The 265,846-nt window shown below is 60.2% G+C and overlaps 30 protein-coding genes and 1 long non-coding RNA gene across 36 annotated transcripts; 14 read left to right on the top strand and 17 right to left on the bottom strand.

The window, feature by feature from the left end:
* Positions 1–10,348: 10,348 nt before the first annotated feature.
* TACR1 (tachykinin receptor 1) lies at positions 10,349–25,876 on the top strand. Its single transcript, XM_034070512.1, has 5 exons — positions 10,349–11,199; positions 19,007–19,201; positions 23,258–23,408; positions 23,685–23,881; positions 24,149–25,876. Exons 1-5 carry the CDS (start codon positions 10,799–10,801, stop codon positions 24,438–24,440), a joined length of 1,236 nt encoding a protein of 411 aa, XP_033926403.1. The 5' UTR covers positions 10,349–10,798; the 3' UTR covers positions 24,441–25,876.
* A 10,132-nt stretch (positions 25,877–36,008) lies between these two features.
* On the top strand, positions 36,009–45,630 carry NCAPH (non-SMC condensin I complex subunit H). Of its 2 annotated transcripts, none has more exons than XM_034070623.1 (17): positions 36,009–36,202; positions 36,279–36,360; positions 36,650–36,742; positions 37,356–37,494; positions 38,200–38,318; positions 39,498–39,687; positions 40,318–40,409; positions 40,560–40,765; positions 41,152–41,300; positions 41,805–41,902; positions 42,403–42,525; positions 42,837–42,944; positions 43,556–43,714; positions 44,018–44,137; positions 44,409–44,479; positions 44,762–44,837; positions 45,197–45,630. In XM_034070623.1, exons 1-17 carry the CDS (start codon positions 36,039–36,041, stop codon positions 45,254–45,256), a joined length of 2,049 nt encoding a protein of 682 aa, XP_033926514.1. In that variant the 5' UTR covers positions 36,009–36,038; the 3' UTR covers positions 45,257–45,630. The 2 variants fall into 2 exon arrangements, with proteins under 2 accessions (XP_033926514.1, XP_033926513.1); XM_034070622.1 differs by having other exon boundaries at positions 44,394–44,479.
* A 7,295-nt stretch (positions 45,631–52,925) lies between these two features.
* Positions 52,926–55,266, top strand: ARID5A (AT-rich interaction domain 5A). Its single transcript, XM_031045888.2, has 5 exons — positions 52,926–53,085; positions 53,166–53,218; positions 53,296–53,393; positions 53,481–53,628; positions 53,796–55,266. The coding sequence occupies exons 1-5, from the start codon at positions 52,962–52,964 to the stop codon at positions 54,990–54,992; spliced, it is 1,620 nt and encodes a 539-aa protein (XP_030901748.2). The 5' UTR covers positions 52,926–52,961; the 3' UTR covers positions 54,993–55,266.
* Positions 55,267–57,011: 1,745 nt separating this feature from the next.
* Positions 57,012–80,996, bottom strand: KANSL3 (KAT8 regulatory NSL complex subunit 3). Of its 4 annotated transcripts, XM_034070442.1 has the most exons (21): positions 80,826–80,996; positions 79,593–79,683; positions 79,302–79,487; positions 79,055–79,186; positions 78,651–78,767; positions 77,631–77,732; positions 77,426–77,497; positions 75,883–75,957; positions 75,285–75,442; positions 74,615–74,678; positions 73,943–74,143; positions 72,935–73,082; positions 71,664–71,741; positions 68,164–68,355; positions 66,578–66,662; positions 65,467–65,621; positions 64,930–65,042; positions 64,259–64,478; positions 63,956–64,089; positions 60,039–60,195; positions 57,012–57,712 (listed from the first exon to the last, which is right to left on the bottom strand). In XM_034070442.1, the coding sequence occupies exons 1-21, from the start codon at positions 80,912–80,914 to the stop codon at positions 57,174–57,176; spliced, it is 3,108 nt and encodes a 1,035-aa protein (XP_033926333.1). In that variant the 5' UTR covers positions 80,915–80,996; the 3' UTR covers positions 57,012–57,173. The 4 variants fall into 4 exon arrangements, with proteins under 4 accessions (XP_033926333.1, XP_033926334.1, XP_033926331.1 ...); XM_034070443.1 differs by lacking the exon at positions 71,664–71,741; XM_034070440.1 differs by lacking the exon at positions 68,164–68,355 and having other exon boundaries at positions 80,826–80,983.
* Positions 80,997–81,980: 984 nt separating this feature from the next.
* On the top strand, positions 81,981–102,363 carry FER1L5 (fer-1 like family member 5). Its single transcript, XM_034070592.1, has 48 exons — positions 81,981–82,085; positions 84,632–84,723; positions 84,806–84,914; positions 84,997–85,149; positions 85,224–85,358; positions 85,431–85,493; positions 85,574–85,624; positions 85,695–85,725; positions 85,804–85,919; positions 86,004–86,115; positions 86,766–86,854; positions 87,128–87,171; positions 87,396–87,472; positions 87,554–87,642; positions 87,723–87,836; positions 87,925–88,102; positions 88,169–88,293; positions 88,393–88,484; positions 88,999–89,185; positions 89,582–89,737; positions 90,420–90,533; positions 90,610–90,773; positions 90,862–90,976; positions 91,053–91,155; positions 91,231–91,394; positions 91,841–92,017; positions 92,561–92,675; positions 92,758–92,835; positions 92,907–93,088; positions 93,390–93,488; positions 94,136–94,285; positions 94,361–94,456; positions 95,238–95,279; positions 95,378–95,485; positions 96,262–96,396; positions 96,470–96,625; positions 96,701–96,792; positions 97,353–97,523; positions 97,863–98,011; positions 98,082–98,221; positions 98,968–99,056; positions 99,159–99,254; positions 100,210–100,351; positions 100,439–100,538; positions 100,981–101,171; positions 101,256–101,365; positions 102,014–102,161; positions 102,247–102,363. The coding sequence occupies exons 1-48, from the start codon at positions 81,981–81,983 to the stop codon at positions 102,361–102,363; spliced, it is 5,661 nt and encodes a 1,886-aa protein (XP_033926483.1).
* Positions 102,364–103,183: 820 nt separating this feature from the next.
* LMAN2L (lectin, mannose binding 2 like) lies at positions 103,184–111,058 on the bottom strand. Its single transcript, XM_034070567.1, has 8 exons — positions 110,920–111,058; positions 110,353–110,471; positions 109,049–109,166; positions 108,024–108,106; positions 106,043–106,204; positions 105,857–105,971; positions 104,714–104,833; positions 103,184–104,398 (listed from the first exon to the last, which is right to left on the bottom strand). The coding sequence occupies exons 1-8, from the start codon at positions 111,047–111,049 to the stop codon at positions 104,256–104,258; spliced, it is 990 nt and encodes a 329-aa protein (XP_033926458.1). The 5' UTR covers positions 111,050–111,058; the 3' UTR covers positions 103,184–104,255.
* Positions 111,059–112,286: 1,228 nt separating this feature from the next.
* CNNM4 (cyclin and CBS domain divalent metal cation transport mediator 4) lies at positions 112,287–119,794 on the top strand. The gene is made up of 7 exons (XM_034070501.1): positions 112,287–113,688; positions 115,941–116,084; positions 116,490–116,627; positions 117,079–117,248; positions 117,391–117,487; positions 118,079–118,260; positions 118,970–119,794. Exons 1-7 carry the CDS (start codon positions 112,287–112,289, stop codon positions 119,177–119,179), a joined length of 2,343 nt encoding a protein of 780 aa, XP_033926392.1. The 3' UTR covers positions 119,180–119,794.
* Positions 119,795–120,935: 1,141 nt separating this feature from the next.
* Positions 120,936–122,016, bottom strand: ANKRD39 (ankyrin repeat domain 39). Its single transcript, XM_034070502.1, has 4 exons — positions 121,691–122,016; positions 121,504–121,607; positions 121,204–121,407; positions 120,936–121,135 (listed from the first exon to the last, which is right to left on the bottom strand). The coding sequence occupies exons 1-4, from the start codon at positions 121,788–121,790 to the stop codon at positions 120,998–121,000; spliced, it is 546 nt and encodes a 181-aa protein (XP_033926393.1). The 5' UTR covers positions 121,791–122,016; the 3' UTR covers positions 120,936–120,997.
* An 849-nt stretch (positions 122,017–122,865) lies between these two features.
* SEMA4C (semaphorin 4C) lies at positions 122,866–129,049 on the bottom strand. The gene is made up of 14 exons (XM_034070529.1): positions 128,682–129,049; positions 127,473–127,621; positions 127,325–127,387; positions 127,124–127,222; positions 126,329–126,425; positions 126,137–126,253; positions 125,901–126,052; positions 125,646–125,821; positions 125,190–125,334; positions 124,889–125,111; positions 124,693–124,808; positions 124,456–124,613; positions 124,303–124,373; positions 122,866–124,219 (listed from the first exon to the last, which is right to left on the bottom strand). Exons 1-14 carry the CDS (start codon positions 128,926–128,928, stop codon positions 123,393–123,395), a joined length of 2,640 nt encoding a protein of 879 aa, XP_033926420.1. The 5' UTR covers positions 128,929–129,049; the 3' UTR covers positions 122,866–123,392.
* A 3,668-nt stretch (positions 129,050–132,717) lies between these two features.
* SNRNP200 (small nuclear ribonucleoprotein U5 subunit 200) lies at positions 132,718–155,696 on the top strand. Its single transcript, XM_034070425.1, has 45 exons — positions 132,718–132,762; positions 133,379–133,542; positions 134,133–134,304; positions 135,254–135,446; positions 135,659–135,714; positions 136,233–136,331; positions 137,057–137,209; positions 137,607–137,706; positions 137,879–138,015; positions 138,968–139,051; positions 139,247–139,420; positions 140,322–140,459; positions 140,583–140,738; positions 141,020–141,190; positions 141,852–142,045; positions 143,173–143,296; positions 144,111–144,260; positions 144,385–144,495; positions 144,995–145,126; positions 145,848–146,036; positions 146,417–146,614; positions 147,069–147,221; positions 147,302–147,382; positions 147,542–147,625; positions 148,250–148,356; positions 148,469–148,587; positions 148,733–148,887; positions 149,199–149,388; positions 150,052–150,225; positions 150,575–150,735; positions 150,879–151,106; positions 151,748–151,939; positions 152,018–152,196; positions 152,316–152,467; positions 152,642–152,750; positions 152,858–152,966; positions 153,233–153,422; positions 153,754–153,918; positions 154,092–154,213; positions 154,299–154,442; positions 154,528–154,704; positions 154,790–154,950; positions 155,036–155,117; positions 155,216–155,308; positions 155,401–155,696. Exons 1-45 carry the CDS (start codon positions 132,718–132,720, stop codon positions 155,542–155,544), a joined length of 6,411 nt encoding a protein of 2,136 aa, XP_033926316.1. The 3' UTR covers positions 155,545–155,696.
* Positions 155,697–156,466: 770 nt separating this feature from the next.
* Positions 156,467–160,374, bottom strand: CIAO1 (cytosolic iron-sulfur assembly component 1). Its single transcript, XM_034070573.1, has 7 exons — positions 160,212–160,374; positions 159,293–159,441; positions 158,862–158,973; positions 158,682–158,770; positions 157,573–157,774; positions 156,950–157,037; positions 156,467–156,762 (listed from the first exon to the last, which is right to left on the bottom strand). The coding sequence occupies exons 1-7, from the start codon at positions 160,348–160,350 to the stop codon at positions 156,531–156,533; spliced, it is 1,011 nt and encodes a 336-aa protein (XP_033926464.1). The 5' UTR covers positions 160,351–160,374; the 3' UTR covers positions 156,467–156,530.
* Positions 160,375–160,411: 37 nt separating this feature from the next.
* TMEM127 (transmembrane protein 127) lies at positions 160,412–163,077 on the top strand. Its single transcript, XM_034070574.1, has 3 exons — positions 160,412–160,670; positions 161,493–161,657; positions 162,155–163,077. The coding sequence occupies exons 1-3, from the start codon at positions 160,427–160,429 to the stop codon at positions 162,460–162,462; spliced, it is 717 nt and encodes a 238-aa protein (XP_033926465.1). The 5' UTR covers positions 160,412–160,426; the 3' UTR covers positions 162,463–163,077.
* Positions 163,078–166,032: 2,955 nt separating this feature from the next.
* On the bottom strand, positions 166,033–169,268 carry LOC117437166 (collagen alpha-1(I) chain-like). The gene is made up of 6 exons (XM_034070591.1): positions 169,160–169,268; positions 167,791–168,124; positions 167,259–167,407; positions 166,996–167,154; positions 166,799–166,923; positions 166,033–166,228 (listed from the first exon to the last, which is right to left on the bottom strand). The coding sequence occupies exons 1-6, from the start codon at positions 169,266–169,268 to the stop codon at positions 166,034–166,036; spliced, it is 1,071 nt and encodes a 356-aa protein (XP_033926482.1). The 3' UTR covers position 166,033.
* A 4,369-nt stretch (positions 169,269–173,637) lies between these two features.
* LOC117437129 (S-adenosylmethionine synthase) lies at positions 173,638–177,529 on the top strand. Its single transcript, XM_034070444.1, has 9 exons — positions 173,638–173,782; positions 174,888–174,965; positions 175,056–175,178; positions 175,273–175,385; positions 175,466–175,609; positions 175,685–175,903; positions 176,041–176,223; positions 176,311–176,444; positions 176,741–177,529. The coding sequence occupies exons 1-9, from the start codon at positions 173,692–173,694 to the stop codon at positions 176,841–176,843; spliced, it is 1,188 nt and encodes a 395-aa protein (XP_033926335.1). The 5' UTR covers positions 173,638–173,691; the 3' UTR covers positions 176,844–177,529.
* A 221-nt stretch (positions 177,530–177,750) lies between these two features.
* Positions 177,751–184,959, bottom strand: LOC115945681 (vitamin K-dependent gamma-carboxylase). Its single transcript, XM_034070590.1, is given in 15 exon segments — positions 177,751–178,018; positions 179,590–179,785; positions 180,080–180,227; positions 180,603–180,733; positions 180,834–181,003; positions 181,157–181,308; positions 181,641–181,772; positions 182,215–182,370; positions 182,372–182,466; positions 182,616–182,779; positions 182,995–183,101; positions 183,184–183,262; positions 183,438–183,603; positions 184,062–184,220; positions 184,716–184,959. Coding segments are annotated over 15 exon segments (2,259 nt in total). The 3' UTR covers positions 177,751–177,858.
* Positions 184,960–187,755: 2,796 nt separating this feature from the next.
* On the bottom strand, positions 187,756–189,486 carry LOC117437178 (UPF0561 protein C2orf68 homolog). The gene is made up of 4 exons (XM_034070626.1): positions 189,264–189,486; positions 189,011–189,120; positions 188,448–188,563; positions 187,756–187,919 (listed from the first exon to the last, which is right to left on the bottom strand). Exons 1-4 carry the CDS (start codon positions 189,341–189,343, stop codon positions 187,764–187,766), a joined length of 462 nt encoding a protein of 153 aa, XP_033926517.1. The 5' UTR covers positions 189,344–189,486; the 3' UTR covers positions 187,756–187,763.
* LOC117437128 (U4/U6.U5 tri-snRNP-associated protein 2-like) lies at positions 189,445–195,697 on the top strand. The gene is made up of 12 exons (XM_034070436.1): positions 189,445–189,780; positions 189,860–189,929; positions 190,092–190,186; positions 191,195–191,331; positions 191,405–191,557; positions 192,117–192,342; positions 192,885–192,962; positions 193,059–193,126; positions 193,739–194,070; positions 194,709–194,844; positions 195,460–195,546; positions 195,650–195,697. The coding sequence occupies exons 1-12, from the start codon at positions 189,474–189,476 to the stop codon at positions 195,695–195,697; spliced, it is 1,737 nt and encodes a 578-aa protein (XP_033926327.1). The 5' UTR covers positions 189,445–189,473.
* A 258-nt stretch (positions 195,698–195,955) lies between these two features.
* On the bottom strand, positions 195,956–198,442 carry LOC117437165 (pulmonary surfactant-associated protein B-like). The gene is made up of 6 exons (XM_034070589.1): positions 198,390–198,442; positions 198,004–198,072; positions 197,440–197,565; positions 197,248–197,346; positions 196,469–196,747; positions 195,956–195,991 (listed from the first exon to the last, which is right to left on the bottom strand). Exons 2-6 carry the CDS (start codon positions 198,067–198,069, stop codon positions 195,956–195,958), a joined length of 606 nt encoding a protein of 201 aa, XP_033926480.1. The 5' UTR covers positions 198,070–198,072; positions 198,390–198,442.
* Positions 198,443–202,299: 3,857 nt separating this feature from the next.
* On the top strand, positions 202,300–203,205 carry LOC117437140 (uncharacterized). The gene is made up of 3 exons (XR_004550372.1): positions 202,300–202,357; positions 202,870–202,938; positions 203,090–203,205. It is a non-coding gene; the product is annotated as an uncharacterized lncRNA (long non-coding RNA).
* Positions 203,206–203,340: 135 nt separating this feature from the next.
* Positions 203,341–204,127, top strand: LOC117437164 (28S ribosomal protein S24, mitochondrial-like). The gene is made up of 2 exons (XM_034070588.1): positions 203,341–203,346; positions 203,688–204,127. Exons 1-2 carry the CDS (start codon positions 203,341–203,343, stop codon positions 204,015–204,017), a joined length of 336 nt encoding a protein of 111 aa, XP_033926479.1. The 3' UTR covers positions 204,018–204,127.
* A 753-nt stretch (positions 204,128–204,880) lies between these two features.
* On the bottom strand, positions 204,881–218,668 carry NPC1L1 (NPC1 like intracellular cholesterol transporter 1). The gene is made up of 20 exons (XM_034070587.1): positions 218,615–218,668; positions 216,625–218,171; positions 216,451–216,551; positions 215,675–215,844; positions 215,476–215,604; positions 215,229–215,411; positions 214,814–214,928; positions 214,072–214,199; positions 213,152–213,182; positions 212,299–212,495; positions 211,714–211,803; positions 210,654–210,844; positions 210,150–210,277; positions 209,267–209,387; positions 209,144–209,199; positions 208,539–208,689; positions 207,718–207,949; positions 206,634–206,747; positions 206,239–206,401; positions 204,881–204,987 (listed from the first exon to the last, which is right to left on the bottom strand). Exons 1-20 carry the CDS (start codon positions 218,666–218,668, stop codon positions 204,881–204,883), a joined length of 4,008 nt encoding a protein of 1,335 aa, XP_033926478.1.
* Positions 218,669–219,361: 693 nt separating this feature from the next.
* On the bottom strand, positions 219,362–225,598 carry DDX56 (DEAD-box helicase 56). Its single transcript, XM_034070560.1, has 14 exons — positions 225,494–225,598; positions 224,669–224,830; positions 224,124–224,275; positions 223,272–223,442; positions 223,012–223,102; positions 222,175–222,419; positions 221,333–221,473; positions 220,884–221,000; positions 220,573–220,667; positions 220,423–220,496; positions 220,096–220,185; positions 219,755–219,860; positions 219,584–219,681; positions 219,362–219,503 (listed from the first exon to the last, which is right to left on the bottom strand). Exons 1-14 carry the CDS (start codon positions 225,554–225,556, stop codon positions 219,420–219,422), a joined length of 1,689 nt encoding a protein of 562 aa, XP_033926451.1. The 5' UTR covers positions 225,557–225,598; the 3' UTR covers positions 219,362–219,419.
* Positions 225,599–225,660: 62 nt separating this feature from the next.
* Positions 225,661–227,389, bottom strand: LOC117437151 (transmembrane emp24 domain-containing protein 4). The gene is made up of 5 exons (XM_034070559.1): positions 227,232–227,389; positions 227,036–227,136; positions 226,463–226,588; positions 226,003–226,149; positions 225,661–225,907 (listed from the first exon to the last, which is right to left on the bottom strand). The coding sequence occupies exons 1-5, from the start codon at positions 227,380–227,382 to the stop codon at positions 225,758–225,760; spliced, it is 675 nt and encodes a 224-aa protein (XP_033926450.1). The 5' UTR covers positions 227,383–227,389; the 3' UTR covers positions 225,661–225,757.
* Positions 227,390–228,584: 1,195 nt separating this feature from the next.
* On the top strand, positions 228,585–230,987 carry LOC117437162 (protein piccolo-like). The gene is made up of 6 exons (XM_034070586.1): positions 228,585–228,599; positions 228,773–228,948; positions 229,537–229,733; positions 229,844–230,002; positions 230,074–230,198; positions 230,793–230,987. The coding sequence occupies exons 1-6, from the start codon at positions 228,585–228,587 to the stop codon at positions 230,985–230,987; spliced, it is 867 nt and encodes a 288-aa protein (XP_033926477.1).
* Positions 230,988–232,636: 1,649 nt separating this feature from the next.
* On the bottom strand, positions 232,637–236,811 carry LOC117437143 (stAR-related lipid transfer protein 7, mitochondrial). The gene is made up of 8 exons (XM_034070520.1): positions 236,485–236,811; positions 234,993–235,168; positions 234,848–234,897; positions 234,616–234,726; positions 234,464–234,546; positions 234,223–234,322; positions 233,808–233,892; positions 232,637–233,289 (listed from the first exon to the last, which is right to left on the bottom strand). The coding sequence occupies exons 1-8, from the start codon at positions 236,547–236,549 to the stop codon at positions 233,135–233,137; spliced, it is 825 nt and encodes a 274-aa protein (XP_033926411.1). The 5' UTR covers positions 236,550–236,811; the 3' UTR covers positions 232,637–233,134.
* A 1,778-nt stretch (positions 236,812–238,589) lies between these two features.
* Positions 238,590–241,635, bottom strand: H2AZ2 (H2A.Z variant histone 2). Its single transcript, XM_034070521.1, has 5 exons — positions 241,509–241,635; positions 239,340–239,417; positions 239,078–239,191; positions 238,867–238,996; positions 238,590–238,770 (listed from the first exon to the last, which is right to left on the bottom strand). The coding sequence occupies exons 1-5, from the start codon at positions 241,509–241,511 to the stop codon at positions 238,709–238,711; spliced, it is 387 nt and encodes a 128-aa protein (XP_033926412.1). The 5' UTR covers positions 241,512–241,635; the 3' UTR covers positions 238,590–238,708.
* Positions 241,636–245,928: 4,293 nt separating this feature from the next.
* On the bottom strand, positions 245,929–246,948 carry PURB (purine rich element binding protein B). Its single transcript, XM_034070553.1, has one exon. It carries the CDS (start codon positions 246,945–246,947, stop codon positions 245,958–245,960), a length of 990 nt encoding a protein of 329 aa, XP_033926444.1. The 5' UTR covers position 246,948; the 3' UTR covers positions 245,929–245,957.
* Positions 246,949–247,699: 751 nt separating this feature from the next.
* On the bottom strand, positions 247,700–249,104 carry LOC117437136 (cytochrome c oxidase subunit 5B, mitochondrial-like). The gene is made up of 4 exons (XM_034070488.1): positions 248,966–249,104; positions 248,668–248,741; positions 248,480–248,579; positions 247,700–247,926 (listed from the first exon to the last, which is right to left on the bottom strand). Exons 1-4 carry the CDS (start codon positions 249,057–249,059, stop codon positions 247,814–247,816), a joined length of 381 nt encoding a protein of 126 aa, XP_033926379.1. The 5' UTR covers positions 249,060–249,104; the 3' UTR covers positions 247,700–247,813.
* A 767-nt stretch (positions 249,105–249,871) lies between these two features.
* Positions 249,872–252,731, top strand: LOC117437127 (calsenilin-like). The gene is made up of 8 exons (XM_034070435.1): positions 249,872–250,121; positions 251,035–251,159; positions 251,239–251,308; positions 251,386–251,456; positions 251,693–251,800; positions 251,877–251,981; positions 252,475–252,537; positions 252,637–252,731. Exons 1-8 carry the CDS (start codon positions 250,019–250,021, stop codon positions 252,682–252,684), a joined length of 693 nt encoding a protein of 230 aa, XP_033926326.1. The 5' UTR covers positions 249,872–250,018; the 3' UTR covers positions 252,685–252,731.
* A 275-nt stretch (positions 252,732–253,006) lies between these two features.
* On the top strand, positions 253,007–257,100 carry FAHD2A (fumarylacetoacetate hydrolase domain-containing protein 2). Of its 2 annotated transcripts, none has more exons than XM_034070533.1 (8): positions 253,007–253,024; positions 253,468–253,662; positions 254,481–254,697; positions 254,827–254,886; positions 255,021–255,183; positions 255,978–256,086; positions 256,745–256,832; positions 256,932–257,100. In XM_034070533.1, the coding sequence occupies exons 2-8, from the start codon at positions 253,475–253,477 to the stop codon at positions 256,992–256,994; spliced, it is 888 nt and encodes a 295-aa protein (XP_033926424.1). In that variant the 5' UTR covers positions 253,007–253,024; positions 253,468–253,474; the 3' UTR covers positions 256,995–257,100. The 2 variants fall into 2 exon arrangements, with proteins under 2 accessions (XP_033926424.1, XP_033926423.1); XM_034070532.1 differs by having other exon boundaries at positions 254,481–254,715.
* LOC101872537 (glycerol-3-phosphate acyltransferase 2, mitochondrial) lies at positions 256,901–263,716 on the bottom strand. Its single transcript, XM_034070534.1, has 23 exons — positions 263,692–263,716; positions 262,856–262,919; positions 262,624–262,693; positions 262,360–262,473; positions 262,188–262,261; positions 261,377–261,487; positions 261,148–261,258; positions 260,583–260,682; positions 260,371–260,507; positions 260,187–260,286; positions 259,912–260,109; positions 259,724–259,834; positions 259,531–259,610; positions 259,328–259,446; positions 259,177–259,247; positions 258,830–259,094; positions 258,290–258,438; positions 257,999–258,076; positions 257,804–257,929; positions 257,600–257,720; positions 257,451–257,501; positions 257,284–257,339; positions 256,901–257,190 (listed from the first exon to the last, which is right to left on the bottom strand). Exons 3-23 carry the CDS (start codon positions 262,678–262,680, stop codon positions 257,086–257,088), a joined length of 2,334 nt encoding a protein of 777 aa, XP_033926425.1. The 5' UTR covers positions 262,681–262,693; positions 262,856–262,919; positions 263,692–263,716; the 3' UTR covers positions 256,901–257,085.
* Positions 263,717–265,846: the final 2,130 nt, after the last annotated feature.

Below are 265,846 nucleotides of genomic sequence, written 5' to 3'. Positions count from 1 at the left end.
AGTTAAAACCCTAAGAGAATCCCAGACTGGTTTGGGTTGGAAGGGACCTTAAAGCTCATCCAGCTCCAACCCCTGCCATAGCAGGGACCCCTTCCACTGGAGCAGCTGCTCCAAGCCCCTGTGTCCAACCTGGCCTTGAGCACTGCCAGGGATGGGGCAGCCACAGCTTCTCTGGGCACCCTGTGCCAGCGCCTCAGCACCCTCACAGGGAACAGCTTCTGCCTAAGAGCTCAGCTCAGTCTCCCCTCTCTTGGGCAGGTTCAAGCCATTCCCCTTGGCCTGTCCCTACATCCCTTGTCCCAAGCCCCTCTCCAGCTTTCCTGCAGCCCCTTTAGGCACTGGAGCTGCTCTCAGGTCTCCCCTTCTCTTGTCCAGGCTGCCCCAGCCCAGCTCTCTCAGCCTGGCTCCAGAGCAGAGCTGCTCCAGCCCTCACAGCATCCCCATGGCCTCCTCTGCTCTTGCTCCACATCCCTCTTGTGCTGATGCCCCAGAGCTGGACACGGGGCTACATGGAAAACACAAACTCACCTACAGGTATCTCTGCCATCCCCCACACTGCAGCCAGGACCTCCAAGGACAACGTCTCAACACCGCTTCTCTTTGGAAAGAACCCAAACACCTTCTCTTTTAAGAGCAAAGCACATGAAAGCAGAAGCCGCCTGGAAACCACAGCACTCGTCTGACAACACCCAGCACATGTACAGCTTGGCAAGTTCTCAAACGCCCTGAGGAAATGCTTTTCGGGAGGGAATCCCAGGCTGTCCTTGCACCACTCGGCTATTTATAACCAGTGGGGTTTGGTATAAGACAATCTGCAGGAAGCTGTAACTAACCAGGAGCTGGCCATGGGAACTCAGGGCAGGCATGATGTGGGGAGGATGCTGAGAGCAAACCCCATCCATGTTAGAGCCCAGGATGATTCTACTCATAGAATCATTGAATGGTTTGGGTTGGAAGGGACCTTAAGATCATTCAGTTCTAATCCCCAGCCATGGGCAGGGACCCCTTCCACTGGAGCAGCTGCTCCAAGCCCCTGTGTCCAACCTGGCCTTGAGCACTGCCAGGGATGGGGCAGCCACAGCTGCTCTGGGCACCCTGTGCCAGCGCCTCAGCACCCTCACAGGGAACAGCTTCTGCCTTATCTCCAACCTGAACTCCCCCTGTTTCAGTCTGAACCCATCACCCCTTGTCCCATCCCTACAGTCCTTGATGCAGAGCCCCTCTCCAGCATCCTTGTAGCCCCTCTCCTAGGAGCCAACCTGCAAACTGTTCAGGAAAGACACACACAGAGCCCCCATGCCAAGAATCCCACCCCTTAATTTCCCTTGCAGCAAGGCCAGGGAGCTCTGCATCCTCCCCTCCACTCCTGCAGCATCACAACAAGGAGCCACAGTGATGCACATCCCCTAATGGGCTTTCAATGACTTCAAAACACAGGATCTTTGAGCCCCCACTTGCAAACACACACCCAAACAGCCACAGGGAGGAAAGGAGAGCCTCAAACCCAGCAAAACGGATTTGGGTTTCAATTGCTCAGAGCAATCATCCAATTGAGCTGCCTTCATTTCATTTGTGTGCAGGCTGCAGAGCGAAGCTGTTTGCGTTATGGATAATCCCAGCTCTTCATTTAGAGCACTTCTGGCACACGGGGCGAGGGCCAAATAAAGCCATCATTTAATAAAGAGAAGACCAACACTTGGAAACACGCAGCACTCGCACCGTAACACAGAGTTATAGCGAGCAGAGGCACGTGGCTGCTTCTTGGCGTGCTCTGAGCCAAGCAGCAATGGGCAGAAGCCAAATGGAGAGGGTTTGCCTTCTGTCAGTGCTCAAGGCAGAGTCTGCAAGACAAAGACACCTCAATAATGGAGCTGTCATCCTGTGAACAGCTCTGGGGCAGCAGCACCAGAGGGACCTGGAGTGAGTCCAGAGGAGGCCATGGAGATGCTGTGAGGGCTGGAGCAGCTCTGCTCTGGAGCCAGGCTGAGAGAGCTGGGCTGGGGCAGCCTGGACAAGAGAAGGCTCCTGAAGGGGAGACCTGAGAGCAGCTCCAGTGCCTAAAGGGGCTGCAGGAAAGCTGGAGAGGGGCTTGGGACAAGGGATGTAGGGACAGGCCAAGGGGAATGGCTTGAACCTGCCCAAGAGAGGGGAGACTGAGCTGAGCTCTGAGGCAGAAGCTGTTCCCTGTGAGGGTGCTGAGGCGCTGGCACAGGGTGCCCAGAGAAGCTGTGGCTGCCCCATCCCTGGCAGTGCTCAAGGCCAGGTTGGACACAGGGGCTTGGAGCAGCTGCTCCAGTGGAAGGGGTCCCTGCTCATGGCAGGGGTTGGAGCTGGATGAGCTTTAAGATCCCTTCCAACCCAAACCATTCCAGGATTCTACAACAAGAGGAGATTTGCTGCCATCACATCCTGCTTTTGCACCCATTAAGTTTTCCTCCCCTGGTGTTGCCCAGGTCTGCTCCTCCTCTGCCCCCATAGGGGCTTAAAACAGCTTCTGAGCAACCTCAGCAGCCTAAAAGTTAAAAGCAGCTTTGCTAAAGCTGCAGCAATTCCTCAAATCCTACAAATCTCCTTGTCCACAGGTACAGGACAATACCAATAAACTCGTGCATAGCCTGGGATTTGTTGCTGTACTTCTTGCTGCCAAGACTACAAGACTGAGATTTATTCCTCTCTTCGGTCCCTGCACACCAGCACAGAGGTTGTGGCTGGCAATTCCTTGAGCTTTCCAAACGGAGCCGACAGCTTCCTATCCAAAGGGCCCTGACAAGCAACAAGAACAGATTAAGGATAGATAAAGAGCTGCTCAGAAGAGATTGAAGAGCTGAGCCCAGCTCCAGTGAGAACACCTGAGCTCCTGCATCTTGCGGCTTTGGTTGAGAGGCTGCTTCCAGGAATAGGGACTTTCATTCCCCTCTAACCATGTCCAGGTTACTGAATTCATCAAGATGGCAACAGCCAAGATGGGATCAGATCCCCGGAGTTCCCATCTCCAAGATGCCCACAGCTTGCAAGAGGGGACATGAAGGAGTCGCAGAGGTGTCTGCCCTTGATAGAGAAGCTGGAATAGGGGCCAGGCCATACAAAGGATCACATCAAACCTTTCTTACTGTGTCCTGAATTCTCCCTACACTTTTCTACAGGGAACATGCCTATTTTGCCAAAAAAAATGCCCCAGCAGCTTGATGTACCCCAAAACCAGCCCTTTTTAACTGAATCTGTTCCTTCAGCTAGCTCAATGCCAATGGGGTAAGGTCAGCCTTGCCTTAAACCCAGCCTAGGATCACTTGGCTTAAGCGCAGCTTAATCAGGTGTCGAACACAACAAAACCCATTGGGCTGCTGAGATGGTTTAAATCCCAGAACACTGAGCTGGGCTTTCACAGTGTGCTCCAAGTGCCATTCCCAGTAGGAATGTTCCACCAGCAGCATCCCACCCCCTCAGTGCTCCTCAGCCCTTTCCCCCCCCACATTCCCCATGTCCATAGACACTGTGCATTGCTTTGGCTGTTGCATAAGGCTTTGCCTCCAAAAGTGTTTCCTCCTTGCTCTTGGGAGTAAATAGTGAGTAACTGGGGTAGGCAACATGGAGACAGCAGCACACATGGCTCTGGACACCAGGCATAAGGAGCTGCAGAGCATCAGGAGCAGAAATGTCCCTCCCAGGATGCTCAGGAGCTACTGAGCACTGCCTTGCACCTCCAACTAATAGTGGTGAATGTTGGCATGAGCCACATACCTTTGTCCTTCATGAATTCATTTAATGCACTAGTCCCTTCTGCCTTCAGAGCATCACCTGAGCTCCCTTCTGCCTTCCAAGGGGTGATTGTGAGAAGACAAAAGGAAACCAAAACCTGATTTCATTTCAAACCATTGCTCACCTCTCATTCAGTTTGGCCACCACATTTCTGGCTGGGCTCGCATCATCTCAACACAATCTGGGCCATCAGCACACACTGCATTTGGGGAGGAGTTAAAAGAAGGGAACAAGCACAGCTAAAACAGATCAACCACTTTGGTTTGGAAGCAGCAAAGACACAGTTTAGCTCATGCTAAAGCACTTTGGGCAAGTGTTCTGTATGCTTTATCCACTTAAGGCTCAGATGGAGAGAAGGACTTGTACCCATCACAATGGCTCCAGCCCTGTTGTCTTCACACAAATCCACCTGAAGCTCTGATCTTCCTTGAGCCCCAGCATCTCTTTTGAGGATGCTAAGCCTCAATTTCAGGACAGCATCCTTCCCACACACATCCCAAGGTCTCCCATTGCCTCCAAATGGAGGATGCCCACAGCAAACATCCCTTCCCTAACACTTTGCCTTTACAAACCCCACTTTATCTCCTGGAATATCGTTTCCCAGCAGCTTCTGTACGTCTACAATGAAAGAACAACGAGAAAGGCCAACCAGGAAAGCAAGCTGGAGCTGAAATACACATGGGCAATGGATCTGCTGTGGCAGAAGGGCTTTATGGAGTTATTTTTAGGGTAGAACAATACCAGCCAATTAAACCACACACAAAAAAAGAGCCATTAAAACAAGAGTCAGTGGTTTGCATACAAAAAGGCTCTGGGAAAGCTTATTCCTCAGCTCAAAGCATCTCTTGCTGCTTTTATTTGCACAACCTGGCTCTCTCCAGCCCCTGGGGCTGGGAGCCTGAAGTTGAGTATGGAAATAGCCTCCTGCAAGGAAGCATCTCATGCTCTCTAGAGTCCCCCAGCAAAAGCCAATCTGAGCCTCTCTTAATATTGGATCCCTGCAAAGAGGATGAGTTAAGAGGTTCTGGGAATCGAGAATAGCTTCGTTAGTTGCTGCTTGGTTTAGGGCCCAGCTCACTATTGCATTGACAGGTAGCAAAGGGGGTGTTCCTGGAGGAAAGGGTCATTTGTAGCCACAAACATCACAAGGTAGTTGTGATGCTATCTTATCTTTTACCAGGCAAGCAATAATGGGAGCTGTAGGAGGTTCCTCTGCAACCATCACTTGGACTGAGCTGTCCAGGGCTCACCAGCCTTGGGCAGGAAGGATTAACAAACCTTACAACCCTGCTATTCAATTTACCCTCACAAGGAAGAGCTTCTTCCTTATATCCAACCTAAATCTTCCCTGATATCAAGGGCAACAAGACAGATGTGGGACAAGCCCAAACCTATCAGTTTTCAGGGAGGAAGAGGAGGAAACGCATCCCCAAGCCAGGTCTGCTTTGCTTTACCACTGGCCACCCCTTGCAAAGCCAGGAGCATCACTAAGACCTGCACCAGGCTGCAATGATTTGGGGCTGAAGATGTGTCAAAAAGCAGCAGGAGGCTTTGAATAGAAGGGAGAAGTTGGAGCAAGTTGCCAGAGAGAAGCACGAGCTGTATGGAAGAGTCCAGGGCAATGCAGACACCAGCTCCACTTCTCCTTCCATTGGGAATTACTCTTTCTAGTCTTTCTATTTCTGGCTGGTCCCTGCATGATTGGGCATCTGCAAACCAGCACCAGCTCCACCATCTTCACCCCTTCAGCCTGCACAGAGGTTAGGTTTGATCCCATTAACCTCTATGTCCTATGCCAGCTCATAAAGCAGTATCAACAGAGAGAGGCAAGGGGCCTGGTCCTTTGGACTCCTCTCAGCAGCTCTCCAGTAAGAGCCAAAGCTGCCATTCCCACACCACATTGCCCTGGACATCGCTGGTCCAGGCTCATCCCCATCCTAGTAATGGCTATTGGGCAGTTAACACAAAGCAGGACCTTTGGGGCAGGGCAGGCAGCAGCTACCCCTGGGTTCAGGCTAAATCCAAAGCCCTGCATCCCCCAAACTGCTGCTCTGCCAGCTCTGATGTTCAAAGCAGAGACATTTTGCTTGGGGCAGGGGAAAGGCTTTTGAACATCCACAAAGGCTTCTGAAGAGCATAAAGATGAGTTATTCACCCACACATCCAAAGCAGTTGCTTTGCTTGGACGTGCCACGTCTAAAGTAATAAAGCTCAGCCTAAGTTTGAGCCTTTTTCCACTCAAGATGGGGCTTAAAGCAAGCAAATGAGGGGATGGAGAGGGATGAACACTCTGGGCCAAGTGTTGCTGATGGGAACCTGTGTTTAAACAGCAAAAGTAACACAAGCTGGGTTAAACCAGCATGGAATTGCCTCCCAGCCAGGAGAGGACATCTCAGCCTCACAGCCAGGGGCTAAATCAAACTCATCACCTCAAGTTTGGTCTGGCTCCTTCAGGAACCCCCCATCAGTCCCTCCTGGACCAGCACTTTCCTTGCCCTGATTATCCTGGTGTCACATATTGCACAGCAACAAACCCTGTGGTTCATTTTGCTGCTGTAGGGTTTGCCCATCACTACCTACAGGCTCAGGGCTCCACAGCACTGCAGAGCTGCAAGAAACCCCCCACTTTATCCTCCTTTTAGGGTCTATGTAGTTCATATATGGGCTTAAATCCATACTGGAGGGTTCCTTTGGTCTAGGAAGCTGCAGAAGTCCACACCACCATGCAGCAAACACACAGCACCCCCTTATTCACCAGCTTAAGAGTTACACTGGTGATTGCCAGTGTATAAAACAGCTTTAGATGGGGCAGGAGATCACATACAGAGCACACAATCAACCCAAGCATCCCAGACTGGTTTGGGTTGAAGGGACCTTAAAGCTCATCCAGCTCCAACCCTTTCCATGGCAGGGACCCCTTCCACTGGAGCAGCTGCTCCAAGCCCCTGTGTCCAACCTGCCCTTGAGCACTGCCAGGGATGGGGCAGCCACAGCTTCCAGGGGCAACTTGTGCCCCACTACTTATGGGGCACCCACATTCTGCAGGGTCAGGAAACTGTCCTAAAGGACTTGGCAAAGATTTCACCCCACGTCAGCAATGTCCTATACAAAGGGTCCTCAACACCAGGCACCCCTTGCACCTGGGGAAATAAACCCACTTCCCACTGCTCCAGACAAGGAGACATCATCCCCCTCCTGCTAAAGAACATCAACCTTCCACTTACCAAAGCATCACAGCTCAGAGCCACAGCACCTCCATCCATCCTGCTTGGGAATCACCAAAGTACAAGGTCCCACAGCCCAAAGCAACCTGGGAGAAGGAAGAGCATCATTAATTACCAAATGATTCCAAGCTGGGAAGCATCAACCAGCTGTGAACACAACCCCAAAGCAGAGCTCAGCTCTGCTCAATAGGAAACCAAGGCACTCACACATGGGAAGATGGGGAGCAGAAGCTGAGGGTGCTGAGGCACTGGGTGCCCAGAGAAGCTGTGGCTGCCCCATTCCTGGCAGTGCTCAAGGCCAGGTTGGACACAGGGGCTTGGAGCAGCTGCTCCAGTGGAAGGTGTCCCTGCCAATGGCAGGAATGGGAACTGGATGAGCTTTAATGTCCTTTCCAACCCAAACCATTCCATGATATTGTCGTGAACCTGCTCCTGGTGTTGCTCACATCCAGCTTTATGCAATGGGGACATGGGGTCCCAGACAGGGTGGATGGAGGAGCTGAACCCTCAGAAGCTGGAAAACCATCATCTCTTGTGGTTCCCTGAAGGACGAGGCCAGTTTTGCCTCCCAACAGCCACACTTTGCATGCACTCAACATCACACCAGCCCAGGGGACCCTGCTGGGAAACCTCTAGCGTGAGAGTCTCCTGTCCTGGAAAACACAACAGGAAAAGGCAAGGTTCCCTGCCCATCACAAAGCCTTTCTGTGTGCTCTGACAGGGCTGATGATATACATGGAGGTATACAAGTGTCCTAAGGGAAAGGGAGGAGGGTCCTGTTGGAACAGAGCAGAGCATTAGCTCCCAGAATAGCTCTGGCATCTTCACAGGGGCCCACAATGTTCATTACTTGTTAAAAGCTTGTAATGATCTGGTTTTGCTGAGCTAGAAATACGTGTTCTCCCTCCCGCAGGGCTCCATCCTGGCATTGATTCACTCATTCTCTTCCTTGGATGGAATCTCTTCCAAAAGAAAGGAAACGAATCCTTTGGGTGAAATCACCCCTAAGCTACCCAACGCTCAGCACCTGAATGTGCTGATCCCACACATGCCCCTTCCAGATCCTGCTTTGGTCAAGCCATTATCCTGCATTTCCATTCCTCTCATGGCAGCAGCACAGGGACAAGAAGAGCTGGTTCTTTTCAACAGGAGCATGCAAAGGCATCACCTCCTTTTTCCTAATGGGGAAACTGAGGCAGGAGGCAGGGACATGCACACTCTCAGCCCTGAAGTGCTCTTGGGGTGCTGGTACCACCTTTGGGGATGGAGGGAGTGGGAAAGGGTTTGTTGGGGTGGGACGTGGGGGCCACAAGCATCGTCCCCTCCTTTGGGGTTCACCTTGGCCGAAGTTATAGCACTGCCCCTGTGCAGCCTGGCGAGGAGCTGGAATTGGGAATGCCGTCCCCATGGAGCCTTCCCTGCTCGCCCCTTCCTCCTCCTGCATTTTTAGGCAATGCTGCCATCGAGTGGTCCAGGAGCATCCGGATGCAGGAGGAGCGCTCGGTCACCAGCCTGCATCCGTCTGTGGTCACCCAGGAAGGGGCTGGTTGGGACCCATTCATCCCCTCCTTCATCCAGTGCCCTTCAACTGCTGACCTGGTGCTGAGGACTGAGGGTTCCCAGTCCTTCAGGCTTCCCTAAGGGCTTGATCCCACACAAGAGCCGAGCATCCTCCATCCACAACACTCAGGGATTCAAACCTGGATTTCTCCTGGTTTGGGGGGAGCTGCAGCTTTCCTCATGAGCTGTTCCTCCAGCTCACTGCTCCTCTTCCATCCGTTTGGGACGCTGCATCCCAAGAACACCATTTAAGAGCATCCAGAGGGCCACGCTTGGCTTTCCTGGGTGCTTTTCCTCACTATTACTGGTGCATCCTGAGGGAAAACCAGCTCTCCTGGCAGGCAGCAACAACGCTGTTATTGCCCACACTTGGCAACAACACAGCACTGGAGGAGTAAGTCAAAATCACCCCTGTCTGGTGGCTATTATAAACCTGGGCTGTGGGAGGGTGCGAATCCCTCCTTGCAGTTTAATCAGATTCCAATGGCTTATTCTTGGGAGAAAAGGCTGTTGAGCGGAAAAGGGGCATAAAGGGAAACGTCCCCTTTGGGAAGCTGCTCCCACCGGAGCAGGAAGACCTTTCCCTTTTCCACATTCGCTTTGTTTAATCAAGGATGCAAAGCACTCACCGATCGCAGCCTAAAGCCGTTTGGAGGATCCCCTGGCTGTGGTATCTGCGATATATGAATGTACCACATCAAATGTGTAAGCTCTACAATGACCAGCGTGTTTCAAGCCTCTGAGAGGGGGGGTTTGTACCCAGCAACCCCCCCATAAAAGGCACAAAGCAAGGGGAGAATCGGAAGGCGAAGAGGCTGCGGACGGGATGAAGGGGTCGGGGGGACCGGGGGGCTCCTGCCCTGGCCGGTGCCGCAGCTCCAGGGCCCGCAGAGCCTAGGGCAGGAGCGGGGCCGGGGGAGCGGGGCCGGGGGAGGGCTCTTGGGGCCGGCTCTGCCCATCCGCTCCCTGGCACCGCCCGCATCGCTTATAAAAGCCCCGATCGTGCCTCGCCCGCCGCAGCCGGCTCCGCGGCACCGGCTGCATCCCGAGCCGAGAACCGGGCCCGAACCGGCGCCCCCCGAGCCCGGAGGGACCCATCCTGCTGCGGTCCTGAGCCAGGAGGAGCCCGCATCTGGAACCTGCATCCCGGACCGGTGGCATCCCGAACCGGGAGGGACCTGCACCCTGCTGCGGTCCAGAGCAGTGAAGGACCTGCATGCTGCTGCCTGCATCCCGCTCCCTGCATCCCGGTTTGGTCCTGAACTAGGAAGGATCCACATCCTGCTCTGGTCCCAAGCCCAGGGGGGACCTGCATCCTGCAGCCTGCTCTGGTCCTGAGCTCGGGGAGGACCCATATCCCAAACCAGCTGTGCCCAAACTGGACCCGAACTGGGAAGGACACGCATCCTGCTTTGGTCCTGAACTGGGAAGACCCACATCCCAAACCGGTCCTGAACCAGGAGGCACCTGCACCCCAAACCTGTGGTGTGCCTTGACATGGCTGGACACCCTGCTCCAGCTGCACCCAGAGACAGCAGGGACCTGCACCCCGAGCCAGCCATGCACCCCAAACCGACTGCACCCTGAACCAGAAGGGTCCTACAACCCAAAGTGGCTGCACCCTGAACCAGGAGACACCAATGCCCTAAACCAACTGTGCACCCTGCAACCGCCATCCCCTGCTCTGGAGGTACCCATGTCCTGAACCAGAATGGCTGCACTCTAAACCAGGAGGGACCTGAACCCCAAACCAGCTGTATGCCCCAACCTTGGTGTACCCTGATCCTGCTGCACCCTAAGGCAGGAGGGACCTGCACCTGACAGCATCTGTGCACCCTGATCCTGCTGCACCCCAAACCAGGAGGGATCTGCATCCGAGTGCATCTGTGCACCCTGATCCTGCTGCACCCCAAACCAGGAGGGATCTGCACTTGACAGCATCTGATTACCCTGATCCTTCTTCACCCCAAACCAGGAGGGATCTGCATCCGAGTGCATCTGTGCACCCTGATCCTGCTGCACCCCAAACCAGGAGGGATCTGCACCCGACTGCATCTGTGCACACTGATCCTGCTGCACCCCAAACCAGGAGGGATCTGCATCTGATTGCATCTGTGCACCCTGATCCTGCTGCACCCCAGACCAAGAGGGACCTGCACTTGACAGCATCTGATTACCCTGATCCTTCTTCACCCCAAACCAAGAGGGCCCTGCACCCTGCAGCATCCCTGTGCCTGTTGCGGCCGTGCTGTGGTGCGATGGATAACGCTCTGCCACTGGAAGAGGAGCTGAAGCACTTGGAGCTGCTCAATGCCTCCCTGAACGAGTCCTTTGTGAACCAGTTCGTGCAGCCCCCGTGGCAAGTGGCCCTGTGGGCTGTTGCCTATGCCCTCATCGTGGTGGTGTCGGTGGTGGGGAACGTGGTGGTGATGTGGATCATCCTGGCTCACAAGAGGATGCGCACGGTCACCAACTACTTCTTGGTGAACCTGGCTTTTGCCGAAGCCTCCATGTCTGCCTTCAACACCGTGGTGAACTTCACCTATGCCATCCACAATGAGTGGTACTATGGGCTGCTCTACTGCAAGTTCCACAACTTCTTCCCCATCGCTGCTGTCTTTGCCAGCATCTACTCCATGACGGCCATCGCCCTGGATAGGTGAGTTCTGAGCATCAAACCCTAAACCCTCCCTAGCACCCAGCTCTGCCTTCTCCAGGCGCTGTGCTCAGGTCCCTGGGACCTCTGCTTATGGGGGAGTACTGCAAGTAAAATATAGCTCGTTGGGGTAAAAGAGCACCAGAAATAACCCCTCTCCCTGCTCCGGTAGCAGGAGGCTTTGGGGATCCTTTGTCAGCTCAGTGAAAGGAGCTCAAGGAAAGGCTTTGTAACTCCCTCCATAGTGTGTCTTGGGTGTGCATGTGTAGCATCGCTGTCCTCTCCCTTCCCAGCTCCTCTGCAGAACCATCCATCCCTTTCCCAACTTCCTGCTTTAAAAGAGGGCTGGATATTGAGCACAGAATGGCATAAAAGACACCAGTGTCGGATGCTCCACAGGTGCTGTTCCGTGTCTCCCAGTCTGGGTTGGGAACCCTCTAAGGAGCCTTGGAGGGAAGCTTGGGGTTTGGAAAGCTCCTTGCTTTGGTGGGTGGGTGTCCTCAAGCAAACCCACCTTGATTGCATCAGTGGGGGCAAGAGCAGGGGAAGGATGGCTCAGGGATGCTGCTCTAGTTTGAGGTGTCCCTGCCAGTGGCAGGGGTTGGAGCTGGATGAGCTTTAAGCTCCATTCCAACCCAAACCAGGCTGGGATTCTGGATTCTATATGCCAAGGGACACAAGCAGCCGTGCACCTCCAGGCTGAGCTCCCCTCTTCTCTCCCCCTCCAAGAAATCTTGGATCTGATGACATTCTCACTCCAGCACTAGAGATAAATCACAGCTCGGTCAGCTCAGCAGTTCCCTCTGGAATACTGGCCTTTGAAGCGCAACAGACTTTTCCAACACATCATCCTTCCCAAAGACAGCTCGGCTCTGCAATGCCTCTTTTTGGTCCTGCTTCCAAGGAACTGAAAGACGTTTTGGCTGGGGATACATGCGAGGGGAGGGGAGAGCTTTGCACTGCCGTATGCCAGCACATTTCCAGCTCATATCTAAGCGCTGCGCTAACTGGCACGGATGTTTCCCTATGATGAATACAACTGACAGCTTGGGAAGCAGCTCGGGATGGGTTATGCTCTCTGGTCATTAAAACCAGGCTCAGGTTTTGTTTTGCGCTGGGGTGGTTACAACACCCTTTCCCCATCGTAAATCAGACATAGGCAAGCTCTTGTAACAGAGAATTAAGGCAATAATACATAAAGAGATGAATACTTACCAACGTGGCTCTGTTCTCACCCTTGTCGCTGGCTCTGTTTCAGGAGCATCTGCGTTGTAAGGATGTTGGGGACCAGCCAGCAAAGCCCCTCTCAGGTTAGGATGAATTAAAGAGATGATTCCCTTTAGCACTTTGGGTTTGAGCTTTTGGTCTGCACCCTGAGATAACCAGACCAGCAAAGCTGCCAGGAGAAGCTGTGTAAAATAGGGAGCAAAGTCTGGGATCCCAGGGCTGGATGTGGGGCTGGAATTGGCATTTCCAGGTTTCTTTTTGCATCTACAAACCTTAACAGAGGCAAACCCACCAAGCAGGGCCCAAAGGAAGCTGCAGAGCTCCTGCATTCCTCATCCCCACATTCCCCCCAGGTGGGAACCTGGGAAGGTGAAGGCAGCAAAACCCATTCTCTGCCCACCCCCCCCCCAGCAATCAGCACCCAACAACGTGTCCAAACCCTGGGAAATTCCTTGTTTTCCTGTGCCTGAGTCTTGACAATGGTAAGTGAAACGTAGGAAACGCAGGAACTTGTTCCAGGAACCTAAAGGGAAGCATTTGTCCTGGCAAGCAGGAAAAGGCAGTGTAGGAACAAGTAAAGCAAGTACCTGGATTTGGAGCAGCAGAGCCAGGTAGGCTCAGCAAAATGGGTTATATTCACAGCCAGGACCTACATCTGAAGTCATACATAACTGCAGAGCTGATTTCCACCCAAAAAGGGAAGCAGAACTGACTATACCTCATGTTCCCAAGTGCACTGAACCATCTATGAGAGCCTTTGGATGTCCCAGAGGAGCCTCAGTCTGCAGATTACTCCCCTAAACCATCCCCACTTGTGCCTTCTGCCAACATCCTTATTGGAGATATAAAACCACCTTGGAAAGATCCGGTGGTTATGGATCCATAACCATAACAGAGCCATTGAGAGAAGCTGGGAAATGGGTTTCATTCCCCCAATGGCTTTTGCTTGCAGATGGAGCATCAGCTCTTTCCCCAGGACCTATTGGAGCCTGGGCACTGAAGAGACCACAGAAAGAAGTGAATCCTATAGTGAGTGTTACTCTGAGCCCTGCAACAATAGTAGGAAATTCAGGAGTCAAGGCTGGCAGCTGGGAAATCTGCTCAGGAAAAGCCATGATGCTTTTCAGCATCCTGCACAAGTAGGGGCCCAACAGCTCGCTTTGACACCATATAGTTTGCCATGACCTACACTGTGGGTTGTATCAGTACTAGAGGACATCACATCATCCCTTTCTGGCTTCCAACTCTGCCCAATTCACTGGAAAGAGAGAAAATCCTGTTTTTTCCCAGTATTCCAGGAAAAATGGGAGCCCAGCTGTGCCATGTACCCATGCTGCAGTACCCATGGTGCATGGGATGACCATCATTAGATACACTGGATGTTTTCTCTCTCCTTGGGGCCTGAATTCCTCTCTGAGCATCACCACTCACCCGCTCCATGAGCAAACATGGGATGGAGGAACGATGGAAAGCCAGGAATGCAAAGGTGAAGAGCCTGGATGACTTGCTTGGGAATCAAACTCACTTCCCAGGTTGTTCTCCAAACAAGAGAGAATCAGGCAAAAAGAACCCTCTCTGATGTCAAAACTTGTGGTGATCTAAGCTGCAAACCCCACAGACTGAAGAAGGTCAAGCCCTGCTAGGAGGGTGCAGACATTGCAGCACTGGGGCTATTTGATGCAAAGCATCCTCTGCTCTAAAGCAGCTCTAAAACTGATGTATGATGGGGCTGACCTCCTGCAGCTCCCAGAGCAACGTGTTCCTATTACTCATTGACAGGCTGAGAGAGCTGGGCTGGGGCAGCCTGGACAAGAGAAGGCTCCTGAAGGGGAGACCTGAGAGCAGCTCCAGTGCCTAAAGGGGCTGCAGGAAAGCTGGAGAGGGGCTTGGGACAAGGGCCTGTAGGGACAGGCCAAGGGGAATGGCTTGAACCTGCCCAAGAGAGGGGAGACTGAGCTGAGCTCTGAGGCAGAAGCTGTTCCCTGGGAGGTGTCTGCAGATCCATCAGCCTACAGAGGAAACAGCAAACCCTTAAACCTTCATGTCCCACCGCAGCCCCTCCAATCACTGCCTGCAGTTGTTAACATCTCCCCAAGCCCATATTATCTGCAGCAGAAAACAGTGGCTCTGAGCATTATTTACTGCTTGAAGCTTGAACTCCCAGGTTGGCTGAAGCAGCTGAACAAGAGGAACACATTCACCCCCTGCCTTCCCCGGAGGTGATTACTGCAGAAGGCAACCCTCTGGAGAGGAGAAATTACATCAGTGCACAGACAGAGTAATTAGTCATTTACACCCAAATATAACACCAGGGGCTTGGGTTTAATCTTGACTTAATGGGACTTGTGGGCTTTGCAGAGCAAGGGTTTGATCAGTGCCCGGCACTGTGTAACCCTGGGGTGGAATGTGGAAGATTGCAGGGGAAGAGGGAAGCAAAAGGAGGTGGGTTTAGGGTCGCAGCCCCTGCATCCGCTGCCCTGAGGCATTCCCTATGCACCAGGTAGACAATAACCAAAGCAGCTTTAGGCATTCCCAAAATATCCAGCATCACAGAACGCTGCAAAAGCCCTGGGAAGCTGCTGGATAGCCAGCATGGAGCTGGCTCAAAGCATTGCTTTCCCAGCTGGGGTTGGAAAGCCATGGGATGGGGATGGACAAGGGAACGCAAGGCTGGTTTATGCCCCTGCTGCCAGCAGTAGGCTCTGATTCAATGGGTATTAACTGGAATTAAACCCCCATATCCACTAGATGTTAATTCAGCCCATCCAAAACTAAGCTACACCTTTTTTTCCCCTTTCCTTTGGGAGTTTGAAATTCCCAATGCAATAAATACAGGAGTAGGATGGATTAGTGACAGTTTGGTGGCTCGGAGGCACAGGACACTCAGGTTTTAGATATGTCTTGATGTGATCATGGTGCTCATCTGCAACTTGGGTGCTGGCACAAGCTGCCACAGGAGTTTGGGGTAGATACTTGGTTTATTTGATGGCTTTCTTAATTTATTCCTTAATTTATCCTTAATGACACCACTGAGTGCACTGGGTCTCATGGGTCACCAGCCCTGCATAAGGTGGTATCTGTTCTCCCCCTTCACCCTAGAGCTGTAAGTCAGTGCCAGGACTCACTGCTTGATTGGGTGCCTCGAGTAACAGCATCTGCAGAGTCACTCAGTGGGGCTGGGTTCTGCTTTGAGTCCTCCTCTCCCATCCCATGCTGAGGATGAAGATGCTTTGCAGAGCATTGAGCATCACTCAGGGCAGGAGCTCGCTGTCCATCTCTGTCTGGATGGTCACTGGTTGATGTCAAAGCAATAAATAGGAGGAAGCAGCTGCTTGTGGCACCTCCATCCCCAGCATCATGTTTCAAGCAGCAGCAGGGCTCAGCTTCCATCCTGTGCCGTCATTCAGACACTAGGAATTTGGGGCCAGCAGGACAAAGGCCAAGCTTCCATACACAAACCTGCTCGAGGGACAGTGACTCCACATCCATACTGCTGTGACACAGTCCCTGTGGAAAGCAGAAAACTAAAGGTTTCTCTATGGAGAAGCTTCTTGTTTCTTAGGTAGAATCCTGGAATGGTTTGTATTGGAAGGGACCTTAAAGCTCATCCAGTACCAATCCCTTGCCACCCTTGCAGCATCTCCACGGCCTCCTCTGGCCTCACTCAAGCACTTAGGAAGGACCCAGGGCTGTGCTGGGCATATTTGACCCATCTCAACCCAGGGCATCTGCTCTGACTTGGTTGCAGACGCCCCTGGGACTGGCTCTGCACTAAACCCTCTTTGCTCAGGATGGGCAATCACTGTGCAATAAAACCCACAGCAGAAACCCTGCATCCTCCTGGTTACTCATCCCTTATCTGCCCTATCCTTATCACTTAATGAAGCAGATAAGGAAACTCTGGGATGAAAAAGGCTTCATAAATGTTCGTTATTATATTAATCTCGTCTCCATGAGGGTGGAAACAATTGAGCAGTGTCAGTTATCCAGGCAGACTCCAGCTTTCCAGATGCAATTAATGGATGGCTACACTGCCTCAAGTGCAGTATCTATTTAATAACCCACCCGCTCAGAGCTACCCTGGTACAAGGCTGTGCTCAGATGCCATCCCATTGTCATGGTAACACCCCCCAAACCACAATAAACTATTTAAAAAGCAGCAAACAACATTTCCAACGTCATCCATAGTGTCTGGTGTGAAGTTGTGTGCTTTGGTGCCAAGCCCTTTAAACGTGGTTGGTTTAAAACACCAAACATGATGGGGAAGAGGCAGGCAAAGTCTCCTCAAGGAGCAGGGCAACTCTTGCACAGCCCAATAATGGGTTGCACCTGAGGATGAGGTTGGGGTTTAGTTCATTCTTACAGTGATTCTTTGGGTGTTTTATCAACCATGAGGGCTTCTGCAGCTGCAAAGTGCTTTAAACCGATGAGGAAAGTCCTCTGAAATGCACTGGCAGGAAGGAAGCTGGAGATACAGAAGCATTTCTGGGTGGTTGCAGTCAAGCACTGGCTTTGCTTTCTGGAGCTCTCAGCCTCAGATGTTTCTCCAAGCAAGGATTCCAACGGAAATGGCCCAACTTTTGTGGAAACCCCTCGTTTTCCACCATTTGAACCATTGGGTCAAGCATCAGCAACAATATTGGGCATGTGGACTTCTTGCTGTTGTGAAGTCCACAATGGAGCCCACACAGACATCCTCCAGCTCAGCAAACCCAGTAACAAGGGGCTCAGCCAACACCAAGGATGAGGAAGAGGAGCGAGATGAGTCCCTGCAGGATCCCTGGAAGATGTTCACAGTCCAACAAGGAGAAGATGTGAAACACATGGATGCAGAAACCAAGAGGCCTGGATGCATCAGGAGCTGCTGTGATGAGCATCACTAACACCCATTGCCTTGGCTCTTCCTAACCAGTTCCCAAAGTACCAAACAGATTTCCAGGGATTATTATCAGGTGGATTAGGTGGGTTTTCAGCTGCACAAAGCTGATAAGGTTTGGTACCCTGGGGCAGAGCTGATCCTCCATAGTTATATATTAATCCCTACAGCTTTGCCCTGCAAGTGACCACCCAAGAATGAAACATGGGGAGTCTTTTCCATCTAGGAAAAGAAATACAAAGGAAAACTGAAAGGAGAAGGGACAAAGGGAGGAACAGAGGAGGCTGCAAATGCCTCAGGCCATAACTCAGTGCAGAGCACTGCGATGTTTCTCCTCTTGCCAAAGCTTGACGTGGAGCAAGGGGGGGAAATGAAACAAGAAACGTGTGACGTTCTCACTTAATCCTCCAGTGCTGCTGCCTGCTGCCAGGGCTGCACAGCCAGATTTGCAGGACAATCAATTCCATCTGCCTTGTCACCACTGGAGCTTGTCCTCACGGAGAATGACGGATACACAGGGCAAAGAGCCCATGAGCCAAGCAGATAGAGGTGGTCCTTAGATCCCCCATCGCACACTGGCCCAGCACTCTCACTTGTGGTTCTCCTCCTGTAACACTTGGCACTGCTGCCTACCACCGAGATAGGATTTTATATGGGTGCAAAGCCACAGGGTGCTGCCAAAGGGGCTGCTGCCAGACAGCAGCATCTGTGTATGAATGGTCATTGCAGAAGCAGCCGGTTGCTGCTTGTGTGAGCAAAGCTGTTTGTCAGCTACAGATCAATGAGTGTCTCCAAAGGGATTCGAATCTCGAGGGTAAGATGCTGTAAGACAATTACAGAATTGGAATCTTCCATAAAGGGATTATTTGATGCTGGTTTGCTGTTGGGGTCATAGAATCATGGAATGGGTTGGGTTGGAAAGGACCTTAAAGCTCATCCAGTTCCAAACCCCTGACACAGGCAGGGATCCCTTCCACTGGAGCAGCTGCTCCAAGCCCCTGTGTCCAACCTGGCCTTGAGCACTGCCAGGGATGGGGCAGCCACAGCTGCTCTGGGCACCCTGTGCCAGCGCCTCAGCACCCTCACAGGGAAGAGCTTCTCCCTTATCTCCAACCTAAACTCCCCCTGTTTCAGTCTGAACCCATCACCCCTTGTCCTATCACTACAGTCCCTGATGCAGAGCCCCTCTCCAGCATCCTTGTAGCCCCTTCAGACACTGGAGCTGCTCTGAGGTCTCCTCACAGCTTCTCCAGCCTCAACAGCCCCAATGTTCTCAGCCTGGCTCCATACAGGAGCTGCTCCAGCCCCTGAGCATCCTCGTGGCCTCCTGTGTACCTGCTCCACCAGCTCCATGTGCTCATGTTGGGACCCCAGCACTGCACACAGGGCTGCAGGGGGGTCTCCCCAGAGCAGAGGGGCAGGATCCCCTCCCTGAGCTGCTGCTCACGCTCTGGGGGTGCAGCCCAGCACACGGGGGGGTTCTGGGCTCCAGTGCACACTGAAGCTGGGTCATGGGGAGCTGCTCCTCACCCAACATCCCCATGTCCTTCTCAATCACTTCTCCACCCAACCTGTGTCTGTGAAATGCTCTGGGTACATTTAGGGGTGTCAAAAGTACAACCCCCCTGCAAGGCAGACCTAAACCAGCCCCAAAATCTGCAATATTGGGGCTTTCCAATCTTGTTCTCTGCTTTTCCCACCTTGCAGGTACATGGCCATCATCCACCCACTGCAACCCAGGCTCTCAGCCACCGCCACCAAGGTGGTCATTGGCATCATCTGGCTCCTGGCTTTCCTGTTGGCCTTCCCCCAGGGTTACTACTCGGTGATGGAGGAGCTGCCGGGGCGGTTGGTGTGTCTGGTAGAGTGGCCAGAGCACAGCACCAACCTCTATGGGAAAACGTGAGTGGAACTTTGTGGCAGTGGGGACAGAAGAACGCAATAAACACATGGGAAAAAAGGGGAATGGGATGGAAATGGCTCAAAGCTCCTTGGGATGCAGGAATCATAGAGTCATGGAATGGTTTGGGTTGGAAGGGACCTTAAAGCTCATCCAGTTCCAATCCCCTGCCATGGGCAGGGACCCCTTCCACTGGAGCAGCTGCTCCAAGCTAGGGTCAGTGCTACGTGGTTGATGGTAGCAAAATCTCCATCCATATCATCCTGGGGCACATTAAGGTGAGTTTAATGCTGCTTGTAGTCCAGTCATTGCCCCATGCTGGGCCATGTTCCCTGCCCTTCTTGGATGCTCATCCTTGAGGGAAATTCAAGTCAAACTGCTAAGATGCAATATTTTGGCTGTGGATGTGGAGTCTGCACTGACCCCAAGGACTTATTCATAGACATAGGCATGGCTCTGGCTTTTGCAGCATCTTTCCTGTAACCTGTATCCCTAAAGCTTTCCTGGGAAAACAGCTATTCCTGTGGGAGATAAATGGGATTTTACTGGGGGGGGGAAGGATCTTGGCCGAGCAGTAACAGGCAAAAATAATGGTTTGGGATTTGCTGAGCCCAAATACCCCAAAATCCACTCGACAGCTCCAAAACCAAGTTACAAAAAGGGGCTCTGTGGGGTCAGCTCCAGCTGGGAAGTGAAGCCTGGGCTGTGGGAGCTCAGCAGGAAGCTCCTTCCTTCCCATTAAGGTGCCAACTCATTAAATGTGGCATTTCCAAAGGGCCTGGGCAGCCCTGCTGGTGCTCTTTGGAGTCTCCGGGTCATGCAGCAAGTTAAATGTCATGTGTTAAGGAAGAAGGAGCGGAGGGGATGAAAGAGGCATTTGTGATCTCCAGTCCCGTGGAGCAATGAAATAGGGCTGTGAAACTGCGCTGGAGCCAAAGCATGGGATACACACGCACAGAGAGGGGGTTAAATCCAACCTGAGCCTAGTGAGGTTCTCAATGCAAGACTAATGTTTGCTGGTCAGCAGCAAGGAGCAGGATGGTATCATTCATTATCATCTTCTTTACTTGCATTGAAGGCAGGGATGGCAAGAACTAAGCTGGGGCTCTCCAGAGGTGTTTTCCAACCTTAACTATTCCAGGCTGCTGTGGTAAACACAATGGGAAGACATCAGAGATCCTGGAATGGTTTGGGCTGGAAAGGACCTTAAAGCTCCTCCAGCTCCAACCCCTTCCACTGGAGCAGCTGCTCCAAGCCCCTGTGTCCAACCTGGCCTTGAGCACTGCCAGGGATGGGGCAGCCACAGCTTCTCTGGGCACCCTGTGCCAGCGCCTCAGCACCCTCACAGGGAACAGCTTCTGCCTCAGAGCTCAGCTCAGTCTCCCCTCTCTTGGGCAGGTTCAAGCCATTCCCCTTGGCCTGTCCCTACATCCCTTGTCCCAAGCCCCTCTCCAGCTTTCCTGCAGCCCCTTTAGGCACTGGAGCTGCTCTCAGGTCTCCCCTTCAGGAGCCTTCTCTTGTCCAGGCTGCCCCAGCCCAGCTCTCTCAGCCTGGCTCCAGAGCAGAGCTGCTCCAGCCCTCACAGCATCCCCATAGCATCCTCTGCACTCACTCCAACAGCTCCAGGTCCTCCTTATGTTGGAAACACCATCAGTTTACACAACCCACATGGCTGGGATGGGGTTGAGCCTCCCCAGAGCAAAGCAACAACCAGCACAAGCTCAGGGCCTGGCTTGGACAGATGATTTGATCTTCAGCTGTCCTCGAGTAGCTCATTCAAGAGGAATAATGCCACCATTAACCCATGACTGATTTGCCACTGGAAGCCAGGCGCCGCTTCCAAGCCTGAGCATCCTGAGCTCCAGTGAGCCCAGGGCTCTGCAGGCACATGAGAGCAGGCAGGAAAGCTGGGAAAGCTTTTAAATGCCCAAACCCCAAAGAATCTGGTGGGGATTGAATGGGACTTGCAGCTCAGCAGCTGGGTTGTGAGGAAAAATGGTGTTAATCTTTCAGTTCAATACTGAAAACAGGGGACTTGTGCCAACATCAGAGGTCTTTCCTCATGGTAAATGGAGCCCAGAAAGCACAGCCCTGGCATGCAGAGGGGATCAGAGACTGGAATAAGCACATGGGGGTTTCCACTGGGAAAACGTGCCCATTCTCATGGGGGGAAGTGGACAAGGGCCTCAGTGCAAGCGAGATTCATCTGCAACAGGAGCTGGCAATTGAGCTCAATTCAATTGAGCTCAATCCAATTCTGTTCCGGCTGCTCAGCACCATTCCCTCTCCCGCATTTGGTGTAAGATAGATGTCCAATGTGTTCCAATGTCATCAGCTGCCAGTTCAGTTTGTTAAGGGGAAGGGAAGAGCTGCTCCATTCACTGGGTTCTGTAGGAGACATCAGCCCACGGTGACCATCTGGGCTGTGCCAGGCAAAAGGAGGTGGCAGCCACCTCCTCCAACATCCCTATCCCATAACTCCTACAGGCTGCTCCATCCTTTACCAGACCCTAAATCCCCACATGGAAGATGTTTATATTCCCAACCCCTGCTTCTCTAAGTGCCCTGATCCTGCAATTCTTGTAGGCAGAATAACAGATGAATGGTTCCACTTGGACATTGGTCCAAAGCCAACAAGGTGTCTTTGGAAATCCCTTTCCCTACCATTCCCAGGCAGCTCTGAAAGAAGGCTCCATCTTGCTTACACTAACAGCTCCTTGGGGCATTCCTGCTGTTTAAGACCTTGCGTTAGATGGGAACCACAATGAAATCTTCATCACGGAGCCACAGAGACACCTCTTTAATTAGCAAAATAGAAAACAGGGTCCAAAATCCTGCCCAAATGTGATTAGTGATGGGCAAAGAGGAGGCCAAATGAGACTGCAGATACAAAACAAGGAGATGGCATCCAGCACGGAGCTGGGGCCAACCCCATTCCCTGTGGGAGTTGCACCAGGCATGGGCCTGACCCATTCATTACACTTTGGAGGTATTATTCCATCAGTGGGTGTGAGTGTGGAACGTGGCTATAGGGCCAGGACTGCCTTGAGTACATGCAGCATCTTGTATCCAAGCAGGGCACGCACCCCAAAAACCATGCAAAGACCCTAAAGCACATTCCTGTTCCCCTATTGCTCATCTTTCTGCAAGGAAAAAGAGGTTTATGGAAGTTCTGAGGGTAGGAAGGAACCTGCAAGGTCGAACTGTTCATCCCCATCCTGTTGGTTAAAAACAATGTGATCTTTCTCCCTCTCGAAAGCAGCTTCTCCTTAACACAGCTCCTTCACTGAACACACTGCATCCCGGTGGCTGTTGTAATCCTTCACACTCCACCAGCTTCAAACCCGACACAAAACAGCCTCAAGCATGTACTAAACAATTTAATACAGACCCCAACGTTCTATTTGGGACTTATTTGTACCTGCTGTGAACAGAAACCAAGATCCTGCCCTTTCCATCAGCCTGGAGAGCCAACCCAGCCACTGGATTCACAGGGAAGTTGTAATAAAGCCCCATGACAAGGGTTTAGGCTGCGTTTTGGGGAACTGGGGTTATGCCATGAGCCACCTGAGCTCAACTAAACCGATGGTGGACCAGGACTGCATCCAAGACCCAGTGTTTGCTCTGCAGGGAAAGCCTTGATTTCTTCATCTTAATATCCCCATCCTTTGTATGCCAACCCCCCACATTTCCTCTGATAAAGGTGTGATAAGTACAAGCTTATCTAGGGTGTAAATAGAGAATCTAGGGTGTAAATAGAGAAGAAGTGAAAATAAAACCACTTTCAGCCAAAATATCCTTGCCTTAGGAAGCTCTTCACTGGCTTCTTCATCCCATCCCAGAAGGGTGCTGGGATGCCAAAGGCTGGCAGCAGATGCTTGGAAAAGATCCTGGTGAAAGCAGGGAATCCTTCCCATCCTGAGCTGTGCAGTCAATGTGCCTGCAGGAATTGTGCCACATTCCCTCTTTCCCCATGAAACACTTTGCCTTTGAGCTCTGTTTGCAAGGAAAAGACTGGATATGTGGAGGACGCATTCAACCACCCTCCTGTTTTCTAGGTACCACTTCTGCATGACCATCCTGATCTACTTCTTGCCACTTCTGGTGATAGGATGTGCCTACACCGTGGTCGGTATCACCCTTTGGGCGAGCGAGATACCCGGTGACTCCTCTGACCGCTACCACGAGCAGGTCTCAGCCAAGCGGAAGGTAAGGAGCACAACAGCAGACACAATTCATGCCCCATCCCAACTAATCACAGCCAAAAATAGTCAGTTATGGGTGGAAACAGGTCAAGATTTGTTGCATGGTGTCCTCCAGGTGTGTCCTCCATGAACATACATGGTTTAACCAAGATGTTGACCATGTGTTCCTGGTTAGAAAGGTCTCCAAGGCAAAAAGAGGTGGCCCCTTTGGAGGGTGACACCTCACCTGGGGGGTTTCCAACAGATGGTTTTGCTTCCCTGCCTTTTCTTCTGCAAACAGGTAGTGAAGATGATGATCATTGTGGTATGCACGTTCGCGCTGTGCTGGCTGCCCTACCACATCTACTTCACCCTGCAGTATTTCAACCCTGAGTGGTACCTGCAGAAGTTCATCCAGCAGGTCTACCTGGCTATCATGTGGCTGGCCATGAGCTCCACCATGTACAACCCCATCATCTACTGCTGCCTCAACGATAGGTGGGTTTTGAGTGATTTCTGGCAGCATCTTGGTGTAACAGGGTGGAGGATGAGGAGATACAAAGGGGTCTGATGGAGGAGAGTATGGATGAAGAGTTTCACCAGAGTGGCTCAGTGTTTTGCAGTGGTTTTATCCTCCCCTCTGTAACAAATAGCATTTTGCTGCTGTTTAGCAGTGCTTTAGCTCTATCTTCCCACTCCTATGAGGTCCTTTTGCCACCTCCGCATCCCTCACCCCTTCCTCTCCCCATATGTCCCATCCCTCAGGTTTCGTGTGGGGTTCAAGCACGCGTTCCGGTGGTGCCCATTCATCAGCGCCGGTGAGTACGAGGGCCTGGAGATGAAGTCAGCCAGGTTCCTGCAGACACAGAGCAGCATGTACAAGGTGAGCCGCATCGAGACCACCGTGTCCTCGGCGGTCGGAGTGGCTGAAGAGGAGCTGGAGGAGAGCAGCAAAGCCAAGCGCCTCTCCATAGACATGACCTCCAATGGTTCCTCCCGCAGCGACTCCAAAACAGTCTCTGAAAGCTTCAGCTTCTACTCCAACACCCTCACCTAAGCAGCTCCCCAGCTCCATCAGCCACTCACAAGGATGCTCCAGTGCTCAACCCACCCAGAGTCATCACCCAGTTTGTGATGTGCTGGCTGTTCTCTGTGCTGTTTTGCTGTCTCTTGCCATGGCTATCACTTGCCATCCTTGGGAGAGCCCAAGAGCTTTGGATTAGCTTCATGTTCTCCACTGTGGCTCGTGTTCCAACACAAGGGAGGTTTGGCTGGCCTCTGCCTTGCTTGCTGTCCGTCCAACCACCGCAGGATGCAGAACTGGGACAGAGCTGGGTTTTCATCCTAAACCATAAGTACAACACTGGCAGGTCTTTCCCTGCTCGCTGCAAGGCAGTAGGGATCTCCCCAGGCATCCCACCCACAGCAAAATGAACCAGGCTTGCACTTTCCTCCTCCCACCTTTAATTTCATCCTCCCTGTTGAATAATAGGAGGGATATTCAATTAAATCCACCCCAAAATGCTGTTTGCAGCTTCAGGAACCTGCACATCCGCAGGACACCACTGCCCACTCGATGCTTCAACTCGGATCCAGGCACTTCTGCACAGGCTCAGCTCATCTCCAGCATCCACATCCCTCTGCATGATGCTCTTCTGTTGCTGCTCCACACACAGAGCTCATTGAAACAGGGCTCTCAAGAAGGATTTCTGTCCTGAGCCAGACTTTGTTTGCCATTAATCAACCATATGTGCCAAATGCAATCACTGTGATGTCCTCAAAGGCCCAAGGCGATGGCTCTGGGATTTTGGAGGTCTGTGGGGTTCTGAAGAAGAAAAGAGTGACCATATCAAAATGCTTTTCACCATCTGGAAATGTCTAGAGCTGCATAGAAAGGTATGTGGAAGGACTCCATCAGAATCAGTTTTTGACAGTGAACAGGGTTTGGAGACAAGGATTCTGCAGTTTTTCACTCAGAGGAGGTTGAAATTATTCACTTCCACTTCCTGGATCTGGTTTGAATCAGGAAAACTATTTTTCTTCTCATCCCCTTGTCTTTTGTATTAAACATTCCGTTTACGGTGTGTATATGGATGTACCAAGTATTTTAGCCATGTTATGATGGATAATCTTCACTGGGGCTGTTCATACAAAGAGCAAACATACAAATAGACATTCCAAAGGAGTAAATCAAAGGAGAAGTGGGCAAACTTGGCTTGTTGAGAACAAACCCACAAGTCTGGGGGCAATTGGGGACAGTTGTATTGACTGCTCCTGGCTGCTGGTCCAATCTCTCACTTGTGGTGGAGAAATGAGATTCCTGGAATGGATCCACTGCAAGACAGAACACTGCAGATTTGCATAGGGCAAGGGAACTGCTCATTCATTTTCCATCCGCTGAACATCAGACCCTGCTGAGCACACAGTAACTCTGGAAGTGAAGCAGTGATGACTTCTGAGCATTGCAACTCTTCAGCCTCCAGCCTGGAAGATTCAAGCCCCAGTGGTCCTTGGAGATGAGAATACACATGTTTAAGCAATGACTTCAGCAGAAATCAAATGAATGGGCAAATGGATGGATCCAAGGGCAACAAAGCGAGTGCAAAACCAGACTGACAAGGACGATCATCTTCATTTCCACCCCAAATCCTGCCAAGTGCCGTCAGTGAGGAGCAGCTCTTCCAGCCTCTTCCATGCTCTCCTGAGTGCTGTGACCACAGCATCACAAACTGCCTCGTGCTTCATGCACATGCCCTGCTTAAACTTCCACTTCTCACCATTCTTGTCACCTTATGCCCTTGCTGCTGTCCCAACACAGCCCTGCAGCATGGAGAAAGGGGAATGACAGGAGCCTGCCTGGGAATTTGGGGTTGCAAATGTCCACCAGCCCCAGGCAGCAGAGATGGGTGAAGCCAAGGGGTTTAACACAAGGGTTAGACTAGGAAACTTCTTCCACCAATCCCACAGGAGCCAATACACGAGAAGGTGCTACAAACCAGAGCCAAAGGGTGATTTCTTCCTAGCTGCCAAGCCGAATTCCACATGAAAATGAAACCAAATATCTCAGAATGGTCTAAAAAGCTGAATAAGGCAAGCAGAGATCTGCTCCATACACCCCATGCACAGGCTGTGAGCTACAGAAGCCAGCATTTAAAGAAGAAACAACAGAAAAGATATATATGTGTGTGTATGTGTGTGTATATATATATATATGTATATCCATGCTGCCTTTTTGTCCTCCAGGTTTTCTGCCCAAGGACGTTGTAAGCATGAGATGTGCAGAGAACAGACAACTGTCTTCTCACAGGCAACACTCAGCTTGAAATGTGGGATAACCCCATGGGTGCACACAGAGCCTCCAATTCAAGCTGACAGTTCCCAGCCTGAAATGCTTCTTGTGTGTCTTGTAGAGAGCTCTCTCTTGAAATAAAATGGGACAAAATTCCCACCTCTTATAAATAGTGCCAATGACCGCAATGGAGCCAGCCTGGCAGGCCCAAGCTGATGGGAATGTGCCAAGGGATCATTCAACAGATGGAGACCAACACAGCAAAACCAAAATGTTCTGTGTAGATGGGTACAACGTGGCCAAACCTAAGCTTTCTTTTCTCCCATCCAAGTTATTTGCACATTTAGGATGGTTGGGTCAGGTCTGTGTCCATGCACATGATATGCATCAGGCATCATTAGCTGGTTCCACCAACTTTGGGATGCTCTGTGCACACAACGGCCACACAGGAGTCTTCTTCTGAAGACTGAAAAGCCTAAAACAACACAACCCCTGCCCAGGCTTGGAGATGGGACACCTAAATATAGTGTGAGCCCAGTCTCTGTGCTGTTTCCAGCTCTACTTTCCAACAGATCCGCTCTAACCCTGAGGTTTTCCTGTTTATTAAGCCCGTTTTCCTGGTTTGTTGGCAGGTCTCTGATCAGAAATTCAATTGCAAAGCAAGACGGTTTCTTTGTCTCTTTCCTGGCTGTCTGAAATGCACAATAATAGTATCTGGAGAGAATCATTCAGCACATCTCTTCCTTGGAGTCACACGGAGAACTCCCACCATCATTAAAGGAGCTGCTTCAACCCAACTACAACACCCTCTAAGCCAAAACCATTGCAGAAGGGAGCTCTGAAACCCACATCCCAGCTTATGGCCTTCTCTTTACCCCCACTGGATTGATTATAAGCTCAGGTTTGCTTCCTGGCACACACAGATTGTTCTTCCCACCTAGCTCCCAGCAAGAACATTGGAGCAGCAATCTGTCTCTCTGCACACCTCAAGGTCTGCTCAATTGCTCCAAAATACACCATTTATGCCCTGTTTCGTGTGTAACCACTTATCTTCCACCAGCTTAAAACAAAAAGCCAGTAAAAGCCAAACAAGAGCTTGCTTGGCCCAAAACATCAGGCAGCTTTGTAAATGTGGAAGTCAAAGCAAAGCAGGCGGTATCCTTGTTGGTTGTAGTTACAACCATTACAAGCATAATGGGACTGCTGGTAGACACACAAAAGGGTGTTTTTCACCACTTATCTTTAATCATAGAATCATGGGATGGGTTGGGTTAGAAAGGACCTTCAAGCTCATCCAGTTCCAACATGTGCATCATCAGCCAGAACCATGCAAAAGGGAATTCACACCATCCTGCCCCAAAACCTGTCTCCAGCTGAATCATGAATACAGCAGTTCTAACACAAAGTTTAGCAGGTAAAGAGCCCCAGTGTTCCTGTGGTGTATCCAACCCTCTCTGCTGACAGCTACAATCACACTCATCAGTTACACACAGAGCTGTGGCACCCCAGAGGAGGGACAGTGAGTCCCAAGAGCAGCTGAGGATGAGAGGCCACTCTTGGGTGTCTCTGATCGTCAGCTTTCCATCCCACACAATAAAGCTCCTGCTTCTGTGCAATGTGATACAGTCAGGGCCAGGAGGGGATGAGATGGGCTCTGATGTACGCCTGGGGTTTGGTATTTGGTGTGCAGGGCAGCTAATAGGAGCTTGGTGTGAAGTTCTTCCCATAGTAGCATCTCTACAGAGAGAAAGCCCAAGTCTCCTCCACAAAACAGCCTCTCTCTGATCAGTAGCTTTGTCCAAATGGGTTTTCATAAATAAATGGGTTTTTTTGTGAGACCATCTTGCAACTGGTTCATTAACCCACAGCAGAGCAGTGGCAACTGGTGAGAGTGGGAGGAGAAGCAGTGAAAGGTGCCAAAAGGTGGCAAAGACAAAAGTGGGTGAAAAGAGGGGTGAAAGGGAGTGGGTTTGGTGTGATCTGGAGTTTCAACAACCAAAAGGATAACCCTCAAAACTGAGCCATACACAAAGCTGGGACCATACAGAATCATGGAATCAAACAGGTTGGAAAAGAGCTTTAAGATCCAACCATTCCCCAGCACTGCCGATGCCACCACACATCCAGGTGTGAAGGAATTGGTCCTCAGCTCCATCTAAACCTGCCCTGGTGCAGCTTGAGGCCGGTTCCTCTTGTCCCATCCCTTGTTCCTTGGGAGCAGAGCCCAGCCCCTCCTGGCTCCATCCTCCTGCAGGCACTTGGAGGGAGCCATCAGGTCCCCCCTGAGCCTTCTCCATCTGAACCCCCATGTCCCTCAGCCCTTCCCCATCCCTTGTGCTCCAGGCCCTGCTCCAGCTTCATAGAACGTGAAGAATCCACTTTCCTCTGTGCATTTTGAACTCAAGTTTTTCCTCTTTGAGCTCTAACTTTGTCATACTGCTCTAACAGGCCATTTGGTGCTATGGAAACCCCAGTTTACACACTGGTGCATAGCTGCAAGCAATTAACTATCTGTAATTTCCATTTTCTGGGGATATTTTTGACTTGGGTATTAAGCAAACATTTATGCAAAGCGCTGTGGAATCCATAAATGTTAATTGAGTTGAACTTGTCTCTTTGCCACAGCAGATAATCAGATTGATGGGTTCACTGAAGTCAGCAGAACATGCTGGGATGGCTGCGAGCAGCTAGGAAAGAGGCAATACCTCGAGGGGAGGGTTAGATGGAGATTAGGATCAATTCCTTGCCTACAGGGTGCTCAGGCATTGGAACAGGCTGCCCATGGCAGGGCTGGAGTCACCATCCCTGCAAGTGTTCACACCCCCTTAGTGCCATGGGGCAGGGGTGGCCTTGGCAGTGCTGAGGAACAATTGAACTCAATGAGTTTAAAGGTCTTTTCCAACCTGCTCCATTCTTCATTTGACTTCCTGAGCTCCCACTTCAGTTTCTGTGCAGATTGCAGCTGATTGTGGTTTCCCTGCCACAGACAGGGCCACTTGGTGGAGGTGGTGGATGGAGAATCACAGACACAGCTTCACCATGGCCTGGTGGTTGAGGCAAGCAATTCCTTTTCATTAGGGAAGGAAATGAATCAAGCAGCAGCGATGCACAAATCGACCTGATGTGGTTGCAGGCATGAAGGGGATGAATGGTGGTTTGCAGGTTTTTGGGCCAAGGACCCCCATCAAAAGGACTTCCCTTCACATCAGCCAGATGCAAAACCCAGGGAGAAGGAGTGGGTGAGAAAGATCATTAATGAATAGGCTGCTTAAGTGTGGCAATGGCTGTAATGGGCTTGATTAAAAGTCAAGTATCATTCATTTGAGCAATTTGATGGGTAGGGATGTGTGTTGGAGCAGGGTCCAGGAAATCCCAGTGTGAGCCATGTTCTCATCAGGGTTTCATCCCAGGCCTGAGATCCCAACCAAGAGGAGCTCCCATGGGCTGTGCCACAATTAATGCCCTACTGCTTCTGCTTTTCCCATCAGGAAGTTATGAATCAGGCAATTCTAAACCTCCCAACTAAAACCATTCTGGCTGCACAAGAGCAAGGTGTTAAGAAGAAAGAGAAGCCCTTCCTAAAGCTGCTGTTTGGAATAGCAGCATTTCAGGCTGAGCTGAGCATCACCATGCACAGCACCTCCGAAAGCATCATTCCTTTTCTTGCAAAGCAGATTGTGGTATCCAGGTGGATTAAAGAAGGTGTTGGGGAGGTGAAATGACATCAATTTTCAACAGAGAGGAAAGGAGGGTTGTTCTGAACCACTGCTCCCTGCAGAGGCACAAGGCCATAGCCAACAGCAAATAATACTTGTACTGAGGGACATGTAGCTGATTATTACAAGCTGTTCTCCACCCAAAAGCTTCTCTGATGTGTGGCATGATCAAAGGGCTGCAAATCTGCATTTCAATGGAGGAATTTAGGAATCCATACCCCAAAGAGGAGCGAGTCTCCTTGACTGAGGCTTGGGGCATCTCCCAACCTTCACTGAAGAAGACACAAGTCGTGTGTGACTGCAAAGCACTCCTGATGTCCTGCTGCCCTTCACCAAGGTAGGGTTTTCACCCTGAGAGGTGACCTGAAAAGTGATGGATATAACTGTGCAGCAGCAATAACCCTCCAGGGAGTGGAGCCCCTATTAGATGGGTTTGTGTTGAGGTTTTCACCTTGCAGCCCTGATGCTGTCATTACAGATTCCCAGTGTTGGACAGCAGTGGCAGGTACATCCCACACTGGGATTTGATCGGCGGCACCCAAAAACACCCACAAAGCCATCAGCAGAGGCCCACTGGGCACATCTTCAGGGCCGTCTGAGTCACTCAGTGTGGATGGAGATGGAGATGGGATGGAGAACTCAGGGGATGGAGACAAAGTCCTCCAGAGCAGCTCTGGTCTGAGATGCTCTCAAGATCTGGCAACAAAACCCTCCCCAAGGACTGCACCCACACTGTGTGCAAGCAGAGGATGCTCTGCAAACTGCCTTCCTTCCTGCAGCACCCACAGAGGCATCAGCACCTCTGAAAACACTGGTCCAGTTGGCAGCCTATGCAGGGACCCAAAGGCCAAAGTTCCACCAATTTCCTCTGCAACACAGGGTTTGCATTCCTGGATTCAGGTCCTGTGTGTACACCAGTCCCACAGAGATGTGGGAGCTCAGCTCTGCTCTAAGACCCTCACTCACAAGCACCAATCTAGTTTGAAATGATCATTTCAACCTGCACAAGTCCTACATTACAAAGTGAATTGAACTGAATGAACACACCACCAACCCAGCCAGTCCATCCAGCACCTCCGCAGCAGGTTCCTGCAGTCAGGAATGATTGCTGATGGACTCCTCACAGGTTGCATCCGGACCAGCCTGCATCCCATTTGTCTTCCCTTTGTGCTCGGAAGGGAAAGCTGCCAAGACCAACATGAGATGCTGCGTGGGCACAACCAGACCAAAGCCTCCTGCTGCTGCCTCTCCAACAGCTCAACATGATTTACAGCTCATCACATCTCTCATCTGCTCTCCAGCCCAGAATCTTGTCTTGATTGCTCCTCCTGGACCTCGAGGACTTGTCCTCAGCTGGGAGTGCTGTGACCACACTGCTGATGGTTCATTCATCCCTGTGCTTCCGGAGGTGATCCTGTATTTGGGTTTGCAGCCATCACCATGGCTGTGAAATCCTGGATTTTACAGCATGAGGGTGATGAAACACAAGAAATCCAAGGATCCAGATCATCACAAATGAGCCAGGCAAAGGGGGAAGTCAGTGGGGCCACCCAGAGCTGCAGGATGGTCCTTTGGATGGGCTACTCCAGAGGCAACCCACTCAGAGCAACACTCTAAAAGAGGGGGGGGGGAATCTAAGCTATGTTAGTACAACCTGTGTTACAGCCTCTTCAGACAGTGCTCAGGAACAGGCCATCCTAATGATACCTAAGAGAAACCACACCATTGACTTCTGTGGTTTCAACCTTTCCCTCATGCCCTAAGGTGTAAGCACAACTCTGAGTAGCTCTGCAGCAATAACAAGTCAGGCTGAAAGCAGGCAGGGAAAAAGCAGGTGGAGAGGCTGACCCCAGGGTGTCACATTGAAAACCAAACCCCAGCCCCTTCCTAAAGCAGCTGAGCAGGTATTAAATTGCCTTTTATTATTGAGATGAGCTGCAGTTGTTTGCATAAGAATAGCACCAGTGAGTTAAGACATGCTCCTGGCTGCTCCAGCACATGGAAATGATGGGATAGCTTTAGCTTTCAGGCCACTTGCAGAGGGGTGCAGCAAGAGGAGACCCCACTGATGTGGCAGCAACAGTCACAGGGTCCCCAGTCACTCAGGGACATGCCCCGAGCCCATATGGAAACCAAACCCCCACAGCCACCAAGCCAAAGTCTGGTGCTTCCAGGGGACAGAGGTCTCAGTAACCCCAGAAGGGTGCAAGTTCCACACTCCCCAGCTCTATTTTTAGCCTTGCAGCCAGGGAAGATCCCTGTTGCCAAGCTTTCCATGTTATGGATCCGGAATGGGAAGCACATCCCACAGCAGGGACCTGTCAAGCAGCTCAGCAGCCCCATGGCTGTGACTGACAAGGTTTCAGGTCTGTCATACAGGAATGCTTCCATGCTTCCCCTCTTCCCACCCTCCTCCAGCACTTGCCTGCAGCTGGGAGACATCCGCCACGTTCTGTGTCACCCCAAAGCTTCCCACAGCCCGGAATGGGGCAGGCAGGCAGCTGGCTTCCACTCCTAAGCCATTGCTCCCAGATCCCAAAGCAAACCTTGCATGAGCTTCCAGCATTCACCCCAAGAGCAGGAGAATCCCAGCACACCTCCATGGGGATATTCACCTGAGCTGCTCATCCAGCTTCCCAAAGTCCTGCTAGGGATTTATGAGCCAAGGAGCTGATTGAAAGGCGAGCAGCATCTGCAAATGTTCATGTCACCTAATGATACATTCCCTTAATACAGAGCAGGAATATTCCTGTCCTCACCAGCATTGCTAATGGCTGGGAGCTATCAAACGTTGCTATTGCCACGACAGGGATAATTCATTTGGATGGTTAAAGCCTCCACAGTTCCTTCAGGCCCTTCACTTCAGGTGTGTAGCTGGAGATTGCCATTTGTTCACAACGTTAAAAGCTTCACTAGGAGGTTTCTGCTTCTAGAAAGGCACATCACAAAACACAGTGGGGTTCCAGCCTCTCCATGTCAGTCTGCCCCAATTGGAGCAGGCAAGGGAAGGGCTCAGAGCCCTTTGCTCAGACTGGGAGTTACTGGGGACATAAAAGAGCCCTATAGGGTTTCTGTCCCCCATATGAGTCCCTTGTGGCTTTAAGAAGTGCCCTGGGCATCCCAAGGGCACTTGGGAGCAGATGCCAGTCTCCACAGGTTTATGCTTTGGCTGGTTTTGGGTGGTTGGGGTCAGGGCAGGAGCTGGCTCTTATTTCCCTAACTCCTAAGAAATGCAGAGATCAAACCACATCTTTTCCTCCTGCCCCATCCAGTGGCTCAGACTGGAAGAGCACTTTGCACTTGGAGGAATTCAGACATCCATGAGCAGCATCACGGTACCTAAATCCATCATGAAGGAATAGGGCAGCTGCTGCTTCATCCCCCGTCAGGGGAATAACGCTGGGAATGGTAGGGCTGGAAAAGCTTCTCTGCTGGCTGGTGGCACTGGAGAAGCTGCTCTTCCCATCAACTGTGGGGTCAGGATCATAGAAGCACTGAATCATATGGGTTGGAAGGGACCTTCAGAGATCATCTCCCTTCCATGCAGCCATGCCTCAGGCTGGACCACTCCCCCTGCTAAGGCAAGGAACGTGTCCCCTCTGCCTGCAGCCAGGCACTGTGCTGGCACCATGGAATCAATGAGGGTGGAAAAGAGCTTTAAAACCAGGTCCAACCATTCCCCAGCACTGTCAAGGTCACCCCTGCCCCATGGCACTGAGGGGGGTGAACCCTTGCAGGGACGGTGCCTGCAGCCCTGCCCTGGGCAGCCTGTTCCAATGCCTGAGCACCCTGTGGGGCAGGAATTGTTCCTCAGCTCCATCTAAACCTGCCCTGGTGCAGCTTGAGGCTGGTTCCTCTTGTCCCATCCCTTGTTCCTTGGGAGCAGAGCCCAGCCCCTCCTGGCTCCACCCTCCTGGCAGGAATCTCTCACATCCTTGTCACAGGGACAAGGAAGCCTGAGGAGCACCATCTTTCCCCAGCAAACCCTTCCTGCAGGGAAACCAAAGCAATACAGACACTACCTCATCTGCTGAGCAAGGGAGATGTGAAAAGCTGATGTGGAAGCGGGGTGATTCTGATCCTCATGGAGTCCTGCATGCAAACACAGGCTGCCTTGGTCAAGCCAAGGGTTTCATAGAATCATAGAATGGGTTGGGTTGGAAAGGAGCTTAAGATCATCCAGTTCCAACCCCCCTGCCATGGGCAGGGACACCTCACACTAAACCATGGCACCCAAGGCTTCATCCAACCTGGCCTTGAGCACTGCCAGGGATGGAGCATTCACAACCTCCCTGGGCAACCCATTCCAGTGCCTCAGCACCCTCACAGTAAAGAATTTCTTCCTTATATCCAATCTAAACCTCTGCTGTTTCAGTTTGAACCCATTATCCCTTGTCCTGTCACTACATCCCTAAGGAACAGTCCCTCTCCAGCATCCTTGTAGCCCCTTCAGACACTGGAGCTGCTCTGAGGTCTCCTCACAGCTTCTCCAGGCTGAACAGCCCCAATGTTCTCAGCCTGGCTCCATACAGGAGCTGCTCCAGACCCTGAGCATCCCCATGGCCCTTTTAGGAAGCTCTGCCCCATCACACCCCACCAGGCTGCCCAGACCGCGGCTGTGCACCCCAAACACCCCTGTGGTGCACCCAGAAACCCGCAGAGCCCTGGGGAGAGGGCTCCGGGGGACACTGAGCGTGTGCAGGACACCGGCTGCAGCTCCGCACCCTGCAACCCTGAGCCAGGGAAGCGGCCGTGGCCGCACCGGGATCCTGACAGCACCGGGATCAACACCGGGATCCGCACCGGGATCCTGACAGCACCGGGATCAGCACCGGGATCAGCACCGGGATCAACACCGGGATCAACACCGGGATCAACACCGGGATCCGCACCGGGATCCTGACAGCACCGGGATCAGCACCGGGATCAGCACCGGGATCAACACCGGGATCAACACCGGGATCAACACCGGGATCCGCACCGGGATCCTGACAGCACCGGGATCCGCACCGGGATCCTGACAACACCGGGATCTGCACCGGGATCCTGACAGCACCGGGATCCTGAGAGCACCGGGATCCTGACAGCACCGGGATCCTGACAACACCGGGATCAACACCGGGATCCGCACCGGGATCCTGACAGCACCGGGATCCGCACCGGGATCCGCACCGGGATCCTGACAACACCGGGATCCGCACCGGGATCCTGACAGCACCGGGATCCTGACAACACCGGGATCCGCACCGGGATCCTGACAACACCGGGATCAACACCGGGATCAACACCGGGATCTGCACCGGGATCCTGACAGCACCGGGATCCTGAGAGCACCGGGATCAACACCGGGATCCGCACCGGGATCAACACCGGGATCAACACCGGGACCCGCACCCGGATCCCGGCAGCACCCGCAGCCGCATCCCGCAGGCTCTGCCCCCACCGCGGCCGTTACACCCGGCGTCCTGCGCGCGCACCGATTCAAACCGGGGGGGCGGGGCGGAGCTCCGCGCGTTCCGATTGGCAGGCGGGCAGGCAGGCCGCGCGCGGATTGGTCCGTGAGGGGAGGAGTGGGCGGGACTATCGCTCGCAGCCCCCGCTGCTGAGGTGAGGTGGTGTGGCCTGGTCTACCCCTGCCCTCCGTGAGGGGATGAGCTCCGCTGCCCTGCAGTCCCGGGACAGCACCGGCACCTTCGGGCTGGCCGAGTGCCCTCGGAACGATGACGAGCAGGAGAGGAGGCAGCGCCGGCGATCCAAAGTCACCGGGCTCCATCTCAGCAGCTGCGACTCGCCGCGGGGCCTCGCTTCACCCAGGTACGGGCCCGGGCCGAGGGGGTGTGAGGGGGGTACGCGGAGGAAGGGGGTCCCTGAGCTGCCGTTTCCCCCTTAGGCAGGCGCAGGCAGGCCCGCAGTGGAGCCACAGCCAGATCGCGGATCACTACAGCACCTGCATCAAGCTCTCCACCGAGAACGTGAGTCCCAGTCCAGTCCCTCTCGCACCACCGCTGGCAGCGGTCATGAGGCCGCTTGGGAAGGGGTTTAAACTCCTTGAGCCTTGGTTGTGTGGTTATTCTGCATCCTGGCCCTCAGAGACACATACCTGAGCCAAACCGCAGGCTTCTGTTACTGCTTCCCCAGCAATAACCAAGCAGGGCGTGGAAATGACCATATCCTGCTGTAAATACCCCATGGGATGAGGGATCAGACACTTTTGCCCCATCATTTGCCAGGGGATCAGCTGTGAGCTGTGCTTTGTTTCAGAAAATCAACACGAGGAATGTCTTTGGCTTACACCTGATAGACTACATGACAGAGATCCTGAAACAGAAGGACTCTGAAAAGACCAACTTCAAGGTGAGAGGAATCAGTGCCTGGTCGTGGAGGTGCTTTGTTTGCAACTGGCATTTAGTGTAAGGTGTAGTCAATAGCAAACCTCAAGTAAGGCCAAGGTAACTGAGCTGGGTGCTAAAAATACCTTTTAGACACAGCAGAAACTTATAACGTGGAATCCTTTTGTACCACGGAAATGAAAAGCTGGTAGTGATGGTCCTTCAGAAGGAGAGCTTATTTAAAAGTAAGACTTGTGAAGCTTCTGGGGTAAATAGTGGGTGATAACAACGAGCAGCAAAACAAGACTGGAATAGAAAGGATGGTCGTGTGGTTAATTCCCAGTCTAATTTTGATCCAGGATGGATCAGAATAAGTATTATTCTGGGACAGAGACTTTCTCGCTGTAATAGTTGACTGATGCTGGGGGAAACTGGATTCTTGGGTGAATGAACAAGTGGCAGTGGCCTTGAGGAACCCCTGAGCTAGCTCTGTTGTTGATGAAATTGAGGAAGGGATGGCAAAGAGTGTGCTTTTTGCTTGTACTACAGAGCATTCAGAAGCTCAGGTCTGCAGAGTCACATCCAGAGGAGACTTTTTCCTCCATCACTAAAACCCAGCTCTTTGTCCCTCCTGTCAGGTAGCAGCAGGCACGATAGATGCCAGTGGCAAGATTTACTCCGTGCGTGTGGATACGATCCATGTGGATGCATACAAAGTGCTTGGAGGCTTGAACAAGGACACAGAACCCAAAAACTCTGTAGACAGCCCAGGAGAAGGTGTGCCTTGCACTCTTTTCTGTTTAGCTGTTTGTGTCCCACCTGCACAGAGGGGAAATGTTGGTGTACTTCCATAGCACGTGTGAATTTGGAAACACTTTGTACATCTCCCTTGAGTAGGGAGGGTCGAGGTGAGACCCTGAATTTGTCACTCAATCCTGTATTCAACCATTGGGCCCATCAGATCTGGATGTAAACCAAAAGTGGCCTAATCTGTGCAAGAATGAACTGCCCCACTCTTTGCTTTGAAACAAAACCCATGCTGTGGAGATAAAATAGTCCATAAAAAGAAACACAGCAGCCAATCAATGAATCACACAATGGTTTGGGTTGGAAAGGAACTTAAGATCATCCAGTTCCAACCCCCTGTCATGGGCAGGGACATCTCTCACTAGACTGTGTCACCCAAGGCTCTGTCCAACCTGGCCTTGAACACTGCCAGGGATGGAGCATTCACAACGTCCCTGGGCAACCCATTCCAGTGCCTCACCACCCTCATAGTAAAGAACTCCTTCCTCATGTATAACCTGAACTTCCCCTGTTTAAGTTGAAACATTGATGGTTTCTGCTAGTAGATGCCAGGTAACTTCAGGCCCACTGGGTTTTGTGTGTTTGTCTTACAAGCTGAAGTAAAAGCTGTGTTATCCCTCCACAGGGTATTTTAGTGAGTTTTCTGAGTGTAGCTTGTTCTTCTTTTCCTTTTAGAAGACAGTCCAGCTCCTGAGGTTGTCAAGAGAGTTCAGGCAAAGAAAAAGCACTCGTTCAAAACCATTGAGACGAACCTCAACAACATCAATGTGTCGGAGGGTAGTCGCAGATGTGAGGTGGGTGGAGGGAGCAGCTGTGTTCTGGGGAGGAAAGGAGATATCACCTCATCTTTCTCATTTCTTAGTGTGCATTCTTCTCTTGGGCTCTAACATTCGTGTGTGTATCTGTGAATCCTGCTATTAGAGCAAGGGTATGTCTGGTCATGGGTGTTCACCTGTGTAAGGAAGCTGGGGGAGCTCTTCTCTTGCTGAAAACCATGGGATCATAGAATCAACCAGGCTGGAAAAGACCTTTAAGGTCATCAAGTCCAACTGTTCCCCAGCACTGCCAAGGCCATCACTAACCCATGGCACCAAGGGACTTGGCTACACGGTATGTGAACAGTTGCAGGGGACAACTCCAGCCCTGCCCTGGGCAGCCTGTTCCAATGCCTGAGCACGCTCTGGGCAAGGAGTTGTTCCTCAGCTCCATCTAAACCTGCCCTGGGGCAGCTTGAGGCTGGTTCCTCTTGTCCCATCCCTTGTTCCTTGGGAGCAGAGACCAGCCCCTGACATGCATGGGTCATTGTCACTTCAGCTCTGTGTTTTAAAGTCTCCTTGTCCTGGGTTCAGCTGTAACAGTCATTTTTTCTCCTTAGCAGCTGATTCAGTGCTGTGGTTTTGACTTTAAGCCGGAGAACAGCATTGATAACACACCGATGGTTATAGCTCTTGCTAAGTAATGCTTACTCCTACCAAGGACTTCTCAGTCTCATGCTCTGGCAGTGAGGAGGGGCATGGGAAGCTGGGAGGAAGCAGAGACAGGGCAGCTGACCAGAACTAGCCAAAGGGGTATTCCATACCACAGCACGTCATGCCCAGTATAGAAACTGGGGGGAGTCACCCAGGAAGCCCAGATCACTGCTTGGGTCAGACTGGGTATCAGTCAGCAGGTGGTGAGCAGTTGTATTCTCTCCCCTTGTTATTCCTCTTATCATTATGATTATTGGTGGTAGTAGCAGTGGTTTGTGTTATACCTTAGTCACTGGACTGTTCTTATCTCAACCCATGGGATTTACATTCTTTCCATTCTCTTCCCCATCCCTCTGGGACCCAGGAGGGAGAAGAGGTGTGAGTGAGCGGCTGCATGGTTCTGAGTTACCAGCTGGGTTTAAACCATAACACTCCTGCAAAATCGTGCTGCACCTCTTCTATCTACTCCATTCCCTGATTCTCTTCTTCATTCCATACCTGTAGATTGATCCCATGTTCCAGAAAACAGCATTATCATTTGATGAGTGCAGCACAGCTGGAGTTTTCCTCACTGGGCTGCGTATCCAGGACTGCCACTGTGAGCTGCTCTTCGACTCAGAGATCATCCCTCTCCCTTCCTCAGAGACCCTCACACTGCCAAACACCAACCCTGTGAAAGTGATGGATATAAAGCGTGAGTGCTGGTAACCACTAAGAGAAGGGGCCCATCCAGACCTTTACATCCTTTTTATCTCCCAAGTGTGTTCATTTTACTCTCAGCCAGCTTGGCTCATGCTTTTGTTCACTGCTTGGCTACTCTATGGCACCACTGCTAGTGAAACTGCTGGATAACAGGACTTTTGTAGATGTTAGATCACTACAGATCTAAAACAAATCTATCATGTAGCATGTATAGGTGAGCTGAAATGTGATGCAGTTGAGATTAGTGTGTTCCAGGCTAAGGACTTACCTTATAGAATCCTGTAATAGTTTGTGTTGGAAGGGAGCTTAAAGCTCATCCAGAGCAGAGGGGCAGAATCTCCTCCCTGACCTGCTGGCCACAGTGTTTTGAGCCTGTATATAACTACCAAACCCCACTGTTCTAAGATTCCCAGTGCTATGCCCACCCTGGAGTTAGGGTAGCAATTGAACTCTGCTGAGAAATGAGCCAGCTGCTTTTGCATTGAGCCCTGCACTGCCCTGCATGCAAGAAGAGCTGCCTATGTATGTGGCTTTAAGAATGCTTGAATGCCTGGTACTTGTTTTAGCTGCTGGTTTCTTCGTCCTGTGTTTGATCTCTCCCCCTTGCTCTCCTTGTCTCTAGCCCTTCTAGCACAGTGCACTGAAAAACGCCCCATCTGCTCTTCACTGGCTGGTTTCCTGTTTACAAAGTGGGATGCTGAATCCAATGATGAGGTATGTTTGTTAGCTCTGGACTGGGTGGGATACCTGAGTTGTATCCATGCTCACCTCCAAAGCGATCACTGAGATACATGGCACAGTGGGATGTTGTGCTGCAGGACCACTGCTGGCCTGTGTTTTCCTGAGCACCTTCTTCTCCTGCAGTCAGTGTCAGCCCTGTTGGATAAATTCAAGAAGAGTGACCAAGTGTTTGACATCAACGCAGAGGTAGACAGCGATATGGAAGACTGTGCTCCCATCCTGCCAGGTGATGACTTCAATTCTGACTCCCCCAGGAATACATCAATAGAGAAGATTGGAGAATTCAGAGAAAACTTCAGCTCCTTTAGAGCAGTCTCCCGGGGGACTGGGTAAGTAGTCACTGAGAATCTATGGCTTTGCTTTGAGGAGTGACAACTGCTGGCATCTCTGGGGGATCTTTCATTCCCATGTACACATTTCCCAGCTGCTTTCTGTACAAGCTTTGGGTACATCCAGGAATACATTACAGTAATCTCTGCTCTCTAAGAGGACCTTTTTGTGTGGTCACATTTGACTGCTTGTCTGCTCCCTCAGCCTGCCCTTTGGCAAACCCACCTCTGTTTCTGCAGCAGCCTCACAAGCTCCATAGTTTAGAGTCCTGCAGAGAGGGAGCAAGCAATATCCTTACAGAGCTGATGTGGATGTTGACTGCACCCCCAGACCCTGTGTGTGCCAAAGGAATGATTTCACTCAGCAGCATGTGTGCTCTTCCCAGAACTGACACAGCTTCTATTGGAACGGGAGACATCGGGACCATGTGCCATTATGTTTCCATGAAACCAGGGGAATATTCCTACTTCAGTCCCCGGACTCTGTCGATGTGGGCTGGCCCAGAGCACTGGCGCTTCAAACCTCGGCACAAGCGTATGTATGTAGAGACAGCAGCTCATGTGCTGCCAGGTCCTGCTTCCCTTTAGGCAGCATCTCCCTCATAAAGCAGGGACAGTGGAGAAGCAGACAAGCCTGCCTGGCTCTTTTTTAGCCAGCTGGGAAGCAGGACTGAGTTCAGACACCACAAAGGCTCTCAGCCACGTGCTGATCCTTCTAAAGTGTTCTCTAGTGTTTGGGTAGTGATGCTCAAAGTTGAGAGGGTGTCTCACTGCAGCAACAGGAGGTAGTGGTACTAATACAGCTCCTGCCGTTATTTCCCACCTCCTGCATAAACTCTGAAGATTAAATTACACTTTCTGCTTCTATAAAAAGATACTGATCCCTTGAAAACGTGAAGCTGAGAACACCACTTGTTGCTTTCCCACAACAAAGAGGAAAGGTGACCTTTCTGTGTGGAGCAGATGCTCAAGTTAGGAGTGAGCTTGTGGTTCTTACTCTGTCACAAAGCACTGACATTTTGCTTCCTTTCTGCTGCAGAGTCTGAAAAAGAGACCAGGAAAAGGAGTGCAAAGAAAGCATTTGAAATAGACTTTGATGAAGACATTGACTTTGAGATGCATTTCCGTAAGACCAAGGCACGTGCTGAGTTTCTGCCTCTTTCTGCTCTCTCTTTTATCATGTCAGTGTGGCTGGCAACTGTCAGCTGCAAATGGCCCCTGTGAAACTGGCTCTGTAACCTTAGAGTCTTCTGACTCCAGGTCACCTTACAAGCTGAGGGGTTTACCCACCTTACAGTGGAGAATCAGGCTGGATTGCTCCTGGCTTATACCCTAACTATTAAAAAGACCCCATGGATCCAGCTCCGTGTCCCAGTGTGCTACACAGAAACCATTAGGTGCACCAGCTAGACCAGTGTGAGCTCTTCCTTGCACACATCTTAGAACTTGCCCCTTTTCAGACTGAGATATGAATTATTTAGCTTAAATAAGCAAGTTTTAAGTAGAATGAGTCAGAGTTAGACATTGGGTGGTTTAGTCTGCTTCTTTCCTAACACAAAGACCTGTGTTCAAAGCACTTACTGTGTGTTTGTGAGTAGTGGACAGCTCATGGGCAATGGCATTTATTATCCCCCCAGGCAGCTATAACTCTAGCCAAATCCATTCTGGAAAGCGAGAACACGAAGAGCACCACACTTCCCGCAGACTTCCACTATGACCCTAACACTGTTCTCCAGCTGTACCTCAAACCAGCTTTTAAGGTAAGAGACTTCTCTAAAAGCCTGTTTGCAATGATTCCATGCACACAACTACTCTGCATCAAATGCTTGAAGTGCTTTGGGGTGCTCCTTAGGGCTGGAGAAGAGCCACCCTGTCTCTCACTGAACTGACACACACTTGTGGATGCTGGAGCAGCTCTGCTTAGCTGGGGGCTTGCTTTATGGGCTGGTGTGCAAGGAAGAGGAAGAGCCAAGACTGGGAAAAGGGGAGGTGATGAAGAAAGAAGGTGCAGGTATTGCTTGGGCACTATTTGGAACTTTTCCTTTGCTGATCCCTGCTCTTGTCCTGCAAGTTCTGTAGGATGGCTCAGCCAGAAGACCCCTTGGATCATGAAGATGGCATCGGCGAGTATGACTACAACAACCCCAGTGACACCTCCAACTTCTGCCCTGCTGTGCAGGTAACTGGAACAAGAAGCTTGCTTTCTGATGCCTATGTTTGATGTGTGATGGGAAGAAGCTGTATCCAGAATTAGTTCCTAGTGAAAAAGAATTGGAGTTGCAGGAATCTCGGTGCACACCCCTGTCCCCTCACCAACAACATGAATTAAACTCTCTGGCCTTGGTGTTTACCAGTCAGTTTGCTGCAGAAACTCCATTCCAGTGCCCTAAAGCAGGAGCAAATGCCATTGATCACCTCCAGTCATCTCTACACAGTGAGGTTTGCTCCCAACTGTTTTGAGCTACCATTGAAAGAGATCTCTTCTCAAGCTTCAGCTTTTGGCCAGGCCAGTGCTGCCTCCTAAGTGCATTTGTGACAAGTCCCAGCTGGTGGCACACTTGCAGGAAACCCTTTCATCTCTGTTGTCTTTCCTTGGAGAGCAGTCCTTTGGTATTCTGCACTCCAGATCTCCCTCATGTTTGGCCTTAGCCCAGCCTAAGTCCTGTGGGGAGAAGCTGAATGATAACATTTTCCATGGGGAAGGTGGGCAACCTGAAAGGGTGGTGCAGGACACCTCTGGCTCCTCAGAGATGTCTCTGTGTGGCCTCACTGCTCTTTCTTCTTCATCAGGGTATAGACAGCGATGATGATAATGACCCAGGTCAGTTCATGGGCCTGACAGGGGACTTCAACCTTACTGCCCACCCTGAGCTTCCAGAAGCTGAGCTCAACAGACTTATTGATATCACAACATATGGAGAGCTGAACCTCATTGCTGAGCCCCAGAAGGTAAAGATTTGTGTTGTCACTGAGTGAATGGCTCATTGGGCAGGTCTGGAGCAAAGCCTCTCAGCCCCTTGGGTGGGTGGAAGTCCTGAGACAGCAGTTTCCCTGGTTTGCTGCTGGATGCTTTGTACCCAGATGAACCCTTGTGTCAGAGGAGGGAATTCATCAAAGGTTTAGCAGTAAGAGAACATTCACTGTTGTTCCCAAGGAGAACCATGTTGTGATTGTTCCTGTGGTCCTGATGGAGGACAGTGCTCCTGCTTCTGCTCAGTTGCTCTCAATTCACCCTGTACTTCTGCTCCTCAGATCAACAAGATAGCAATTCAGTATGCAAAGACAGCCAAGAAAATGGACATGAAGGCATTGAAGAAAAACATGTGGAACCTCTTGACTGATGGAAGGAGGAAAGATGTAGTAGCAGCAGAGGTGAGTACAGGAGGCACCAGCTCCCTCAATGGCCCTGATGGCAAGAGAATGCCCTGCAGGTAACTGAGCTTAACTCCTGCAGAGACAGACCTGGGCAGGTTGAGCAGCAATTCCTGTCTAGCAGTCTTGCTCCTATGGGATGGCCATGAAGGAGAGACACGGTGTAACTGGGAGGGGTTTCTCTCTGAACACAAGGTGAATACTGGCAAGCAAAATCTGTCTCAGCAGTGTCTGTCTTTGTCTTTTTGCTAAATAGATGAAGGATGCAGAGAAAGAGGAGGATGTCTCAGCAGTAGCAGAAGAGAAGATCTTCAGCAGCATCACAAAGGATCTGTTTCACAGGTAGAGGCCCTAAAAAGTCTGGGCTTAAGATCAGGGATAGACTTCAGGCAAACAGCAACCCCTCTGTGCTCGTTACAACCTACCTGAACCCTGGGACTGCCTGGGGGAGCTCTAGGCTTGCATTCAGCTGGGGGAATTGTTGCTAGTGACTGGGGAAAGGGAGAGAAAAACCAGATCACTGGGGAGGAGCTCATCTCTGGTGATCTGAGCCTTGCAGGCACGCTCCATCCATCGGGTTGCAGTAGGCTCTGGCCATCCTAACTTTCTCCTTCTCTTCTGTAGGCTGCCTTCTAGGATGGCTAAAAACCTGTCCATCCCCTTAGCCTTTGCCTGCCTCTTGCATCTAGCAAATGAGAAGGTAAGTCCAGTGTGGACACAGGATATGTGGAAGAGGCACTTTCTTGCTACATCAGGACTTCTGAAGTGCTGGTTTCATGCTCATAGTGAGCATAAATCAGGTTGATACCTGTGGTTAAGCACTTGTAGCATTTCCAGCCTAACTGCTGTTTGTGACTGCTTGTCCTTGGGTCTGGTAGCAGAGGGGAATACGTCGTTGTGATGAGCATTAGGAGCATTTCAGTCTCCAACAGCCGATGGGGAGCCTCAGCCTTTGTGCTGATGGGGACAGAAGGGGCTGGGGTTGCTCTGAGCCTTCATCATGGGGGTGTTCAGAAGAGTTTGGTCTTGTTGAGCTTGGCTTTTCCTTTCTCTTCCCAGAATCTGAAGCTGGAGGGCACAGAGGACCTGTCTGAAGTCTTGGTGAAAAATGACACCTGAGCCCTGTGTGCTCAGCTCCTCAGCTGGCTGGTGCTCTCTGGACTCTCATCAGTGATCAGCTTTTCTCCTCCAGCACTGGTGCTGTGAAACCCCACTGGTCTCTGCACCTCCAGAACAGTTAAATCAAGGATGTCCTACCTAAACCCATACAGAAGAATGGGTGCAGCTCTGCCATCTTCAAGCCATCAGTTCTTTCCTGGGTCTGGGTAGTGTAGTTCCTCCATCTCACTGTGAACCAAAAGGCTCCTCTGTGTCACTCAGTGTACATGGACTGTTACCAGGTTACCAGTTCCTCCTGTTCCTGTCATCCCCAAAAACGATTTACTTTTTGTACTGAGCTTAAATGTAATAAATAAATTGCTACAGACTTTGTAGATGGGCCTTGGAGGTAGGGAAGGAAGAGTCTCCAAACCAGGGGAGAGGTTAAAACAGCAGAGTGCTGGGGAGCAGCAGGAGTCAGGGAGCATCACCAGCCAGGACCCAACAACGTGAGCAACACCAACCTGGAGAGGGGGGCCAGCTTCAACCAATAGCTGAGATCACCCCCCCAAGTTCCTGGTGCTGAAGCAGGTCTGAGATGAGGCAGAGGAGTGAGCCTGAAGCTCAGGCTTGGATCTGAGGCAATGCACAGCTTAGGCAGGGACTGAAGCCCTGGAGCTGAGCTTTGATGGAGCTCCTGGGCCATGATGGGGGTTTGAGCCCCTCCTGAGACTGATTGAAGCCATTAGGGCTTATTAGTGCCCTTGGGGCCCTGATGAGGTGAGTGGAGAAGGGCTCAGTGCAGGTGCTGCCAACTCTGCCTCTGAGCTATCCCAGGGCCCAAGGCTGAGGATTGGACCCCATAGAATGGAATCATCAATGGAATCAACCAGGCTGGAAAAGACCTCTGAAGATCATCAGCCATCGCTGCCAAGTCTACCACTGAACCATCCCTTGAGAGCTGGCCCATGAGGGGCAGGTTTGGGGACACAGGACACACTGTGGGACACAAGATGAGAGGTTTTAAGTAAAATAGTGGACATCTCACACTGCACCACCTCCGGGGCCATCCTGTGCATGGGGCAGAGGGGAACGGGTCCAGCCTGCCCTGGGCTGATGGCTGAGACCAAACCCAGGGCACAGCCCTGCAGAGAGAAGAGCTGAGATCCAACCCCAGCTATTCCAATGCTGCCCCGGAGGCCTTGAACCCACCAGCACCCAAGTGTCCTCCCCATGCACACCCCGAAGCCATAACTGGATGGAAGAGGAGCAATCATCTTCCTCTTAATGGTGGCCTTGGCAGTGCTGGGGAATGGTCGGACTTGATCATCTTGGAGGTCTTTCCCAACCCCATTGATTCCATGATTCCAATCCAGTTCCTTGAGATGCTTCTGGTGTCGTGAGCATCCCCTGGGCTCCCTCATCCCAGCATCCCTGTGCATCCCCCCACACATACCAGTATGTGGTGCTGAGGAAGGACACGCACCACTGGCCAGAGCTGCAGTTCTTGGCCGAGACCCCAAAATCAGCTGCAGAGCAGGAAGCAGCAGTTGGGATGATCCCTGGAGCATCCCTCCCTCTGCCCTATGGGACCCCCAGGACTCACCCAGTTTGATGTCCCCATTGAGGGTGAGCAGGACGTTGGCAGCCTTGATGTCCCTGTGGATGATGCTGCAGCTCTGCAGGTACTGCAGTGCCAGCAGGATCTGCTCCTCGCTCAGCCCCTTCTCCAGCCCTGCCATCAGCACCAATGAACCCCAGGGTACCCAATGGAAGATGCATCCCAACCCAACCCAGGCTCCCTGCTGGAGATGCTGCACAACACCAGGAATCACTTCCACACCACAGAATTTGGCCGTCCCATCCCAAATCCCACAATGGACAAGCATCAAAAATGATGGGGGGGGGGGAGTTACCCAAAATCGCTGCATCCATGGCCCCTCCTGGACAAAACTCCACCAGGATCTGCAAGGAGAAGTTCCCCACCCTGGTCTGCAAATGTACCTCCTGCAGACAGAGTCCATCAGCCCTGAGATGATGGGATCCATGCTCTGATGGGGGGATCCTGGTCCATGCCCTGATGGGAGGACCCTGGTCCATGCCCTGACGGGGGGATCCTGATCCATGCACTGATGGGGGGATCCTGATCCATGCACTGATGGGGGGATCCTGGTTCATGTCCTGATGGGGGGATCCTGATCCATGCCCTGATGGGGGGATCCTGATCCATGCCCTGATGGGGGGATCCTGGTCCATGCCCTGATGGGGGGACCCTGATCCATGCCCTGACGGAGGGACCCTGACCCATGCCATGATGGGGGGATCCTGGTTCATGTCCTGATGGGGGGATCCTGATCTGTGCCTGGGGGGCAGGTTTGGTGTGGGTACCAAAGCAGCAGCCCTATGGTTTGTGGTGAGGGGGGAGCTTGGATCCATCACATCCCACCCCTGGTGCTGGGTGCCACCAAGGACCCCACTGTCACCAGGGATGAAGAGGGATGTGTGGTCACCCCATGGGTGATGATCCCTGGAGCATCCCACTTGTATCGATGGTGTATGGACAGGGACCGGAGCAGTAGGATGAGGGTGATGGATTCCAACTGAAACAGGGGAAGTTCGGGTTGGATTTAAGGAAGCTCATCCCAGTGAGGCTGGATCAGCCCCTCAGGAGCCATCACTGAGCCACCAGTGCCGGAAGGTGCCTGACGTTGGGTTTCCTGCCTGCTCCTGGCTGTGGTTTTGGGTTAGAACCTCCCATCTCAGCCCCTCACCCAACCAAGGCTTCAAGCACGGAGCCAGTGTCAAGGGGCAGGGATGGGGACCAGAGGTGATGTGCATGGACCACAGGGCCCCGATGGGGTTTCGGGGCCTTCTCCTACCTTAAAGACCTTGCCGAAGGCTCCGTCCCCCACCTCCCCCAGCAGCATCCAGGTCTCCTCGGGGTCCACATCCCTCCTGATGTGCTCGTGATGCTTCTGTGGCTTCTTCTTCTCCCCAAAGCCAAAGAGCCTGCAGAGGAAAACCATGGGGGCACCTCCATACAGACAATGGGGTCCTGGGGCTGCAGCATGAGCACCCTCACAGCATCACAGCAGCATCACTCCTCTTCCTCCTCCTCCTCCTCCCTCTGAGGCAGGAAGGGGCTGCCCCGGCCCATGCAGGAGGTGCCATGAGACCGAGGAGCCAAAAGGAGACATTGATGCTTTGTCTCATCCCACCAAAGGGGTCTATGGGGGTTCCCAGCCTCCCTCTGTGGGTGTATGGTCCTTTATGGCCCTGGATGTGCTACATCCCAGCCAACAGCCAGGCTTTCATTTCCCCTTCTTTTCCTCCATCTCCTTCTTATTTCTCCTTTTCCTCCATCCCATCATTTTCCCTCTTCTTTCCCTTTCTGACACCTACACACCCCCATATCCATACATCCACAGCACCTGGCTCTGTGGCTGAGCTTAAATAAGTCCCACTGGTGCTGGGTCACCCCAGGTGGGGTCATTAAACCTTATTAGTGCCCCACTAATTAACCCTCCATGCAAAGCCCCTCATGGTCAGGCTGATGCTGTTGGCACCTTGTTTGCAGCCCCCTCCTCTCAATGGGGGCATCCAACCCCCCCCAGCAGCACCCAAAGGGATTCAAGGTGGGTTCTACCCCCTAAACACCCAACCCAGGTGCTGGTGTGGCTGCAGCATCCAATGGGATCAGCCCCCAGAACTCCACAATCCCAAGTGGAATAACAAACCCATCCCCATGGTCTGTGCTCCAAAGGGATGCAGGAGCCACTGGAGCTGCCCAAGAGCCAGGCTTGGATTCTGCAGCTCCTTCTTCCTTCTCCTTTCCCTTTTCCTCCATCTCCTTCCCTTTCCCTTTTCCGTCTCCATTTCCTTCCCCTTTCCCTTTGCCAGCATTGGGCTTTGCACCCTGGCTGAGCCCTGACCCCATTCACCACCCCAATGGCCACTGTCACCTCTCCCAACCCCAACAATTCCCCTTCTCCCTCCCATCAGAGCAGATCCCACTGGGGCCGGATCCCACCGAGGACCCTCAGCATCCCCACACTCTGGAATCCAAAGTATTCCCAGTGGGAGCTGAGCTCCCATCACCTGCAAGGGAAAACCGAGGCCAGGAACCCCCATTTCCAGCCCTCCCCCCATTCTGCTCAAACAGAAACTGGATAAAACCCCAACTGGGGGAGGTTTTGGGGTGATTTTGCCTGTTTTCACCAAATCACATCATTATTGGGGTGGCTGCAGGCACGCTCCTGCACTGAGAGGGTCAATGGCACCTCGGGTTCCTTCACCCCCTTTTCCAGCCCCAAAGGGGGGGGACACAGGAGGCAGATGCCCCCCATGGGCCTCCCCCTGCTTCTGCTTTCTCCAACTGTTGGCCCCAAATGAGTCACTGGGGGATTTCTCTTTGAGGTTCTCAGGACTCTCTCATAAACTGGCCTGGGTGGGGATTCTCTGGGGGCTGCTATGGGGCTGAGCACCAATGGGTGCTCTGCACTTCCAGCCCCTTGGAGATCCAGCCACATCCCGTAATTATGGGGGGCATCGGTCCAATGGGATCGAGATGCCTGAGCTGGAGACAAGGGACAAGTATCCCTGGAGAGTGGTACCCAGTGCCCAAGTGATGCAGAGGGCTCCATTGCAGGGTGATGCTCAGCTCCGAGGACACCAGTGACTCCATCTCCCTTTGCTGGGGACACTGGTGACTCCATCCCTGTTTGTGGGGTGATGCTCAGCCTCAGTAACTCCATCCCTGTTTGCAGGAGGATGCTTAGCCCCAGGGACCCTGTCCCCATTGACAGGGTGTGCTCAGCTCTGCGGACACCAATGGCTTCATCCCCATTGACAGGGTGATGCTCAGCTCTGGGAACACCAGTGACTCCATCTCCCTTTACTGGGGACACTGGTGGCTCTATCCCTGTTTGCAGGGTGATGCTCAGCTCTGGGGACACCAGTGACTCCATCTCCCTTTGCTGGGGACACTGGTGGCTCTATCCCTGTTTGCAGGGTGATGCTCAGCTCTGAGGACACCAGTGACTCATCCCCATTGACAGGATGCTGCTCAGCGCTGGGCATACCAGTGACTCCATCCCCGCTTGCAGGATGATGCCCAGCGAAACTAGGGGAGACCAGGACCACATCCCCACACACATCCCACCCAGGGGGACCCATCCGCACCCCCAAACCCCCAGTACCAGCATCAGCAGCACCGAGGGCGCGGGGGCTGAGCTGGAAAGTCCGGTGCAGTCATTCGGGGACGTGCGGGGCTGCCGGGGGGTGAGAACCCCAAAACACCCCTCGGTTCCGGTAACGAAAGAGTCACCCGCACACGCCAAGACGCCACTTCCCCGAGGGGGGGGATGACTCAGCCCCAGTTACACCAGCACAGCCACAGAGCTCTTCCTCCGGCCGCCCCATGAGCCGCTCGGACACCGCTCCGGAGCCGGTGAGTACCAATGGGGGGGGGGGGGGGGATCCCGTTCCCTTCTCCCCATCCTTAACCCCTCGCCCCATCCCATGAACTCAGCACAAAGCCCGTCCGGGGCTGCGAATCCCAAAGCCAAGGAGGGATAAAGGGGGTGCCCCCCATTCCCCCCCTACACCCTTCACCCCACGGGGGCACCCGCACCCCAAAGCCCCCTCTGCGGTGGGTGATGTCAGGGGTTGTTTTCAGTGCGGGGCCGGGGAAGGGATGACTTCAACCCCATTACTCAGCCGCCGTCATGGCTTGGCTCGGCTCCGGAGCTATTCCGAGCCGTGACGCTCGGGGCACTTCCATGTGAATTTGGGGCTAAAAGAGCCAAAATGGGGGTAAACGGAAGGGGAGCGAGCCTCGAAGGGACACCGAGGGGTGTGCGGGGCTCCGAGGGGGGACATGGGATGAGTTGGGACGGTCTCAGCCCAGCACCGTTAATTGTGATCACGTTAAGTTTAATTACAACCCCACGGGCACCTTCAGCCCCAGACGCACCGGGTTTGATGCCACGCGGCTCAGACACTTACCGGGTGCTTATAGCCCCAAATTGGTTGATTTTCACCCCAAAAGACCCCCGGGATCATCACCTCTCCCCTACCCCCCCCCCCCCCCCACACACACACACGTTCCTGTGCTTCCTGCATGAGGAAATCACGTCAGCGGTGCCGGGAACTGTGTCTGAGACGTGCAATGACGGCTGGAGCATGTAGGGACATGACATACATGTACATCACATGTACATCACATGTACATGTGCGCACACATACACACAGACCACAGGCTGTGTGCACCCCCATGCCCTGACACGCAGCCACATGCATGTGCTCACCTGTAGCCGTGTATACACCTGCCCATGAGGGCGCTCACATGTATGTGTTCACCCGCACATACATGTACATAGCATGTACTCACATGTATGTGCCTATGCGTGTTCACATGCACACACATAGCAGCGCTTGTGAACACGCCTGGGCACGCGTGCTCACCCGGACACGTGTGTGCTTACCCACACACAAGACATGAACACGTGTAGACCCACACATGTATGGACACGTGTAGCACATACATGTATGAACACGCATGTACACGTGTGCACACGCGAGGGATACAACACCCTGCATGGCTTAGAGAGGGGCGGGAGGTGGGGGAAGACGAGCACCCCCTCTGTCCAATAGGAGAAGGGGGCGTGGCGGCGCTGGCCAATAAGGAGGCGGAGGGGGCGTGGCCTCTCCGCCCAGAGGGTGCGCCCGCAATCACATGGCGGAGGGTGAGCGGCGTGGGAAAGGGGGGGGGGGGTTGAATTTGTGGTGTCAAGGGGGGGGTACCCCAAATTTAAGGGGGTCTGAACATAAGGGAGCTCCTTAAGGTCACGGTGATGCCCACCAGGCACCGAAATCGGCCGTTCGGCCGATTTCGGTGCCTGGTGGGCATCACCGTGACCCAAAACCCCCCAATTTAGCCTTAATATTTGGGGTGTCTGATCCTCCTTCCCCCCCCCCTTAGAACCCCTCCTAAAACCCCCGCTGCCCCATGGAGGACACCCCAGCGCAGCCCCGAGCCCCCCAAGAGCCGACCCCCCCTGGAACGGTGAGTTGGATAAGGATGCTGACTCCCCCCCTATATAAGCATCTCGAAGCAATGATGAGGAAGAGGAGGGTGAGTTTCGCAGCGTTGAATGGGGGGGGGAAACAGCCGAAAAAGGGTGGTTTTGGGGTGAAAAATGTGCTTGATTCTGATAGATAATGGGGTTAATGATAGAAATGGGTATTTTCCCCCCTTCCAACGTTGTTTTCCCCTCTTTCAACCTAAACTAAAAGCCTTAAAATAGCGAAAATTCCACGTCTGCCTAAAAAAAGACGAATTTCAGGGCAAAAAACCCACACAATAAAAGGACTTTGGGACTCGAGCAGCTGCTTTGCCCAAAAATAGCAACAAGTTTTCTAACTCCGGAAAATGTCGAACAAACAAACGAGGAACGTTTTCCATAGAGAAAGGAGGAGGGATAAGGGGGGGTTAGGGGGGGGAATTCCTGCCCGTCTGTCTTCCTGGAAGCTGTTCCTCGTGTTCTCGCCCCATTCCAGTGCTTTGACCAACTTGGCCCTCATCCCGGGGCTGCTGTTAACGAACATGAGATGCCTTAAGAAGCAGCCCAATGGGTGCTTTGGTGCTGCCTCAGTTTCCCCTTCTCATCACCATGTCCTACAGGAGGCTCTGGTTGCTGGGGATGGCTGCGAGCAGGAGAAGGCAATGGAAGAAGCCACAAGCAGCAAGGAGAAGGAAGAGGAGGAAGCCTTCCTCATCAGCCTCTATAAGTTCATGAAGGACCGACACACACCCATAGAGAGGATCCCTCACCTCGGCTTCAAGCAGAGTACGTCCCCCCGGGGCTGGAGATGCTGCCGGTGCCTGCCCCATGTCCCCCTGATCCCAGCATCTCCTCTTTATTCCCAGTTAACCTCTGGAAGATCTACAAAGCAGTGGAGAAGCTGGGAGCCTATGAGCTGGTGAGTGATGTGTGTCCCCCCCAGTACTGGGATGTCTTTGGGGGGGGGTGACACTCACCCATCCCCTTCCATTGCAGGTAACGGGGCGCCGGCTATGGAAGAACGTCTACGATGAGCTCGGGGGCAGCCCTGGCAGCACCAGTGCTGCCACCTGCACCCGGCGCCACTATGAGAGGTAGGGACAGGAGGGTCCTGCTCCGTGCCTCAGTTTCCCCTCCCGGTGCTGGTTCTCATTGCTGCCCCCCCCTCCCCATCACCACAGGCTGGTTCTCCCATACGTGCGGCATCTCAAGGGGGAGGATGACAAACCTCTGCCCCCCAGCAAGCCCCGCAAGCAGTACAAGGTCTCCAAGGGCACCGAGACGGGGGAGAAGGGCAAGAGGAGCAAGAAGGAGAAGGGCAGGGAGCAGGTATGGTGCCCCCTCCTAGCCTGGAAGCAGCCCTGGCTCCCTCATATCCTATTGGGGTGCCTGGAAAACAGCAAGGAGGGATCAGGCTGGTTGGGGAAGGAGGAGAGCAGAGGGTGTGAAGGGATCAGGGATCCCAACAACCACATCCCAATCCCCTTTCCCTGCAGATGCCTCCGGACAAGGCAAAGCCAGAGGCAGCAGCCGGCCTGGAGGATGCAGAGCGGGGCCGGGGGGCAGAGGGATGCTCCAGCCCACTGGTCCTGAGCCCCCCGGGGGAGGGACCTGACCCCTGCAGGACCCACAGCGAACCCTACAAGCGCCTTTTCTCCAGCTTGCCATCCAAAGGCAACCACCCCATCATGTCCCCGCTGGCCAAGAAGAAGCTGCTGGCCCAGGTGAGCAAGGCAGAGTCCTTGCACTGCCCCAAACGCCCCACTGGTGACACTGGCCCCAGCCCCAAGCCGCTGGCCACCAGCTCCCACCTGGATGAGCAGAGGAGCCCGGAGCCGGCAGGAGCTCAGGATGCAGCTCCCGGCATCAGGAGCGAGGTGGGATCCATCACCAGCACATCCCACACTGGCAGAGCCAGGGCCGAGGATGGAGGACCGGTACCCACTGTGTTCACCGGCTGCTTCCATGCGTACCGCAGTGAGGTGCTGCCCCCCGGCCGCTGCCCCCCACTCTGGGGGTGCTTTTCCAGCTTGAAGGACTTCCTGGAGCCACCTTCCTCCTTCCCACCTCGAGCCAAGGAGCAGGAGCAGCCCCAGGACCTGCGGAGCAAAGCAGGGCAGCTGTGGAGTGGTGACAGGCAGCAAGTGGCCACGGTCAAGGGGTGCTGGGTACCCCCCAGTGCCAGCATCACCCCCATGAGGGGCAAGCACGGCCGAGAGGAGGAGGAGGAGGAGGAAGAGGAGGAGGAGGCAGCCTTCGGCCGCAGTGTGAAGTTAAGGGCTGTGTCCCCCTTCATCAGGGAGGCTGACAGCAGGGACATGGGGCGCCAGCAAGGGCTGGCCAAGCCCAAGGCTGTGGTGGCCACCCCTGGCTACGCCACACGGCTGCCGCAAGCCCCGGACGCTTACAAGGGAGCGATGCTGCATTTCCCAGCCAGCTTTGGGAGCCCTCTGGAGCACCTCAAAACCCAGGGGGTGCCGGTGGCACCAGCCCTATCCATGAATCCCTTCATCATTCCTGCTTTTCCCAGCCCGCTGGTGGCCACCTCCAACCTGTGCACCGGCCCTGGGCACTACACGGTGTCCTATGGGAGCTCACCACGGCACCGGCACTACCCGGCAGCGACGTGGCAAAGCCAACCCCCTTACACCCCCCGGCACGTACCGGCCTTCCATCGCCACACCAAGCTGTAGTGGTGCTATCCCACATTGCCACACCAAGCTGTAGTGGTGCTATCCCGTGCTGGATCAGCCTCATTCCCAGTGCAAGAGGGATACTGGGATGCTGTGACTGCTTCCGAGCAAAGGGACTGAGAGGAGACAATCTGGATCGTGTCATTTTTACTCTCGATCTTAGAGCTGTTTGTATCCACTTTGTAATGCTGGTGACTTAACTACCAATATCACAAGGTTATATATATTATATATATAGAAAGAGATACATACACATAAAAAATAGGGAGCAAAATAGTTGTGGAGGTTTCTATTTTGCTAGAGATAGAATCCTGGAATGGTTTGGGTTGGAAGGGACCTTAAAGCTCATCCAGCTCCAACCCCTGCCATGGACAGGGACCCCTTCCACTGGAGCAGCTGCTCCAAGCCCCTGTGTCCAACCTGGCCTTGAGCACTGCCAGGGATGGGGCAGTCACAGCTGCTCTGGGCACCCTGTGCCAGCGCCTCAGCATCCTCACAAGGTGCCTCCATCCCAGCTCCAAGGGTTCCTCAGGGACTGGGATCATGTTGGGTGTCTGCTCCAGCTGCTCCACACCTTGACTGGCCACAGTGGCTGAGCCAGGGGCAAAGGCAGGGTTTGGGATGTCCTTGGATCAGGGCAGGTTTGGGGGGATCCCTGGATCTGGAGTGAGCCCTGAGATGTTTGGTGATGCTGTGGGGCTGGAGGGGCTTTTCTGCATCAGGTTTGGGGACTTGCAGCTGTTTCATGGTGCTTTTTGCCTCGAGGAGCTCCCATTGAGCTGTTGGGGCTTTGTTGGAGTTACAGGACTCCCCATGGATGCATCCGCTCACTGCTGTCCTGGTGGTGCCCTTGAAGCCAGGCAGGATAGATGACCATGGCATTTCCTTGTCACCAGTGAACGTCACGGCTTCAGGTGGAGCAGGAGCTCTAAGTCAGCTTCTAAGCAGCATTTCTGCTGTGTCCATGGAAAGGAAAAGCTTTGAGGTATAAACTGAAAGAGAATTAGCCCCATGCAGCACCGGCCTCTCCACGACACCTGAAGTGTTGGACTTGGGATGAGCAGCACCAAGGTCCCAACCATTCCTGGATCCTCCAGCCTGGATGTTGGAAAGGCTTCACACACACTGCAGACCACCCCAGGTGAACACATCCCATGAACCTGGCTTCGTGGACATGGCCATGGAGCTGGAGTCGTCCCATGGAGAGCTGCATCCATGCCTGGGAGCGAGGCCACTGGAGATGCCACATCCCTGAGGGGCTCAGCTTTCTTATTGTCATTGCAGCTGAGGACCTGTGCCTTCAAGCCTGGAAGAGATGGTTGAGCTGTTAAAAACACCTCAGGTCAGCAGCAGACCCTCGAGGCTGCTGCTCTTCATGGTGGTGGTGATGGAGCCAGACAGGATCCGGAGTGGCGCATGTGTCGTCCAGGAGGGGAAGGGAAGGACTCCCAGCATCTTCCTCCTCCTCAAGGAAAGCTCTTATTCTCCTGCTCCAGTTTTAGGACTGATTCCCAACCCACAGGTGTTCCCTGTTCCTGCCATGGGGGGTCCTGTGCCGGCCAAGCTGAGCCAAAAATGGGATCTTCTCATGAGCATCAGGATGAGGAAGTGAGCAGAGATGTCAGCAACATGCTGCCCTTGGGGCTGTCCCAGCATTGTGGGTGCTGCTGGGAACTGTGCTCCCCGAAAGCATCTTGGCCAGCAAATGCTGCATCACACCCCACATTCCTTTTGGGAAGCAGGATTCAAGTGCTCAGGGTGCAGCAGAGCTGCAGAATGGGATGGAGATGCACAGAGCATTGGGATTATCCCTGATTCCCACAGAAACCAATTCACAGCCATAAGCTCTGTGCGGGGGGAATACATTTATCCAAACCATGGTGCCCATCTCGGCCTCACCTCATCATCTCAGCACCCACTTTGTGGCTCAGCACCCTTCTGCTGCTTCCCTCGTTTCAAACACAAGGGCTGGGATACCCTGAAGCTGCCTGGGGAAGGGATGTGGGCAATGAGGGGAGCAAAGAACAAGAAAAGGAAAGGTTTATTAAACAGCAACAAAACCACTTGGACATCCCCCCACTTTGCTCCAGCCCAAGCTTGTCCCATGGGGCTGCTCCAATCCCACTCCGCAGTCGAGCTCAGTCCTCCCAGATGCCAGCTGTGGATCCATAGGGATCATCCCTACGGCTTCTGGCTGAGCGTGGGCCCTGCTGTGGCGATGATGGAGGAGCTGCTGCCCAGGGTTATGAGCGTGGTGCCAGCCCCTCCTGGCAGCACCCCTTGGGATAGCAACTGTCTGCTGGCCAGAGCCTCTCTGCTGTGGATGATGGTGCTGCCCTCGTCCACCACAGAGGGAACCCTCCCCAGGGTCTCCACTGCCCCCAGAGCATGGCCAAGGGCTGCAGCGCTCTTGGGCAAGCTGACCTTCTCCCCGATGTGTCCCAGGGCTCCATCACCCTTCACCGTGGCCAGTGTTGAGGTCAGGATGACCGTCTTGGAAGCAGTCTGCAGGACCTTGGAGTGTACCAGGCTGCTGGGAGGGCTGGGGGTGCTGGCGAAGGTGACAGCACCAGTGGCAGAGGAGGAGGAGGAGGAGGAAGGCTGGATGCTCGGCAGCTTGAGGGGGACAGAGGTAGCCTCAGCCAACACAGACTTGGTCAGTGCAGACAGCTTGGCATCCGACATGACGTACAGCGTCTTCATGGGGCTGGTGGTGGTCACTGTGGAGAAGGGGACAGCATGGTCAGTGCCCATAGGGCCACGGTGCCACACGGCTGCTGCCCCAGTGGCACGGTCACCGCTGTTCACACTGAAGCCTTGTCCTTGACCCCAAAACCAACCCCAGCACCATCACAGCCTGGGCAAGGAAACCACAACAGCCAAAACTGGGGCACCATCAGCCTGCTCCTTCCCAAAGCCACCCAGACCCCCAAGGAAGCCTCATTTCTTCCTGCAGTGCCTGATCTTCTCCCAGCAGAAGTCCTCTCCTGTTGGCACAGGGTGGCATGGCTCTTCCTCAGGCAAGCACCCATCCTACTGCTGAGCTGCACAGACCACACTGAACCCATGATGCTCTCCACGGCCCGGCTCGAGGTACCACACTTCATGGCATCTCCAGCTCCATCCTACAGGCAGCACTGGGATGCTCAGTCCCTCATCATGCTGCAACCCAGGAAGCAGCTGAAAGACTTAAGGCTTTGTGCAATGAAGCCCTCCGAGTCCTAAGGCAAAGGCAGAGGCTGTTACCCTATCCAAGACCAAGCTCCACAGCTCAGAGAGTAACAGAGGGAGAGAACATCAGAATGTGCACCAAGGAGTGGAAAGCAGCACACCCAGCACGCTGGGTCACCCAGCAGCAGCAGCACATCTCAGCATCAGAATCCAACACAAGAGCAACCTGGAGCTGTTGGGGTGAGTCCAGAGGAGGCCATGGGGATGCAGCGAGGGCTGGAGCAGCTCTGCTCTGGAGCCAGGCTGAGAGAGCTGGGCTGGGGCAGCCTGGACAAGAGAAGGCTCCTGAAGGGGAGACCTGAGAGCAGCTCCAGTGCCTGAAGGGGCTGCAGGAAAGCTGGAGAGGGGCTTGGGACAAGGGATGTAGGGACAGGCCAAGGGGAATGGCTTGAACCTGCCCAAGAGAGGGGAGACTGAGCTGAGCTCTGAGGCAGAAGCTGTTCCCTGTGAGGGTGCTGAGGTGCTGGCACAGGGTGCCCAGAGAAGCTGTGGCTGCCCCATCCCTGGCAGTGCTCAAGGCCAGGTTGGACACAGGGGCTTGGAGCAGCTGCTCCAGTGGAAGGGGTCCCTGCTATGGCAGGGGTTGGAACTGGAGCAGCTTTAAGGTCCCTCCCAACCCAAACCAACCACTCAGTGATATCACAATCTCCGATACAGCAGCACCGAAGTGTTCCTCACTCCTCAGAGGTCTCACTGTGCCACAACCACCACCAGTGCAGTGTGAAACTGTCCCTAATGAAGTGCCTCAAGTGGGGAGGACACAGAACAAAGGCTGACAACAACTGCCTAACCAGGATGGGACCAGTGACCCCATCATCCTGAGGGCCAGGCGGGCAGGAGGACAGTGCCAACAGGCGACTCCAGCCACCCCATGCAGGCTGGGGATGTGATGATGCTGTTTGGCATCAGCAATGAGCACTCCATGAAACAAAGTGTTTGGAACGTTTTCTGCACTAAAACCCTGCAGCTCCAGCAGCTCTCACAAACTGATCCTCCCTGCTGCCCACAGAGCCAACCTGAACCTCCAGTGGAAGCAGCTGAAGCTCTCCACAGGTCTGGTTTCACCCACTGGCTCTGGCAAGTAACAAGAGGAAGACAAAAGCCACACTCAAGTCCACTTAAGCCCAGTGCTTCTGCACCTCTCTGCTGAGTGTCTGCAGAATCAGTCAGTTGGGTTTAATCCCTGCCAGGTAAAACGCAGGCATCACAGAGCTGCCCCTTTGGGGCAACTGGCACAGCCACAGTGAGCTCCATCCACCAGATCCAGCCCAAGTGCTGGCTACAGCTCACAGTGCCACTTGGAAACCAGCTGGACCAAGGAAAAGGAAAGCTCTGGCTCAGCAGCGGGCTCTTTGGTACAGAAGCTGCTTTTGAGGATGCAATGGAGCCTTTGAGGATGTAATGGAGCCTTTGAGGACACAATGGAGCCTTTAAGGATGCAATGGAGCCTTTGAGGACACAATGGACCATGCCACTGCTTTGTGTCAGGTTTAAGCCTAAGGCTATAGGCTGGGTAGTGGCTCTCAGCATTGCTTTAGCTGTAGATAGATGGGTCTGCTCTCCCAAGGCTGGGCAGCACAGGAGCATGGCAAGGCCCTCATCACAAACCACAGGTAGAGCCTTCAGTGTCCGGCCTTAAGCCTCACACCCTGTTCTCCTGCTCACTGCTCCCAGACGGCTGCACTGAGCCAAACCTCCTCGTGCACAGAAGCCATTGGGGACCCTAACTGAAAGCAATGGGTTCCAAAGGGCATCCGATGGGCTCCAACCCGGCCTCTGCTCCTCACCCATCCCCACGAGTGCCATGCGCCTCACCTAGGGGTGCTGCCGCGGGCAGGCGTGCTGTGGGGTCGGCAGGAGCCATCTCTGCACCAGCCTGGGCTTTGCTGAGATCCATGGGAGGCAGCAGCTTGCCAGGAGAGGCAGCACTGGAGGCTGGGCCGGCCACGTTCCCACCAGCACCGTCTGGAGCCTGGAAGGGTTAAAGTAAGGGAGAGCTGCTGGAAATGCCCCCTGTTGAGGACAGCATATGGGGATCTGTGCTAGACCTAACCTACCACAGCAGAGCACATCCTCTGCCTGCTTCTCCTTGCCTTGCCCTGCCTCCAACCTGGCATGACCAAGACCAGCAGCACTGGGGCTTGGGCTGAGACCAGCACTAACTCATTGCCTTTCTCCAGAAGGGAATGGGGTGGCTCTATCCCCATGTCTGCTGTCAGGGAAGTCACTCCTGCTCGTGATTAACCCTCAGTATGAAGAGCACAGCAACAGCCAGGAGCTCAGGATTGATTCTCCCAAGCGCAGACCCACTTGGAAGAGTGACACGCTATGACCAGTGGCACCAGTGAAACCTGCATCAGCACACACCATTCTCTGCAGCAGAAGAGCTTCCCTCCTGCTTGATGATGTACAAGCCCCTCTGACGGTGACACATCCTGGAGAGCACTGACCAGCTGAAGTGGAATACCTGGAAATTCCCCATTCAAGGGCTTTTCCAAGTGCTTCTGGAGCTGCTTCACTTGCCTGAACTCTGCCTGGGTGCACCTGCAGTCAGGTACCACAGAGAGCTGGTGGTGTGTGTGCTCCTGTGCTCAACCTGGGGGCCCTCACAGCCCCGAGCTGACACAGTTCAAGCTCCAAAGCAGCTTTCCCAGCTACAAAAGCAGATACTCACCTCTCCAGTCAGACTCCTCTAAGCCAGCTTGCTCACAGCCCTCTACCATTGACAAGCACAGCTCAAGCTCAAGTCTGAGCCCCCCTCTGCCATGCCCAAGAGCTGGACCACAGCTCCCCTTGTGCCATCCGAAGGAGACTCCTGCCCAAAGCTCAAACCACGGCCTCAGCTTGCAGCTCCCATCACTGCTGGGGAGATCTTTGTGCCACAGGAGTGTGGTCCAGCATCAGCATCACTCCTCACTTTATGGAGCTCCTATCAGGATCTAAGCACGCTGCAGGGAGGGACCTCATACAGGAAGTGTTCAACGCACTCTGTGGAGCAGTAGCTCGAGGAGAGGAGCTGAAGTTCACTTGCACTTTCATTTTAAAGCCACCCAAACACTTGCTGCTGCTCACAGAAAGCATCTGCACTGAACTCCCCAGAGTCCTCAGTCTCCCACCTACTGGTTCAATGGGTGACCCATCAGACTGAGTGCCCTGCTACAGGCATCCCCCAGCCCCTGCAGGTGAAGAACCACTTCCTGCACAGCCACAGCAGAGCTGCAATGTCAAAGGGAACCCAACCAACACCAGCTCCTGCTGAAGACACACTCTGAGCCCTCACTTCTCCCCCCAGCCTTTTGTAAATGTGCTCTTTACAGGAAGCCCTGGGAGATTACCCAATCCTGTGTGCTAAAGGGCCAAGGAGCTGATGTCAGGGGCTATAATTAGTTCCAAAAACACAGAGCTCATGCCATTTCCTGTAACACACAGCTTTCAGTTTGCTTGTGAAGCAGCTCTCCCAGCCCGCTGCACAATGAAGCCCTACCTTAAGCACACAAGCTCAGCACCATAGGGGAAAGTCACAGTGGGTGAGCCAATACCCACGTCCAAGAGCCTTAAACATGCACCCGTATGTAACACTGCTCTCCCTGGGGTTGATCTGCACCAGGTTTCATCACACTGTGCTGCTGGACACTGGGGGTCGCTCAAAGGGAATGAGAGCACATGAGTTCTGATGGTTCATTAAACAGCCTCTGAAGAGCACAAAACTGTGTCCAACACAGATGAAGAATGAAAGCATCTTGGCTGGTGACACAGACATGGGATTGAGCACCCTCAGCAAGTGTGCTCAGGACACTGAGCTGTGTGGTGCTGGCAACATGTTGCAGGGAAGGGATGGGATCCAGAGAGACCTGGACAGGCTGGAGAGATGGAACTATACAAACCTCATGGAGTCCAAATGCAAGGTGCTGCCCCTGGGTCTGGGCAATTCCAAGCACAAGCACAGGCTGGGGGAAGCTGCATGGAGCAGCCTTGAGGAGAAGGACTTGGGGGTGTGTGGTGAGGAGAAGCTCAAAGTGACCCAGGACATCCAGCTCTGGGGCTGCAGCACAGGAGGGACGTGGAGCTGATGGAGTGAGTCCAGAGGAGGCCATGGAGCTGCTGCGAGGGCTGGAGCAGCTCTGCTCTGGAGCCAGGCTGAGAGAGCTGGGCTGGGGCAGCCTGGACAAGAGAAGGCTCCTGAAGGGGAGACCTGAGAGCAGCTCCAGTGCCTAAAGGGGCTGCAGGAAACCTGGAGAGGGGCTTGGGACAAGGGATGTAGGGACAGGCCAAGGGGAATGGCTTGAACCTGCCCAAGAGAGGGGCGACTGAGCTGAGCTCTTAGGCAGAAGCTGTTCCCTGTGAGGGTGCTGAGGCGCTGGCACAGGGTGCCCAGAGAAGCTGTGGCACTGTCCATGTTACAGTACCCAAGACCACTACATTCCAAACAGAAACCCCTCTCTGACTCAGCACCTTGTGCTTGCAACTCAGCCACACCAAAACTTAACCTAGGAAGCCAGAAGGCAGCCAGGATCCTGGAGACAGAACCTGGCATGTGTCAAGAGTCCACATACTGAGACCTTTCCCTACTGTCAGTGATCCACCTCCAAGCAGAGGTCTGTATCCAACAGTTACCACCTTGGAGCACACACTCAGCACCCCATAAACTGGTTTCAGCAGCACAGCAGCAAGAAGGAGCAGGAATTAGGGTCATGGAGAAGGTAACAGTGCAGTATCCCAAACATCCACAGGGCCCAGCCTCACAACAGGGCATCTACTTTGCTGACAGAGCTGAGCATGAGCAGCTTGTGCCCAGGCAGCCCCCAGCACCCTGGCCTGGATCAGCACCAGGGCAGCAGCAGGGCCAGGGCAGGGATTGTGCCCCTGTGCTGGGCACTGGGGAGGCTGCACCTGGAATCCTGTGCTCAGCTCTGGGCCCCTCACTGCAAGAGAGACCTTGAGGGGCTGGATGGGGCCAGAGAAGGGAACGGAGCTGGAGCAGGGCCTGGAGCACAAGAGATGGGGAAGGGCTGAGGGAGCTGGGGGGTTCAGATGGAGAAGAGAAGGCTCAGGGGGGACCTGATGGCTCCCTCCAAGTGCCTGCAGGAGGATGGAGCCAGGAGGGGCTGGGCTCTGCTCCCAAGGAACAAGGGATGGGACAAGAGGAACCAGCCTCAAGCTGCACCAGGGCAGGTTTAGATGGAGCTGAGGAACAATTCCTGCCCCACAGGGTGCTCAGCATTGGAACAGGCTGCCCAGGGCAGGGCTGCAGGCACCGGCCCTGCAAGGGTTAACCCCCCTCAGTGCCATGGGGCAGGGGTGGCCTTGGCAGGGCTGGGAATGGTTGGACTGGATGAGCTTAAAGCTCTTTTCCAACCTGGCTGATTCAGTGATAGTCAGAAGCAGCATCTTCAAGACCCCAACTCTCCTGCCTGAACAGACAGATAGGAGCTTTCCTCCTCCCACCAAAACCCACCTCTGCCAAAACCTGGGGCTTTAGGAACAAACCCTGTGCTGATGTCAGCTTTTGGAGTCCAGCTGGTGTGGTTCCTCAGTGTGGTACTACTGTGCTATGGAGCACAATCAACCCTGCTGCCAAGAGACGTGAAGGGGTGTCCTAACAACCCTTTCTGTGCAGCCTCATGACACCCAATAGATGTGCCCAGGGACACTTCCCCCACAACAGATGGTCAGAAAAAGCTCAGAAGAGCAGCAGTGGCCACATTCCTTACAGAGAAGATGCCAAAAGTTACCTGAGGTGCCTGTGTGTGCATTGCCTGCTCCTCCAGCTGGGGCTGCACAGTGCCCATGGCAGCCTGGCTCAGTGTGGTCACACGGCTGGGCTGCCCTCGCAGCGTCACAGTAATGGTCGTGGGGGCCTTCAAGCCTGGAAAACATGGGAGCAACACGTTCCTGAGACACACAGAGGCCACGTTCACCACCCTGGGGAGCATCAGAAGCCTCTTCCCATGCTCAGGAATCCCCCAGATACAGCTCAGAGGCCAAATAAGCTTTGGAAACACTGCTCTCGAGGTGATGTCCCCCTTGTCCCTCACCTGCTGCCTGGTTGGAGATCTGAGCCAGGCCAGGGAGGCTGCTGGCCAGCTTGGCCAGGCCCCCATTGGTCAGCAGCTGGTGAATGGCCGTGGGCTTCCCACCCGCTGAGGCTCCCAAGGACAGAGAGGTGGCAACGGGGATGGTGCGGACGATGGTGCTGGTGTCCGTGGTTATAGCACTCAGGCTCTGCATAGGTGCAGGTGTCTTCACAGCTGAGGTCTGGAAGGAGAAGGAGAAGCAGAAGCAGTGAGAACCTGGGAGGAAGCCAGAGGTCTTTTAGGGTCTCCACACGTTGAGCAGGTCTAAATGCAAGTGAACTTGTCCCTTCCAGTCTGCACATCCTTGTTTCAACGTGACTGGGAGAAACTGTGGCTCCTCTTCTAAGGAAGGCACCAGTGCTGAAGTTGCTCCACACAGACCCCCCCAGTTAACCCTCCATCTCCTTCCCACCATTTCCTAGGTGAAAATCCTCCAGCCCTGCTTCCTAGACCTCATCATGGGAACCCTTAGCCCATGGGCTAAGATGCATCCTTCCAGCTGCAGTTCACACCTACCCTTTCCTCCCTTCTAGCTCTGAAGCAAACAGGGCCTATGAGGGCTCCCCTTTGAATCCTTCACCCTGCTCAGAGCTTCCCTCCAGCATGGGATCTCATACCTGGAGGCTGCATACCTGCACGGGCTGCCCAGCAGCAGCCACACTGGCTGGAAGGGGAGATGACTTGGTCCCAATGTCCTGCAGGCTGAAGCTCAGCCCTTGCAGCAGGCTGCTGGCAGATGCTGCTCCTAAACACAAAAGCAATGAATAACATCAGGCTTGGAGAATGCAGCAGCACGATGGAATTCCAGGTGTGTTGTATGGCAGGCTCCTCCTTGAGGAGGAGCATCCCAAGCAGCCCGCCTCGAGGTTGGGAGCCTCCCAGCCACTCTACACACACAGTCCAACCCATTTCACTGCTGCAGCTACCAGTGAGGTTAGATGTGAGACCTGGGAGCAAGAGGAGGTCAGGTTTGGTGTCTCAAAGTGTCATGACACAGAAGTGTCACAATTAACAAGTCACCTCCAACTTCACTCAATGCATCCCATGGGATCTCAAACGCTGCCTCAGCCAAAACCAAAGCATCAGGGAATGCAAGAAAGGATCCACCAAACCATTTTGAACCTGCTTTACCTTTTACATTCACAAGAGACATGGAGAGAGGCAGGTACCTTGGAGGGTACTGGCCGGCTGGGCCTGCAGGCAGTGGGTGCTGCTGGCCACCAGCCTGCTCTGCAGGGCATGGAAAGCACTGGGTGTCGTGCTGCTGGGGATCACAGAGGATGGAGCAGGGCTCGTGGAGGAGGTTTCTGTTGCTGAACTCAGCCTAAGGAGCAAGCAGGAGAGAAGGCTCTGGTTAGTAACGTGAGCTGGCTCTGCCAGGGACTGTCACCAGCCTAAAGCAGGGCTCCTGGAAGCATAAGGCTACGAAATGAGCTACAAAACCCCAAAGCAAGTGATGCTTCCCTGTTGTTTCTACCTGTGTCCACCACAGCAGGCAGAACAAGGAGCACTTCCAGCAAAAGTGGTGTATTTCCAAATTGGAAGTGAGCTTGTTCCATGTCTGCACCTACCTCCATGGGCTGTGCAACCCTGCCCAAGAGGAATCTACCCTGGAGTAATGCTTCTCCTTTTTAAAACCCACTTGCTACTTGGAAACAGCTCTTCTTCCTCTCCCTTCCCACATCAGAGTCCAGTTCTCCAAGCCTGGATTCATTTAAAAGGGAAACCACTGATGTGAGGTGTCAACATCATATTCACTCCCAGTATAAATAAATCCCAGGAGCCAATATCAAGGTTTCTTCAGGTTGCCTAAGGAAGTTGTGAACGTGTTCAAGGCCAGGCTGGATGGGGCTTGGAGCAGCTGCTCTAGTGGAAGGTGTCCCTGTCCATGGCAAGGGGTTGGAACTGGATGAGCTTTAAGGTCCTTTCCAACCCAAACCATTCCATGATTCTTTCATCCATCTCTGGAACAGAAAGCTTGGCTGTCAGAGGGAATACAGGGCAGTACTAAACAGCCCATTTCTAGCAAAGACATCCCAGTCATTCCAAAGGCAGAGATGGGATTTGGGGAATCACATACAAAAAGAACCCACCAGCCACAATCCCTTCTCCTCAGGCCCACTTCTGCCATTGTCCAACTCAACTGCTGGTTGAGGAACAGAGCTCAGGAGCCTCCTGCACCTCCCAAAACTCCGGTCACAAGTCAGACACCCATGCAGAACCCACCCTGGTGTGGTGCCTCCCATCAGCAGCCTGCCCCATAGACCCAAGTGCACTCACTTGGGGGTGGTGAGCAGTCCTGAGAGCTCCTTCACGCCCGGCACAGCCTGGCCAACAGCCATGGGGACCGGCTTCCCAGCGACCACTGCAAGAGAACAGAACAAGGAATGGCCCTTTCTCTCCTCCAGGAGTCTTCAGGGATGCCCCATCTCTCACACAGCTCCCCATGGGCTCATCCTGCTCACAGAGCATCTCCTGAAGGAAAGCTCTGCTGCAGGCACGCTCCTGCTACCGGAGATGGGGAGCATCCAACAGAGCAGAGTTGTGGCTAAAAACCAGGAAGTTGCCAGAGTGGAAGAGTTAAAAGAGACAAAACAGAAGGAATCAGCTTCATAGATGTCTAAAGCAGTCAAATCTCACACCCTCAGCATCAAATCTCTCCCCTAAATGTTATCTGTGCTTAATCCCCTCTTCCTACTCCATCACAGCACGGATCTACCACCTCAGCACAGCACTCTGCACCTGGCTGCTCACTACTGATGCAGTTTGGTCCCCATTCTTGAGAGCCACTTTACAAAATACACAGGGATGCAAGGAGTCACGAGATGTGTTTATTGCAGCATGTGAGGGATACAAGTGAGTCTGGCTGGTGCCTTCCTCCGCTCACGCGCGCGGATAAAAGGAATTCTGGCTTTACTTCTGCAATTCATTGCCTTTCTGTGGAAAGAAGTAAAGTTTGGAACATTAAAAGAGGAAGATTCCAGTGAGCAGAGATTTGCAAAGCTGCCAGGAGAGGAACTGGGACCTTCGGTGCTCAATCCTATTCCCCAGTTCAAAAGAACTGAAGTAAGCAAGAGATGCTTCCAAGGGAGCGGAATTCTCTCTCAGCTGTGAAACCCTGTGATTTCTTCCCAGAATGGAGACGTGAGCTTTGCACCCTGCCCTGCACTGAACTAACACTGACAAAGAGAACAGGAGGAAGACACAGACGTGAGGAAGATGTATGTGCCAGCACCAAGGCAACATCCTCCAGTCCTAGGGTGACAGCAGGCAAAGCTTTCAGCCTCCCTTGTGAAGGCTCAAGGGGAAGAAGATGGAGCACGTCACCTCTTCTTGGACAGCAGGGCCTCTGCAAGGTGGGTATTCCCAGCCACAGAGGCAGGAGAGGAGCTGGAATTTGTCTGTGTGTCTATAAAGTGTGTATTGTGCCACTCAAGGGCCAAAGGGGACGAGCAGAGCAGGACATTCAGCTGCACACACAAAGGATCTCCAGAGGAAGGAACAGCACCACCATCCCTAAAGCAGGAGCACGATCCAGGTGAGAGCTTCATCGAGGAGCAGAACTGGAGGTGCACACAACCTGCTTGGAGCAAGGGGTCCACCAGGACCATCCTGCTTCCAGCAGCGCTCGATGCCTCGGAGGAAGGAGCCAAATTCCCCTTGGCTGCCATGGACAAGAGAGGCTCCTGCCAAGCTGCTACGTGCTGTGAGCCCCACGCTCCCCACAGCACTCACACCTCGAGGCTCAGCCTGGCTTGTGCTCAGCCTTGTGCAGCCAACTCCTCCAAAGCTCCAAGCTCCCTCCCCAGCAGGCCCAGCACTGAGCCCAACTCTGGTTCAGCAGCAGCTGCACAATCACAACTCACTTTCTGCCTGGGTGCTGAGGGCTGCTCCGTTCCCCGCGCCAGCAGCATCGCCGTGAGCCACAATGGTCACCTTGATTTTGGCGCGTTTGGAGGGTTTGGTGCACTGGGTCGGGCTGGGGGTCTGGTGCCTCTTCAGCTGCACACGCACATCATCTTTGTCAGCCCCTTCCGAGTGCTCTGAGGACACTGGAACTAGGGGACACAGAAGGAGCTGTTTGAACAGTGGTGGCTGGTCCCTCGAGGTCAGCGCTGCTCCCAGGTGTGGAGAAGGGACACATGCCCATGCACGCTTCCAGAGCTCCCTCCATGCCAGCCTTGCCCATCTCCCATGCACCAGGAGCTCACACATCTCCTTTACACCGTCCACTTCATCTTCCACATGCCCTAAGCTGCTGGTTTAGGGCCAGGACTTTACTTATGCCACTCACAAGCTAAGCATATAAAGCACACCACAGCACATAAAGCCTGTCTTGCCTCTGTGGCGAAGGAAAACAGATGCCTACAGCAATACCACATCTCCACTTCTCATTTCATAACAAATCCTGGCATCAGACCCCTCCAACATCCCTCATTTCCAGGTGAGGGGATGAGGATGCAGACTCCCAGGGCTGGTGCTGCCAGTGCTGGATTAAAGCTCAGCCTGCTCCCAACACACCAGCAAAGGTATGTGCATGCCTGCCATGCAGCACATCCCTGCCAGTGCTCCTCACTGGCCCTCCAGGAGCTGAAGCACAGGCGTTTTAAAGGCACTGAGCAAAGCAGCATGCACACAGGAGCTGCTGCAGCAAAGCCAAGCCCCACATACCCTGCTCTGCTTGAGACTAAGGGGGAAAACCACAAGCTGGGATTTCTCTTCCACATCAATGGCTTCTTTTGCTGTCATGTCCTTGACACATCACACCCTGCCCAGAGCATGAGCTTGCCAGGGCTACCCGAAACAGCAGAGAGGATCCATGACAAGCACCTCTGGGCAGCCCAGGCACATAACACAATCAGGAGCTGCCACATCCTGCCCATCCGCTCTCCATAGGTCTCCCACCACTGGTGTAGGATCATCCAGCCCTCTCCATGCAAAGCTCCTACAAAGTCCTTCATTCCAGATGGTCCTGAGTGTCCAAGCTGTGTATTCAAGAACCCAGGAGCCAAGATGCACATTCCTTTTCATTTACATATAGATAAATATGAATATAGTACGTACAATCAATACAGATGTGCATGTGTGTCTATGTATGTACTTATAGCCTCCCCTGCCTACCACCCATAAGCCTCTGAGCTGGGTGTACAAGAAGACCGTGGCCAAAACCCTACATGTCAGACGACTCCTAGTATTTTGGGGCCACTCCTCTCCGCAGGGTAAGTGCCAAGCTCAATGTCCTGAGCCCCATAGCCAAGCATCATAGAATCAGCATTAATTTGGTTGGAAGGGACCTTAAAGCTCCTCCAGCTCCAACCCCTGCCGTAGCAGGGACCCCTTCCACTGGAGCAGCTGCTCCAAGCCCCTGTGTCCAACCTGGCCTTGAGCACTGCCAGGGATGGGGCAGCCACAGCTGCTCTGGGCACCCTGTGCCAGCGCCTCAGCACCCTCACAGGGAACAGCTTCTGCCTAAGAGCTCAGCTCAGTCTCCCCTCTCTTGGGCAGGTTCAAGCCATTCCCCTTGGCCTGTCCCTACATCCCTTGTCCCAAGCCCCTCTCCAGCTTTCCTGCAGCCCCTTTAGGCACTGGAGCTGCTCTCAGGTCTCCCCTTCAGGAGCCTTCTCTTGTCCAGGCTGCCCCAGCCCCAATGCCCCTGTGCCTCCCACCCTCCTGCAAACATGCATGATCCAAATCACCATCCAAATACCTCCTCAAGCTGCACAGAGCACAGGCACCAAAGTCACCCCCAAAGTGCCACCAGCCAAGCAGAACAGTGAAAGGGCACATGCACAGGCAGTGGCATCAGGTGCCCCTCAAAGCAAGCAGTGACCCAATGTCCCTTTGTGTCCCCACTGCAGGAGAGAGGAGCCCACTTCTGCTTGCACTGGGGCTGCATGTTCAGCAGCACAGAATGGTTTGGGTTGGAAAGGACCTAAAGCTCATCCAGCTCCAATCCCCTGCCATGGGCAGGGACACCTTCCACTAGAGCACATTGCTCCAAGCTCCATCCAACCTGGCCTTGAACATGCCCAACCATTTCACTCCCAAAGCTGTGCACTCCAGCTCCTACCTCACATCTCACTCATCCAAGCCAATGTAGGAACAAGCCCAGAGATCTCAACCTGCTTTTGATCAGAACAGAGGCCAGGCTGGTGCCAGCCTCTCCACACATCCCCACCAGCAAAGGAACAGCCAGTGTGGTTCCTCTTCCCAACAGATGCTGGCTGGGACGGCTCTGGATAAGCACAGGGCCCTGGGTGTGCTTCCAGGCCAACCTCATCACACAGGGGAAGGCACAAAACAAGGCTCAAAGCAGAAAGAAACCTTTAAACAAGGCTGAAAGGAGAAAGAAAGCTTTACAACAGCCAGCCCAGCCAACCCCTGCCTCAGGAGCTGCTGCCACAGTTGCACACGTGCAGTTTGGCCTCTCTGGGATGCGTTCAAGGAACCTGTATTCTTGGAGTCTCCACACCATGTGCCAAAGTACCACCAGCTCCTCTGCACCCATGGTTTGCCTCATCCAGTTGAAAGCATCAGTAGTGGGCTATGGGGAGAGGCCAGTTCTCACCCCCATCAATGCTCTCAGCACCCTGGAGTCACCCAACAGGAGAACTGACACCACCGGCTCACAGGATGACACCACAGCCCCCCGGGGGCTTGGATTTCAGCTCCTCCTCCTCTCCCAATCCCAGATCCACAGTCACTGCCTTTGAGGATGGCAAAACATCTCTTTACACGTGCCATGGATCTCACCCCTCAGAGCAGAACACACATACACAGCCCTCTGTGTGCTCCAGCACCCAGCACAGGACTAAACACTGCTCACCCCACGTCCCCTGGTGCAGACAGCATCCCTCTCCCACCACATCATCATCTTCCCAAAGCCATCCCTCTCCCTGGCCTCTCTGCTCTAACTTGCTCTGGACAAAAACCACTGCTCCACATGTCCACATCTGCCCCTTCCATGTCACTTTGTGTTTGGGATGCTCCACCAACACACATGGTCTCCCAGGCTGCTGTTCACATCCCCCCTTAACCCCAGCACAGGTTAAATTCACAACCACACACGTCACCACATCAGTCACAAAGCTTTAGTCCACCAGAGCCAACCAACTGCCACAGCTCCATGTACCCACTGGGAGAGGGGAAGAGCTCAGGGGACGTTAATGCTCTCAGCAGCAAGAAGCCATCAGCTTTAGCTTCAAATACAGCAGTGAGAAAGCAAGAAGCAGGGGGACAAGGGGACACGCTGGGCCACATCCCCAAACCAGTGCAAGGGGAACAGAAGAGGATGAAAGCAGCTCGCAGAGACAGAGAGAAGGAGGGAGACAGAGAAAGAGACAGGAAGAAGTGAGGAGATACTCACCAAAGAGACATGAAGAGGTGCCAGGAGGAAGAGCTTTCCTCACCAGCATGTTTTGTTTCAGAAAAGCAGCAAACTGAGCTGAAACGAATCAGAGAGAATTCCAGTATCACAGCCCGGCTCTGGAGGGGACACACAGCTCCAGGGACACCACTGGCACCCACACAGAGAGCTCCAGACACGACTCAGCCACAGAGCACAACGGAGACACTCCAACCTCCTGCTCCAGCCTCCAGCTCCTCACGGCAGTGCAGCACATCCCACACTACAAGTGCCTCCATCCCAACTTTCACAGAGAGCACATCCCAACAGCAGGAGCCCCCTCCAGCCCCAGATCCATGAGGAAAAGGTCCAGCACCCAGGGATGACAGCAGGCTTGGCTATGGGAGGCACAGTTAGCTTGGCCAAGCAGTGGCACCAAGGTGGGAGACACCAGCCAGCACGTTCCTGAACAGCTACAGCCATCAAACACCAAACACCCTGCCCCAGGGCTCCTGGCATGACAAGGCAGCCCCAACACATCCCATTGCACGGAGCTTCCTCCCATGTGATAGAAACTTCCTCAGCTACAACAAAGGAACAGATCCCTTTAGTTTGTGCTCTCAGAAATTAAGATTCAGCTTCCCCCTGGAGTCAGAGAAAGACTTTAGGGAATGTCAGAGAAGGACTTTAGGGAATGTGGAGGGTGACACTGCTGCAGAGACAACAATGAGAGAATGGAGGATGAACTACTCCCCACGTGCTGACATTCACCACAAGGGATCATCACCAACACCACCATGACCTGCATTCAGTGTTCACCACTGGGCTGAAGCTGAAGTTTGCAATCAGCATCCAACAGGATGAAAACCCCATGCCTGAAGCTGGTTTCTTACTGAGAGCAGGTTTTGCACTGCCAGCTGATGCAAGATGACTCTGCAATTACTCAGACCCAGCGTTCCAGTCACAATTCAGCCTTGATCACCTCCTGAGTCCCTTTATTCTCCCTCCAAAGCAGCCTTTAAGGCTGGGACACCACTCGAGGGGCTCACACTTGAAGGATTAAGTGTGGCTATGTGCTGGCTTGGTCAGCCAGAAGTGAAAACCCCACTGTCAAAACTATTTCCAGCCTAATTCCAACCCTCCATCAGATGACAGTGACCAAGCTGCAGGGAAAGCTGGCTTGGGATCCAAGACAGGACTCAGAAGACAAGAACCTACACACACCACAACAGAGAAAGACCAAAACTCCAGCTGCTGAGAGGGAAGAGGCTGGGGAAGCTGCAGGGCATTACCTTGGGCCTGCTTGTGTGCGAGGACAGTGTCTGGTCTTGGCACGTGCCTCTTCAGCAGCTGCGTGGGGCCCATCTGGCTGGGCTTCTGCAGGGAGGACACGGCGGCCACTTTGGTCTTGGGGCTTGAAGTGGGGCTGCTGGACAAGTCCTGTTCGAAGAGAAGGAACACATCTTACATCCATATCCCTAAGGAGCAGCTGGAACCCTGAGTGCAACAGCATAACCCTGCCATGGAGCAGATATGTTTGCCCCACCACAAGCCTCAGGATTCCCCTCACTTCCCTCTTCCAACACAATGATTGACAAGAAGCACCCCCATGACCCAGCCTCAATGTGCACCTGAGCCCAGAACCCCCCCCATGTGCAGGGCTGCACCCCCAGAGCGTGAGCAGCAGCTCAGGGAGGGGATCCTGCCCCTCTGCTCTGGTGAGACCCCCCTGCAGCCCTGATCCAGCTCTGGGGCAGCAGCACAAGAGGGACCTGGAGCTGCTGGAGCGAGGTCAGAGGATGCCATGGAGCTGCTGCGAGGGCTGGAGCAGCTCTGCTCTGGAGCCAGGCTGAGAGAGCTGGGCTGGGGCAGCCTGGACAAGAGAAGGCTCCTGAAGGGAAGACCCCAGAGCAGCTTCAGTGCCTAAAGGGGCTGCAGGAAAGCTGGAGAGGGGCTTGGGACAAGGGCCTGTAGGGACAGGCCAAGGGGAATGGCTTGAACCTGCCCGAGGGGAGACTAAGCTGAGCTCTGAGGCAGAAGCTGTTCCCTGTGAGGGTGCTGAGGCACTGGCACAGGGTGCCCAGAGAAGCTGTGGCTGCCCCATCCCTGGCAGTGCTCAAGGCCAGGCTGGAGCACCTGCTCCAGTGGAAGGGGTCCCTGCTATGGCAGGGGGATGAAGTGAGATGATCTTTAAGGTCCTTTCAACCCAAACCAACCACTCTGTGATTTGATGATACAAAAGCATCTGTTAAACAACCTCAGCCTCCCCCAGCTCAGAGTACCCCAGAGCGAGCCCCCACCTCTGAGCCTGAAGGGGAAGCAGGCACTTTGGCTGCTGGGGAAGCAGGTCTGCTGCTCCTTTCTGGCAGGTCAAAGGACAGATCCCTCCTGGTGGAGTCTCGGGGCTTCTTCTTCTTCTCTGCATCCAGGTCACGGGGATCAGAGCCTGAGTGGCTCTCTGCTCGGGTGAGGACTCCGGTCAAGAAGTCAGCTATTTCATCCTAGGAAGGGTGAAACACAGAGTTAAGTGCTGTGCAGGGGTCTGAGCAACCCATCTGCAGAGCTTGAAACACAAAGAGAACAAAAGATTCCCAAAGGGACAAAGGGACAAGGCTCTCTCTGTTTAATACTCCACAAAAAGAAACTCTAAAACCTTACAGACAGAGCTTGGCTTCTCATTTAAGCTCATACCCTTCTGATTTCTGACACATGGGAGAGAAACAGGATGGTTTCCCCAGTGCCCCTGCTCCATTGCCCACGCAGAGGTACTGGACGACCCTGAAACCCACTCTTTATTTAAGGTGCACTACCAGGATGCTCATGTTTCTCCTCCTGAAATCCCACCTATGAGATAACTCCCTTCAATCCCACCAAGCCTGGCAGTAACATTAGGACTTGTGGTATCACTGAGACAGTTTAGCACAGGGTTGGTTTAGAGACAGGAGGTGGAAGAGGAAGATTTCTGTGGTTACCTGGATGCAGCGATCCACCATGCTCTGGGTGAGACCTTCTGCCTTCTTTTTGGCTTTGCTTATCCTGTGAAACAAAGCAGATGGAAGTCAACACACTGGGTTTCACACTCACAAGAGCATGCCTTCAGTCCCACTATCAGTTTCACATTGCTTTCTTTCCTCTTCTTCACTAATTATTCCCACTATAGACTTATGATGCTCCAATCCCTTGTCTGTGCTGCTGGGTGCAGCTCTGGCCTCAGCCCAACTCCATTCCCACTCCTTGCTCAGGGCCTTGCTCCAGTTATCCCAAACATACACAAGTCTCCTGAAACCTTAAAAGCCTCTTGCCTCCTGCATGGCTCTTCCAGCCTCTCTCCCCAGTTCTGTGCACAGCCTCCAAAAGCCACATACCCCAGAGGCAGGGGAGGCATGAAAGAGCAAATACTTGCTCTGGAGTCATTCCATGCTGTACCCTGGATCTTTACTAGGAGAAACAATACGGATTTATCACAGAAAAGCATCCCTCTCTCCAACCTTCCAGGTTTGCAACAAAGCTGATCCCAATGGAGCACATTCCTGCAGTTCCCATCTAGGTTTGGTACCCAATTTGATGGTTTATTTGTGCACAGCATCCTGAGATGCTGCCCAGTGCTGCTGGGAAGAGAGGATCCATCTGGGAGAGCATTACCTGAGGTTGTCATCTGCTCCTCCCACCACCACCATGCTGTTATCAGCTCGTATCTTCTCCCGGAAATCTTCCATGGCTTCCATGTTGCACTGCAGGGAATTCTGCCCGATCACAAAGAGGACAGGGGTCTTCATCTCCAGGAGGGGGTCATCAACGTCCTGCAAGAGCAAAGGAACTGTAACCCAGAAGGACCAATCCCGTCTTAGGAGCAAACCTGGGATAAGGCTGAAGTGAAGCTTCCCAGTGGGATTTATACAGCCAGACCAATCCCAAAGGAAGCTCTGCTCCAGAGCTGCACCGTGCTCCAGCAAATGCCTTTGATACAGATTCCCACTACCCTCAGAATCAGCCATTTCAACAGCTCAACCCAACATTCCCAACCCCATCACACACTGGTCAGATACTAAAGGAGCAATCTGGGCTCCATATGGATCAACCCAAATTGTCCTCTCCAGGGCTAAAAGCCACAGTGAACAAGTGACACCACAGATAAGACCCCAGGAGGGAGCAAACCTGTGTAACAGCACAGAGAAGCCAACACAGGACTCCTCACACCCACTCGTGCTGTTAAATGACTCCATGTGCCTTTGGTCCTTACCCCTCTGGGACCATCCACAGTGAGAAGGGGGAATCCAAGGCACACAACTGCAGTGACATACTCCATCACTGAAACCTGGGGGAGAAAAAACCAGAGTCAGCAACTCAACAGCTGAGTGCATCAAGGATGCAAACACAGCTTTGCCAGGTCCTGCCAGGCACAGAAACATCTTCCATACTTAGAACTGGTTTTGGTGAGTTAAAAGAGTGGGGGGAAAAAAACATGGAGTGGGTCAAAAGACTAATTATATGTGGCAAAGTCCCTACAGGCCCTTGTCCCAAGCCCCTCTCCAGCTTTCCTGCAGCCCCTTCAGGCACTGGAGCTGCTCTCAGGTCTCCCCTTCAGGAGCCTTCTCTTGTCCAGGCTGCCCCAGCCCAGCTCTCTCAGCCTGGCTCCAGAGCAGAGCTGCTCCAGCCCTCGCAGCAGCTCCATGGCCTCCTCTGCACTCACTCCAACAGCTCCAGGTCCCTCTTGTGCTGTTGCCCCAGAGCTGAACGCAGATGAAGTGTGTCAGTGACACCAAACTGACTGGGGCAGTGGGCACTTTGGAAGGGAGAACCACCCTGCAGAATGAGCTGCATGGGCTGGAAGAGAGGGCTGAGAATGTGATGATCAACAAGGACAAGTGTAAGATCTTCCAGACAAGGCAGAAGCTCTTCCCTGGGAGGGTGCTGAGGCGCTGGCACAGGGTACCCAGAGGAGCTGTGGCTGCCCCATCCCTGGCAGTGCTCAAGGCCAGGTTGGACACAGGGGCTTGGAGCAGCTGCTCCAGTGGAAGGGGTTGGGATTGGAGCTGGAGGAGCTTTAAGCTCCCTTCCAACACAAACTGTCCTGTGATTCTCTGATAAAGATGTTATTGTCCCACTCGGTGCTTATCAGGTCACCCCTGGAACACTGGCTTCAGTTTTGGTCCTTGCTATGTAAAAAAGCTGTGGACAGGCTGGAGAAGGTCCAGAGAAGAGCCACAAAGATGATCCAAGGACTGGGCAGCATGTGAGGAAAGGCTGAGAAAGCTGAGTCTGCTCAGCCTTGATATGAGAGGGCTCAGGGGAGACCTTATCCCCATGTTCCAGGACTTAAAGGGTGACTACAAAAAAGCTGGACAGTCTCTTGTGACAACGAGTCGCATGGATAAGACAAGGGGTAATGTGCAGAAGTTACTCGTGGGGAGATTCCAGCTGGACACAAAAGGAAAGCTGTTCACAGTGAGAACAACCAGCCACTGGAATAACCTCCGCAGGGAAGTGGTGGACTCCCCATCAGTGGACATTCAAGACTTGGCTGGACAGGGTGCTGGGACATCTAGCCTAGCTCATGTTTTGCCTAGAAATACTGGACCAGATGATCCATGAACAACCTGGGATTCTATGGAATTCTCTATGTCCCCACAACCAGAAAGGGCATCTGTCTCAAAGCCAGGCCTTGGAAAGAGAAAAGGGACAAGCACAACCCCTTTTAAAAAGTCTTAAACTGGAAGGAATTCAAATCTAACTCTGAATTGAGGCTGTCAAGGGGGAGGATGTGAAGGAAATCAGGGACTTACGTGACAGGCCACCAAGGCACCGGTGTTCCACCCGATCAGGATGATGGGCTTGTGAGAGAAGTGGCTGTGAATCTGTGGGGGAAAGAACAAGACATGGATGGAGGAGAGGGACAGACAATGGGATGATGATGCCCTGGGGTGGGACAACACCTCCAGCAACAGGAGGAGTGGGATGAGAGCAGCAGAGGCTCCTTGCTGTACTCACCTCAGCCACTTTGCCCCTCACAGCCCCTATCATGTGCTCGAGACACTGCAGTACTCCCACCCCGCTGCCGTTGTTGAGCAGATGGGTGGTGATGGGAATCACCTGAGGGGTGAAAGGGAAGGTCAACGAATAACCATGGATCTGCTGGGAATGAGCATTAACAACTAGCACAGACTGGAACCACATGTGGCCATGAACTTGTGCTTCTTGCTCCTTCTTTCCCCTGGGATTCGGTTCCACGGAAAGTGAAACCCCCTAAAAACAGAGGAAATGGAGAATTCCCCACAGAGACAATCTCTGCCATTCCCCTGGCTCTGAGACACCCAGTACATCTGTCACATTGGTAATGAGGAGCAGCCTGTAGCCAGACAGAGGACTAAGGTGACCTGCTGTCTCTTACAGCCTCTTTGTATTGGAGACTCATCAACCCTTACTAACAGTCACAACACAACTGGAACTGATGAAGATTACAAAGAAGATAATCCACCTTCTCTTCTCTATGAGGGTGCTGAGGCGCTGGCACAGGGTGCCCAGAGAAGCTGTGGCTGCCCCATCCCTGGCAATGCTTATGGGGCTTGGACCAAGCTGTTCTAGTGGAAGGTGTCCCTGTCCATAGTTGGAAATGGATGAGCTTTAAGGTCCCTTCCAACCCAAACCAGTTGATGATTCAATGAAGATGGACGGTTTTGGTAAGCAAGAGACCCCAAATGCATTGAATTTGGGCAATTCAGAATCACACAATGGTTTGGGTTGGCAAAGACCTTGAGATCATCCAGTTCCAACCCTCCTGCCATGGGCAGGAACACTTCACACTAGCCCATGTCACCCAAGGCTCTGTTCAACCTGGCTTTGAACACTGCGCATCCCCTGTGCTGTGTCTCAAGTGCAGGGGGCAGACACCATCCCCTGCTTTCAGCACAAGCAAGTATTTTGGTGCACCAAAGGCTTATAAAACCAAGCTCAGCTGCTGCAGCCCAGCCCAGTTTGAGCTTCCCTCCTTCCAAAACCAGCCATACGAACCTTTCCCAGGCAGGAAAGCTGTGACTGCCAGAACCGGTGCCGTCGGGAAGTGGGGAACATGGAGTTGGAGGGTCCAGAGGAAGCAATGAGGATGAGGGGGGAACCAGGCAATTTGCTCTACAAAGTTCAACAAAGAGATGTGTCAGGGACAGCTCATTCCCTGCCCAGGACCTCGCTGCCCAGCCTGCACAACCAAGCACAGGGATGCTCAGAGCTCATTAATCCATCCCATTCTCCCCAGGCCAAGCTACCTCAGGATAGGACAGAGTCCCCCTCACTGAGCAAGTCTAAAGCAGGAGGAAAAGAGCCCAGGAAGCAACAGAGAGGTGGAAAGAAGACAGCAAAAGGATGGGGCGACTAAAGCTGATGTGAAACCCACCCTGCAAGCCCTAAGAGGTACTCACTGGTTTATTATGTGACAAGACACCCACTGCTGGGTCCCAAGGTCTCTTCAGCAGCAGAGACAGAGCCTCAGCACCTGCTGCCCCTGTCTTGGTGGTAGAGGAGAGCAGCATCCTGTCGATCAGGGTGGGGATCTGAAACCAGGGGCCAGAAGAGAAGACAGAAAGGATATAATCTCCACCAACTCCCTTCAATGACTTTCTACAGGGAGAACATGAGGGACAGCAAAGCCTTGCACTGCTTTATCACCTTTCCTTTAAGTGTCTGCAGAGCATCCAGGTAAGCAGCCAGCACTGGCAAGCTCAGGGTCTCCACCAGCGTCGTGTGCAGCCACTGGATCAGTTTGGTGTCCCAGTTGACACTGGCCAGAGCCTGGCGGACCCTCCGAGCACATTTGTCCACTGCTATCCTCCTCAGGACTGGCTCATTGCAAGCCTGAAAACCAGGAAAGCATAAAGAAACACAGTGATGGGGAAGATGAGGCATTCCATGTGCAGGATCCAGGGATGCAGGAAGGGAAACAGGGAGGAAAAGCCTCACCCCTTCATTAGCCAAGCGAGCCAGCCTGTCAGACTGCAGAGCCTTGTGAATCTTATTGAACAGCTTGTTCTGGGCCATTGTCCAGCCTGTCCTGTCAGAAAACGAGAGGGAGAGACATAGGTCAGTGTCACACAGACCTGCAGGTCCTGCAGGCTGCTGCCCATTCCCAAAGGCTGGATATTGGGTGCTCCAGAACTGATCTACAGCCATAGGCAGAGAGAGTTTTGCTCCCACACAAGTTTGTAACGTCAAGACCACCAAGAACTGATTGGACTCCAGCTCCAGAGGGGTTGTTAACAGGGTGGGATATCTACATATCCTCCTTTTCCATGTCTGACATTGGTATATGGCTGAATATCACAACAAATCACTGGCCCAGTCGCCTCCAAACAGAGGAAACTGTTTCATGCGAAGTGTGAGGCAAAGGTTCCATAGCCTCTGCCATAAAATCCAGCAGCTTTCACAGCAGGTGCTGAGGAAACTGGACACAAGATGCTGATGACACTGAGCTGTGTGGTGTGGTGACACACCAGAGGGATGGGATCTAGAGGGACACTGTGAACCTCATGGAGCTCAATAGGGCCAAGGTCCTGCCCCTGGGTCAGGGCAGTCCCAGGCACAGACACAGGTTGGGTGAAGTGATTGAGAAGGACTTGGGGGTGTTGGGTGAGGAGCAGCTCCCCATGACCCAGCTTCAGTGAGCGCTGGAGCCCAGAACCCCCCCATGTGCTGGGCTGCACCCCCAGAGCGTGAGCAGCAGCTCAGGGAGGGGATCCTGCCCCTCTGCTCTGCTGAGACCCCCCTGCAGCCCTGTGTGCAGTGCTGGGGTCCCAGCATGAGGACATGGAGCTGGTGGAGCAGGTACACAGGAGGCCACGAGGATGCTCAGGGGCTGGAGCAGCTCCTGTATGGAGCCAGGCTGAGAACATTGGGGCTGTTCAGCCTGGAGAAGCTGTGAGGAGACCTCAGAGCAGCTGCAGTGTCTGAAGGGGCTACAAGGATGCTGGAGAGGGGCTCTGCATCAGGGGCTGTAGGGATGGGACAAGGGGTGATGGGTTCAGACTGAAACAGGGGGAGTTCAGGCTGGAGATAAGGCAGAAGCTGTTCCCTGTGAGGGTGCTGAGGCGCTGGCACAGGGTGCCCAGAGCAGCTGTGGCTGCCCCATCCCTGGCAGTGCTCAAGGCCAGGTTGGACACAGGGACAAGTGCCCAGTGCCCTGCTCCCCTTTGCTACCTGTTAACATGCTCTTCCCAGTCATCAGGCGGTGGGGGAGCATCAGCATCGGTGCGGGCGAACATGACGTGCCGCTCACACTCGTTCATCACGCTCCGTGCCTTCTGGTTGTCGTAGAGGGGCACAGCCACCGGTGTCACCGTCTCCACGTCGATGGGAACATCAGCCTCTCTGCCGGCAATAGGGATGCTTTAGAGGAGGGGAACACTGAGGGCAGGTGACAGAACACCAGCCCCATAGGATAACCCCCCTGCCCCACACTCTCCCCACACAGAGGTCTCAGGGTCCTCCCCAACCCCACTTGTCCCAACCCTACAGGTCCCCACTCTCCCCTCACAGACCTCTCAAGAGCAGCTCAGCACCCACACGGGTACCTGAGCCCCACAGACCACCCCAAACCTGCCCCATAAGCCCTTCAGCCCCCATAGAGGCCCTGAGGGCTCTCCCCACACCCACACAGGCCCCTCAAGATCTCCTTCAGGCTCTCAGCAACCCCTCAGCCTACATAACCCTCCGAGCCTGCCCCACAGACCCCTGGGGGCCCTTCTCCAGCCCCACAGATGCTTCACAGCCCCACAGGACATCCCTCAATCTGCCCCTAGACCCCTCAACCCCACATACCCCCCACAGGCCCCTCGGACCCACATCTCCCCCTAAGCCCTTCAACCCCTCAGGCCCCACATCTCACCACAGACCTCTCCTCACCCCCACAGACCCCTCCTCACCCCCACAGACCCCTCCTCATCCCCACAGACCCCTCCTCATCCCCACAGACCCCTCAGGCCCCACACCTCAACCCAGGCCCCTGGGCCCCACATCCCCCCCCGGGCCCCCCAGCCCCCGCTCACAGGCCAGCCCCGGGCTGCCTCCGCGGGGTGAGGAACAGCATCCGTGTGGGCCGGGCGGCGCTGGCATCGGGGTGTGCGCTCCAGGGCTTGGCGTAGCTGTGGTCGAGGCAGACGAGGTCCAACTCCCGTTCGTGCGCCGACAGCTGCAGCAGCAGCGACGTCCCCATCCTCCGGGCCGACCACTGCAGCTCCCGGTCCCGATCCCGATCCCGGTCCCGATCCCGATCCCTATCCCTATCCCTATCCCGATCCCTATCCCGGTCCCGGTCCCCCCCCCGCTGTGACATGGCCCAGCTACCGCCGCGACATGGCGCGACCGGCCCCCCTCACGGCCGCCACCACCCCGCGCTGCCCGCTGCGCATGCGCGGACACAGCCCCGCCCACCCCGGGTTCTGCGCGTGCGCGGTGGGGGTAAAACGTGGAGGGTGGAATAGAGCGGAGCGGAGTCTGTGGCTGGGGATGGGGACAGGGATACATGGATACAGGGACATGGGGACACAGACATTGGGGTACATGGATACAGGGATATGGGGACACACAGACATTGGGATACATGGATACAGGGACATGGGGACACACAGACATGGGATACATGGATACAGGGACATGGGGACACGCAGACATTGGGATACATGGATACAGGGACATGGGGACACACAGACATTGGGATACATGGATACAGGGATATGGAGACACACGGACATTGGGATACATGGATACAGGGATATGGAGACACACGGACATTGGGATACATGGATACAGGGACATGGGGACACACAGACATTGGGATACATGGATACAGGGACATGGGGACACACAGACATTGGGATACATGGATACAGGGATATGGGGACACACAGACATTGGGATACATGGATACAGGGACATGGGGACACAGACATTGGGATACATGGATACAGGGATATGGGGACACACAGACATTTGGATACAGGGATACGGGGACATGGGGACACAGACATTGGGATACATGGATACAGGGACATGGGGACACACAGACATTGGGATACATGGATACAGGGACATGGGGACACACAGACATTGGGATACATGGATACAGGGATATGGGGACACACAGACATTGGGATACATGGATACAGGGACATGGGGACACAGACATTGGGATACATGGATACAGGGATATGGGGACACACAGACATTTGGATACAGGGATACGGGGACATGGGGACACAGACATTGGGATACATGGATACAGGGACATGGGGACACACAGACATTGGGATACATGGATACAGGAACATGGGGACACACAGACATGGGATACATGGATACAGGGACATGGGGACACGCAGACATTGGGATACATGGATACAGGGACATGGGGACACGCAGACATTGGGATACATGGATACAGGGACATGGGGACACACAGACATTGGGATACATGGATACAGGGACATGGGGACACGCAGACATTGGGATACATGGATACAGGCACACGGGGACACACGGACATTGGGATACATGGATACAGGGACATGGGGACACACAGACATTGGGATACATGGATACAGGCACACGGGGACACACGGACATTGGGATACATGGATACAGGGATATGGGGACACACAGACATTGGGATACATGGATACAGGGACATGGGGATACAGACATTGGGATACAGGGATACAGGGACATGGGGACACACAGACATTGGGATACATGGATACAGGCACACGGGGACACACGGACATTGGGATACATGGATACAGGGATATGGGGACACACAGACATTGGGATACGTGGATACAGGGACACGGGGACACACGGACATTGGGATACATGGATACAGGGATATGGGGACATACAGACATTGGGATACATGGATACAGGGACATGGGGACACACAGACATTGGGATACATGGATACAGGGACACGGGGGCACACAGATGGGAATACAGTATAATTGAGGATATATGGATACAGGACATGGGGATACAGTGACACAGGGGCATGGGGACATAAGGATATTGGGACACATGGACATGGGGCTATAGGGATGCTGGGGATGGACTCTTCATCAGGGACTGTAGGGATGGGACAAGGGATAACGGGTTCAAACTGAAACAGCAGAGGTTTAGATTTGATATAAGGAAGAAGTTCTTTACTGTTAGGGTGCTGAGGCACTGGAATGGGTTGCCCAGGGAGGCTGTGAATGCTCCATCCCTGGCAGTGTTCAAGGCCAGGTTGGATGAAGCCTTGGGTGCCATGGTTTAGTGTGAGGTGTCCCTGCCCATGGCAGAGGGGTTGGAACTGGATGATCTTAAGGTCCTTTCCAGCCCACACTGTTCTATGATTCTATGGGCACACATGGGCACGGTGACCCAGTGACACAGATACACATGGGCATGGGGACACCGGGACACCGTGACACACGGACACCCACGCGGACACAGCATGGACATGGCCACACAGTGACACGGGGATGTGGGTACCCAGCAACCCCCCGTGACAGCAATCGTAGCATCTTGGTACCACCGGTGCCCTTCTGGAACACATCCCATCACCATGGTGACAACAGCCGGGTGACAGCAGCTCGGTGGCATCGTGGCACTGGGGATGTGGCCATGCTGCGGCTGCTGGTGGCCAGTGCCAGCATCCCCGGGGCCACCGGTTCCGGGCCCGGTGTACACGTGTCTGCCCGCTTCAGAGGTACCATTGGGGACAAGGGGGGAACACCTCATGGTGGCATCATGGTGCCAGCCATCAATGGGGACAGCACCCATGATGTGCCAGCACCCATGATGTGCCAGCACCGTGTTCCCCCTCCCAGGTGTCCCCCGGAGCACCCGGGTGGTGCCAGAGGAGCACAGTCCCACATGGAATGAGGTGAGGTGACCCCAGGGGGGCTCCGGTGACACAGGGATGCTAATGTCACCCCACTGAGCCCTTGTCACCTCTGTCCCTCCCACCATAGACACTGGCATGGCCACTGGGTGCGCGTCCCCTGCACCCCACATCCAGCCTGAGCCTGCGCCTGCGGCACTGGGGCCAGCCGGCACCCCAGGGGTGAGTGGCACCCATGGGTGGGCACCCTGGGGGGACCATCCCTAGTGTGGGCACCCTCACTTTGTCCCCTCTTTCCCCGCAGGGACCTGGGGTCTGCTGTGGTGTCACTGGACCAGTTGGTGGCCAACCCGGAGCTGCCATTGTCCCTAAGCCAAGTCTCACTGCTGGACCCCAAGGGACAGCCCACAGGGGTGAGCACCCCACAATGCACCCCCCCAGCAGCACCCCAGGGTGCCACCAGCACGGTCTGGGGTGCCACCCATCCTTTTGCAGTGCACCATCACCCTTCGCTGCTCCTACAACCCCCGTGGCAAGGCTGGAGATGCCACAGTCCCCATGCAACGATGGGTGCCACCACCAACAGTGTCACCAGTGCCACCCATGCACCCCAGCAAGCCCCCGGCCGGGAGTAAAGAGGAGTTCCAGGTACAGCACCCATGGGTGCAGTGGTACCCAGAGGTGACATCGCACCCAGTGACCACCGTGTTGCTGTCCCATAGGTACGGGTGAGGGTCATCGAGGGCCACCGGCTCCAGGGCAATAACATCAAGCCGGTGGTGACGGTCTTCATCGGCCAGCACCGCTTCAGGACCAGGATCCGTGTGGGGAACAACCCCTACTACAACGAGGTGACAGTGGGGAGGGGACATAGGGATGTGCTGCTGTCCCCTTGCTCCACCTTCACCCCCTTTTTGCCTGTTTTCCAGGTGTTTTGCCAAAGTTTCCACCAGACACTGGAGCAGCTGATGATGGAGCCCATCCGCATCCAGGTCCGGGATGGCACTGGTGGCACCAAAGGGGATGGGGACATTGGGGTGGTGCTGATGCTGTATCCCCCCTCCTGTCACAGGTGCTGAACTCCAAATCCATCCGCTCCAAAGCCATCATCGGCGTCTTCCAGGTGAGGACATGACTTGGGAATGGGGCATCCCCCTATGGTTCAGCTCTCACCCCCTTTGCCACCACCACAGCTGGACATCGGCACCATCTACCACGCACCAGGTAGGTGGGAGGGTTGGGGTGACAGCAGGGTGACACTGGGGTGACAGCAGGGTGCCAATGGGGTCTCCATCATCCCAGGACACAGCTTGAGCTGGAAGTGGCTGAGCCTACAGGATCCCCGGCACCCCGATGCCGGCTCCCGTGGGTACCTCCGTGTGAGCATGGCCGTGCTCCGTGCCGGAGAGCCGGTGCCGGTGAGCCCCACATCCCCCCATCCCCACAAACACCCCATGGATATGGGGGGGGGGGATCCCCATTGTCCCATATACCCCCATAAGGAGCAGGAGGAGCCGGAGGGAGACAAGGATGTGGAGGCCAATCTGCTGCAGCCACCGCCATGTGCTGCCACACTGCAGCTCCGCATCTACCGTGCCGAGGACCTGCCCCTGGGTGGGTCTGGGGGGGTCTGGGGGCTTTGAGGGGGTTTGGGGGCTTTGAGGGGGTTTGGGAGCGTTTTGGGTTGGTTTAAGGGATTTTGGGTTGGGTTTGGGGGGGGGGGGGGTGGGAGGGGTTTGAGTGGGGTTTGGGGAGGGTTTTGGGTGGATTTTGGAGGTGGTTTTGGTTGGATTTGGGTAGCTTTTGGATGAGTTTTGGGTGGGTTTTGGTGTGGCTTTGGGGGGGGGTTTGGGTTGGTTTTGGTTTGATTTTGGGTTGGGTTTGGAGGTGGTTTTGGTCAGGTTTGGGTAGGCTTTAGCTGAGTTTTGGGGAATTTGGGGTTGGTTTTGGGAGGGTTTTGAGGGGTTTTGGGAGGGTTTTGAAGGCAGTCTTGGTTGGATTTGGGTCGGTTTGGGCTGGTTTTGGTTTGATTTTGGAGGTAGTTCTTGTTGGTTTGGGGTAAGTTTTGGCTAGGTTTGGATTAATTTGGGGGATTGGTTGGTTTTGGATTGGTATTGGGGGGGTTGGTTGGTTTTGGGGTTGGTTTTAGGGGGGGTTGGAGGGTTGGGGAGGGTTTGCATTGGTTTTGGGTTGGTTTTGGGGGGTTTGTGTGGGTTTGGATCATGGGCACCCCCCATTGCCAACCTCTCCCCATCCCGGTGCAGCGGAGCCGGCCGTGCAGTGCCTCCCCTCGGTCAGAGGCAAGAGGAGCTTCGTGGCTGCTGCGGTGCGGGCCGGCTTTGCGGGCAGGACGGTGGGTACGGAGCCATGGGGGGGGGGGGGGAAAGGGGGGCCCGATGCCGCGGTGAGGGGCTCATGGCTCTGCCCAACGCAGCTCTGCACCCGAGTGATGCCCCCAAGCCCCAACCCGGTGTGGAACGAGGTCTTCTTCTTCCCATTGCGGGTGAGGTTCCTCCTGCATCCCCCCCCCCTCAGTGAGGGGGTACCCCAAAAAGGTACCCCAAAAAGTGGGGGGCACCCCCATTTCAACACCCCCCCACCATCCTGCTTTTGTGTCTTTCGAAAGCTGCCCCCTATCTGTGATGAGATCCAGTTGGCCATCCTCAGCGGGTAAGTGGGGGAACCTCTGCTTTTGGGGCATCCCCTTGGTTTTGGAGCATCCCGCATTTTAGGGGGACTCCCCCGATTTTAGGAGAACCCCATTTGGGGGGAACCCCATTTTCTGTGGCATCCCCTTGTTTTTTGGGCACCTCCCCAGTTTGGGGGGACCCCTTTTTGGGGGGGAACCCCCTATTTATAGGGGACCCCCCATCCCTTTCATTGCCCACCCATAGGCCCCGCAGCAGCAAGGTCCTGGGCACTGCCACCCTCCACCTCTCCCACATCTCCTCTGCTGGTGCTGAGCTTGAAGGTGAGCAGGGTGCACCCATGGGTTGGGGGGGTCCCCAGCACCTAAACCCCCCCCCTTTTAACCCCCCTTTTTCATCCCCAGAGGGGACCCCCGGCTTTTTACCCTGCTTTGGACCCAGCTTCCTCCCCTTCTATGGTCCCCGGGCGGATGCTGCCAGGACATCCAGCACTGTGAGCATTGGCAGGATGGGAATAGCCCCAATTTGGGGGGGGACACACAAGACCCAGCCACCCCCACCCTTATTTTACAGGACACCAACGTGGCTTATCGGGGCAGGGTGTTACTGGAGCTCAGCACCCATATGGGGACCCCAGATGGGCACCAGCGCGGCACCATTAACCAGGAGGACATCATCCGGGTGCAGGTGGGTGATGCCATCCCCGGGGTTTTTCTGCCTTATTTTGACTGGAATTTGACCATTTTGGGGTATTTTCACCCTATTTCTGCCCCAGTCTCACCTACCCCGCCACCGGTTCGGGCTCTGCGGGGTCTTCTACTCGGCCACCATGGTACCAGCGGGACCTGAGCTCCTGCGCTTCGAGCTCAGCCTGGGCAACCATGGGGACACGGGCGATGTCACCTGCAAGCCGGCCGCCTCCATCACCCCGCACGGGTGTCCCGTCTTTGATGGTGAGCAGGGAGCTGGATGGGATGGGATGCGCATCCCATGGGATACTCAGCGCCCTCTGGATGCAGGCAACCGCTACCATTACCTGCCGTGGTACGGGGACAAGCCGGTGGCCGCCGTCACTTCGGCTTGGGAGGATGCTGCGCACCGTTGGGATGCTCTAAACCTCCTGCGTGCCATGTGCCAGCGGCTGGTGAGCACCCATGGGTGATGGGGATGGGGGGGGATGTGATCCGCGTCTCCATACACACACATTCCCGGTTGGGAATGGTTACGGAGGGAATTCCGATAGGAGAAGAACGTGGTGGAGCTCCGGAGAGCCCATGGGGACACCGAGGGGGACATCGGCAGGAGGCTGCTGCGGGAGCTGGCACAGGACTGCAGGTCAATAAGGAGATATGGGGGTCACAAAGAAGGGGGGAAACCCGTGTTTGGGATGGGGAGATGGGGTATTTGGGGGGAGGAATGGGGTATATGGGGGGAAAATGAGGAATTTTAGAGGAAAACGGGACTTTGGGGGTGACAATGGGACAACGGATGGGAAAATTGGGTATTGGGTGGAGGAATTGCTATTTGGGTGGGGAATGGGGAATTCTAAAGGACAACGGGACAATGGAGGGGAAATAGGGGATTGGGGGAAGGAAAATGGGGTATTTGGGAGAGAAATGAGGTATTGGAAGAGGAAATGAGGCGTTTTTGAGGACAATGGGATCTTGAGGGTGAAAATGGGACAATGGAAATGGAAAATGGGGTATGGAGTGGAGGAAAATGGGGCATTTGGGGTGGATTTTTGGGGCAGGAACTGTATTTTGGAGAGGTGGAAATGAAGCATTTTTGGGGTAAAATGTGGCATTTTTGGGTCAAACCGGGGTGCTTTGGGTGGGGGATGTGTTCACAGGCGGGTGCTGCTGCAGCTGGAGGCTCAGCCCACCCCAACACCCCTGGACACCCATCTCCGTGCCGCACGGATCCACTTGTTGCGGCGCGTGGCAGCGGCGGCATCGATGCCCCCGAGGGCTGGATGGGCCACACTGCTGCCCATGGCCGAGGCCTGGCTGCAGAGCATGGGAGCACTGGCTGTGGAGGTGAGGATACAGGGGGAGATGGGGATCATCGCTGTGTTGAGTTGTGCCTGGTCTCAGCCTACTGCAATGGCAGTGGAGGTGAGGACATGGGGGGAGATGGGGATCATTGCTGTGATGAGTTGTGCCCGGTCTCAGCCTGCTGCAATGGCTGTGGAGGTGAGGATATGGGGGCAGCTGGGGATCATCACTGTGATGAGTTGTGCCCAGTCTCAGCCTGCTGCAATGACTGTGGAGGTGAGGATATGGGGGGATCTGGGGCTCATCACTGTGATGAACTGTGCCCGGTCTCAGCCTGTTGCAATGGCTGTGGAGGTGAGGATATGGGGGCAGCCAGGGCTCATCACTGTGATGAGCTGTGCCCGGTCTCAGCCCACCGCTGTGTCTCTGTCCCCACAGCCACAAGCCGCTGTCCCCGATGTGCTGCTGTGGATGCTGCGGGGTGAGCGGCGCGTGGCCTGTGCCCGCATCCCTGCCCCTGACATCATGTTCTCCCGGAGCAGCCCCAGTGCCTGCGGCAGGTCCTGCGGGAGGCTCCAGACACTGTTCCTGACGGTAGGAACACCACAGCCCCTCCGTGCTGCCTGTGTCCTGTCTGTGTCCTCTCCACCTCCCCTTTGTGTCTTGTCCATGTCCTCTCCATGTCCCATCCATGTCCCCTCTGTAACTCTTCCACATCACCCTCAGTGTTCCCTCTGTGTCCCTTCCATGTCTGCTCCATGTCCCCTCTGTGCCCTTCTATTTCCCTTCCATGTCTCCTCTGCTCCCCTCCAGGTTCCCTCTCTATGTCACCTCCATGTCCCTTCTGTTCTCCTCCATGTCCCCTCTCTAGACTTTCCCCATGTCCCCACCACATCCTCTTCATTTCTGCTCCATGTCCCTCCTGTGTCTCCTTTATATCTTCCCCATGTCCCCCCTATGCCCCTCTGTGTTCCCTCCATGTCTGCTCCATATCCCCTTTGTGCCCCAATACATCCTCTTCATGTCCCTTCTTTTCACTCCATGTCTCCTCTCAATGTCCCCTTCCACATCCCATCCATGTCTGCTCCATGTCCCATCTGTGTCCCCTCTACATCTTCCCATCCCCTCCCATGTGTCCGCTCAATATCCCCTCTCTATATCCCTCCCTATCCCCTCCACATCCCCTTCTTGTCCCCTCTATGTCCCTTTAGACCTCCACACACCCCCCCCATGTTCCCCCCCATGTCCCCCTGCCCTCACCCCCCATGATGCGCAGGGCTCCGGGGACATCCATGCCCAGCTGCGGCTGCGCCTGTGGCTGGGGCCGGTGGCTGACAGCGGAGCCCTGCCCCGGCTCATCGAGGGCTCCCTGCGCATCTACGCCGAGACCGTGAGTGCCAATGGGGGGCACACAATGAACCCCCCCCCCCCCCAAGCTCCCCTCACCCCTGTTCTCCCGTCCCCAGTATGAGAACCAGACCAAGCTCTGGGGCAAGTGGGGGCCCCGAGGGCTCCCCGGCTCCCCGAGCTTCTCCGACGGTGCGGGCAGAGCCGTGGTCCCGAGGCACCGCATCCGGCCCCCCAAGGGCTGGCGCTGGGATGGAGCCTGGACCGTGGAGCCCCAGCGCCGGTGGGTGCATGGGGGGGTGGTGACACCCGAGGGGACCCCAGTGAGGGTGATGGCACCACCGTTGTCCCCTCGTGTCCCCCTGCCCCAGGCTGCTGCTGGACACAGAGACCAACATGGGTGAGGTGCTGGAGGAGGTCTATGAGAACGAGAGCCGGCGGCCTGGGGGGGACTGGGGACCCGCTACCGTGGCCAGCACCGATGCCGTGAGTGGGTGACAGTGTGGGGACAGCAGCGGGTGACACGAGTGCATCAGGGCTCAGCTCCAGCCTGGCTTTGCAGAGCGGTGTGGAGGTGCCCCCCAAGGAGGAGGTGCTGTGTCCCCAAGGATGGCACGTCACCGACGGCTGGAGAGTGGATGTGATGGGGGCCGTGGATGAGGCTGGTGAGGGGTGACCCCATTGGGTGGTGGTGATGGTGGTGATGGTGATGGTGGTGATGGTGACACCGGGTGCCGCAGGTTGGGAGTATGGGGCGAGCGTGGTCCCCGACAGCCCCCCGGCAGCATGGCACCCCACAGAGAAGACCTACCACACACACCGGCGCCGGCGCTGGCTGCGCACCCGCCGCAGGGACCCCGGCGCGCAGGGACCGGAGCAGGATGTGGCCACCTTCCTGCAGCTGGTCCGGGCCATGGGGATGGGGATGCGGTGGTGGGGATGGGGGTGGCAGGGACAGGGGGGGAGGGATGGGGTGGAAGAATGGGGGTGACATGAATTGGGGTGGCAGGGATGGGCATAGCAGGGATGTGGTGGCAGGGATGAGGGTGGCAGGGTGGGGATGACAGGGATGAGGGGACAGGGATGGAGGTGGCACAAGGGGGATAACAGGGATGGGGTGGCAGGGTGGGAATGACAGGGATGAGGGTGGCAGGGATGGAGGTGGCACAATGGGGATAACAGGGATGGGGTGGCAGGGATGGGGTGGCAGGATTGGGTGGCAGGACCATGCCTTTGCCCACCCAGCAGTGCAAGGGTGCGAGCAGCCCTGTACATCCCCCTGTACCACCCTGTCCCCATACGACGCTGTCCTCTTCCCACCCTGTCTCCTGCCCCCCCGTGTCCCCACAGCACAGAACCGAGTCTGCTGCCGGCTCCGAGGCCTGGGAATACGGATCCTTATGGAGCAGCCGCTTCCACCTGAAGCCGCGGGCAGGGGACGTTTGCCGGCGGCGCTGCTGGCACCGGCACATGGTGCCCGAGCAGACCCCGTCCGTGGCGCCCCTCTTCCTCCTCGAGGGGTCCCCGGTACGGGATGGGACACGGAGGGGCGGCTGGGGGACAGGTGGTGGAGGGATGGAGGATGGATGAGGGATGCTGGGACAGAGGAATGGAGGGACAGAGGGATGGAGGAGCAAATAGATGGAGGGGTGGAATGATGGATAAGGGATGCAGGGACAGAGGGATGGAGGGATGGGGGGATGGAGGGAGGGATGGAGAGAGGAATGGAAGGATGGAAGAACAAATAGATGGAGGGGTGGAATGATGCAGGGATAGGGATGAAGAAGGGATGGAGGGTCAGAGGGATCGAGGGATGGATGAGGGAGAGAGAGAGAAGGATGGAGGGATGGTGGGGAGGGAGGAATGTAGATGAGAGGGATGCAGGGACAGAGAGATGGGGGGATGGACAAAAGGAGGGAGGGGTGGATGAGGGACCATTAGGGTCACAGAGGGATGGAGCGGTGTGGGGATGGAGCAACCCTGGGTAACCAGGACATGGGGCAGCGGGATGCGGGTCTGGGTGACAGCAGGACCATGGGGACTCCGCACCCCACATCCCACCCCCCGCAGGGCACGGAGGAGCCGGCCGGGGAGGAGGAGCCGCCTGCAGCGCAGCGGAGGACACGGCGCTTGTGCCAGCCCGGCCCGAAGCAGCCGCTGCCCCTCATCCTCTGCACCTTCCAGCGTGAGCCCCCGGGGGCACGGGGGGGTCCGGGGCAGCCCGGGGGGGTCTCAGGCTCCTCTCCCAGCTCCTGCCTCTCCCACAGAACCCAACGTCTTCCAGCTCCGCTGTTACATCTTCCAGGCGCTGGAGCTGTCGCCCAGAGGCACAAAGTCCACTGCAGGTGGGACCCCCCATCCCCTGGTGCCCACCCCGGGGGGCACCCATGGTGCTGATGGTGTCTCTGTCACCCAGACCCCGTCGCACACGTCTCCTTCGTGTACATCAGCCAGAGCACACGGGTGCTGCCCCGCACCCTGGACCCGCTTTGGGACCAGACGCTGCTTTTCCATCGGGTGCTGCTCTATGGGGACCCCCGGGGGGTCCAGGATGAGCCCCCCGCTGTGGTGGTGGAGGTGTTCGACCAGGATGGAGGGGTACGGTACCCACGGTTGGGGGGCACCCATGGGTGCAGGGAGCACCCATGCCCAAGCGATGCCTTGCAGGGTGCTGGTGCTTTCCTGGGGAGGAGCGTGTGCACCCCAGATGTTTGGTTGGATGTGGGGCGCCGGAGGCCCCCCCGGCTCCAGCGTCACCCACTGCAGGGCACTGGGGGACCCGCCGGGGAGCTGTTGGCTGCCTTTGAGCTGCTGCACGACACCGAGGTGAGGGGCTGCAGGGGGGTCGGGGGGGGGCACCCAGGTCCCATCGTCATCGTGGTGTCCCCACCCCCGGCAGGATGGGGCCCTGGAGCAGGTCAGCTCCCCCCCTTGGAGGCAGGGGGTCTTCAGTGTCCCTATGGATGTGCGGCCCCTGCTGAGGCCGGTGGCGCTGGAGGTGAGGAACAGGGACAGGGATGAGGAAGGGGATGGGATGGGATGAAGGGCGGCTGGGAATAAGGACATGGATTGGTACAGGGTTGAAGACAGGATGGAGAAGGTCTGGGATGGGGAATAGGGTGGGAACAAGATAGGAAAAGGGAGAGTGATGCAATGGGGAATGGGATGGGAACGGGGATGGAGGTAGGATGAGGATGTGGTTCAAGATGGTGTTTGGGAGAACAGGCTGGGGACAGGGGCAAGATGAAGGTTCTGGGGTAGGGTACAAGGACAGGGATGGGGACAGGGATGAAGGCAGGATGGACAATGTCTGGGGTGGGAACAGGGATGGGGAAAGGGATGAAGAAGGGGACAGGGATAAGGACAGGGAGAGGGATGGGGAGAGGGGTGGCTGGGGACAGGACATGGGTTGGAACAGGGATAAAGACAGGACGGACAACGTCTGGGATGAGGAATGGGGTGGGAACAGGGACGTGACATGATGTGGACAGGAATGGGACAGGGATGGGGACAGTGATGAAGGTCCTGGGGATGGGGACAAGGACAGGGCTGAAGCCAGGGCCAGGCACAGAGGGATGAAGACAAGACGAGGATGGGACCGGCACCCTCTGTAACGGGGGTGACAACGCCGATGTCCCCCCCCAGGTGCTGGCGTGGGGGCTGCGGGGGCTGCGCAGCAGCGTGCGCGCCCCCAGCCTGGAGGTGCATTGCGGGGGCCGTGTCCTGCGGACCCCCCCCATTCCCGACCCCGCTTCCAACCCCAACTTCCCCATCAACGCCTTCCTGCTGGTCCTGGTGAGCGGGGGGGGGGGAGCCCTGCACCCCCTGGGCTGCCGCTGGCACCGGGGCTGAGCCTGAGCCTGCCCGCAGAGCCTACCCCTGGACGAGGAGCTGATGCCGCCCGTGCGGCTGCGGGTGTTGGACGTGCGGGACTTCGGGTACCGGCCCGAGGTGGGGCAGACCCGTGTGCGGGGGCTGGGGCAGCAGCACGGGCACCCCCCCGGCCCCCGGCACGGCTCCGGTACGGCTCTGCCCCAGCCCATCCCATCCCTGTTCCCATCCACATCAACCCAGCCCCGTCTCATCCCATGGCTCCTGTATGGCTCTGCACAACCCTACTGCCTCCCCATCCTACCCCATCCATCCATCCATCACATCCATTCCATCCCATCCATAACATCCATCCCAACCCATCCACCCTACCACATCCCATCACATCCCATTCAGCACACCCATCCCACCACATCACATCCCATTCCACCCCATCCCATTCACAACATCCATCCCACCACATCACATCCCATCCCACCCCATCCCATCTGCCACACTCCATCCCATCCCATTCCATGCCATCGATCCAATCCCATCCATCTCATCCCACCCATTCCATTCCATCCCATCCCATCCATCCCATTTCACCCCATCCATCCCATTCTACTCCATCCAATCCATCCATTTTATTCCAGCCCATCCATCCCATTCCACCCCATCCTACTCCATCCAACCCATCCATCCTCTTCCACCCCATCCCTGCCCCATCCCAATCATCACATCCACCCAACCCCATCCTGCTCCATCCTGCCCCATCCTGCTCCACGCTCCCATCTCCTGGATGGTTATTCACCTCTCTGCTCCCCACAGCCGCTCCTCGGGGCAGGATAAGTTGGGTGAGTCCCTGGATCCATGGCACCCTGGGGGTCCATCCCTGTGCCTCAGTTTCCCTGAGCAACCCCCTTTGCTGCTGCAGCTACTGCCCGAGATCATCAGCAAGATGAAGGCTGAGGACGAGGTGGGCACAGGGATGGGGACACGGGGGACACCAGGGACGGACACCCTGTTCCTGTCCCTGTTCCTGTCCCTGTCCCCATCTCACCCCGCTCCCTGCAGGCACAGGAGGGTGAAGGGGAGGAGGAGGATGACTGGTGGAGCAAGTTCTATGCAGCCCTGGGGGACACGGCAAAGAGCCGGCGGGGGACAAGCAGGGACAGACTGAAGGTGGGGCAGAGGCTGGGCACCTGAGCAGGGGTGGGGATGGGGATAGGGACAGGGATGGAGATGGGGTGGGATGGGATGGGATGGGACAGGGGTGGTTGGAGACAAGGACACAGATGGGGAGAGGGATGAAGATCAGGTAAGGATGAGGTGAGGGATGGGAACAGGATGAAGAGGGCAGTGATATCCTTGGGACAGGACAGGGATGGGGACAAGGTCAGGGATGGAGATTGGGATGGGAACAGGCTGGGGACAGGGACAAGGCTGAAGATGAGGTGAGGACAAGGACAGGGATGAAGATGGGATGGGGACAAGGATAAAGAAGGGGATCGGATGGGATGGGGTGGAATGAAGCACCAAAATGGGGCTGGGGACAGGAAGAGGGCAGGAATGAGAAAGAGAATGGGAATGGGTATGAGGTTAAGGATGAGGATGTGGATGGGGATGTGGATGGGAATGGGGACAAGGATGAGGATGGGAATGGAGATAAGGATGGGGATGAGGATGGGAATGGGGATGAGGATGAGGACAAGGATGGGAATGGAGATAAGGATGGGGGTGAGGATGGGAATGGAGATAAGGATAGGGGCAAGGATAGGAATGGGGATGAGGATGGGGGTGAGAATGGGAATGGGGATGAGGAATGGGAATGGAGATAAGGATGGGGGCAAGGATGGGAATGGGGATGAGGATGGGGGTGAGAATGGGAATGGGGATGAGGACGAGGATGGGAATGATGATGGGGATGAGGATGGGGGCGAGGACAGTCCCTGCCCCAGATCTACAGCTGTGAGCTGGAGGCGGTGCCGGAGTTCGAGGGCCTGCAGGATTTCTGCCGCTCCTTCCCGTTGTTCCCCCCGGGATCCACCACCGGGGGGCCGGGGGAGGACCCGCAGCCGGTGGCCGAGCTCAAGGTAGGTACGAGCTCCAAAGGGCCCCGGGGCCGGGTCCGGGGCACCCCTCGGTGCTACGGCCGCCGGCTCCCAGGGGCTCTTCCTCCTGTACCCCCTGCCCGAGGACCCGTCGGAGCCGCCGCCGCCGCGCCGCTTCCAGCCGCTGCCCCCCAGCCAGCCCCAGCGCTGCCTCGTTAGGGTCTATGTGGTGCGAGCCTTCGAGCTCCCCCCCCGCGACAGGAACGGGCTGGTACGGGCACCCATGGGCGCTGGGATGGGTCCCCCCTTTCCCCCTGTGCTGCTCTGAGCATCCCTCCTGCTGCAGTGTGATCCCTATGTCCGTGTGTCACTGGGGGCACAGACGCTGGGGCAGCGGGACCAGTACGTGCCCAACACCCTGGAGCCCGTGTTTGGGAGGTAAGGATGGGGTGGGTGCCAGCCATGGGGGCACTGGGAATGAGAGGAGGTGCCCACGGGGGTGTTGGTCCCCATGCCCATGTCTCTGTGTCAGTTTGTCCCTGTGGCACCAGGTCCCCATGTTACTGCATCACTGTGCCACCAGGTCCCCATTCCCTGTGCCAGAAGGTGCCTGAGCCTCCAGGTCCCCAATTACTCTGCCACCAGGTCTCCATTCCCCATGCTGGTGGAGCCCTGTGCCATCAAGCCCCATTCCCCATGCCAGCAGGTTTCCATGCCGGCACATCCCCGTTCCCCATGCCACCAGGACCTCCTTCCCATACCAGCAGGTCCTCATGCCATCAGATCCCCATTCCCTATGCTGATGGATCCCTGTGCCATCATGTCTCCGTTCCCCACACCAGCAGGTCCTCATTGCCCCATTGTCCATCCTGGAAGGTCTCCCTGCCACCAAGTCCTCATGCAACCAAGTCCCTGTGCCAGCAGCCCCATTCCTACAGGTCCCAATGCCCATACCAGTGGGTACCAGCCCCAGCACTGCCTGTCACCCCCACTACCAGGCTGTTCGAGCTGACGGGCACCATCCCACTGGAAAAGGACCTGCGGGTGTCCCTGCTGGACTATGACCTGGTGCCACCCGACCAGGAGATTGGCACCACCACCATCGACCTGGAGAACCGGCTCCTCTCCCGCTTCCGTGCCCACTGCGGGCTGCCCGCGCTGTACTGCACGTGGGTGACACTGGGGGCATCAGGAGGATGGAGCTGGGCCTGGGAATGGGCATGAGGGGGGACTGGGATGGGGTCTTGGGTAGTTCCTCCATTGAAGACACTGGAATGGGTTGAATGGAGAAGCTGTGGCTGCCCCATCCCTGGCAGTGCTCAAGGCCAGGTTGGACACAGGGGCTTGGAGCAGCTGCTCCAGTGGAAGGGGTCCCTGTCCAAGATGCTGGATGAGCTTTAAGGCCCCTTCCAACCCAAACCATTCCATAGTCCTATGATGAGGATGGAACAAGGGGATGAAGCTGTGTCGGGTACATGGAGCTCCGCATTGTCCCATTGCCCCCACAGCGCCGGCCCCGGGTGCTGGAGGGATCAGCTCTCCCCCAGCCAGACACTGGAGCACTTTGCCCGCACCCAGGGGCTGCCAGCACCCGAGTTCAACACCGAGGGCACCGCAGTCACCTTTGGGGACCACAGCTTCCTCCTCAGCCACTTCGGTGGGTGCTGGGGCCTGGGGGGGTGTGTGTGGGGCTGGAGCCTGCCCATGGTGACGGCTCAGCCCTACAGAGAGCGGCCCCCCCCAGCACCAGCACCATGGGGTGCCCCGTGAGCGCCTGGCCCTGCATGTGCTCCGTGCCTGTCACCTCGTCCCCGAGCACCTGGAGACACGCACCCTGTACTGCAGCACCCAGCCCGGGCTGGAGCAGGTGATGGAGGGGTGATGGGGACCCTCGGGGTGACGGGGGGGACACTGGGGTGATGGGTGTAAGGGGGGGACAGGGGGATGATGGGGACCTCATGGTGATGGGACCTTGGGGTGAAAGTGGGGGACAGGGGGATGATGGGGACCTCATGGTGATGGGACCTTGGGGTGAAAGGGGGGGACAGGGGGATGATGGGGACCTCATGGTGATGGGACCTTGGGGTGAAAGGGGGGGACAGGGGGATGATGGGGACCTCATGGTGATGGGACCTTGGGGTGAAAGGGGGGGACAGGGGGATGATGGGGACCTCATGGTGATGGGACCTTGGGTATAACAGGATGCCAGGAGGACAGCATGGATCTTGGGGTGAAAGGGGCCTTGAGTATAAGGGATGCCAGGGAGACAATGGAGACCTTGGGGTGATGGGGTCTTGGGGTGTAAGGTGTTGCCAGGGGTACAATAGGGAACCTTAGGGTGATGGGGACACCAGGGCAGGGAGGGATGCTGGGAGGGGTTAACGGAGACATGACAGGGACCCTGGTGTGATGGGGACAGTGGGATGATGAGGACATGAGTGGGACCATGGGGTATGAAAGGATGCTAGGGCTTGGGGACATTGGGATGACAGGGGGGATGCCAAGGGGATGATGCCCTTGGGGTGTGACAGAGACCCCAGGGCACCCAGGGGTGCTGTGTGTGGGTGCTGGGGACACCCTGTGGTGCCTCTCCCACCCCCCCCCCCCATGCAGGGCAAGGTGCAGATGTGGGTCGATGTGTTCCCCATGAACCTCGGCCCCCCAGGCCCCCCGGTGGACATCACCCCCCGCAAGCCACAGAAGTGAGACCCCCCCCACCTTCCAATACCCCACGGACGGGACGGGGCCACCCCGGGGGTGCATGGGGGGGTGTGAAGGTGACACCCCCTTACCCCTGCCCCCAGGTACGAGCTGCGCTGTGTGGTGTGGAACGCTCGGGACGTGGTTCCGGGGGACACGAACCTCCTGGGGCAGCAGATGAGCGATATCTACATCGTGGGGTGAGGTGGGGGCACGGAGGGGGCTTGGGGTGGGATGCAGGTTAGGGTTGGACCCTAGGGATGCAGGTTATGGTTGCACCCTAGGGATGCAGGTTAGGGTTGGACCCTAGGGATGCAGGTTAGGGTTGGACCCTAGGGATGGAGGTTAGGGTTGCACCCTAGGGATGCAGGTTATGGTTGGACCCTAGGGATGCAGGTTAGGGTTGGACCCTAGGGATGCAGGTTAGGGTTGGACCCCAGGGATGCAGGTTAGGGTTGGACCAGAGGGATGCAGGTTAGGGTTGCACCCTAGGGATGCAGGTTAGGGTTGGACCCTAGGGATGCAGGTTAGGGTTGGACCAGAGGGATGCAGGTTAGGATTGAACCCTAGGGATGCAGGTTATGGTTGCACCCTAGGGATGCAGGTTAGGGTTGGAGCCTAGGGATGCAGGTTAGGGTTGGACCCTAGGGATGGAGGTTAGGGTTGCACCCTAGGGATGCAGGTTAGGGTTGGACCCTGGGGATGCAGGTTAGGGTTGGACCTTAGGGATGCAGGTTAGGGTTGCACCCTAGGGATGCAGGTTAGGGTTGCACCCTAGGGATGCAGGTTAGGGTTGGACCCGAGGGATGCAGGTTAGGATTGGACCCTAGGGATGCAGGTTATGGTTGCACCCTAGGGATGCAGGTTAGGGTTGGACCCTAGGGATGCAGGTTAAGGTTGCACCTTAGGGATGCAGGTTAGGGTTGGACCCTAGGGATGCAGGTTAGGGTTGGACCCTAGGGATGCAGGTTAGGGTTGGACCCTAGGGATGCAGGTTAGGGTTGGACCCTAGGGATGCAGGTTAGGGTTGGACCAGAGGGATGCAGGTTAGGGTTGGACCCTAGGGATGCACGTTAGGGTTGGACCCTAGGGATGCATGTTAGGGTTGCACCCTAGGGATGCAGGTTAGGGTTGGACCCTAACCCTAACCCGCAGGTGGCTGGACGGGCTGGAGGACCAGCGGCAGCGCACGGATGTGCATTACCGCTCGTTGGACGGGTCGGGCTCCTTCAACTGGCGCTTCGTGTTCCCCTTCGAGTACCTGGCGGCCGAGCAGCGCTGCGTGCTGCCTGCCAAGGTGAGGGGTGCCCGGGGGGGGGGGGCCCAGGGGACGTGGGGGGGACCTCGTGTAATCCCCCCCCCCCCCACATCCCTGCTGTCACAGAAGCATTTCTGGAGCCTGGATCAGACGGTGCTGAAGGTGCCCCCGAAGCTCATCCTGCAGGTGTGGGACAACGACAAGTTCTCGGCTGATGATTTCCTAGGTGGGAGACACTTCCCTGCCCCCTGGTCCCTGGGGACACTCATGGGTGATGGGGAGCACCTACAAGTGGTGGGAGCATCCATGGGTAAGGGGGAGCACCTACAAGTTATGGGAAGCATGCACTAGTGATGAGGAGCACCCATAAGTGAAGGGCAGCACCCACTAGTGATGAGGAGCACTCACAGCTGACAGCAGCACCCATGGGTGACGGGAGCACCCACAACTGATGGGAAGCACCCACGGGTGACAGCAGCACCCAAGGGTGATGGCAGCACCCACACCTGCTGGCAGCACCCATGGGTGACGGGAGCAACCACTAGTGATGAGGAGCACCCAAGTGAAGGGCAGCACCCATGGGTGACAGGAGCACCCACACCTGCTGGCAGCACCCACGGGTGATGGACGCACTCGCTCTCAGCATTCTCCCCCCGCTCCGTCCCCAGGAACGCTGGAGCTGGACCTGAGGCGGATGCCCCGTCCGGCTCCGCACGCCCGCTCCTGCGCCCTGCGGGGGGGCGGCCGGAGGCGCTGGGGGCGGCCGCGGAGCCCACCCCCCGTGTCCCTGTTCCGGCAGCGCCAGGCCCGGGGCTGGTGGCCCTGCGAGGCCAACAGCGGCGGAGAGCGGCGGCTCACGGTGAGTGCGGGGCCGGGGGCTCGGGGTTGGGGGCTCGGGGGCTGCGGGGCTGGGGGCTCAGCCCCTACCCCCCAATCACTGCAGGGGAAGCTGGAGCTGAGCCTGGAGCTGCTGACGGCGAAGGAGGCAGCGGAGCGGCCGGCGGGGAGAGCCCGAGAGGAGCCCAACGCGTACCCGACGCTGCCGCCGCCGGTGTGAGTGCTGCGAGAATCTGGTCCGAGCCTTACCCTGCACTGCCCCATGGCACTGAGGGGGGTGAACCCTTGCAGGGCCGGTGCCTGCAGCCCTGCCCTGGGCAGCCTGTTCCAATGCCTGAGCACCCTGTGGGGCAGGAATTGTTCCTCAGCTCCATCTAAACCTGCCCTGGTGCAGCTTGAGGCTGTTCTCTCTTGTCCCATCCCTTGTTCCTTGGGAGCAGAGCCCAGCCCCTCCTGGCTCCATCCTCCTGCAGGCACTTGGAGGGAGCCATCACGTCCCCCCTGAGCCTTCTCTTCTCCATCTGAACCCCTCAGCTCCTTCAGCCCTTCCCCATCTCTTGTGCTCCAGGCCCTGCTCCAGCTCTGTTCCCTTCTCTGGCCCCGCTCCAGCCCCTCAAGGTCTCTCTTGCAGTGAGGGGCCCAGAGCTGAGCACAGGATTCCAGGTGCAGCCTCCCCAGTGCCCAGCACAGGGGCACAATCCCTGCCCTGGCCCTGCTGCTGCACTGGTGCTGATCCAGGCCAGGATGCTGGAGGCTGCCTGGACACAAGCTGCTCATGCTCAGCTCCATCAGCACCCCCAGCTCATTCCCCATGAGCAGCTCCCCCAACCCATGCACTGCAGGGAGGTCTGGGTGTCCCCACAGGCGGCCGGATTGGTCCTTCCTGTGGGTGCAGGCACCGCTGCGCACCCTGCGCCATGGGCTGTGGCGGCAGCACCGCGGCTGCATCAGCCTGAGCCTGGCACTGCTGCTGCTCTTTGCACTGCTCCTCACCTTCGTCTATGCGGCCCCGGTGAGCACAGGGGGCTCAGCACCCCCCTTACCCCCATCACCACCCATTGAGCCCCCCCCTGAGCTTCTCTTGTCTCTCACCACAGGGTTATTTGGCTATGAAGCTGATAAACCCCTTCCAGGGCTTGCACATCAGTGGTGATGGTGGCAGCAAGCATCCTGCAGCCGGTGCTGAGCAGCACAAGGGTGCTCACAAACCCTGATGTGCCAGCCCTGATGGCAGCATCGCTGTCACCTCCTCAATAAAGCCACATCCAGCAGTGGGCAAAGCATCGTCCTCAGTGCATTGGGCTGGTGGGGGTGCTGCAGCTTGGGGAGCCCCATGGCACTGGGGTGTAGCTCCCAGCTTGCTATGGCACCAACAGCAGGGCTCTGGGGAGGGAACACTGCTTCCAAGGGACTGGGTGGTGACATCAGCCCATTGGGTTATTGACTGGTTGGGGTTGGAAGGGACCTTAAAGCTCAACCAGCTCCAACCCCAACCCCTTCCACTGGAGCAGCTGCTCCAAGCCCCTGTGTCCAACCTGGCCTTGAGCACTGCCAGGGATGGGGCAGCCACAGCTTCTCTGGGCACCCTGTGCCAGCGCCTCAGCACCCTCACAGGGAACAGCTTCTGCCTAAGAGCTCAGCTCAGTCTCCCCTCTCTTGGGCAGGTTCAAGCCATTCCCCTTGGCCTGTCCCTACAGGCCCTTGTCCCAAGCCCCTCTCCAGCTTTCCTGCAGCCCCTTTAGGCACTGGGGCTGCTCTCAGGTCTCCCCTTCAGGAGCCTTCTCTTGTCCAGGCTGCCCCAGCCCAGCTCTCTCAGCCTGGCTCCAGAGCAGAGCTGCTCCAGCCCTCGCAGCAGCTCCATGGCCTCCTCTACCCTCACTCCAGCAGCTCCACATCCCTCTGGTGTTATGGGCCCAGAGCTGGATCAGGGCTGCAGGGGGGGTCTCCCCAGAGCCCAGCAGAGGGGCAGGATGCTCACACCATCACACACTATCCCCCACAGTGTCACCCACAGTATCACACCATGTCACTCTGTCACACACACACCAATGTTTATTCTGAGACACCAGAAGAGCTCCACATTTCACCTGTGGTTGTGTGGCAAAAAGAGAACAAACCCCAGGAAAACCCTTCTGCACCACAACCAGTGCTGGGCACTCGGAGGAAGGCTCCCAGCCATAGCCCTGTGTGTGCCCCCCCTACTGTGGGTCCCCACAGGGATCCATCCTGGCTGGGGGGGCCCTGAAGGCTGCAGGGCATGGACACAGCTCCCAGGATGCCATCAGGGAGGGCACTGCCAAGGATGGGGCTGCAGATTTGCCATCCTGATGTCCCCAGAGCCATTAAAGATTCCCTTGGCACAAACTGACCTCATGGCTCCTGGGTCCTTCTGGGCACCATTATCTTGTGCTGGGGTCCCCAGAGGTGAGAGTGGATGCGACAACCAGCAAGAGAACACCAAGAAATCATTGACCAAAGCAGTCCCTGAGGTAGGATTCAACCACAACTCCCTGAAAGGCAGCAAAGGCTCCGGCTCCAAGGCAGGGAAATCCTTGGAGGAGCCCTGGGATGCAGCGAGCACCGAGGGGAAAGCTGCTGGAAGCCACGACACGACATGCAAACAGCACCAGTGCGGGGATCCAAGGACATAGAGAAGCTGTCTGGGCTCCAGCACCAGCCTAAGGCAGGCGATGGAGCAGCCAGAGCAGGGTGAAGAGCTTGGAGAATCCCTCCTGGAAGTGGAATCGCTTGGAGACAAGAGGGAAGGAGGGATCTGGTATGGAAACAGGTGCTGGGCCATCGCTCACAGCTGAGCTGGTGCCTCCTGCCCACATCCCCACATCCTCCTGAACCATTCCCAAAGCCAGGCTCCATCAGGAGGTGGCAGCTCCATCCCTGCAGCCCTCAGGACATGCTGGGGACTGCAGCTCCCACCAGGAGCAGCACTGGAGCCCAACATGAAGCAGCATTCCCGGTGGGATCCTGGGGGACACAAAGGTCCCTGCCATGGGGGTCGGTCCATCACGCTCTGGCCAGTGTGGGAATGGTGGGAGGCAGGAGGTGGCTAGCAAGGACTAGCCATGGGTTATCCCAGGCTATGCCCAAGTCAATAGAAGTGTTTCCGGCTCTGCTCCTGCCACTTGTTGTAGATGATGACTCCGATGACGATGGCAAAGACGATGGCAACGAGGGAGAAGAAGACGATCAGGAAGAGAGCCAGGCCACTCATGGGCTCCAGCGGTGCCTCCACTGGGACAGAGGGGAGGGAAAGGAGACCATGAGCACCCCAAGAGCCCAGCACCCCAGAACTGCCCCATCCCTGGCAGTGCTCAAGGCCAGGTTGGACACAGGGGCTTGGAGCAGCTGCTCCAGTGGAAGGGGTCCCTGCCCTGGCAGGGGTTGGAGCTGGAGGAGCTTTAAGGTCCCTTCCAACCCAACCCATTCCATGGTTCCAGGTGGAGCTCAGGCTCTCTGCTCTCACAATGATGTGGTTTCTCCTCCCCATCCCTTTGAGTCCCTCCAGCTCCCACCTTGCCCTGTGTGGGACCAGCAGCTCCTACTCACTTCCTGGCAGCTTCAGGTTGTCCACAACAGGCAGATAGACCTCCCTGTCCCGCTTCTCCTCCTCCGGGCTCCTCTCCACTGTCAGCTGGTAGAGCTTGAGGGAGATGATGTCGTGGTTGTCTGCAAGCAGGGCAGAACCACCGTGTCCTGAGGCCACTGACAGGCACTGCTCTGACCTCAGGCAGCACCAGGGGATGTTATCACTTGGGACCAAGATGCTGCTCTGCCTTCCCAAGGTGGGAAAACTCACTTCCAGAGGGCAGGATCTGTGCTGGGCCCTCAGCCAAGGGGAGCCTTTAAGCTAAACTGGAAACCACCAGCCCAAAGTGGGATTAGCCCATCAGCCACCCGAAGGGAAGGTGTTAGCATCAGCCCCATGGGGCCCTTTGCTTGGGCTTGGGGGGTTGTTAGTGGGCCAAGGTGAGGGCTCCACACCAGCTCCCCAGGCAGGGAACTGGGAGAGATAAGGAACTGCTGTTGGAGCCAGCAATGGGCTCAGACACCCATCAAGGCAGAGCTCAAAGCAGGCTGGAAACCTGCCCAGAGGCCCATTGGGGTAACAGCAGCACCTCAAGCAGCACCACGAGAGAAGTGTTATGCAGAGCAGGGTGAAGGGCTGCAGCTTTAGGTCCCTGCCTCAATAAGGAGCAGCTCATAGCTCGCAGGATGTGAAACCCAAAGCAAGATACCCCCAGAGCAGAGGCAGAGGGAGCCCTGAGGCTGCAGTGAAGGCCATTCCTCCCAGTGCTCCCCTTGGGGTTAACCCATCACCATGGGCTGTGGCAGGAGAGTGGAGGAGACTCCTTTCCAGTGCTCATCCTGCTTTCACCCCTCCCCAGGGCTTGTTTAGGAGACAGAACCCTCTGCCTGAGCTGCTACAGCCGCTTGGCTGCACTCCTGCTGCCTGAGGTTGGGCCACGCAGGGAGCTCAAGTGGGAAGCACTGCCTAAAGCAAGCACTCAAGGGAGCAGCCCACCCAGAGCAGGCTTCTTGGGCTCCTCAGGAGCTGCTGCAAGCTAAAACCAAAGCTTAAGGGTGTTTAAAGCATGGACAAACCCTCCTTTGCTTCCATAAACCCCAGCAGGTTCCCAGCTGCAGCTCCAAAGCTGCACAGGAGCAAGGTTTGGGCCCTGGGGGCAGTACCTGAGAGGTCTCCAGTGACAGAAGAGGTCCCAAAGTAGTAGCCACGGGGCAGGCGCACGCCAGGCACATCGATGCAGTCCCTCCACTCGTGCTTGCCATCGATATCGATCAGGACCTGAGGCAGAAGCAGGTCCCTGAGGCTCTGCCATGGCCCTGCTGTGCCGGGGACCAGGGCTCAGCACTCACCGTCAGCCTCCTCTTCACATAGCGGATGACCAGGAAGGTGTCGTGGTTGAGGTTCCTCACCATGGCCGTGCAGCCCCCCAGCTCCGTGGGGCGCCCGTCGCGGTCGTGGTCGTAGGTGAGGGAGCCGTTGTTCACCATGGCCGAGATGTAGGGGAACACACGCTGCCGGGGGGCAAGGCTGGGGCTGAGCTCTTGGTTCTGCCATGAGCCAACAGCCCCACGGAGCCCAAACTCTGCATCCCACTAAGAATCTGCCTCAAGACAACAAGAGCATGATCCCATTCTATCCTTTGGGCTCTTGGATGCTCAGGATGGAGGACAGGTGGTTTCATGCAGCCTCTCCCAGCTGGCAAAGGGATTTCTGGAGCTCAGAGGAGGGAATTCCTCAACCATGAGCCCTGGTGCCACTGGACAGCTTGGGAATGGGAAGGTCAGGAAGAGGAAGTACCTGATTTCCTGGGCTGTACCTCCTCTTCTGAGCCTGCCAGTCCAGGGTTATCGCAAAGCAAGAAAGAGCACAGAAGCAAGAAGGTCACAGAGCAGAGTTTAGTGTTAACCTTAAACCTGGCCACTTCCTCCCTGGAATGCTCAGCTTAGCAGAGACTAAAGCAGAGAGGGGTTTAGGTGTTAGGTGCTGAATCCTGAGCCACACGGAGAGGGAACGGTGCTGGGGGGGTGAAAGCCACATCAAGCGTTGCCTCCTCACCACGCAGCTGCTCACACACAACAGAGCCCCAACAGCAAGAGCAGCTCCAGTGCCTGAAGGGGCTGCAGGGAACCTGGAGAGGGGCTTGGGACAAGGGATGTAGGGACAGGCCAAGGGGAATGGCTTGAACCTGCCCAAGAGAGGGGAGACTGAGCTGAGCTCTTAGGCAGAAGCTGTTCCCTGTGAGGGTGCTGAGGTGCTGGCACAGGGTGCCCAGAGAAGCTGTGGCTGCCCCATCCCTGGCAGTGCTCAAGGCCAGGTTGGACACAGGGGCTTGAAGCAGCTGCTCCAGTGGAAGGGGTTGGAGCTGGAGGAGCTTTAAGGTCCCTTCCAACCCAACCCATTCCAGGATCCTATGATTCCATAGAATATGTGAGTATGTGCAGAGTGCTCTGTGCCTGACCAGAGGAGGGCAGCCCTCTCCACGTGCCAAGAAGCCAGACACCCACATTCCACTCCTGACTGCCTTTAAGGAAGACCCATTGTGCATCCCTTTACCCCACAAAGACAGCTCCACCAGTACAAGTCACCAGGATCCACCCAGCACCAACCCCATTATCAAGGCACCAAGTGGCTTTTATAAGCACAAAGTCCACCCCTGCACCAGAGCTGCTGCATTGGGTGCCTCAACAAAAGCTCATTGCTCCTCAGCATTCTCAGCAGCTCCAAGGTCAGGGCACATCCCTTTTGTCCCTCTATCCAGGGTGAGTGGTGTGAATCCCATTTTGGGATGAGCACCAAGGTCTTGGGGTACAACAGAGCTTGTGCTTTAGGGAAGCCTGGCATTGAGACCGAGTCCAGCTTTGCTCCTGGAGTGATGAAAGAGATTCCAGGGCAGGGCTTGGTTTTTAACTACCTCTGCACTCCCTTCTCCATAGGACCCCACCCCAATAAACCTCCAGACAAACAACAGACACAGCAGGGACACAAAGACCTTCAGACGGGCAAGGGGCACAGCACAGTCACAGTGCACCCGAGGGCAGGGAAAGCCTCCTGTGAGGGGCTGCAATGAAACAGCCCTGTCATGCAGGCAGGGCTGGGCTGGCAGCTCCAGAACTGCTCTGCTCAAGGCCTACAGTGCTCTTGGTGCAGCTTCACCTCAGCCACTGCCTGTGGCAGCCTCCAGACGGGCCCAGGAGCTCAGCACACAGGGGTGGGATCATCAGAGCCTTGGAGGAGGTGCTCAGGGCTCAGGCAAGCTCACAGCATGGCAGTGAAGAGCCATGAGCTCAGCTCTGCCCTGTGGGCAGCTGCTCCTGTTGTCTCCTAACCCACCTCATGCTGCTTCTCCTCGTTCGGGTACGTGTCCACAAACACTCCCAGGCCCAGGAAGTTATCCTTGCTTCCAAAGACAGGTCCTAGGAGGGAGGAGAGGCTTTGGTTAAGGACAGTAAAGCCAGGCAGGCGTTGCAAAGGGGTTGTTACTCATCGTGTCAGGGAAGGAGGAAGCCTTGAGCAGTGACTGAAGCCCATATACAGCAAGCAGGGAAGTCAGGGAGCAGATGAAAACCCTTTCCCTTTGCTGCTCAAGGACTGAGCTTCCTCCACAGTCTGTTTCTTAAGGAGCTGACTCCCACTGCAGGAGGGACCATGCTCCCCATTACACTGAGCCCAAACTCAGGGCAAAACAACCCCAAAGCCCTGACCCCCAACTTGATTCCAGTCTCCCAATGCCCCTGCATGAGCAGCAGCTCAGAGGGGGGGTTCTTGCCCCTCTGCTGGGCTCTGGGGAGACCCCCCTGCAGCCCTGCTCCAGCTCTGGGGCAGCAGCACCAGAGGGACCTGGAGCTGCTGGAGCGAGGCCAGAGGAGGCCATGGAGCTGCTGCGAGGGCTGGAGCAGCTCTGCTCTGGAGCCAGGCTGAGAGAGCTGGGCTGGGGCAGCCTGGACAAGAGAAGGCTCCTGAAGGGGAGAGCTGAGAGCAGCTCCAGTGCCTAAAGGGGCTGCAGGAAACCTGGAGAGGGGCTTGGGACAAGGGATGTAGGGACAGGCCAAGGGGAATGGCTTGAACCTGCCCAAGAGAGGGGAGACTGAGCTGAGCTCTGAGGCAGAAGCTGTTCCCTGTGAGGGTGCTGAGGCGCTGGCACAGGGTGCCCAGAGCAGCTGTGGCTGCCCCATCCCTGGCAGTGCTCAAGGCCAGGTTGGACACAGGGGCTTGGAGCAGCTGCTCCAGTGGAAGGGGTCCCTGCCCATGGCAGGGGTTGGAGCTGGAGGAGCTTTAAGGTCCCTTCCAACCCAACCCATTCCCTGGGAAGGTGGCACATTCCCAACACCAGTGCCAGCAGCTACAGCCACACTCACCCGGCTGCATGCGATCCTTGGTGTACCAGATGGCAAATCCATCCCCGTTCAGGTTCTTCTTGCCTTGCCCGTGGATTTTGAAGTGCACCTGCATCTCCCAGTCCCGCAGGTAACACGGCTGCAAGCAGAGGAGCAGGGATGGGACACGAGGGTGCCAGCACCCACCGCTCCTGTGCCCATGCAGGGGACAGACACCGTCATACCTGCACCATCCTCTGCCTGCCACAACAGCTCCATGTGCCACTACTCCATGTTTCCCTCACCAACAGACCTTGCTATCCCATAGCTCTGTTGTGAGCAGTAATTAATCCCAAGAACATCATTAAACCAAGGGAAGCAGTTGTTACCCAAGGCTATAGAAAGCCAAGGAACCACTTCTGACCTCACACTATTCCAAGATCAGGAATTCACACACACAGGAAGGGTGGAATAATGGAGGAGCAGCTCCTGCTTCCTGATGAGGCTCTTACATCCTGAGCTCCCAACCAATTCCCTGTGCTAAGGGGCAGATTCACTACTGGGATGCTCATGGCCACATTTCCTGAGAGCCAACCCAAGGAAAAGGGAAGGAAACCCAAAGGAAAGGGTAAGGAAGCCCAAAGGAGAAAGAAAGGAAGCCCAAAGGAAAGGGGAAGGAAGCCCAAAGGCAAAGCAACCTCCCTCAATAGGTTACATCACTAAATCAGAGCATGATGAATCGCTCTGGTCTCATAGGGTGTTTTCCAAACCCCTGCGGAGCAGGGCTGGATCCTGGGGCACAACATCCCCCTTGATGTCATCCCACATTGATATCCAACGGGAATGATCACAGTATTCAGGGCAGCTCTGCTGTGTGCAGGTGACACACTGTACCCATGTCCCGCTGCTGCTTTACCAGCCCCATAGCCCTGGGCATGGCAATGGGAGCAGCAGCTCCAGCCACAGCGATCCCATAGGATCCCATGGGGGGAGCTCAGCCCTTGCAGGAGCCACCATACCCAAAGGGGGGGGGGGGGGGTGCAGTTGTTCCAGCTCTGACCCCACAACTCTCCCCCGCCCCATTCTACAACCCCCCCAGCTTCCCCAATCCCCACCCACTGACCTCCCCCCCCCCCCATTTTACCCATTCCTGTCCTGATACCCCCCAAAACCCTCCCTTTACCTCAAACCCCTTCACCCCACCCCCCATTTCTGCCTATACCCTGCACCCCTTACTCAGTACCCCCCCCCAAACCCCCTGGTTCAGCCTCCAGCCCCCCCCCCAAACCCCCTCTCCAAGGCCCCCACCTCCCCTCCGCTCACCCCCAGCCCCCCCCGGTGCTCACCACCCGGTTCCAGACGGCTCCCTGCTTGCTCTGCACGTCAGGGGTGAGGCGGATGAAGTGGGTCATGACCATGGCGTTACCCTGCAGGTCCCACAGCCCCGAGCTGGCCGTGCCCACACCTGCGGCACACAGCGAGCTGTTGGCACCGGACACCGGGCACTGGGTACCGGACACGGGGTACCGGACACTGAACACCGGGTACCGGACAACGGACACCGGATACCAGACACCGGGTACCGGACACCGGGTACCGGACACCGGGTACTGGACACCGGGTACCGGGTACCGGACACCGGGTACCGGACAACGGACACCGGGTACCAGACACCGGACACCGGGTACCGGACACCGGGTACTGGACACCGGGTACCGGGTACCGGACACCGGGTACCGGACAACGGACACCGGGCACCAGGCACCGGACACCGAGCACCGGACAGCGGACACCGGGTACCGGACACCGGGTACCAGACACCGGGTACCTGACACCGGGTACCGCACACCGAGCACTGGGTACCGGACACCGCGTACCGGACCCTCCCCATCGCCCTGCCGTGCCCCGCTCACCCTGGTACGGTTTGGACAGTGAGTGCTCCCGCTTGAGGTGCTCCTCGGTCTGCTCGGCCCGGGCCCGGCCCAGCGCCAGCGCCAGCAGCACCAGCACGGCCCCGCACCGGCCCGACGCCGCCGCCGCCATCTTGACCCCGCCCCCGCCCTCGCCCCGCCCCGCACGCCCATTGGTCGGCTCGCCGCGCGGAGCACGCCCATTGGTTGGCTCGCTGAGGCCGGCGGTGTGCGGATTGGAGGAGAGCACTGTCAATGGAGGGGAAGGGGGCGCGCAGGGGATGATGGGTAACTTCTTTCTGGCTGCCTTAAAGGATCCGCGCCTGCTCCTGGCGTGCAACGGTCTGAGGTGTGCGTCCCCGGGTCCTAGTGCCCGTCCTCGGTCCTAGTGCCCTCCTGCCACCCCAGGTCCTAGTGCCCGTCCTCGGTCCTAGTGCCCTCCTGCCACCCCAGGTCCTGGTGCCCTCCTGCCACCCCAGGTCCTAGTGCCCCTCCTGCCAGCCCAGATCCTAGTGCCCGTCCTCGGTCCTAGTGCCCTCCTGCCACCCCAGGTCCTGGTGCCCTCCTGCCACCCCAGGTCCTGGTGCCCTCCTGCCACCCCAGGTCCTAGTGCCCCTCCTGCCAGCCCAGATCCTAGTGCCCTCCTCGGTCCTAGTGCCCTCCTGCCACCCCAGATCCCGGTGCCCCCCTTACCCCAGATCCTGCTGCCCCTCCTGCCACCCCAGGTCCTGGTGCCCTCCTGCCACCCCAGGTCCTGGTGCCCCTCCTCGGTCCTAGTGCCCCCCTTACCCCAAATCCTGGTGCCCTCCTTACCCCGGGTCCTAGTGCCCCTCCTGCCACCCCAGACCCTGGTGCCACCCTTACCCCAGATCCTGGTGCCCGCCTTACCCCAGGTCCTAGTGCCCTCCTGCCACCCCAGGTCCTGGTGCCCCATTTGCCCCAGGTCCTAGTGCCCGTCCTCCGTCTTATTGCCCCCCTCCTCGGTATTAGTGCCCCTCTCCCCGGTTCCCACACCCCCAGATCCTAGTGCCCCCCCTTACCCCAGGTCCTAGTGCCCTCCCAGGTCCTAATATCCCTTACCCTGCCCTAATGACCCCTCCAGGTCTTACTGTCCCCCCACGATCCTAATGCCCAGGACTTAGTGCTCCCCCACAAGCTCCTGCTCACCCCAGTTTCACCTGCACCCCCCACACTCCCACCTAATGGATACCCCCACCCATCCCCATTGCGGACCCCACCACCCCATTTCCGCCATCGCCCCTTTAAATCGGCGCAGCCCTGGGAGGGGGGTGGCGGTATAGCGGCGTGGCGGGAGGGTGTGACGCAGGCGCGCTCGGGGGCGCGGCGTGAGGTGATTGCGAGACGCCAACATGGCGGCGGGCAGCGGCGTCCGCTCGGTGCTGCCGCTGCTGCTGCTGGCGCTGCCCGGGGCCGTGCCCGGGGCCGGGGCCGTGGCCGTGCCCCGGACGGGGGCTCCGGACGCTCCGGACGCGGACACTGTGGTGCTGGGCATGCGGCTGGAGGAGAGCACGAAGCCGGCTCCGTTGGCTCCGTCCCGGGGCCCCATCCGAGTGACGGAAGGCAGCGAGCTCCTGCTGCGCTTGTACGGGCAGGGGCTGGGCCCCGGCACCGGGGAACGGGTGGCGTTCGCCGAGCTGCGCCCGGCCGAGAACGGTTCTGCGCCGAACGGCTCCTGCTCCTACCGCACCCAGGACGTGGTGGTGCAGCCGGGGCCCGCTGAGCTCTCCGGTACCTCGGCCGTGCTGCGGGTCCGGGTCCGAGCGCTGCGGAAGGGCGAGAAGGTGAAGACCTATGTGTTGTGCACCCAGCGCCGGGCAGGCCGGGCCTGGCTGCCCCACGGCGAGCCCGACGGCTGGCTCATGGTGCTGGAGGAGCGCAAGTCACTGCTGCCGCTGTGGCTGCAGGTGATCCTGATCGTGGGGCTGCTGCTGCTGTCGGGCATCTTCAGCGGCCTCAACCTGGGCCTCATGGCGCTGGACCCCATGGAGCTGCGCATCGTGCAGAACTGCGGCACCGACACCGAGAAGCGCTACGCCCGCAGGATCGAGCCCATCCGCCGCAAGGGGAACTACCTGCTGTGCTCCCTGCTGCTGGGCAACGTGCTGGTGAACACCACGCTCACCATCTTCCTCGACGACCTCATCGGCTCCGGCATCGGCGCCGTCGTGGCTTCCACCATCGGCATCGTCATCTTCGGCGAGATCGTGCCCCAGGCGCTCTGCTCCCGGCACGGTTTGGCTGTAGGTGCCAACACCATCGTGCTGACCAAGTTCTTCATGCTGGTGACGTTCCCCCTCTCCTACCCCATCAGCAAGCTCCTGGACTGCATCCTGGGCCAGGAGATCGGCACCGTCTACAACCGGGAGAAGCTGGTGGAGATGCTGAAGGTGACGGAGCCCTACAATGACCTGGTGAGGGAGGAGCTCAACATGATCCAGGGAGCCCTGGAGCTCCGCACCAAGACGGTGGAGGACGTGATGACCCCGCTGCAGAACTGCTTCATGATCAACAGTGATGCCATCCTGGACTTCAACACCATGTCGGAGATCATGGAGAGCGGCTACACCCGCATCCCTGTCTACGAGGAGGAGCGCTCCAACATCATGGACATCCTCTACGTCAAGGACTTGGCTTTCGTGGACCCTGACGACTGCACTCCCCTCAAGACCATCACCAAGTTCTACAACCACCCCGTCCATGTCGTCTTCCACGACACCAAGCTGGATGCCATGCTGGAGGAGTTCAAAAAGGGTAAGGGGGTGCTGCTCATTCCCATGGGGTGCTGCTGCTTCCATGGGCTGCTGCTGCTTCCATGGGCTGCTGCTGCTTCCATGGGGTGCTGCTGCTTCCATGGGTGCTGCTGCTCACTCCCGTGGGGTGCTGCTGCTGCTTCCATGGGTGCTGCTGCTCACTCCCGTGGGGTGCTGCTGCTGCTTCCCTGGGGTGCTGCTGCTCACTCCCATGGGGTGCTGCTCACTTCCATGGGGTGCTGCTCGCTTCCATTGGATGCTGCTCACTTCCATGGGGTGCTGCTGCTTCCATAGGATGCTGCTCACTCCCATGGGGTGCTGCTCGCTTCCATGGGGTGCTGCTCACTCCCATAGGGTGCTGCTGCTTCCATGGGGTGCTGCTGCTCACTTCCATGGGGAGCTGCTCACTTCCATGGGGTGCTGCTCGCTTCCATTGGATGCTGCTCACTTCCATGGGGTGCTGCTGCTTCCATAGGATGCTGCTCACTCCCATGGGGTGCTGCTCGCTTCCATGGGGTGCTGCTCACTCCCATGGGGTGCTGCTCACTTCCGTGGGGTGCTGCTCACTTCCATGGGGAGCTGCTGCTTCCATGGGGTGCTGCTGCTCTCTCCCATGGGGTGCTGCTCTCTCCCATGGGGTGCTGCTCACTTCCATGGGGTGCTGCTCTCTCCCATGGGGTGCTGCTCGCTTCCATGGGGTGCTGCTGCTCACTTCCATGGGGTGCTGCTGCTCACTTTCATGGGGTGCTGCTCACTCCCATAGGGTGCTGCTCACTCCCATGGGGTGCTGCTTACTTCCCTGAGGTGCTGTCCATGGGGTGCTGGTTTTTCTGGGGGGCACAGGACATGAGTGTGGTGCTGAGCACCGGCAGCTGAGCCAGGAGCCTCCCGTTCCCTGCCTCAGGAGCCACTTTGGGACCGTTCTCCTGGGTTTCCTCCCCAGCCCTGGAGGCTCCTGCATAGGAACTGAGTGTTGGGAGCCACTGGATCCCAGCTTGGCTCATGGGATAGGCAGGGAGGAGGCAGCAGCTCCCAAAACACAGGAGCTTGGCACAGCTCCCTGTGGGAATGCCGATGGGATCTCAGCCTCATTCCCTTCGGTTCATCCCATCCCACTCCAGCCTGGCCCCAGCACCCAGCAGCACAGAACCCGTGTCCTGCTGCTGCCGGAGCCGGTGTTATCCCTCCGGCAAATCCTTCCCAAGGGATTTAAGCCTCTCATTCCGGTTCCAAAGCCACCCACATCCGCAGGGCTGGGGTTTGAGCCGCCGCTCAGGCCCAGGGCCCTGCTCTGTGGCTCTGGGTTGAGCCGAGCCCATTCCTCATGGATGCAGCTCCATGGTGGGGCTCTGCCCCCATCCCCATCATGGGCACCCAGAGCAGGAGCAGCGCCCGTGCCCTTTGCCCTCTGGATCCCAGTGTTTGCTTTGCCAGCAGCCGCTCCCAGTGGAGCTCATCCCAAGAGGAGCTGCCTGAGTCACCCATCCCCATCCCTGCACCCGTTCCAGGTTGGATATGGACATAGGGGCTTGGAGCAGCTGCTCCAGGGGAAGGGATCCCTGCCTGTGGCACTGGATGTGCTTTAAGGTCCCTTCCATCCCACCCCAGGGCTCTATGAGCACAGGGAGCTCCGTGGTCCCTTCCCCATCAGCACATTGGTGCTGAGCAGAGCAGGATGGCTCCTTGCCGCTGGCCTCGGGGTGAGTGTGGAGCTGCAAGAGACCAAAGGGATTCCCTGTGGGGCTGTGCTGAGGTCAGGGAGTGTCATCACCTTCCTCCCTGCCTCAGTTTCCCCAGGCTAAGGATCCATCGTGTGGCTGCAGTGAGCTGGCCTGGGCGTGCTGTGGTGCTCCACACCCTGCTCCTTTCCCTGGAGCACAGCCGGATGCTCCTTGTCCAAGGAGCTGTTCCCAATGGATCTGTGTCATCTGGGGATGGAGCAGGAGAAACACACACCCAGGAGCAGGGCCAGCCTGGATTCCAGCTATGGATTTAGCTGGAATAAAGCAAACTGCATCCTGCCTACAGAGAATGGAGCCTGTGGACCCATGACAGGGAATGGGCTCCCGGGGGGCACATTCCATCCCCCAGGAATCCCATTGCCCTGGTGCCTGGCTTCAATCGCTGCCATCACACTAGGGATTGGTCCCCAGCCCAGGGCCATGGCTGCATCCAGGCTGGTTCATTGTTCCCTGGGCAGGCAGGTGGTGGGATGGGAAGCAGCTATCCCCTTCCAACATTCCCAATCCCTAGGGAAGTCCCACTTGGCCATCGTACAGAAGGTGAACAACGAGGGTGAAGGGGACCCCTTCTATGAGGTGCTGGGGCTGGTGACGCTGGAGGATGTCATCGAGGAGATCATCAAGTCGGAGATCCTGGACGAGTCGGACACGTACAGTAGGTGTCAAGCTCGGTCCCTGCCCCCTCCCCATCCTGTATCCCGCTGACATCCTGCTGTATCCCGCTGTATCCCACTGTATCCCACTGTATCCCACTGTATCCCACTGTATCCCACTGTATCCCACTGACATCCCACTGTATCCCGCTGTATCCCACTGTATCCTGCTGTATCCCACTGTATCCCGCTGACATCCTGCTGTATCCCGCTGTATCCCACTGTATCCTGCTGACATCCCACTGTATCCTGCTGTATCCCACTGTATCCCACTGACATCCTGCTGTATCCCGCTGTATCCCGCTGACATCCCACTGTATCCCACTGTATCCTGCTGACATCCCGCTGTATCCCGCTGACATCCCACTGTATCCCACTGTATCCCACTGACATCCCACTCCCCGCAGCCGACAACCGCAGCAGGAAGCTCGTGAACAACCACAAGGGCAAACGGGACTTCTCGGCCTTCAAGGACCCTGTTGGGGAGCAGAAGGTGAAGGTCTCCCCACAGCTGCTCCTGGCCGCCCACCGCTTCCTCTCCACAGGTAATGGGGTGTTTTGGGGTGGGGGGAGCCCCCTGAAGCTCAGGGCACCCTTGGCTCAGTCCAATGGCTCCAGCAGCTCCCCAGCACTGACCTGATGGGCTCCATGTGCTGCTGTGTCCCTGGGCTCTGTTCCCGTCCCCCCACCAAGGAAGAGTCCCTCCAACCATGGCGTTCAGGAGTTATGGGGTTGCTTGTGTCCCATCCCACTCCCTTCCCCTCTGTCCCAACCCCAGCATGGGAATGGATGGGGCTCAGGAGGTGATGCTCAGAAGGTCCCCATCCCTCCAGCGTGGTCCCATTCCCCATGTCCCCAAGGCTGGCGCTGGCCTTGCTGTGGACCCAGAGCTTGTGTTGGGTTGGCTCCTGCCCCATGGAGGTGTCAGTGGGGTCCAAGCACCACACAGAGGGACAGGACCATGGCTCTGAGCCCTTTCCTCCCCTTGGCTCTCAGAGGTGACCCTCTTCACCCCCACCTACATCTCGGAGAAGATCCTCCTGCGGCTGCTCAAGTATTCCCACGTCATCCAGGAGCTCAAGTTCGATGAGGGCAACAAGAGGTCCCCACGACACTTCCTCTACTGCAAGAACAAAGCAGCCGACTACTTCACCCTCATCCTGCAGGTACCCACCTGCCCCCATACATTGGGGGGCCCCTGCCTGAGCCTTCACCCCCAGACAGGCAGGGATGGGGTCTGGGGTCTCCCATCCAGCCCAGTGCTGCAGGATGGGGCTTAAGGACCCAACCCCTTCTCTCCCATTGCAGGGCAAGGTGGAGGTGGAGACGGGCAAGGAGTGCATGAAGTTTGAAGCAGGAGCTTTCTCCTACTATGGGGTGATGGCCATCGGCCCCTGTCCGACCGGTAAGCACCCCCACACCGCTTGGGTGTCAGCATGGGGAGAGCCCCCCCACCCCGTGTTATTGCTGCTGGTGGGAATAGGAGATGCTGGAGATCCCACTGGTGCCCCCCAGTGGGGCTGTGACACTGACCCTCATGGTGCTCAGTGTCAGCAGCACCCGTCTGGGCACTGAGGGGCAGAGGGACCTGCAGCCACCCTGCCCTTCACCCAGAGGCTTCTCTTCACCTTGTCCTCTGTGTGTGGTTCATCTCTGTACCCTGTGTCCAAGCACATCTCCCTTTCCCCATAACCCCACTTTGTCCCTAACCCATATGGGGTGACTGAGCCACCGGTTTGGGACTCGGTGTCCTCGGCCCTGGTCCCTGTCCCCTGGTGCAAGGGGGAGCAGAGGTCTGGATGGATCAAATCCGGTGCTCCAGGACTGCCTGGGATGGATGCTCCTCGTCACCACTGGGATCTGCATCCCTGGAGCCAGCAGGATGGGGATCTCCCTGCACGCAGCCAGGGCAGCATCACCGGGGGCTCAGCACCCATTACCCAGCACCCAGGGGGTGGTGCAGGGCATGGCTGACCCCATCCCTCCCCTCCCACAGAGACACGCTCCCCATCACACGTCAGTGGCCTCAACCACTCGGCCTCCCTCAACTACCACGAGCGCTCCGACTCCATCTCCTCGCCCGTCAGCGGCAGCACCACCCAGCTCAACACCAGCACTGGTGCCCAGTATGTGCCCGACTTCAGTGTCCGAGCCCTCACTGACCTCCAGTTTGTCAAGGTGAGGTTACTGGGGTGCAGAGCAGGGGGTTCACCTGCAGAAGGGGAGGCTCAGGGGGACCTGAGAGCAGCTCCAGTGTCTGAAGGGGCTACAAGGATGCTGGAGAGGGGCTCTGCATCAGGGACTGTAGGGGTGGGACAAGGGGTGATGGGTTCAGGCTGAAACAGGAGGGATTTAGGTTGGAGATAAGGCAGAAGCTGTTCCCTGTGAGGGTGCTGAGGCGCTGGCACAGGGTGCCCAGAGAAGCTGTGGCTGCCCCATCCCTGGCAGTGCTCAAGGCCAGGTTGGACACAGGGGCTTGGAGCAGCTGCTCCAGTGGAAGGGGTTGGGATTGGAGCTGGAGGAGCTTTAAGGTCCCTTCCAACCCAGCCCATTCCCGGATTCATTCTGGGACAAGAGGAACCAGCCTCAAGCTGCCCCAGGGCAGGTTTAGATGGAGCTGAGGAACAATTCCTGCCCCACAGGGTGCTCAGGCATTGGAACAGGCTGCCCAGGGCAGGGCTGCAGGCACCGGCCCTGCAAGTGTTCACACCTCCTCAGTGCCATGGGGCAGGGGTGGCCTTGGCAGGGCTGGGGATGGATGACTTGATCCTAAAGCTTTTTCCCATCCTTAGTTCCATGGCTCTAAGACAAGGCAGATGCCCATAGGGATGCTCTCAGGGGTCCAACCCCACTCCTCACCCCTTCCCTTCTCCCTTTGCCCCCCCAGATCCTGCGCCACGAGTACCAGAACGCCCTGACCGCCTCCCGCATGGACAGTTGTCCCCAGTCCCCCGACAGCAACTGCCCCAGTGCAGACACGGATGCACCAGAGAAACCAGAACCTCCCAGCACCGCGGATGAGACCACGAGCCTCCTGAACAAGAGGAACTGCCTGAGCCGGCGCAGCAACCACAGCCTCTTGGAGAACTCCATCTGACCCCGGCCCCGCCGGCACGGGCTCGGTTTAGGGGACCCTTTCCATCCTAAGTAGGTGGCACCGTGCCGGGGCGCCCGGAGAAGCCTGGTTTGAACCCGTGGTGGCACCGGGGTGGTAACGGAGCTGGGATCTGCTGCGGCTTTCCCAGGCTGGTTCCTTTGTGCTCCATCTCCAGGGTGGCACAAACCCACGTTCAGCTCAGGGAGCTTCAGGGCTCGGGGTCTGGGGGGGCTCTGCCGCTGGGCATCGCAGCCCCATGGGGGGCAGCTGGGATGTGACCCGATGGTGGCATCACATCCTTCTCTGTCTGTGCCCGTCCTTCCCCTTTCCCGCTGGCCCGGGAGACCGCGGGGACGTGGCAGGGGGGAGAGGTTGGCATCAGGCCTGAGGCCACGGGGATGGTCCCTGGCACCACGGCTCAGGCTTGACCCCCTCTGCCACTCACCGGTGTCACAAGCGCGCTGAGGACGGCAGAGCCGGGTCCTGTTGTCATTATGTGTGTGTGTCCCCTCCAAGGGGGTGGTTTTGGTGCCTTCCCCCCCCTGCCCCCCCAGGCTCCATGGGGTGTCCCGGGGTGGGACCCCCAACCTCTATGGGGTGTCTCGGGGTGGGACCCCCAACCTCTATGGGGTGTCTCGGGGGGGGGACGTGGGGCCGGGGGCACAAAGCTAGTGACCAAAGTTGTACAAGCAGGAGGGGGCCAGCACCGTGTGTGCCCCCCCCCCCCAGCACCAGGGGGGACCCCCAGACCCATGGATGCCCTCGGGGCTGGGCCTGGGGACCTGGTGCCCCATAGAGGGGGGGAAGGAGACGTGTGTCCCCCCCCCAAAAGCACAAGTTCTCTGTAAGTTATTAGGGGAGGTGAATCATGGTCGTTAATTCCATCGCGATGCTCAGACCCGGGGGCCTGCGGGGGCCGATGATCGAAATAATAATAATGATGAATAATAATTAATAATAATAATTAATAATAATAAACAAAGAAAAAAACCCTTTTTTATTAAATCTTCCTCTATGCAAACCCCCCCCCCGGGAATTCCTATTTATTTTCCATATTAGCTTTGATTTGTATATTTGGGGTGTCCCATTTCCCCCCCCCCGGTTGTGATACCGACTGTGGGATTCTATCTGATGGGGTTTTGGGGGTGATTTTCTGCCGCTGGGGTAATAAAAGCCTCTCTGTGTACGTCGGTCTCCTCCGTGCTTCACGGTGGGGGGGGGGGGGATGCGGGAGGTACCGGTTACCGGGAGAGAGCCACTTTAGAGGATGCGGCCCCTTTAAATCTGTCCCCGTTGTTGTTTACAGACCGGGGCCAAGCACCGCCCCCCTGGGTTGTGATTGGCTGCACTGCCTGAGGTGGGGCGAGCGGTGATTGGCCTTCACGAGGAACGGCAGGGGGGCGGGACGCGGTGTGGGCAGTGATTGGCTGCTGGGAGGGGAGGGCGGGAACGATGTGAGGAGAGCCGGCCGCTGATTGGTTGTCCGAAGGGGGTGGGCGGGGACCTGCGCTGGGCAAGGCTCTGTCGGAGGCTCGGGCGCTGCAGTTACCACACGGAAGAGCCCGGTGACAGCCGGCGGCCGCCATCGCCCCTTGGGCCGCAGGTACGGCCCCACCGAGCCGCCCCACGGCACCAGCCGGTTGTGGCTGCCTCTCCCCGTGTGGGGCTGCGGGGGGACGGGAGGGAAGAGCTGAGAGTGGCTCCGGACACCCCCGAGGGGTCCGCCCGGCGCAGGGACAGAGACACGGACACAGCGTTGGGTACCGCCGGCGCTGTTTATCCACGGCGAGAGGCCCGCGGCGGCTCCTGTGTCCCCGCTCAGGTACCCAGCAGGTCCCGCACCGCCGGGTGGGCCAAGTCCCGCGGCCGCCGTCCTTTGGCATCGGCGATGCCGGCCAGCGCCGGGCTGTGCTGCAGGAGCAGCGCACACAGCTCCCGGTGGCCCTGCTCGGCCGCCTGCGGGTGACACGGTGTGGGTGACAGCACCGGGGACCCCCCCGTCCCCCCCACCCCGATCGCCCCACCTTGTGCAGGCTGGTGCGGCCGTCCCCGTCGGCAGCAGCGGGGTCAGCGCCGTGGGCCAGCAGGAGCCGGGCGATGGCGAGGTGTCCGCAGAAGCTGGCGCGGTGCAGCGGGGTGGCCCCGCCGGGTGTGCGGGCGTCGCAGCAGGCTCCGCGCTGCAGCAGCAGCCGGCACACCCCCAGGTGCCCGTTGCGGCTGGCGTAGTGCTGCGGGCAGCGGGGCGGTGGGCACAGCGGTCGGGATGCTAGTACCGCCGGCCCCCCCCCCCCCCCCCCCCCCCCCCCGTGTTCCCCGCTCCGTACCAGCGCTGTGTACCCCGCTAGGTCGGTCTGGCCGGGCTCCCCGCGCCGATCCAGCAGCTGCCGCACTCGGGGCTCGTCCCCGTCCCGAGCCGCGGCCCAGATCCCTGCGGGCAGCGGGCACCGGGTCAGGTACCGGGCTCGGAGCATGGCCCTGCCCGCAGCACCCCCGTCCCGATCCACACCCGACCCCGCTCGAAGTCCATCTCGGGCAGGCTCTGGTGTGCGCTGGGCACCGCCACCCGCGACGGGCAGCAGGGACCCGGCGGCGAGCGGCGGCCCGCAGCCATGGCCCGGGCCCGGCCGAAGGGAGCCCGAAGGGAGCCGGGGGAAAGAGGGAACAACCGGAAAGATCCGAGGGACAGGGCGAAAGGAGCCGAGGGGAAGAGGCAGGAGGTGAAGGGGGCTGAGGGGAGACGGGAAGAGCCGAAGGGAGCAGAGGGAAGCCGGAAAGGGCCGAAGGAAACCGAGGGAAGGGCTGAAGGGAATCGAGGGAAGCCGGATAGGGCCGAGGGGAGCCGAGGGAAGCCGGAAAGGGCCGAGGGAAGCCGAAAGGAGCCGAGGGGAAGCGGCAGGAGGTGAAGGGGGCTGAGGGGAGACGGGAATAGCCGGAGGGAACGGAGGGAAGGGCTGAAGGGAGACGGGGGAAGCCGGAAAGAGCCGAAGGGAACCGAGGGAAGCCGGAAAGAGCCGAGCGCAGTCGGGGGAAGCCGAACGAAGCCACGCCCCGAGCTCTTGAGCGCTCGCTCCGCCGCTATGGGGCGCGCTAGGGCTGGGCTGTGCCCCCCCCATCCGCTCCCATAGCGGCTCTGGGTCCCGTCCCCCCCCCCGGGTTCCCACGGCCCGGGCACCGCTGACCCCCCCCCCCCCAGGGCCCCGGGTGCCGCTTCCGCCCCGCTTCCCGGCAGGACCTCCTTGGGGACCCCACACTGACCCCGGCATCCGGGGGGGGGCCACTGGGACGGGACACGGGCATGGGGCCAAGCCTCTGCTCTTCCCCCCCCCCCCGGCCCTGGGAACGGCACCGCGATGCCCTTTTATAGCACCGAGAGAGGCCTTTTTCCATGAGCTCAGTGGCTGGGGGGGCCCAGAGCCCTCCCCGTCCCACCCCCCCACCCCCCCGGCTTTGCTTTCAAGATATGCTGAGGGGTTTATTTTTTTACTCCTTTTTATTATTAATATAAAAATACTCACGTATTTACAGCAAATAAATATATTTTGGTAACAAATAAATTACACTGGGGGTGGGGGGGTTATACAAAAGGGGCCCGAGCGGGCAGCGTGCAAGGGGGTGGCAGGCGGGGGGGGGGGTATGTACAACCAGGGCTAAAGGGGTACAAAGCCCTGGGGGGGGGGGGGGGGAGAGGTGTGAGATGGGGGGAGGGGGGGGCATTAGAAAAGTTCTCAGGAAGAAAAACCCGATCGGTTCTTAAGTCATCCCAAAAAATCATCCCATGGCCACGGCCCCGGGTGGGACATGGCACCCGGGGGGGCCGGTGGTCCCCAAGGCTGGTGGCAGTCCCCAAAGGTCAGTCCCTTGCTTGGGACACGGTACCGAAGGCGGACGTGGTGACCAAGAGCAGCTCCAGTGGCCCAAGACGGGTGTCACGGTGCCAGCGCCACGGCCCCAAGGCGGGTGCCGGGCTGGCAGTGCCCAAGACGGGTCCCAGCACTGTTGGTGACAGTCCCGTCCCCACGGTGAGTGCCAACATGGCAGTTCCCAAGTCAGGTACCAGCACCGGCATCCCTACACTGGGCACCAGCGCCCACACTGCAGCCCCAAGGCGGGGTGCTGGTGCCCAGGCGCTGGTCCCTATGGTGGGTGCCGGTGCCGGGGTCCCCGCAGTGGGTGCCCCTGAGGTAGGTACGGCTGCTCGGCGGCCACCGGCGGCTCAGACCGACGACTCCTCAGGGTTGGAGTCGGGCAGGGGCTGGCGCTGCTGCAGCTTGCGCCGCAGCTCCTCGGCCAGGTCGGCACAGGGCGGCCGCTCCTCAGCACCCAGTGCCAGGCGGATGTAGCCGTTGGAGGAGGAACCACGCAGGGGACCCAGGTGGATGCGGGTGGGTGAGTGAAGGGGCTGCCCAGGGATGGCGCTCGGTGGTGAGGTGGCACCGGGGGGGCCACCGTTGCGGCACGTGGCGTGACCCGGCACGATTTTGAGCGAGCCATCCGAGTAGTAGTAACTGGCTGGGTCCCAGAGCTTCTCATCCGAGTCGGACGCGGCGCTGGGGACGAAGCGCGGGCTGGGGGGCTCCTTGGGCAGCTCAATGGGGTACACCAGGGTGCTCTCGATGGCTTTGGTGCCTTTCCCCAGCTCCTCCCGCAGGCGCCGCCACAGCGAGAACACCACGAGCACCAGCACCAGGCACAGCGCGCCCAGGCACACGGCCACCACCCACACCAGCCCCAGGCTCTCCAGTGGCGCCCGCGTCTCCAGTGGCACCCCGGCTCCGGCCAGCACCACCACCCGGTACACCTCCCCGCCCAGGCGGGCGCCCTGCTCCTCCGAGAAGCACCGGTACGTGCCGCTGTGCTGAGCCCCGGCCCCCGGCACCACCAGCGCCCGCAGGCGGGTGTCATGCAGCACCAGTGCCTGCTCTGCCGGCAGCGCCCGGCCCTCGAAGGTCCACAGTGCCTTTGCCAGGTTGGAGCCCAGGCGGCACGTGAGCACCAGGTCAGTGCCGGCCACCACCGTCACGTTTTTGGGGGTGATGGAGCCTGTGGGAGAGCGGTGCAGGGTGAGATGGGGAGGCACAAAGCCAGGAGGACCCCAGCCCCACATGGCACTGCCGCGGTCTCACCTTGCTTGGCCACCTGAGGCAGGGTGCAGGCGCGGGTGTCGGAGCTCAGCACATCCTGGACCAGTTGGGACCTGCGGGAGGAGGTGGTGGAGGTGAAGGGGGTCCCTGTGGCACAGCAGGTGTCCCCCCAGCCCCACAGGGACCCCCCTGTACCCGTTGAGGCCGTCGGTGCGCACGCAGAGGCTGGCGTTGCGGCTCCAGGCGCAGTAGGGATCCCGGGCAAGGACACAGTCAGTGCACGACTGGTACCGGCTGCAATCGGCCAGTGGCAACTGGGCTAACTGGAAGCGGGAGCCAGCGAAGAGCAGCTTCTGCAGGGGCAGGAGAAGGGGTGAGGGGACACCAGAGGTGACACCCGGATGCCATCCCCTGCCCCGGAGCACCTCTCACCTTGCGCCCAGCCAGCACCAGGCTCTCCACAGGCTGCGCTGGCTCAAACACCTGCAGCTCCTCAACCAGATGGATGCGAGTGCCCAGGTTCAGTGCCTTGTGCACCCAGCCATCACCTGCGGGGCCCAGCGTGCTGTGAGGGACATTCCCACACCGGGAGCTTCCCATGGTGGCTTCCCCTCAGCCCGGCGCGTACCTGTGCCGATGAAGAGCACCTCGTAGATGGCACCGTCCAGCCCAGCCACTCTGTCCACCACGAGCTGGGTGAAGTTGGAGTCCTTCTTGAGCAGCAGCGGGCGGCCGCGGTGCGGCAGGATGGGCTCATCCATCAGCGGGTGCTTCTTGGCGAAGTTGAGGGTGTTGTCGGGCAGCTCCAGGGAGCTGGCGAAGCCGTTCTGGCGGTGCCAGTCTGTGATGCACTGTGGGACCGAGGGCACCGTCACTGAGGGACTGTATCCGTACCCCATCCCCTTCCCACTGCCAGGACCAGCACTCACCGCGCCAGGACGGGGACTCGGCACCTCATCCGAGTACCGGCCCCACTTCTGCGCCTGCTCCCGGTACTCCTTGTAGGGGCCCTCAAATGCCTTCTTCACCTCCAGGATGTGGTACCGGCAAATGGCCGAGACATCCACGTCCCCCCTGCAAGCAACAGGGGAGGATTTAGAGGAGCCACCAGTTCCGGGGTTGATGCCACCTCCCCATGGACCCACCACCAGTTCTGGGGCTGATGCCACCTCCCCATGGACCCACCACCAGTTCTGGGGTTGATGCCACCTCCCCATTGACCCACCACCAGTTCTAGGGTTGATGCCACCTCCCCATGGACCCACCACCAGTTCTGGGGCTGATACCACCTCCCTATGGACCCACCACCAGTTCCAGGGTTGATGCCACCTCCCCATGGACCCACCACCAGTTCCAGGGTTGATGCCACCTCCCCATGGACTCACCAGCGGGCCTGGAAGACCCCAAAAAAGGTGGTGTCCTGCCACTCATCCCCGGGCAGGGTGAACACAGCCTGCAGGCGGTTGAAGTGGAGCTGCTGCTCGGGGGCCGAACACACCAAACGAGCCTTCAGGAACGTTGTCCACTTCTTCTGCAGCGTGCGGGCCCCACCGACGTCCCCCTGCACACCCAACCGGTGTCACCACAGGGTGTAGCCACCCCAGGACACCATCCCCTGCCCTGCTGTCCCCTCCCTGTACCTTGCAGACCCGCGCCACGCGGGCCACCACCTGCTCGGCATAACAGTCGTACTCCACCGCGCGCTCGCTGAAGAAGAAGTAAACCTTGTCATCGTCACCGGTGGCGCTGGCCGCGCTCTCCTGCACGTACGCTGAGGCCACAAAGTGGGGCTCTGTGGGGGGAAAGGGACATCAACCCCGTGCCGTGGGTTGGGGGTGTCCACCCAGTCCTCCCCACCATGTCCCCCCGGCTCTACCGTTCAACCAGGAGGTGAGATACTCGGTCTTCATGGAGTAGTGGGGCCCCAGGTTGCGGAGGATGACGGGCTCCGTGCCCAGGAAGTTGTTGAAGGTGGCTGAGTAGAGCTCCCCGTCTGTGAGGAACAGGGTTAGGAAGGTGACAGGGGCTGTGGTGGGACCCCCCCACTGGCCCCAGCAGTGCCACCTACCCACGATGAGGCCGGTGTGTCCCTTGGTGGGGTCGTAGGGACACTTCCCTTTGCCGTCCTCAAAAGCCACTTGGTCCAGGGTGAAGCCAGAGAGTTCCTGTGGGGCACAGGAGAGGGTGGGGGGTTCAACACCCACCCTGGTTCATGGTGACATGGTGACATGGTGATCTGACCACCCCTGGTCCCCCAGCTGAGCCTCTGGGGCACAGGGACATGGCTGAGTGATGCTCCTGGGCACAGGGACACCCCTGGGTGATGCTCCTGGAACAGGGACACTCCCAAGATAACCTTTCTGGGACAAAGACAGCCCTGGATAGCCCATTACAGAGACAGGGACACCCCTAACAATGCTCCAGGGTGACAGGAGACACCCCTGGACCACCCTATGGGAACAAGGCCACCCCTTAATCATGCCCCTGGGGACAGGGATGCTCCTGGAGCACCCTTTTGGGGACAGGGACACCCTTGGATGATGCTCCTGGGGACAGGGACATCCATGGAGCACCTTCCTCAGGACAGGGGCACCCCTGGGAGATGCTCATGGGGCAGGGATACCCCCCCAGACAGCCCTTCTGGGATGAGCACAGACCCATTATGGGGACAAGAACACCCTAACAAAGCTCCAGGGGGTCAAGGGACACCCCAGACCACCCTCAGAGGAACAAGGCAACCCCTTAATGACATCCCTGGAGCACCCTTTTGGGGATAGGGACACCCCTTGGTGATGCTCCCAAGGCCGGGTGGGGGTGTCCAGGGGGGTGACAGGTTCTGGGGTCCCCCCATGGCCACACTCACGATGTAGGTGCACTTGGGTTGGAAGGCGTAGGTGCCGCAGGCGTAGAGATGGGAACTGTTGTAGCTCTGCAGGAACCGCACGTAGTTGAAGCAGTCGGTCTGGGGGGGGGACAGGAGGCGGTTAAAGGGGGACACAGCAGGGTCCCTGTCACCCTTCCACCCCCCCCCCCCCCACTACAGCCACAGCACCCTCTCCCCAACCTGGTTGTTCTTGCCCTTCTGGATGCACTCGGCTTTCTTATCCACGGGGGCTTCCCAGGAGATCTGGGGATGGAGAAAAGGGGTCAGGGGGCTCCAAACACCCCCCAGACCCTGCAGGAACACCCCCGGGGGGGGCCTGGGGCCTCACCGCTGCCTTGAGCTCCACGGTGCCGGTGGCCACGGCAAACACGGCCTCCCTGGCCCCCACATAGAGCAGAGCCTCAGCCGGGTCCAGCGTCAGCGTCAGGTAGTGCGAGACCCCCCCCTGCGAGAAGCGCTTGGCCACGTCCTGCAGCTCTGTGGGGAGGGGGGGCACAAAGGGGGGGACACGGGGGTGAGCCCCAGCCCTGCCGGGTACCCACAACCCCCCCTGACCCCCTCCTGCAGAGCACAAAGGGCTCTTTGTCACCGGGGCAGGCGCTGGCGGAGCCGCACGAACACTGCGGCCTTTGGAGGGGCCCCACGGACCCCCCCGGCACCGGCACTGCAGAAAGGGACCATTGAGAGGGGGGCACCGGGGCCTCTGGATGGGGACGGGGACGTGGGATGGCACGGCATGGGGATGGCATGGGGACAGCATGGGATGGCACAGGGATGGTACCATATGGGGATGGCATGGGGATGGCACAGAGACACAAGGCACTGGTACAGCATGGGGATGGCACAGGAAAGGACAGGAGTCAAGCGCGGGGATGGCACAGGGATGGCACCGTATGGGGACAGGATGGGGATGGCATTGGGGTTGGCACAGGGACACAAGGCACTGGTACAGCATGGGGATGGCATAGGAAAGGACAGGAGTCAAGCACAGGGATGGCACCGTATGGGGACGGCATGGGGATGGCATTGGGGATGGCACTGCATGGGGATGGCACAGGGACGGTACCGTATGGGGATGGCACTGGGGATGGCACGGAGACACAAGGCACTGGTACAGCATGGGGATGGCACAGGAAAGGACAGGAGTCAAGCGCGGGGATGGCACAGAGATGTAGGTCATGGGCACAGGGACACTGGCACAGTGCACGGATAGAGGACACCGGGCACTGCCACCATATAGGGCATGGGGACACAGGGCATGGCACAGAGACAGCAACAACAGCGCTGGCATGGCACAGTGACAGGGCACACAGCAGATGGGGACACATAGTCCTGGCACAGGACGGGGACAGGGACACAGGGTGCTGGCACGGCTAAAGGATGGCACCTCAGGGTGCTGGCATGGCACAGGGACACGGCACAGGGATGGGGACAACACGGGGGGGTCCCCAGTGCTCTGCCACGCTGGGATGGGGACAACAGCCGCGGGTGCCACCGTGGTGACCGGAGCACCCCCCCCCCATACACCGTTACTCACCCGCATACGGGACGGTCTTGCGGGGCACGGCGCTCCACGAGGACCCCGGTGCCGTGGCAGCGGTGGCAGCGGTGGCGAGGGCCAGCAGCGAGGCGAGGGCCAGAAGCCATTGCGGGGCCATGGCGGGCAGGGCCGGGACAGGGAGCCGGAGCCTGGGGGGGGCACACGGGCACGGCCGGGCCCCGTTAGGGTAACGGGGCGTCACGCGGGCAGCGCGGGGACAAGGCGGCCATTGAGGAACGCGCATCACGAGGCGGGGGCGCCCCACGCGGGGGGGGACACACACAAACGGGTCCCAAATCACTGCCCCCCCCCTCCAATCACGGTCCCTCCTCCGGTGGTGACGAGCAATGGGGTGGAGGGGGGTCCACGGAGGAGGAAACGGGGCCCATCCGGTTCCCCCCCCCCCCCGGCCCTGCCCCGGTGTGTCCGGGGGTAAGCACCGTGCCCCCCAACCCCGCCCCGGGCCAGGCTGGGCAGGATGCGGCTGGGAATTGTTCTGCCCTGCCCGTCGGGAAGCAGGAAGCGGGGGGGGGCTCGGGGGGAGCCTGCATCAGCTCGGGAAGGATTTCCGGGAGGGTGGGGGGCCGGGAATGGGACCCCATGGGCGTGGGAATGGGGGACGCCCCGGCACAGGGAGGGGGTGCGGGCAGGGGGCTGCCGGTGCCATGGGCATGGGCAGGGTGCCATGGGTATGGCTGGGGTGTCACAGTCAAAGCTGGGGTGTAATGGACACAGCTGGAGTGCCACAGGAACAGGGAGGGTGCCATGGGCATGGGCAGGGTGCCATGGGTATGGCTGGGGTGTCATGGTCACAGCTGGGTGCAATGGACACAGCTGGAGTGCCACAGGAACACTGAGGGTGCCATGGGCATGGCCCTGGGGATGCCAGGGTGCCATGGGCACAGTTTGGGTGCCATTGGCACAGCCACAGTGCCATGGGCATAGCCAGATTGTGATGGGCAGTGTTGGGGTGCCACAGACATGGTCAGGGTGCCATGGGCATGATGAGGGTGCCATGGGCACAGCTGGGGTGCTACAGGCACGGCTCTGGGGATGCCAGGGTGCCATGGGCACAGTTCGGGTGCCATTGGCACAGCCACAGTGCCATGGGCATGGCCAGGTTTTGATGGGCAGTGTTGGGGTGCCACAGACATGGTCAGGGTGCCATGGACATGGCTGGGGCGCTACAGGCACGGCTCTGGGGATGGGGTGCCATGGGCACAGTTCGGGTGGCATTGGCACAGCCACAGTGCCATGGGCATGGCCAGATTGTGATGAGCATTGTTGGGGTACCAAAGACACGGTCATAGTGCCATGGGCATGATGAGGGTGCCATGGGCACAGCTGGGGTGCAACAGGCACGGTTCTGGGGACAAAGGCACAGCCAGGGGGCCATGGGCATGCCACAGGCATGGCCAGGGTGCCACAGGCATAACTGGGGTGCCATGGTCAGAGTCAGGGTGCCATGGGCAGAGTCAGGGTGCCATGGGCACAGCTGCGGTGCCGTAGCCAAAGCTGGGGTGCTACAGGCGTAGTGAGGGTGTAACGGTCACAGGCAGAGTGCCACGGGATCAGGGTGTAACGGTCACAGCCGGCGCACTGTGGGCACAGCCCCAGGCACGGCCGCGGTGCCAAGGGTGCAGGGCACGGCCGGGCTGCACGGGCAGGTCCTGTCCCGGCCGCCCCCAGCTCCGGTGCTGCCCCACGGGGGAACCGGGACACACGGGCCCACGGCAGCGCCTTCCAGTGGGGGGGGGTAGGGGGGGCCTACGTGGAGGGGAGGGGGGGGGCGGCCGGTACCGACGGGGGGGGAATCGGTGGGGGGGGGAAGCACCGGATGAGGACGATGGATCCCCGTTAACGGAGGGGGGTCCGGGCCCCGCCGCAGCGGGGGGGGCGGGGGAGGCCGGTACCGGTAGGAACAAAGCGCCTCCCCCGCGGCTCCGCCACAACAATACCGGGGCGGGGCGGGGCGGGGCGGGGGGGGCCGGGCTCGGTGGGGCGGGGGTGGGGGGGGAAGGGGGGGGTGCGGGGGGGGGGGGGGGGCAGGACCGGGCGCGTTCACTCACCTCGGGGCGGGGGGGGGGGCACCGGGAGGCGGCGGCGGCGGCGGCTGCTGGCGGCGGAGGGAGCGCGCCGCGCGGCCCCGTGAGGCCCCGCCCCCTGCGTGACGTCACGGCTCGGACCGAATCGGCTCGGCGGGGCAGGGTCAGCTCGGGTCAGATCGAGCCCCGGTGGCACGAAGGGATCCGGTCAACACCGGGACCGTGTGTGTCATGGAGCACCCGTGGCACCGGTAACAGCCGCTCATGGCCAGCATGGACCCATGGCATGGGAGGGACCTGGAGGTCCGGACCCCGTTGCTTGGGTCCCCCGGCCCGGCCCCGGTGCCAGCAGCACGCTGCCATGTGCCAAGCGGCAGACGTGCCCGTGCCAGGGACGCTGCTCCTTCGTTATCTCTGCCCTGCCGATCGCAGGGGCCGGTGCCAGGCGCTGGAGAGGTGCCCAGGGAGCCTGGCTCTGCCCCAGCCAGGCCGCGGCCATGGTGGGGCCTGGAGGAGCTGCTCTCTGCCTGCCCCAGGTCCCCATCACTGCCTCCGAGGGCAGGGAAGCTGCTGTCATCCCTTGGTCCCCCCTCCCTGTGTGTGTGTCAGCAGCCACAAACCCTCTACCTTCTGCTCCCTGCAGTGATCCCAAAGGGGAGCTTGGAGGTGGCTGGGGAGGAGCAGGGTTCATGGTGCAGCTGGATCCCAACCTGGTTGGGGTTGGAAGGGACCTTAAAGCTCCTCCAGTTCCAACCCCACTGGGCTTAAGTGGACTTGAGTGTGGCTTTTGTCTTCCTCTTGTTACTTGCCAGAGCCAGTGGGTGAAATCAGACCTGTGGAGACCTTCAGCTGCTTCCACTGGAGGTTCAGGTTGGCTTCGTGGGCAGCAGGGAGGATCAGTCTGTGAGAGCTGCTGGAGCTGCAGGGTTTTAGTGCAGAAAACGTTCCAAACACTTTGTTTCATGGAGTGCTCATTGCTGATGCCAAACAGCATCATCACATCCCCAGCCTGCATGGGGTGGCTGGAGTCGCCTGTTGGCACTGTCCTCCTGCCCGCCTGGTCCTCAGGATGATGGGGTCACTGGACCCATCCTGGTTAGGCAGTTGTTGTCAGCCTTTGTTCTGTGTCCTCCCTACTTGAGGCACTTCATTAGGGACAGTTTCACACTGCACTGGTGGTGGTTGTGGCACAGTGAGACCTGAGGAGTGAGGAACACTTCGGTGCTGCTGTATCGGAGATTGTGATATCACTGAGTGGTTGGGTTGGGTTGGAAGGGACCTTAAAGCTCCTCCAGTTCCAACCCCAACCCCTTCCACTGGAGCAGCTGCTCCAAGCCCCTGTGTCCAACCTGCCCTTGAGCACTGCCAGGGATGGGGCAGCCACAGCTGCTCTGGGCACCCTGTGCCAGCGCCTCAGCACCCTCACAGGGAACAGCTTCTGCCTCAGAGCTCAGCTCAGTCTCCCCTCTCTTGGGCAGGTTCAAGCCATTCCCCTTGGCCTGTCCCTACATCCCTTGTCCCAAGCCCCTCTCCAGCTTTCCTGCAGCCCCTTTAGGCACTGGAGCTGCTCTCAGCTCTCCCCTCTCAGTTGACGCCATTGAACCTCTCCCCTCAGCGCAGACCCCCAAAATGGCGCCCGCTCCTCACCACAGCCACAGGGGCGTGGCCGTGAGGAAAGGGCGGGGCTCAGCCCGCGGACAGCCAATAGGATGCGGACGCGCCTTGCGCTAGCCCCGCCCACCCACAGCGCCCCCACGCTTTCCGAGCCTCAACCGTCAACCACTCAAATCCCCACCGCAACCAATCAGCGCGGCGGAAGGGAGGCACCGCCAGCCAATCAGAACGCGCATCTCCCTCGTCCTCCCGCCCCCTCCAGGTGCATGCTGGGAGCTGTAGTTCCGCGTCCCGGAAATACCCCTTATCGGTCCCACTTCCGCCTAGGCCGGAAGTTCCGCTGAGCGGCGGCGCGGCCTGCTCCCGGTGCAGCCATGGCGGACGTTACCGCCCGCAGCCTGCAGTACGAGTACAAGGCGGTGAGTGCGGGACCGGGGCCGGGGCTGGAGCGGGAGTGGGGCAGGTGTGAGAGCGGAGCGGGAGCGGAGCGGGCCCGGGGCCGGTGCGGGGCTGGAGCGGGGCCGGTGTCGGTGCGGGGCTGGAGGGGGAGCGGAACGGGGCTGGAACGGGAGCGGGGCCGGGGCCGGTGCGGGAGCGGGAGCGGGGCTGGAGCGGGAGCGGAGCGGGGCCGGTGTGGGAGCGGAGCGGAGCCGGGGCCGGTGTGGGAGCGGAGCGGAGCCGGGGCCGGTGCGGGAGCGGGGTCGCTGCGGGAGCGGAGCGGGGCCCGTGCGGGGCTGGTGGGGGCCGGAGCGGGAGCGGAGCGGGGTTGTTGGGGGAGCGGAGTGGGGCCGGGGCCAGAGCGGAGCGGGGCAGGTGCGGGTTAGGGTTAGGGTTAGGGTTAGGGGCCGGAGCGGGGTCGGTGCGGGAGTGGAGCGGGGCCGGTGGGGGCCAGTGCGGGGCTGGAGCGGGGCCGGTGCGGGGGTCCCGGTCCCTTTCATTAACGTCCAAACGGGTTTGATGGGAGGGGACCGGACCCCCGTGTGCCCCCCCCCCGTTCCCCGGTTCCCCGTCACTGCCTCCCCTCTCCCGTGGCAGAATTCCAACCTCGTGCTCCAAGCCGACCGCTCACTGATCGACCGGACGCGCCGGGATGAGCCCACCGGGGAGGTGCTGTCCCTCGTGGGGAAGCTGGAGGGGACCCGCATGGGGGACAAGGCACAGAGGACCAAGCCCCAGATGCAGGAGGAGCGGAGGGCAAAGTGAGTGGGAGCAAGGGGGGTATGGGAATGAATGGGATATGGGAATGGATGGGACATGGGAATGGATGCGGTATAGGAATGGATGGGACATGGGGATGGATGGGACATGGGGACGGATGGGGCATGGGGACGGATGGGGCATGGGGATGGATGGGGCATGGGAATGGATACAGTATGGGAATGGATGCAGCATTGTATGAATGTGGCATGGGAATGGATGGGGCATGGGGATGGATACGGTATGGGAATGGATGCAGTATTGTATGGATGAGGTATGGGAATGGATGCAGCATTGGAATGGATGTGGCATTGCAGTGGATGTGGCATTACAATGGATGTGGTATTTCTAACACAGCTTTGGTTGTGTTTAGTGCTCGAACTGTAGGGGTTTGGGAGGGTTTTGTAGTGGGAATGATGTGGTTGTGGGTGCACAGAACCGACCCAGCTGGAAGCTGCTGTCTTCATTTGCTGTCCATGTTGGGAAGTTATAATGGAAGTGAGCACTAAAAGGGCTGGATTTCTTCATTGATCACCTGAGAGAGCCTGGATGTGCTCGGAGTGACCATTCCCCTCCCTGCCCCTGTCCCCAGGCGAAGGAAGCGTGACGAGGACAGGCACGACATCAACAAGATGAAGGGGTACACGCTGCTGTCTGAAGGCATTGATGAGATGGTGGGAATCATCTACAAACCCAAAACCAAGGAGACCCGGGAGACCTACGAGGTGCTGCTGAGCTTCATTCAGGCTGCTCTTGGTGACCAGGTGAGGATGGGAATGGATTCAGAGGGAGATCAAGCCCTTGGGAGCTGTGAGTCTTTCTCTGGCAGCAGTGGGGTGGCTTTGCTTCATCAGTGCTGGTTTTGGGGCTTGGACGTGTTGTGATGGTGGTTTTGGGGGTTGCTGTGAGGGTTCTGAAATAAGATGGACCAACAGGATTCCCTATTTAATAGAGTCAAAGAATGGTTTGGGTTGGAAGGGAACTTAAAGCTTCTCCAGCTCCAACCCCTTCCACTGGAGCAGCTGCTCCAAGCCCCTGTGTCCAACCTGGCCTTGAACACTGCCAGGGATGGGGCAGCCACAGCTGCTCTGGGCACCCTGTGCCAGCGCCTCAGCACCCTCACAGGGAACAGCTTCTGTCTTATCTCCAACCTAAATCCCTCCTGTTTCAGTCTGAACCCATCACCCCTTGTCCCATCCCTACAGTCCCTGATGCAGAGCCCCTCTCCAGCATCCTTGTAGCCCCTTCAGACACTGGAGCTGCTCTGAGCTCTCCTCACAGCTTCTCCAGCCCCAATGTTCTCAGCCTGGCTCCATACAGGAGCTGCTCCAGCCCCTGAGCATCCTCGTGGCCTCCTGTGTACCTGCTCCACCAGCTCCATGTCCTCATGTTGGGACCCCAGCACTGCACACAGGGCTGCAGGGGGGTCTCACCAGAGCAGAGGGGCAGGATCCCCTCCCTGAGCTGCTGCTCACGCTCTGGGGGTGCAGCCCAGCACACGGGGGGGTTCTGGGCTCCAGCGCTCACTGAAGCTGGGTCATGGGGAGCTGCTCCTCACCCAACACCCCCAAGTCCTTCTCAATCACTTCTCCACCCAACCTGTGTCTGTGCCTGGGACTGCCCTGACCCAGGGGCAGGAGCTTGACCTTGTTGAGCTCCATGGGGTGTCCCTGGGCACCTCTCAGGTGTTGTATCCCTGTGCTCCCTTCCCAGCCACGGGACATCCTGTGCGGGGCTGCTGACGAGGTGCTGGCAGTGCTGAAGAACGAGAAGCTGCGGGACAAGGAGAGGAGGAAGGAGGTGGATCTGCTGCTGGGCCAGACCGATGACACCCGCTACCATGTCCTGGTGAACCTGGGCAAGAAGATCACGGACTATGGCGGAGACAAGGAAATCCAGAACATGGGTATGGGATGGCTTTGGGAATGGAGCAGGGCATGGGGTTGCTGCTGCTCCGGGGTCCTGTTTGCACTCAAGAGAACTGGGGCAGTTTTCAAGCCACATAACCAGGTTCTGTTCCTCTTCCCGATGCACTGAGGCATGGATGGGCACGTGGATCCATAACCCGTGCCTGTAATTCCCACATTCCCTGGTGAACAATCTCCCCTCTCCTTGCAGATGACAACATCGATGAGACCTATGGGGTGAATGTGCAGTTTGAGTCCGATGAGGAGGTAGGAGATGAGGGGCTGGGGCTGGCAATGGGGTTTCTGCCTTGTCCCTTTGATGTGAGCTGCTCCACAGGGACTGGGAACCTCAATCCCATTGGGAAGTGGGCACTGGATCACGCTGGGTTGTTAATGCTTCCTCAGGGAGGGTCTGTTGATGATCCTGCTCATCCCAGGCTTGTCGTGAGGCAGGATGCTGGGAAGCAGATGGTGACCTTTACATGTGGGGGGGAAACGTGACAGCCTGGGGGGGAAGGAGGAGCTGGAAGCGTCTCCTAGGAACGCTCCTGGGATTGTTCCTTGGAAGAGGCTGAGGGATGGGAGACAAATGGGAGGTGGTTGGAGGAGCTGCTGGCAAAGCTCTCTGGAGAGGAGAGCTCATCCCCTATGGTCATTACCTGTGCTCCTGGGGAAAGCAGGAGGCAGCTTCCCCTTGGGAACTGGTTGCCAAATTGTTCATCTTTAGCAAGGAAAATCTCCTTTGGGGTTTGTAAAAGCTGCTTCCTGCACTCTCCTTCCCACAGGAAGGTGATGAGGACATTTACGGTGAAGTGCGGGATGAGGCATCTGATGATGACATGGAGGGGGACGAGGCCGTCGTGCGCTGCACCCTCTCAGCCAATGTGAGTCCTTGAGGAGCTTGGGAAACGTGGTTTGGGGTTGTCTGGAGCAGGGGCAGGGAGGTAAATGGGAGCCTTGAAGCTGAACCCTGATCCAGCTGTGGGCCCATAACACCAGAGGGACTTGGAGCTGTTGGAGCGAGGCCAGAGGAGGCCATGCGGATGCTGCGAGGGCTGGAGCAGCTCTGCTCTGGAGCCAGGCTGAGAGAGCTGGGCTGGGGCAGCCTGGACAAGAGAAGGCTCCTGAAGGGGAGAGCTGAGAGCAGCTCCAGTGCCTGAAGGGGCTGCAGGAAAGCTGGAGAGGGGCTTGGGACAAGGGATGTAGGGACAGGCCAAGGGGAATGGCTTGAACCTGCCCAAGAGAGGGGAGACTGAGCTGAGCTCTGAGGCAGAAGCTGTTCCCTGTGAGGGTGCTGAGGCGCTGGCACAGGGTGCCCAGAGAAGCTGTGGCTGCCCCATCCCTGGCAGTGCTCAAGGCCAGGTTGGACACACGGGCTTGGAGCAGCTGCTCCAGTGGAAGGGGTTGGGATTGGAGCTGGAGGAGCTTTAAGCTCCCTTCCAACCCCAACCATCCCATGATCCATGGCTCTGGCAGCTGCACAGTTGCATCCATTGGTTCTCAGCTCCTCAGCACAGGCAGGGACCAGCCCCACACCCTCCCTCAGAGCACAAGGTCCCTGCCCTGCTTCCCCCCACTGGAAAATAACATCTTTATGGGGTTTCTTAAGCTGGTGGCATCGGGGGAGCTGATGAGCTCCAAGAAGAAGGATCTGCACCCACGAGACATTGACGCCTTCTGGCTCCAGCGGCAGCTCAGCCGCTTCTATGATGATGCCATCGTTTCCCAGAAGAAGGCAGATGAAGTCCTGGAGATCCTGAAGGTCAGTGCCCCCCGATGGCCTTGGAATCCTGCTCTGCCTGGAAGCAGGAATTGGACCCCACAATGCGTTAGTTACCTTCTATCAAAGGAAATGCAGCTGTGGATGTGCTGGGTTTGCACAGAGATAGATGGGTGCTGGGCAGGAATCTCCTTCCAGAGGGAAGGGCTTGGGGTTGTGTCACTGTTTGTGGGGAGGTCATCACCACCTGCATCCATTTCCCTGCTGATGGTGGTGCTGGGAGCTGGGATGAAGGAGAGGTGGCGACGATGGGGATGTCACCTGCAGCTGCATTGGGCACCTCATGGGGTGTAGCTGCTGTTGAGCTCCCCGAGCTTGGCTCCTTGGGCAGCAGGATTCCAGCATGGAGCTCATGGTTCCTCCCTTCTCCTCCTCCCAGACTGCAAGTGATGACCGGGAATGTGAGAACCAGCTCGTGCTGCTCCTGGGCTTCAACACCTTCGACTTCATCAAGGTCCTGCGGCAGCACCGGATGATGAGTGAGTGGCTTTAACCCTGGTGCTCTCTGTGATTCCAGCACAACCTGAGGCTTCTAAACTGCCCTCCATGGTGCTTTATGAAGCTTGGGCCTTGTTCTGTGCCTTCCTCCTTTTGGTTCAACCATTAACCCACCCCACAAACCTTTTCCATCCCTTTATTTCCCTTCTTCAGTCCTCTACTGCACTTTGCTGGCCAGTGCCCAAAGCGAAGCAGAGAAAGAGAGGATAATGGGGAAGATGGAGGCAGATCCTGAGCTGTCCAAGTTCTTGTATCAGCTGCACGAGACGGAGAAGGAGGATCTGATCCGGGTAAGGATGAGGGAGCCTCAGGAAGGGTGAGGAGGGATTGTGGGGTTGGGGTTTGCTGTGTGTGACTGAGGAGCCCCTGACTCAGCTGCAGCATCAGCTCTGTAGGAATCATTGCTTGGGTGATGCTGAGGGGGAGATGTGTGGGCTCTGAGTCACTCAGGCAGCTGCTTTCCCAGGGATGCCCATAGCTGCAGGCTTCACGTGTCCTGCTGGTGGTGCTGGGTTGGACCAGCACTGCCTCACCCTGGGCCTCATCCAGTTGAGCATCAGTGTAACAAGTGCAGGGTCCTGCCCCAGCACAAGCACAGCCTGGGGGAGCCTGCATGGAGCTACCTGAGGAGAAGGACTTGGGGTGTTGGGTGAGGAGGAGCTCAGTGTGACCCAGGACATCCAACTGTGGGGTAACAGCACCAGAGGGACCTGGAGCTGCTGGAGAGAGGCCAGAGGAGGCCATGGAGCTGCTGCGAGGGCTGGAGCAGCTCTGCTCTGGAGCCAGGCTGAGAGAGCTGGGCTGGGGCAGCCTGGACAAGAGAAGGCTCCTGAAGGGGAGACCTGAGAGCAGCTCCAGTGCCTAACGGGGCTGCAGGAAAGCTGGAGAGGGGCTTGGGACAAGGGATGTAGGGACAGGCCAAGGGGAATGGCTTGAACCTGCCCAAGAGAGGGGAGACTGAGCTGAGCTCTGAGGCAGAAGCTGTTCCCTGTGAGGGTGCTGAGGCGCTGGCACAGGGTGCCCAGAGGAGCAACCTCATCTGCTCATGTTTCCTTCACCAGCTCTCATGGCAGGACAAGTTTATGCCCTGCCCTTGGGGCCACTGGTTTCTAGTGCCAAAACTGATGAGTTTTGGTCAGGGGAGCACCCATACAGGGACACTGTGGTTGTGTGAGGCCATGGGGGTCTCCATGGAGGGGGCTCAGCTGCTCCTCCCCAGGGCTGACTCCTCTGCTCCCACAGGAGGAACGCTCTCGCCGGGAGCGTGTCCGTCAGTCCCGGATGGACACTGACCTGGAGAGCATGGACCTGGACCAAGGAGGAGAGGTAAAACCCTTGGGAATGCCCCAAAATCATCCTCAGGATGTGCCAGAAGAGACTTGAAGGGATGTGGGCAGGGAGAGACTGAGAATGAGCCCCTGATGTGCTCAGGAGGCACCTGCCCATTGGATGCAGTTGCTTTTCCCTTGGTCCTGGGCTGAAGATGCCAGGATGGGCTCTTTGATCCTTGTCCCTTTGCAGGCGCTGGCTCCTCGGCAGGTGCTGGACCTGGAGGATCTGGTGTTTGCCCAAGGCAGTCACTTCATGGCCAACAAGAGGTGCCAGCTTCCCGACGGCTCCTTCCGCCGGCAGCGCAAGGGCTATGAGGAGGTGCATGTCCCTGCACTGAAGCCAAAGCCCTTCGGCTCCGAAGAGGTGGGTGCCCCTGTGTTAGCACAGGGGGTGCTGAGTGATGAGGGGACTGATGCTGAGCTTCAACAGGGAAAGGGTTGGGTCCTGCGCTTGGGACACAACAACCCCTGCAATGCTCCAGGCTTGGGGAATTGTGGCTGGGAACTGCTCATAGGGAAGGAGCTGGGGGTGCTGATGGAGCTGAACATGAGCAGCTTGTGCCCAGGCAGCCCCCAGCACCCTGGCCTGGATCAGCACCAGTGCAGCAGCAGGGCCAGGGCAGGGATTGTGCCCCTGTGCTGGGCACTGGGGAGGCTGCACCTGGAATCCTGTGCTCAGCTCTGGGCCCCTCACTGCAAGAGAGACCTTGAGGGGCTGGAGCGGGGCCAGAGAAGGGAACGGAGCTGGAGCAGGGCCTGGAGCACAAGAGATGGGGAAGGGCTGAGGGAGCTGTGGGGTTCAGATGGAGAAGAGAAGGCTCAGGGGGGACCTGAGAGCAGCTCCAGTGCCTGAAGGGGCTGCAGGAAAGCTGGAGAGGGGCTTGGGACAAGGGATGTAGGGACAGGCCAAGGGGAATGACTTGAACCTGCCCAAGGGGAGACTGAGCTGAGCTCTTAGGCAGAAGCTGTTCCCTGTGAGGGTGCTGAGGCGCTGGCACAGGGTGCCCAGAGAAGCTGTGGCTGCCCCATCCCTGGCAGTGCTCAAGGCCAGGTTGGACACAGGGGCTTGGAGCAGCTGCTCCAGTAGAAGGGGTTGGGGTTGGAGCTGGAGGAGCTTTAAGCTCCCTTAACCCCAAAGCAGGCTGGGATCCAGAGACAACATGACCCTGCTGCTGCTCCCCAGGTGTTCCCAGTCTCTCCCCTGTTCCCTGCTGCCTGCAAGGTGCTGGCACAAAGGTGCTGAGCTCCATGTGTTCCCTCCCCAGCAACTGGTGTCTGTGGAGAAGCTGCCCAAGTACGCCCAGGCTGGCTTTGAGGGCTTCAAAACCCTCAACCGCATCCAGAGCAAGCTCTACCGTGCGGCACTGGAGTCGGATGAGAACCTCCTGCTCTGTGCTCCCACGGTACGGATCCGGCACGATGGCATCCCAAAGGATGAGCCAGTTTGGTGGCCAAGGGCCTGCTGGGGCTCATCCTGCACTGGGGACAAGGGGGGTCTGATGGCTCTGGCTGTGTTTGTGTTGCAGGGGGCTGGGAAGACCAACGTGGCACTGATGTGCATGCTGCGGGAGATCGGGAAGCACATCAACATCGACGGGACCATCAACGTGGATGACTTCAAGATCATCTACATTGCACCCATGAGGTCCTTGGTGCAGGAGATGGTGGGCAGCTTTGGGAAGGTAAGGAGAGGCTGGGTCCTGCCCTGCCTGAGCTGGGGACTGGGGAGGATGAGCTCCATTGGGGTGGCTTCCAGAAGGAGCTAAGCTTAGGCAGGAGCTGGTTGGGAGAGGATGAGTTTGGGCTGGTTTCATTATGGTGCAGGCTGTGCTCACCAGCATGGGCTGTGAAACCCATGGAGCTCTCCCAGTGCTTCACTGGGATGAGGCTGAAGCAGTCTGGGAGCATCCCAGGGCTCGGGAACACATGGATCCAATGTAACAGCCCCTGAGCTTCCTCCTAGCGCCTGGCGACCTATGGCATCAACGTGGCCGAGCTGACCGGGGACCACCAGCTCTGCAAGGAGGAGATCAGTGCCACACAGATCATCGTCTGCACCCCGGAGAAGTGGGACATCATCACCCGCAAGGGAGGCGAGCGCACCTACACCCAACTGGTGCGGCTGGTCATACTGGTGAGCAGGGCGAGGGCTGAGGGGGGGTGCTGAGGGGGGCTTGGGGTGCCCATCTGTGCATTCAGCACGTCCCTGATGCCTTCAGCATGTCCCTGGTGCCTTCAGCATGTCCCTGGTGCATTAAAGATGTCCCTGGTGCTTAGTTGTGGAGAGGCTCAGGCTTGGAATCACAATCATGGAATCATCCAGCTTGAAAAGACCTTTGAGAGCATCAAAGTCCAACCTTCACCCCAAGGCCACCACTAAAGCTTATTGTTCTACAGCCACCTGAAAGGGGGTTGTAGGGAGGTGGGGCTGGGCTCTGCTCCCAAGGAACAAGGGATGGGACAAGAGGAACCGGCCTCAAGCTGCACCAGGGCAGGTTTAGATGGAGCTGAGGAACAATTCCTGCCCCACAGGGTGCTCAGGCATTGGAACAGGCTGCCCAGGGCAGGGCTGCAGGCACCGGCCCTGCAAGGGTTCACCCCCCTCAGTGCCATGGGGCAGGGGTGGCCTTGGCAGGGCTGGGAATGGTTGGACTGGGTGAGCTGGTTGATTCCATGACTCTAACCCATGCGCTGTGGGCTGAGCCTCCACACAAGCAGGTCCACTAAGAACCTAACCCCCATATGCATTCAATGGGGCTGGTTGGAGGGGGGATAACACTGCTCCTCATCCTCAGGATGAGATTCACCTCCTGCACGACGACCGAGGGCCTGTCCTGGAGTCCCTGGTGGCCAGAGCCATCCGCAACATTGAGATGACCCAGGAGGACGTGAGGCTGGTGGGGCTCAGTGCCACCCTGCCCAACTATGAGGACGTGGCCACCTTCCTGCGCGTGGACCCGGCCAAAGGCTTGTTCTACTTTGATAACAGGTACAGGGCCAGCCTAGGAGAGAGCCTTATACAGAGCTGGGGATGTTCTGCCTCCGGTGGCAGGCGGCTGTCAGATGGATCCAGGGTCTCATCAGCTCTTTGGCCTTCTCTCAGCATGCAGTTGGCTCTTGCATGTGTTGCTAAATGTGTGTTTAGGACTGGAACAGTTAAATCCAGCCTCACAGTGTGTGCCAGGGCCCCTGCATTGTTGTACTTGCACAAAGACAGTGTGGAAAAGGCAAGAGTATAGAATCAGGAAATGGTTTGGGTTGGAAACGACCTTAAGATCATCCAGTCCCAAGCTCTGCCACAGGCAGGGACCCCTTCCACTGGAGCAGCTGCTCCAAGCCCCTGTGTCCAACCTGGCCTTGAGCACTGCCAGGGATGGGGCAGCCACAGCTGCTCTGGGCACCCTGTGCCAGTGCCTCAGCACCCTCACAGGGAACAGCTTCTGCCTTATCTCCAACCTAAATCCCTCCTGTTTCAGTCTGAACCAATCACCCCTTGTCCCATCCCTACAGTCCCTGATGAAGTCCCTCTCTACAGCATCCTCAGCCTGGCTCCATACAGGAGCTGCTCCAGCCCCTGAGCATCCTCGTGGCCTCCTGTGTACCTGCTCCACCAGCTCCATGTGCTCATGCTGGAACCCCAGCACTGCACACAGGGCTGCAGGGGGGTCTCAGCAGAGCAGAGGGGCAGGATCCCCTCCCTGAGCTGCTGCTCACGCTCTGGGGGTGCAGCCCAGCACACGGGGGGGGGTTCTGGGCTGCAGTGCACACTGAAGCCAGCTCCTGCTCAGCTCTCAGCACAGATGAGCTCTGCTGTAGCTGTGCTGCAGGAGCTGCTCGAAGGAAGCACAGAACAGGATCATTGCCATTCCCAAAACTCCACTTTTGCTTTCTGAGTGCGTGCAAAGCAAATGGATCCTGGGAAATGGAGCACATGTTACTGGTGCCTCCTGTTTGACTGGGCAGAACTGGAACCATCATCTCTCCGTGTAAATCAGGGCCCAGAGGACACAAATAGAACTTGGGAGCACAAAATACAGCATGTCTGTGGCAGAACCTTTGTGTCAGGGTTCCTCCATCCTTCTGCTCGTCCATGGACTTGTTCTTCCTTCCTTGCAGCTTCCGGCCGGTGCCTCTGGAGCAGACCTATGTGGGCATCACGGAGAAGAAAGCAATCAAACGCTTCCAGATCATGAACGAGATTGTCTATGAGAAGATCATGGAGCACGCAGGGAAGAACCAGGTCTGACACTTGTGGGGTTCAGTGGGAACAGCAGCAAGTTCCTGCCCCTGGGCTGGAGCAATTCCAGGCACAAACACAGGCTCAGGGACTGATGGAGCAGCTGGACAAGAGAAGGCTCCTGAAGGGGAGACCTGAGAGCAGCTCCAGTGCCTAAAGGGGCTGCAGGAAAGCTGGAGAGGGGCTTGGGACAAGGGATGTAGGGACAGGCCAAGGGGAATGGCTTGAACCTGCCCAAGAGAGGGGAGACTGAGCTGAGCTCTTAGGCAGAAGCTGTTCCCTGTGAGGGTGCTGAGGCGCTGGCACAGGGTGCCCAGAGCAGCTGTGGCTGCCCCATCCCTGGCAGTGCTCAAGGCCAGGTTGGACACAGGGGCTTGGAGCAGCTGCTCCAGTGGAAGGGGTTGGGGTTGGAGCTGGAGGAGCCTTAAGGTCTCTTCCAACCCAAAGCAGGCTGGGATTGATCCTGACACAATCCTGGGTCCTGGCTGTTGCTGTGAGCTCTTCCAAGCTGCTGTCACTGCAGAAACGCTGCAGTGGAGGAGAGGATGGGTTCAGGTGGTTGATGGTAGTCTAGAGAGGAAGGAAGAGGGCATTCATTCCTCCCTGTGCCAGGTGTCTGATCGAGGAATGACCTCTCCTTGTTAGGATGGGGGAGCTTCGGTGGTGATACCCCATCACAGCAGGAGTGCACAGGGTGCACAGGGCATCCACACTGGTCCTAGACACCTTCCCACCCTGAAGCCCAGGAGCAGGCTGGCTCCAGCATCTCTGCCAGCTGCAGTTCGGGTGATGTTCAACACCTCTGCTTGCTCAACAGGTCCTGGTGTTCGTTCACTCCAGGAAGGAGACCGGGAAGACAGCCAGAGCCATCAGGGACATGTGCCTGGAGAAGGATACCCTGGGCCTCTTCCTGCGGGAGGGCTCAGCCTCCACCGAGGTGCTGAGGACCGAAGCTGAGCAGTGCAAGGTAACCAGAGCTCTTCACACCCGAAGGTGCTGCCACTTTGGGGCAGTTCCATGGCTTCTCCTGCAGGATCTGCCCTTCCCCCTGGTCCTTCTCCAACCTGGAGCTGGTTGTGTGTGTGCTGCAGAACCTGGAGCTGAAGGATCTCCTTCCTTATGGCTTTGCCATTCACCACGCGGGGATGACGCGGGTGGACCGGACACTGGTGGAGGATCTCTTTGCTGACAAGCACATCCAGGTGGGCAGGAATTGGGCTCCTTTGGTTGGTGCTTCCCAAGGGAAACACTTGAGCCATGTTTTCCTATGGTGCTCTGGGGAAAATCAAGAGGATCCAGCCCTCATCCCACTCTTGTGGAGCTGGAGCCTGATGGAAGCAGGCTGGGATGCACATAAAGGAGCTACCAGCACTTGGCCAGGAGCAGAGAGGGCAGGAACATCTCCCCTGGCCCTTGCTGGGTGTTTAGAGGCCTGTCCCAGAGCAGGCTGCCTCCTCCACAGCTGCTTTGGGAAGCAGTGTCCTGGCTGCCTGTCAGTGGATGGCAGAGGGTTTGCTGAGGGGCATGCAGGGAGCTGGGCAAAGCTCTTGCTGCTTTACCTGAGCTCTGCTGAGCTGCTGGGGCAGTCACAGCCCTGCTCCCTTTTGTGCATGTCTCTAATGTCAGGCCTAGCATTTGAGATCCCCTTTTGCCATAGGAATTGGTTTCTCCCTGGCTCTGATGGGTGTTTTGCTCCTGCAGGTGCTGGTCTCCACAGCCACACTGGCCTGGGGGGTGAACCTCCCTGCTCACACTGTCATCATCAAGGGGACGCAGGTCTACAGCCCTGAGAAGGGGCGCTGGACCGAGCTGGGGGCTCTGGACATCCTGCAGGTGAGCTCCTGCTCATAGGGGCTGCCAGGATCCAGGGCAGGGGTTTGCTTTTCCCACTGAGGCACAGCCAAGCTCTGCTTGTGTTTGCTCTGGGAAGCTGCTCCCTGTTCCAGCCTGAAGCTGCTGCTCTGGGCTCAGCCCTGGGAGGGCACAGGGGAAGCAGATCAATAGAAGAGGGCAATGATTCCTCTGTCAGTATCTTGCTCAGACACATCTGGGATAATGCTGGATCCCTGAGAACATTGGGGCTGTTCAGCCTGGAGAAGCTGTGAGGAGACCTCAGAGCAGCTCCAGTGTCTGAAGGGGCTGCAGGAAAGCTGGAGAGGGGCTCTGCATCAGGGACTGTAGGGATAGGACAAGGGGTGATGGGTTCAGACTGAAACAGGAGGGATTTAGGTTGGAGATAAGGCAGAAGCTGTTCCCTGTGAGGGTGCTGAGGCGCTGGCACAGGGTGCCCAGAGAAGCTGTGGCTGCCCCATCCCTGGCAGTGCTCAAGGCCAGGTTGGACACAGGGCTTGGAGCAGCTGCTCCATGGAAGGGGTCCCTGCCTATGACTTGGAACTGGATGAGCTTTAAGGTCCCTTCATCCCAAACCAGTCTGGGATTCTGTGTACATTCCAGCAGGGATTAGCAGCAGGCTGAGCAGTGAAGCCCCAGGACACAGCATTGAGGAGGAATCCCAAGGTAAAAGCTTTGTTGTTTTGCTGACTTCCCATTTCAGATGCTGGGCCGTGCTGGGAGGCCTCAGTACGACACCAAAGGAGAGGGGATCCTCATTACATCCCATGGTGAGCTGCAGTATTACCTGTCCCTGCTCAACCAGCAGCTCCCCATTGAGAGCCAGATGGTGTCCAAGCTCCCAGACATGCTGAATGCAGAGGCCGTGCTGGGCAACGTCCAGAATGCCAAGGTGAGTGGGAATGTTTGCTGTGGGAACTGCAGGGCTCAGAGGATGGGTAGTGGTAGGGAAAGGGGTGGGAGCAAAGAAACCTGCAGCCTTTGGTGCCTGGGGGGCAAAGCTTAAAGAGCTGTGCTATGGCAGCGGTTGGAGCTGGAGGAGCCTTAAGGTCCCTTCCATCCCAGGCCAGGCTGGAATTCTGTGTTGTATGTACTTCCTTCACCTTTCCCTGGTGCTGGACACCAGGTGTGTGTGGGGCTTCCATGTGGGATATGGCTGGGCTCAGCCTCCTGTGTCCTACACCAGTGCTTGGAGCGCTGGGATCCAAGCCGGAGCGGTGTCCCTGCATGCTGAGGTCCATGAGCTCTGAGGGCACGTGGTTGTTCCCTCAGGATGCAGTGAACTGGCTGGGATACACCTACCTGTACATCCGGATGCTGCGTTCCCCCACTCTCTATGGCATCTCCCACGATGACCTGAAGGGGGATCCGCTGCTGGACCAGCGCCGCCTGGACCTGGTGCACACAGCAGCCCTCATGCTGGACAAGAACAACCTGGTCAAGTACGACAAGAAGACAGGGAACTTCCAGGTGCGACAGGAGCAGGGAGAGGCATCCCATGGGTGAAACATGGATCCCAGGGATGCTGCATCACTGGGACCTGGGCACGGCTGTGGGTCCTGGGGTAAAACCTGAGCCTCAGCATCGCTGCTGTGGTTGCTGCTGTATCTTAACCATAAACTCCATGGTGTGGGGCTGTACCCCCAGAACGTGAGCAGCAGCTCAGGGAGGGGATCCTGCCCCTCTGCTCTGGGGAGACCTGAGAGCAGCTCCAGTGCCTAAAGGGGCTGCAGGAAAGCTGGAGAGGGGCTTGGGGCAAGGGATGTAGGGACAGGCCAAGGGGAATGGCTTGAACCTGCCCAAGAGAGGGGAGACTGAGATGGGATCTTGGGGAGATCTTCCCCCAGTTCCTCCTCACCCCCTGTCCATGCCATCAACTGGTGCCTTCTGCTGCTTCACCGTGGCTCTTGTTGTCCTCTGTCAGGTGACAGAGCTGGGCCGCATCGCCAGCCACTACTACATCACCAACGAGACCATGCAGACCTACAACCAGCTCCTGAAACCCACGCTCAGTGAGATCGAGCTCTTCCGGGTGTTCTCCCTGTCCTCCGAGTTCCGGAACATCACCGTGCGGGAGGTCAGGAGCTGGGGCTATGGGGGGTGTGGAGCACACCCTGGGAGCTCCATCCTCACCTCTCCCACCTTGGATCCCTGCAGGAGGAGAAGCTGGAGCTTCAGAAGCTGCTGGAGCGCGTTCCCATCCCAGTGAAGGAGAGCATAGAGGAGCCCAGTGCCAAGGTGAGCTCTGCCTCCACCTCAAGGGGATGTCTTAGAGATGCTTCTTGTTCCTGCTTGAGTGCATTGTCCTGCAGCCTGATCCCTGCTCATCCCTTCTGCCCCTCCATGAGTCACAGTCGTGTGGGATCAGCACTGAGACCCTCTCATCTCCTTCCCCAGATCAATGTGCTCCTGCAGGCCTTCATCTCCCAGCTGAAGCTGGAAGGCTTCGCTCTCATGGCAGACATGGTGTATGTAACCCAGGTGAGGGAGGAAAGCTGCTGGGGCCTCTTCCCAGTCAGGGCTGTGCAGCCCAGCCCTGCTTCAACTGGTCCACAGCTCTGAGGTGCAGTGGGTGCATGGAGGTGGCTTTGGAAGTAACCGGAGCTGGGAGTGCTGAGGTCTCACTGCTGCCAGGGTGGAAACTGGGTCTTCACTGGGGCCTCCAGTTTGTCATTGGAATAATCCAGCTGTAGAGCACTGCAGTGTAGCCATAGGAACCTCCACATTCCCCAGGGTGGGAATCCTGTAATTGCTCCTCCTGGGGGAGTTTAGGATGAAGGATCTTTAATTTAGTTCCTAAAAGGGACTTAGATGGGGAAAGACTTTGGCCAAGGGCTTGCAGGGACAGGCCAAGGGGAATGGCTTGAACATGCCCAAGGGGAGACTGAGCTGAGCTCTTAGGCTCTTCCCTGTGAGGGTGATGGGACACTGGGATGGATGGAACAGAGCAGCCCCATCCCTGGCAGTGCCCAAGGCCAGGTTGGAGCCAGCTCCTCCATGGCAGAGCTTGGAGCCGGTTCCTTCCACCCCACACTTCACTTGTCCCATGGAGCTGTGGGGCATAGGGGGGGCTGGGCCTGGCTCTCAGTGCTGCTCTGTCCCCAGTCTGCTGGGAGGCTCATGAGGGCCATCTTTGAGATCGTCCTGAACCGAGGCTGGGCCCAACTCACCGACAAGACCCTCAACCTGTGCAAGATGATCGACAAGCGCATGTGAGTGTGGGGCTGGAGGCTGCAGCAGCTTCCATTGTCCCCAATGGGGTTGGCAGTGTGGGGAGCCTGCTCTGCAGGCCCCAGCTCTGAGCTGTGTCCCGGTGCCATGCAGGTGGCAGTCCATGTGTCCTCTGCGCCAGTTCAAGAAGCTGCCCGATGAGGTGGTGAAGAAGATCGAGAAGAAGACGTTCCCCTTCGAGCGGCTCTATGACCTGAACCACAATGAGATAGGTACCAAGGGACAGGAGGAGATGGCTCATTCCTGGGGGGGGCAGGAGCTTCGCCCTGGTTCCTTCCTGCTTCTTGGAATGCCTGTTTGGGATGGTGACCACCCCATTGTCTGTGGGTCCTTATGGTGGCACCTTCCTCTTCGCAGGGGAGCTGATCCGGATGCCCAAGATGGGCAAAACCATCCACAAATACGTTCACCTCTTCCCCAAGCTGGAGCTCTCGGTCCACCTGCAGCCCATCACCCGCTCCACGCTCAAAGTGGAGCTCACCATCACTCCTGACTTCCAGTGGGATGAAAAGGTGAGCTCCATAAACACCATAATGGGAATGATGGTACTTGTGGGGCCATCCTGACCCTCTCAGTGCCTCACTCTGTGGGGTGTCCTCACTTTGTGTGAGGAGCTGCTGGAGCAAACAGCACATCCCTGTCCCAGCCTGGACAGGTTCTGGTTCTGCTTCTGGTGGTTCATCAACCCTCGGTGATGGGGTTGGATGGAGGGATGAGGCCAACTGCAGCTGCCTGTGCTTAGCCATGGTGGGGGATTCAGTGGGGTCTGGCCCCTGGAGGTGTGGAAGGGGGAGCAGGGAAGGTAACTCCTGCCCTCCCTCAGGTGCACGGCTCATCCGAGGCCTTCTGGATCCTGGTGGAGGACGTGGACAGTGAAGTGATCCTGCACCACGAGTACTTCCTGCTGAAGGCCAAGTACGCGCAGGACGAGCACCTGGTCACCTTCTTCGTGCCTGTGTTCGAGCCTCTGCCCCCCCAGTACTTCATCCGGGTGGTGTCCGACCGCTGGCTCTGTGAGTCCCTGCAGCAGCACTGGGCACACACTGGGGCTCTGGGGGGGGTGCAGGAGCCTGCGGCTGGGGTGCAGATTGATGAGAGCAGGGAGGGGATCCTGCCTGTGGTGACCCCCCTGGAGCCCTGATCCAGCACCGGAGGGACCTGGAGCTGTTGGAGCGAGTCCAGAGGAGGCCATGGAGCTGCTGCGAGGGCTGGAGCAGCTCTGCTCTGGAGCCAGGCTGAGAGAGCTGGGCTGGGGCAGCCTGGACAAGAGAAGGCTCCTGAAGGGGAGACCTGAGAGCAGCTCCAGTGCCTAAAGGGGCTGCAGGGAACCTGGAGAGGGGCTTGGGACAAGGGATGTAGGGACAGGCCAAGGGGAATGGCTTGAACCTGCCCAAGAGAGGGGAGACTGAGCTGAGCTCTGAGGCAGAAGCTGTTCCCTGTGAGGGTGCTGAGGCGCTGGCACAGGGTGCCCAGAGCAGCTGTGGCTGCCCCATCCCTGGCAGTGCTCAAGGCCAGGTTGGACACAGGGGCTTGGAGCAGCTGCTCCAGTGGAAGGGGTTGGGTTTGGATGAGCTTTAAGGTCCCTCCCAGTATGACCCAGGCTGGGGTTCTGTGCTGCCTCCATGGGGACAGCCCCATGCTGCTCTCAGGGCTGACAGATCCCATTCCTGTCCCAGCCTGTGAGACCCAGCTGCCTGTTTCCTTCCGACACCTCATCCTGCCCGAGAAGTATCCTCCTCCCACTGAGCTGCTGGACCTGCAGCCCCTGCCCGTGTCTGCCCTTCGGAACAGCGCCTTCGAGAGCCTCTACCAGGACAAGTTCCCTTTCTTCAACCCCATCCAGACCCAGGGTGGGTTTTGCCTCTGCTCCCCTCCTCCAGGCTGTGTCTCACCCCTCCTGCCCCTCTCAGTGCCTTCCCCATGTGTGAAGGGGTTGGATGCAGGGATGGAGCAACTGAAGCTGCCCTCTCCATGCTTCTGTACCTGGGCTTAGCTGGGATGGGGAGGTCACACTTGGGAGCTGCTCTGCCAGCCTGGAACCTCATTAGCTCAATGGATCCTGTGCTGAGCTCTTACCCAGCCCTTCCTGTAGCTCCTCCTTGTGCAGGCTGTGTTTTCCCTGCCTCTTCCCTGAGCTTACATAGGAATCCATGTGGATTGTGCTCACCTGCTCCCATTGCCTTGTCTGCCCATCCCCAGTGTTCAACACAGTTTACAACAGTGATGACAACGTCTTTGTGGGCGCTCCCACCGGCAGTGGGAAAACCATTTGTGCTGAGTTTGCCATCCTGAGGATGCTGCTGCAGAACTCAGAGGGTCGCTGCGTGTACATCACCCCTATGGAGGCTCTGGCAGAGCAGGTGAGGCCCTGGCCTGGGTCCCTTCCTCATCCCATGGGATGACTCCAGACTGTTCAGCAATGGCCTCTCCAAAGGAGCCTGTGGCCTGTCCCTGTCTGTGTCTGTGTAGGGATGTGCAGGGTTTGTTCTGTCGCCCTTGGCAGGTCTTCCTGGACTGGTATGAGAAGTTCCAGGAGCGCCTCAATAAGAAGGTGGTTCTGCTGACGGGTGAGACCAGCACCGACCTGAAGCTGCTGGGCAAAGGGAACATCATCATCAGCACCCCTGAGAAGTGGGACATCCTCTCCCGGCGCTGGAAGCAGCGCAAGAACGTCCAGAACGTCAACCTCTTCATCGTGGATGAAGTGCACCTCATTGGGGGCGAGAATGGGGTGAGCTGCTGCCCATGGCACTGGTGCTGCCCATGGTACTGCTGCTGCCCATGGCACTGCTGCTGCCCCTGGCACTGCTGCTGCCCATGGGACTGCTGCTGCCCATGGCACTGATGCTGCCCATGGGACTGCTGCTGCCCATGGCACTGATGCTGCCCATGGGACTGCTGCTGCCCGTGGGACTGATGCTGCCCGTGGGACTGATGCTGCCCATGGCACCGATGCTGCCCATGGCACCGATGCTGCCCATGGCACTGATGCTGCCCATGGCACTGATGCTGCTCATGGCACTGCTGCTGCCCATGGCACTGGTGCTGCCCATGGGACTGATGCTGCTCATGGCACTGCTGCTGCCCATGGCACTGCTGCTGCCCATGGGACTGCTGCTGCCCATGGCACTGCTGCTGCCCGTGGCACTGATGCTGCCCATGGGACTGCTGCTGCCCGTGGGACTGATGCTGCCCATGGCACTGCTGCTCCCCATGGCACTGATGCTGCCCATGGCACTGCTGCTACCCATGGCACTGATGCTGCCCATGGCACTGCTGCTGCTCATGGGCTGGGGAGGGCTGGTTGCTCCCTTAGGATGCTCAGCCCTGGGGTCCCCATGGCTGAGCGCATCCATGTTCCCCCTCATGCAGCCGGTGCTGGAGGTCATCTGCTCCCGCATGCGCTACATCTCATCCCAAATCGAGCGTCCCATCCGGATCGTGGCGCTGAGCTCCTCTCTGTCCAACGCCAAGGACGTGGCACACTGGTTGGGCTGCAGTGCAACCTCCACCTTCAACTTCCACCCCAACGTGCGCCCCGTGCCCCTCGAGCTGCACATCCAGGTCAGGCTTCGGGCCCCATCCTTCCCTTCCCCTGGTGCTGGCTGAGCCCAGGGCATCAGCACCAGCTCCTCTCTGCAGGGCTTCAACATCAGCCACACGCAGACCCGCCTGCTGTCCATGGCCAAGCCTGTGTACCACGCCATCATGAAGCACTCACCCAAGAAGCCGGTCATCGTCTTCGTGCCGTCGCGCAAGCAGACGCGGCTCACGGCCATCAACATCCTCACCACGTGTGCCTCGGACATCCAGAGGCACCGGTACTGCTGGGGGGGACCCTAAAGGGCTGGTTGCTGGGCTGTGGGGTCACCGGTGATGGGAAGTGGTGTTCCTGAGGTGGGATATGGAGCTGGCTCCTCAGGGCTTCCTCTGCCCCCAGGTTCCTGCACTGCGCAGAGAAGGATCTGGTGTCCTACCTGGACAAGCTCAATGACAACACCCTGAAGGAGACACTGGTCAATGGGGTGGGTTACCTGCACGAGGGGCTGACGGCTGTGGAGCGGCGCGTGGTGGAGCAGCTCTTCAGCTCCGGTGAGTGGCTGGGATGGGGACACAGCACATCCAACAGCCTGAGCCCACAATGGGGAGCCCAGACCCCCCTGTGTGCTGAGCCCCATCTGCTGGAGCCCCTGACCCCCACATCTGCCTCCCCCTGCTTCCCGTGCCCCACAACATCGCTCTGAGCACTGTCCCCGTGCTCTGCAGGTGCAGTGCAGGTCATGGTGGCCTCCCGCAGCCTCTGCTGGGGCATGAACATCGCTGCTCACCTCGTCATCATCATGGACACACAGTACTACAATGGGAAGATCCATGCGTGAGTGCCCATTGCTTGTCCCACTCCCATAGGGCAATTCCTCATCTGGAATCACTGTGGTGCTGGCAGCTTCCCCCAGAGCCACATTAACACTCCCTGTGTCCCAGGTATGTGGATTACCCCATCTATGATGTGCTGCAGATGGTGGGTCATGCCAACCGCCCGCTGCAGGACGATGAGGGTCGTTGTGTCATCATGTGCCAGGGCTCCAAGAAGGTGGGTGAGGAGCACGGCAACGTTTACAGCTGTGGGCATCCGGATGCTGCTCCCATGGTGCTGGATGAGCCCCGAGCTCTGGTGCCTGGGGCTGAGGGGTTAACCCTAGGGGTCGGGGTTAACCCTAGGGGTTGGGGTTAACCCTAGGGGTTGAGGTTAACCCTAGGGGTTGGCATTAACCCTAGGGGTTGGGGTTAACCCTAGGGGTTAGGGTTAACCCTAGGGGTTGGGGTTAACCCTACCCCTCTGCTCCTGCCCCAATGCAGGACTTCTTCAAGAAGTTCCTGTACGAGCCCCTGCCCGTGGAGTCCCACCTGGATCACTGCATGCACGACCACTTCAACGCCGAGATTGTCACCAAGACCATCGAGAACAAGCAGGATGCTGTGGATTACCTCACCTGGACCTTCCTGTACCGCAGGATGACACAGAACCCCAACTACTACAACCTGCAGGGTGAGCAGAGGCCTCTGCTGCCACCAGAGCCTGTCCCTGGGCTGGGGAAGGCTCAGGCACAAACACAGGCTGAGACCCCACACACAATGTTTGCATCTGGGGCAGCACCACAAGAGGGACATGGAGCTGATGGAGCTCAAGGGCAGGTTGGACACAGGGGTTGGAGCAGCTGCTCCAGTGGAAGGGGTCCCTGCCATGGGGCAGGGGTTGGAGCTTTAAGGTCCCTTCCAACCCAACCCATTCCAGATTCCATGATGTGGGCATGGAGGATCCTGGCCTCAGGCCTCTCCATGCTGTTCTGTTTGTGATCCCAACGCTGCTGCACCCACAGGTGTGTCCCACAGGCACCTCTCGGATCACCTCTCGGAGCTGGTGGAGCAAACCCTCAGTGACCTGGAGCAGTCCAAGTGCATCAGCATCGAGGACGAGATGGATGTGGCTCCTCTGAACCTGGGCATGATCGCTGCCTACTACTACATCAACTACACCACCATCGGTGAGGGCTCCTGAGGGGCAGGTACCACACAGCTCCCTGTGCTGTGGGTGATGGGGAGAAGGTGTTGGCTGCACAGAACCCTGTCCCTTAGCACACAGCTTGCCTCCAATGCCCCTCTTACACCCAGGGTTTGATGCTCTCTGCTTTCCCCTCTCCCCCCCTGCCTTCCCCAGAGCTCTTCAGCATGTCCCTCAATGCCAAGACCAAGGTGCGAGGCCTCATTGAGATCATCTCCAGTGCTGCTGAGTACGAGAACATCCCCATCCGGCACCATGAGGACAACCTGCTGCGCCAGGTCAGCACCACCACCTGGGGCCTGGTGCTGTGGGATGGAGCCAGCACCCGCTCCCCATTGATGCCTTTCTCCTTCCTCCCCATAGCTGTCCCAAAAGGTGCCCCACAAACTGCCCAACCCCAAGTTCAACGATCCCCACATCAAGACCAACCTGCTGCTGCAGGCTCACCTGTCCCGCATGCAGCTGAGCGCTGAGCTGCAGTCGGACACTGAGGAGATCCTCAGCAAGGTACAATGGGGATCCCACCGGAGCCGCATCCCTGTTGTGGCATCACCACCTCCTCACCCAACCCCATCCCATCCCTCCCATCCAGGCCATCCGGTTGATCCAGGCCTGTGTGGATGTGCTGTCCAGCAACGGGTGGCTCAGCCCTGCACTGGCTGCCATGGAGCTGGCGCAGATGGTGACCCAGGCCATGTGGTCCAAGGATTCCTACCTCAAGCAGCTGCCTCACTTCACCTCCGAGCACATCAAGCGCTGCACGGACAAGGTAAAGCTGCAGGGGGCCCCTGTGGGTCCTCCCATTGCTATGGGGTGGGGGGGACGGACCCGAGGGCTGAATCTGCCCCTTGCAGGGTGTGGAGAGCGTGTTTGACATCATGGAGATGGAGGACGAGGACCGGAACGCGCTGCTGCAGCTCTCAGATGTGCAGATCGCAGACGTCGCCCGTTTCTGCAACCGCTACCCCAACATTGAGCTGTCCTATGAGGTGGTGGAGAAGGAGAGCATCCGGAGGTGAGGCTGGGTCATGGGGGCCCCTCGGTGCTGTGGGGCTGCTGTGGGGCTGCTCTGACCCATAGCGCTCGGCTCTGTCATGCAGTGGGGGGCCGGTGGTGGTGCTGGTGCAGCTGGAGCGCGAGGAGGAGGTCACTGGGCCTGTGATCGCTCCCCTGTTCCCACAGGTAAGAGCTGAACCCCAACCCTGGTGACTTGGGGGGGGGCAGGATCCATGGGGGGTGTTCCCTGTGCCCCCATCCCATTCACTCCATGCCCCCCCCAGAAACGTGAGGAGGGCTGGTGGGTGGTGATCGGCGACTCCAAGTCCAACAGCCTCATCTCCATCAAGCGCCTGACGCTGCAGCAGAAAGCCAAGGTGAGGGGGTTGGGGGGCAGCCCCACACGTCTGGGGCTGAGGGGTCTCCCCACGGTCACCCCCAACACCGACTCTGCCCCTTCCCTGTGCAGGTGAAGTTGGATTTCGTGGCTCCGGCCACAGGGACCCACAACTACACCTTGTATTTCATGAGCGATGCCTACATGGGCTGCGACCAGGAGTACAAGTTCAGTGTGGACGTGAAGGAGGCTGAGAGCGAGAGCGACTCTGACTGATGTGGGGCGAGGAGCCCCCCACAGGTTGTGCCCCACATCCATCACCCCCCCCCTTGTGTTTTCCCTGTGTTCTCCTTGGATTTGTTTCATTTTCTATGGAATTGATGCTGTGTACAGTGCGTTTTTAGCTGGAATAAACCTTGAGCCCCACATTGCCCTTTGTGCTGGGCCTGGGGTGGGAACAGGGGAAGGGGGAACAGGCACAGCCCAAGGATGCTCCCAGCTCTGTGCCTGGTTAAGCAGAGCCTGGATGGGAGCTGGGCTGCAGCTGTGGTGCCACCACATCCACCCTGTGCCACTCACCCTGTGCCACCAGCATGGGAAGGAGATGGAAGCTTTGGCCAGAACAGGGATGGACACAGTGAGAGGTGCCCAGTGCAAGGGACTTGGGGGTGTTGGGTGAGGAGCAGCTCCCCATGACCCAGCTTCAGTGAGCGCTGGAGCCCAGAACCCCCCCGTGTGCTGGGCTGCACCCCCAGAGCGTGAGCAGCAGCTGAGGGCGGGGATCCTGCCCCTCTGCTCTGCTGAGACCCCCCTGCAGCCCTGTGTGCAGTGCTGGGGTCCCAACATGAGCACATGGAGCTGGTGGAGCAGGTACACAGGAGGCCACGAGGATGCTCAGGGGCTGGAGCAGCTCCTGTATGGAGCCAGGCTGAGGATGCTGTAGAGAAGGACTTCATCAGGGACTGTAGGGATGGGACAAGGGGTGATGGGTTCAGGCTGAAACAGGAAGTTCAGGTTGGAGATAAGGCAGAAGCTGTTCCCTGTGAGGGTGCTGAGGCGCTGGCACAGGGTGCCCAGAGCAGCTGTGGCTGCCCCATCCCTGGCAGTGCTCAAGGACACAGGGGCTTGGAGCAGCTGCTCCATGGAAGGGATTGGGGTTGGATCTGGATGCACTTTAACCTCCCTCCATCCCAAACCATTGTGGGATCCATGTTTTATTGACCCCGGAGCAGCCCCAGCTCCATCCCCATCCGGTGCCGCGCTCAGCACCCCTCAGGCCGCTGGTACCTCCAGAAGGCAATGTCTCCATCATCCCCACATGATGCCAACAGCCCTGGCTCCGTGGGGCTCCAGGCCACGCAGTTCACGTCCTGCGCGTGCGCCCGCGGCACATGCGCGGCCAGGCTGAAGCTGGGCTCAGGCCCTGTGCTCTCCTCGAACACCCGGATGGCATCATCACCGCAGGCTGTGGCCAGTGCACCGGTCAGATGGCACCTGTGGGGCAGGGTCCGTGTCACCACAGTGCAGGGGCAGGGATGGGGCTGTGGGGATGCAGCAGCCACGGATGGGGCCGCAGGGATGCGGTGGCCACGGATGGGGCCGCAGGGATGCGGTGGTCACGGATGGGGCTGCAGGGATGCGGTGGCCACGGATGGGGCCGCAGGGATGCTGTGGTGCTCACCAGGCCACGTCGTAGATGGTCCTCGTGTGGTACCCGGACAGGTTACAGATGCACTTCCAGGTGGGATCTGTGCTGCTGCAGGCGACCCCTGGAGGTGCGGGCACAACCTCAGCTCCCTTCTGCTCCCTTCCTATCCCTTCCCATCCCTGCCCACTCCAGAGCCATTCCCACTCATTCCCTTCCCTGCCTGCTCTGTTCCCTCCCTGCTCTGTTCCCTCCCTGCCTGCTTTATCTCCTTTCCCTTCCCTGCCCACTCTTTATCCCTCCCTGCCTCTTTCCTTTCCTGTTTGCTCTTTCCCCTCCACTTCTCTTCCCATCCCTTCCCACTCTTCCCCTCCCTGCCCACACTTTATCCCTTCCCTGCTCTTCCCTTCCCTTTCCTGCTCTTTTCCTTCCTCTTCCCTGCCCATCCCTTCCCTTTCCACTTTCCCCTCCCTACCTTCTCTTTCCCATCCCTTCCTGCTCTGTATCCCTCCCTTCCCACTCTTTACCCTTCTCTGCTTGCTTTTACCCTCCTCTTCCTTTTTCCTCCCCCTCCCTTTCTCTTTTCCCTTCCCTTCCCATCTGCTCCCCCTTCCCCATCCCTCAGCTCCGGTTCCCGGTTCCTGGTTCCCGGTGCTCACCATGCTGGTTGCCAGGCCGGTAGCTCTGCCACACGCGCACAGTGCGGTCATCACTGCAGGATGCCAGGCGCTCACCGCTGCGGTCGAAGGCCACACTCCACACGGTGGATTGATGCCCCTCCAGTGTGGCACAGCACACCCAGTCATCCTCCTCCTCCCGGTACAGCTTCACTGTGTCATCATAGCTGGCTGAGGCCAGGAGCTGAGCCGGGAGCAGAACCATGGGGAACAGCTTCAGCATCACCCGGTCCAACTGTTCCTACCCCTGCCCCATGGCACTGAGAGGGGTGAACCCTTGCAGGGCTGGTGCCTGCAGCCCTGCCCTGGGCAGCCTGTTCCAATGCTGAGCACCCTGTGGGGCAGGAATTGTTCCTCAGCTCCATCTAAACCTGCCCTGGTGCAGCTTGAGGCTGGTTCCTCCTGTCCCATCCCTTGTTCCTTGGGAGCAGAGCCCAGCCCCTCCTGGCTCCATCCTCCTGCAGGCACTTGGAGGGAGCCATCAGGTCCCCCCTGAGCCTTCTCTTCTCCATCTGAACCCCCCAGCTCCCTCAGCCCTTCCCCATCCCTTGTGCTCCAGGCCCTGCTCCAGCTCCGTTCCCTTCTCTGGCCCCATCCAGCCCCTCAAGGTCTCTCTTGCAGTGAGGGGCTCAGAGCTGAGCACAGGATTCAGGTGCAGCCTCCCCAGTGCCCAGCACAGGGGCACAATCCCTGCCCTGGCCCTGCTGCCGCACTGGTGCTGATCCAGGCCAGGATGCTGGAGGCTGCCTGGGCACAAGCTGCTCATGCTCAGCTCCATCAGCACCTCCAGCTCCTTCCCCATGAGCAGTTCCCAGCCACAATTCCCCAACCCTGGAGCATTACAGGGGTTGTGGTGGCCAAAGGGCAGGATCCGACCCTTTGCCTGTTGAAGCTCATTACTCCATTCACCACCACTCTTTGGGCTCTGCTGTCCAGTCACATCCCATTCCCATTTTCCTCCCCTCCATTCCTGCTCTTCCCACTTGCTGGGAGCCAAGGGGAGATGGTGGAGGTGAACAGGGCCAGGGCACCACTCTCCAGCCCCATTCCCAGCACTGGGATAGGCCCTGCATTGGGAACGGGGCTCATACCTCCTGGTTTGGGTGCCACACCACGTGCTTGACGTCCTGCGTGTGTGAGTTGAGGACACTGACGCACTCATACTCCTCCTCCTCATCCACTGCAGAGCAGAGCCTGAGGCAGTGACACAGACCGGGCCTGGGGGGGCCCCCATTGTGTCCCCCCCCCATAACCCCCAATGCTCCCCTCACCTTCCCAGACCCAGACGCTTTTGTCACGGCTGCAGGTGGCCAGAAGGGTGCCCGAGGGGGCCCAGGCCACTGACTTCACCTCGTTCTCGTGCCCCTCCAGCGTCGTGATGCACTGCGGGGCACAGGACATGGAGTGGGCACTGGGGACATGGGGAGGGACTGGGGGGCTTGGGGAGGGACTGGGGGGCTTGGGGAGGGACTGGGGGCTTGGGAGCATGGGGGATGTTGGGGTGCTCGGGGGGGACACGGGTTGGAGGGCACAGAGGGATGCTGGGGTCATAGAGAGGGTTGGGATCACAGGGTTATTGGGGTACAGAGGGGTTGTGTGAGGCACAGGAGGGTGTGGGGCAGATTGGGGACCTCGAGGGGGCACACGGGGTCTATGGGAAGGATGTGGGGGTGCCAGGTTGGGGGTCAGGAGGGGTCCCCACCTCGAAGCCATCCTCTTGCTTCTTCCAGATGCAGGTGGTGGCATCGAAGCTGGCAGACGCCAGGTAGTTCCCGCATGGGGACCAGGCCACCCTGCGCACCGTGCGCTGGTGCCCATCGCTCAGCACGGCACGGCACGACCACTGCGGGCCTGCGGGCACGGCGCGCCTGACGTCACCGCATGGACACGCCCCCAAACATAAGCTCCTCCCACGAACCCCTCTGGCCACGCCTCCTACTCAGCCACGCCCCCTTCCCACACTCAACCCTGCCCTCATCGTACCGCCTGGCCACGCCCCCAAGCAAGGCTCCTCCCACGTTCTCTTATGGCCCCGCCTCCTTATCAGCCACGCCCCTTTCCCTACTTAACCCCGCCCTCATCGCACCGCCTGGCCACGCCCCCATCAACCCTCCTCCCACGTTCCCCTGGCCCCGCCTCCTTCCTCAGCCACGCCCACTTCGCTCCGTACACCAATCATACCCCGCCCTCTTCCTCCCAGCCCCGCCCCCTCGCCGCAGCTCTCCCCGCCTCCCTCCGTGCATCTCGCCATGCCCCTCCCGTAAGCCCCGCCCTTTCTTCCCGGTAGGCCCCGCCCCCTCCCTCGCCCCGCCCCGGTTCCGCTCTCACCCTCCCTGCCCCAGACGCACACGGACCGGGGCACGTTCCCCTCTGGCTCCGCCTCCTTCTCAGCCACGCCCCCTTACCCCCTCGACCCCGCCCTCATCGCACCGCCTGGCCACGCCCCCAATCTAAGCTCCTCCCATTGTCCCTCTGGCCCCGCCTCCTCCTCAGCCCCGCCCACTTCGCTCCATACACCAATCATAGCCCCGCCCTCTTCCTCCGTGCCTCTCGCCCCGCCCCTCCCGTAGGCCCCTCCCTTCCTTCCCGGTTGTCCCCTCCCCTCCCGGTTCCGTTCTCACCGTCCCTGCCCCACACTCGCACTGTCCGGTCCCCCCCGCAGGACGCCAGCAGGCCCCCCCCGGGGCTCCATGCCAGGAACCAGCACCGGGCCTCGGGGTGCGCAGACACCCGCTCCAGCAGCTCCAGCGCCTCCTTCATCGCCCCGCTCCGGAAGCGGCGTCACCGCGGCGGAAGCGGAAGCGGCAGCGGCGGAAGGAGCCGGCTCCGGGGCTCCATGTACACCCCGGGCGGAGCGGGGGGGCCCGGCGGGCGGCGGCGCCGCGGGGGGGGGGCCGGGGCCGTCCCGAAGCAGGCGGAGCGGAGCCTGGTGTCCGCGCTGCCCGGGGCCCTGTCCATCACCGCGCTCTGCACCGCGCTGGCTGAGCCCGCCTGGCTCCGGATCCACGGCGGAGCCTGCGCACGGCAGGAGCTGGGGGTCAATGATGTGCTGGGGGCTGTGGAACCGGAGCTGCTGCGAGGTGAGGGGAGCGGGGACGGGGGGGCCGGGGGGGGGGCGGGGGGGGGGGGGGGACAGGGGGAGGGACGGGATTGAGGATCATCCGGGACCATCCATGGAGCAGCTGCTCCTGTGTCCTTGAGCACTGCCAGGGATGGGGCAGCCACAGCTGCTCTGGGCACCCTGTGCCAGCGCCTCAGCACCCTCACAGGGAACAGCTTCTGCCTTATCCCCAACCTGAACTCCCCTGTTTCAGTCTGAACCCATCACCCCTTGTCCCATCCCCACAGTCCCTGATGCAGAGCCCCTCTCCAGCATCCTTGTAGCCCCTTCAGACACTGGAGCTGCTCTGAGGTCTCCTCACAGCTTCTCCAGCCTCAACAGCCCCAATGTTCTCAGCCTGGCTCTATACAGGAGCTGCTCCAGCCCCTGAGCATCCTCGTGGCCTCCTGTGTACCTGCTCCACCAGCTCCATGTGCTCATGCTGGGACCCCAGCACTGCACACAGGGCTGCAGGGGGGTCTCCCCAGAGCAGAGGGGCAGGATCCCCTCCCTGAGCTGCTGCTCACGCTCTGGGGGTGCAGCCCAGCACACGGGGGGGTTCTGGGCTCCAGCGCTCACTGAAGCTGGGTCATGGGGAGCTGCTCCTCACCCAACACCCCCAAGTCCTTCTCCATCACTTCTCCACCCAACCTGTGTCTGTGCCTGGGACTGCCCTGACCCAGGGCCATGATCCCTCCTCTCCATCCTGTCCTGTTCCCTATGGATCCCATCCCTCCTGTCCCTGCCCCATGGTGGGATATGGGTTCAGTGCTGCTCATCACCCTCCTCTCTCCCATCCCAGATTACTGCATGAACCCACAGACTGTGCTCCTGCTCCGGGTCATTGCTGCCTTCTGCTTCCTGGGAATCATCTGCAGCCTCTCTGCTTTCCTGCTGGATGTGTTCGGACCCAAGCACCCGGCGCTGAAGATCACCCGGCGCTATGCGTTCGCTCACATCCTCACAGGTACATCCCTCTGGAATACCCTCTGTGGGGCTGGTTCCCATCCCGGACCTACAGAGGATGGGGAAACCCCCAGAGGGTGTTTTCCATCCCTCGGGTCCTTGCTGTGGTTCCCATCATGTAGGGCTGTCCCTGCACTGGGTTTGCTTTCCATGGTGATAATGGAGTTAAGTCTTGGTGGGGATGGTTAAGGATGAATATAAGGATCAATATGATCCTAATGGATCTTACTCCTCCAAGAGATGTCCTAGAACCTCTTTGGGAAGAAAGGCCATTAATTCCTGACTCCTGAGGCCAAAGGAGCTTTAATATCCCTTATTCCTGCTGGAATTCCCCCTGAGCAGCTCCGGGACCAGCCGAGCATCCCCCACCCCTCCCCATGGAGCACCGATTCATCCCTGCTGCTCCTATTCCCCCATTCCCACCCCGAACCCCCCTCCTCCTGCATCCCCCAATCCCAATGGATTCAGAGCATCCCATAACCCCCATGTCCCCCCCAGTCCTGCAGTGCGCCACCGTCATCGGCTTCTGCTACTGGGCCTCGGAGCTGATCCTGGCGCAGCAGCAGCAGCACAAGAAGTACCACGGCTCCCAGGTCTACGTCACCTTTGCCGTCAGCTTCTACCTGGTGGCAGGTGCCGGCGGCGCCTCCATCCTGGCCACGGCCGCCAACCTCCTGCGCCATTACCCCACCGAGGAGGAGGAGCAGGCGCTGGAGCTGCTCTCGGAGATGGAGGAGAATGAACCATACCCGGCTGAGTACGAGGTCATCAACCAGTTCCAGCCACCACCAGCCTACACCCCCTGATCCGGTGCTGCTCCCGGCCCCATCCGCATCCTCATCCCTCCCCTTCCATGGCTGTTCCCACCCGGAGGAAGGACCTCGTCCGTGTTCTCCTCCCATCTCTTCCATGAACTCCATAAGGTGACTTGGAGCCCTCTTGGCGGAAGGGACGTCGGGATCATCCCGGCACACCTCTTCCCATGGTTTTATCCCATTGGAGCTCTCCCATTGAGGGAATCCTGTCCCTGATCCATCCCATCACCGGGGTCTATGTACAGCGGTTCATAGGGATTCCTAACCCGGAACACGGGATGGAGCCCCCCCCCCCCCCCCCCCGCTCCCTGGTTTGCACTTTAGTTGAGGCTCCGGGTGGGATGGGGACGGATCTGGGACCGATGCATGGGACCTGTCACCCCCAGAAGCTCTGCCCCCCGGCAGCAGCTCCCCCCATTGAGCCGGCTGGGGGGGGTTAACCCAGATGTGGGCTCCCGGCTGGAAGAGCAGCCTCTGCCCATGGTTTTATGCAAGATCCCGACCCCAACACCAGCCAAACTCCTGCTTTTTGCCCCATTTCCATTGCTGTCGGTGTTCCCGTGTCCTGCTCTTCGCTGGTGATCCCGGTTCCCACCACTAACACCGGAGCCATCGCATCCCTGGAAGCACCGGAGGGAGCACGGAGCCGGCAGCGCCGGGCATGGAGGTCACTGCAGGGATGGAGCAGGATTTGGGGCTGTTTAAAGCAATTCAAGCAGCAAAAGGCCCCATAGGGACACATCAACCCAAGCACCTCAGCGCTGCCATCCTCGAGCCTGGATCCACGGAGGGCTTAGGGAAGGAGTTTCGGGACTGGAATGTGGCTCCTGTAGGTTCCATCCATCCCTCCCATGCTTTTATTCCCTGTTCTCTTGCTCTTTGGCCCAGCTCGTCCCTTGCCCCCATCCCTGCACCCACAGCAGCTATGCAAGAGCCTTGGCCGCGCTCTGGGGCTCCGGCTGTGGCATGAAACCGGCTCTGGGAAGTGCTGCCTGCACCTGGAGAGGCTCCAGGAGGGAACTCAGACCTCAACAGGAGGATTCCAGCCTGGAATGGTTTGGGGTTCCCAGCAGGGACTGAGCCGCAGGAGGGGCCTCGAGCGTCCCCATCCGGGTACAGGCACCTGGGGCTCCTGCACATCCCCCCCTGCATGGGGCATCCCTTCCTACCGGGAGCAAGGGGGGAACAGGGGATGGGCTCCCCCAGCCCCGCTTGGGGGGAATAAAGGGGGTGTAAGAGCTGCGTGGAGCCTGGCTTTAACCCTAACCCTATTGCCCCATGTGAAGCCCTGCCTGTACACAGCACCCCATTCACAACATGGGTTGGGTTGGAAGGGACCCTAAAGCTGCTCCAGCCCCAACCCCTCCCATGGCAGGGACCCCTTCCACTGGAGCAGCTGCTCCCAGCCCCGTGTCCATACTGGAGCACTGCTCTGGAAGGCAGCAGGGGCAGCCCATGCCCAGCCCCTGGTTCCCATCCTGGCTCTTCAGCACAGGGAGCAGGGCCTGGATGCTTGTGCTCCGCAGTGCATGGGGCACATTCGGGTGCTGCACCAATGGGGTTTGGGTGCTGAACCCCTTGTTGAGGGCAGCATTCCGGAGCAGGCAGCTCTAAGGGGTCCCCAGCAGCACTAACTGGGTTTGGGATTGGGACAGGGCTGGATGGCTCAGAGGAATAGCACAGAGGTAGGTTTGGGTGGATGCATGGCCATGGAGCTCCACTGCTGTGGAGGGTGCTGGGGTAGGTGATGCCCAACGGCAGCTTTCTGCCCCAGCTCCAGCACCCTCACATAAAGAACCCCCTTATCCCCAACCTGAACTCCCTGTTTCAGTCTGAACCCATCACCCCTTGTCCCATCCCTACAGTCCCTGATGCAGAGCCCCTCTCCAGCATCCTTGTAGCCCCTTCAGACACTGGAGCTGCTCTGAGGTCTCCTCACAGCTTCTCCAGCCCCAATGTTCTCAGCCTGGCTCCATACAGGAGCTGCTCCAGCCCCTGAGCATCCTCGTGGCCTCCTGTGTACCTGCTCCACCAGCTCCATGTCCTCATGCTGGGACCCCAGCACCGCACACAGGGCTGCAGGGGGGGGGGTCCCCTCCCTTGACCTGCATTGCTCCCCATAACCCCCCTGCCCACACCCAGTGGTTCCCCAGGGCTCCATTGCCCACTGTAAACCCCATAGCCTCACAACCCCCCATCTGCATCCCTTGCTCCCCATAAGCATCCATGGGATGAGTTTTCACCGTTCATGGTGTTCCTGGGGCTGATCCCACTGGATTCTGGCCTTAGGGGGCTCAAGTCCCAGCCCCATCCCCCTCCCAGGATCCCGTTTCACTTCCCACCTTCAGGAACCCCATTGGAGGATGTCCCTATGGCAGCATTAATGGGGTGTCCCCTCCTCCAACCCCCCTTTAACCCCCTTAGGAACTGACCCCCCTATTCTATATAAATGTGAATTCCCACCTAAAGCCCTTGGATCATGGGAAGGGGCTGGGGGGGCAGGGGCTGTTTGGGGGGTGACACTGGGGGGTCCCTGCAGGCCGGGGGGGGCAGTGGCTGTGCCCCCCCCAGAGGAGCTGTTGCTCTATGGGTGACACCGGCAATGCCCACACCCCCATCACCCCCCATGTCTGTGCCCCCCCCCCCGGGGTCATTGGGGTCAGGGGGGGCCGCGGTGCTCACCAACCTTTATTGCAGCAGCACAAGGGGGGGCTGTGACCCCTGACCCCCCTCGGGGGGGCTCCCCCTGAGGTTCCCACGTTGCTCCCAACCCCCCCCCCCCCTTCCCGTCCCACCCCCCCCCGTTCCCCCCTCCCCCCCCCCGCATGCGGGCGGGGGTTGGGCGCGCTCCCGGCTCCGGCTCCGCCTCCCAGCGCGAGTCCAGCGCGTGCACGTAGGTCCGGTACTGCGACGGGGTCAGCGCGGGGTCAGATGGGGACAACGGGGTCACCATGGGGTCAATGGTGCCACCATGGCCACAATAGGATCACCATAGGGACAATGGTGCCACTCGGGTCTGGGGGACCCCCCCGGGATGGGAACCCCCGAACCTGCCCCTGCAGACCCCAGCAGAGCCCAAAATCACCCCCACGGGAGGCTGAGACCCCGAAGCTGCCTCACAATGACCCAAATCCGGACCCCCCCAACCCCCCCCATCTGCCCCATGAACCCTCCCCAAACCCCCCTGATCTGCCCCATGGACACCCCCAAACCCCCCCCAGTCTGCACCATGGACCCCCCAATCTGCACCATGCCCCCCCCAACCCCCCCATATTCCCCATGGCCCCCCCAAACCCACCCCATCTGCCCCATGGACACCCCCAAACCCACCCCATCTGCCCCATGGACAACCCCAACCCCCCCGATCTACCCCATGGACCCCCCAAGCCCCCACCCCAATCTGCCCCTTGGACACCCCCAAACCCCCCCCCCCATCTGCCCCATGGACCCCCCCACTCTTTTTGCCGTCGGCCTCGCCCAGCACCTTCCTGGCCACGCCCCCCCTCCGGCCACGCCCCTGATGTGACCCCGCCCCCCCGGTCCGTGCCCCCCCCCCCGGGGGTCAGATCCGGTGCAGGTAGAAGGCGGTGGCGCCGTCGGGGGGGGCCAGGCCCAGCTCGTGCCCCCCCCCGGTGCTGAGGAAGGCCCCGGGGCTCGCGGCCGCCTCGAACGTGTGCGTGGAGCCCCCGAAGCTCTTATAGAAGGTGCAGGGGGCGGCGCTCTCCTCTCGCGAGATCAGCTCCAGCAGCCCCACATCCTGCGGGGGGGGCAGCGCTGGGGCACCGGGGGGGGGGCAACACCTGGAGCTGCCCCCTGGAGCTGAGCACAGCGGGGACCACCTCGGGGGGAGATCCTATGGGTGCTGCATCTATGGGTGCTCTACCTATGGGTGCCCTCATGTTGGGGTGCTCCCCCTATGGGTGCTGCACCTATGGGTGCCCAACCTCGGGGTGCTCCATCTATGGGTGCTCCCCCTATGGGTGCCCAACCCTGAGGTGCTCCACCTATGGGTGCCCTCATCTTGGGGTGCTCCCCCTATGGGTGTCTCAACCTATGGGTGCTCTCATGTTGGGGTGCTTCACCTATGGGTGCCCAAACTTGGGGTGCTCCACCTATGGGTGCCCCAACCTATGGGTGCTCCACCTATGGGTGCCCAAACTTGGGGTGCTCCACCTACGTGTGCCATCACCTCAGGATGCTCCACCTATGGGTGCTCATCGTGGGGTTCCCCACCCATGTGTGTCTCAACCTTGGGGTTCCCCCTCTCGTGCTGACCCAGGGGTGCCCTCCCCTCGGTGCTCCCCCCCCATGGGTGCCCCCCCCTTACCAGCAGCTGCAGCCGGGGCTCGGGGCCGGGGCTGCAGGCCAGGGCCCGGCTGCCCCCCCGGATGCCCACGAGGAGGGGGCAGCGCCGGCGCTGCAGGTGCGGGTTGGGCACCGCACTGAGGGGCTCTGCGGGACACGGAGGGGCCGGTTGGGGGGGGGGGCAGCGGCCGCGGGGCCCCCCCCGCCCCCGGCACTCACCTTCCTGCTGGGCGCTGGCTCCCTGCAGGGGGAGGGGCACGAGGCGCCCCCCCCGCAGGCACAGCCCCCGCTGCTCCGGGTCCCGCAGCACGAACCGGTACGGGCGGCCCCGGGGCTGCGGCGGCGCCAGCGACGGCCCCGTCAGCTCCGGGGAGGACTCTGGGGGGGGCACAGGGGGGGTGAGACCCGGGGGGGGTCGGACATCGGGGCAGGGGGCACCGGGACGGGCGGGGGGGGGCCGAGCCCCCGGGCACAGCCGGTACCTGACCCCAGCCACTCGTCGAACAAAGCCTCCATGTCGGGGTCGGTGACGGCCTCCGGTGCATCCCCGGGGCCCGAGCCCCGCTCCGCAGAGACCCCCCCCGGCTGCTGCAGGGGCCGCTCATGGGGTCCCCGGGGCCCCTCGGCCCCACTGTGGCCCGGGGGGGACAGGGACACGTTGGGGTGAGGGCGGGCGGGGGCTGGGGCCACAGCCGGGGGGGGAGGAGACCAGCGCGGACCCAGCCCCATCCCGATCCAACCCCATCCTATCCCCATTCCGTCCCCACCCCATCCTCATCCCATCCACATCCCATCCCCCTCCCATTCCCATCCCATCCCCATTCCATCCCCCTCTTGTCCCCATCCCATCCCCATCTGCATCCCATCCCCATCCCGACCCCATCCCATTCCCGTCCCCATCCCGTCCCCATCCCATCCCCATCCCATCCCATCCCGTCCCCATCCCCATTCCTATTCCATCCCCATCCCATCCCCATCTCATCCCCATCCCGTCCCCCTCCCATCCCCGCACACCGGCCGCTGCTCTCAGTCGGCTCCAGAGTGAACTCGCTGCAGCCGCTGCCGGCAGGACCCGGCTCGTTCCCGATCGGCTGGTACCGGATGATCGGAGCCTGTCCCGGGATGCGGCTCTGGCTCTTATAGAGCAGGGAGCAGAGCCCGGCCCTGGCCTCGGGCGGTCCCGGGCTGGGCTGGGCCGGGGATGGGGAAACCTCCCCCGGTGCCCGAGTCCCTCCGTGTCCCGGTGTCCCCTCCACGGCCCCATCCCCATGTCCTGGTGCTGCTGCTCTGCCTTCGGGTCCCGCATTCCTGTGTCCTCCATATCCCTGTGTGCCGCACGCCCGTGGCCCTGGGATGTCCGCACGTTCCTGTGCCCCATGTCCGTGTGTTCCCTACATCCCATAGACCTGCCCGCACACATCCCCTGTCCCTGTCCCCATGTCCCTGTCCCTGTCCCCATGTCCCTGCCCCTGCCCCTGTCCCCTGTCCCTGTCCCCATGTCCCTGTCCCCTGTCCCTGTCCCCATGTCCCTGTCCCTGCAGTGTCCTCACCTCTCCCCCTGTCCCCACATTCCCCCGTCCCTCCGCTGCCCCCATCCCCCCCCGACCCCGTTCCCGTCTCCCGGGGCCGGTCGGGACCCACCGGGGCTGTTCCAGGCTCCCCCCTCCGGTGCCGCAGGAGCTGAAGCGGCCGAGGCCTCCCCGGTGCGGGAGCGCGGTGGGACCGGGGGCGGCACCGGTGGGGGGGAGGGACCGCGGGAGCTGCGGCTGCCCCGGCCCCTGCTGCCCCCCCCCGGTGTCCCCGTCCCTTTCGTGCCCCCATTTCCTTGCTGTGCCCATTGATGTCCCCATCGCTTTGGTGTCCTCACCCCCAGGGTGTCCCCATTGTGTCCTCATCCCTTTGGTGGCCCCGTGGTGTCCCTTGCCCATGTCCCCATCCCCATTGGTGTCCTCATCCCTAAGGATGCCCCCATCCCATTGGTGCCCCCATCGATATCCCCATCCCCAACAATGTCCCCACAGTGTCCCCATGGTGTTACCATCTCTCTGTGTCCCCATCCCCATTGGTGTCCCCATCCCCGTGGTGTCTCCATGCCCATCGGTGTCCCCATCTCTTTGGTGTTCCCATTGATGTCTCCATTCCCATAGTGTCTCCATGCTCATTGGTGTTCCCAGTGATATCCCCATCCCCACTGGTGTCTCCATTTCAGTGGTGTCCCCATTGATGTTCCCATCCCATTGGCGTCCTCACCCCCATGGATGCCCCCATCCCATTGGTGCCCCTATGGTGTCCCTATTAATACCCCCATCCCAATGATGTCCCCACGGATGCCCCCATCCCATTCGTGCCCCCATGGTGTCCCCATCAATATCCCTATTCCCACTGATGTCCCCATCCCCATGGATGCCCCCATCGACATCCCCATTCCCAATGATGTCACCATTGGTGTCCCCATGCCCAGTGATGTCCCCGTGTTCCCGCAGTGTCCCCATGGTGTTACCATCTCTCTGTGTCCCCATCCCATTGGTGTCCTCATCGTGTCCCCATTGACATCCCCATCCCCACTGATGCCCCCATCCCGTTGGTGTCCCTACCCCATTGGTGCCCCCATGGTGCCCCCATTGGTGTCCCCATCCCCATTGGTGTCCCACCCCCATGGATGCCCCCATCCCATTGGTGTCCCCATTGGTGCCCCCATCCCCCGGTGCCCCGGTGCTGCCCCCGCTGCCGGTTCCTGCCCTGCAGGCTCAGGCTGTGCTGGGCCCGGGTGAGGCACCGGGACCGGTTCTGGATGCCCATGCCGAGGGTCAGCCGCGGTTGGGCACCCAAAACACCTCCTCTGGGGTCCCCCCCCCGCTGCCGGGGTACCCGCTCACCCATGGACGGGCACGTGGGGGTCTCGGCTGCCGTCGGGGCTGGAGCAGGCGGGGCTCGAACTGGGGACCTCAGGGCTGGAAGAGCAGCGCCCTCCTCACTGCGCCACCGCAGCCGGGTGTGGGCATGGGGCGGGGCTGCAGGGGGGGGGCTGTGGGGGGGTCCCTGTGGTGCGTGCCCAGTGTGGTTGTGGGGTGCTTGGATCCTGCCTGGGGTGGGGGGTCCTTGGGGTGCTGCGGATCAGGGCAGGGGCCTTGGGGTGCATGGGTGCTGTTGAGTCCCTGAGGTGCCCACTGGCTGGGCTGGGGGTCCATAGGGTGCCTTTGAGCTAGGGCAGGGGAGCCTGGCATGCATGGGGTGCCCCAGAGCCTGGGGTGGGCTCCCTGGGGTGCAGGGGGTGCCTGGCAATGAGGGTCCCTGGTGCAGGGGGCACCCAGCAGCCTGGGGGGGGGGAGGTCCGTGTGGAGCAGGGGGTGCCTTGGATCCGGGTCCAGGGCTCTGGGGGGCCAGACCTAGAAGGGGGTGTTGAGGGGGGGATCTCCCTTTCCCCATCCCATAACCTCCCCTTGTCTCTTCCCATTCCCGGCAGCACCAGGAGCAGGAGCAGCAGCCAATGACCCGGAATTGGGGGGCCGGAGCCCCCCGGATGCACCCGTGGTTCCATGGGGAGCCCATTCCCGATCCAATGTGTGTCCAGAGGCGGGATAAGGGAGTGTTTACCCGCCCCTTATGCAAATTAGATATATGCAAATGAGGTAGGAGGGGCGATACGTGTCCCAGGGCTCCCCCGGGGTCCTGCCCTTGCTGGCCCGGCCCCGGTGTCTGTCTCGGTGTCAGGGTGCAGGGTGTCCGTCTGTCCTGGGTGCTGGGAGACACGGGTGTCTGTGCCGGGTACTGGGGTGCAGCGTGCAGCCATCTGCCCTGGCTGTCAGGGACACGGGTGGCTGTCCTGGACCATGGGTGCCCATCTGTCCTGGGTGTCAGGGCCACGGGTGTCAGGAACATGGGTGCCCATCTGTTCCAGGTGTCAGGGTGCAGGGTTCCTGTGCCAGGTGTCAGGGTGCAGGGTTCCTGTTCCAGGTGTCAGGGTGCAGGATTCCTGTGCCAGGTGTCAGGGTGCAGGGTTCCTGTGCTGGGTGTCAGGGTGCAGGGTTCCTGTTGGGTGTCATGGTGCAGGGTTCCTGTTCCAGGTGTCAGGTGCAGGGTTCCTGTGCAGGTGTCAGGGTGCAGGGTTCCTGTTGGGTGTCAGGGTGCAGGGTTCCTGTTGGGTGTCAGGGTGCAGGGTTCCTGTGCAGGTGTCAGGGTGCAGGGTTCCTGTTCCAGGTGTCAGGGTGCAGGGTTCCTGTTCCAGGTGTCAGGGTGCAGGGTTCCTGTGCAGGTGTCAGGGTGCAGGGTTCCTGTGCCGGGTGTCAGGGTGCAGGGTTCCTGTCCCAGGTGTCAGGGTGCAGGGTTCCTGTGCAGGTGTCAGGGTGCAGGGTTCCTGTGCAGGTGTCAGGTGCAGGGTTCCTGTGCCGGGTGTCAGGGTGCAGGGTTCCTGTTCCAGGTGTCAGGGTGCAGGGTTCCTGTTCCAGGTGTCAGGGTGCAGGGTTCCTGTGCAGGTGTCAGGGTTCCCGTTCCAGGTGTCAGGGTGCAGGGTTCCTGTTCCAGGTGTCAGGGTGCAGGGTTCCTGTGCCGGGTGTCAGGGTGCAGGGTTCCTGTTCCAGGTGTCAGGGTGCAGGGTTCCTGTGCAGGTGTCAGGGTGCAGGGTTCCTGTGTTGGGTGTCAGGGTGCAGGGTTCCTGTTCCAGGTGTCAGGGTGCAGGGTTCCTGTGCAGGTGTCAGGGTGCAGGGTTCCTGTGCAGGTGTCAGGGTGCAGGGTTCCTGTGCCGGGTGTCAGGGTGCAGGGTTCCTGTTCCAGGTGTCAGGGTGCAGGGTTCCTGTGCCGGGTGTCAGGGTGCAGGGTTCCTGTTCCAGGTGTCAGGGTGCAGGGTTCCTGTTCCAGGTGTCAGGGTGCAGGGTTCCTGTTCCAGGTGTCAGGGTGCAGGGTTCCTGTGCAGGTGTCAGGGTTCCTGTTCCAGGTGTCAGGGTGCAGGGTTCCTGTTCCAGGTGTCAGGGTGCAGGGTTCCTGTGCAGGTGTCAGGGTGCAGGGTTCCTGTTCCAGGTGTCAGGGTGCAGGGTTCCTGTGCAGGTGTCAGGGTGCAGGGTTCCTGTTCCAGGTGTCAGGGTGCAGGGTTCCTGTGATGGGTGTCAGGGTGCAGGGTTCCTGTGCCAGGTGTCAGGGTGCAGGGTTCCTGTGCAGGTGTCAGGGTGCAGGGTTCCTGTTCCAGGTGTCAGGGTGCAGGGTTCCTGTGCAGGTGTCAGGGTGCAGGGTTCCTGTGCAGGTGTCAGGGTGCAGGGTTCCTGTTCCAGGTGTCAGGGTGCAGGGTTCCTGTTCCAGGTGTCAGGGTGCAGGGTTCCTGTGCAGGTGTCAGGGTGCAGGGTTCCTGTGCCGGGTGTCAGGGTGCAGGGTTCCTGTGCAGGTGTCAGGGTGCAGGGTTCCTGTGCTGGGTGTCAGGGTGCAGGGTTCCTGTGCTGGGTGTCAGGGTGCAGGGTTCCTGTTCCAGGTTCCAGGCTCTGTCCTGGCTGCACCGCAGGTAGAGGCCGGTGCCGGCTCTGGGCCGGCTCCAGCACTGGCAACCTCGGCTCCCGGTTGCATCAGGCACCGAGAGGCCACAATGGCCCCAGGTCCTGGCCACGGCCCCACCTTAGTCCTGAGCATCCATAGGGATGAGGATCCGGATTCAGGACCCGTTGATCCCGGTGCTCCCTGGCTGTGACTGGAGGTTCTATGGCAGCATTCCCAGGGGCACAGCCCTGATCCCAGTGAAGGTCCCAGTTTATGGCCAAAGGCTTCAGCTGGTGCCAAGCAGCTGAACCTGAGCTGCAGCACATGGAGGCCCTGGTGCCGTCATTCCAAGTGTCAGGAATTGGATCCATGGGTGATCCCAGAGGCTGTTGCCTTCCCGGCTGCTCGGCCTGAGCTCCTGCAGCTCCATGATGGATGTCATTGGAGCTGCTTGGGGCCGGGATAATGGTTGTGGAAGGAGAACCCGGATGGGAGAACTGGGCTGTTCTGGGGAACAAAGCATGGAATAGATGGGATGTTGGTGCCAGCACCTCCTTGTCCTGAGCGTGGATGAACACACAGGGATGTTGGGCTGGAAAACGCTATTCCCACCCCAATGTGAGGCAAGACACTGGATTCCAGTGCCCATTCTCTGCCTCACCCACACACACAGCACCCGGGGGTTGGTCTCAATGCTTCTGCCATTATAAAACGGGTCCCTTGGGCTCCAAGCTTTGCTTTTGCCATTGTGATTTGGGTGACTTTTACCTTGGTTATCCCATGGGGGGCCTGGAGGCCGGTTCTGGAGCACACCCGGGGAGGTGGCAGAGTCCGTGCCCCATGGGTTGGGGCTGGCACAGCCATTGAGGGGGTGCAGACAGTGCCGGCCCACGGGGGCTCCCGGGGCTGCTGCCCCCGCTGTGTGCTCGGCTCCGGTGCCCATCCCGGCCCCGGGCCCGCACAATGGCGGAGCCGCTCGCCCCGCAAGATGGCGGCGGCGCTGAGGGACCGGCCCCGCCGCCCGCGGCCGGCTCAGCGCGCATGCGCGCCCGGCACCCGCGCCTGGAGCCGGCGGGCAGCGCGGGAGGGCTCATGCGGCCGCGCCGCTGCAGGGGGCGACCGGAGGGCACCGCCGGTTACCGGAGCCCGGCCGTGCCCCGCGGGGAACCGGCTCGGCCCAGCCGCGCTCCTGATCCTCCACCCGGCGGCCGGTGGTGGACGGGGGTGCGGGGAAGGCGCAGCAATACCGGCAGCGGTGAGAGTCACTGCCCGCTCCCCCCCCGCTCCCCCGCAGTGGTTTGCGCCGCGGCGCCTTCCGCCGTCGCCATTGGCGGTGAGGGGAGAAGGGGCGGGGCTAGGAGGGTACAAATAGAGGCGCTGCGGCGGGCGGCGCGCTCAGTCTGCCGCGGCCGGAGGAGCTGCTGCCGGTCCCGCATCGCCGCCGCCCCCCCCAGCGCCATGAACGGACAGCTCAACGGCTTCCACGACGTGCTCATCGACGAGGGCACCTTCCTCTTCACCTCCGAGTCCGTGGGCGAGGGGCACCCAGGTGCGGGCCGCGGAGCGCAGGGCGCAGGCGCGGGGCGGGCGGGGAGAAGGGGGGGGGGGTGGTGGTGGTGGGAATGGCCGCGCGCGTGCTCGCCGCGGGGGGGGGGGGTCTCCCGGCGGCGGAGTTAAAGGGGGGGGGGGGGAGCGGTGACGCCACCGGGCGCGCGCGCAGTGGCGCGGCGGCGCGCGCCGCATTGCGGCCCCCGCCGCGCACGTGCTCCCCGCGGGGGGTGTTGGGGGGGGGGGGTGGGGTTAAGTGGGGACAACGGTCAGGTAACATGTCGCGATATCACGTGGGGTATTGTGGGGTGGTGGGTTTGGGAGGGGGCAACGCTCAGTGGATATGACGTGTGGTGTTGCGGGGGGGGTGGGTTTAAGTGGGGACAACGGTCAGGTGACGTGTCGCGATATGACGTGGGGTGTTGGGGGGGTGGGTTTGAGTGGGGGTAACGTTCAGGTGAAATGTCGCGATATGACGTGGGGTGTTGTGGGGGGTATGGGGGGGGTGTTACCGGGTGACGCAGCGGCGGGGGGGGGGTTGGGGCTGCCGTGACTCAGCCGTGACTGAGCAGATCCGGGTTGTGCCCCGCGGGGTCACCGGTTACCGCAGCGGGGGTGAGGGGAGGTGAGGACCCCCCCGGGGGCTGTTCCATCCCTCCCCCCCCTCCGTGGGTCACAGCTCCGGTCCCCGGGGCCGGTCCGGGGCTGCCTCCTCCGCTGCCCAGAGGTCGTGGCCAAGGACACCGGGAATCGCTTGTTCCCGGCCCGGCCCCGGGTGCAGGATGGGGCTCAGCCTCTCCCGGGCACGGGGTATCCGGTGGGAGGCGGCGGGCGCAGCAGCAGCCCCGGCAGCTGGCAGAGCCGGGAGCCCCTGGCAGTGCCAGGCCCCTCCAGCACTGCTGCCTGTGGCTGAGGCCCAGCTCTGACCCGGCTGGAACTGGAGCTTAACTGGTAAATGCCTGGAATTCCAGGCTAAGGAGCCGGCCTGGGGACAGGGCGAGGGCTGTGTGAGCTGCCGGAGCCCTCGGGATTAACGGGAGGCTCATGCTCCGCTCCCCGGCGGAAGGAAGGGCCGGGCCCGTCACAGCCTCACCCTCTGTCCCCAGATAAGATCTGCGACCAGATCAGTGACGCTGTCCTGGACGCTCACCTCAAGCAGGACCCCGATGCCAAGGTGGCCTGTGGTGAGTGCGGCTGTGCCAGGGAGCATGGGGTGGGTGACACTGGTGCTCAGGGGGTGACACTGGCACTGACATCACCCTCCTGCCCTCCAGAAACGGTGGCGAAGACAGGGATGATCCTGCTGGCCGGGGAGATCACGTCCCGCGCGGCGGTGGATTACCAGAAGGTGGTTCGGGACACCATCAAACACATCGGTTACGATGACTCCTCCAAAGGTGGGTGCCATGGAGGGGATGGATGGCACACGCTGGTGCTGGGGGGGGGGGTTCTCGGCATATGGGGCTCACCGCAGCCTCGGCTCTGTCCCAGGCTTCGACTACAAGACGTGCAATGTGCTGGTGGCTCTGGAGCAGCAGTCGCCTGACATCGCTCAGGGTGTGCATCTGGACCGCAGCGAGGAGGACATCGGTGCTGGGGACCAGGTCAGGCCTCATGCCGCTGGGGCCGCTGCGGTAAGGCCACAGGAGCTGTGGGTTCACCCCCATTCCCTCCCCTCACACAGGGGCTGATGTTCGGCTATGCCACGGATGAGACGGAGGAGTGCATGCCCCTCACCATCGTCCTGGCGCACAAGCTCAACGCCAAGCTGGCCGAGCTGCGCCGCAACGGCACCCTGCCCTGGCTGCGCCCCGACTCCAAGACGCAGGTGAGGCTCCGGCCCCATAACCTGCTCCCCGTGTCCCCACACCTCCCTGACAGCCCCACGTCCCCGTGTTGGCAGGTGACAGTGCAGTACATGCAGGACCGCGGCGCCGTCATCCCCATCCGCGTGCACACCATCGTCATCTCGGTGCAGCACGACGAGGACGTGTCCCTGGATGAGATGAGGGATGCGCTCAAGGAGAAGGTCATCAAAGCTGTGGTGCCAGCCAAGTACCTGGATGATGACACCATCTACCACCTGCAGCCCAGCGGCCGCTTCGTCATCGGGGGTCCCCAGGTAATGCCATGCGTGATGGTACCACAATGGTGATGGTGACGGTTTCGGCACCACGATGGTGATGGTGACGGCACCATGATGGTGACGGTGACGGTGACGGTGTTGGCACAGTGATGGTGATGGTGTTGTCCCCACAGGGTGACGCCGGCCTCACCGGCCGCAAGATCATCGTGGACACGTACGGGGGGTGGGGGGCTCACGGCGGCGGTGCCTTCTCGGGCAAGGACTACACCAAAGTGGACCGCTCGGCTGCCTACGCCGCGCGCTGGGTGGCCAAGTCCCTGGTGAAGGCCGGGCTGTGCCGCAGGGTGCTGGTGCAGGTGGGTGCTGGTGTCTGCCCCTCCCCACACTGCTCTGTGGGGTGGGGGGCTTTGAGCTTAATCTGTGCCCCCCATTGCCCCCCCCAGGTGTCGTACGCCATTGGGGTGTCCCACCCCTTGTCCATCTCCATCTTCCACTATGGCACCTCCCAGAAGAGCGAGCGGGAGCTGCTGGACATCGTCAAGAAGAACTTTGACCTTCGCCCCGGGGTGATCGTCAGGTAACGGGGGGGGGGCACAGGGGACACGGAGCAGGGCTTGGGGACACATGGGGCACAGGGGACACGGAGCAGGGCTTGGGGCACACACATGGGGCACAGGGGACACGGGAGTGGGGCTTGGGGACACACACATGGGGCACAGGGGACACGGAGCAGGGTTTGGGGCACACACACATGGGGGGGCACAGGGGACACGGAGCAGGGTTTGGGGCACACACACATGGGGGGGCACAGGGGACACGGAGCAGGGCTTCGGACACCCTCAAGGGGGGGGCTGAGCACTGGTGTGATTGCAGGGACCTGGACCTGAAGAAGCCCCTGTACCAGCGGACCGCAGCCTATGGCCACTTCGGTAGGGACAGTTTCCCTTGGGAAGTGCCCAAAAAACTCAAGTACTGAGGCAGATCCTGGCCCTTGTCAGGCTCTTCCCCCCACCCCGGCGGGCGTAGGCTACAGAGAAGCCCCTGGGCTCTGGGGGGTAAGAGCTGGGCCCCCCCCGGCCCCCCCATGTCCCTCCCTATTCCCTCTTGCCATGGGTTCCATGGGGACCACGTGTGGCCTCTGCCCCCCCAACCCCTCCGGCTGCTCTTGGAACCTGGTGGTGGCACATCCGAGTTCAGAGATGGCAAAACCCCCCCCGAGGGGGGGGTCACACCGTGTCCTGCCCCCCCCCACGGTGCAGATGGAGCTGCGGGGGGGGGGGGGGTCCCTGCTGGTGCTGGACTTGTCCTAACCCTGATTTTAACTGCTTATCCCTCAGACACACATGGGGGACACAAACACACACCTGGTGCTGGGGGGGGGACACGGTGTTAAAACCAACCCCCCCCCCCCCGGTGTGAGGAGGAAAACCCTTCGCTGGTTGTTTTAAGTTGTATTTTTAGCCAACAACCGAAGTGACTCCACAACTGCACAACCCTCCCGGGGGGGGCTCGGATGGATCCGGGGGGGGGGGGGGCACTGAAAGCTTTGGGGGGGGGATGTTGATACTTGAACGTGTTTTTCTAGCGGTGTATTTATTGTGTGCTGAGGGGGGTGTGAGTACAGAGAAGCCCCCTTCACACGGCAGCTCTTGACCCCCCCCCAACATCCCCCCCCCCCTCCTCCATCCCCCCCCCCCCATTCCCACCCCAGAGGGGTGACAGCCCCGGGGCAGGGCGCTTTGGCCGGTGTGGTACAGAGAAGCCGGCTTGTTTACTGCCCGTCCCGGGCCCCCCAAGTGCCTTGGCAAAGGGGGGGGGGAAGGGGGGGGAGGGGTGAAGGAGGGGGGGGGGTGACCCCCCTGTTGGTTTTTATTTTATTTCCCTTCTTTTCCCGAGATTTTTATTCCATTTTGTTCGGATTCCACCAAAATGCTCCCAAATGGCAAATAAAGAACTGGGTTCAACGCAGCCTGTGCTGGGGGGGGGGGGGGTCAGAGCTCGGGGTCCCCCCTCACTGTGTCCGTGTGACCCCCATCACCCTCCTCCTCCTCAGCTGGGCGCCAGTCAGCGAAGGCCAGTTCCTGAGCCAGGCGCTGGGGGGGCGGCCGCCCCACAGCCAGGTTCCGGAGGGAGATGTAGGTCATCAGCAGGCTGGGGGGGCAGTAATGAGGGGTCAGGAGTGAGGTTTGGGGTGTATGGGATATGGGGGGGTCAGTAATGAGGGGTCAGGAGTGAGGTTTGGGGTGTATCGGGTGAGGGGGGTCAGTAATGAGAGCTTACAGCAGGTTGGGGGGCAGTACCAGGGATGGGGTCACTGCTGAGGTTGGGGGTGACAGGAGGGGCTGGAGTCACAGGTGAGGGGTTGGGGGGGCTGTAAGAAGGGGTTTGGGGTCCATAATGAGGGTTTGGGGGGTCCCATCCCATCAGTGAGGGGTTGAGGGTCAGTGCTGAGGCTGGGGAGGGATGGCAGTGATGGGGAGGGCATAAAGAGGCTTTAAGGTCAGTGTAGGGGTGGCAGTAATGAGGGTTGTGGGTCAGTGCCAAGGTTTGGGGTGTTGATGGGGGGGTCAGTAACAAAGGGGGGTGGTGAGGATGGATTTGGGGGGCACAGTGATGAGCATGGCCCATGAGGAGGGTTTTGGGGTCAGTGATGGGGTTGGGGGGGGCATAACAAGAGGGTCCCAGTAATGAGGGTTTGGAGGTCAGCAGAAAGAGGCTTTGGGGGGGTCCATGAGGGGTTAGGGGTCAATAATGGGGGAGGTAAAGATGAGGTTTGGGGGGTCAGTGCCAAGGTGTGGGGTGTCTGTGATGGGGGGTCAGTAACGGGGTGGTGAGGAGGGATTTGGGGGGCACATAATGAAGGATTTGGGGGAATTCCAGTAATGAGGGGCCATAATGAGAGACTGGGGGGGCTGGCAAGGGGTTGGGGTCTGTAATGAGAGTTGGGGGGCAGTGATGGGCTGGGGTCAAGATGAGGGTTTAGGGGGTCTGTAATAAGAGTTTTGGGGATCACTAATGTGAGTTTGGGGGTGCAGTGACAGGATAAAGGGGGTCCCATCAATGAGGGTTTGAGGATCAGTGCTGAGGTTGGGGAGGGACGTCAGTGATGGGGGGGGCATAGGGAGGGGTTTGAGGGTCAGTGCTGAGAGTTTGGGGGTGGTGTAAGGAGATCACCCCAGTAATGGGGGTTTGGAGTGGTCCATTAGGGATTGGGGTCAATAATGGGGGGGGGTACATAAGGCTTGGGGGGGTCTGCAGTGAGTTCAGGAGGGCATCAGTGATGGGGTTGGGGGGCGCCCATCCTGAGGGGCCATAACGAGAGATGTGGGGTGTTCCCATCAGGTGTGTTTGGGGATGTCCCCATCAGGGTGTGTTTGGGGATTCCCATCAGGTGTGTTTGGTGTTCCCATCAGGTGTGTTTGGGGTGTTCCCATCAGGTGTGTTTGGGGTGTTCCCATCAGGTGTGTTTGGGGTGTTCCCATCAGGTGTGTTCGGGTGTCCCCATCAGGTGTGTTTGGGGTGTTCCCATCAGTGTGTTTGGGGTGTTCCCATCAGTGTGTTTGGGGTGTTCCCATCAGGTGTGTTTGGGGTGTTCCCATCAGTGTGTTTGGGGTTCCCATCAGGTGTGTTCGGGGTTCCCATCAGGTGTGTTTGGGGTGTTCCCATCAGGTGTGTTGGGGGGTTCCCATCAGGTGTGTTTGGGGTCTGTGTTCCCCTCTCACCTCCTCCGGAACAGGAACAGTTTCCGGTGCAGGAAGCGCCGCAGCCGCTGCCCCATCCCTGCCCTGCGCTCCCGTTCCCGGTCCCGTTGCCTCTGCTCCCGGCGCAGCAGCAGAGCCACCAGCGGGTCCGGAGCTGCCCCCGGCGGCAGAGGCTCCCCCAGCAGCGGCCGCAGCTCTGGGGGCAGCGGCTCTGGTGCTGGGGGGGATGGGATTGGTGACAGTGCCGGGGATGCACCCCCCGGTACCCACATCCCGGTACCCACATCCCAGTACCCACATCCCAGTACCCACATCCCGGTACCCACATCCCAGTACCCACATCCCAGTACCCACATCCCGGTACCCACATCCCGGTACCCCCATCCCGGCACCCCCATCCCGGTACCTCCATCCTGGCACCCCCATCCCGGTACCACCCCCCCGGGGTACCCCCATCCTGGTACCACCATCCTGGTACCCCCACCCCCGGTACCCCCATGCCGGTGCTCACCGGTGCCGTTGCGCGCCCGGTCCCGCAGCTCCTGCAGCCGGGTCAGGTTGAGCTCCAGCGCCTGTGCTGTGGTGTTCACGTACAGGTAGAAGTAGCAGGAGGGCTCAGGGGACACCGTGTGCACCTTGTGGTACTGCCCTGCTGGCAGCTGTGGGGCAGTGGGGGTCAGCCCCATGGACACCCCCTGCACGGCCCTGCTGCCCCATTGCACCCCCACTGCATCCCCCTGTGCTCACCTGCATCCCCTGTGCTCACCTGTATCCCTTGTGCTCACCTGCATCCCTTGTGCTCACCTGCATCCCTTGTGCTCACCTGCATCCCCTGCACTCACCTGCATCCCCCTGTGCTCACCTGCATCCCTTGTGCTCACCTGCATCCCCCTGTGCTCACCTGCATCCCCTGTGCTCACCTGCATCCCCTGTGCTCACCTGTATCCCTTGTGCTCACCTGCATCCCCTGTGCTCACCTGCATCCCCCTGTGCTCACCTGCATCCCCTGCACTCACCTGTATCCCTGCACTCACCTGTATCCCGTCTCCCTCCCTCAGTGTGTAGTTTTGGTTCTGCTCCACCAGCTCCACCAGGACCTCTCCCCTCAGCACCTTCAGGCTGGTGTTGCCCAGGTCCTCACTCACAAAGTTCTCCAGGTGCAGCCCTATGGGGGTACAGGACACAACCAGGGTTGGGGTCCCTCCATCACCGGGGTCCAACCCCCCCCATCCCCGGGGTCCAACCCCCCCCATCACCCCCCATACCAGGGAAGTCAGCAATGAAGACCACATCCGTGTTCCCGTCCAGGCTGCTCTCGAGCTCCTGCAGCCGCTGGCGCCATGGGGACAGCTCCAGCAGCAGCGGCAGCACCCACGGGGTGCGGTGCCAAGGGGACCATGGTGCCCGCACCACATCCACGCGGGGGTCCACGAGCCTGCAGCAACCCCGGAGCTCAGCACCCCCAAACGGCACCTATGGGGGTGACCCCCCCCATCCCATCCCCAAATGGCACCTATGGGGGTGCTGCCCCCTCCATCCCACCCCCAGCGGCACCTATGGGGGTGCCCCCCCCCATCCCACCCCAAACCTCTGCTGGAAGCGGTCGTTGATGGAGACCCAGATGTCGAAGTAGATTTGGGGCTGGGAGATGTTGTACCGCGGCAGGAGCTGGCTCAGGCACACTGCATACTGCTTGAGCATGTCTGCATGGTCCTTCCAGCGCCGGCTCTGCGTGAACACCTATGGGGGGGTCAGGGGCTGCGGAGCCCCCACTGCACACCCTGCACCCCCCGCTGACCCCTGCACCCCCTGCACCCCCCCCTGCACCCCCTGCACCCCCCCCTGCACCACCCGCACGCCCTGCACCCCCTGCACCCCTGCACTCCCTGCACCCCCCGCACCCCCCGCACCCCCCGCACCCCTGCACCCCCCGCACCCCCCGCACCCCCCCCCTGCACCCCCCCGCACCCCCTGCACCACCCGCACCCCTGCACCCCCCGCACCCCCCGCACCCCTGTACCCCCTGCACCCCTGCACCCCTGCACCCCCTGCACCCCCTGTGCTCTGCTCACCCCTGGTTTCAGGTACCCCACGTCCCCAGTCAGCCCATCCTGGTATGTGATCTTCACGTGCTGGTGGAACCGGGAGTGAACCATCATGTCCCACGAGTAGCCATAGAGGCCGTTGGTCCAGTTGTTGTAGCCCTGGGGGGGAGCAGGGATGGGAGATCCCCATTAAGGACCCCCATGACCTCCAAACTGACCCCCCCACATCCAAACCCCATCCTTGTAGCCAAGGAAAATGCCCCCACCTTCAAAAGTACCCCCAGGGCATAAGAAATACCCCCCAAACTGCCCCCCTGGTGTCCAACCCCCCTCAGGATCCCCCAAGTGCCCCTCACTTCCAACCCAAGCTCTTCCCGTGTGTCCCCTGATGTCCCCAAATACCCCCATGTCCCCATATAACCCCTCCTATAGTCCCCAAAGCACCCCCAAAACACCCCCCCCAAAACCCCCCCAAACCCCCCCCAAAACACCCCCCCAACCCCCCCCCAAAACACCCCCCCCAAAAACACCCCCCCCAAACCAACCCCCCCCCAAGCCCCCCCCCAGACCCCCCCCCCCCAAAACACCCCCCATGCCCCACCTGTGTGATGAAGTGTGAGTAGGGCAGGAAGAGCTGCTCCAGCACATAGAGCACAGTGAAAGCCGCAGCCAGATGCTGGCGCAGCCGCAGCCCCCCCCGTGCCCCATAGTGGCAGTCGGGGCTGGGCCGGGGGGGGCGGGTGCTGGGCAGCCCCCCCCCGCAGCCAGCGCGGACACTGAGCCAGCAGGCGCCGCGGCCAGGCCGGGTGACAGAACAGCCCATTGCTGACCAGCATCGTGTATGGGAACATGCCTGGGGGGGCAGGGATCAGACACCCCCTGCACCGGCACCGGACTGGGACTGGTGCTGGAGGGTGCCCTGCACAGGATGGGAGTCTGGGGGGGGTTTAGGGGTGTTTGGGGGTGTTTTGAGGGTGTTTCGGGTGCAGCCGCTGCTCTCACCGATGCTGAAGAGCTGTGAGTTCATGCAGTGGAAGTAGGTGACGAAGATGAGGGCGATGGGACGAGTGGCATCGAGCAGCAGCAGGAACCCGGCCGAGAGGTCCAGCAGGAGCCCCCCCCCATGCACCACCAGCAGACTGGTGCTCTGCTCCGACAGCACCAGCCTGGCAACAGCACCAGCATCAGCATCAGCACCAGCATCAGCCCATCAGCCTCCTCATCCTCACCCCATCACCCTCCTCATCCTCCCCCCATCACCCCCATCACCAACTTCATCCTCATCCCATCACCCCCCATCACCCTCCTCCTCCTCACCCCATCACCCCCATCACCCTCCTCATCCTCACCCCATCACCCCCATCACCCTCCTCCTCCTCACCTGAAGGGTGCGAAGAGCCAGTGCCGTGCGAGGGAGCCCATGGAGTACCCGCTCACCCAGTCCATGTCCAGCTTCTTCAGCCCCGCAATGAAGTACACCAGGAAGATCTGGGGCAGGGGCACAGTGTGGGGACAGGGACTGGGGGGTACATTGGGGACCATGGGGGTACAATGGGACCCCAGCTCTCACCTGGGCCCGCAGCAGGGTGTAGTTCCACAGTGGGACGTGTGCGTTCCTCTTGTGGGGCCGAAAGAGCCCATCCACAGACCTATGGGGACACCCAAAGAAAGGGGGTGACCAGGTCACCGTCACTGCCATGGGACCACACTGGTGACAGGGGATGCTCCCATCACCCTATGGGGACACCGGACCCTGCGCCACAAGCAGAGCATCCCAGTCACCCAGCGGCTCTCTGTGCCACCCATGGGTGCCCCCACACGCACCCATAGCGATCAGCGCCCATGAAGGTGAGCTGGAAGGCCAACAGCCCGTACAGGTAGGAGTGGTTGTTCCAGGAGGTCTTGTCCAGCAGCAGCACATACCAGTATGGGCACAGGAAGGCCACACAGCTCAGGCGGTACCAGCAGCCCAGCATCATGCCCAGTGCCCCTGCACCAGCGCATGGTGACACCAGAGCATTGCCTGTTTGCCTCTCCCCATGTCCCACCATGTGCCCTGTCCTGGTGTCACCCCCAGCACCCATAGAGCCATAGACTTTAACATCATCCAGTTCCAACCCCTGCCATGGGCAGGGACACCTCACACTAAACCAGGGCACCCAAGGCTTCATCCAACCTGGTCTTGAACACTGCCAGGGATGGAGCATTCACAGCTTCTCTGGGCAACCCATTCCAGTGCCTCAGCACCTGAACAGTGAGGAACTCCTTCCTTAGATCCAATGTAAACCTCTGTCCCATTGCCCTGTGCAGCTGCAGCTCCATTCCCATCCCTGTCCCCACCGTGTCCCCATCTCCCCTGTGCCCCCCATATCCCGTTCCCGTTCCCCCCCATGTCCCATTCCCCTGTGCCCCCCCATGTCCTGTTCCCCCCATGCCCCCCCCCGGTACCGAGCAGCATGACGCTGTACAGCAGGTACATGCCGTCCAGCGGCAGCGGCCGCAGCATGGGCAGCAGTGGGAAGCGGCAGATCTCCAGCCCGTCCAGGAAGCGCCTGTCCAGCAGCGCCATGCCCCGTTCCTGGGGCACGTCCAGCACCATCAGCAGCCCTGGGGGGGGACAGTGACCGACGGTGGGTCAGAGACAGACGGGGGGGGCAGAGACCGACGGGGGGGACAGTGATAGACGGGGAGGGCAGTAACGGGGGGGTCAGTAACGGGGGGGTCAGTAACGGGGGGGGGGCAGTAACGGGGGGGGGCAGTAACGGGGGGGGTCAGTAACGGGGGGGTCAGTAACGGGGGGGTCAGTAACGGGGGGGGGCAGTAACGGGGGGGGGTCAGTAACGGGGGGGTCAGTAACGGGGGGGTCAGTAACGGGGGGGTCAGTAACGGGGGGGGGCAGTAACGGGGGGGGTCAGTAACGGGGGGGTCAGTAACGGGGGGGTCAGTAACGGGGGGGGTCAGTAACGGGGGGGGGCAGTAACGGGGGGGGCAGTAACGGGGGGGTCGGTAACGGGGGGGGGGCAGTAACGGGGGGGGCAGTAACAGGGGGGTCAGTAACGGGGGGTCAGTAACGGGAGCTCCCCCCCCTCCCCCGGCGCTCACCGAACGCCGCTCGGAAGGCCCCGAGGGCCGCGGGGTCGCTCGGCCGGTGCAGGAGCCGCACGAACCGGGACCACCGGGTCAGGTCCTGCAGCTCGAACCCGAGCAGCTTCCGGGTCAGGCTGGGCTCGGGTCCCGGCTCCGGCTCCGGTTCCGGTGCCCCAGGCCCCGCCCCCTGCTCCGGCCGCCGCCGCCGGGCCGGGGCTCGGGGCAGCTCCCGCTCCTCGCCCGCTGCCGCCGCCGCCATGGCCGTGACTCCGCCCCCAGCGTGACGTCAGCTGACGTCACGGGAGCGGAAACCAATCGCGGGCGTCCAACAGGGACACGCCCTGACACACCCACCCCGGGCCCCGCCCCCCGCCGGGGGCCGCTCCCGGAAGGCCCGAGAGGGGCGGGGCTAATAACGGGGGAGCCCAGGGTGGGTGTGGGTGACACCAGGGTGACAATGGTGTTCCTATGGTGGCAATGGTGTCCTCATGGTGGCAATGGTGTCCCCGGGGTGGCCATGGTGTCCCCATGGTGGCAATGGTGTCCCCATAGTGACAATGGTGTCCCCATGGTGGCAATGGTGTCCCCATGGTGACAATGGTGTTCCCATGGTGTCCGGTTGTCCCCATGGTGCTGCTGTTCCCGCAGTCTCAGCATTCCAGGACCGTGGCACAGGAGTCACCACCGGCTCCGGTGGCACAACATGAAACTGCTCCTTGGGCTCAGCCTCGTGGGTGCCATTGTCACCATCGTCACCATCCTCATGGCCACCGGTGCCATCCCCACCTGCAGACACCCTCCAGGCACCAGTACACAGTGACCAGCGTGTGTATGTGTGTGTGTATGTGTGTGTGTGTGTGTGTATGGGGACACAGGTGCCATGGGGGAGGACAGGGATGGGGACACGGGGGGAGGCCCCGGGGGGGGCGGTGCCGAGGGCCGGGCCCATCCCGGTGCGTGGCACTGGGGGCAAAGGGCGCAGTTCGGCAGTGTCACCGTTACCGGTGTCACGGGGGGGTCACGTGCTCACCCGCTCCTTGTCCCGGGGGGGCGGCCCCAGCCCCTCCCGCACCGGTGATCCGGGACTGGCACCGGCCCCGGCCCCGGCACCGGACCGTGGTGAGCGCTGTGGCACCGGAGCTGCTTCCCGGTGGGGGGGAACCCCCGTGCTCCCCATTCCGGTGCCCCCCCCCGCCGTGTCCCGTGGGTCACGTGTCCATGTGATGGTCCCTGGTGCATATCCCCATGTCCCCTTTCCCACGTCCCCGTGTCCCCCATGTCCTGTGATGTCCCCACAGTCCCCGTGTCTCCTTGATCCCTTTGTGTCTATGGTCCCTGTGTCCCCACGTTCTTTATCCCCTCCTGGCACCCGCTGCCCCATCTGCCCTTCTCTGGGGTCCTGGTGATGTCCCCATGTCTGCAGTCCCTGTTCCCTTGTCCTGATGGCCCCATAGTCCCTGTTCCCCCGTGTGCCCCTTTCCTGCAGTCCCAATGTGCCCATAGTCCTCATGTTCCCGTAGTCCCAATGTCCCCATGGTCCCATCTCTCCTCTGTCCTCATAGTCCCCATAGTCACAGATGTCCCCATGTTCCACTTGTCCATGGTTCCTGTATCTCCAAAGCCCTCATGTCCCCCATGTCTCCATAGTCCCCAATGTCTCCACAGTCCCCAATGGCTCCCCTATACTCAATGTCCCCACAGTCCCCAATGGCTCCACAGTCCCCCATAGCCCCCACGTTCCCCTGTCCCAAACATCCCCACGTGCCGGTGCCGGTGCCGCAGGTGGGGCTGTGGCGGTGGTGGGGCTGATGCAGCAGAACCGGCAGCGGGTGCTGGAGCAGGACCTTGACACAGCACAGAGACTGTGCCATGGTGGGACATGGGGACCCCATAGGGACACTGTGGGACATGGGGAGCCCATAGGGACACTGTGGGACAGGGGGAGCCCATAGGGACACTGGGGGGCTCTATAGGGTCATAGGGACTGGGGGGGCACTATGGGAACATAAAGGCTGTGGGGCACTATGGGGACACAGAGGCTGTAGTGCGCTCCAGCACTGCAGGGCTGCTCGGCTGTCCCCGGCCGCAGCCGCAGCCGCTGCCCCCCCCGCAGACCGAGCCGCTCTCCCGCAGCAGCCGCGCGGTGACGCCGCAGAGCCCGCAGCGCTCCCGGTGCCTCCGGGCTCGGGCTCCCCCTGGCGCTGGGGCTGCAGCTGCTGCCGGGCCCAGTTCCGGTCCCCACCGGCCCCGCGGAGCCCCCGCGGTGACCGCAGCGGCCGAGGCCGGAGCCTCCGGTGACACCCGCAGGGAGCGGCTCGGGGGGCGCACGGGAACTGTCCCCGTGGGGGCTGCAATAAACTGGGTCTGTGCTATGGGAGCCCCAGCAGGGGATGCACAGGGTGACCCCACAATAACCATTGGGGTGACCCTACAACAATCATGGGGGTGACCCTACAATAACCACTGGGGTGACTCCACAGTAACCACTGGGGTGACCCCACTGTAACCACTGGGGTGACCCCACAGTAACCACTGGGGTGATCCCACAATAACCATTGGGGTGACCCCACAATAACCACTGGGGTGACCCTACAGTAACCATTGGGTGACCCCACAGTAACCATTGGGGTGACCCCACAATAACCATTGGGGTGACCCCACAGTAACCACTGAGGTGACCCCACAATAACCATTGGGGTGACCCCACAACAACCATTGCGGTGACCCCACAGTAACCATTGGGGTGACCCCACAGTAACCATTGGGGTGACCCCACAATAACCATTGGGGTGACCCCACAGTAACCATTGGGGTGACCCTACAATAACCATTGGAGTGACCCCACAGTAACCACTGGGGTGACCCTACAATAACCATTGGGGTGACCCCACAATAACCACTGGGGTGACCCCACAGTAACCGTTGGGGTGACCCTACAATAACCATTGGGGTGACCCCACAGTAACCATTGGGGTGACCCCACAGTAACCATTGGGGTGACCCTACAATAACCATTGGGGTGACCCCACAGTAACCACTACCGAGCCCCACAGCACCCGGCGCTCACCGAACCTTTATTGTGCCCATAGGGTCAGGGCTCCGCCGGTTCTGGCGCTGCCGGAGCTCGTCCTGCACCCGCTGGCACAGGGCTCGGCGCAGGGAGGGCTCCAGGGGGCTCCGGGCACAGACCTGCTGGGTGACGTCCTCGGCGCTGTCCCCCTGGGACACAGAGAGACCCAGAGCACACAGTGAGATCCATAGCACCCAATGAGACCCATAGCACCCAATGGGACCCATAGCATCCAATGGGACACATAGCACCCAATGGGACCCATAGCACCCAATGGGACCCACAGCATCTAATGGGACCAACAGCAACCCACAGTGCCCCATAGCATCCAATGAGACCCAAAGCACCCAATGGGACCCATAGCACCCAATGGGACCCACAGCACCCACAGTGCCATACACCACCCACTAAGTCCTATATCACTCAATGCAGCCCACAGCATCCACTGAACCCCATAGCACACACTGTGACCCACAGCACTGATGCAATCCATGGCACCCCCTGCTTCACAGCACCCACCCTGGAGGACACAGCACCCACCCTGCACCCATTGTGCCCCACTCAGTGCCCGTACCCCCCAGACCCCCCCCCACCCATGGGTGCCCTGACCCCCCCCCAGCACCCATGGGTGCCCTGACCCCCCCCCAGCACCCATGGGTGCCCTGACCCCCCCGCACCTGGTGCACAATGACGCTGGTGACGCTGCCATCATCCCCCTCGTACTCGAGGCAGAAGAGCCGCGGCCCACGGGGGTCGGGGGGGGGCCCTGGGCCGGGGTCACCCCCAGGACCCCCTGCGGCACCCACAGCATCAGCACCCACCGGGGGGGGCATCGAACACACGGGTGCCCCCATCCCCCATGGGTACCCCCATCCCCCATGGGTGCCCCCATCCCCATGGGTGTCCCCATCCCCCCATGGGTGTCCCCATCCCCCATGGGTGTCCCCATCCCCCCATGGGTGTCCCCATCCCCCCATGAGTGCCCCCACTGCCCCCCACGGGTGCTCCCATCCCCATCTCTCATTGGTGCCCCTCCATCACCATTGCTTCCCATGGGTGCCCCATGCCCCATGGGTGCCCCCCCATTGGTGCCCCCAACCCCCATTGCCCCCATTGGTGCCCTGCCATCCCCATGCCCCCATGGGTGCCCCCCGATTGGTGCACTCCCTATCCCCCATGGGTGCCCCCATCCCCATTACCTCTATGGGTGCCCCCCTCCCCACCCCCCCCCCCCTCTCACCTCCCCTCCTCGGTCTGTACACGGCCTGGTCAGGCCGCCGCGGCCTGGTCGGTGTCACCGGGAGCCGTGCGCGGCCCCGCGCCTGCCGCAGCGCGCGCTCGTACGCGTCCCTGCGTGAGCCGACCCGGAGATATCGCGATACCGGAACGGGGGGGGGGCTCCGGTACCGGGGGGGGTGCACTGGGACCCGGGGGGGGGGCACCGGAACACCGGTACCGGGGGGGGGTGTCCCCGGTGCCGCTGAGGCCCGTACCTGGCCAGCTGGTTCCGCCGGATGTGCCGCACGAAGCCGTGGCTCAGGTCCAGCCGGTACCGGCAGCCTGCGGCCTCCATGGGCACCGGCACCGGCCGCGGCCCCTTTAAGAGCCCGTCCGGTAACGGGGCGAGGGCCCTTTAACAGAGCGGCGCATGCGCGGTGCCGGGGCGGGAGCGCATGCGCGGTAGAGGTGGTGCTGCCGCCGCCATGTCGAGCCGAGGGAAACGGGAGCGGCGAGGCCCGAGCTCCGGTTCCGGTTCTGGTTCCGGTTCCGGTTCTGGCTCCGGTTCCGGCTCCGGTTCTGGTTCCGGTTCCTCCCGCAGCCGCCGGGACCCGGAGCGAGGCCGCAGCCGGAGGGAGGCGGAGCGGGAGCGGGAGCGCGGCCGGAGGGAGGCGGCGGAGCCGGAACCAGAGCCCCCTGCGGACCCCATCCGGTCCCAGCGGGAACCGGGGCCTGGGGGCAAACGGGAGCGGGAGCCCGAGGGGGACTCGGAGCCGGAGGCGGAGCCACCGGGTGCGGAGCGGGGCGGGGGGGGGGGGGCTCGGGCCCGGTTCCGGTTCCGTTACCCCCGTTAACTCTGGTGCTTCCCCAGTTCGCTGCGGCCGTTTCGAGCCCGAGGATCATCGCAGCCGACACTGCCCTTACCTGGACACCATTAACAAGTGAGGGGTTGGGGTGACCCCAATGTGTGTGTGACCCCAATGTGTGTGTGTGCCCCATGTGTGTGACCCCCCCTGTGCCCCCCATGTGTGTGTGCCCCCCATGTGTGCTCCCCCTATATGTGCCCCCTCCCATGTGCCCCCCTCTGATCTCTGCCCCCCCAGGAGTGTCCTGGACTTCGACTTCGAGAAGCTCTGCTCCATCTCCCTGTCCCACATCAACGTCTATGCCTGCCTGGTGTGCGGGAAGTACTTCCAGGGTGAGGGGTCACTGCGGGGACCGGGGGGGGGCAGGGACCGGTTCACCCCCCCCCATCCATACCCTGATACCGGTGCCCCCCCCATCCATACCCTGATACCGGTGCCCCCCCCATCCATACCCTGATACCGGTGCCCCCCCCATCTCCATACCCTGATACCGGTGCCCCCCCATCTCCATCCCCTGATACCGGTGCCCCCCCCATCCCCATACCCTGATACCGGTGCCCCCCCCATCTCCATACCTGATACCGGTGCCCCCCCCCATCCATACCCTGATACCGGTGCCCCCCCCATCCATACCCTGATACCGGTGTCCCCCCATCTGCATCCCCTGATACCGGTGCCCCCCCCATCCATCCCCTGATACCGGTGCCCCCCCCCATCCATACCCTGATACCGGTGCCCCCCCCATCTCCATACCCTGATACCAGTGCCCCCCCCATCCATACCCTGATACCGGTGCCCCCCCATCTCCATACTGATACTGGTGCCCCCCCCATCTCCATACTGATACCGGTGCCCCCCCCCATCCATACCCTGATACCGGTGCCCCCCCCATCTCCATACCCTGATACCTGTGCCCCCCCCATCCATACCCTGATACCGGTGCCCCCCCATCTCCATACTGATACCGGTGCCCCCCCCATCTCCATACCCTGATACCGGTGCCCCCCCCATCCATCCCCTGATACCGGTGCCCCCCCCATCCATACCCGGATACCGGTGCCCTCCCCATCTCCATCCCCTGATACCGGTGCCCCCCCCATCTCCATCCCCTGATACCGGTGCCCCCCCCATCTCCATACCCTGATATCGGTGCCCCCCCCATCTCCATACCCTGATACCGGTGTCCCCCCCATCCATCCCCTGATACCGGTGTCCCCCCCATCCATACCCTGATACCGGCGCCCCCCCCCATCTCCATCCCCTGATACCGGTGTCCCCCCCATCCATACCCTGATACCGGCGCCCCCCCCATCTCCATACTGATCCCATTGCCCCCCCAGGCCGGGGGCTCCGCTCCCATGCCTACATCCACAGTGTCCAGCTCAGCCACCATGTGTTCCTGAACCTGCACACGCTCAAGTTCTATTGTCTGCCTGACAACTACGAGATCCTGGACTCGTCGCTGGAGGACATCACGGTGCAGGCGCGGGGGGGGCACGGGGGGGCTGGCACCGTATCCCCTCCGTTCCTGACCCCCCCTGCCCCCGCAGTACGTGCTCAAGCCGACCTTCACCGCGCAGCACATCTCCCACCTGGACAAGCAGGCCAAGCTGTCCCGCGCCTACGACGGCACCACCTACCTGCCTGGCATCGTGGGGCTCAACAACATCAAGGCCAATGACTATGCCAACGCTGTCCTGCAGGTGGGACCCTGGCACACCCAGTGCCTGCTGGGGGCTGCTGGATCCAGACCAGTTCCTCTATGGGGTTGGTGACTCCATCCCACCTTCCCTATGGAGCTGGTGGCTCCATCCCACCTTCCCTATGGGGTTGGTGGCTCCATCTGACCTTCCCTATAGAGCTGCTGGCTCCATCCCAACTCCTCCGTGGAGTTGGTGGTTTCATCCCACCTTCCCTATGGAGCTGGTGACTCCATCCCAGTTTCCCTATGGAGCTGGTGGCTCCATCCCGATTCCTCCATGGAGCTGGTGGCTCCATCCCGATTCCTCCATGGAGCTGGTGGCTCCATCCCAGTTTCCCTATGGAGCTGGTGGCTCCTTCCCAGTTTCTCTGTGAAGCTGGTGGCTCCATCCCAGTTCTTCTATGGAGCTGGTGGTTCCATCCTAACTCCTTCATGGAGCTGCTGGCTCCATCCCAGTTTCCCTATAGAGCTGGTGGCTCCATCCCAGTTTCCCTATGGAGCTGCTGGCCCCATCCCATCTCCTCCCTGAGGCTGCCGGCTCCATCCCTGCTCCCCCATAGGCACTATCCAACGTGCCGCCGCTGCGGAACTACTTCCTGGAGGAGGAGAACTACCGGAGCATCCAGCGCCCGCCCGGGGACATCATGTTCCTGCTGGTGCAGCGCTTCGGGGAGCTCATGCGCAAGCTCTGGAACCCACGCAACTTCAAGGCTCATGTCTCACCCCATGAGATGCTGCAGGCAGTGGTGCTGTGCAGCAAGAAGAGCTTCCAGATCACCAAGCAGGGTGGGAGCAGCAGGATGGGCAGGGGGACAATGGGATGGGGACATTGGGATGGGGACACTGGGATGGGGATGGGGACATTGGGGTGGGGACACTGGGATGGGGACATTGGGGTGGGGACACTGGGATGGGGATGGGGGTGTTGAGATGGGGATATCAGAATGGGGTTGGGGACATTGGGATGGGGACATTGGGATGGGGATGGGGACACCAGGATGGGGATGGGGGTGTTGAGATGGGGATATCAGAATGGGGTTGGGGACATTGGGATGGGGACATCAGAATGGGGTTGGGGACACCAGGATGGGGATGGGGACGTTGGGATAGGGCTGAGGATCCTGGGATGGGGACACCAGGATAGGGTTGGGGACGTTGGGGTGGGGATGGGGACATTGGGATGCAGTAAGAGGCACTGGGATAGGGTTGGGGATGCTGGGATGGGGACGCTGGGATGGGGACGCTGGGATGGGGACGCTGGGATGAGGACGCTGGGATGGGGATGCTGGGATGGGGACACTGATCCCATCATGCTCCCTGTGGCACAGGGGATGCTGTGGATTTCCTCTCCTGGTTCCTGAACGCTCTGCACTCGGCTCTGGGAGGCACCAAGAGGAAGAAGAAAAGTGAGTGGAGAGCAATGGGGTCCCTGTGACACCCTCGGGACCCCCATTGACCCCTCGGTGCCCCCCCCACATCCTCACATCCCCCCATCCCTGCAGCCATCGTCACTGACGTCTTCCAGGGCTCCATGCGCATCTTCACCAAGAAACTGCCTCACCCGGACCTGGTGAGTGTATGGGGCTGTGGGGGGGGCTGACCCCATAGTGCTGACCCCATAGTGTGTGCTGACCCCATGGTGGGTACTGACCCCATGGTGGGGGCTGACCCCATGGTGGGCACTGACCCCATGGTGGGGGCTGACCCCATGGTGGGGGCTGACCCCATGGTGGGGGCTGACCCCATGGTGTGTGCTGACCCCATGGTGGGGGCTGACCCCATGGTGGGCACTGACCCCATGGTGGGGGCTGACCCCATGGTGGGCACTGACCCCATGGTGAGCACTGACCCCACACTGTGCTCTGACCCCATGGGGGGCTCTGACCCCACACTGAGCTCTGACCCCACACTGGTCTCTAACCCCACAATGGCTCTAACCCCACACTGGTCTCCCCCCTCCCCCCCAGCCAGCCGAGGAGAAGGCAGCTCTGACCCCGCACTGATCTCTGACCCCACAATGGGCACTGACCCCATGATGGGCACTGACCCCACACTGGTTTCCCCCCTGTCTCCCCCAGCCAGCCGAGGAGAAGGCAGCTCTAACCCCACACTGGTCTCTAACCCTATGGTGTGTGCTGACCCCACACTGGGCTCTCCCCCCCGTCTCTCCCCTCCCCCCCAGCCAGCCGAGGAGAAGGCTGCTCTGCTGCACAAGGCCGAGTACCAGGAGCTGATGGTGGAGTCCCCGTTCCTGTACCTGACGCTGGACCTGCCGTCGGCTCCGCTCTACAAGGACGAGCGGGAGCAGCTCATCATCCCCCAGGTGCCTCTGTTCAGCATCCTGGCCAAGTTCAACGGGGCCACGGAGAAGGAGTACAAGACCTACAAGGAGAACTTCCTGAAGCGCTTCCAGCTGACGCGGCTGCCTCCCTTCCTCATCTTCTGCATCAAGCGATTCACCAAGAACAACTTCTTCGTGGAGAAGAACCCCACGATTGTCAACTTCCCCATCACGTGAGGGTGGCAATGATGGGACGGGGATGGGGGTGGAGGAGGGGGGATGGGGGGGTTTGGGGGGGTCTGAGGGGGGTTTGGGGGATCTGAAGGGGGTTTGGGGGGGTCTGAAGGGGGTTTGGGGGGGTCTGAAGGGGGTTTGGGGGGGGTCTGAGGGGGGATTGGGGGGGTCTGAGGCGGTTTGGGAGCATCTAAAGGGGATTCAAAGGATCTAAAGGGGGGATGGAAGCATTTGGGATGAGATTGGAAGCATCCAGGAGCACTTTGGGGGCATCCAGTTGAGGTTTGAGGGCGTCTGGAAGGGATTTGGGAGCATCTCAAGGGGTTGGAAGAGTCTAAAGGGGGGTTGGAAGTGACTGAGGGTGTGGGGGGTTGGGAGCATTTTGTGGGTGTCTGAGGGGGGTTGGAAGCATCTGGGGGGTGGGTGCATTGAGGTGGGTTCAGGTGCTGTGGGGGCAATGGGTGCTGTGTGTGTGCTATGGGTGTTATGTGTGTTATGTGTGCTGCGGGTGCTCTCTGGGTGCTATGTATGCTGTGGGTGCTATGGGTGCTGTGTATGTGCTGTGTGTGTGCTCTGGGCACTCTGTATGTACTATGGGTACCCTGTGTGTGCTGTGTCACTGATGTACCCCCGGCAGGAACGTTGACCTGCGTGAGTACCTGTCGGAGGAGGTTCAGGCCTCACACCCCAACACAACCTATGACCTGGTGGCCAACATTGTGCACGACGGGAAACCCACCGAGGGCTCCTACCGCATCCACGTCCTGCACCACGTCAGTGCCAGCGGGGGGGGGCTGCCCCATAGCACCCACTGACACCCACTGACACCCCCACAGCACCCACTGACACCCCCCATAGCACCCACTGACACCCACTGACACCACCATAGCACCCACTGACACCCCCCATAGCACCCACTGACACCCCATAGCACCCACTGACACCCACTGACACCCACTGACACCCCCCATAGCACCCACTGACACCCCACAGCACCCATTGACACCCCCCATAGCACCCACTGACACCCCCCATAGCACCCCCATAGCACCCACTGACACCCCCCATAGCACCCACTGACACCCCCCATAGCACCCACTGACACCCCCATAGCGCCCACTGACACCCCCCATAGCACCCACTGACACCCCATAGCACCCACTGACACCCCCATAGCACCCACTGACACCCCCCATAGCACCCCCATAGCACCCACTGACACCCACTGACACCCCATAGCACCCACTGACACCCCCATAGCACCCACTGACACCCCCCATAGCACCCCCATAGCACCCACTGACACCCCCCATAGCACCCACTGACACCCCCGTAACACCCACTGACACCCCATAGCACCCACTGACACCCCCATGTGTGTCCCACAGGGCACTGGGAAGTGGTACGAGCTGCAGGACCTGCAGGTCACTGACATCCTGCCCCAGATGATCACACTCTCCGAGGCCTATATCCAGGTGGGTCTGTGGGGGGGTCCTGCAGGGAGGGGTCACCCCCTGACCAGCTCCGTGTCCCCCCCTCATCCTTCATCCCCCCTCATCCCCCTCTGCTCTGCTGCAGATCTGGAAGCGGCGCGAGGATGATGAGACCAAACAACAGGGAGCCTGAGACCCCCATAGGCACACAAAGAGAGACCCCCATGGGCACCCAGAGACCCCCATGGGCACCCAGACCCCCCCCCGGGGACTCCCCCCCATTAAATGCCACCCGCTGTATTTTTGTAACCAGTTTCCCCTCTCTCTTCATTAGGGTTCCTTGGGGGGGGGGGTCATTGCCCCCCCTTTGTCCCCCCAAACACCCTCACATGGGGGACACTGAGGCAATGCAGAAGCTTTATTGTGTTGCTGGGGGGGCTCCGGGTGTGCCCTAGAGCCAGACGTGCTCCTGGCAGTGCTGCAGGGCCTGGGGGGGAGCAGGGGGTGAGGGGGGCACAGAGCACACCCCTGTTGACCCCCCCCCCCATCCCTTTGCCCCCTCACCCCTCACCTGGCAGCGCTGAGCGGCTGTGGGGCTGGAGCACCAGTACCTGGGGCCCAGGACACAGGGACCCAGCTTGGGGGACAGCTCCGGGAGGGGGGGGGCCGGGGAGGGGGTCCTGGGGGGGGGACACACACGGGGGTCAGGGCTGTGCCCATGGGTGCCCCCCCTCCCCCCCCAGGGCTCTGATGTCCTCGGTGGTGGCACCCCCGGGGTATCCCCGTGGTCTGTGCCCCCCCCCCCCCGCGCGTGCCCGTGGTCTGTGCCCCTCCCCCCCGCGCGTGCCCGCGCTCACCCCGTGCTCTATGCCCCCCCCGCGCGCGTGCCCGTGGTCTGTGCGCCCCGACCCCCGCGCGCGCTCCCGCGCTCACCACGTGGTCTGTGCCCCCCCCCCGCGCTCACCCCGCGCTCTCCTCCCTCGTCGGGGGCGCGCAGCCCCTGGCGGCAGCCGAGCAGCGCGCGGCAGAGCAGCGCGGGCCCGAGGCGCGCGAGCACGCGCTCCAGCGCCAGGGCCGCGTAGCGCTGGGCCAGGCACTGGCACGCGCCGGCCGCCACCAGCGGGAGCGCGCGGCACAGGGAGCCCAGGGCCTCGGCCACGCGCTCCCGCGGAACCGCCGCCTCCAGGCGCGACACCAGCGAGCGGCACAGCCAACAGCGAGGGACCGGCACCGGCAGCGCCCCCTGCAGGGAGCCCGCGCACACCCGTACCAACTGGTACCCACACACCCGCGCACACCCGTACCAACCGGTACCAACCGGTACACACACACCGGTACCCACCGGTACCCACCGATACCAACCGGTACCAACCGGTACCCACCGGCAACCACCAGTACCCATTGGTAGCCACCCACCAGTACCCACCGGTACCAACCAGTACCCACCTTTACCCATCCACTCGCACCCAACGGTACCAACTGGTACCAACCGGTACCCACCGGTACCAACCAGTACCCCCCAGTACCCATCCACCGGTACCCACCAGTGCCCATCGGTACCCGCACTGGCCGCACCCCCCATCTACACCCATCTGCACCCATCAGCACCTACAGCACCCATCTGCACCCATCAGCACCCATGTACACCCACAGCACCCATCTGCACCCATCTGCACCCATCAGCAGCCATCTGCACCCACAGCACCCATCTGCACCCCCCTGACCCCCCCCGTTCCCCGGTACCTGGGGGCTGTTCTGCAGCACCTCCAGCAGGGGCAGGGCCGGTGCCCCCCCCGCCTGCCCCGGGCACAGCTCCAGGTGGGTGCACACGGCCGAGGGCTTCTGGGGGGCAAAGGGGGGGGCAGAGTGAGCCCCCCCACCCCGAGGAGCCCCCATTGCCCCCATTGCCCCGCAGCACCCATGGGTGGCACTCACGAGGCGCCCCTCGATGTCGGTGAGGAGCAGGCTCCAGTACTGGTGCACCAGCTCCTGGCACGGCGGCACCATGGCAGGGACTGGTAGCGCCGCACACTCGTGCCACAGGAACCCCTCCACTGCGGCCTGTGCCATGGCACCGGCGTCACTGCCATGGCATCACCATGGGCACCACCATGGGCACTGCCATGGGCACCACCATGGCACCGTCATGGCACCACCATGGCATCACCATGGCATCACCATGGCACCACCATGGGCATCACCATGGCACCGCCATGGCATCACCATGGCATCACCACGGGCATCACCATGGCACTACCATGGGCATCACCATGGCACTACCATGGCACCACCATGGGCATCACCATGGCACCACCATGGCATCACCATGGCACCACCATGGCATCACCATGGGCATCACCATGGCACCACCATGGCACCACCATGGGCACCGCCATGGGCACCACCATGGGCGTCACCATGGCACTACCATGGCATCACCATGGGCGTCACCATGGGCACCGTGGCACCCTTATGGCCACCCCGTGTCCCCATGGGCACCTTGGTGGCTGACTCGTTGGCCATGCGGATGAGGAGGGTGATGACCTGCTGGCAGCTGGCACACATGTCCTGTGGGGACAGCGGATGGGGACGTGGGACAGGGACATGGGATGGGGACGGGGGGTATGGGGGTGTGTGGGTATTGGGACATGGGGTTGGGATATGGGGATATGGGGTCATGGACTGAGGAAATGGGACATGGGGATATGGGATAGGGGGACAGAGTGGTGTGTGGGGATATGGGCAGGGGCTGTGGGGACACAGGGGGGTCATGGGGACATGAGGATGATGGGTTCATGGGGACCTGGGGGTCCATGGGGACACAGGTGCTGTGTTAGGTGCTGTTTGGGTGCTATTTGGGTGCTGTGGGTGCTCTTGGTTCTCACCGTGCTGGGGGGGGCCCAGTCTTGGCAGCTCAGCTCCGCATCCCCGCTCTGGCACCGGGTGGGGGGGGGCACCCCATAGACCCCCCCTGGCACCCCAAACCCTGCTGCCACCGTCAGACCCACACCGGGACCCCCAGCACACCCAACACCCCCAAAACCCCCAACACCCCACAACACCCCCCATCGCCCCCAAACACCCCCAATACACCCCAACACCCCCCAACACCCCCAATACCCCCAATACACCCCAACACCCCCCAACACCCCCAATACACCCCAATACACCCCAACACCCCCAATACACCCCAACACACCCCAACACCCCCAATACACCCCAACAACCCCCCATCACCCCCAACACCCCCAATACCCCCAATACCCCCAACACCCCAACACCCCCAACACCCCCAACACCCCCCAGCCCCAGACCCCAGAAGGGACCCACAGTCTGACCCCCATACCCAAGGACCCCCCCCCTTGACCCCCCCGGTACCTGCGGCTGCGCAGATCAGCACCAGCAGCGCCCGGGCTGGGGCCATGGCTGTGCCAGAGCCGGGAGCATGAGCTGATTTATAGCCACGGGGGGGGGGCGAACGGGGGGGGGCGGGGAGCGGAGGGGGGGGAGGGGCGTGGGGAGATGGGGGGTACAGGGATATGGGACATGAGGATAGGGGGGTAAGGGGATAGGGGGATAGAGGGATAGAAAGGGGATATGGGACATGGGGATATGGGCGGTATGGGGGTTATGGGGGATACAGGGATATAGGGATATGGGGATAGGGGGACATGGGGATATGGGGGTAAGGGGATAGGGTGATATAGGGATATAGGGACATGGGGACATGGGGATATGGGGATATTGGTATAGGGGGATATGGAGGTATGGCGATATGGGGAAATAGGGATATAGGACATGGGGATAGGGGGATATGGGGGTATGGGGATATGGAGACATAGAGTTATGGGACAAGAAGATAGTGGGATAGGGGGATAGGGGGATATGGAGGTATGGGGATGTAGGGATATCGGGATAGGGAGATATGGAGGTATGGGGACATGGGGACATAGGGATATAGGACATGGGGATATGGGTACATGGGGGCACATTGGGTGCCCTGAGGGCCACTGGTGCTGGGGCACCTGCGGGCACCGTGATCCCATGGCCCCCCCCCCATCCCGCTCCTTGTCCCCACAGGTCCCCGTGTCCCCTCCCGCCTCAGCACCCATGGGTGCCCCCCTCCCCATCCCCCCCCCGCACCCATGGGTTCCCCCCTCCCCCTCCCCCCCAGCATCCATGGGTGCCCCCTCCCCTCCCCCCCATCACCCATGGGTGCCCCCTCCCCCTCCCCCCCCAGCACCCATGGGTGCCCCCTCCCCATCCACCCCCCAGCACCCATGGGTGCCCCCTCCCCTCCCCCTCCCCTCCTGTTCCCGGCAGGGCCCCGCCCCCACTCGAGGGCTCTCGTGCAGGGGAGCGGCGGGGCCGGGCGGGGGGGGCTGTGTGCAGAGGGTGTGGGGGGAGGGGAACCACTCAGAGCCCATTGCCCCCCATTGCCCCCCATTGACCCCCATTGACCCCCAGTGCCCCCAGTGCCCCCCATTGACCCCTATTGCTCTCCATTGACCCCCATTGACCCCAGTGCCCCCAGTGCCCCCCATTGACCCCCAGTGCCCCCAGTGCACCCAGTGCCCCCATTGCTCCCCATTGTCTCCCATTGACCCCCATTGACCCCCATTGCCTCCATTGCCCCCATTGCTCCCCATTGGCTCCCATTGCCTCCCATTGCCCCCATTGCTCCCCATTGTCTCCATTGCCTCCATTGCCCCCCAGTGCCCCCATTGCTCCCCATTGCCTCCTATTGCCCCCCATTGACCCCCATTGCCTCCATTGCCCCCCATTGACCCACAGTGCCCCCCATTGCCTCCCATTGCCTCCATTGTCCCCCATTGCCCCCTATTGCTCCCCAGTGCCCCCCAGTGCCCCCAGTGCCCCATTGACCCCACTGCAGCCGTTGCCCCCAGCCCCACCGCTCCCCCTGTCCCCCTCAGTGGCTCTGCCCCCCATGTCCCTGCCATGGGGCTGGTGCCAGGCTGGGGCCGGGGGCACCCTCATGAGCAGAAACACTGGGATAAAACAGGGACATGGATGCACCGAGAACCCCCATGTCCTATATCCCAATATCCCCATGTCCCATATCCCAATGTCCCCATAACCCAATATCCCCATATCCCTATATGCCGTGTTCCCCTATCCCCATATTTCCCTGTATCCCCATATTGATGCTTGGACAGACCCCACAACGGGTTCAAGCTGTAAAGCAGGTTTGCTTTATCCAGCACTGAGGTGTATGGGGATCACTGAGGTGTATGGGGATCACTGAGGTGTATGGGGATCACTGGGGTGTATGGGGATCACTGAGGTGTATGGGGATCACTGAGGTGTATGGGGATCACTGAGGGGTATGGGGATCACTGAGGGCATGGGGATCACTGGGGTGTATGGGGATCACTGAGGTGTATGGGGATCACTGAGGGCATGGGGATCACTGGGGTGTATGGGGATCACTGAGGTGTATGGGGATCACTGGGGGGCATGGGGATCACTGAGGTGTATGGGGATCACTGGGGGGCATGGGGATCACTGGGGTGTATGGGGATCACTGAGGTGTATGGGGATCACTGGGGTGTATGGGGATCACTGGGGTGCATGGGGATCACTGGGGTGCATGGGGATCACTGGGGTGTATGGGGATCACTGGGGTGCATGGGGATCACTGGGGTGTATGGGGATCACTGAGGTGTATGGGGATCATTGAGGTGTATGGGGATCACTGGGGTGCATGGGGATCACTGAGGTGTATGGGGATCACTGGGGTGTATGGGGATCACTGGGGTGTATGGGGATCACTGGGGTGTATGGGGATGGCTCCTCCATGCACCCCTCAGGGCTGTTCCCCTTACATTCCTTCTCTTCACTCATACATATTCATGAGGTTGCTCAACCAGTTCATACATATTTATTATCTCTCCCCGCTTCATATTCTAATGAGCCGGAGGGTCCTTTGCGCATGCGCAGTGCCCGTCTGCTCATGGGCAGGGGGCTCGGGATGAAGTCAATGACTCTTCCTCTTCTTCACCTCCGGTCTCGGCCTCAGGCTCCGGTCCGTGCCCCTCCCCCCCCCGCTGCTCTCCGGTCCATGCCCCTCCCCCCCCCGCTGCTCTCCGGTCCATGCCCCTCCCCCCCCCGCTGCTCTCCGGTCCGTGCCCCTCCCCCCCCCGCTGCTCTCCGGTCCGTGCCCCTCCCCCCCCCGCTGCTCTCCGGTCCGTGCCCCTCCCCCCCCCGCTGCTCTCCGGTCCGTGCCCCTCCCCCCCCCGCTGCTCTCCGGTCCGTGTCCCGTCCGCTCCCGGTGCTCAGCAGGACCGAGCCCTCTGCTATTGTCATGGCCTTAGGCTCTGGTCCATGTCCTGTTCTTGTGTCCGGTGCCAGCAGCACCTGCCCCTCCCGCAGCAGTATCGGTGCCAGGCAGGACAGCACTGCAGGGACCTGGGGCAGAGCTTGTGTGTGAGCACAGGGAGTCCTGTAACCCCTGGATCAATATCCCCATATCCCAATAACCCCATATCCCCATATCCCCCTATCCCCCCATTCCCCCATCCCCGTGTCCCCCTCCCGTCCCCACGGGGGTGGCTCCAGTTGACAGCGGGAGGGGCCCCCCCAACCCCAGCACACCCAGACTGGGGTGAATGGGGGGCAAGGGGACACTGGGGACACCCCCCGCACCCCTTTCCCAGTGTCTCCCAGTACCCCCAGTACCCTCCCAGTATCCCCCGCGCCCCCATCACCCCCAGTCCCCCCGCAGTCCTCCAGCCGCCAGGGGGCGCTGACGCTGATGCTGACGCTGACGCCGGAGCCGCCGCCACAGAGCCGGGTCAAGATGGCGGCGCCCGCGGTCGTGCGGGCCTTGAGGGTAGGGACGGGACGGGAATACCGGAAACACCAGAAACACCGGGAATAACGGGAACACTGGGAACACTGGGAACACTGGGAATACCGGAAACAAACACCGGGAGCACCGGAAATAACGGGAATAACGGGAGGGGGCAGCGGGTGTGGGGGAACCGGCCGCTCCAGGCCTGAGGGGCTCCGGGTGCAGGGTCATGGGGGGCACACAGAGGTGGGGCTATGGGGGGGTCAGAGGGATGTGGGGCACCCGCTGTGGGGCACAGGGGACAGAGGGTGCAGGGGGTGTGGGGGGTGGGCATGGGAGATGTGGGGACATGGGGGGCACTGGGATGGGGGCACCAGGGGCACGGATATAGGGGACACTGGACATGGGGGGCACTGGGATAGGGGTACAGGGATGGGGGGCACTGGGATAGGGTCACTGGGGACACTGGACATGGGGGGCACAGGGATGCGGAGGCCCCGGGGTCTCTGTGGGGTGGCAGACGGGACCCCTCACCCATTGTCACCCCACAGGCACTGCCCCACATCTGCTCTGTCCCCAATGGCACCCGGCAGCTGCACAGCACCCCCCCCTGCTTCAAGGTAAAGCGGGTGCCCCCTGCCCCATAGCTCCCTGTGGGGCACCCCCCAAGCTCTGTGGGGCTCCCCCCCCCAAGCTCTCTGTGGGTCACCCCAAGCTCTCTATGGGTCACCCCAAGCTCTCTATGGGTCACCCCATGGCTCTGCCCCCCAGGCTCGTGCCGCGCGGGTGCGCGTGGGGAAGGGGGACAAGCCAGTGACCTACGAGCAGGCCCATGGGCCCCACTACATCGGGCACCGCAAGGGGTGGCTCTCACTGCACACCGGTGGGTGTGGGGAGATGTGGGGCACGTGGGGATGGGACACTCGGGCTGTGGGGCACGAGGGTGCTGGGGAGATGGACTGTGGGGGACCATGGGAATGTGTGGGGCACATGAGCATGGTGGGGAATGGGATGTGTGGGGCATGTGGGTACTTTGGGGGCTCAGGGGCATGGTGGGGACATGTGGGGCATGGAGAAATGTGGGGCCAGGACCCATGGGTGTTGTGGGGATGGGGATGTGTGGGGCTCCTTGGTGTCCTGGGGATGTGTGGGGTGCATGGGAATGGTGGGGAATGGGATGTGTGGGGCAGGCGGGTGCTGTGTCCATAGGGATGTGTGGGGCAGGGGGTGCTGTGTCCATATGATGTGTGGGGCAGGCTGTGCTGTGGGTCACCATAGGGATGTGTGGGGCAGGAGGTGCTGTGTCCATAGGGATGTGTGGGGCACCATAGGGATGTGTGGGTCCAGAGGGTGCTGTGGGTCACCATAGGGCTGTGTGTGTCCGTCCCGTGCGCGCTCACGCGGCTGCCCCACAGGGAACCTGAGCTCGGAGCTCGGGGCCGCGCAGCGGGTTCTGGAGGACGCGTTCGTGCGTCGCTTCCTGCGCGGGACGTTCCCGGGGGCGCTGCTGGCCCCGCCCGTGCTCCGGCGCCGCGGGCGCGCGCTGCTCGTGAGCGCGCAGGTGTCGCGCGCGCTGCCGCCCGCGCGGCTGCTGTTCCTGCAGGGGTACTCGGAGCTGCTGCTGAGCGCGCTCCACTCCTGCCCCGTGCGCATCGAGATCACCACCCTGCGCGCGCCCGCCGTATACAAGCACCTCTGAGCGCGTGCACGAGAGCACCACGTGACCTCACACGTGACACCCCACGGGGATCGGACACACCAATGTACCACTCGTGTTCGTGACTCGAAGAGACCGCGGCAGTCACATGACCTCTGGTGTTCACGTGTCTCAATGAGCCCTGCCCCACACCCGCAGTGTCCTTGTGCCCCACATGGCATTAACCCTATAGAGCCCCCGTGCCCCACATGGCCTTAACCCTATAGAGCCCCCATGCCTCACATGGCTTTAACCCTATAGAGCCCCCATGCCTCACATGGCTTTAACCCTATAGAGCCCCTGTGCCCCACATGGCCTTAACCCTATAGAGCCCCCGTGCCCCACATGGCCTTAACCCTATAGAGCCCCTGTGCCCCACATGGCTTTAACCCTACAGAGCCCCTGTGCCCCACACATCCCTGGCCTTGCAGCACCCATGGGCCTTAAGGCCCTGTCCCCTCAGTGTCCTGCACATCCTTGTCCCCACAAGTGCCTATGGGCCCCATATGCCCCCATCAGCCCAATGTCTGTGTGCCCCATATGCCACCATCCCCATGAACATCATGATACTGCCCCACACATCCCTGTCCCCACAGCACCCATGGGATTCAATGGCCCTGGGCCCCCAGTGTCCATCCCCACATCAGCCCCATGGTGCCCCACAGCCGCAGCCCTGCTGTGTCCATGTGTCCCAGATGTCCCACCCCACATCAGCCCCATGGTGCCCCACAGCCCCAGCCCTGCAGTGTCCATGTGCCCCACACGTCCCATCCCCACATCTCCCAGTGATGCTTCAGAGTCTGTACCAGTAACACCAGTGCTGAGGCTCAGAAACCAGTTTAAATAGAGCCTGGGGGGGGGAGGGCTCAGCCCTGCCTGGGGGCAGGGACCTGCCCCTCCCCCTGCCCCTGCCCCTCCCCCATCGCCGCGTCCCCCGATGGCAGCTCCAATGGGGGCCCCCGAGGGCCGGGACCTGTGGGGAGAATGGGGACAGTGAGGGGGGAACAGTGGGTGTCAATGGGTGTCAATGGGTGTCAGTGGGTGTCAGTGGGTGTCAATGGGTGTCAGTGGGTGTCAGTGGGTGTCAATGGGTGTCAGTGGGTGTCAATGGGTGTCAATGGGTGTCAATGGGTGTCAATGGGTGTCAGTGGGTGTCAGTGGGTGTCAGTGGGTGTCAGTGGGTGTCAGTGGGTGTCAATGGGTGTCGGTGTCAGTGGGTGTCAATGGGTGTCAATGGGTGTCAATGGGTGTCAGTGGGTGTCAGTGGGTGTCAATGGGTGTCAGTGGGTGTCAGTGGGTGTCAATGGGTGTCAGTGGGTGTCAATGGGTGTCAATGGGTGTCAATGGGTGTCAGTGGGTGTCAGTGGGTGTCAATGGGTGTCAGTGGGTGTCAGTGGGTGTCAGTGGGTGTCAATGGGTGTCGGTGTCAGTGGGTGTCAATGGGTGTCAATGGGTGTCAATGGGTGTCAGTGGGTGTCAGTGGGTGTCAATGGGTGTCAGTGGGTGTCAGTGGGTGTCAATGGGTGTCAGTGGGTGTCAGTGGCAGTCAGTGGGTGTCAGTGGGTGTCAGTGGGTGTCAGTGTGTGTCAATGGGTGTCAGTGGGTGTCAGTGGGTGTCAATGGGTGTCAGTGGGTGTCAGTGGGTGTCAGTGGCAGTCAGTGGGTGTCAGTGGGTGTCAGTGGCAGTCAGTGGGTGTCAGTGGGTGTCAGTGGGTGTCAGTGTGTGTCAATGGGTGTCAGTGGGTGTCAGTGGGTGTCAATGGGTGTCAGTGGGTGTCAGTGTGTGTCAATGGGTGTCAGTGGCAGTCAGTGGGTGTCAGTGGGTGTCAGTGGGTGTCAGTGGGTGTCAGTGGGTGTCAATGGGTGTCAGTGGGTGTCAGTGGGTGTCAGTGTGTGTCAATGGGTGTCAGTGGGTGTCAATGGGTGTCAGTGGGTGTCAGTGGCAGTCAGTGGGTGTCAGTGTGTGTCAATGGGTGTCAGTGAGTGTCAGTGGGTGTCAGTGGGTGTCAATGGGTGTCAGTGGGTGTCAATGGGTGTCAGTGGGTGTCAGTGGCAGTCAGTGGGTGTCAGTGTGTGTCAATGGGTGTCAGTGGGTGTCAGTGGGTGTCAGTGGGTGTCAATGGGTGTCAATGGGTGTCAGTGGGTGTCAGTGGGTGTCAGTGGGTGTCAATGGGTGTCAATGGGTGTCAGTGGGTGTCAATGGGTGTCAATGGGTGCTCTGTACCCATGTAGCTGAGCAGCACAGGCAGGAACAGGATCCCATGCACCAGCCCCAGGAGGGTGATGAGGAGGTTGAGGCGGAAGAAGAAGATCTGGATGAGCTGAGCTTTGGCAAACGCCAGCACCGCGATGCCAGGAAGGTTGGTCATGGCCACGCCGGCCACCACCTGCGGGACAGCAGGGTCAGGGGGACCATTGGGGTCCCCTTGGGTTCTATTGGGGTCCCATTGGGGTCCCCTTGGGTTCTATTGGGGTCCCATTGGGGTCCCATTGGGTCCCATTGGGGTCCCATTGAGGTCCCATTGAGATCCCATTGGGGTCCCATTGGGGTCCCATTGGGTCCCCGTTGTGGTCCCATTGGGTCCCCATTGGGGTCCTGTTGTGTCCCAGTGCCCCCACCTTGCTGCCCATGGTGACGGTGGCATCAGCCGCACGAGCCACACGTCCGTGTTTGCGGCTGTGTGCGAAGGTGTAAGTGATGTGGGACACGAACTCCACTGAGATACCTACAGCCTGAGGGGACACCAGAGACACACATGGCACACATGGACACTCAATGACACCCACAGACACCCATTGCACCTATGGACACCCATTGCACCCATAGACACCCAATGGCACCCATAGACACCCATTGACACCCCATGGCATCCCCTATGACACCCCAGTGTCACCCATTGCACCCACAGACACTCCAGAGACTCCCATTGCACCCATGGACACCCCATGACATCCCCCATGATACCCCAGAGACACCCATGGCACCCACAGACACCCAATGGCACCCATGGACATCTCATGGCATCCCCCATGGCACCCATTGCACCCCAGACACCCATTGCACCCACAGACACCCAATAGCACCCACTGTAACACCCCAGACTCCCATTGCATCCATGGACATCCCCCATGACACCCCAGAGACACTCATGGCACCCACTGTGACACCCAAGAGACTCTCATTGCACCCATGGACAGCTGATGGCACCCACTGTGACACCCCATTGTCACCCATTGCACCCATGGACACCCATGGCATCCCCCATGACACCCATTGTCACCCATTGCACCCATGGACACCCATGGACACCCCATGACACCCCATTGTCACCCATTGCACCCATGCACACCCATGGCATCCCCCACAACACCCCATTGTCACCTGTTGCACCCATGGACACCCATGGACACCCCATGACACCCCATTGTCACCCATTGCACCCATGGACACCCATGGCATCCCCCACAACACCCCATTGTCACCTGTTGCACCCATGGACACCCATGGACACCCCATGACACCCCATTGTCACCCATTGCACCCATGGATGCCCATGGACACCCCATGACACCCCATTGTCACCCATTGCACCCATGGACGCCCATGGACACCCCATGACACCCCATTGTCACCCATTGCACCCATGGCATCCCCCACAACACCCCATCGTCACCCATTGCACCCCCCATGCCATCCCCGCACCGCCACCAGGTTGATGAGGGCCACAGCATTGTATGGGATGTCCCATAGGGCCATGGCGCCCACGGTGTCCACCAGGACCATGATGATGGTGATGAGTGTGGCAGTGCTGGAGCGCAGGTCCATGCCCAGCAGCAGGAAGGACACCAGGAAGGTGGGAACCAGGCACAGCCCCAGAGTCACCAGCCCCTCTGGCACCACCGTCAGGTACTGCTCATAGTACACGTGGGTCACCCTGCGGAGAGCGGCAGGAGCCGGTGCCGGGAGCACAGACCCCCTGGCATGGAGCAGCTGAGCCTGTGGCCTTGAGCACTGCCAGGGATGGGGCAGCCACAGCTGCTCTGGGCACCCTGTGCCAGCGCCTCAGCACCCTCCCTTGGCCTGTCCCTACAGGCCCCACTCAAGGCCCCCCCCAGCATCCCTGTAGGCAGTGCAAGGAGCAGCCCCCCCCACGGCTCAGCTGTCACCAGTGTCAGCATTGGGTCCTGGTGCAGTGTGTGCCTCATGTCCCCATATCCCCATATCCCACATCCCCATATCCCTATATTCTCATATTCCCATATCCCTATATCCCCACATCCCATATCCCACATCCCCATATTCCCATATACCCACATCCCCATATCCCCATATCCCACATCCCCATATCCTTATATTCCCATATTCCCATATCCCTATATCCCCATATCCCTACACCCCACACCCCCATATCCCCATATCCCATAATCCCCATATCCCACATCCCTATATTCCCATATCCCACACCCCCATATCCCCACCCCCCATCCCCATCCCCTCCCCCCCGCTCCCGTCCCGGTGCTCACGCATATGGGAACACATGGAACCGGTTCCATGTTCCCGGCACCCGGCGCAGGCTGCGGCTGAGCTCCAGGGCAAGGGCTCGAGCCGCCTGCAGAGCAGCCGTGTGCTCCTGAGAGGTGCGCAGCGGGCGCTGGTAGGCCATGAACCGCGTGGCTGGGGGGGGGGTCAGATGGGCACCTGCTGACCCCCCCCCGGCACCCGCTGACCCCCCCCAGCACCCCCCCAGTGCCCCCTGGTACCCCCAGTGCCACCCAGTACCCCCAGTGCCACCCAGTACCCCCAGTGCCCCCTGCGCTCACCCAGTGCCCCCCAGTACCCCCAGTGCCACCCAGTACCCCCAGTGCCCCCTAGTACCCCCAGTGCCACCCAGTACCCCCAGTGCCACCCGGTACCCCCAGTGCCACCCAGTACCCCCAGTGCCACCCGGTACCCCCAGTGCCCCCTAGTACCCCCAGTGCCCCCTGGTACCCCCAGTGCCACCCGCGCTCACCCAGTGTCCCCCAGTACCATCCGCACCCCCCGGCACCCCCAGTGCCACCCGCACTCACCCAGTGCCCCCCAGTGCCCCCAGTTCCCCCCTGGTACCCCCAGTGCCACCCGCGCTCACCCAGGATGGTGCCGTTGGCATCCATGCTCACCGCGGTGTCGTAGGCGCCGAGGCCGCTGTGGGGATAGGGGGTGAGCGGTGCCATGGGGGGGGCACCCACAGGACCCCCCCCCATGTGCCTACCCCTTGGCACACTGCAGTGTGGGACGGTCCTGCAGGAACCAGGGCAGGAAGCGCCGGAACTCGTCTGGGGTCGGGCGCCGCGTCCCATTGAGGCACCGGCCACCGATGCAGCTTGGGTCATCTATGGGGATGGGGGTCACCCAGTGTGCACCCAATGGCCACCATGGTGAGCACCCAACACACACCCAATGGCCACCATGGAGGACACCCAACATCTACCCACCAGGCATCACAGTGGACACCCAACATTCAGCCAATGGCCACCATGGTTTGGACCATGCACCCAATGGACACCGTTGTGGCCACCCAAGGCACAACCAAAGGCCACCATGACATACATCCAACAGCCACCCAATGTACAACCAATGGCCACCATGTTATACACCCAAGGGAGACCCTATGGCCACTACAATAAGCAGCCAACATACACTCAGTGGGCACTGCAGTGGGCATTCAACATACATCCTATGGCACCATGGTGTGGCCCATATGTACACCCCACAGCCACCACTGTGGGCACCCAACATATACCCCATGGGTACCATGGTGGACACCCAACATACAACCACTGGGCACCAAGGTGTGGACCATATGTGCACACAACAGCCACTATGGTGGGAACACAACATGTGCCCAATGGTCACCATGGTGTGGACTCTGTGTGCACCCAACAGCCACTGTGCTGGGCATGCAACATGCACACAGTGGCCACCATGGTGGGCACCCAGTGTAGATCCAGTGGCCACCATGGTGAGCCCCCAATGTAGACTCAACAGCCACCACAGCAAACACCCAATGCACACCCAATACCCCCCATGGTGCCCCCCCCCCGCCCTCCAGTGCCCACCATAACCCCACCCATCAGCCTCGGTGCCTCCCTCACCGCTGGTTGCAGGGCAGAACTCGCCGCTGGCATTGCCGAACCGGTGGATGCGGCAGCAGCGCCCGGTGGGGTTGAGCCAGTCGAGGAAGTCATCGAGCCAGGAGGTGGCCGGAAGGGCCAGGAAGGACCTGGGAGGGGCTGAGCTCAGGAGCCGCAGGAGGACCCACACTGACCCCCATGCCCATTGACACTCACTGACCCTGTGCCCATTGACACTCACTGACCCCCATGCCCATTGACACTCACTGACCCCCATGCCCATTGACACTCACTGACCCCCATGCCCATTGACATTCACTGACCCCCATGCCCATTGACACTCACTGACCCCCATGCCCATTGACACTCACTGACCCTGTGCCCATTGACACTCACTGACCCCCATGCCCACTGACACTCACTGACCCCCATGCCCATTGACACTCACTGACCCTGTGCCCATTGACACTCACTGACCCCCATGCCCATTGACACTCACTGACCCTCATGCCCATTGACACTCACGCGTTGGGGAACCGCGAGGCCATGTCCAGGGTGTGGGTCAGGGAGTTGTGGTCACAGCCGGAGCTGGAGCAGATCCCGTTGGTGCCGGCGGCAGAGGAGAAGTCATAGCCCTCGGTGGTGACGAAGAACACGGGGACACCCACGGTCAGGTACTGGTTGAGGGCACTGAAGTACTGCAGCACGTACGAGTCCTGGGCAGCGGCAGCGTCAGAGGGTGCAGCAGCACCGCGGCAACAACCATAGCACCAAGTGTGGCACCAACCACAACACCCACTGCAACACCAGCCACAACACCCACTGCAGCATGCACCACAACACCCACCATAGCACCCACTGCAACACCAACCACAGCACCCACCGTGACACCAACCATAGCATCCAGTGTGACACCAAACACAGCACCCACCGCGGCACCAACCACAGCACTCACTGTGGCACCAACCACAGCACCCACTGTGACAGCACACACTGCAACACCCATCATAGCACCCACTACAACACCCATCATGACACCCACCACAGCACCCAGTGTGACACCAACCATAACACCCAGTGTTACACCAACCACAGCACCCACTGCAACACCAACCATAGCATCCACTGTGCCAGCACCCACCATGACACTCACTGTGACAGCACCCAGTGTGACACTCGCCACAGAACCCACCATAGCACCCACCGTGACACCCATCATGACACCCACCACAGCACCCACTGCAACACCAACAACAGCAGCCACCGCAACACCCACCAAACACCCACCACAGCACCCAGTGGCCCTGGCAGCTCTCACTGTGCCTGTGTGGCCCCAGCCCCACAGGGACCCTGCTGTGCCCACCCTGTGCTGGCTCTATACAGCCCCACAGAGGACACCCCATCCCCATGGTGACCTCACCAGGGCTGAGGTGTCCCCATAGGGCCCTGCCTGGGCCCCCCCCCATAGGCAGCCCCATCTGGGCCTGGGCTGTGCCCGTCAGCAGCCACACCTGCCCCACACTGCCCCATTCACCCCATGGGAGCCATCCCCTTCCCCCCCCAGCGGCCCCCCCCTGTGCTCCACCTTGGGCATGGCGAGTTCCTGGTCCAGCCCCACAGGCACCTGCAGCATCAGGTAGAGCCCAGCACAGGAGAGCAGCAGGAACAGCAGCACCTGCGGCAACGGCAGCACCATCAGCACCATCAGTACCATCAGTACCATCAGTACCATCAGTACCATCAGCACCATCAGTACCATCAGCACCATCAGCACCATCAGCACCATCAGTACCATCAGCACCATCAGTACCATCAGTACCATCAGCACCATCAGTACCATCAGCACCATCAGCACCATCAGTACCATCAGTACCATCAGCACCATCAGCACCATCAGTACCATCAGTACCATCAGCACCATCAGCACCATCAGTACCATCAGTACCATCAGCACCATCAGCACCATCAGTACCATCAGCACCATCAGCACCATCAGCACCATCAGTACCATCAGTACCATCAGCACCATCAGTACCATCAGTACCATCAGCACCATCAGCACCATCAGCACCATCAGCACCATCAGCACCATCAGCACCATCAGTACCATCAGCACCATCAGCACCATCAGTACCATCAGCACCAGCAGCTCCATCAGCACTGTCAGTACCATCAGCACCGTCAGCACCATCAGCACTGTCAGTACCATCAGCACCGTCAGCACCATCAGCACTGTCAGTACCATCAGCGCCATCAGCACCATCAGTACCATCAGCACCATCAGTACCATCAGTACCATCAGCACCATCAGCACCGTCAGCACCATCAGCACTGTCAGTACCATCAGCACCGTCAGCACCATCAGCACTGTCAGTACCATCAGCACCATCAGTACCATCAGTACCATCAGCACCATCAGCACCATCAGCACCATCAGCACCATCAGCACCGTCAGCACCATCAGCACCATCAGTACCATCAGCACCGTCAGTACCATCAGCACCATCAGCACCATCAGCACCATCAGCACCATCAGCACCATCAGCACCATCAGCGCCATCAGCTCCATCAGCACCATCAGCACCATCAGCACCATCAGTACCATCAGCACCATCAGTACCATCAGCACCATCAGCTCCATCAGCACCATCAGCACCATCAGTACCATCAGCACCATCAGCACCATCAGCACCATCAGCTCCATCAGCACCATCAGCACCGTCAGTACCATCAGCACCATCAGCACCATCAGCACCATCAGCACCATCAGCACCATCAGCACCATCAGCGCCATCAGCTCCATCAGCACCATCAGCTCCATCAGCACCATCAGCTCCATCAGCACCATCAGCACCATCAGCACCATCAGCACCATCAGCACCATCAGTACCATCAGCACCATCAGTCCCCCCCCACACTCACCACCAGGGGCCGCACTCTGCGGTGCAGCAGCACTGGCACCAGCAGCCTCAGCATCGGCTGCAGCAGCCACAGTCCTGGCCCCGACGGCCCCGAATCCAGACGGCAGCAGCAGCAGAGATCCGGGCGTGAGGCCTGAGGGACATGGGGGCACCCATAGAGCACAGCCCCAATGGGGACACCCCATAGAGCACAGCCCCATTGGGGACACCCCATAGAGCACAGCCCCATAGAGCACAGCCCCATTGAGGACATCCCATGGAGCACAGCCCCACTGAGGACATCCCATGGAGCACAGCCCCATTGGGGTCACCCATAGAGCACAGCCCCATTGGGGTCACCCCATAGAGCACAGCCCCATTGGGGTCACCCATAGAGCACAGCCCCATTGGGGTCACCCCATAGAGCACAGCCCCATTGAGGACACCCCATAGAGCACAGCCCCATTGAGGACACCCCATGGAGCACAGCCCCATTGGGGACACCCCATAGAGCACAGCCCCATTGAGGACACCCCATGGAGCACAGCCCCATTGGGGACACCCCATGGAGCACAGCCCCATTGGGGACACCCCATGGAGCACAGCCCCATTGGGGACACCCCATGGAGCACAGCCCCATTGGGGACACCCCATAGAGCACAGCCCCATTGAGGACACCCCATGGAGCACAGCCCCATTGAGGACACCCCATAGAGCACAGCCCCATTGGGGTCACCCCATGGAGCACAGCCCCATTGAGGACACCCCATAGAGCACAGCCCCATTGGGGTCACCCATAGAGCACAGCCCCATTGAGGTCACCCCATAGAGCACAGCCCCACTGAGGTCACCCCATAGAGCACAGCCCCATTGGGGACACCCATAGAGCACAGCCCCATTGAGGACACCCCATAGGGCACAGCCCCATTGAGGACACCCCATAGAGCACAGCCCCATTGAGGTCACCCCATAGAGCACAGCCCCATTGAGGACACCCCATGGAGCACAGCCCCATAGTGCACACCTGCCCCCCCCGCCCCCACCTCCTGGCGCTGGGCATCAAGCGCCAGCAGGGCCACGAATGCCGAGATCTGGAGCAGGAAATCGAAGGCGACGGCGACAGCAGCAGTGAGAGCAAAGGTGCGAACGGCTGGCATGGAGCTGAGAGAGCCTGCGGGGGGATGGGCACCAGTGACACCAGTAACACCAGTGACACCAGTAACACCAGTACCGGTGACACCAGTAACACCAGTGACACCGACACCAGTGACACCAGTAACACCAGTGACACCAGTAACACCAGTACCGGTGACAACAGTGACACCAGTAACACCAGTAACACCAGTGACACCAGTGACACCAGTAACACCAGTGACACCAGTGACACCAGTGACACCAGTAACACCAGTGACACCAGTGACACCAGTAACACCAGTAACACCAGTGACACCAGTAACACCAGTGACACCAGTGACACCAGTGACACCAGTAACACCAGTGACACCAGTGACACCAGTGACACCAGTGACACCAGTAACACCAGTGACACCAGTGACACCAGTGACACCAGTGACACCAGTAACACCAGTAACACCAGTGACACCAGTGACACCAGTGACACCAGCACCAGTGACACCAGCACCAGTGACACCAGTGACACCAGTACCGGTGACACCAGCACCAGTGACACCAGTGACACCAGTACCGGTGACACCAGTGACACCAGTGACACCAGTGACACCAGTGACACCAGTGACACCAGCACCAGTTCCCAGCTGCCCTCACCCAGCAGGAAGCAGATGAGCTCTGAGGAGCTGCTCAGCACCAGGCTTGGAGCCGCCTGGCCCAGCACCCGCCCGATGTGATCCTGGCGCCGCTCGCCCGGCTCCCGCGGACACTGCTGCTGCCATAGGGGACATAGGGACCCTGACCCACAGCAGAGACATGGGGACCCTGACCCACACTGGGACATGGGGACCCTGACCCACAGCAGGACATGGGGACCCTGACCCACAGCAGGACATGGGGACCCTGACCCACAGCACAGACATGGGGACCCTGACCCACACTGGGACCACGGTGACCCCCAACCCACACCAGGACCATAGGGATGCCCACAGGACCTCCATCCCCACAGCTGCCCCACACCCCATGGTTCCCTGTCCCCAGTGCTCCCAGTGCCCCCCCCGTGCCCCACAACCTGGTACTCCTGCACGAAGATGAAGATGTTGTCGGCGCCCACAGCGAGGATGAGGAAGGGAACGACCTCGAGGATGATGAGGGATGAAGGCAGCCCCAGCAGCGCCAGCAGCCCCATGGCGGCGAACACGGCACCGACGACCACGGCAACACCCCCCAGCGCCAGCGTCACCTTGGACTCCACCTGCGGCGGGTGACGCTCAGCACCCGTGGGTGCTGTCACCCCCCCCCAGCCCCACGGCACCCACCAGCACCCGGCGCCATGCGGTGTACTCGCCCAGCGCCAGCGCGATGTAGGCGAACACCAGAGCATAGCTGACGGCGAAGATGGGGATGTCCTCGGCTGTGGTGCGGTTGATCTCGTCCTCCAGCGAGCGCTATGGGGCAGAGGTGGGTCAGGGGTCCCCAGCACCCATGGGTGCTGCCGGGGCCGCTGTGGGGCCTCACCTCGGCCATGAAGGCGACAGAGAGGTTGTGGTGTCTGCGCTGGAAGTCCTGCACCAGCTGCAGGAAGTGGCTCTCCCAGCTCAGCACCCACATGTGCCGAGGGTCCCTGCGCCCGAAGTTGTTCAGGGAGTAGGTGATGATGAGAGCTTCGGCCTCGGTGTACTCGGAGCCTGCGGGCACCGGCAGAGGGTGACGGCACAGCCGGAACACCAATGGGTGACAGACCAGCAATGGGTGATGTCCCAGCAATGGGTGACAGTCCAGCAATGGGTGACAGCTCATCAATGGGTGACAGCCCAACAATGGGTGACAGCTTAGCAATGGGTGACATCCCATCAACCAGAGACACTCCATCAATGGGTGACAGCCCAGCAATGGGTGATGTCTCATCAATGGGTGACGCCCCACCAATGCGTGACACCCCAGCAATGAGTGCTGTGACACCCATCCCACCACCAGGTGCTGTGACACTGGGTGAAGTGATACCCATCCTACCGGTTGACACCACATAGGGTGCTACAGCACCCATCCCAGCAGGTGACACCCAACAGGGTGACATCCCACTGGGTCACGTGACATCCATCCCAGGTGGGTGACATCCCCGGGGTGACACCGGATGGGGATCCCCATTGCAGCAGGTGCCAGGGGGACACCCATGGGCTCAGTGACACCCAACCCACATGGTGACATCCACGAGTGTCACCACCACGGAACAACCACAGACACCAATCCCATTGGCTGCCACAACCACCGCACCGCGGCCCCATCCCGCTCACCGGTGTAGCCACCGAGGGCAATGTATGGGAACACGGGGCCGCCATACTCTGCCGTACAGCTCAGCTCCAGCGCTGTGATGTCCTTGAAGGAGAGGGGGGAGCTGGGGGCACAGACACCGTCACCACCACCACACCGCTCCCTGGCACCCCCCCCCCCGTCACCGCAGCACCCACTTGACGCAGTAGATGAGGTGGTCGCGCCAGTCCACGGTGCCGGTGTCTGTGCCGTGGGGCTGTGTGGCCACCATGGCCAAGCGGGTGCGGTTGTTCTGGAAGTACTGGGTGACGCTGTTGACACAACAGTCGGCGGGCGCGGGGTTGCTGGGGTTCAGTGGCGCATAACACACGTCCTCCAGCCGCACCGTCCGGTTCGTGCCCGGTACCGGTACCGCGGCGGCCGCCAGGCTCTCCTGCAGCTGCAGCAGCGCCTGTAGCACCTCCATGGACAGCACCGCGCTGAAGTTCTGGGCCCCGAACAGCACCGAGTGGTACCGGGAGCGGTTGTGCCGCGGAGCGGTGACGATCACTTGGTTAGTGCGGAGGAAGGGCCCAAAGTGTTGGTCATAAAAGGCCTTTTCCTGGCGCGCGCGGCTGCCGGGGGCTGACCACAGCTCCACGGGGTCTGTGGTGAGGCGCAGGCTGCGGAACCCGGCCGAGAGCCCCCCGACCAGCGCCACAGCCACCAGCAGCACTGGCAGCGGGTGTGCGGCCACAAACACCCCCCAGCACCGGAACACCCGCACCAGCGCCCGGTGCACAGCATCACCCCATCGCACCGAGCACCCGGGGGGGGTCACCGGTGCCGGATGCAGGGTGAGCCCCTGTTTGGAGCCGCGGTGATGGCAGATCCGGGTGAGGAGGAAGAGGAGGGTGAGGAGGCCGAAGAGCAGCACACACAGCACCAGGGCCCCGTCGGCAGCACCGATGCGGAAGGGGGGTTTGGGGCCGGGCGGGGGGGTGATGGTGGGGCAGGATTCGGCACAGTCCTGGCAGGAGCAGGCCTGTTCCTGGGCGCTGACAGCCTCACCGCAGCTCCAGGCCCGCACATACAGCGGCTCCAGGCCCGCACCGGTGCCGGTGCCAGTGCCGGTGCCGGTGCCATTGGGCACCAGGTGGAAGTGGATCTGCAGCGGGGCCAGCCCATTGCTCTTGTCCCCTTGGAAGTCCAGCCAGCGCTGGGCCGTGCACAGCCGCGCGCCATAGAGCCCACACATGGTGTCCAGCGCGAAGCCGCCGGTGGCCGGTAGCCGCACACCCTGGCACGAGGCGAAGGAGGCTTCGGCAAACTCCTGCCGGTAGAAGCTCTGGTACTCGACGACGGCAAAGAGGTTGGTTCCCGGCACCGGCACCGCGCGTGTGACGTTGATGAAGAGGCTCTGGTCAGGGCTGCAGATGTTGTGGCAATGGATGTTGGCGAAGTTGCGGGCGCAGGACGGGCACCGCGCCAGCACCGCGCCGGACAGAGCCACACTGAGCTGCAGCGCCAGCACCTGCGCCAGGCTGCAGCACACCCGCGGGGCTGCGGCTGTGCCCAGAGCCAGGTCCGGGCACACGGAGCTCAGCAGGTTCAGGAGTGCGGCTGAGGGTTCCCGTGCCGCGGTGTTGGACACACAGGGAACCTTGGAGCGCACCAGGGACACGTTCACCTCTGGGTTGTAGCCGCATTCGCCATAGAAGGCACAGACACCAGCGCTGTGGGTGGGGGTCCAGGATGGGGACACCTGCGGGAGAACCCAAACCCCTTCCATGGAGCAGCTGCTCCAACCCCTGTGTCCAACCTGGCCTTGAGCACTGCCAGGGATGGGGCAGCCACAGCTTCTCTGGGCACCCTGTGCCAGCGCCTCAGCACCCTCACAGGGAACAGCTTCTGCCTAAGAGCTCAGCTCAGTCTCCCCTCTCTTGGGCAGGTTCAAGCCATTCCCCTTGGCCTGTCCCTACATCCCTTGTCCCAAGCCCCTCTCCAGGTTTCCTGCAGCCCCTTCAGGCACTGGAGCTGCTCTCAGGTCTCCCCTTCAGGAGCCTTCTCTTGTCCAGGCTGCCCCAGCCCAGCTCTCTCAGCCTGGCTCCAGAGCTGCTCCAGCCCCTGAGCATCCCCATTGCCCCCCTGCCCCCCCGGTCCCCATGCCCCCCCATGGTGCTCACGGTCCCCATCCCCATCACTCACCAGCACCAGCAGCGCTGCCAGCACCGCAGTGCCCAGCACGGTGCCCTCCGGCATCATGGGCACCTGGTGCTGCCGGTGCCACTTGCCCAGTGAGCCCTGCCCAGCCCAGCTGCCGGTGCCACCAGTGTGGTCTGCTCGGTGCCCAAGCCAATCAGGCCCCGGCAGAGCCGTAAAGCTACTGTGATCATTAACCCTGATCGATAACGGTGCCAGGGAGGTGTCCCCGGCACACACCGGTGCCATGACACTGCTGAGCACTGGGATGGGACTCAGATCCAAGCACCGGGATGGGGCTGAGGGGATCCCAGCACTGGGATGGGGCTTAAGGGATCCCAGTACTGGGATGGGGCTCATGGGATCCCAGCACAGGGATGGGGCTCAGAGGATCCCAGCACTGGGATGGGGCTCAGGGGATCCCAGCACCAGGATATGGGATGGGGCAAACCCAGCCCCAGTTGCCGGTACCAACACGGGGATGGATGATGGTGCCACGGTGCCAGGATGGGCTCCCCCTGGAGCTGGACCCCATTACGGAGGTGCCTTGGTGGGTGCCAGGGCATTCACCCCACGGTGCCAGCACCACACACACCCAGTTCCCAGGCTCTTGGCAACCCCAAACCTGGGGTTCCCCCCCCCACACCCCATCCATGTCCTTGCCCTCTCTATGGCTGTGATAAGGGGGTGCTGATAACACTGGGGCACCTTTGCCCGGCGCGCTCTGTGCCGTCACCAACCGTCCCTGTCAGCCCTGGGGCACAGGCACCTTTATTGGCACAGCAATGGGGTGCGGGGGGGGCCGGGGGGGTCAGGATGGTGCCGCAGCACCAGGACGCTTGCTCCGGCGCTGGGAGTACTTGAAGCTCTGCAGAGGGTTCCCGGATCTGCGGCACTGGGGGGGGAGAAGGAAACCACATCAGGACCCCCCCAACCAGAGGGGGCATCGGGGGGGTCCCCATGAACCCCACTCACCCTCACCCCCCCCCTGCGGGAGGCTCCGGTGTGGGGCAGCCGCTGCCCCTTGCGCTTCTTGATGCCGGGTGTGAGGCTGGCGCGGAGGCTGTGGGGCACTGGGGGCACAGGCTGCGGTCAGGGGGGGTCAGGGGGCAGCCCCTGTGCCCCCCCCCGGCGCCGAGGCCGTACCCAGGTAGTCGGGCACGTTGCGGAGGTGAGGCTGTACCACAGCCGGGTGCAGGGGGCGGTCGTGGCGCAGAACGTGCAGGTCCCGGGGGTTGTCCTCGAAGTACACCTGGGGGGGGCACAGGCACAGACACAGTCACAGTCAGACACAGTCACAGTCACAGTCAGGAGTGGGGGGGGCACAGTCACAGTCACAGTCAGACAGGAGTGGGGGGGGCACAGTCACTGTCATAGTCACAGACACAGACAGGAGTGGGGGGGGCACAGGCACAGACACAGTCACAGTCACAATCACAGACATGGGGGGTGCAGGGACCCCCCCCACCCCGGGGGTCTGTGGGTACCTTGAGCTTCTCGGAGTTGAGCAGCTCGTCCTTGATCTCCCGCAGCCTCGCCTCCTTCACTGCCTGTTTGGTGACCGCGCGCATGGCGTCCTGGGGGGGCACGGGGGTCAGCGCCCCATAACCGGTACCACTGAACCCCCCCCGGTCCCTCACACACCCGGGGGTCAGCACCCCATAACAGGTACCACTGAACCCCCCTCGTCCCACACGTACCCGGGGGTCAGCGCCCCATAACCGGTACCACCGAACCCCCCCCGGTCCCACACGTACCCGGGGGTCAGCACCCCATAACCGGTACCACCGAACCCCCCTCGGTCCCACACGTACCCGGCAGCGGTACCGCAGCCCCTCGATCTCCTCCATGCAGAACTTGTAGGGCTGCAGCATGGACTCCCCGTTGTCTGTGGGGGGGACACACACGGGGTCACCCCCTGCTTGCCCCCCCCTCACCCCCCCCATGGGGCTGTCCCCCCCCACCTGCAGCCAGTGCGTCCTCAATACGAGCCATGTTCTCCTCCTCGTCCGGCAGTGCCAGTGTCAGTGCCGTGCCAGGGTTGTCAGCCCGCGCTGTCCTGTGGCATGGGGGGGACATGGAGATGGGACCCCCCCCGTGCACACCCCCCCCCGCAACCCCCCCTCTGCCCCCCCCTGTGCCCACCCCCCCGTGCCCCCCACTCTGCTCACCCCCCCCTGCCCCCCCCCTCTGCCCGGCCCCCCCGTGCCCCCCCCTCTGCCAACCCCCTCTGCCCCCCTCCCCGGGCCCCCCCCCGTGCCCCCCCCCCCCGCACCTCCCCACACGATGGATATAGGCCTCCACGGTGACAGGCACATCGAAGTTGATGACAGCAGCCACGTCCTGGAAGTCGATGCCACGAGCGGCACTGAACTCGGGGTCTGTGGCCTTCCTGGGGGGGCAGGGACAGGAGATGGATGAACCCCCCCCCCAAGGGATGGGGGGGACACAGGCACCCAATGGGGCACAGGGGACTCCTCAATGTGGGGACCCCAAAGCTGCAGCACAGGGCAAAGAGCCCCCCCAAAGGAAGGGGATGTGCCCCAGGGACCCCCCCGGGGCAGCAGCAGCCCCATGGCTCTGGGTGACATCACCCCCAGTGCCATGGGGACATCCCCAGTGCCATGGGGACACCCCCAGTGCTATGGGGACACCCCCAGTGCTATGGGGACACCCCCAGTGCCATGAGGACCCCCCGGTTTCACAGACCCCCCCCGGGCTCACCCCTGTGCTGGTCCCCGGCGCTTCTTGCGCTGTGGCTGCTTCGGCTCCGGCTCCGGCACCGGCTCCGGTCCTGGCGCCTCCTCATCCGTGGCCACGATGTAGTCATAGATGCCGCGGTTGAACTGGGCTATGATGTGACACCTGCACCGGGGGGGGCTCAGCACCCGATGAGGGGTCACCCCCCCACAGGCACCCCACAGCCTCCTGGGTGTCCTTCACCCCACAGGATCCCATTGCCATGAGCACCCCGTGACCCCAAGGAGCCCCCAAGGCCTCACCTCCCCCCCCCAGCACTGCCCCAGCTCCCTGGGACCCCCCATTTCCCCTTTCACCCTCCTCAATGGACACCCCAAACCCAAGGGGTGTCCGTCCCCATTGCCCCCCTATTGCCATGGGACAGCCCCGAGCACCCCTTGCCCCGGGGGGCCTCCATCACCCACCATAGGCATCTCAATGTCCTTCACCCTCCCCATGGGCATCCCCCAGGAGCACCCATGAGCACCCCCCAGCACCCATGGGCATCCCCCATTAGCACCCATGGGCATCCCCCCAGCACCCATGGGCATCCCCCCAGCACCCATGGGCATCCCCCCAGCACCCATGGGCATCCCCCAGGAGCACCCATGGGCATCCCCCCAGGAGCACCCATGGGCATCCCCCAGCACCCATGGGCATCCCCCCAGCACCCATGGACATCCCCCAGGAGCACCCATGGGCATCCCCCCAGCACCCATGGGCATCCCTCAGCACCCATGGGCATCCCTCAGGAGCACCCATGGGCACCCCCATCACCCACAGCCATGGGCACCCATCCCCATGACCACGGGCACACTGGTGCTCACCGGGATCTCGCCGGCAGCTCGGGGTTGAGGACACAGGCACCGATGCCAAACTGCTCGAGCAGCAGCTTGAGCCGGTAGCACCGGGGCAGGGAGGACACGAAGAGCAGGGCCCGGCCACGGAGCAGCCGCAGCCGCAGCAGAGCCACCAGCACCAGCACCTTGTCCTCGGCTGTGCCACAGCGAAGCACCAACTGCCGCAGCTGAGCTGGGCCTGGCAGCGGAGCCTGCGCCGGGCACAGCCGCACCTGCACCGGGACATGGTGAGCATGGGATGGGGGCAACGTCCCTGTGCACATAGAGCTGCTCCTGTGCCCATAGAGCTGTAACTGTGCCCATAGAGCTGTAACTGTGCCCATAGAGCTGCCCCTGTGCCCATAGAGCTGTCCCTGTGCCCATAGAGCTGCCCCTGAGCCCATAGAGCTGTCCCTGTGCCCATAGAGCTGTCCCTGTGCCCATAGAGCTGCCCCTGTGCCCATAGAGCTGCCCCTGTGCCCATGGAGCTGCTCCATAGACCATAGAGCTGTCCCTGAGCCCATAGACCTGCCCCATAGCCCATAGAGCTGCCCCATAGCCCATAGAGCTGCTCTTGTGCCCATAGAGCTGCTCCTGTGCCCATAGAGCTGCCCCTGCAGCCCCAGATCTCCCATTGGAGCCCCCAAAGCCCCCACCAAATCCCCATCTCCTCCCTGCACCCCCCAACCTTCCCCCCAGCTGCCCCAAAGCCTCCCCTGATGCTCCAAGCCCCCCCTGGACCCCCCAACACTCCCTTCAGAGCCCCCAAACCTGCCCCTGGACCCCCCAAACCCCCCCCACACCTCCCATTGCCCCCCCCCTCACCGGGTTGTGCAGCACCAGCTCCTTCAGTGCCTCCACATCAGGGCTGAACGTGGCTGACATCAGCAGTGCCTGGTAGATCTTGGGCAGGTGGCTGGGGGGGGATGGGCTCAGCACCAGCCCATGGGGGGCCGGGACCCCCAGATCCCAGGCACCAGCCCTTGAACCCCCTGAGCCCCCCAAACACTCAAGCCCTGGTTGTGCCCCACATGCAGAGCCCCAAACCCCATCCCCGGTGCCCCCCATAGCCCCCAGCCCCTCACCAGAGCAGGGCCTTGATGTCCTCGAGGCAGCCGAAGCCCAGGAGCAGATCAGCCTCATCCAGCACCAGCAGCTCCAGCGAGTGCCTCAGCACCAGAGTGTGGGCATTGAGCTGTGCCAGCACCCGGCCCGGTGTCCCCACCAGCACATCCGGCTGTGCCGCCAGCACCGGCCTGAGACACAGCATGAGTATGGGGGACAGACAGCGTCAGCATGGGGGTGACACTGTCCTGGGGGTGACACTGTCCTGGGGGTGACACTGCCCCGGGGGTGACACTGACCTGAGGGTGACACTGACCTGGGGGTGACACTGCCCCAGGGGTGACACTGCCCCGGGGGTGACACTGACCTGGGGGTGACACTGCCATGGGGGTGACACTGACCCGGGGGTGACACTGACCTGGGGGTGACACTGCCATGGGGGTGACACTGCACTGAGGGTGACACTGACCCAGGGGGTGACACTGACATGGGGGTGACACTGCCATGGGGGTGACACTGCACTGAGGGTGACACTGACCCAGGGGGTGACACTGACATGGGGGTGACACTGACCCGGGTGGTGACACTGCCCTGGGGGTGACACTGCCCTGGGGGGTGACACTGCAGGGGCTATAGGTTGGCTCAGGGTGGGACAAGGGTGTTTGTGGGGTGGCACAGGGACACTGAGGGGTGACAGGTTGAAGCTGGGGTTTGACACAGTGACACCAGTGAGTGACATGGTGACACTGGGGGAGAAACCCGGTACCAACAGAGGGTGCTGGGTGATGCTGGGGGTGCCAGGGTGACACCGAGGGGTGAGCCCCTGGCAATGGGGGTGGCACAGGGACACCGAGGGGGGGTTGGGCACTCACCGCAGAGCCGCGGGGTCCCCGTCACCCAGCTCAGCCACCCGCACGTCGGTGGCAGCCGCCAACCGGCGCAGGCAGCGCAGGACCTGCAGGGACAGCTCCCGGGAGGGAACCAGAACCAGAGCACGGACAGCCTGAGGCACAGCCTGAGCTACCTGACACCCGGACACAGGCACAGGGAAGAGAGACAGCGAGAGACAGTGACAGACAGTCAGAGACAGCCAGACAATCACACACAGCCACAGTCACACACACTCAGACACACACAGTCACATACAATCAGACACAGTCAGACACAGTCACAGTCAGACAGTCACACACACACACGCAATCACACACAGTCAAGACAGTCGCACAGTCAAGACAGCCACACACAGCCAGACTCAGACACACAGTCAGACACACTCACACAGTCAGTCACACGCAGTCACAGTCACAGTCAGACACAGTCAGACACAGTTGTGTACACACATACAGTATCACATGCAGTCACACAGTTACACACAGTATCACACACACAATCACACAGTTCCCCCCCCCCGTCTCACCTCCCTGGCCCTCAGCACGTGCTGCAGCAGCCCCAATCCATAGGCTCCGGTTTTCCCGGAGCCTGTCCTGGCTCTCACCAGCAGGTCCCGACCCTCCAGCGCCAGCGGCAGCGCCTGAGCCTGCACAGCCGTGGGGCGGCCCCAGCCCAGCTCCGACACTGCCTGCGGGGCCGGACGGGTCAGCGCCTGGTGCGGGACCGGGACCGAACCCCGGTACCCCCATCCCGGTGCTCCCATCCCGGTGCTCCCATCCCGGTGCTCCCATCCCGGTGCCCCCATCCCGGTGCCCTCATCCCGGTGCTCCCATCCCAGTGCCCCCATCCCGGTGCCCCCATCCCGGTGCTCCCATCCCAGTGCTCCCATCCCGGTGCCCCCATCCCGGTGCCCCCATCCCGGTGCTCCCATCCCAGTGCTCCCATCCCGGTGCTCCCATCCCAGTGCCCCCATCCCGGTGCTCCCATCCCGGTGCTCCCATCCCAGTGCCCCCATACCAGTGCTCCCACCCCTATACCCCCATATCCCCCCTCCTGCCCCACAAACGTTCTCAATGGGGTCCCCCCCACCCCAGGCTCCCCACTGACGGGGCCCGGTGCCCTCCTGCCCCCCCCGGACCCCGCTGACCACCGGAACCGACTCCTTACGGCCCCTTGTACCCCCGAACCCCCCCGGTGCTCCCATCCCGGTGCCCCCATTCCCAGCCACAGGAATGGTGCCCCCCACCCCTGTACCCCCATATCCCCCTCCTGCCCCCCCCGGACCACCGGAACCGGCTCCTTACGGCCCCGACCCCCCCCGGTCCCGGTCCCGGTTCCGGTCCCCCCTCACCCGCAGCAGCCTCGGGTCCAGCCCCATGTGCTCGAACCCCGGCCCCTCCGCCGCCGCCGCCATGTTGGCTCCGCTCACCACCGACCCCGTGCGCAGAGCGGCCGCGGCCCTCAGCGCCCCCTAGCGGTGGAGGACTGAACACATCCCCCATCACACCCGCACCAATGGACCCCAAAAACGCTTTATTTCCTCTCAAAACAGCAGCGAGGACCCCCCAAACCCCTCCCCCCTCCATGGGAGCCCCTCCGGGGGGTGCTGGGGGCTCTACACCAGCTTCTTGGCCTCGAAGAAGCTCTTGAGATGCCGCATCTGCCAGATGCCAGTGAGGATGAGGATGATGGTCTGGGCGATGGACCACCAGAGCACCCGCTGGTTGGTGCTCTCGCTGGTCATGCGGAACCGCTCCTCCCGGTACTGCCATGGGAACAGGGGATGGGGTCAGGGGATGGGGTCAGGGGATGGGGTCAGGGGATGGGGTCACGGGATCCCCCCCCGATCCCGGTGCTCACCCGCTGGTAGTTCTGCTCCTTCTGGATCTGCTCCACCTGGTCCAGCAGCTGCCGCGCGCGGAGCTGCAGCTCCGTCAGCTTGTCCTTGGCCGCGATCTCGGGGTAGTTGTTGGTGTGTTCCCCAACCTGGATGTCCAGGTGCACCCGCTGCGGGGAACAGGGGTCAGGGTGTGCTGGTGGCACCGGTACCCACGCCTCGAGGTGTCCCCAGTATCCCCACTCTCCGGGTGTCACCGGTACCCCCGCTCTCGGGGTGTAACTAGTACCCCTGCCTCGGGGTGTCACCGGTACCTCTGCTCTCAGGGTGTGACCGGTACCCCTACTCTCTGGGTGTCCCCGGTACCCCCGCTCTCGGGGTGTAACCGGTACCCCCGTTCTCAGGGTGTCCCTGGTACCCCTGCTCTCAGGATGTCACCGGTACCCCCTCCTCGCGGTGTCCCCACACCCGGTCCCCACTCACGAGCTTGCCACCAGCGAACAGCGCCATGCGGGTGGAGTTGGAGTGCAGGCAGATCTGGTGCTCCCCTGGTGTGTGCGAGGTGAAGGTGAAGCGACCCTCGGAGCCGTACTGCCGGGACAGCACCACCTGCACCGGACACAGCACCCGCTGCAGCATCCATGGGCTGGCCTCAACGGACCCCCCCAGCACAGTGCGCACCCCACGGACCCCCAGATCAGCCTCAAAGGCACCCCAAGAACCACCCGTTCCTTTGCAAGCACCCCAGGTTCCCCTTGCCCCCGTTCCAAGCCGCCCCACGGACATCCCCCCATGGGTACCCATGCACCCCAATGGGCCCTGAACGGACCCCAGGGACCCCCCTAGGGGTACCCGTGCACCTCAAGGGGCCCTGCGCTGGGCAATGGGTGCCCCGTGCGCCCCAAGCACACCCTGTGCAGGACCAAGGGACCCCCCCAGAACGGACCCCAGGGCCCTCCCCTGGGGTACCCATGCACCCCAAGGGGCCCAGAACGGACCCCAGGGTCCCATGGGTGCCCCAGGCCCACGGCTGCCCCATAGACCCGAGGCACTCACTTTGCCGTCGGGGTCCTTGACCTCCACGTGCATGCCGAGCCCCGGCGTGGACGGCAGGAACGACTCGGACTGCTTATCCCAGAGCTGCGTCCGGTAATTCCCTATGGGAACACGGGTGGGGGGGGTCGGACCGGGACCGGGACCCCCCCCCCCGGTCACCGGACCCCCCCCCGGCACCCTATGGACCCCCCCTTACCGATGACCATGGTCTCGTCCGGGATCTCCTCAATGAAACACCTCTTCTCGGTCTCCCCGATGTGGAAGTACAGTCCGTGCGCGACCCCCGACAGCAGCAGCGCCAGCACCGCGGCCCGCAGCGCCATGGCCCCCGCCGCCGCACTGCGCATGCGCAGCGCCTCCCCATTGACACATGTGCGCTGCGGTGGCGCAGTGAGGAGGGAGCTGCTCCTCCAGCGGTGAGGTCCCGAGTTCGAGCCCCGCCTGCGGCAGCCCCGACGGCACCGGGACACCCCCCGTGCCCGTCCATGGCTGAGCGGGGACCCGGCAGCGGGGGGGGGGACCCCAGAGAGGTGTTTTGGGTGCCCAACCGCGGCTGCCCCTGTCATGGGCATCCAGAACGGGTCCCGGTGCCTCACCCGGGCCCAGCACAGCCTGAGCCTGCAGGGCAGGAACCGGCACCGGGGGCAGCACCGGGGCACCGGGGGATGGGGGCAACAATGGGGACACCAATGGGATGGGGGTATTAATAGGGACACCATAGGGGCACCAATGGGATGGGGGCATCCATGGGGGTGAGGACACCAATGGGATGGCGACACCAATGGGATGGGGACATCAATGGGATGGGGACATCAATGGGGACACCACTGAAATGGAGACACCAGTGGGGATGGGGATATCACTGGGAACACCAATGAGCATGGGGACACTACGGGAATGGAGACATCAATGGGGACACCAAAGAGATATGGACACTGATGGGCATGGAGACACCACGGGGACAGGGACATCAATGGGGACACCAAAGAGATGGGGACACCAATGGGGATGGAGACACAGAGAGATGGTAACACCATGGGGACAGTGCGGGGACATTGTTGGGGATGGGGATATCGATGGGGACACCAATGGGATGGGGGCATCCTTAGGGATGGGGACACAATGGGGATGGGGACATGGGGCAAGGGACACCACGGGGCTGCCAAAGGGATGAGGACACAATGGGGAGGGGGACACCGTGGGGGTGAGGACACCAAAGCGATGGGGACATCAATGGGCACAGCAAGGAAATGGGGGCACGAAAGGGACGGGGACACCAGGGGGGGGCTGCAGGGGCTGGGACACCGGAGGGGGGAGCCTGGAACAGCTGCAGCCCCAGCGGGTCCCGACCGGCCCCGGGAGACGGGAACGGGATCGGGGGGGGGATGGGGGCAGCGGAGGGAGGGGGGAATGTGGGGACAGGGGGAGAGGTGGGGACACCGCAGGGACAGGGACAGGGGACAGGGACATGGGGACAGGGACAGGGACATGGGGACAGGGACAGGGGATGTGTGCGGGCAGGTCTATGGGATGTAGGGAACACACGGACATGGGGCACAGGAACGTGCGGACATCCCAGGGCCACGGGCGTGCGGCACACAGGGATATGGAGGACACAGGAATGCGGGACCCGAAGGCAGAGGAGCAGCACCAGGACATGGGGATGGGGCCGTGGAGGGGACACCGGGACACGGAGGGACTCGGGCACCGGGGGAGGTTTCCCCATCCCCGGCCCAGCCCAGCCCGGGACCGCCCGAGGCCAGGGCCGGGCTCTGCTCCCTGCTCTATAAGAGCCAGAGCCGCATCCCGGGACAGGCTCCGATCATCCGGTACCAGCCGATCGGGAACGAGCCGGGTCCTGCCGGCAGCGGCTGCAGCGAGTTCACTCTGGAGCCGACTGAGAGCAGCGCCCGGTGTGCGGGGATGGGAGGGGGATGGGATGGGATGGGGATGGGGACGGGATGGGGATGGGGATGAGATGGAATAGGGTCGGGATGGGAATGGGATGGGGATGGGATGGGGATGGGGATGGGATGGGGACAGGAGGGGGATGGAATGGGGATGGGATGGGGATGGGAGGGGGATGGGATGGGGATGGGATGGGAATGGGATAGGGATGGGATGGGGATGGGATGGGGACGGGATGGGGATGGGAATGGGATGGGGATGGGATGGGGACGGGGATGGGATGGGGACAGGAGGGGGATGGAATGGGGATGGGATGGGGACCGGCTGGGGATGGGATAGGGATGGGATGCAGACAGGATGCAGATGGGAATGGGCTGGGGATGGGCTGCGGATGGGGATGGGAATGGGATGGGAATAGAATGGGATGGGCTGGGGACAGGAGGGGGATGGAATGGGGACGGGATGGGGATGGGATGGGAATGGGGTCGGGACAGGAATGGGATGGGGACGGGATGGGAATAGGATGGGTTTGGATCGGGATAGGATGGGGCTGTGGCCGCGCTGGTCTCCTCCCCCCCCGGCTGTGGCCCCAGCGCCGCCCGCCCTCACCCCAACGTGTCCCTGTCCCCCCCGGGCCACAGTGGGGCCGAGGGGCCCCGGGGACCCCATGAGCGGCCCCTGCAGCAGCCGGGGGGGGTCTCTGCGGAGCGGGGCTCGGGCCCCGGGGATGCACCGGAGGCCGTCACCGACCCCGACATGGAGGCTTTGTTCGACGAGTGGCTGGGGCCAGGTACCGGCTGTGCCCGGGGGCTCGGCCCCCCCCGCCCGTCCCGGTGCCCCCTGCCCGTGCCCCGATGTCCGACCCCCCCCCGGGTCTCACCCCCCCTGTGCCCCCCCCAGAGTCCTCCCCGGAGCTGACGGGGCCGTCGCTGGCGCCGCCGCAGCCCCGGGGCCGCCCGTACCGGTTCGTGCTGCGGGACCCGGAGCAGCGGGGGCTGTGCCTGCGGGGGGGGCGCCTCGTGCCCCTCCCCCTGCAGGGAGCCAGCGCCCAGCAGGAAGGTGAGTGCCGGGGGCGGGGGGGGCCCCGCGGCCGCTGCCCCCCCCCCAACCGGCCCCTCCGTGTCCCGCAGAGCCCCTCAGTGCGGTGCCCAACCCGCACCTGCAGCGCCGGCGCTGCCCCCTCCTCGTGGGCATCCGGGGGGGCAGCCGGGCCCTGGCCTGTAGCCCCGGCCCCGAGCCCCGGCTGCAGCTGCTGGTAAGGGGGGGGCACCCATGGGGGGGGAGCACCGAGGGGAGGGCACCCCTGGGTCAGCACGAGAGGGGGAACCCCAAGGTTGAGACACACATGGGTGGGGAACCCATAGGGAGAGCACCCATAGGTGGAGCATCCTCAGGTGATGGCATCCGTAGGTGGAGCACCCCAAGTTTGGGCATCCATAGGTGAAGTACCCCAACATGAGAGCACCCATAGGTTGAGACACCCATAGGGGGAGCACCCCAAGATGAGGGCACCCATAGATGGAGAACCCCAAGGTTGAGACACCCATAGGTGCAGCACCCATAGGGAGAGCACCCATAGGTGGAGCACCCCAACATGAGGGCACCCATAGGTGGAGCACCTCAGGGTTGGGCACCCATAGGGGGAGCACCCATAGATGGAGCACCCCGAGGTGAGGGCACCCATAGGAGGTCACCCCAAGATGAGGGCACCCATAGGTAGAGCACCCATAGGTTGGGCACCCACAGGATCTCCCCCCGAGGTGGGTCCCGCTGTGCTCAGCCTCAGGGGGCAGCTCCAGGTGTTGCCCCCCCCCCCCCCCCCGGTGCCCCAGCGCTGCCCCCCCCGCAGGATGTGGGGCTGCTGGAGCTGTTCTCGCGAGAGGAGAGCGCCGCCCCCTGCACCTTCTATAAGAGCTTCGGGGGCTCCACGCACACGTTCGAGGCGGCCGCGAGCCCCGGGGCCTTCCTCAGCACCGGGGGGGGGCACGAGCTGGGCCTGGCCCCCCCCGACGGAGCCACCGCCTTCTACCTGCACCGGATCTGACCCCCGGGGGGCAGCGGGGGGGGGGGGGGGGGGGGGGGGGGCAATAAAGAGATGGAACCGGCTCGGGGCGTGCGGGGGCACCGTCGGGGGGGCGGGGCCGGGACGTGGGGGCGTGGCTTGCGAGGGGCGTGGCTTGCGAGGGGCGTGGCCAGGTACAGACAGGGGGGAGGGGGTTGAGGGGGAGGACCCAGAGACCTCCGAGCCCGTGGGGACCCCACCTGACCTCGGGGAGCCCCAAGGACCCTGGGGTCATCCCCCAAGAGCGCCCCCAAATCCCCGCGGGGGTTCCCCATTGACCTCCCCTCCCCCACCCCGAGGCCCCTTCGCAGCCTTTGGGGTCCCCCCCACTCCTTGGGGACCCCCTCGGAACCCATAGAGACCCATAGACACCTATAGCACCCATAGAAACCCAGAGACACCCATAGAGACCCATAGCACCCAGACACCCACAGCAGCCATAGACACTCATAGCACCTATAGATATCCAGAGACACCCACAGCAGCCATAGACACTCATAGACATCCAGATGCCCATAAACATCCATAGATTCCCATAGCCCCCATAGATACCCATAGACAGGCACCCATAGGTACCCCCTGAGCCCCCATCCCCTCCCAGCCTATGGGTCCCCCATTGGCGCTGCTGGGGACGGTGTCCTCACTGGGGGCTCCCCCCGCGCTGCCCCCCCCGGACACGGTTCACTCCCTGACCTGTGCCCTGATGCTGCTCAGCACCGACCTGCACCGGCCCCCCCCGAGCCCCGGTTCCCCCCCCCCCCGAGCCCCGGTTCCCCCCCCCCTCACGGGCCCCCCCCGAGCCCCGGTTCCCCCCCCCCCCAAGCTCTCTACGGCTCCATCCGCAGCTGCCGTGGTCAGTGTGAGTGCGGGGGGGGCACGGGGGGGTCCCCGTGATGCGGAGCCCCCCCCGTAGGGATGATGAGGATGGGGAGGAGGAGGAGGAGCCCCCCGGCCCCAGGAGCAGCGAACCCCGACCGGAGCTGCGGGGGGGGCCGCGGCCCTCACCCACCGGGACTGCGTGGCCAGGAAGGGCCAAAAGAGTGAGTGGGGGGGGTCCCATGGGGCAGATGGGGAGGGGTGGGGGGGGCCATGGGGCAGGTGGAGCAGGAGCAGGGCACGGATGCAGCCGGGGGTGGGGCTGGGGGGACACCGGGGACCTGGGGACAGCGTTATGGGCATGGGGACGTTGATATGGGCATGGCAGCACCGGGGCTATGGTGGCATCATTATCCCTATGATGACCCCGTTGTGGCCACGGTGGCACCATTGATGGCACTGGGGGGGGGGGGGTGTTGGGAGCAACGTGGGAACCTCAGGGGGAGCCCCCCCGAGGGGGGTCAGGGGTCACAGCCCCCCCTTGTGCTGCTGCAATAAAGGTTGGTGAGCACCACGGCCCCCCCTGACCCCAATGACCCCGGGGGGGGGCACAGACATGGGGGGTGATGGGGGTGTGGGCATTGCTGGTGTCACCCATAGAGCAACAGCTCCTCTGGGGGGGGCACAGCCACTGCCCCCCCCGGCCTGCAGGGACCCCCCAGTGTCACCCTCAGCATTGGCTCCAGGGCCATGACCCCCCCAAACAGCCCCTGCACCCCCAGCCCCTTCCCATGATCCAAGGGCTTTAGGTGGGAATTCATATTTATATAGAATAGGGGGGTCAGTTCCTAAGGGGGTTAAAGGGGGGTTGGAGGAGGGGGACACCCCATTAACGCTGCCATAGGGACATCCTCCAATGGGGTTCCTGAAGGTGGGAAGTGAAACGGGATCCTGGGAGGGGCCTGTGACATGAGCCCCCCCCCTTGGGCTGGAATCCGGCAGGATCAGCCCTGGGATCAAACCCACCCCAAGAGCAGTTCCCTCATCCCAGTTAACCCAGTTCAGCCTCCCCAGTTCAAGGTGAGGAGGCTGGAGGGGCTTTGGGTGGGGACCCCCCCATGATGGGTGATGTGGAGCATCCTCCTCCAACCCCATCCAGCTCCATCCATACAAAATTCAGACCCAAAACCATTCCAAGAGGCTGGAAAGGGACAGCACAAGGAGCTGGGGGGGGGGGGGGGGTTAACAAAGGGGTTATGGGATATTCCCCCCCCATCATTCCCAGTCCAGCACCCCTGGATCCCATGGGATCCTCAGGCATACTCCAGCTGTGCGGGGCTGCGGCTGCCTTCAGCCTTGGCCTCGCTGCCCTCCAGCCCCTTGGCAGACAGGTAATCCCGAACCTCCAGCTCCAGCTTCTTGGCTTTCAGTGCTGCCGTGTGCAGCTTCTCCAGGAAATCCGGCATTCCTGGTGGGAAGGACATGGGATAACGGGAGCTGATGGGGGCACTGGGGCTGCTGATCAACCCCCCCCAACCTGAGGCCTCCCTTTTCCTTCCTCCCTTTCCCTGTTCCCATCATCTCCCGTCTCCTTTTCCTCCCTTCTCCCTCCCCAGGCTGCAGCTCAGCAGCTATCCCAGTGGATCCACAGCCCATCTGCATCCCAGTATTCATCACACTTCCCCCATTGACTCCGGTTCCATTCTGTGCACTCGGATCCTGGGGCTGGGAATGAGTTAAAAGGGGAATCCCCCTTCATTTTCCTTTGGGATTGATGGGATATCCTCAGCACAGACCCTTCCCATGCGGAAGGAAGAGCAGCCCCAGCCACACAAACCCCCCCCCCCCCCCAACTCCATGGCTCCAGTTTAAAGCATCTCCTCCCATTCCTGCTCCCGGCACAGGGAATGCTGGAGCCTCCCGGCTTGCTCCAGATGGAATCTCCCAGCCAGGGGGTGGGAATTCCCAGCCTTGGGAATCACTCACCACTGGAGACCATCCAGCTGAGGCAGTAACGGGGGAACACGGTCTGGGGGTTGTCGCTGTAGGTCAGCAGGTAATCAAACCCGTTCTGGGGAGGAGAAGCAGAGCTGAGCCCGCAGGAATTCCACATTCCAACCCCCCTCCCCCCTGGATTCCCTGTAGGAAGAATCCTGAGGCTGGATTTAGGAGCATTAAGTGCTTCCCAATGGGATTGCAGGGAGTTTGGCTCCTGGGAGCAGGGAAGGGATCAAACTACTGAGCTAGAGCTCCCAGTCCCCTATGGATGGGTTTTCCTTGCCCTTGGGAAGGGACTGATCCCCCTCTCCAATGGGGAGCACTGAGCCCAGCTGGAGAAGGAGCAGATCCCATTGGAGCAGCAGGAAGGTCTCCTCTGCCCCACACCCCCCCCAGGACCCACCTCATCGAAGGTTTTGTGGGGCCGGATCACCATCTGGGACTCATAGGTCCTGACCCGGACGTACTCGGGATCTTCCGGGACACTCGGATGCTCCACAGCCCTGCAGGGAAGGAGATGGGAGCAGCTTGGGATGAGGTGCACGGATGGTGCCTCGGAGGGGGGCACCAAGAGAACAGGGCTTGCACCCCAAAACCTGCTGTGGTTTCAAGGCAGATCCCTGTGGTTTGACATGGACACCTACCGTGAGACCAGCACCATCAGGTTGTTCTCCCGGTCCACACTGTAGCGCCGCACGTACACGTAGTCCCGGGAATACATGGGATACTGGGAGGGAAAGGGCAGGGATGAGCCCATTGGCTTCCCGGGATGAGGGATGGGAAAGGGGCTGCTCACCGGGAAGTGTGTGACCCAATGGATCACTTCAGAGCCGGTGGCCGAGTCCCTCTCGATCACATCCAGTTTGATGACCAAGGAGTCCCATTTCTTCCGGTACTCAGTGTCCAGCTGCGGAGGGAGCCGAGTGCAGGGGGGTGAGGAGCTGGGATCCAGAGGGATCCTGCATCCGGCTGCTCCATGGGGCTGGAGGAGCCTGAAGGTCCCTTGAGCTGATGCCCACAGTGCTCACCTGCACATTGAAGAACTGCCTGGGAGTGACATCCGTGTAGGAGCCGAACACTGTGGGAAGAGGGGGTTTAAACCCCGGGATGGGAAGGGAAAGGACCCCCCCCCCCCCCCAAAGGGCTGCAATGGGAGTGTTCCCACTGCATTACCTCGGTACTGGTACAAGTGGGTGCCCTCGATCGGCCGTCGCCAGAGCTTAAAGTGCTTCTTATCCATGATCATCTCCCAGGGCTGCTCCCCCTGCTCCACTCGCGGCTCCAGGCGCTGGGAATCCCCCTGGAACAGGCTGGAAATGTTCTCCATGTGCTTCATCTCCTGCGCAGAGCTGGGAGCAGAGCCCCAGAGCCCTGTCAGTCACCAGCACATGGCCGGCACCTTCATCCCTAACAGATGGATCCAGGTCCAAGAACCAGGTCCAAGATCCGGGATAACCCATCCCAAGCTGCTGCTTCCCCCCCATTGACAGCAGATAGGCTGGATCCGCCCCGAGGCTCATTCCCAACACACTCACTGTGTCAAAGGGACTGGCACCAGTGAGGCCGGTCGCACTGGTCCGGCTGAATTCCCATTGCCTGGAAGTCACCAGACTCCTGCATGGATCCCACACTGGCTCCACAAACCCCTTTGCTATATCTGGGGGTGCAGCTCTGGCTGCCCCAGACCCCAATGCCCCCATCCCTGCCTGGGATCCCAGGGAAAACAGAGCTAAAGGAGAGGGGATGGGAAAGGTGATCCTGGGATCCCATTCCTTGGGTTTGATCCCAGTTGTTCCCTATGGATTCCCACCTGCCTGAGCCAAGAGGCAGCAGCTGCTGGGCTGGGAAGTGAGTGGTGGATAAGGAGAAAGGGAACAGCAAAGAGGAGGGATCCAAGGGCAGCGGATGGAGCTGGAGGGATCCTCACAAGGAGGCTCCGAGCACTGAGGATGGGATAATCCCGGCCCTGATTCCCTTAATCCCAGGCCTAAGCCGAGAGCTGCTGAGCCCAGTGGAAAACTGCAGCGGGATCATCCCCATGGCCCTGAAGGGCAGCGGCTCCGGTGCTACCTTGGGAATGGGATTTGGGGCCTTTCCCAGCGCTGGGATCCGGGTGGCACAAACGGGGCTCGAGGCTCCTTAGGGAGGTGCCTCTGGAGCCATCCGGTGGGATCGGACCCCCCCCGGCTTGGGGTGTAAGCGCCAACCGTGATGGGCAGCACCAGCATCTGGGGGGGCCCCAAACCCTATAGAGAGGGAGCTAAGGGGGCACCCCAAACCCTATAGAGGGGGAGCTAAGGGGGCACCCCCAAACCCTATAGAGGGGGAGCTAAGGGGGCACCCCAAACCCTATAGAGGGGGAGCTAAGGGGGCACCCCAAACCCTATAGAGGGGGAGCTAAGGGGGGACCCCAAACCCTATAGAGGGGGAGTTAAAGGAGCACCCCAAATCCCCACTGAGCCCCCATGGGGGGACAGGAGAGGACAAAGGGGACCCCCCCGCACCCAGAAACGGGGACAAGGGGGGCACCACCCCATAGATCTCGAGGGGCATCCCCCCCGCTCAGCCTATGGGCCCTGCCCTATAGCCGGGGGGGGAACCCGAGGGGTCGGGGGTGTCCGGACCCCCATGGGCCCTAGGAAGGGGATGGGGGGGGCACACGCACCGTTGCAGCTCCTCCTCCTCGATGCGCTGCCCGTCCCACACGAACACCCCGGCCAGGGTCGCCATGAGCCGCCCGGTGGCGGCGAAGGCCACGCGGCCGCGGAGCAGCCACCACCAGGACCAGGCCCAGGACCCCCGTCCGCCGCCTCCGGTGCTCCGGGCCCGCTCCGCCTCCCCGGTGCGGCCCCGGTACCGGCCGCGGAGCAGCCACCACCAGGACCCGGCCCAGGACCCCTGTCCGGTGCTCCGGGTCCGCTCCGGTGGGTCCCGGAGGGGGGTCCGGGAGGGGGCGGGGCCGGACCGGGCGCACCGGGACACGAGGCCGGCGAGCGGCCGGCGCGGAGACCACATGCCGCCGCTGCCTCAGCGGGGCCGCCCCTGCGGCGCGCTGCCCCTGACGTCATCGCGGCGCGCCGCGCATCGCTATTGGCTGAAGGATAGGTGGCTCCTCGATGGTGATTGGTGGGGAGGAGGACACGCCCCCTCCTGAGCGAGGGAGAGGAGGCAAGGGCACGGGGAGGCGGGGCTTAGGACGGGAGGGGGCGGGGCTTGATCAAGGACACGCCCCCCAAGCAGAGGGCGGGGCAGTGGGGGGTGCATGGGGGTTAATGGAGGGTAATGAAGTGTTATGGGGGCAATGGGAGGTGATGGGGTCTGTGTGGGGTTACACCGGCAGTGGAGGGGTTCTCATGGGGCAATGGGGGGATTGGGGACAGCACAAGAGGCATAAAGTGGTTTGGGTTCGGAAGGAGCTTTTAACATCATCCAGGTCCAACCCCTGCCATGGACACCTCACACTAAACCATGGCACCCAAGGCTCTGTCCATTCTGGCCTTGAACACTGCCAGGGATGGAGCAGCCACATCCTCCCTGGGCAACCCATTCCAGTGCCTCAGCACCCTCACAGGAAAGAATTTCCTCCCTTATCCCCAACCTGAACTCCCTGTTCCAGTCTGAACCCATCACCCCTTGTCCCATCCCTACAGTCCCTGATGCAGAGCCCCTCTCCAGCATCCTTGTAGCCCCTTCAGACACTGGAAGCTGCTCTGAGGTCTCCTCACAGCTTCTCCAGCCTCAACAGCCCCAATGTTCTCAGCCTGGCTCCATACAGGAGCTGCTCCAGCCCCTGAGCATCCTCGTGGCCTCCTGTGTACCTGCTCCAGCAGCTCCATGTGCTCATGCTGGGACCCCAGCACTGCACACAGGGCTGCAGGGGGGTCTCAGCAGAGCAGAGGGGCAGGATCCCCTCCCTCAGCTCACAGCATTCAGCTCAGCGCAGCACCCGGTTGGTTTTCGGCCTCACCGCACCCGTCGGGCTCACGTTGAGCTCCCCCCCATGGAGCTGGGCTGGGGGAGCCCCCCGCCCCCACTTCCCATAGGGAACACCAGGAAGGGAACAGAACCTCCCCGACCCGGCTCCAGCAGCGCATAGAGGGGTACACCCCCAACCTCCTCTATTTATACCCACCCCCGCCGCGCCCAGCCAATGGCAAGCGCCGAGGCGCCGCGGGGGCGGGGCGGCGCAAACCACTGCGGAGGTGGGGGAGGCGCCGCTCGTCACTGCCGGTGAGGGCCGGAGCGGGGCTGAGCCCTCCCCGCCGCCCTCCGTTACCCACCCGGGCACCGAGCAGGGTCAGCAGTGTGGCCGGGCCGGTTTCCTTCGGGATACGGCGTGGGGGGGGGAGCAACCGGTGACCACCGGGGCTGCCCCCCCCGGTGCAGCGGCGTGGAACATCCCGAGGCAGCCATGTTACCGGCTGAGCGCCGGCCCGCCCCAGCGCCGCCATCTTGTGACACCCGGGCCCGAGGCACCGGGTACCGGGGTAGAGACCCCGAGGGAGCCGCGTACGCGCCTCGCCCCTCCCACCTCATTTACATACCCCTCATTTGCATAAGGGGCGGGAGAACACGCGTGTCAGCAGCGCAGCCGCAGCGGTGCTGGCGGCCGGGGGGTGCCGGTGTTACCGGTTCCCCGGTGACCCCCCCGCCCGCTCCCCTCAGCACAGAACAGCTTGATCCTTATGTAAAAAACGCTTTTATCCGTCCCCGGTGTATAAAAGGCCGGAGGTGCCGAGCCCCGGTCCGCAACCCCCCCCGCCGCCGCCTGCCCCCCGCAGGCCCTGCCCGGGCTCTGCCCTCCACTCTTCCCTATGAGCCCCCCCGTTCCTCGTGTCCCGGTCACGGCGGCAGGGGGGGGGGAGCGGCTGCTTCCCCTCCTGCCCTCCTCACGCTGTTTTCTGCTGGCCCTTCTTCCCGATCAGCGACTTGTGGATGTGGGGGATGACACCTGCGGACAGAGCAGGGGGGGTCCGAACCCTCCCGGGGTGGGCCAAGGGAACGGGGGATCCCTGCCCGCTGTGGGTTAGGGACGGGGGTCACTCACCTCCGCCGGCAATGGTGGCTTTGATGAGGGAATCCAGCTCCTCATCCCCGCGGATGGCGAGCTGCAGGTGCCGGGGGGTGATGCGCTTCACCTTGAGATCCTTGGAGGCATTCCCTGCCAGCTCCAGCACCTGCCCGGACAGGGGGGGACCCTCGGGATGGGCAGCCTGGGGCTGCTGCAGCCCCTATGGGGCGGGCAGGGCAGGACCTACCTCTGCGGTCAGGTACTCGAGGATGGCGGCGCTGTACACGGCTGCCGTGGCCCCAACGCGCCCGTGGCTCGTGGTGCGGGTCTTCAAGTGTCTGTGGATCCGGCCCACGGGGAACTGGGGAGGGAGCGACCCCGGTGTTAACCCCCTCCGATGGTAACGGGGGGGACAAAGGGAGCTCTGAGCCCCCCCCACATCCCCATGGGGTCCTGGTGCACCCCGATCCCAAAGCATCCCTAAGGTGGGAGGTTTGGGGCTGCCTCACCTGCAGCCCGGCTCTCTGCGAGCGGGACACTGCCTTGGCCTTGGCCTTCCCGCTGTCCTTGCCTGCCTTCCCACCAGCCTGCAGGGAGAGACACTGGAGTTAATGCATGTGCAGCGACCCCAGAGCCCAGCACTGGGGTAACAGCACCAAAGGGACCTGGAGCTGCTGGAGCAAGGCCAGAGGAGGCCATGGAGCTGCTGCGAGGGCTGGAGCAGCTCTGCTCTGGAGCCAGGCTGAGAGAGCTGGGCTGGGGCAGCCTGGACAAGAGAAGGCTCCTGAAGGGGAGACCTGAGAGCAGCTCCAGTGCCTGAAGGGGCTGCAGGAAAGCTGGAGAGGGGCTTGGGACAAGGGATGTAGGGACAGGCCAAGGGGAATGGCTTGAACCTGCCCAAGAGAGGGGAGACTGAGCTGAGCTCTGAGGCAGAAGCTGTTCCCTGTGAGGGTGCTGAGGCGCTGGCACAGGGTGCCCAGAGCAGCTGTGGCTGCCCCATCCCTGGCAGTGCTCAAGGCCAGGTTGGACACAGGGGCTTGGAGCAGCTGCTGCAGTGGAAGGGGTTGGGGTTGGAGCTGGGATTCCATGTAAACCGGACAGAGAAACCCAGTTAACAACGTTCAGATCAGAAGGACCATCCTCAGAGTGTAACACCCCAACACCACCTGGACAAGCAGCAAAACACAGCTTCACGAGCAGGCAAAACCCCATCAGGGTGTCCTCTGGGCCATCTAGCCTCATTATAATCTCATTTGAATATTAAAATCCACACCCAGGTGTTGATAATTGGAATTACATCGAATAAATACACAAAATGAAGTGGGAAAATTAGGTAGGATCCCCCCAGATGCACTGGGATCTCCATGGGGCTGAGCCTGTCCCCATCCTGCCCCAAGGCAGCAGCGCTGGGTACAGGCTGTGCTCTGGGTGTGTTTATGACTGATCTCTGCTGCCTCTGTGGGTGTTATCTGTGCTCCCATCCACCCGGTGGGTGTCAGATCATCAGTGCTGAGTTCAAACCTGCCCCCGGCAGGAACTCGGGTCACGAACCCCCCAGCTGGGATCTGTCACTGCAGTGAAGCCCTCCCTGGGGTGAACACCCCTTTAACATGAGAGCAACACATAAAACACCCCCGAAATCAGCTCTCTTGAGCAAACAGCAGCAAAGAAACCCTGGAGAGGGGGAGCAGACCCTAAACCACGATGGGCCCATGTAAACCCCTGGCTTTGAGCACGCACGGAACCCACAATCCCTATTCCTGCCTATGAAGGAAGAACTGCAGCTGTCAGGGCTCCGGGCGCTCTTTAAACTCAACCGTGGGGACAAGAAGGTGCAAGGAAACAGTTCCCGTGGAGGGGAGAGATGAAGCAGATCCGGCAGTGGGAATGCCGGCACCGGGAATGCCGGCACCGGGAATGCCGGCACCGGGACAGGGCTGTCACCAGCACTGCGCTGTCAGAGCAGCAGAGACGCATCCAAAAGGATCTGAAGCCCTCGGAGCTCCTTTGGAAGCATCGCTTGGCCAAACTTCCAAGCTCATCCCGGGCTCGGTCCTGCAGGAATTCCGGCTCCGGTGATGATTCCCCCATGGAGCTCAGGCTGCTCAGGAGCTGATCTGCTCCTTCCTCCGTGCAGGACAGCACTGACAGGCCCAGCACCGGCGTCTCCTTCCCTGCTCCCCACGGGAGCGCATTCCCACAGGGAAGCCTCCCTGGATGCAACAACCGGGTCCCTCTTCCCCCCCCGTTCCCACCGCTCCAGACGGGCCTGAACCCCCCGAAGCGCCGCTCTTTACCCGGTGCCACCGCTCCCCGCACAGGGGCTCCCCCTTATCTCCGGTTACAGCCGCGGCCGCAGCAGGTTCCTACCCCCGGGCCGTGCCCAGCGGGGGCCGAACCCCAGCAGGGCCCTACGGAAGCCGCAGGGCAGCGGCTCCTTCCGCCGGGACCGGACGGGGCTTCCCCCCCTGACAGCCGCTTCCTCACAGCACAAACAACCCCAGAACCGGGCCCGGAGCCGCCGCCAGCGCCGCTCCCCCCGCGGCCCTCCCGGTGACAGCGGCAGGAGCCAGCGGCACAAGCCCCGTCCCGCAGGGCCCCACGGCAGCGAGAGGCTCCGGTCCCACCGGATGGGGACCGGGTCCCGGTACCGGACCCCCCCCCCCCCCGCCCCTCACCATAGTGCCGCCGATCCCGCGCTGGAGCCGCCTCAGGAGCCGCCAGACAATAACCCTGCCGCGAGCGACGAGCGAGCCCGGCCTGCCGCGGCGGCGCCGCGAGCCAATCGGGACGCGCCGTGCTGGTTTGAACGCGCCGCTGCCACCAATCAAAAGCCGGCTTCTTACTTCCCCCGCCTGGCCCCGCCCCGCGGCCCGTTTAACGGCTGTTTTTCCTTTGCACACGGCACGCAGGGGTGAGGGCGGGGGCGTGGCGCGCCGGTGGGCGGTGCTTCGGAGTGACGTGGCTATCATCCAATAGAAACAGCGGACCAGCCAGAGGAGGCGGGGCCACAATGACAGACGGCTCGATTAGCCAATGGGATGAGGTAAACCTTTCCCGCCCATTCTCCGGCCCCGCCCCTCCGTGCTGAGGGGAGGCTCCGGTCGGGGCCGCCGCTCGGGGCCGGTCCCGGTCGGGGCCCGATCCCGGCCGGAGCTCCCGGTTCGGTCCCGGCTGTGCAGGTAGGGCCGGGGCAGGAGCGGCTCCCACCCCCCCCCCGGTGCCTCCGGGCCCTGCAGCTGCCCCCGCGGCCGCACCTGCCCCGCCGGCAGCAGCTGCCCATGGCCGGGGCCCCTGCAGCTGTGCCCTGGAGCCGGCCGGGCTGAGGCCCCGCGGCAGCTGAGGCCTCGGGCTGTGCGCAGGGCACCATAAGAGTCCCATAAGAGTCCCATAAAAGCCCCATAGGTCCCCGGCCAAGCCCTGACGGTCCCCCCAAAACCCCAGTGAACCCCCCAAAGCCTCAAGACGCCACCAGAGCCCCATAGGGGTCCCGTGTGAAAGCACCATAGGTAACCACTAGAGGCCTTAGGGCCCCCCCCCAAAGGTCCCATGTCTCCCCAGGGCCCCATAGCTCTCCCCAGAGCCCCACATGTCCTCCCATTGGCCCTAAGGTCCCCCAGAGCCCTACAGCTCCATAATTCAGCCCCAAGGTTCCCCCCATATCCCACCCCTAAGGGCCCCTAAAGCCACAAGGCTCCTTCCCAGAGCTCCATCTGTCCTAAGTCCCCTAAGTCCCATCCAAGTCCCACAACACCCCCTTCCCAAACCAATGGCACCCCCCAACCCCCCCCCAATGATCCAGACGGGGCCGGGCCGGGATTTGGTGTTTTTTTGTTGTTTTCCATTCACTTTTCCGCATACTTTTTATTTGTTACAAACATACAATTCTTTAAATATAGACTTGTAAAACTCCATCTGCAAAAATCTGCTACGGGGGAGGAGAGGAGCAGAGGCACGAGGAGCTCCTCACGCCGGGCGTCGTCTGGCGCTAGTGGTAAGATCCAGGGATCCGGGCCCTGCCTTCGGCAACCGCCGGCCGCACAGGGATGAGGGAGGGAAGCAATGGGGTAAGGGGGGGGGGGGTACAAGACCCCCCCCCTGCGCCGGCAGCCCCTCCTCGGGCTGCCTAAAGTGCATGTGGTTGTTTTCTGTTTTTCTTTCATTAAAAAAATAAGAGGAATAAAACTTTCTTCTTTCTCAAGGGTCTGCGGGAACGGGGGGAGGGGGGAGCGGGGTCGGGCTCGTGGCAGATCCCGGCTCATCCCGGAGGATCCGGTGCTGTTCCAGCATCCCCCCCCGCCGGCACCTTCCTGCTGCGCTCACCGCCTCTCCGAGGTGCTCGTCCCGTCTGGATCCACCGGAGCGACCGGGGCCTGACCGGCTCGACCGGCTCTGCCAGCCTCTCCCTCGGAGCCACGGTTGGCATCTCCCAGCAGGAACGCTGCCCTGGTGCTGGAGCTCCGGCGCTGTTCGCTCCCGTTGCCGTCGCGTCGGGTTTGCCAGGGTTTGGTTTTGCTCCTTTTCCGTGGGTTTTGGAAGCTTTTGGTTCGGCTCCAAACGGGAGCCGGTGAAGGAGTCACCCGGAGCTGTCACTGAGGGCCCATTCCGTGCCCCTCACCCCCAAAGCGGCCGGGACCAAGGCAGGAGAATTCCCATTTTTATCCCTTTTTGGGGGAGGGGGAAGATTGACTTGAAGCATTCCCACTATTCCCGGTGCTCCGCACGGTTTGGGGTATATACAGCGAGGTTTGGGCGCTATACAAGATTTACAGGTGAGTTCTGTACAGCCACAGCGCGCTCGCAACCCGGCCCTACCGGAGCAACTCCCAGCTGGAAGATCCAAGGATTTGGGATCATTTCCCTCCCCCCCCTCCCCCTCCCGATTAAAAACCAACCCCAAAACCCAAAAGGAATTTGTTTTCTACAGAATCCAAAGCAAACTCCCCCCCCAAAGCCCCTCATATATGTACACACACGCGCGGAGAGGTGTATCTACATATATATAGATACAGGAACAGCCGGACCGCGGCGTTCCCGGCGCTGATGATGTGTCACCATCACCACCATCACCATCACCTCAGGGCTGATCCTGGCCTCACCCAACCGAAAGGAAACCCCCAAAACCCACCCCAAAACCCACCCCCCCCCCCCCCGGAGCAGCCACCCGAGTCCTCGCTGGTGCCGCGGCTCCTCCGGACACCGCTTGGATTCCTCCTGATTCCATCACTTTGGGGATGTTTTGGCCTCTTCTGCCTCTCTGCTCTTCTCCCCCATCTCCTGCGCTGGCAAATGGAAGATTCCCACATGGAATCCGGCAGGAGGAAGGCTTCGTGCTGCCGACGCCGCCGCGGCCCCGGCTCCCGCTTGCGTTGTCGCCATGGATTTTGTTCTCCTTTTGGCTTTACTCGCCTCTTGTTTCTCCTCCTATTCCATGTATCCCATGGTTTTCGAGCCAGGCTGGCGTCGAAAGGCAAGGCTAAATTCCTGCAATTCAGCCCCAAAATATAGGAATATATATATATCGTTTATATATATATATATATATAGAGCTCATCCTCTTCTAAAATGAAAGGAGAGGTACCGCCTGCGTCTGGCGCCGGCGCCCGCCGCTCAGTCCGGCACGGCGGAGCCACGCTTCCCCCCAGGAATCTCCTTCGGGAAGGAGTGGGAAGAGCGGAGCTGGGGGGGGGGTCCAGCAGGACGTCACTGAGAGCTGCCTTCGGGTACAAAATACAGTACGGACGCAGGTGGGACACCGAGATAAAAGACTATTGCTCCCGTGGTGAGTGAGGAAACCGGCTTAAAAACGGGATGAAAGGGAGAAATCCGCGTTAAAAACCCCTTGGGAAGAGCGTTGGAAGCGGATGGACGGACGGTGTCCCCCCCCACGGCTGCTGCTCCTTGCGGGTGAGGAGGGCCACGGTGTCACATCCCCCCCTCCGCTGCTCGAGGCTTCCCAAGGATCCGCCGGGATCCGCGGCAATAAGTTAAGGAGGCGGCAGCGGCTCCCGGAAAAACAACGGGAAAACTCCATAAAAAGCAGGAAAACTCCAAGTCCTCCAAGGGGAGAAGCTGTGGGATGAGAGCAGAAAACTTTGGAATGACGAGCGCTGGAGCCCAGCTCAGTCCGGGGCCGCTGGGAACGCGCAGGGCTGGAGGGGCCGAGTGAGCGAGAAAAGAGGGGAAAACCAGGATAAAACGGGTGGGAAGGGGGGGGGGAAACGACGATTTGAGAGCGGAAACCTCCGGTTTAATGCGCGAGGTGATGGGGGGGGCCCCGGCGGGGGCAAAGAGAGGGGGAAAACCCTCAATAAGCCCCAAAAGTGAGGTCCGGATCCCGCCTGAGGTCGGTGCTGCAGGAGGAAACGCGGATCCCGGGGGAGGAGGCGGCTGCGGGGCCGGGGCAGGGACAAGGGGAAGGGTTGGGGCCGGTTCGAGCTTCCCTTGTGCGATCCCGGTGGGGAATCCTCAATCCCGAGGAATCTGCGGGTCTGGAGATGGGGGGAGGTTTGTATCCCAAAAACCAGGGAGAGAGGAGGAAGGGAAGGGAATGGGGGGGGTTAAAGGGGAAAAGCGGATGGAAATAGAAAGGAATGAGGGAGAGAAAGAGGGAAAAGAGAGAAAATAAAGGGGAAAAGAGGAAAATGAAAGGAGGAAAAGTAAAAAGAAGGAAAAGGAAAGTAAGGGGGGAAAGTAAAGGGGGAGAAAGGGGAATGCGAAGGGGGAAAGAGGGAAGCAAAGGAGGAAAAGAGGGAAGCAAAGGGGGAAAAGAGGGAAGCAAAGGGGGGAAAGGGGAAAGCAAAGGGGGACAAGGGGATGTAAATGGGGTGAAGAGGGGAGCCCAGAGGCTGGGTACAGACGAGATCCGACGTTGGTCCATGTGTGCCCCCGCCCCGGCTCTGGCTCCGCCGCTGCCCCCCCTCCGGCTCCGGTGCCGGCACGTGGCTGGTGTCGCTGGTGCCCCCATCGGCACGGGCCCCCCCCGCGAGCACCGGGAGCGCGAGGCCGAGCTCCGCCTCTCTCCGGTGGCATTGGGGGGGGGGGGGTCGGGTCCGGTTCGGGCTGGTGCAGGTTGGGGGGGGGGGGGGGGGGGGTTCGGGGATGGGGCCGGCGGTGACATCCGGGGCTCAGTCGTCGTCCACGTCGTCGCCGTCCGAGTCGTCGCCGGCTCCGCTGCCGCTGCCGGGGCCGGGGGGGCCGGTGCGCCGGTCGTACAGCTTGTCCCGCTGGCGCTCCTGGATGTCGCGCATCTCCTCGGCGTAGCGGCAGAAAGCGCCGCCGAACTTGGCCCAAGCCTTGTAGGGCACAGTGATGGCGTTCCGGTACGAGGGCTTCACCTCGCTCACCCGCAGGAACACCCCGTACTTGTTGCAGCCCACGTCGAAGAAGAAGCGCTTCGAGTCCACCGTGATGGACGTGCCCTCGGGCAGCTCCCCGTACAGCCCCCCGGCCCCGGGGCCTCCTCCGCCGCCGCCGGGGCCGCCCAGCTCGTCCTCGTCCCCTCCGTAGTCGTCGATGAGCTTGGCCAGAGCATCGCGGAACTCGATGAGCCCTTGGGCCGGCAGCGCGATGGTCTGACCGCTCTGCAGGCCGGGGGGCCCACCGGGGAACCCCCCGGGGCCACCGGGGCCGCGGTTGACGGTCTGGCGGATGCGGAGGAAGCGGCCGCGTTGGTTCTCCTTCAGGTCCAGGTAATACTTGCGGTTCTCCCGCACCAGGAACTCGCTCTTGAGGGCCCGGCGGGGGCCGGCACCGGCGCCGTCGCCGCCGTCGGGGGGCCCCGCGGCCTGGGCCAGCTGCTCGGGGCTGGACGGGCCGAGCTGCGCGTAGTGCTCGATGAAGTCACCGAGGTAATCACGGAACTCGGCGGCCACGGCCATGGACAGCGTGAGGCGGCTCTTGGAGCCCCCGGCGCCGACCTCGGCGATCTTGAGGAACCGGCCCTTGGAGTTCTGCTTCACGTCCAGGTAGAACCGCTTGTTCTGGATGTCCAGGCGCTTGGACGCCAGCTCCTGGGTCTCCTGCTCGGGCCCCGCCCCCCTCCCGGCGCCGCCGCCGCCGCCGCTGCCGGTACCGAAGCCTCCGCCGCGCTCGCTGCCGCTGTCCCCGTCCGCCATCTTGTCCGCCCCGCGCCGGCCGCTTCCGCGCGCGACCGCCCCGCTTCCGGCGGGCCCCGCCCCGCCCCTCTGCGACAGGGGTGACGTCACCGCCGCACTCCGCGGGCGGCGGGGGCCACGCCCACCGCGTCCCCGCGCGCCCTCTGCGATAAGCCACGCCCCCTCCCCCTGTGACGTCACCGCCAGCCCCGCCTGTCATTCACGGCTCGGCGCAGAGGGCCCCTCCCCTCCGGTGCGTGACGTCAGCGCCGAGCGGCATGACGTCACCGGCAGCGTCAGCGGCGCCGGGCGGGGCCACGCACATGGCTGCAGTTGTCTCCGGTACCGGATCCTGCCTGCTCCGCGGAGCATGACATCACTGATGACGTCATCAACGGGGGGGGTCACAGTGTTCTGGGGACACCCCCCCCCCCCGAGCCCAGGGCTGCTCCTGACCCGTGTTCATGGGGCTGAACCACTGCAGAGCCGGGGGGGGGAGCTCAATGGTACCCCCAGGGCAGGGGGTACCCATGGAGGGCATCAGCCCCCCCAGGCACTGATGGGGCCTTGAGGACGGATCCCACCCCCCCAGGGTGGAACAGAGAGGGGGGTCCCAGAGCCCAGCACACGGGGGTGCAGGTGCCCCCTGAGCACCCCTTTGAGCCCCCCCATTCCCAGCCCTCTCCTCCTGACAGTGACCCCAAACCCGGGGGCTGCCCCCAAACACAGCCCCAAGGTCACGACCCCCCCCCCCCATAAACACAGTCAGGGGCTCACAGACACAAACTCTTTATGGGGGGAGCAGCTCCATGGACAGGGGGGAAAGGGGAAGATGAAGGGGGAGGCTCCTCGAGGTGTGGGGCTCAGACACAGCTCCGGGGGGGTCCTCAGTGGGGCAGCTCGTGTGGGATGAGCTTGTAGTGGGCACCGCAGGAGGGGCAGCGCTGAGCCTCGCCCTTGTGCAGCCAGAACCAGACCACGTAGCTGTTGTCCTCTTCACCTATGGAGGGAGAGGAGAGGGGACGGACAGAGGGATGTAGGATGGGATGTGGGATGGGATGTGGGGGATGGGATGTGGGATGGGATGTGGGGGATGGGATGTGGGATGGGATGTGGGATGGGATGCGGGATGGGATGTGGGATGGGATGCGGGATGGGATGTGGGGGATGGGATGTGGGATGGGATGTGGGATGGGATGAGGGATGGGATGTGGGATGGGATGCGGGATGGGATGTGGGATGGGATGAGGGATGGGATGTGGGATGGGATGCGGGATGGGATGTGGGATGGGATGTGGGGGATGGGATGTGGGATGGGATGTGGGATGGGATGAGGGATGGGATGTGGGATGGGATGCGGGATGGGATGTGGGATGGGATGAGGGATGGGATGTGGGATGGGATGCGGGATGGGATGTGGGATGGGATGCGGGATGGGATGTGGGATGGGATGTGGGATGGGATGGGGGATGGGATGGGGGATGGGATGCGGGATGGGATGTGGGATGGGATGTGGGATGGGATGTGGGATGGGATCCGGGGGGGTCACTTACAGACACACCCCACGATGCGCTTGTTGGTGATGGACGGGACGAGGTTCGGGTCCTCCTTGGTCCCCGCGTACCGCTTGGGCCGGAACATGCTATAGGGGTCCTGGGGGGGGGGTTAACAGCGGTCACACCGGGACCTGCCCCCCCCCCCCCCAGAGCCCCGCCCCCTCCCCGGTACCCCCCGCACTCACCAGGCCCTTGTTAATGGCCTCCATCACCTTCCGTTCCAAACCCGTCGCCTGCTCCTCATCGGTGGCCAGGCGGCCTGCGGGGCAGCGTGCTCAGACCGGAGGCCGCGGCCTGCCCGGTTACACGGTCTCCCCCCCCCCGATCCCAATCCCGGTCCCGGTCCCAATCCCGATCCCGTTTCCGTTCCCAATCCCAATCCCGGTTCTGATCCCGGCTCCGGTCCAGATCTCAATCCCGGTCCCGTCCCAATCCCAGTCCCAATCCCAATCCCGGTCCGTTCCCGTTCCGTTCCCCGCTCACCGGGCGCAGCGAGGCCTCGCACGGGCACATCTCGGGCACCGGCCGCAGGCAGCAGCCTCAGGGCCCTGCTCACCCGCAGTAACCTTGAGGCCATGGCGGCGGCGGCGGCGGAAGTGGAAGTGCGGCGGGTCCGGGGCTTGAGGACACGCCCCCCGATAATGAAACCACGCCCCCTCTGCCTGACCACGCCCCCGATGTTGGCTCCGCCCCTGGTCGTTGAAGCCACGCCCCTCTGCGGCTGGCCCCGCCCCTCGGTGCGGCCCAAGGGGTCAGTGGGGGGGGGGGAATGGGGCCGCTCCATGGGATGGGGACGTGTCCAGGGCCTGGGGGACAGGAGGATCCCAAGGGATGGGGTCACCCCCATGGGACAGGGACACAGTGGGGGGGGCACAGGGATGATGTCCATTGGGTGTTGGGGACAGGAACACCCCCAGGGATGGAGATGGGATCATGAGGACAACGTCCTGGGATCCTTGGGAACAGGGACACCCTTGGGAACAGGAGGAGCTCAAGCAATGGGGACACCCATGGGGTGATGGGGACAAGGTCTGTGCAGCTGTGGGGACAGGGACCCCCCCACGGCACAGCCCAGAGGGGATGGAGATGTCCCAGGGCCTTGGGGACACTGCACCTCGTATGGACGAGGCCACCCCTTTATACCCCCCCATTAACCACCCCTTGTGTTCTGAGCGGGGGGGGGGTGTGCAACCCATAACCCCCCCTCCCCCTGCTGTGTCCTTGGGACACCCCCAAACCATCCCTTTTCCAACCCAATTCCAAGGCCTTGTGCTGTGCTCAGCACCCATGGGTGCAGGGGGGGGGCGGTGGGGGGGGTGGTACCAGGCTCCCCTTTGCACCCCTGTGGCCGGAGAGGGCTGCACCATGGCGGGGGGGGGGCCATGGGCCGGTGCCAAGGGAGGAGGGCAGGAGGGACGGCCCCACTGCAGCGCCGCCCGCTCAGCACCACCGCACCCCAGCCCGGGGTGCCGGAGGGGGGGGACACACAGAGGACACCCCCATCCCCGTGGTCCCCCCCCTCGCCCCACCACGGCCATGGGCATCCAGGGTATGGAGCTGTGCGCTGTGGCCGTCGTCATCCTCCTCTTCATCGCCGTCCTCAAGCAGTTCGGGATCCTGGAGCCCATCTCTGTGGAAGGTACCTCCCCCCCCCCTTTAATTAACCCTCATTAATTAATCTGGTTTCCGGCCTCCCCACATCTCTTGGGTGTTTCTCCCCATTGAAGGACCTGTTGGGCCCACCAATAGGCCCCTTAGGGTCAAACCTGCAGGGTTTGGGGGCTCCCCTATGGCCGGGAGAGGAGGGGTTGGGGGTGAATCTGAGGGACTGGGGGGGGGCGCAGCCTCCCTGCCCCCGCCCTGCCTCGTCATGGCCCAGCTCTGCTCTGCCCTTCCCTATGGGGCTGGGCTGGGGCCAGTCCCCCATAAACACTGCATTGAGGGGGTGCAGGGAACCCCCTTCACAGTGACTCTCCTGGGGGGGGGCTGGGACCTTTGTGCCCCTTGAGACCCCCCAGGCAGGGTGATGTGAGGACCCCAGCCCCCAGTGACCCCCAAACCCCCGCAAGGGGGGTCCCCAATCTCCCACTGACCTCAATGCCCCCAGAGACAGGACACGGGGTCCCCAATTCCCATCTGGAGGAAGGGGCTTCTCCATCACCCCCTGGCCACCCGGCTCCGGAGGGATGGGGGTTGGGGCTCTCCTGCTGCCCCAGCACTGCAGAGCCTCTCCCTGGGCCAGTTTTCCCACCCCATTCCCGATCCTGGCACTGAGCAGCTCCATGAGGCCTCCCAAGCACCAATTATTAATGAGGCATCATTTATTAATTACCTTGGGCCGCCGGAGCAGGAGGCGGCATCGGCAGCGCCGGAGCTTCCACACCCTGGGAATGCTCTGCCGGAGCCTCCTGGCATCCGGTGCCTTCCCCTTGGGGATGCTCAACCCAGCGGTGCCCTTTCCCCCCTGCACAAGGGGAGTGTGGGGTCCAGCATCAGGTCCTGGGGGTCAGGATGGGGTGGGATGAGCCGGGAATGATGCGGTGAGGCCGCAGACGGAGGCGAGGTCGAGGTGGAGCTGGCGGCCGCCCGGCACCAACCGGAGGAGCTGGAGCAGCTGCTGGCACAGACCAAGTTCTCCAAGCGGGAGCTGCGATTCCTGTACCGAGGCTTCAAGAGCGTGAGTCTGGGGGGGGGTCCTCACCCCCAGTGTGGCTGCACCGGAGCCGCGGCCTCACCGGTGCCCGTTGCCCTGCCAGGAGTGTCCCAGTGGCCTCGTGGATGAGGAAACCTTCACGCTCATCTACTCCCGGTTCTTCCCGCAAGGGGGTGAGTGCCGGTGGTGATGCCGACGGGAACGGGGCCGGGATGTGGTGGTGGCATCACTGGCTCCTGCTGTCCCACAGACGCCAGCGCCTACGCACACCTCTTGTTCGACGCCTTCGACGCCGACCGCAACGGGGCCCTGTGCTTCCAGGTGATCCATGAGCTCTTCCTTCGGGATCGCAGCTCTGCTCTGGCTTGAGGCCGGAACTGCGGCACCGGCTCCACCGCGGGCATTAAAAATAGCTGCGAGCGAGAATGGAAACGGGATCAATAGGGAGAAAACACAATTCCCAGCAGGGCATCCATGCACCGGTGCAGGGGGTGGTGAGGGCCCCATCCATGAGGTCCCATAGGGATGTTCCCACTCACGCCCCCTTCCTCCGGCAGGATTTCGTGCTGGGGCTCTCGGTGCTGCTGAGGGGGACGGTGCAGCAGAAGCTGCAATGGGCTTTTAACCTGTACGACATCAATAAGGACGGCTGCATCAGCAAGGAGGTGACCGGGGGGTGGGTGACCCAAGGGATGGGTGATGGGGACAGAGGGGTTCTTGTCACTGCTCCGTCCCCACTAGGAGATGCTGGAGATCCTGACGTCTATCTATGACATGATGGGGCACAGCACCCGGCCCATGCTGCAGGGCTGTGCTCCTGTGGAGCATGTGGAGCTCTTCTTCCAGGTGAGAGTGTCCCCCTAGAACCAGCAAACACAATGGGGCTGTACTGGGGCTGTACTGGGTTTGTGGCTGGCACTGGGACCAGTGCTGGCACTGGGATACAGTGGGGCTGGCACTGGGACTGATGCTGTCAATGTCACCCAATGGGGCTGCCACTGGGTCCAGTGCTGTCACTGGGACCAGTGCTATCACTGGGACACAATGGGGCTGCCACTGGGTCTGGTGCTGTCACTGTCACCTAATGGGGCTGTAACTGGGACCAGTGCTGTCACTGGGACACAATGGGGCTGTCACTGGGACCGGTGCTGCCACTGTCACCCAATGGGGCTATCACTGGGTCCAGTGCTGTAACTGGAACACAATGGTGCTGTCACTGGCACCCAATGGGGCTGTCCCTGTGTCCGGTGCTGTCACTGTCAGTGTGTTTGGTGCTGTCACTGTCTCCCACCGGTGCTGTCCCTGTCCCACCCCCCTGACCCCATCTCTTCCCCCACAGAAGATGGACAGGAACGGTGATGGGGTCGTGACCTTCGAGGAGTTCCTGGACACGTGCCTGAAGGTGCGGGGCCCCCATGGCCTTCATCCCCCTCCTCCTCCTCCTCACCTCCCCTCCATGGGTCATGGCGGCCGCTCGGGGCTGACGCTGCTGTCCCCGCAGGACGAGGCCATCGTGAGCTCCCTGCGGCTGTTCGAGGACTCGCTCTAACGGACCTGGGTCCTGCGGGTGTTTTATAATTAAAGCAACAGCCACAATTTGGGGTTAAAAACGGGGATTTCGGGGCCTCGGCGCTGTCATGGCGGCGCCCACACCGCGGCCGCGCGGCGTATCCTAGCAACGCCGCTGCTCCCTCCCGCTCCGGCTCTCATTGGCTGAGAGGCGGAACTCTGCGCTCTCTCATTGGCTGCGCGGCCTAACGCCTCCCGTTCCCATTGGCTGCACGGAGGGTCGCTGCCGGCTTTCTCATTGGTTGGGACTGAGAGGGGGGCGGGTACTCGGAGAGGGCAAAGAGCGGAACGTGACGTAGGTGGCTCCGGGGAACCCCCCGGTGCGGGCACGGGGGGGGGGCAGGGGGATCCCGCACCGGGAGCGGGAGGGGGGGGGCAGGGATTGGACTGAGCCGGAGGGGGGGGATCCTTATGGATCAGGGCTTGGATCGGGGCTTGGATCGGAGGGATCCCTGGCACTGCAGGACAGGGAGGTGCGGGGATGGTCTCTGGGATGGGAGCGGTGCGGGATGGGGGGGATCCTCATGGATCCGGACAGGGGGATCCCTGGCACTGCAGGACGGGGGTGCAGGGATGCTCTATGGGATGGGAGCAGAACGGGATAGGGGGATCCTCATGGATGCGGGCACGGGGATCCCTGGCACTGCAGGACCGGAGGGGGGGATGCGGGGATGCTCTCTGGTATGGGAGCACCGCAGGATCAGGGGTCCCCATCTCGGGTCCGTCGGTCCCGTCCGGTGCGGGACGCGCTGCTCTGCGGCAGGTCCGGGATGCGCTCGGCCGGAGCCTTGCGCCTGGTTCGGTTCCGGGGACCGGGGGGCCCCGAGCCCCGCCTGGGGCTGGAGCTGCCGCCCGGCGGGGACGAGATCCTGGATCTGAGTGCGGCGGAGCCGGAGCTGCCCCGATCCATGCGGGACTTCCTGAGCACCGGCGGCACCGGCATGGCCGCGGCACGGAGGTGGGTGCCCCAGTACACCCAGTATGGAGGGGGTTGACCTTGTACCCCCTTATAGATGTGGGTGCCCCTGTACCCCAGTGTGGATGTGGGTGCGCCTGTACCCCAGTGTGGAGGTGGGTGCGCCTGTACCCCAGTATGGAGGTGGGTGCCCCTGTACCCCAGTGTGGAGGTGGGTACCCCCCTGTAGATGTGGGTGCCCCTGCACAACTATGGGTGCACCCGTATAGAGGTGGGCATCCCAGTACAACCCATAGGGAGGTGCGTACCCCTCATGTAGATGTGGTTGTCTCCATATAGAGGCAGGTGCCCCCATACAGAGACGGGTGCCCCAGTACAAAGGTGGGTGACCCCATATAGGGATGGTTGCCCCTGTACAGATGTGGGTGCCCCAGTACAGAGGTGAGTGCCCCAATACAAAGGTGGGTGCCCTCATACAGAAGTGGGTGCCCCAGTACTCACCAGTACAGTACCTCCAGTACAGAGGTGGGTTGCCCCATATAGGGATGGTTGCCCCTGTACAGAGGCGGGTGCCCCCGTACAGAGATGGGTGCCCCTGTACAGAAGTGGGTGCCCCAGTACAGGGGTGGGTGCCCCCATACAGAGGTGGATGCCCCCATATAGGGATGGTTGCCCCAGTACAACGGTGGGTGCCCCAGTACAGAGGTGGCTGCCCCAGTACAGAGGCAGGTGCCCCAGTACAGCGTCGGGTGCCCCCATATAGGGATGGTTGCCCCAGTACAGAGGTGGGTGCCCCAGTACAGAGGTGGCTGCCCCAGTACAGAGGTGGTTGCCCCATTACAACGATGGGTGCCCCACAGGGCGCTGGAGTCGGGCGGTCCCCGGGTGCCCCGCAGTGCTGTGCAGCTCCTGGCCCCCGTGGGTGACCCCCAGAAGCTGATCTGTGTGGGGCTCAACTACCGCGACCACTGCCTGGAGCAGGACGTGAAGGTGCCCAAGGAGCCCATCATCTTCAGCAAGTTCCCCAGCGCCATCACTGGGCCCTTCGATGCCATCGTGCACCCCGAGGACAGCAGCGTGAGCACCACAGCCCCAGCGCGGCCCCCCTGCAATGGGTGCTCACCCATCACCAATGGGTGCTCATCCATCACCAATGGGTGCTCACCCATCACCATGCTCACCCATCACCAATGGGTTCCCCCACAGGAGCTGGACTGGGAGGTGGAGCTGGCGGCTGTCGTGGGGAAGGAGGGACGGCACATCCCGGTGAGCCCCAGACCCCCCCTTGCTGTGGGGCGCGGGTTGTGGCCCCACATGAAGTGTGGTCCCCGTTGTGGCCCCACATGAAGCAGGGTCCCCATTGCAGCCCCACATGAAGTGGTGTCCCCGTTGCCCCCCAGGAGGCAGCCGCCATGGATCACGTCGTGGGCTTCACCATAGCCAACGATGTGAGCGCCAGGGACTGGCAGATGAAGAGGAACGGGCGGCAGTGGCTGCTGGGGAAAACCTTCGACACCTTCTGTCCTATGGGGCCGGCGCTTGTCACCAAGGAGGCTGTGACCGGTGAGGATGGGATGGGGTGGGATGGGGGGCAGGGGTGGGATGGGATGGGGGGCAGGGATGGGGGTGGTGATGGTGTGGGAATGGGGACGGGATGGTGAGGGAATAGGGATGGGGACAGGGATGGGAGGGGATGAGGATGGGGTATGGGGATGGGATGAGGTACAGTGATGGGATGGGGACAGTGATGGGATGGGATGGTGATGGAATAGTTATGGGAACAGTGACGGCATGGGGACAGGGATGGGATGGAGACAGTGGTGGGATGGGGTACAGTGATGAGATGGGGATGGGACAGTGATGGGATGATGATGGAATAGGATGGGAACAGTGATGGTATGGGGACAGGGATGGGATGGGATGAGGATGGGGTATGGGGATGGAGTACAGTGATGGGATGGGACGGTGATGGAATAGTGATGGGAACAGTGACGCTACGGGGACAGGGATGGGATGGAGTACAGTGATGACATGGGGATGGGACAGTGATGGGATGGGGACGGCAATGGGACAATGGGATGGTGACAGGGATGGGATGGGGACAGGGCACGGTGATAGGATGGGGATGGGACAGCAATGGGATGAGAATAGGGATGGGATGGGGATAGGGACAGGGTATGGTGATGGGATGGGGATGGGACAGCAATGGGATGGTGACAGGGACGGGATGGGGATGGGGCACAGGCTCTTCCCAGACAGACACAAGAAGCCACAGACACTGATTTGCCCCAAAAGCTCCATGTTTCCCCCCATGTGGGGGGTGTCAGCCCCTCAGCTCCCCCCATACCCCCCCACAGACGTCCACAACCTGCGCATCAGCTGCAGCGTCAACGGGCGGGTGATGCAGGACAGCAGCACCAAGCAGCTCATCTTCCGCCTGCCCTGGCTCATCGCATGGGTGTCCCGGTAAGGGGGGGCACTGGTACCCCCAGCAGGGGCTATGGTGACACCCCCATGTCATGGTGACACCCCCCGTGTCCTGGTGACACCCCCATGTCATGGTGACACCCCCCATGTCATGGTGACACCCTCATGTCATGGTGACACCCCCCACGTCATGGTGACACCCCCCGTGTCATGGTGACACCCCTTGTGTCATGGTGACACCCTCATGTCATGGTGACACCCCCCGTGTCATGGTGACACCCCCATGTCATGGTGACACCCCCCACGTCATGGTGACACCCCCCGTGTCATGGTGACACCCCCAGTCATGGTGACACCCCCCACGTCATGGTGACACCCCCCGTGTCATGGTGACACCCCCTGTGTCATGGTGACACCCCCCATGTCACAGTGACACCCCTTGTGTCATGGTGACACCCCCTGTGTCACGGTGACACCCCTTGTGTCATGGTGACACCCCCCGTGTCATGGTGACACCCCCATGTCATGGTGACACCCCCTGTGTCATGGTGACACCCCCCATGTCACAGTGACACCCCTTGTGTCATGGTGACACCCCCTGTGTCATGGTGACACCCCCTGTGTCACGGTGACACCCCTTGTGTCATGGTGACACCCCCCATGTCATGGTGACACCCCCATGTCCCCCCCCCTCCAGCTTCGTCACCCTGGTCCCTGGGGACATCCTGCTCACGGGGACCCCCCCAGGGGTTGGTGTCTTTCGGAAGCCCCCCGTGTTTCTGAAGGTGAGGGGAGGTGAATGGGGGGGTTTGGGGGGGGGGTTTTGGGGGGGCTGTAGGGGCCCCCATGGGGTCTGGGGGTGCCAGTGCCTCCCTGCCCTGCAGAGAGGAGATGAGGTGAGCTGCGAGATCCAGGAGCTGGGGCTCATCTGCAACAAGGTGGTGTGAGGATGGAGATGGGACCTGGTCCGGCTGCTTCCCCCCCCCCTGCCCCATAGATCACCCGTGTGGGGCTCAATAAAGCAGGAGCCGGATGCTCCTAGGGCTGCATGAACTGTTGGATGAAGGCTTCCAGCCTGTCCCGGTTGGCGCTGGAGCGGAAGGGCTGGGCAAGGTGGAGCAGGGAGCCCACCTCCTCCAGCACCTATGGGGGCAGATGGGGTCAGTGTGGGGCAGATGGGGGTCAGTGTGGGGCAGCAGGGGGTCTGGGGGGGCTGCAGGAGCCCTCGGTGCTTACCCCCATCTCCTTGAAGGTCTGCAGAGAGCTCAGGGCCAGGCTCCTGTTGGCGAGTTCTGGGGGCAGAGGAAGCATTGAGGGACCCCAAATCCCACAGCTTGGTTTGGGATTGGGGGGGGGGGGGTGACCCCAAAGAGGGATGGAAGCCTCAGGCCCCCCCAGCTCACCAGAGCCCTCCTTGGTCAGGAAGAGGAGCAGCTCCTCCACATAGGCTGCCTCTGTGTGGGGAGATGGGGGTCAGAGCCCAGCACCCCAGAGCCCAGCAGGGGTTGGGGGGCACAGGAGCAGTTCCCCCCCCCCATGGGGGGGCTCTCACCGGGTTGGGGCCAGCGGCTCTGCCCCAGGTAAGCCACAGCTCTGGTGTATGTGCCCAGAATGGGGCTGAGGAGCCGGCAGAGGAAGAGCAGGAGGTGGGGAGAGCCCTGGGGCTCCCCGAGCTGCATAGGGGGCAATGAGAGCTCAGCTCCATCACCCTCACCCCATAGGGGTGATAACGGGGACCCCCCCCCCCCAAAGGCACCTTAAAGCAGCGGTACGGGCGGCTCTCATCCTGGCTCTCGCTGTCACTGAAGTCCATCCATGCCTGTGCCTGGTGCTGGTTGAAGCCCCTCGGGGCTGTGTCACAGACCCAGTGCTCCCCGTCCGGCTGTGGGGACAACCGGGACCGTCTGGAGCCGCCCCAGGGGCAGCCCCTAACCAAGGGGGGGGCACAAACCTGCTCCGGCTCCAGCAGCCCACATAGGATGAGCTTGTCCACGATGTCCTCACTCCAGCAGCCCAGGGGCTGGCAGGGCTGGGGCAGGGGGAGGAGAGGGGGTGGTTGGGGCACAGCACCCCCAATGCCACCTGGAGGCCATGGTGGTGGTGATGGTGATGGTGAAGGTGATGGTGATGGTGAAGGTGATGGTGAAGGTGATGGTGATGATGATGGTGAAGGTGATGGTGACTATGATGATGATGATGATGGTGATGATGATGATGCCCCCCCCGTGCCCCCAGCCCCTACCCGCAGCCCCAGCAGGTTTGGGGGCAGCAGCTGCAGCAGCTCCAGGGTCTTGCGCTGCAGCTCATCCTGGCTGAAGATGATGCTGGAGGCTCTGGGGGGGAGCTCCAGGAAGGGCAACATCTCTGCCAGCAGGGCTCGGATGGCACAGGCTGAAGGGATAACAGTGTCACCGGTTGTCCTGGTGTTACCGGTTGTCCCATTGTCACTGGTTGTCCTGGTGTTACTGGTTGTCCCATTGTCACCGGTTGCCCCGGTGTCACCGGTTGTCCCATTGTCACTGGTTGTCCTGGTGTTACCGGTTGTCCCAGTGTCACTGGTTGTCCCAGTGTCACCGGTTGTCCTGGTGTTACCGGTTGTCCCATTGTCAACGGTTGTCCCAGTGTCACCAGTTGTCCCGGTGTCAATGGTTATCCCATTGTCACCGGTTGTCCCGGTGTTACCGGTTGTCCTATTGTCACCGGTTGTCCCATTGTCACTGGTTATCCCATTGTCACCGGTTGTCCCAGTGTCACCAGTCCCACTCCACACCTCCCTCCTCACCTCCCACCGCCTCACTGGCGAACACAGGCAGGATGTCCGCGCTGTGCTGGCCCAGCTCCATCCAGGTGTGTGCCGAGGCCTCGGGGATCACCAGGACATCCCCGAGGGGAGGGATGTGGTACAGGCGGAGCCGGTCCCCGAGCAGGATGAGGCTGTGCTGCACCAGCACCCGCAGCTGCCCCGAGAAGCCCACGTCCCTCTGGCGCAGCAGGATCTCCTCCAGCAGCCAAGCAAAGTCCTGCAGGAGCCGGGAGAGGAAGACCCCCTGGAGGAAGAGGAGGATGAGGAGCAGTGTTGGGAATGCTGCTGCCATAGGAAGGGATGCTGGAAGCTCAGCTCTGCCTCACCTCCCGGTGCCAGTGCAGCAGCAGCGCAGCAGTGATGCCCACGGACATGATGGCAGAGCAGGAGATGCTGTCTGGGAACAGGGATATGGGATAAGTGGGAATGAGGAGCAGAGCTGAGGGGTGATCCCACACAGACCCCATCACCCCTCACCGCTCAGGGAGTGCAGGCCCAGGTTGGTCACCAGCATCTCCTCCGGTGTCTCCAAGCAGGTGCCCTTTGTGGAGCCAGGAGCCCCATCCGTGGTATTCCCGGCATCCAGCTGGCTGGGCCTATGGAAAACGGGATGAGAGGGATGTGGAACCACTGCCGGAGCCATGGGAGCTCCGTGGCACCGGAGCCTGGGTCCTGCTCACCACGTGCCAAGGATGCTGGGCAGCAGCAGCAGCTCCTCTGTGTTCCCTGTGGCTCTGCCACGGCTTTTGGCCATGAACTCCTGGGAATGGTGAGGAAGGAGCTGTCAGTGTGCACTGGAGCATCCCATAGATGGGATCACCGCATCCCAACACCCCAAACCCGCATCCCGATGCTCCAGCCCCATTGCCCTACCTGCAAGGAGAAGGGCTGACCAAAATCCACCCGGACACAGCCGAGGTTCCGGCGCAGGGCCCGCACCACAGCCCAGAGGCAGGCACCGATGCCAAGGGGCTGAGCACCGCACTGGGGGGGGGACCAAGGCATTAGTGGGGTGCATGGGGGTGATGGAGAGGCTGCACCCCCCCTGGCCAAGCCCTCACCGGTTGGGAGCCACCGGGGATGATGTCGTAGCCGATGCCCACGGGGACGAGGAGGACGTCGGGGACGGTGCCGGCGCACACAGAGCTCAGCACCAGTGCCAACCAGCGCCGGGCAGAGGCCGAGAGCAGCTGTGGCACCGCCGGCTCCTCCAGGAAGATGAGCAGAGGCTCTTGGCTCCGCAGCAGCTCCTCCATGTACTGCGGGGGGAACACGGTGATGTTGGGGGCACCGGTGCTTGAGACCCCCCAAAACACACCCAGAGCTCGGTACCCACCGCAGCCAACACGGCCTCGGGCAGAGCATCCTCCGCATGGCTCTGTGCCTGCTCCATTCCTGCCGGCAGGAACACCCCTCCGAGGCGGCGCAGAAGGGACCTGCAGGGCACCAGAGACACTGGGGCTGTGCCCCACTGGCCTCCCCCCTATGAGTGCCCCACACCGGAGCGTGCCAGGCCTTACCGGAGGCGAGGGCTGCAGGGCTGGGCACCCACCGTCACCCTGGGCACCCCCAGCCCGCGGGAGCAGAGGATGAAGGAGAGCAGAGGTCCATCCAGATGGGATTTGTGCGTGGAGAGGAAAACCAGCGGCACGTGGGGCTGCAAGGGACGTGTGGGGCTGAGCGGCTGTGGTGCCGGTGGTGCGGTACCGGCTGTGGCTGCACCGGTGCTCACCGTGCCCTGTGCCCGCAGCACCGTCTCCAGCTGCCCCCGGTGCAGCTGCACGCTCAAGAACAGGCGGCTCAGGAGCTTCAGCAGAGCCCAATGGCAAATCCTGCAGGAAAAGCAGGGAGGGAAGAACCCCCCCCCCCCAGTCACCCCATTCCCTGCCTCAGTTTCCCCCCCAGCAGCAGGGGATGGCTCAGCCCCACACACAGCAAATGAACTGCTCCATCCCATAGGGAAGGGACTGCTCCTTTGGCTCTGATTTCCAATGGGGTTGGTTTCATCCCTCCCTTCCCTGCTCCTGTGCCACATTCCTGGAAGGAATCCTGGTGGGAATATCCCTATGGAGCTGTGAGGGACCCCAAGGGTCTTCCTGCAGCCCTCAGAGCATCCCACTGTGTCCCACAGCATCCCCCTGTGTTCCCAAAGAGCCACCACTCACAACCCATCCAAAACGGGCTCCATAAGGAGCAGGAGAGCCCTGGAGTGGAGGGACTGGGAATGCCCCAGCCAGGAGCTGGGATGGCTCCAGGAGGAGATGGGAAGTGGAAGGAAGGGGGAGCACAGCCCAGACCTCAGCAGAAGCAGGGAGAGAGGGGCCTGGATGTCAGCCAGGAGCTCCAGGACCTTCTGCTTCCATCCATCATTCCCTGTGGGATCACAGGCGGGGGCAGCATCCTGCACCCTGCGGAGGGATGCAGGAGTTGGGAGCATTCCCGGATCCCTTGATCCCAATGGGATCCCACAGGCCTGGATGGGGGGGGGGGATGTGACCCCCCCAGAGCTCCTCCGGGTGCTCCCACCTTGCACTGCGGCAGATCCGAGCCGGGAGCTCCCCATGGATGTCAATGGGGATCCTCCAGGAGCAGACAGTGAGGAGCCCACAGACCCTGCGCACCAGCCAGCCCCGGAACCTACACATGGACACAGGGAGTTGTGGGGCCAGGGCCCCATCCCCACCCCACAGCACCGAAGCCAAGGACAAGGATGGGAAGAGAAGGGAACATCGGGAAGAGGCTGCTGGGAGTGGAGGTGAGGCTGTCCCTGTGCTGGGAGCGGAGGTGAGGCTGTCCCTGTGCCGGGAGCGGAGGTGAGGCTGTCCCTGTGCTGGGAGCGGAGGTGAGGCTGTCCCTGTGCTGGGAGCGGAGGTGAGGCTGTCCCTGTGCTGGGAGCGGAGGTGAGGCTGTCTCTGTGCTGGGAGTGGAGGTGAGGCTGTCCCTGTGCTGGGAGTGGAGGTGAGGCTGTCCCTGTGCCGGGAGCGGAGGTGAGGCTGTCCCTGTGCTGGTGGTGGAGGTGAGGCTGTCCCTGTGCTGGTGGTGGAGGTGAGGCTGTCCCTGTGCCGGGAGCGGAGGTGAGGCTGTCCCTGTGCTGGTGGTGGAGGTGAGGCTGTCCCTGTGCTGGGAGCGGAGGTGAGGCTGTCCCTGTGCTGGGAGCGGAGGTGAGGCTGTCCCTGTGCTGGGAGTGGAGGTGAGGCTGTCCCTGTGCCGGAGCCAAACCAGCTCCTCCGTGGGGTCAGGAGCAAGGCGGATGGTGCATCCCCAGGGCAGGGGAAGGGGTTTCCATAGGGATTGGGAATTCCCTAGGGAATAAAGCCCCGTTATTCCCCATCCTCACCGCGTGTCCTTCTCCGTCACCCGGCTGACGTCACAGAAGCCCCCGGAAAGGAGGTGCTTGGAGTAGAATCTATCCTGGAAGCAAGAAGGGAACAGGTTCAGCCCCACAGGCACCAACATCATCCCATGATCCACACTTCGGGATCGCTCCGGGAGCTTTGGGATGCTCTTACCCAGCTCATGGGGGTGCAGGTCTGGCAGCAGCGCCCCACATCCAGGCGGCACTGGCCCAGGAAGGGGAGCACGACCTCCACCCTCTGCCCCGACACACAGAGCCAGGTCCTCATCTATGGAATGGCACAGGCTGGGAAGCTCCGGGAATGCTGAAGGGAATTCCCCTTCCCCCCCCCCCCAACACAGAGCAGGAATCACTCAATGGGGATGGATGGAGATGGTGTTTGAGTGGACATCAAGGGGGGGTCACCCCCATTGCTCACCCCAGACCTGGATCCGCCGGGATCAGCACTCGGGAAGGCTCCAGCAGCAGGATCCATGCAGGGATGAGCCCTTGGAGCAGAGCAGAGCTGTGGGGATGGGGGGGGGGGGCACAGGGACACTGCCGTGGGGCAGGATGTGACCTGTGGGGTGATGGTGGTAGGGGGGAAATGGGGTCACCCCATTGCTGGGGGTCCCCTCTATGCCTACCCTTGTCCCCAGGGAATGCTGTACCTTGGGATGGGGTTATCCTGGTGGAGACGCAGCCCTGGGTGTGGGGCTGGGATGCTCCAGGATCCTGGAAAACAGGATGGGAATGGACAGAAGGGGTCAGTTGGGAAGTGTCCTACAGGGACTTGTGGGGTGGGTATCACACCCCATATAGACCCCAGAACCCCATAGGGAATGGAGGGGAGTCCATGTGGGACACAATGTTCCCTATAAAGTGTTGGTTGGGGGGTGAATCACAACACCCAATACCCCTTGGGGGGGGTTAACACCCCACCCCACACATACCCTATAGGGTAACACCCCACCCCACATACCCTATAGGGTAACACCCCCCCCACATACCCTATAGGATAACACTCCCCCCACACACATATCCTATAGGGTAACACCCCCCCACCCCACACATACCCTATAGGGTAACACCCCCCCCACACACACACACCCTATAGGGTAACACCCCACCCCCCCCCACATACCCTATAGGGTAACACACCCCCCACACACATACCCTATAGGGTAACACACCCCCCACACACATACCCTATAGGGTCACGCCCCCTACAGCCCCTATAGGGCCTTAGAGGGGGTTATGGATCCCATAGGATGTGGATGGGGGGGGGCCAGCACACCCCACTCAGCCTACAGGCCCCACAGGGCCCTGGAGGGCTCATGGGCCCCTCATGGGCCCCACATTCCCTATGGGGCCTTGTGTGAGGGAGGCGGAACCTCCGTTATGGGCCCCACACATCCCATAGGGCCTTGGGGGGGTTATGGGTCCCACACCCCACAGCAGGGGGGGGGGTTTTGGGGTCCCACACAAACCCCCTCCCCCCGCTCACCGCCGCGGGCCCCGCCGCTGCCTTCGCTCCGCCCCCGAGGAGCAAACCACGCCCCCAAGGAGCAAGCCCCGCCCCCTATGAGCAAACCCCGCCCCCGAGGAACAAGCCACGCCCCAGAGGAGCAAGTCCCGGCCCCGGCCCCGCCCCCTCCATAAGCCCCGCCCCCACCGCGTGGTCCTTGGGGAAGGAGGGGGTGAGAACGGGAGGAAACCGAAGGAGATGGGAAAGAGATGGGAAAATGGGAGGGGGGGGAGGGGAGGAGAGGGGAGGGGAGGGGGGAGGAACACGGGAAAATGGGGAGAAAAGGCAAGAAATAGGAACGAGACAAAAAAAGGTTAAAAAGGAAGGAAAAAGGGGAAAACAAAGGGGAAATTGGGCAAAAAAGGAAAAAATAGGAGGAAAGAAAGAAAGACAAGAAAGGAAAAACGAGAGAAAAGAAAATAATACAAGGAAAATAAAGGAAAAAGAAGGCGAAAAAGGGGAAATAAGAGAAAAAAGGAAAAATGGGGAAAAAGTAAAATAAAGCAGAAAAAAGGAAAAAAGAGACAAGAAAAAAGGTAAAACAAAGAGAATAATGCAAGAAAAAAAGGAAAAATAAAACAGGAAAAGAAGAAATAAGACAAGAAAAAGGTTAAAAAAGAAAATATAAGAAAAAAAGTGAAAATAAGATGAAAATATGGGGGAAATACAATAAAAATTGGGGAATTAAAAGGAAAAAAGAAAAATAAGAAAAAGGGAAAAATGATGATAAAAAGGGGGAAAGACGATAAAAAAGGGAAACAGAAAATACAAGAAAAAAAGAAAAGATGGGAAAAATATAAAATAGGGGAAAAAAAGGAGAAAAAAGGCAAAATGCAGTTAAAAAGGAGGAAAAAAGGGAAAAGTGAATGAAAAAGAAGGAAAAGAAAATGTGAAAATGGAGATGGGGAAGGGAACAGGGCAGGAAAAGGGGAAAATGAGGCAGGAAAGGGGAGGAATGGGGTAAAGAGGGGGTGAAAAGGCTTTGAAACAGGAGAAAACCAGGAAATATAAGGAAAAATACAGGAAAAGAGGAGAAATAAGAATGAGGGGGAAACACAGTTAAAAAGGAGGAAAAAGAAAACACAAAAGAGGGGAAAAAAGCAAGAAAAAAAAACTTCAATTCAAAAAGGGGAAAAAAGGGAAAAGATGAGGAAAAAATGGGGAAAAAAGGGAAAAGATGAAGAAAAAATGGGGAAAAAAGGGAAAAGATGAGGAAAAAATTGGGAAAAAAGGGAAAAGATGAGGAAAAATGGGGAAAAAAGGGTAAATCCCAGCAAACAGGAAAGCAGAACCCGCTCCATTGCTGTGCATTGACCACAGGTTCTGCTGAGGCCAGGCCAGGACTCATCACACCTCCCCCGGCAGCAATGGTCAGAAACCCTCATTTGAGCCCATTTGAGCCCAATTTAACCCATTTTTAGTGATTTTTAACCCAAAACCCTGGGATTTTTGAGGTCTTTTTGTGCTGCAAACCCAGTTCTGTTGCTACGAGTGAAGTTGGGAATGACGACATCACCATGGCAACCCCCGGCTGGTTTGGGGGTGCCGCTGCCTGTGCCCCCCCTCTATGGGGTGATCCACATCCCTATGGGGCAGAGCAGCTGCAGGATGTGGGGCTGGAGGCGTGCGCGGCCCCACAGCTCCGGCCCTGTTCACATGACCTCTTCCCACCCCAGCATCGTCCCAGGGCGCTGGGATGGGAGAGCAGCCAGGCTGGGAATGGGAGGGATGGAGATGGGGCCGCATCCCATGGGATAGGGGGTGATGGGGCCGTGGTAGCTCCATGGGGTCACCATGAGTCATGGTGCATCAGTGTGAATGGGGTGAGCCAATGGGAGGTGTGACACAGCCGGAGGGGTTGTAACCTCCTGCTGTGGGTCATGACAATGGCATTGCAAGTGTGGGTTGTCATTCCCTGCTGTGGGTCACGGTACAAGGGTGTTGGTCACGATATGGTGATGTGGGTCACAATATGGTGATGTGGGTCACGATACGGTGATGTGGGTCACGATATGGTGGTGTGTGGGTCATGATATGGTGATGTGGGTCACCGTCATACAGCCCAATATACCAGTGTGGGTCACGATACAGTGGTGTGTGTCATGATACGATGGTGTGGGTCACGATACGATGG

The sequence above is a fragment of the Melopsittacus undulatus genome, chromosome 18, assembly GCF_012275295.1.
Source record: "Melopsittacus undulatus isolate bMelUnd1 chromosome 18, bMelUnd1.mat.Z, whole genome shotgun sequence".
NCBI classification, from domain to species: domain Eukaryota; kingdom Metazoa; phylum Chordata; class Aves; order Psittaciformes; family Psittaculidae; genus Melopsittacus; species Melopsittacus undulatus.
The sequence above is the reverse complement of the archived record's forward strand: the minus strand, read 5'-3'. Positions and strand labels throughout refer to the sequence as shown.

What these genes read in the sequence shown, in the direction of transcription:
- TACR1 (XM_034070512.1), top strand. Translation starts at nt 10,799, where the DNA reads ATGGATAACGCTCTGCCACTGGAAGAGGAGCTGAAGCACTTGGAGCTG. An exon ending in ACCAACCTCTATGGGAAAAC is followed by an intron (nt 19,202 to 23,257) that starts GTGAGTGGAACT and finishes CCTGTTTTCTAG; the next exon opens with GTACCACTTCTGCATGACCA. An exon ending in TACTGCTGCCTCAACGATAG is followed by an intron (nt 23,882 to 24,148) that starts GTGGGTTTTGAG and finishes CCCATCCCTCAG; the next exon opens with GTTTCGTGTGGGGTTCAAGC.
- NCAPH (XM_034070622.1), top strand. Translation starts at nt 36,039, where the DNA reads ATGAGCTCCGCTGCCCTGCAGTCCCGGGACAGCACCGGCACCTTCGGG. An exon ending in GAAAGTGATGGATATAAAGC is followed by an intron (nt 39,688 to 40,317) that starts GTGAGTGCTGGT and finishes CCTTGTCTCTAG; the next exon opens with CCCTTCTAGCACAGTGCACT. An exon ending in ACTTCTGCCCTGCTGTGCAG is followed by an intron (nt 42,945 to 43,555) that starts GTAACTGGAACA and finishes CTTCTTCATCAG; the next exon opens with GGTATAGACAGCGATGATGA.
- ARID5A (XM_031045888.2), top strand. Translation starts at nt 52,962, where the DNA reads ATGGAAGAAGCCACAAGCAGCAAGGAGAAGGAAGAGGAGGAAGCCTTC. An exon ending in AGCTGGGAGCCTATGAGCTG is followed by an intron (nt 53,219 to 53,295) that starts GTGAGTGATGTG and finishes CTTCCATTGCAG; the next exon opens with GTAACGGGGCGCCGGCTATG. An exon ending in AGGAGAAGGGCAGGGAGCAG is followed by an intron (nt 53,629 to 53,795) that starts GTATGGTGCCCC and finishes CTTTCCCTGCAG; the next exon opens with ATGCCTCCGGACAAGGCAAA.
- KANSL3 (XM_034070442.1), bottom strand. Translation starts at nt 80,914, where the DNA reads ATGAACGAGTGTGAGCGGCACGTCATGTTCGCCCGCACCGATGCTGAT. An exon ending in CTGCTGGGCAGCCCGTGCAG is followed by an intron (nt 64,479 to 64,929) that starts GTATGCAGCCTC and finishes TTCTCCTTCCAG; the next exon opens with ACCTCAGCTGTGAAGACACC. An exon ending in GATCTCCAACCAGGCAGCAG is followed by an intron (nt 64,090 to 64,258) that starts GTGAGGGACAAG and finishes CATGTTTTCCAG; the next exon opens with GCTTGAAGGCCCCCACGACC.
- FER1L5 (XM_034070592.1), top strand. Translation starts at nt 81,981, where the DNA reads ATGGCGCGACCGGCCCCCCTCACGGCCGCCACCACCCCGCGCTGCCCG. An exon ending in CCATCATCGGCGTCTTCCAG is followed by an intron (nt 85,625 to 85,694) that starts GTGAGGACATGA and finishes CCACCACCACAG; the next exon opens with CTGGACATCGGCACCATCTA. An exon ending in AGATGAAGGCTGAGGACGAG is followed by an intron (nt 95,280 to 95,377) that starts GTGGGCACAGGG and finishes CGCTCCCTGCAG; the next exon opens with GCACAGGAGGGTGAAGGGGA.
- LMAN2L (XM_034070567.1), bottom strand. Translation starts at nt 111,049, where the DNA reads ATGGCGGCGGCGGCGTCGGGCCGGTGCGGGGCCGTGCTGGTGCTGCTG. An exon ending in ATGTGAAGAGGAGGCTGACG is followed by an intron (nt 105,972 to 106,042) that starts GTGAGTGCTGAG and finishes CTTCTGCCTCAG; the next exon opens with GTCCTGATCGATATCGATGG. An exon ending in TGTCACTGGAGACCTCTCAG is followed by an intron (nt 104,834 to 105,856) that starts GTACTGCCCCCA and finishes CCCTGCTTGCAG; the next exon opens with ACAACCACGACATCATCTCC.
- CNNM4 (XM_034070501.1), top strand. Translation starts at nt 112,287, where the DNA reads ATGGCGGCGGGCAGCGGCGTCCGCTCGGTGCTGCCGCTGCTGCTGCTG. An exon ending in ACTTCACCCTCATCCTGCAG is followed by an intron (nt 117,249 to 117,390) that starts GTACCCACCTGC and finishes CTCCCATTGCAG; the next exon opens with GGCAAGGTGGAGGTGGAGAC. An exon ending in CTGACCTCCAGTTTGTCAAG is followed by an intron (nt 118,261 to 118,969) that starts GTGAGGTTACTG and finishes TTGCCCCCCCAG; the next exon opens with ATCCTGCGCCACGAGTACCA.
- ANKRD39 (XM_034070502.1), bottom strand. Translation starts at nt 121,790, where the DNA reads ATGGCTGCGGGCCGCCGCTCGCCGCCGGGTCCCTGCTGCCCGTCGCGG. An exon ending in TAGCGGGGTACACAGCGCTG is followed by an intron (nt 121,408 to 121,503) that starts GTACGGAGCGGG and finishes CGCTGCCCGCAG; the next exon opens with CACTACGCCAGCCGCAACGG. An exon ending in GCCGCACCAGCCTGCACAAG is followed by an intron (nt 121,136 to 121,203) that starts GTGGGGCGATCG and finishes TGTCACCCGCAG; the next exon opens with GCGGCCGAGCAGGGCCACCG.
- SEMA4C (XM_034070529.1), bottom strand. Translation starts at nt 128,928, where the DNA reads ATGCGCGTTCCTCAATGGCCGCCTTGTCCCCGCGCTGCCCGCGTGACG. An exon ending in GGGGTCTTCCAGGCCCGCTG is followed by an intron (nt 125,335 to 125,645) that starts GTGAGTCCATGG and finishes TGTTGCTTGCAG; the next exon opens with GGGGGACGTGGATGTCTCGG. An exon ending in CGAGTCCCCGTCCTGGCGCG is followed by an intron (nt 125,112 to 125,189) that starts GTGAGTGCTGGT and finishes TCGGTCCCACAG; the next exon opens with TGCATCACAGACTGGCACCG.
- SNRNP200 (XM_034070425.1), top strand. Translation starts at nt 132,718, where the DNA reads ATGGCGGACGTTACCGCCCGCAGCCTGCAGTACGAGTACAAGGCG. An exon ending in TGGAGGCTCTGGCAGAGCAG is followed by an intron (nt 150,736 to 150,878) that starts GTGAGGCCCTGG and finishes CGCCCTTGGCAG; the next exon opens with GTCTTCCTGGACTGGTATGA. An exon ending in CATCAACTACACCACCATCG is followed by an intron (nt 153,919 to 154,091) that starts GTGAGGGCTCCT and finishes TGCCTTCCCCAG; the next exon opens with AGCTCTTCAGCATGTCCCTC.
- CIAO1 (XM_034070573.1), bottom strand. Translation starts at nt 160,350, where the DNA reads ATGAAGGAGGCGCTGGAGCTGCTGGAGCGGGTGTCTGCGCACCCCGAG. An exon ending in GCGAGTGTGGGGCAGGGACG is followed by an intron (nt 159,442 to 160,211) that starts GTGAGAACGGAA and finishes CCGTGCCCGCAG; the next exon opens with GCCCGCAGTGGTCGTGCCGT. An exon ending in ACCATCTACGACGTGGCCTG is followed by an intron (nt 156,763 to 156,949) that starts GTGAGCACCACA and finishes CCTGCCCCACAG; the next exon opens with GTGCCATCTGACCGGTGCAC.
- TMEM127 (XM_034070574.1), top strand. Translation starts at nt 160,427, where the DNA reads ATGTACACCCCGGGCGGAGCGGGGGGGCCCGGCGGGCGGCGGCGCCGC. An exon ending in GGAACCGGAGCTGCTGCGAG is followed by an intron (nt 160,671 to 161,492) that starts GTGAGGGGAGCG and finishes CTCCCATCCCAG; the next exon opens with ATTACTGCATGAACCCACAG. An exon ending in GTTCGCTCACATCCTCACAG is followed by an intron (nt 161,658 to 162,154) that starts GTACATCCCTCT and finishes TGTCCCCCCCAG; the next exon opens with TCCTGCAGTGCGCCACCGTC.
- LOC117437166 (XM_034070591.1), bottom strand. Translation starts at nt 169,268, where the DNA reads ATGGGGACACTGCGGGAACACGGGGACATCACTGGGCATGGGGACACC. An exon ending in CCATGGGGATGGGGACATCA is followed by an intron (nt 168,125 to 169,159) that starts GTGGGAATAGGG and finishes CGGACATCCCAG; the next exon opens with GGCCACGGGCGTGCGGCACA. An exon ending in AGCCAGCGCCCAGCAGGAAG is followed by an intron (nt 166,924 to 166,995) that starts GTGAGTGCCGGG and finishes CGTGTCCCGCAG; the next exon opens with AGCCCCTCAGTGCGGTGCCC.
- LOC117437129 (XM_034070444.1), top strand. Translation starts at nt 173,692, where the DNA reads ATGAACGGACAGCTCAACGGCTTCCACGACGTGCTCATCGACGAGGGC. An exon ending in ACATCGGTGCTGGGGACCAG is followed by an intron (nt 175,386 to 175,465) that starts GTCAGGCCTCAT and finishes CCCCTCACACAG; the next exon opens with GGGCTGATGTTCGGCTATGC. An exon ending in GCCGCAGGGTGCTGGTGCAG is followed by an intron (nt 176,224 to 176,310) that starts GTGGGTGCTGGT and finishes TGCCCCCCCCAG; the next exon opens with GTGTCGTACGCCATTGGGGT.
- LOC117437178 (XM_034070626.1), bottom strand. Translation starts at nt 189,343, where the DNA reads ATGGAGGCCGCAGGCTGCCGGTACCGGCTGGACCTGAGCCACGGCTTC. An exon ending in CGGCGGAACCAGCTGGCCAG is followed by an intron (nt 189,121 to 189,263) that starts GTACGGGCCTCA and finishes CGGCTCACGCAG; the next exon opens with GGACGCGTACGAGCGCGCGC. An exon ending in CCAGCGTCATTGTGCACCAG is followed by an intron (nt 187,920 to 188,447) that starts GTGCGGGGGGGT and finishes TCTGTGTCCCAG; the next exon opens with GGGGACAGCGCCGAGGACGT.
- LOC117437128 (XM_034070436.1), top strand. Translation starts at nt 189,474, where the DNA reads ATGTCGAGCCGAGGGAAACGGGAGCGGCGAGGCCCGAGCTCCGGTTCC. An exon ending in GCCGGAGGCGGAGCCACCGG is followed by an intron (nt 189,781 to 189,859) that starts GTGCGGAGCGGG and finishes GTGCTTCCCCAG; the next exon opens with TTCGCTGCGGCCGTTTCGAG. An exon ending in CTTCCAGATCACCAAGCAGG is followed by an intron (nt 192,343 to 192,884) that starts GTGGGAGCAGCA and finishes CCTGTGGCACAG; the next exon opens with GGGATGCTGTGGATTTCCTC.
- LOC117437165 (XM_034070589.1), bottom strand. Translation starts at nt 198,069, where the DNA reads ATGTGTGCCAGCTGCCAGCAGGTCATCACCCTCCTCATCCGCATGGCC. An exon ending in CCAACGAGTCAGCCACCAAG is followed by an intron (nt 197,566 to 198,003) that starts GTGCCCATGGGG and finishes GCCATGGCACAG; the next exon opens with GCCGCAGTGGAGGGGTTCCT. An exon ending in CCGACATCGAGGGGCGCCTC is followed by an intron (nt 197,347 to 197,439) that starts GTGAGTGCCACC and finishes TTTGCCCCCCAG; the next exon opens with AAGCCCTCGGCCGTGTGCAC.
- NPC1L1 (XM_034070587.1), bottom strand. Translation starts at nt 218,668, where the DNA reads ATGCCGGAGGGCACCGTGCTGGGCACTGCGGTGCTGGCAGCGCTGCTG. An exon ending in TGCCCTCGGTGGCTACACCG is followed by an intron (nt 215,845 to 216,450) that starts GTGAGCGGGATG and finishes CGGTGCCCGCAG; the next exon opens with GCTCCGAGTACACCGAGGCC. An exon ending in GCCTCGCGGTTCCCCAACGC is followed by an intron (nt 210,278 to 210,653) that starts GTGAGTGTCAAT and finishes AGCCCCTCCCAG; the next exon opens with GTCCTTCCTGGCCCTTCCGG.
- DDX56 (XM_034070560.1), bottom strand. Translation starts at nt 225,556, where the DNA reads ATGGCGGCGGCGGCGGAGGGGCCGGGGTTCGAGCACATGGGGCTGGAC. An exon ending in GGGGACCCCGCGGCTCTGCG is followed by an intron (nt 223,443 to 224,123) that starts GTGAGTGCCCAA and finishes GCTGTGTCTCAG; the next exon opens with GCCGGTGCTGGCGGCACAGC. An exon ending in CGCCGGGGACCAGCACAGGG is followed by an intron (nt 221,001 to 221,332) that starts GTGAGCCCGGGG and finishes CTGCCCCCCCAG; the next exon opens with GAAGGCCACAGACCCCGAGT.
- LOC117437151 (XM_034070559.1), bottom strand. Translation starts at nt 227,382, where the DNA reads ATGCGCAGTGCGGCGGCGGGGGCCATGGCGCTGCGGGCCGCGGTGCTG. An exon ending in GGACGAGACCATGGTCATCG is followed by an intron (nt 227,137 to 227,231) that starts GTAAGGGGGGGT and finishes GTGTTCCCATAG; the next exon opens with GGAATTACCGGACGCAGCTC. An exon ending in TGTTCGCTGGTGGCAAGCTC is followed by an intron (nt 226,150 to 226,462) that starts GTGAGTGGGGAC and finishes TGTTCCCCGCAG; the next exon opens with CGGGTGCACCTGGACATCCA.
- LOC117437162 (XM_034070586.1), top strand. An exon ending in CCGACTGAGAGCAGCGCCCG is followed by an intron (nt 228,949 to 229,536) that starts GTGTGCGGGGAT and finishes CTGTGGCCCCAG; the next exon opens with CGCCGCCCGCCCTCACCCCA. An exon ending in CGACGAGTGGCTGGGGCCAG is followed by an intron (nt 229,734 to 229,843) that starts GTACCGGCTGTG and finishes TGCCCCCCCCAG; the next exon opens with AGTCCTCCCCGGAGCTGACG.
- LOC117437143 (XM_034070520.1), bottom strand. Translation starts at nt 236,549, where the DNA reads ATGGCGACCCTGGCCGGGGTGTTCGTGTGGGACGGGCAGCGCATCGAG. An exon ending in CCACTTGTACCAGTACCGAG is followed by an intron (nt 234,898 to 234,992) that starts GTAATGCAGTGG and finishes CTCTTCCCACAG; the next exon opens with TGTTCGGCTCCTACACGGAT. An exon ending in CTGATGGTGCTGGTCTCACG is followed by an intron (nt 234,323 to 234,463) that starts GTAGGTGTCCAT and finishes CCTTCCCTGCAG; the next exon opens with GGCTGTGGAGCATCCGAGTG.
- H2AZ2 (XM_034070521.1), bottom strand. An exon ending in TCGAGTACCTGACCGCAGAG is followed by an intron (nt 238,997 to 239,077) that starts GTAGGTCCTGCC and finishes CTGTCCGGGCAG; the next exon opens with GTGCTGGAGCTGGCAGGGAA. An exon ending in AGCCACCATTGCCGGCGGAG is followed by an intron (nt 238,771 to 238,866) that starts GTGAGTGACCCC and finishes CTCTGTCCGCAG; the next exon opens with GTGTCATCCCCCACATCCAC.
- PURB (XM_034070553.1), bottom strand. Translation starts at nt 246,947, where the DNA reads ATGGCGGACGGGGACAGCGGCAGCGAGCGCGGCGGAGGCTTCGGTACC.
- LOC117437136 (XM_034070488.1), bottom strand. Translation starts at nt 249,059, where the DNA reads ATGGCCTCAAGGTTACTGCGGGTGAGCAGGGCCCTGAGGCTGCTGCCT. An exon ending in AGGCCATTAACAAGGGCCTG is followed by an intron (nt 248,580 to 248,667) that starts GTGAGTGCGGGG and finishes CCCCCCCCCCAG; the next exon opens with GACCCCTATAGCATGTTCCG. An exon ending in GCGCATCGTGGGGTGTGTCT is followed by an intron (nt 247,927 to 248,479) that starts GTAAGTGACCCC and finishes CTCCCTCCATAG; the next exon opens with GTGAAGAGGACAACAGCTAC.
- LOC117437127 (XM_034070435.1), top strand. Translation starts at nt 250,019, where the DNA reads ATGGGCATCCAGGGTATGGAGCTGTGCGCTGTGGCCGTCGTCATCCTC. An exon ending in GGAGCCCATCTCTGTGGAAG is followed by an intron (nt 250,122 to 251,034) that starts GTACCTCCCCCC and finishes GTGAGGCCGCAG; the next exon opens with ACGGAGGCGAGGTCGAGGTG. An exon ending in ACGGCTGCATCAGCAAGGAG is followed by an intron (nt 251,801 to 251,876) that starts GTGACCGGGGGG and finishes CGTCCCCACTAG; the next exon opens with GAGATGCTGGAGATCCTGAC.
- FAHD2A (XM_034070532.1), top strand. Translation starts at nt 253,475, where the DNA reads ATGCGCTCGGCCGGAGCCTTGCGCCTGGTTCGGTTCCGGGGACCGGGG. An exon ending in CACCAAGGAGGCTGTGACCG is followed by an intron (nt 255,184 to 255,977) that starts GTGAGGATGGGA and finishes ACCCCCCCACAG; the next exon opens with ACGTCCACAACCTGCGCATC. An exon ending in CTCATCGCATGGGTGTCCCG is followed by an intron (nt 256,087 to 256,744) that starts GTAAGGGGGGGC and finishes CCCCCCCTCCAG; the next exon opens with CTTCGTCACCCTGGTCCCTG.
- LOC101872537 (XM_034070534.1), bottom strand. Translation starts at nt 262,680, where the DNA reads ATGGATCCTGCTGCTGGAGCCTTCCCGAGTGCTGATCCCGGCGGATCC. An exon ending in GGGCCTGCACTCCCTGAGCG is followed by an intron (nt 259,248 to 259,327) that starts GTGAGGGGTGAT and finishes CCCTGTTCCCAG; the next exon opens with ACAGCATCTCCTGCTCTGCC. An exon ending in GAGCCGCTGGCCCCAACCCG is followed by an intron (nt 257,502 to 257,599) that starts GTGAGAGCCCCC and finishes CTCCCCACACAG; the next exon opens with AGGCAGCCTATGTGGAGGAG.